The following is a 288,358-nucleotide window of genomic DNA, read 5'->3' on the forward strand; positions in this document are numbered from 1 at the left end:
GCGATGGAAAGATGGGAGATAGAAGGCAGCACCAACTTTATTCACAGTAAGGACAACCGCGACTCTTTGAACACGTTGGCAATTTAAAATGTTCACCTGACTAGTTGGAATCGAAGGTTTTCAAAATGCTGTGTCCGGTACGCATTGCAGATAGTCACTAGTCGCCTCACTGTACAAGATGGGCTGTAACTCGGGAGTGTAATGATAGAATATTGAAGTGGACAGGATACCTGCGCAGTTCTCGGTAAACCTCAGGTAGCTGACGAAGGACCTTTTTTTAGATGGGGTTATGACCACCTCCAGAAAGCACGTAAATGTCTGTGAGACATGACTTATGATTTATTGTACAACAAACTTACGGACTATGATTAGGTACGAAGCAAATTTTCTACCAAATTAACGTCAATTCCCTTAACTCCCTGACTAAAACCTCAATGTTAGGATTTTAAAATGAACGTGTTTCTCACGGACACTACCAGACAAACAACATTGCCTTCTGTTTGAGAACACTGGCTGCATTCAGAACCCGTGGCGTGGATATTCCCTTCTGGCTGCAAGGAAGTTGATGGCAGCTCCCAGCAGCCTGAGCAATTGTAGTGGCTACAGCTCAGGGGGTATCTAGGTAACATCTTCTGCAGGTATAAACCGTCAAAGAATTTTAAGTTTTTCCCCAATTCAATTTCAAATAAAGTTTCAGATCTGTAACACTTAATATTCTGCATTTTGTCCTTGTCCTACCTCAGTGCTCTGATGTATGGATGGTAATCAAAACAAAGTTTTTCACCTTACCTCAGTAAAGATGACAATAATGATCCAGTTTACCAATTTATAGTCCAGGAGAGAAGTCAGGCAAGCATTTCAATCCCAGTGAATTTGAATGGCTTGGAACCTTTGGAAAGTTAACCAGTAAGGTGACCTTGGACCTCCCACACTCAGCCATGGGGCTGGCTGTGGTGGGATCTGCATTTCTGCTGGCTTTTTACCTTTCTGAGGTCTTATTCCGTTGCCTGAAAATAAAAATCCTTCTATGAGAAGAAAGGCTATTTCCAATCATTGTATTTATTGTCCATGTGTATTAAAAGCCAAGTCTTTATGGTGACTAGCTATGGTTGGAGTCTGGTACTGGGCTGGTTGGTAGACTCATTTCTATGAGATGATCCATGGGTTGTTCTGCACTAAAACACAGGTATTTCTACTCAGGCAGACATTCCTAATGCACAATTTCTTGTCCTGGCCTCACGTACGGTGATGGGCATCCCTTCCAGAGGCAGCAGCTGTAGAAGTGGCATCCCAGAGATGGGATTGAGGGGAGTGACATCCAGCAAAAGCAGTGGGAATGGGATATTGGGAATGATGGAGGCTGGATGATCGACCATCAAGTATTTCCCATTGTTTGAGGGAGTGTTGAAAGGATAGGATTAAACTGGGTGGGGATGTTGCAGGACACTTGGGGACTGGAGCTGAGTGCAGTGAAATGGAGTAAGACTCTGCTGAGGCAATCAAGAAACCAATGCTCTGTACAGTCCAGAACGGGGTCTCTTTGCTGAGGTTGTTAACATGAGGTGCAGGGCAAACAAGAGGAACTAGAATAGTCAGAGCAGCTTTGTGGTTTCATTTCAGCAAAGGGACAGCTTCAGGACCAGACCAGTAGAAGAGGCTGCAGCAGGAAGTTGGCAATAGTAGCAGAGATAGTGTAACAGGGTCACCGGTTTCACCTCGGTCAGAACTCCCTTCTCCTTTGAGCAGATGTCCTGTCTTCGGGTCACTGTGGTAGCAGAGATAGTGTAACAGGGTCACCGGTTTCACCTCGGTCAGAGCTCCCTTCTCCTTTGAGCAGATGTCCTGTCTTCGGGTCACTGTGGTGGCAGATCTTTTCCACCTGCCCCACCAACAGCATCCAGTAAGATGCCATGGTACAACACAGTTGTCATTCACACCCAACCACATTTGTGCCATGTTACCTGTAGAGTGGAAGAGGGAGATGTTACTTGCAAAAACAAGTTAAAACAAAACTTGTGGCCTGGAGAAGGCTTAGTCCTTCATGATAAGGACTCAAGGGAGCTCAGCCCCTGCCTCCAAATCTTAATATGACTTTTGACTCACTTCATCATTTAGGTTGCCCTGGAGACGGTGTCAGAACTTGCCCAACCTGATCAAAGTTGGGAAGAGCCAACTGACACCATGCTGGGTTGAAACCAGACAGACACGTGCTGGGAATGATGACAGGGAACAGTGGATGCCTAATACTACAGGTCTATTATGTTATCCATATCTACTGGGAACAGGGCAAGTCTTGCATGAGCAAGATGTTGTACTGCATCGACTCAGGCCTAGGGGGCTGGCGTTGGGCATGATGATGGACTCTCCACCTCTCCCTCTTCCTTATCAGTGTGTTCAGTTCATCTACATTAGCCACGCCGCTGTCTTCTAGGAGCGTGTTGGCCGTAGTCTTAGGAGGGCGCCCAGGGTTCATATGCTTGGGCTCCCATATGATGACTAGGCTGGCACGTAGCTCGGAGTGGAGTAGACAGTGCCCCGCTAGTTGCAGTCTTCTCGCAAGATGTTGTATAATCAGAATCATACAACATCTGAAGTATACAAAGCTCTGGTGAGGCCTCACTTGGAGTATTGTGAGCAGTTTTGGGCCCCTTATCTTAGAAAGAATGTGCTGAAACTAGAAAGGGTTCAAATGAGGTTCACAAAAATGATTCCAGGATGGAATAGCTTGTCATATGAAGAGCGTTTCATGGCTCTGGGTCTGTACTCACTAGAGTTCAGAAGAATGAGGTGTGACCTAATTGAAACCTATCAAGGTGAAGGCTTTGACAGAGTGAATATGGAGAGGATGTTTCCTGTGGTGGGAGAGTCTAAGATTAGAGGACACAGCCTCAGAATAGATGGTCATCCTTTTAGAATGGAGATGAGAATGAATTTCTTTAGCCAGAGAGTGGTGAATCTGTGGAATTCTTTGCCACAGGCAGCTGTGGAGGCCAAGTCTTTATGTATATTTAAGGCAGACGTCAATTGATTCTTGATTGGAAAGGGCATGAGTGGGATGCGGGAAGAAGGCAGGTGACTAGAGCTGAGAGGAAAATGGATCAGACAAGATGAAATGGCGGAGCAGACTTGATGGGCCAAATGGCCTAACCCTGCTCCTATATCTTAATGCACAGTGTTGGTGCATGGCCAAGTGCTAAGGCGTTCGTCTAGTGATCTGAAGGTCGCTAGTTCGAGCCTTGGCAGAGGCAGTGTGTTGTGTTCTTGAGCAAGGCACTTAACCACACATTGCTCTGAAACGACACCTGTGCCAAGCTGTATGGATACTAATGCCCTTCCCTTGGACAACATTGGAAGCATGGAGAGGGGAGACTTGCAGCATGGGCAACTGCCGGTCTTCCATACAACCTTGCCCAGACCTGCACCCTGGAAACCTTCCAAGGCGCAAATCCACGGTCTCATGAGACTGATGGATACCTATTATATTTTATGATCTAATCTAATAGTTCAAGATGGGTGTACATGAAACTCAACAGGCCCTCACAGTCTACAACCTTATTGTCTGGCATTTACTCATTCCTTCCAACAGTGTCAAATCATTTAGAAACATAGAAAACCTACTGCACAATACAGGCCCTTCAGCCTACAAAGCTGTGCTGAACATGTCCTTACCTGAGAAATTACCTAGGGTTACCATAGCCCTCTATTTTTCTAAGCTCCATGTACCTGTCCAGGAGTCTCTTAAAAGATCCTATCGTATCCGCCTCCACCACTGTCGCCGGCAGCCCATTCCACACACTCACCAGTCTCTGCGTAAAAAACTTCCCCCTGACATCTCCTCTGTACCTACTTCCAAGCACCTTAAAACTGTGCCCTCTCGTGTTAGCCATTTCCACCCTGGGAAAAAGCATCTGACTATCCACATGATCAATGCCTCTCATCATCTTATACACCTCTATCAGGTCACCTCTCATCCTCCGTCGCTCCAAGGAAAAAAGGCCAAGTTCACTCAACCTATTCTCATAAGGCATGCTCCTCAGTCCAGGCAACATGCTTGTAAATCTCCTCTGCACCCTTTCTATGGTTTCCTCGTCCTTGCTGTAGTGCGGCGACCAGAACCGAGCACAGTTGAGCAGCTCTGGCCCTAGGAAGACTCCAGAGAAGTAGGTGAGAAGCAGCAGTGGCATACTTGAGAATTTGGTGCAACCTGATGAAGCTACCACATAAGCACGATGACATGCAGAATCACGTGTTCTAGATTGAGCCACACCATTCTTCAGCAAGTCAGGTCAACGTTCTGCTATTTTGCCAAGTTGAATGGTGTTCCATTAATTCCTGTTGGTTTGATTGTGTTTCAGTTGGCAAATATGTAGAGTCTCTCTACTGTCCACAGAGTTTTTGCCCCCAGCACCATTGGATTTTCCATTGGGAATCCCTCATCTGAAGCAGATGAGGGAAAAATGGATCAGGAAAGGTCAGGCTCCATGTGAATTGGCAACCCTTCAATAGATGCACACCCGCAGCTTCAGGTAGTGATGAATACACCTCATTTGGCAAATGTTGAGATTGAGATCTTGCCAAGATTGATATCTGTGCTCACAACAATTTTAATGTAACCATAACTGCAAGGAAAACTGCTGAGACAAATGTGTGTGATTCTTGCTGCCATTGTATTCTTGGTGCTAGTGCAAAAAAAGTTCAAGAACATCTAATCTTGTGATTCCTTTGGGTGCCACCACTCAGTAAGAAGTAGATGACTGCTCTCCTGCTTATTGGGTAATTTGAGGATTGAAATGGTTGTCATGTCTTGGGAAAAGCACCTTGTGTGAGGCCAGCTTTACTTTGCTTGCTCTCCGCACTGTGATGCACTTTGCTGTTGCGCTGTTAGCACTCTACATGGGCTTTGGGAGTACATAACCATGCAGTCCTGTTGATTCAATGAAATCAGTGAATCTTGTCAATTCCATTCACAATCCTGGTAGGATGTGATAATCATCTCCAGACTGGTATTGTAGGACTCTCTGGCATTAATCTGAAAACAAACACACACCTTAATTAGAACCTGGGTCACCTATCCTGAAATTCCTGGAACTATCACAGGGTCCAGTTTTGTCTGCAATTCCTCAGTCTCATTGAATATTCTTCAGTAAATGCAGACCGACTGACCTAGTCACCTGTGTGCCAGACCCTTTCCTCAAAGAAAAATCAGCCAGACGTGAACCCTGGAATCATGGAGTCGTAGAAGAGTTCAGCACAGAAATGGGCCATTTGGTTGAACTAGTTCACGAAAAACCATTTAAACTGCCTACTCCTACCAACTTGCACCAAGACCATAGCCCTCCATACCCCTACTATCCATGCATCTGTACAAATCGAGCTCACATGCACCACCTGTTCTGGCAGCTCGTTCCACACTCTCATGACCCTCTAAGTAAAGATGTTTCCCCTCAAGTTCCCCTTAAACTTTTCACCTTTTACCATTAACCCATGACCTCTAGTTGTAGTCCCATCCTACCTCAGTGGAAAAAGCCTGCTTGCGTTTATTCTATCTATATTCATCATAATTTCTTTGCAGTTGAACGGGGCACAACTGTGCAAGCGCATGTAAGTCAGACCGTGAGGCAGCGGGGGTACTTAAAAGAGAGCAGATTAATGGAGCGGGCGACGTTGTAGCGAGCGACAGAGTAGAGGGAGACAGAGTAGGAAGGCTTTGGCTCCCGAGGCTTCAGCGAGAAAGGCTGAGGAAGAACTTCTTTCCAAGTGAGGTAAGGCTGGGTAAGCTCCTTTAATAAACCTAAGTACCTTAGGAGTAGGCAATAGAGGCAGCAGTTAGGGCAGTTGAGTGCTCCGTTTGCAGTATGTGGGAAGTCAGGACGAGCACGATCGTCCCTGATGACTACACCCGTAAAAAGTGCATCCAGCTGCAGCTCCTGACAAACCGAGTTAGGGAACTAGAGCTGGAGCTGGATGAACTTCGGATCATTTGGGAGGCAGAGGCAGAAATAAACAGGAGTTACAGGGAGATAGTCACCCCTAAGAGTCAGGAGACAAGTAGCTGGGTAACTGTCAGGAGAGGGAAGGGGAATAGACAGAATGAGCAGAGCACCCCTGTGGCCGTTCCCACCAATAATAAGTACATCGTTTTGGATATTGTTGATGGGGATGACCTACCAGGGACAAGTTGCAGTGGTTGTGTCTTTGGCACCGAGACGGGACCCTCAGCTCAGAAGGGAAGGAGGGAAAAGAGGAGAACAGTAGTGATAGAGGATTCGATAGTTAGGGGGCAGATAAGAGGTTCTGTGGAAGAGATTGAGAACCCCGGATGGTCTGTTGCCTCCCTGGTGCCAAGGCCCGTAATATCTCAAATCGAGTTCTCAGTATTCTCAAGAGGCAGGGTGAGCAGCCGGATGTCGTGGTCCACGTAGGGACCAATGATATGGGTAGGAAGAGTGAAGAGGTTCTGAAAGATGAATTTAGGGAGTTAGGTGCCAAGTTAAAGGACAGGACCTCCAGGATAGCAATCTCAGGATTGCTACCAGTGCCACGTGCAGGGGGGTTTAGAAATAGTAAGATAGCACAGATCAACACATGACTGAAGACAATGATGCAGGAGGGAGGGCTTCAGATTTATAGATAGTTGGGCAGCTTTCCAGGGAAGGTGGGACCTGTTCCAGCGGGACAGTTTACATCTGAACTGGAGGGGGACAAATATTCTTGCAGGTAGGTTTGCTAGAGAAGCTGCAGTGGATTTAAACTAGATACAAGGGGGGAGGGGGACCAGAGTGTAGGAACAGATGTAGGGGAGACGGAAGAAAAAAGAAAATAGTAAAGTTGTTTGCACCGTTAGTAATAAACAGAGAGTAAGAGGTGGAAAATTTCTTAAATGCACTTATTTTAATGCTAGGAGCATTATAAGAAAGGTGGATGAGCTTAAAGCATGGATTGATACCTGGAGCTATGATGTGGTGGCTATTAGTGAATCATGGTTACAGGAGGGGTGTGATTGGCAACTGAATATTCCTAGATTTCATTGCTTCAGGTGTGATAGAATCGGAGGGACAAGAGGGGGAGGTGTAGCATTGCTTGTCAGAGAAAATATTACAGCAGTGCTCTGGCAGGATAGATTAGAGGGCTCATCTAGGGAGGCTATTTGGGTGGAATTGAGGAATAAGAAAGGTGTAGTTACACTTATAGGGGTGCATTATAGACCACCAAATGGGGAGCGAGAATTGGAGGAGCAAATTTGTAAGGAGATAGCAGATATTTGTAGTAAGCAAATTTGTAGTGATCGTGGGAGATTTTGATTTTCCACACATAGACTGGGAAGCCCATACTGTAAAAGGGCTGGATGGTTTGGAGTTTGTAAAATATGTGCAGGATAGTTTTTTTGCAGCAATACATAGAGGTACCAACTAGAGAAGGGGCAGTGTAGGATCTCCTGTTGGGGAATGAGATAGGGCAGGTGACAGAGGTTTGTGTTGGGGATGTCACGAACCCCGTGACGGGTTGAAAAGGACCAGCAGAAATGGAACACACCTGGAATCTGGTTTATTATAAATTAAGGCTATATTTATTACTACTACAAATTAATATCATTAAACCAGATAATACAATACAGGTTATAAACTATTATATATATATCCGTAAATGTACATATATATCCGTAAATGTGTGTGTGGATACAAAAATAATAGTCCAGGAGGTAGATATCAGTCTTACGGTGTCAGGTAAGTTTAAGCAGTTCAGTTCACTTCGTGTTGCGTCGAGTTGAATTGATGGAGAGAGAGAGAGTTAATTGAGTTGATGTTCAAGTTGGCAGCTTTAGTTGTTCTTGCTTCCGAAGTCTTCAGAGTCACTTCGTGTGACCCCCACACGTGCACAGATGGACAGAGCCCCTTCTAGGGAACGGTCTGCTAACCCACGGCACGGGTTTACCACCAGCAGGCCCACACAGGCAAGCTCTTACCTGCACTGGTAATCACAGGTCGAAATTAATCGGTCCGTGGCCTCCACCCTCGTGGTGGTCTTAAACTCCACCAGTGCTTTCTCGGGTAGCTTCTCCAGTTCTCTCGTGTTGTGTCTCCTCTGCCATTATCAGACCCAAGGATCAACTTTTTATAATCCATCCAAAATTCTAGCGTCCGTTACCTCAACCACTTTGAGCTGTTACCATGGTGACTTCCCAGCTCGTGTCTCAACTTGCACCATATTCTCTCTCTTTTCTAATAGCCTCCTTTTTCATTAGACTGCTGAACTCTCTAGCAGTTTCTCGCCTGCGTGACAGGGAGCACTTCGGGTTCAGTGATCACAATGCCATTAGTTTCAATATAATTATGGAGAAGAATAGGTCTAGACCCAGGGTTGAGATTTTTGATTGAAGAAAGGCTAACTTTAAGGAGATGCTAAAGGATTTAGAAGGAGTGGATTGGGACAATTTGTTTTATGGGAAGGATGCAATAGAGAAATGGAGGTCATTTAAAGGTGAACTTTTGAGGGTACAGAATCCTTATGCTCCTGTTAGGTTGAAAGGAAAGGTTAAAATTTTGAGAGAGCCATGGTTTTCAAGCGATATTGGAAACTTGGTTCAGAAGAAGAGAGATATCTACAATGATTATAGGCAGCATGGAGTAAATGAGGTGCTCAAGGAATATAAAGAATGTAAAAAGAATCTTAAGAAAGAAATTAGAAAAGCTAAAAGAGGATATGTTGCTTTGGCAAGTAAGGTGAAAATAAATCCAGAGGGTTTCTACAGTTATATTAATAGCAAAAGGATAGTGAGGGATAAAATTGGTCCCTTAGAGAATCAGAGTGGACAGCTATGTGTGGAGCCAAAAGAGATGGGGGAGATTCCGAACAATTTCTTTTCTTCGGTATTCATTAAGGAGAAGGATATTGAATTGTGTAAGGTAAGGGAACCAAGTAGGAAAGTTATGGAAACTATGTTGATTAAAGAAGAGGAAGTACTGGCGCTTTTAAGGAATATAAAAGTGGATAAGTCTCTGGGTCCTGAAAGGATATTCCCTAGGACCTTGAGGGAAGTTAGTGTGGAAATAGCAGGGGCTCTGACAGAAATATTCCAAATGTCATTAGACACGGGGATGGTGCCGGAGGATTGGCGTATTGCTCATGTTGTTCCATTGTTTAAAAAGGGTTCTAAAAGTAAACCTAGCAATTATCGGCCTGTGAGTTTGACATCAGTGGTGGGTAAGTTGATGGAAAGTATTTTTAGAGAAAGTATATATAATTATCTGGATAGACAGGGTCTGATTAGGAACAGTCAACATGGATTTGTGCGTGGAAGGTCATGTTTGACAAATCTTATTGAATTTTTTGAAGATGTTACTAGGAAAGTTGACGAGGGTAAAGCAGTGGATGTTGTCTATATGGACTTCATTAAGGTTTTTGACAAGGTTCCACAAAGAAGGTTAGTTAGGAAGGTTCAATCATTAGGTATTAATATTGAAGTAGTAAAATGGATTCAGCAGTGGCTGGATGGGAGACACCAGAGAGTAGTGGTGGATAACTGTTTGTCAGATTGGAGGCCAGTGACTAGTGGTGTGCCTCAGAGATCTGTACTGGGTCCAATGTTGTTTGTCATATACATTAATGATCTGGATGATGGGGTGGTAAATTGGATTAGTAAGTATGCAGATGATACTAACGTAGGTGGAGTTGTGGATAATGAAGTAGGTTTTCAAAGCTTGCAGAGAGATTTAGGCCAGTTAGAAGAGTGGGCTGAAAGATGGCAGATGGAGTTTAATGCTGATAAATGTGAGGTGCTACATTTTGGTAGGGCTAATCAAAATAGGACATACATGGTAAATGGTAGGGCATTGAAGAATGCAGTAGAACAGAGGGATCTAGGAATAATGGTGCATAGTTCCCTGATGGTGGAATCTCATATGGATAGAGTGGTGAAGAAAGCTTTTGGTATGCTGGCCATTATAAATCAGAGCATTGAGTATAGGAGTTGGGATGTAATGTGGAAATTGTACAAGGCATGGTAAGGCCAAATTTGGAGTATTGTGTACAGTTTTGGTCACCGAATTATAGGAAAGATGTCAACAAAATAGAGAGAGTACAGAGAAGATTTACTAGAATGTTATCTGGGTTTCATCACCTAAGTTACAGAGAAAGGATGAACAAGTTGGGTCTTTATTCTTTAGAGCATAGAAGGTTGAGGGGGGACTTGATAGAGGTATTTAAAATTATGAGGGAGGTATTTAAAATTATGAGGGGGATAGATAGAGTTGACGTGGATAGGCTTTTTCCATTGAGAGTAGGGGAGATTCAAACAAGAGGACTTGAGTTGAGAGTTAAAGGGCAAAAGTTTAGGGGTAACATGAGGAGGAACTTCTTTACTCAGAGAGTGGTAGCTCTGTGGAACGAGCTTCCAGCAGAAGTGGTAGAGGCGGGTTCAATGTTGTCATTTAAAGTTAAATTGGATAGCTATATGGACAGGAAAGGAATGGAGGGTTATAGGCTGAGTGCAGGTTGGTGAGACTAGGAGAGAGTAAGCATTTGGCACAGACTAGAAGGGCTGAGATGGCCTGTTTCCATGCTGTAATTGTTATATGGTTATATGGTTATTATGTTGTATACCACTATCAAATCTCCTCCCAGTCTTCTTCATTCCAAGGAATAAAGTCCTAGCCTATTCAATCTTTCCATATAACTCAGGTCCTCCAGACCTGGCAGCACCTTTGTAAGTTTTCTCTGTACTCTTTAAACCTTGTTTACACCTTTCCTGTAAGCGGGTGACCAAAACTGCACATAACACTCCAAATCAGGCTCACCAGTGGCTTATACAACTGCAACATAACATCCCATCTCCTGTACTAAGTACTTTGATTTATGAAGGTTAATGTGCCAAAAGCTTTCTTTATGACCCTGTCTACTTGTGATGCCACTTTCAATGAATGATAGACCGGTATTCACAGATCCCTTTGTTGTACTACACTCCTCAGTGCCCTACCACTCACTGTGTAAGGTCTACCCTGGTAGGTTTGACCGAAGTGGAACACCTAACACTTTTCTGCAGTAGGTTCCATCTGCCATATTTCAGCCCATTTTTCCAATTGGCCCAGACCCCGCTACAAGCCATCTTAGTATTCCTCATTGTCCACTATACCCCCAATCTTGATGTCAAATGCAAATTTGCTGAGGCAGTTAACCACGTTATCATCCAGATCATTGATACAGAAGACAAACAATGGTGGAGCCAGCACCAGTACCTGTGGCACTTCACTAGTCACAGGCTTCCGTTCAGAGGTGAAACCATCTACTACTCTCTCTTGCTTCTCCCACAGAGCCAATGTCTAAACCAATTTACTACCTCATCTTGAATGCTGAGTGACTGAACCTTCTTAACCAACATCCCATGCGAGACCTTGTCAAATGCTTTGCTAATGTCCATGAAGACAACGTTCACTTTCTTGCCTTCACCAACTTTCTTGGTAACTTCCTCGAAAAACTCTATAAGATTGGTTAGTCACAACCTACCATGCATGAAGACATGCAGACTATCCTTAATCAGTCCATTTCTATCTAAATACCCAAATATCCAGTTCCTTAGAATACCTTCTAATAACATTCCCACTACTGATGCCAGGCTCACCAGCCTATAATTTGCTAGTTTATTTTTACAACCTTTCTTAAACAGAAGGACAATATTGTCTTTCCTCCAATCCTCTGGTACCTCACCTGTTGCTAAGGATGGTTTAAATATCTCTGCTAGGGCCCTGGCTTTTTCTGCAATTGCCTCCCACAGGGTCAGAGGGAACAGCTTGTCAGGGGCTAGGGATTTATCCACCCTAACTTACTTCAAGACAGCAAATATCTCCTCCCCTGTAATCCGTGTAGAGTCCATGAAATTGATGCTGTTTTGCCTTGCTTCTATAGATTCTGTGCCCATCTCCTGAGTGAATACAGAAACATAAAAATACACTTAACAATCTCCCATCTCTTTTGGCTCCACGCATGGATTACCATTCTGATCTTCCAGAGGACCAATTTTGTCCCTTGCAATCCTTTTGCTCTTAATATATCTGTAGAATCTTTAGGATTCTTCTTCAGACTGTGCCTGGGTTATGTATATGTTCTGTTTCCTATATTATGATTTTTCCATAAGTCAGAAATGCCTGTTTTCTATAGATTATATATTATACCATAGAACATAAAAGCATGGATGTCCAGCTGAGGCATAACAAGGCATTTATCAGATCACATGTGGAATATCGTGAGCAATTTTGCATGCTGTATCTGAGGAAGGATGTGCCAGTCTTGGAGAGGGTCCACAGAGATTTCACTAGAATGATCCCAGGAATGAAAGGCTAATGTGCCAGCAGCATTTGATGCCTCTGGACCTGCACTCATGGCAGTTCACAAGGATGAAAAGGAGATCTTATTGAAACCTACCAGACGTTGAAAGGCCAGGTTAGAGTAGATATAGAGAGGTTGTCTCCATTATCAAGAGAATCTAGGGTCCAAAGGCATGGCCTCAGAATAAAAGAAAATCAGCACACACTTGATGAGCCAAGAGGCCTAATTCTGCTCATATCCCTCACCTCCTTATGATAATGCTCAACATACACTTGCTGTAATTTAATTCAATTGAAAGATCACCCTATCATTACCCGTAATTAGACTAATGGAATGTATACAGTATACGGCCATTAGTGAATACCATGAAATTCGCTTGAAAAATGCTTTAACCAAGCATGGGAAGATTTGCCTGGTGTCAAGTCTTTGTAACTCAGTTCAGGTATAACCAGGCAATGCCTGCACATGATTGAGGTGAGGTTGACTGAGGGCAGCAATTAGGTGACTTGGATTTGCCTTGCTAGTAGTGGACAGAAGATACCTGGGAAATATTTGACCTCATAGGAAGATATCAGTGTTCAAGTTGTACTGCAAAAGTTTGGTTAAAGGCACAATTGGACTTCGGTGCTCCAATTGGAATGTTTTCCAAACCCCTACCCCTCCCAGGTTAGTACACCAGCTACGTTTGCATTATCATGTGGAGTGAATCAATTTGGCTGAAGTCTGGCTTCTGTGGCAGTGGGGTTTCAGGAGGAGGCCATGTCAGATATCCTTCTCCATACTTCAGGCAGATAATAATTACAAATGTTTCAGGGTACGTGCACTGTCATTATTTTAAAGAACTCTATTAAAAATAAACACAGTTTTGTGATATTCTGCCAAGTCTGGCTCCTGGAATCATCATTCTGACGAGGAACAAATAAAGCACTGGCCCAGGAAGTGTTTGGAAATACTGACTCTCTGTGATGAATTATTGGGACTTTCTCCCTGAAAGTGTTGGCAACATTTGGACTTGTGCATGAGCGTGGCAGTTGGTTAGACACTGCTGATGATTTCTCATGCAGGCCTGATGCAGACTGGTGAGTCTGTATTTTATCAGTCTGGCTCACCCACTCCCCAACCCCCAATTACGTGTCTGACTCCCACCGTCATTGTCCAACCTGCCCCCCTCTTATTCTTGTGACCTCACCGCCCCCCCCCCCGGTCTGGACACACTGCATCCTTCATCACCTCACCAAGAGATCTTCCGACTGAATTCAACTCTCCCCTCTGTGATCCTCTCCCTGTTGCCATTACCTACTGGCCCCTGTCTCACCACCCTCCCTTTCTTCTTTATACTCGACACTTCCATCTCGACGCTCAGTCCTGATGCAGGGCTTTGACCTGAAATGTTGACAATTCTTTTGGCCTCTTAGATGCTGCTCAACATACTGAACGGAGTGATAGGGCTGAGGAAGGGGAAAACAGAAATAAATCAAATATAACGTGTAACAGAGATTATAGAAAGAACAGGCAGGAGATGAGGCTTAATCAAAGCCAGTGGTATGAGTTACAGGGCAATAGAGACATGGTGTAGTTAAAACAAAAAGCAAGAAATACTGGACTGAGAATGCATGTAGCTTAAGAAATCAAATGGATGATCTTGAAATTCAGCCACAGATTGGCAAGTATGACGTTGTGGCCATCTCTGAAACTTGGCTAAAGGATAGCTGTGATTGGGAGCTGAACGTCCAAGGATATACAGTGTATCGGAATGATAGGTTAGTTGGCAGAGGGGGTGGTGTGGCTCTGTGTACTGTATAAGAAATAATATTAAATCATTAGAAAGAGATGACATAGAATTGGAAGGTGTAGAGTCTCTATAGGTTGAGTTAAGAAATGGCAAGGGTAAAAGGACCCTAATGGCAGTTGTATACAGGCCTCCAAACAGCAGCCGGGATGTGGATTGCAAATTACAGCAGGAGATAGAAAAGGCATGTCAGAAGGGCAATGTCATGATAATCGTTGGGGATTTTAACATGAAAATGGATTGGGAAAACCAGGCCAGTACTGGACCTCAAGAGAGAGAATTTGTAGAATGTCTAAGGGATGGCTTTTCAGAACAGCTTTTTGTTGAGCCCACTAGGGGACTGGCTGTGCTGGATTGGATGTTGTGTAATGATCCGGAGGTGATAAGAGAGCTTAAGGTTAAGGAACCCTGAAGCAACAGTGATCACAATATGATCGAGTTCACTTTGAAATTTGAGAGGGAAAAAGTAAAATCCAATGTGTCAGTATTTCAGTGGAATAAAGGAAATTATAATGGCATGAGAGGGGAACTAGCTGAAGTTGACTGGAAAGGCACATTAGCAGGAAGGACAGCAAAACAGCAATGGCTGGAGTTTCTGCAAAATGAGGGAAGTGCAAGACAGATATATTCCAAATAAGAAGAAATCTTCGAATAGAAGAAGGACACTATCGTGGCTGACAAGTGAAGTCAGGGCCAAAGTAAAAGCAAAAGAGAGGGCATACAAGGAATCCAAAGCTAATGGGAAGATAGAGGATTGGGGAGCTTTTAAAACTTGCAGAAGGAAACTACGGAGGTCATTCGGAAGGAAAAGATGAATTATGAGAGGAAGCTGGCGACTGATATCAAAGAAGATACTAAAAGCTTGTTTAAGTATATAAAGGGTAAAAGAGAGTCAAGGGTAGATATAGGACCAATACAAGATGATGCTGAAGATATTGTAATGAGAGATGCAGAGATGGCAGAGGAACTGAAAGCATATTTTGCATCAGTCTTCACAGTGGAAAGACATTTGCAGTATACCGGACATCCAAGAGTGTCAGGGAAATGAGGTTTGTGCAGTGAAAATTGTGACTGAGAAGGTGCTCAGGAAGCTTAATGGTCTGAGGGTGGTTAAATCTCCTAGACCTGATGGAATGCACCCTCGGGTTCTGAAGGAAGTAGCTGGAGAGATTGCGGAGGCATTAATGATGATCTTTCAAGAATCGATAGATTCTGGCACTGTACCGGATGACTGGAAAATTGCAAATGTTACTCTGCTATTTAAGAAGGGCGAAGGGCAGCAGAAAGGAAACTACAGACCTGTTAGCCTGACATCAGTGGCTGGGAAATTGTTGGAATCGATTGTTAGGGATGAGATTATGGCATAGCTGGAGGCACATGACAAGATAGGCCAAAGCCAGCATGGTTTCCTGAAAGGAAGATCCTGCCTGACAAACCTACTGCAGTTCTTTGAGGAAATTACAAGCAGGGTAGACAAAGAAGATGCAATAGACGTGGTGTACTTGGATTTTCAGAAGGCCTTTGACAAGGTGCTGCACATGAGGCTGCTTAGCAAGATAAGAGCCCATGGAATTACAGAGAAGTTACTAGCGTGGGTGGAGCATTGGCTGGTCGGCAGAAAATAGAGAGTGGGAATAAAGGGATCCTATTCTGGCTGGCTGCCAGTTACCAGTGGAGTTCCACAGGGGTCGGTGTTGGGACTGCTGCTTTTTACGATGTATGTCAATGATTTGGACTATGGTGTTAAGGGATTTGTGGCTAAGTTTGCTGATGATACAAAGATAGGTGGAGGAGCGAGTAGTGTTGAGGAAACAGAGAGCATGCAGAGAGACTTAGATAGTTTAGGGGAATGGGCAAAGAAGTGGCAAATGAAATACAATGTTGGAAAGTGTATGGTCATGCACTTTCGTGGAAGAAGTAAACAGGCAGACTATTGTTTAGATGGGGAGAGAATTCAAAATGCAGAGATGCAAAGGGATTTGGGAGTCCTTGAGCAGGATACCCTAAAGTTTAACCTGCAGGTTGAGTCAGTTGTGGAGAAGGCGAATGCAATGTTGGCGTTCATTTCTCAAGGTAAAGAATGTAAGAGCCGGGATGTGATGTTGAGGCCCTATAGGGCACTTGTGAGACTATACTTAGAGTATTGTGTGCAGTTTTGGGCTCCTTATTTTAAAAAGGATATACTGACATTGGAGGGTGTTCAGAGAAGATTCACAAGAATGATTCCAGGAATGAGAGGGTTACCATATGAGGAACATTTGGCAGCTCTTGGGCTGTATTCCCTGGAGTTCAGGATAATGAGGGGGGATCTCATAGAAACATTCCAAATGTTAAAAGGCCTGAACAAATTAGATATGGCAAAGTTATTCCCCATGGTAGGGGATCCAAGGACAAGAGGGCATGACTTCAAGATTGAAGGACATCCTTTTAGAACTGAGATGTGGAGAAATTACTTTAGTCAGAGGGTGGTAAATCTGTGGAATATGTTGCCACAAGCGGCTGTGGAGGCCAAATCATTGGGTGTATTTAAGGCAGAGATAGATAGGTTCTTGATTAGCCAGGGCATCAAGGGGTATGGGGTGAAAGCAGGGGAGTGGGATGACTGGATGAAGTTGATCAGCCCATGATTGAATGGCAGAGCAGACTCAATGGGCCGAATAGCCTACTTCAGCTCCTGTATCATATATGGTCAACTCCTCCAGCAAAATGTTTGTTGCCTCTCCTCATCTCACTTCCATCTCCTGCCCCTTTCACAAACGTGGGAGAGTGTGGTACCCGCACAATGCTGCCGAACATACTCAGCAGAGTGTTGGAGACCTTAATCCATAAGCACCCCGCTCCATGGTATCATTTATATTAGGTTGATTTTTCTCCTAAGCAATAAACCACAAGATAGATTGTCAACGTCCAACAACTTTTCTTATAGGCTTTGGTGTGACATTTGTGTCCAGTTCTATTGTAATTGCAAAACTGTACCATGCATTGCACTATTGTAACATTGACTTACAAAGTTCCATGCATTGCACAAGAACCCAACAAACCCAGAATACACATTTGTAGTTAATCCTCATACAATGGTCATTTAATGCACATCCAGTCAATTTGGGTAACTAACACATTGTCTGGGCCAAGCAAGTCAAACTACATGCCAACACAATGGATAACATATTGCGTGGAGAGCTCCTCGTGTTCAGATGACCATTTGGTGGAGTTTGCCACGGAATCCAACACCATCTCCCAAGAACCAACTTCAGTGTTGGAAGAAGCTTAATGGCCTCACTTGCACAGTTAGATTGATGAACACAGATCCTGCCTGACACCAGCTATGCAACAGCACAGACACTATCATTGTGTATATTTTCCACTGTTATGAAACTCATAGATCTTATGTTCTCTTCTCTTGGTTTGTTTAATTAGTGAATTGTACTCTGTTACTGTAAAGGCATTATCTTAGGGGTATCCATTCATTTTATTTCTATGATTTGATTTCACAGGAAATCTCAGACTTGTTCCCATCTTAATTTTGAATGTCAATTGAATGTTATTGCCCCATTCACATTGCCTGTCTCATATCATTTTACAGAACTATTTTCTCTTTATTCCAAAGTACATTTAATTAGCTCATCAGTAATTGATTAAAGCCATAAAGTGATTCAATGAAGTTATTGTGCAGCTCAATTATGTCCATTGATGTTTGGGCTTTTTCCATATTGTTTTCAGGAATGAAATATCAAACATCTGATGTTTAAAGCATCATCTATGGGTCAGCATAATGAGATAACACTATAACATTCATCATACTAAAATAGGTGGTAAAGTGGACAATGAAGAAGATTATCAAAAATTACAAGGGGTTCTTAATTGGCTGAGTAAGTGAGCTGAAGAATGGCAAAAGGATTTTAATCCGGATAATTGCATGGTGTTGTATTTTGCAAATACAGAACATTCACAGTGAATTATAGATCACTGGGGAGTGTTGAAGAACAGAGGGACATGGCTCCTTGAAACTAGAGTCAGAGGTGGACAGGGTGGTGAAGAAGGTTTTTGGTGCGCTGACCTTTATAAATCAGGACAGAAGTTGGGAGATTGTGGTGCAGTTGTACAGGACACTGGTGAGGCCAAACTTGGAGTATTAGGTTCAGTTTTGGTTGCTCTGCTATTGGAAATATGGTACTAAACAGGAAAGAGTGCAGAAAAGAATGTTGCCAGGACTTGAGAGACTGAGGTATAGGGACAGGCCAGGATACTGTGAAGTGATCTCATGGAGGTACATGTATAAAATCATGGGGGGCTGAGATCAGGTGAATGTTCTCAGTATTATTCCCAGGATTGGAGAATTAAAACTAGAGGGCACAGGTTTAAGCTGAGAGAGGAGAGATTGAATAGGAATTTGAGAGATAGATATAGAGATAGAGAGAGAGAGAAACACCATCTACCATCATTCCTTTGGAGCTTGGATCTGTGCCCACACCTCCCCTCCTGGTCTAACAGCAATTAATTTTATCTTTGCATTTAATCTAATTGTGTTTCACACCCACCCTTATTAAAACTATGTTCTTCTTTTGTGCACCCTTACAACATCCTTCTTTTCTCGTGGAAAAGCCTTCTCTCTTTGAAGCTATTCTTGGCATAACCCCTTAAAATATCTGTTGATTCCAATGAACTTCTGCCTGTGGGGATTCGGCTGTCTATCTGCCTGGTACATCAGCTCTGTTCTACTCAGTTTACTTTGCCCCCCCCCCCCAGTTCATTATGCCCATGCTTTCTTGAACAACTGGGCATTTCGCTGAGCTGACACCACAGGGAGGGGGCTACTATTGAACATCGCTGATGGGCACCTATGTGAGGATAAAACTCAACAGTGACATGGTGGGCCCAAAAAAGTCTGATTGCATTTTCACTGCTTCTTTGAAAGTTGCTGAAAACACTCAGCTGGTCAAGCAGGGTCAATGAAGAGAGAACTTTTGATTTATTTAGAGATACAGTACGGTAACAGCCCTTCCAGCACATCGAGCCCCTTACTGCCCGATTACACCATGTCACCAATTATTAACCCGCACATCTTTGGACTGGTTGAGGAAACTGGAGCACCCAAAAGAAGCCCACACAGTGACAGGAAGAGCATACAAACTCCTTACAGACAGCGGTGCAATTGAAAATTTTTCATCAGAACTGGCTAAGGTTAGAGATATAAAAGTTTTGAAGCAAGCAGAATGAATGAGAAAGGGTGGGGGAGAGGAAAGAACAAGGGGAGTTCTGGGTAAGATGAAAGAAGATCAGATTAAGCTAGAAAAACAAGCAAAAGAGGATGTCAGAGAAACAAAATGTTGGGGTATGGTGGTGTAATTTATAGTAACAACATCAGTACCACATCGCACTTTGAAAAGTCAGAGTGTTTCAGATCTGACATGGATGATTTCCTGTTCAGTTCAAAAGGAAGTGAAGAACCTAATTGAAAGACGAAATGATCTCCTCAAGATTCCATAGATGGTTTAGGGAACTCAACAGTGGTGAGCTCAGAGTGAGACCAGGACAGTGTACTACAATGTCACATGAAGAATGGATTACAAGAGAGTTTGGGGCTGCTATGACATAGGATGAAGACTGTCTGAAAATAACCTCAGGTCATTTACCCCTCCCCCCCTCCATTTACACGGCTAGGCCAGTTGCTGCCAACGGAAACTTGGAGAGAAGTGATAAAAGTTGGGAGACCATTTGATATTAGAGATCCCATGACCTATACAGCATGATAACATGGAGAATTTGCAGCATTTACACAGCAAATACAAGCAAGATGCTCTATCGTATAGTCTACATGTCTTCTATGCCTGAACAATCATTATTTAATAAAGATATCCAAAATGCTATCTTTCACTTTAAGAATAAAAGTATTACAGATAAGTGAAACATGAATCTACATTTTAAAGGATAAGTGAAAAGTGTACCTGAATGCAGTTCCTTGAAATAAATTACAAGTGTGTCCGTGATAGACTGTACTCTAATGGCAATTCTTCTTTCAGTATAAGAAAGTGGGCCACAAATACTGAAGAAGAAATACCGGTTTATGAGTTCATACTTGCGAACTGATATGACCACTGGAATTAAATTACATTGTCCGATTTAAAGAATTGCAATGTACAGGGGTTTAAAAACTTTGGAGGATCTGCAAATGAAATGAACATCTGAGACTTCTGGGGCTACTTCTACTACATTAGAAACTGCTTCTATCCCTAGTAATCTATGGAAAGGCTTTAAGAGGACTCAGGAGAGTTCTAAATGGCAAAATCTTCAACTGGGTTTCAGGAGGGTTGTTGATCTTGCACTAATGTATTGACCAGATTGACCAGAGACCTGATCTGCTTTGTTGAATGTATAAACAATTATATGACATTTAGTGATCTTACTGTGTCAGTGTTCATCTGCATGTTACCAGCACTAATGTTGTCAGCAGTCTAGTTTAACAAGTTCATACGCATATTCAACAAAATTGAGGTCTGTGTTCAAGATGTGAAAAGGCCAATGTTTGTTTTATCTCACACTAGTTTTAAGTTAAAATGCTGTGTGAGAGGATCTTCAGTGCTCCTTTCTGAGTGGTAACTGAATCCCCTTGCCTGCGTACAACCACTTGAAATGCCTTAACACCTGTCCAGCATTAAAATCACTTAATGCCACTTGTGTTTTTATAATGTGTGGTGTTTCAAAGCCAGAAATGCCCTCTTACTCTCTGCCTCCTTGTTATGCATCCAAAGCTTACTTAGAAAAAAAGACAGAAAAATAGAAGGATATTTTACTCAGCAAAATATTTAAAAGCAGTATCTTAAACTTGTACTACATTTATTTTTTTTTCCATGCTACAGAGTCAGATTAGTCCTCTGAATATTGTGTACAATATCAGAAGTAAAAGTCTGCTCTGCTGGATAAGCTTGCACACACTCTGTCAAGCTCAGGCAGCAGTACATCTCCGTTCTCTTTGAACTCCGGTTGCTAGAAGGTGCTGTGTCAGCAATGCTGAGCTTTTGTCAAAGAGATTCTCATTAACTTTTACAGGTTGTAGTATAAATGTAGTAATCCACTTGTTGATTTATGGGCTTACGCATACTAGAATTTCCAGGTGTGTCTGTGTCATCATATAAGCAAAAATAGTGTATGCGTGACCTCTGCAATTGCTTTCTCAGCTTATGTGATGCACCAAACAGGAGAGCCAGCATAACTCTGTTCTGTCTTGGATTGCTCTCTCTGGTGGGCAACCTGAGAGAGCTGCAAAAAAACTCTGAGAGGCATAGGTAGGGTAGAGAAACAGAGTCCTATTTCCCGGGGTGGAAATGTCAAATATAAGATTTAAGGTGGTTGAGGGAGGGGTGGGCCAAAGTGACTGACCTTGTGCTACGCACACACAAAATGCTGGTGGAACGCAGCAGGCCAGGCAGCATGTCTAGGAAGAGGTACAGTCAACGTTTCGAGCCAAAACCCTTCATCAGGACTAACTGAAAGAAGAGATAGTAAGAGCTTTGAAAGTGGGAGGGGGAGGGGGAGATACAAAATGATAGGAGAAGACAGGAGGGGGAGGGATGGAGCCAAGAGCTGGACAGGTAATTGGCAAAAGGGATACGAGAGAATCATGGGACCGGAAGCCTGGGGAAAGAGAGAAGCGGGGGAGGGGAGACCGGAAGTGGAGAGCAGGCAAGGAGTTATACTGAGAGGGACAGAGGGAAAAAAAAGAAAGAGAGAAAAGTGGGTCAGGGAGAGAGAGAGGGGGGGGGGGGATTAAATAAATAAATAAATAAATAAGGGATGGGGTGTGAATGGGAGGAGGGGCATTAACAGAAGTTAGAGAAGTCAATATTCATGCCATCAGGTTGAAGGCTACCCAGACGGAATATAAGGTGTTGTTCCTCCAACCTGAGTGTGGCTTCTTCTTGACAGTAGAGGATGCCTTGGATAGACATATCAGAATGTGAATGGGACGTGGAATTAAAACGTGTGGCCACTGGGAGATCCTGCTTTCTCTGGTGGACAGAGTGTAGGTGTTCAGCGAAATGGTCTCCCAGCCTGCCAATCAACTTTCCAGCTCTTGGCTCCATCCCTCCCCCTCCTGTCTTCTCCTATCATTTTAGATCTCCCCCTCCCCCTCCTACATTCAAATCTCTTACTATCTCTTCCTTCAGTTAGTCCTGACGAAGGGTCTCGGCCCGAAACGTCGACTGTACCTCTTCCTAGAGATGCTGCTTGGCCTGCTGCGTTCACCAGCAACTTTTACGTGTATTGCTTGAACTTCCAGCATCTGCAGATTTCCTCGTGTCCTCATTCTGCACTGTTCAGTGCTCGATGTTCCAGTGGTCACTTTACCAGGTACACACCGCCTGTACACGAGTGTACGTTCATGGTCTTCTGCTGCTGTGGTCCAACCTGCTGTGCATTCAGAGATGCTGTTCTGCACACCACTGTTGTAGTGCTTTGTTATCTGAGGTACTGTCGCCTCCTGTCAGTTTGAACCAGTCTAGCCATTCTCCTTTGATCTCTTTCATTAACAAGGTGTTTTCACCCAGAGAACCGTTGCTCACTGGATGTTTTGCATTTATCACGCCCTTCTCTATAAACTCTAAAGACTGTGAAAATCCCAGGAGATCAGCAGTTTCTATGATAATCAAACCACCCTGTAAGGCACCGACAATTATTCCACAGTCAAAGTCACTGTGATCACATTTCTTCCCAACTCTGATGTTTGGTCTGAACGACAACTGAACCTCTTGACCATGTCTGTATGCTTTTATGCATTGAGTTGCTGTCATGTGATTGTCTGATTAGATATTTGCATTAATGAGCATGTGTACAGGTGTACCAGACCTAGTCTGGTGAGGAGGGTGTGAGGTCACCCAGCAGGACTGAAAAAACAAGACCTGACGAAGGGTGGATGAGCTCCTTGTGAGCCAACGGCCATCTTTCGTGGAAGAGATTAAAGCCTCACCACGTATCTACGAATTGTATGCTATGCACTTAGTCAGAAGAGACATGATGAATTTGGGCACTGCACCGTGTGTCTGGACCCACCCAAGGCCTCTGTCTGAGGAAGGGCCGAGCTCGAAGAAGCGTCCGCGGCTGGAGGCCGACACGGCCTCGGGCTCGAGTTCGGCTGGGGCGGCGGCAGGCGGTGCCAAGACGGCCAGTGAGAACAGACTGGAGGAGAGGCTGTACTCGGTGGTGCTGCAAGATGGAAGAAGATGGTGGTGCATAGCCACCAACCCCGGATTCGGGACGGCACCCACTGACTGACTGACTGACAGGTGTACCTAATAAAGTGGCCACTGAGTGTAGGTTCTCTCTGTCTTTATGCACTCAGAACCACATGAAATAAAAGTATGAATTGAAATTCAAAAGTAGAAACTGCTGTGTAGTGCCTGATCAATCATTTGACAGGATTAGAATCAGTTTACAGTTTGAAAAACTTCCTCCGGAGAATGGTTTCATGCATTGTAAATATTTCTGGTATCGATCTCAGTTTTGCTGAGTCCAAATTCATTATGATAGAAAAATTTTTCACTGCTTCCTTTCTATAGTGGCTAATGTTAATGCAGTTGCTTTATTCGTTACAGATTGGTTTATTGAATGAACTACCCTCTTTAGCTGATATAAGTGATGGAGATTGGGGATAGTAACTCATCAGAAACAAGCCACAGAACGGCACCAGCCACACCATTCACAAGGGATACAAGTTCAGGCACTAGTACTTGCATTAACATTTATTTTTAAAATATATATCTAGTACCTGGTGTCCATTTTTATGTAGAAACTTGTAGAAAGTAATTCTTCCACATTATACTCTGCTGTAATTGAGTTTAATGCTAGCCATGGTCAGTGGGCCCCGCTGTAGAACTAGACTGTAGCACAATATCAATTATGTAGCGTGGTCTTGGAAAGAAGAGCAAGGTCAAAGAGGAAGTTTCATAAAACTGTCAGTTTTATGTGGGAGGTCACATTATTAACATTAAAATAAATCAAGTAACAAATTCAATTAGAATCGAACCTTTATATAGTAAAGAATTGGAGCTTATGGCATTTTTTATGCAATGCAGCTGGTGCTTGGAAACTCACAATGGTTTGAAAAAGAATCCAGTGATAACTCAATGGATACATTAACCATCAGGAATGTCCCATCACTACTGAGGGAGGCTTCAGCAACCACTTGCTAGCTCTAGACCTTGGACTGTGCACTAATTGCATGTGGAAAATGTACAGGATTAGCCCTTATTAATGCAACTTCCCAAATGTTGGCTGTAATTCCACTTCCTGTGCATATATAGAAATGATACTATTACAGAAAAGTGCCACACTCTATTTGGAGATGCCTGCTTCTGATATCTTTACAAAATAATGTCATAAAACCACAAATCAAGTACTGTTTCCTTGTAAAGCTTTCCCTCGCTATTGAATGATTGTTTTACAACAGATTTCTCTGATCACAATATTGTAACACTTCCCTCTCTATATCAGTAACATAGTCCCACAGAGCAACACTCCCTGGCTGTGACTATTTGTGAAGATTCCTATCTGAAAAAGCGATAGGGTCGTTTGAGAAGCTACAACAACATAGATAAACAGTAGGAAGGCTGGATCAGTTGCTAACTTTATGATGGTAGTGAATGAAAAGAAAGAAAAAAAATCACAACTACTGTATACAAGCTTAAAGACAGCACCAAGTTGAAGAACAGTCACTTCCTTCAACAATTTAGTTCTTGAACCAACCTGTTTGATCCTAATCACTACCTCAGTGAAACACTGAGGGCACTTTGACCACTTTGCACTAAAAAGGATTTTGTTTTCTTTCATTTTGTTCTTTTTTTGTATAATTTTGTCATTTACTTTTTCTTATGACTGTTTTGTATCTGATGGTGTGTCTGTGATGCTGCTGCAAGTAAGCTTTTCTTTGCTCCTGCACATACGAATGATGTGTATGTACTTGTGCATATGTCCATCAACTTGACGTTAACTTTGTATGATAACATGGCAGTGATGCTTCTGGACTCATAGTCAAAATCTATCATTAAGGACCCTCTTCATGCAGGATATGCCCTTTTCCCATTATTACCATCAGGGTGGATGTACAGGAGCCTGAATACCCACACTCAATGTTTTCCGAACAGCTTCTCACCTCCAGCATCAGATTTCTGAATGGTTCACGAACCCACGAACACTACCTCACTCTTCTCCTTTGCACTGTTTATTTATGGTAACTTATAGTGACTTTATGTCTTACACTGTACTGCTGACAAAAAAAAATCAACTTTCATGACGTATGTCAATGATAGTAATCTTGATTTGGACACTGTAACTGAATTAATGGTCTTGGAACATGATCAAATGGCCACTGAGTTGCATCAAACCACTAGTAATAAGAATAAACTAGAGGGGCAACCAGTTGTCAAACCCTGTGCCAACTCCAGTATAGAGTATATCCAGCCTTACTGACATGCAAATTCCATCTTGTGAACGTCCCATTTGTTCCAGCATTGGAAGAGCAGCCAAGGCAAGCACACTCACAACAATATGTTTTAGTCAATGTCCCATTACTATGGCTGGCTATATCCTGTTCTTGTGGTAGGGCAGAGGTGGCAGGTGGCAGCCCAGGTGGCTGCATCTGGGAGGCAATAGCCCTGGAAATACTTAGTGATGGCTTCAGACTCCATGAAATCTCATAGCACCAGAACAAACATGGACAAAAGAAAGTCCTGCTATATAAAATCTTTGGTTGATCAAAGCTTTGCTATTCTGTCACATTCATTGGTAGTTATTAATATAACTAAAGAGGAGCTGATGTTTCCTGAAGATTTCCAACTTGTGAGTGAACAAGGCTGAATAACAAGACTTTGAACGTATTAACTTCTGGCCTAATGTTGGAGGGAAGTTGGCTGATGAAGTAGCTGAAACTGATTGAATTATCAGTTTGAATTAGCAGTTAACTAATTTATCTTGGCTCTTCTTGATATTCCGACAGTTACAGAAGCCAGTCTTTAGCCAATTTGATTCAGTCCAACTGCATCATGAAAGGGCCAAGCACATTGGATATCCCAGTACCCTCCTGAAAATTTATGTCCGGGTTTGTTATTTCTCTAGTCACACTGTCCTAGCAGAACTGCAACACTGCCATCTATCCAACCATTCAAAACATTTCCTCTGAGTATCCTGTTGATAAAAGGAGATCAATTTTTGCCAATTATTCACAACCAGCCAAATGTCAATCTTTATCAAGGTGATATAAAGTTCTGTTGACAGTGCCATCAAATGGTCTGTCAAGTTATCTTTCCAATAACTTGCTTACCAGAGCTCAGTCTGGGAGCTCTTCTTCTTGATCTAATTATAGCTTTGGCACACATCCAGGCAAACAGATCTGGTGTGATATCGGCACAGAATTTGATTGAGTGTGATATCAAGGAACAGCTGTAAAAGAAACTCAGTGGAAATCAATGGGAACTGTTTCACTGGTTGGAGTCATACCTGATGCAAAGGAAGATGGTTGCGGTTGTTGGAGGCTACCATCTTAACCAGAGATCACCACTGTAGATATTCGTCTGTGTCCTGGGCCCAATCAGTTTCGGCCACTTCATCAGCCAACTTCCCTCCAACATTAGGTCAGAAGTTAATACATTCAAAGAGATTATTGACCAATCAGCTTCATTTGCAGTTCCTCAGGTAATGAAGTGTTCATGCCGGCATGGAATAAGACCTGAATGAATCTTACACTGAATAGTGGCATGTCATGTGTATGATGTTTGTTCCAGGTAATAATGATATCACCATAAAAGGAATTGGTACACCACCCTTAACCTTGAGCAATATTACAGTCACTGAGTAGTCAGCATCAACATGCTGGGGAGACACAAGACAGCAAATGATGTGGCAAAAAGAGGCTGGGTATTCTGCCTGAGTATCTCATTCACTGACACCTCAAAGTAATCCGGGAAATTATAGGCCAGTAAGGTTAACGTCAGTAGTAGGTAAGTTATTGGAGGGAGTACTAAGAGACAGAATCTACAAGCATTTGGATAGACAGGGACTTATTAGGGAGAGTCAACATGGCTTTGTGCGCGGTAGGTCATGTTTGACCAATCTATTAGAGTTTTTCGAGGAGGTTACCAGGAAAGTGGATGAAGGGAAGGCAGTGGATATTGTCTACATGGACTTCAGTAAGGCCTTTGACAAGGTCCCGCATGGGAAGTTAGTTAGGAAAATTCAGTCGCTAGGTATACATGGAGAGGTGGTAAATTGGATCAGACATTGGCTCAATGGAAGAAGCCAAAGAGTTGTAGTAGAGAATTGCTTCTCCGAGTGGAGGCCTGTGACTAGTGGTGTGCCACAGGGATCAGTGCTGGGTTCATTGTTATTTGTCATCTATATCAATGATCTGGATGATAATGTGGTAAATTGGATCAGCAAATTTGCTGATGATACAAAGATTGGAGGTGTAGTAGACAGCGAGGAAGGTTTTCAGAGCCTGCAGAGGGACTTGAACCAGCTGGAAAAATGGGCTGAAAAATGGCAGATGGAGTTTAATGCAGACAGGTGTGAGGTATTGCATGTTGGAAGGACAAAGCAAGGTAGAACATATAGGGTTAATGGTAAGGCACTGAGGAGTGCAGTGGAACAGAGGGATCTGGGAATACAGATACAAAATTCCCTAAAACTGGCGTCACAGGTAGATAGGGTCGTAAAGGGAGCTTTTGGTACATTGGGCTTTATTAATCAAAGTATTGAGTATAAGAGCTGGAATGTTATGATGAGGTTGTATAAGGCATTGGTGAGGCCGAATCTGGAGTATTGTGCTCAGTTTTGGTCACCAAATTACAGGAAGAGTATAAATAAGGTTGAAAGAGTGCAGAGAAGATTTACAAGGATGTTGAGAAACTCAGTTACAGAGAAAGGTTGAATAGGTTAGGAGTTTATTTCCTGGAGCGTAGAAGAATGAGGGGGGATTTGATAGAGGTATATAAAATTATGATGGGTTTTGATAGAGTGAATACAAGCAGGCTTTTTCCACTGAGGCAAGGGGAGAAAAAAACCAGAGGACATGGGTTAAGGGTGAGGGGGGAAAAGTTTAAAGGGAACATTGGGGGGGGCTTCTTCACACAGAGAGTGGTGGGAGTATGGAATGAGCTGCTAGACGAGGTGGTAAATGCGGGTTCTTTTTTAGCATTTAAGAATAAATTGGACAGATACATGGATGGGAGGTGTATGGAGGGATATGGTCCGTGTGCAGGTCAGTGGGACTAGGCAGAAAATGATTCGGCACAGCCAAGAAGGGCCAAAAGGCCTGTTTCTGTGTTGTAGTTTCTATGTTTTTTTTTCTCTAAGACTCAAATAGAAATATGAGGAAATACTCTCCACTTACCAGTGTAAGCAGAAATCTGACAGCGCACGTGAATCTCAATATCCTGCAGAAAATAAGCCCCGATTTCACTATTCCTTCATTACTATTGTGCATATTAAATAATTGTTGGCCCTTTATGAGCCTTGCTTCATCTCTCACATCCTTTTGATGCTAGTTTATTCCCTTTATGCTACCTTTCCCACTTCTTAAATTTGCCTTGGTTTTCATTTTTACTGCTTGTTTTTCAAGGAAAGCTAATAATTTAGATTCAAATTTGCTCAATTACACTGGACATTTAATTTTTTTCAGAAGTATTGCTTCCTCATAATTTTCTTTTGTTTATGGTAGACCACTTAACGGTGAATACAAGTGTAATTTCAGATGACTTGTATCACATAGGGCTTTGGAGAAACAAGAAATGGACTTCTATTGAATATGATGTGTTTAATTGCATAACGTGCTGATTCTTTGCAATAATTCAACTAAACTAAAAATGTTTTGTTGATGATTTTTATTTGTACTCAGTGTCCGGGGCTTCTTGTTGAAGTGTCCAACAATAATCAGCCAGCATTGATGGATTCCAGGTGCCCTGATACTGTTTCTCCATGACCATAATGTCGTGGTGAAATCTTTCACCATGTTCATCATTGACAGCACCAAGATCTGCAGGGAAGGTGTCTAAATAGGAATGCAGAAAATGAATTTTCAGCGACATGTTGCTTAATGGTTTTGTATGCTTGAAGCATGCTGACAACCAGCTGCACCAATTTGGTGCTCTGTAGATGCCAAGAAAATTTTGAACAACATCCTTAAATGCCTTCCATGTGACTTTCTCTGGTCCCACTCTAAATCCTTTGGATTGCGTGTCATTGATGCATTGTTTGATTTGTGGACCGACAAAAATGCCTTCCTTAATCTTGGCATCAGTTAACTGACTTGAATTATGAATTGAAATAACAAGTATAGGCGATTTCAAAAAAAAATAGTGCATGATAGGGAATTTTCATGGTGATTTTCATGATCAGCAGGCCAAGATCCATAAGATACACCCAGAAGAATTTAGAAAGCAAAATCTTTGCTGTCCACTTACAAAATGCCAGTCATGATAATCTTTTTTGGTATACGGTACAATTGAGTAGTAACATCTTTAAAGATTCCCTATTCAAAAATTTATCTTTACTTAACCACACCCAACTTTATTCAATTTCATTTTTTTCAGTCGAGGAGCTCGATTTTTGTTATATTTTTATCCTTCTACCAAGTCTTATTCTGTTAATTACTTATCTGTTTCCCACTTTACATTGTACTCTCCACCAAATTTTTTTATCCAAAAACAAGCCAAGTAATGATTTATTTCCTGTTGAAATAGCAACAGATTGATGGGAGGATGATTCTGAATACACAGCATAAATAACCATTTCCTCATCACTTATGTTTTCTTCATCCCAGTCTATTTTTAAATATCCAAAGCCACCCACAATTACAACTCTGCCGTGAATATACACCACGCTGATCTGCCTACAAATTTCATTTGGTTTCCATTCCTCTATATGCATTAAAACCTGTTTCTAGATGAAATAATGATTTTCTGAAGACACTGATCATGCAACGATCTTTGACCATGAGAAAGGATCGTCCCTTGCACTGAATGTTGGTTCTGCTCAAGGAATAAAATCAAGCGCTATTGGTCGAATATTATTCTCACGATGAGAAAAACACAAAACTTGAAATTACATAACCTAATTAATGCTGACAGGTTCTCAAAATTATTCGATCAGCTTGAGATATATTCACTCTTCCCTATCCACTTAAATCACCAAAATAAAGTGAGACACAGCTCAGCCCACTGAGTTCCTCCAGTGGATTGTCCCTGACTCATATAGGTCTTGTTGACCAGAGTGAGGTTCTGTTTGATTCCAGTGCCTCCACCCTGGACTCCTGTATAGCACTTGGTAATCAGCTGACCCTTATAAATACCGTTCATTTCATCATCATTTGCATCTCACTCATAAGTCAACAGATTATAAGTCGCTTCAAGGAACTGCAGGAGGAAGTGTACAAGTCAAGTTGAGTTTATTGTGTTACGTGTAAGTAAGTGAAGTATAGGTAAAATGCGAAACTTGCTTGCAGCAACATCACAGACATGCAGTTTTAGAGAACACACAGAAACCATTCATTTAAGGGAAACTTTAAAGGAGAAAAATAAGTATTCAAAAATGCTGCTGAAATGTGTTGCTGAATTTGCAATCAAAGGGACTTTTGGGTCTTGTCACAAAGGGCAATAAAGAAGGGAATGAAAGAAGCCAGCATCAGAAACAAGGACAGTTTAGAGACACACAAAGATGGACAAATGGATAAGGTTAGTTGAGATTTTGTCATGAATCCATTTATAAATGAGGCTGAGATATTTAAATACAGTGAAGTAAGAAACTGAGGTGGAATTAGCACAGGATCCAAGGCAGGAAACAGTGTAAGCATTTATCCAGGATTGATGCCAGGAAGCTAAATAGAAGAGAATTGCAATTTGTGGCACTGGATATTTCGGTGAAGGTTTTCAGTAATGGGAGAAGGGATGGGATGAAATTTAATGGTTTAAAACAGAGATGACTTGGTGATGACAGTGTATGTAATTTAAGACTCAAGGACAAATAAGTATAAAATAAAGATAGATAACAACAGAAAGGTCTGGGCTTTGCCTACATACGTAGCTTGGACTGTTGAAAACAGGGTTGAATAATTCATAAGGTGAAACAAAATAAGAGTTTGGCATTGGCTATGACATTTTCAAAGTCCTTTGTGAGGAACAGAAGGTTGGAATGTATTCGTAGTAACAACTTGTGAAGAGAACTTGGCTACATCTGTCTCCCAGTCTTCCATGAAACAGGGAGGCAGACTACCTAAAGCACTGAGTGACTGGGGAGTCATTTAAGAGGAAAGGGTATCTGTAGTACTTTTCCATTTCTAGAAGCACCTTACAGAATCTTTGATCTCACCAGTGCATTTTCAGTGGCTTTGCAGTAATGGTTGTGATTCTGAAGTGTATGGTTGCAAGTCTCAGGTTTTGCCACTTAATTGTTTTTAAGAACAGATCAATGCAAGTTGCAGTGAACAAAACAAGATGTTCTCCCTTGCCCCGACCCATGTGCCCATAACCCATAACCCTCAGGGCTATGATTTAATGACAAATTTAATCACAATATTATATAACATTTAAAAGGATCAGTTGATTGCAAATCATTGTATTGGAGTCCAAGATCAGTTGTTCAAGTGTGGCCATAAATGTAACCATTTTTTTCCTCTGGTCAACCATTAATTTTGTCTGCAAAGAGAGTAAGTCCTCTTCTAAGTTGTTATGCACTTATAATAACATCTGCTCAGGCTTCACAAAGACCAGGGAGCATCTGTCTCAGCCATCAACTCTTCCACCCGGTCCTCTGTGTCTTCTTAGTGTCAACGTTGCAGCTACTAAAGCTAGAAAGATCTACAGATGGAGAGGCAGTGAGTTGAGATATGTTACTGATTATCTCCTTCTTTAGATTGGTGGTCTCTAGGTTCAAAATAGCAAAGGAATGGTACTCACACTTATACTGTCATCCCATCAGTTCTTTCCCTCTGACCTTTGACCACCTTCTTCTTCTTCCAACTTTAATAACTGCATCCACAGTTCGTCCAGGCCAGATATGATGTCTGTCTGTAGCAACTGAGGATGATTATACAGTGTCCAAGTGTGCCAGGAATAAACACATTTTGCAACATTTGAGCTTTTCATCTGGAAAGTCCCAGCATCAGAAATATTCTATTTTCTGTTTTCTCCTCATATGTTGTGATCAGCAAATACATTCAAAGCAAATGCATGCAACTTCTTCCCTTCAGCCCAACATCTGAAGAACACCAGCCATTTCACTGACTCTAGTAGCCAGCAGCAGACACACCCTCTCTTCACCATCCTTGTCCTTGTGCTTGTCAGTTAGTACACCCTCAACTTGAATAACTGTATCCACAGCTTCTTCTGAACATCTATTCTACCAGAAAACCTATTCTAGCCCACAAACTCAGATTCATCAAAAGCACAGCTAGACCAATCTAACGACCAGACTGAAAACGAGAGACTTTCATATAGACACATGAACATGAAGGAAATAGGGGATATTGATCACATGCAGATGTAAGAAATTTAGTTCAGTTTGACATCATGTTTCGCACAAACATCACAGACTGAAGAGCCCATTCCAGTGCTGTACTTTTCTGTGTTCTTTGGATGGAGATACACATCTTTGGCACTTTGGTTAGAGTTTTCAATGAAGCTCCGCAGCTTTTTTTCAACTTCCCTCCATAGTCACACATCCTTTGTCTCCGAGAAATGACTGCTGGTCTGTATCAACGAGGCAAGGAAATCTCCTCTGATCTGATGTTTGTTTTCCGCAGTAAGTTCATATTTATTAAAAATAATAATGTAGATCATTTACTTATCATAACCTCTTCATATTAAACATATTACAATAAGGAAAAGGAAAAGTTACTTCAGTTTACTAATGTGTTAAGACAATTTATAACACAACCTATAAGATTATACGTTGAATGATTTTACAATTTTGAAAGTTAAATATTTATGCATATGTGTGCAAATATATTTTTCTGTTAAATTATAATGTGTCCAATGATATTACAAAGATTCTTTTTACTTTAGGGTTCAGCAGATGTTTTAAATGTATTTTCGGCCATTGAAAAAGACAGTGGGAACTGACAAGGAATTGAACAGTGTATCCATGTTATACTGTAGACAGCATTCTTGTTATGGAATTAACTTTCAGAGACACTTAGATTTTAACACATTTTCTTACTTTATTTCCTTCGTTCATTTGCTGTTCTAAATAAATATTCGCCAATCAGCAGGTGACATCTATCCGACGTGCATTTTCTTCATGTATTTAAATTGGAACGCGCTTCTTCTAAAATTAAGTTATTTCTGCCCTCCACGGAAATATCTTCTGTTCCAATCCCCAGAAAATCGCCAAAATTACCGCGTTACAAACCCCCGTTGCCCGCTGCCGGTGGTCTTGTCAGTGAAGAACACATTGTTTGCCCTGTGACTCCAGGCCGCCGGCGGAACTGGACCATGCACCGTGCTGGGATTCACATCTGAGAGTCACCAAAAAACGACGCTCAGAAGTGGGAATGAGATCAAACTGATCCCAAGTTATACTCAATGTGGCGCCAAAGCCATCGGCCTGAGACCTTGTTTCCAAGTGGTCTGTGGCATTCCAAAATAGGTTCAACTACAAACTGAGTCAGTTATAGATTTACCCTCCCTCAAATAAATTAGTAGCCACATAGCAATGATACAGAAATGGCGATACAGTTTGGGTACATATGTCAGCTGATAACTGGGTACCAAAAAGAAAATTTTAATACAGTATCATAATATTAAGCTGACACTATTTGAGAATTTCATTGGTCAGTCAGAATTAATAACGTTAAGAGGCGGCCAGGTTAGCAACAATCAGATAACATTCCCGCTTTCCTTCGAGTTACATTGGACATTGATGTTGTCGCTGGGCAAAGCAGATCATGAAAGCGGACGTGTGCACCAGTAGAGGGAGCCCGACCTTGTGGTTCCAGCATGTGAGCGAGCGGCGCGCACTACTGGCGTGGTTCCGCTGCTTTGTTAACTGTATGTGGGTTCTTGTTTGTCTGTGTTTAAAAGTAATGACTTGAGAGTTAGGTGTTTTGATTACATTAATCACTGTCAGTCTCTTCGGGAATTAAGGACTTTGATGTGAACCTCGGCTTTAAGAAAACAATTTTTTTTAAAGGAAAAGGTAAACTGTATTCACACACGCAGGAGATAACGCCGGTCGGTTTAGGGCAATTTCTCGGAAATTGACAAATTTCGGACAGAGTCTGTCGGTTGTAAGGAATCTATTGATTTACTGCAAGATTAAAAGATGTGTCATTTCCTCAAGCCCGAATGTTACGTTTCCAGACTTTCGACATCAATAATGGGCATTCTATTGATTTAGCAGGGACGAACTCTGTTATACATGGAAACAAAAACGCAAATCCGTATCTTCCTATATTACTGTCATCGATTAGGATTAATTTCGATTATTCACTGTAAATCGGAACTATTAAAAGCGTTATTCTAATAAAGGTTCTAGCTGCTGTTGTAACCTGTGGTGTGTAGGCAGACCTAACTAGCGCTGTTTATTGCCTTAAAGCGATCCTTCAGTCACCAGAGTAGCGAAGGGCGCTCTGTTCCTCGTTGCGGCTTTGACTTAAGCAAGAGAAACTGTAACACGAACCCAAAACACCGCGTTAAACAAACTTTAACCTGAACCACATCACACCTTTTTACCGCTGAGAATGGCAGACATGTTGCCTCACTTGGGGTATAAGTTAGCTGTAGTTGGATCTATAATGTTTCAGCAGCTCCACGGGCGTATACGAATGATTTTGGGAATGTATGAATGAAATTGATAAATGGGGCATGAATTAACGGTTGGGGCAGTTACCCCCCAGCTATATCGTCATCATCGTAGTGAAGCGGGCACTATGCGCTAAACTGGAGAGTCCAATACATAGCCGGGGGTTACTGACTGTCCTTGTGAAAAGCGCGTTTATTTTGGACCAGTTCAGCTAGCTTCGTTCCGCAAAAGCTGTTTTGTATACTTAGAGATTGGGTTTTTATTGGCAACGAGATATCCCAGCTGTGGAAAAGTGGCGGATGTGTCTGGGGGCTGTGGGAAAAGCCCGGTATCGGTGCGGACCTCGGACCCATGCTCGCTCGGGCTCCAATTCTGGTTAAATGACACTTTCACTGGGAGAGGAGGGTTCCGGTCCCAACACAGTTACATCGCGTCCAGGTCCCACTAAGTATCCCCTCGGACTGCTGAACGGAATATGATGCTGAAATAATGTCTCCCCTTTAAACCTTCTCGTCTAAACAAAACGCTTTCCAACAATAATATATTAACCAGAAAAGGCAAAACACAGAGGAGGGTCTTCACTATCGATCTGTCTACAACTTTATGCACCGGATTTATCCTGAAACGAATTGTGCTAATCGTAAATGTCGAAGTAGAATTTACAGCAAAACCATGCTGACCCGTTACCTATAAAAATGCGTGGATGCGAGCAGAAAGAAAAGGTGGTCGCTGTCACTCCTGCCGGAATTAAATGTGAAAAGCAGCGGGCGTTAGAAAGCATCTCCCTGACAAAAACTACAGGCAGGAAGAGATGATGAAACTGAGGCGACCTGAGTACTGATGCCTGCAATGTCTGCCATTTATCTTTACAGATGATTGTTGGCATAGGTCGGTGTGTTTGGAATGCAGGAAGATATTTGTTTCCATGTGCGCTTACTTTGCATTTAGACTGAAGTTGGCAAATTGCAACACCTTCCCCCACCCCAAACTCTTCACCCAGCCGCGCTTCCAGTGCGAATATTTGATTTCGGTTCAGGTGATCCCAGGTGTGACTGAATGAAACCGTTCTTTCTCCTCCGCCCGTTATCCCGTCCAGCGCTACGTATAAAACGGGTCTCTGCTCGCCCAGGTTCTCAGACCCTGGCAGAAGAGAGAGATAAAAAAAGAGAGATGTAGAGTTTCTGATGTGATACTAATTTGAGGAAGTCTCTCGTGGATCCAGTCGTGCGTTATCCCCGCATTAAAACAGTGTGACTGTTTAATCTTAATTTTTGAGCAGAGCATTCCGGGGCCCAGCCCCTTCCCAGCTGATGCCCAATAAGAGAGAGACACGGACTGACACCTGCTTATAAACAAAGCCCAACCACACGGGACAAGTCAGAATCTCCGATCAGCAAAAATCGAAAACAATCGGCATCGTTGATTGCGCCGGGCTCACTACCGACATGACTTCCAGTGAGATCGAGTTCCCCAGCGAACTGAAGTCCGATCCCCCCTCCCTGATCGCTTCTCTTCAATTGCTGCCGTCTCCGACTTCAAACCTGGAGATCAAGCACACCAAGGTTCGTACTGTTTTTATTCAGTGGTGCGTGAGAACAGGTTACCGTGTCTCACTGGTTGCTCTGTGGTATGTGATGATGTATGCAGAGAGCGGCAGTCCGGTTGATTCATTCGGAATAGGGAGAGTTCAGTGTCAGCGGGGGAATAGGGGAGTGTTTCAGAATCAGACTCCCACTAGCCAACAGCCCCAGACACGTCCGGGAGAGAATAGTTCTGTCCACTGGGGTGGTTCGGAGGGTAACCGCTACTCCGTTCGCCCACCCTCCCACCACTCTGCTCCATCTCCGAGCCGCGGCCGCGCTCTCGCCTCCTGCTTATTTGCGTTCCAAACGATAACAACAGCAGGTGGGTCTATCCCCGAGGTACATCTTCAGAGGGGAATAAAAGTGACAAACAGCAGCGTGGAGACACTTCACCGCGGGCCGCTCAGCGTAATAATGTCACCGTGCGTAAACCGGGATGTCTAAATATAAACGAGCAAAAATAATGTAGGTACATTTTGTAGGTACTCCGTGACCAAGCCCAGTGAGGTGGCAGCGGGGACTGACTGCAGTTAGCACCTAGAAACCGGAGCGGGGCGGGCTGTTGACATGGGTGCCCGGCCCGCGAGCCGATCTGTTTGGATCCACCGGGGACATCTTCTCCCTGGGGACCGATGGGGTTGCTGGCAACTTCTCTGTGACATGTGATCATGTCACTTGGTTCCAAAGGAACGCCGCCCGAATCTGCGCTTTGCTGCTCCTGATACTTCCACCCGTTAACTTTTATCCCGGGATCCTCGTGTCGTGCGCTGTGACTGGAAATCCGAGCATAGAACAGCGGAATCTTCCGTAATGGGAGAAATGCCTTCCTTTCTGTGTCGTGTTAAGGAGCTAAAATAACACTTTCTCAGCTCCTCTTTTTGCTGGCGTTAGATTTTCAATAAATCCTTTTACATTATTCAACAATAAAATCTCCAGGTACAAATAACACATCAGATATGTGGAGGTTGTGTTAAGGATTTCCAATTCAATAAACCTTTCTTGTGAATTCAGTTTCTTTTTAATAAATGTGATTCTTACCACTGCAAACATCAGTTAATGGCTTTTCTGCGCAGATCTGTCAAGAGGAATGTGTACATCGTGTATTCTGCAGGGACCTTTCATTGCGTACGATTGGATCTCTACGGGAAGTGAGGGAGATTTATGGCTATCTTGGGTTTTGGGTGTAGATTCATCCTCAGTCGGCCCTTTAATGCAGTATCCACTTTCCATTTATTATAAAGAAAAACAAACAGCTGAAATGAGGCAGGGTTTGTAATGTGAGACTTCGATTTTTTTTAGATCTAATTGGTAACGAAACCTCACTTACTCGCCAAATGATAATTTCCCGTTAACATCCCTCAGTTTGCAATCTGTGTTCCAGGAGAGGGCTGTTGGCTTGGGAAGTGGGGAGCACGGTGAGCAGTTCCCAGTGTACACTTGTCACCGGGGCCCGTCTACAACCTTCCACCGGGGTCTTTGATAGGATGAGATGGCAAAATGGGTTGAAAATATTTATATAAACGAAATAAATGCATGAAACTTACTGGATATGATACAGACAAAGTAGTGTGTCTCAGTGGGTATCATCTTGTTCTTAGCTGGGCTGAAAACGGGCAATAAGGGAAGGGCTAACAGAGTGGGTGCCAAGTTGGAAAGAAGGGGCACCCGGGAGAAATCTCTATCGTTCAGCAGTTCCGCACATTGCAAATTGATATTTGCGGTACTGTTGAACGACAGGGATTGCGTTTCCAGATCATGCCAGTCATAGCCCTGGGAGAGGATGGTCTAAAAATGCACCTACTCCCCGCCAATAACTTTCATTGTTGAAACCTTAAAATCTACTTTTGATTGTCTCCTAAACTAACCACAAACATCAGTACACGCGCACACGCTTTATCATGGAGTTTGGATCTCGGTAATTCAGTTATTAAAACCGGAGTGAAAACAATAAGACAGTGCCCCCACTGTTAGATTACAAGCCCGAACTCTGACTGGGGCCGGGCCGGACTCTGGGCCGAAAGGGTCTGGCACTTCCAACAACATCCACCGTTTCTGCTCACAGTCAATTGGGGCATCGGCACCCAGTTCACAGCACACACGTTCAGCGTGCTGAGGGACTACAGCTATTGGACATGGATGGTAAGCTTGTCCCACAGCAGTATTTACACTCCTCAGTTTGACAAGGTGCGAGGTGTAAATCCAGTAGAACGTCTGCCTGCTGACCGCGTCGCCGTCTAAACAATTCCAGTTTTTGGGAGTCTCGGAACATATGTGCATGGAGCTCTGCGCGTGCACAGGGACAAAGCCGTGCGCGTGTACAGAGGCACCCGTGAACACCTGAAGGGTCAACCCTCCCTCACACAGAATTATTGAGTTCATGCTGGGTGGGATAGCCCTTGTTTACATGCATAGATGGCGAGACGGCCCTGGCACAGGCAGAGGCACTCCTGTGTAGGTACGAGTTCTATGCTTTTGCAGCATAGAAACTCAGGCATACTTAGGAATTGTCATTTGTATATGCGCTGAGATGGTCCTGAGTACAAACCCATTACAACTGGCAGCATAAAACATATTACTTTCCCTGTTGGTGACTTTTTTTTAAAGCCAATTGCCTAAAAGCGGTTTCCTCCTGTGTTGGAAAGGGTGTATCTTTACTGCGTTAGGCGAAATGGGACTAAAAAAAACTCACAGTGAACTTAGTTCAGTTTTTTATAATGATCCGTAAACTCTGGTAGTTGCTTGTGTGCCAGGTTTGGCAGGTGGGACTGGACATTTTCAGTTTATTTTACATTTTAAAGAGATTCAGAAATGCTCCATATGAAGACTAAGTTCAATTCAATAGCCGCGTACATTGATTCTGTGGGTGGAAAGCTGCTTTCTGCTATCTTGAGCAAGTAGCCTCAATGCATGTGTGAGATTTGTCACTATTCACCACAGGGGCATCACAGGTTACCCAGATCTTGTCTTCATTCTACATCATCTATGTACACTTACAGCAGGTGTCAATGAGTAGTGATTGGAGGTGGGAATCTTGACTAATGTTTGCTTCCTAGACTGGGACCAATTATATTGCATCTGCTTCTGTTCCATTTCATGTAAAACAGTCCAGGAACTGATCCGTGACATTGAGTAACCTCAATAAACTCACGGAACTACCGGAGGAATATTAGGAATGAAGTATTTTTCTGGAAATAAACTACAAAGTCAAAACATAGACAAAACACAAGCAGTAGTCAGCTATTTTCAGAATTGTGACCCCCCCCCCCCAACCCCTCCGCCAAGATGGCAGGCAGAGTGATAAGTGGATTAGTCCATGTGGTTGGAAGTTTAGAGGTTTTTGGAACTGTGAGAGTATGCCAGTAATTTACAGCTACTGAGATCACTATGAGATTGTGACACCAGAGTTGAGTAAACCAGGGGATTTAGTGCATTGACTCAGTTCATTTTTTGAGTGTTGTTTGAAGCCTAACAGTAAATTCCAAAAATTGTCTTCATTTCTTTACACGTTCCATTAATCTGTAACAATGAGGAATTGTTGGCACAATCAACCAAGAGGAAAGTCTTGTATTTGTCATCTTAGCTATATCCATAACGAGCTGGAGTTAACTGCGGCGCCGCAACTGTTATATCACAACTTGATAGCTTCCTTAATGTCATTTCCACCTCAAAATCTTTTATGACCTTGAGTGTCAAAATCTTTTGTGACCTTCAGTATTTACATACTCCAGTGTAAATCATTCCCCTTCTTGTTCTAAAAAGGGGTTATACTCTACTGTTAATGGACGATCGCTTCTCGACAGGTTTCAGTGCGTAATCCTTTCACAAAACTATTAATCTATTTAAACTAGTATTAACCAATCACCAAAAATACTACATAAGGAACTGATATCACCATTTATTTGGTGATGAAGCTGTCTTGGAGGAAAGCAATGAAAGGAAAGCTTCCATATCAAAACAGATAGTCTGACAAATATCTTAATGACTTAAGCAGGGTAATCACATAGAGCACATGTAATCATTGTTTTCTAATGGCACTCAGTGCAATATATTACCTTTACTTGCTCCTTCATTCCACCAGTACTTATTTATTTTGGAAATGTAGAAGGATAGAATTTCACAGCATGAACCAAAAGACCAGGTAACAAAGTCTCAGATGTACCTAGCCATTGAATCTACCTGCTGAAGATTAAACGTGACTAGGCTGATGGTCCCAGTACAAAACCTGAATGTTTGAGAGCTCAAATGTAGCAGAGTACAGTTGTATCTAGCAATCTAGCAGAGTATAATCTACAATTGTATCCCCCACAACAAATTAGAAATTGTGGAACAGAAACATTTACCTCTGCTTTTCTTTTCCACCTGACAAAACTGCTAAAAATAATCATGAAATCACTTTCAAGACACTGCAAAGGATCTGTTAATCAGTGCATTGTTATATTATCACATGAAATTGTTCAACATTTTAATTTTTTAATGGGTTCTTTGAAAGTGTATGCTTTTTTCAATTTAACTAATAGTTGAATCTCTTCATGTGTTCAGTAATAGCTGCAATCGTTCCAGCAGTAGGCGCAATACAGTCAGCATTGGATAATGCTCACAGATCAAGCATTTTAGCAGTAAATTGTTTTGATGGAAATCTGACACTACTCATGTAATGGGTTCACGCTTTGACCAAGTACAAATTGGACCTAATTTTCCTGCATGTTTTCTTTGAGTAAATGTTTCTTTTCTACTTAGGCATGAATGTCTCATTAGACAAACAAGTCCTTGATAACTTATTTCTGAGCAAAGACCTTTTCCTTTCTGCACGAAGTGGCTGTGTGTGAGTAGGGGTCTTTGTAGTTGTGTCTCCCAGCTGTTTGCCTGCGCAGCTCTCAAGGGGAGTGGATGCAGTGAACCTGGAATAACAACAACATTAAACTTCATTTTCCTCTCTAGAGAGTTTAAACCCCACTAAATGGATTGGATTGGTGTGATATTGTATTCCAGGCAAGGCCAAATGGTTGCGGTGAATTAACTTTCTCTAGTGCGTGTTCATTGAAGCTTCTTTAAAGGATGGCTGGTTATCAGGCTACATGTGTTGGTTGTAATTAATATGGCCTTCCACACCTCCACATGTTGATAAGTATTTGCACTGTCTGGGTGATAAATTTCACAAATGAAAGCATTGCTGGTGGTTCCAGCCATTTAGTGATTTTGTGTCAGAAAGTTCAATCTATTGAGCATAAATCCTGGCTTGTAAACAGCAGGAGCAGTAATGAGCTTTCCTCCACACTTTAGTACCATTATATCAAATTTGTGAAAGGGTTCTAGCAGATGAAGTAGATGGATGCATTGAACAGGAGAAGAAAGGACCACATTGTGGAAAGCCTCAGGTTTGCTGTGGTGCTATAGAACTGGTGCTTGTTACTTCACACCTTTATCTCATAACTGCTGACATCTTGTTTGAAATTTTTACCTCGGATGTCATGCCTAGCTTCATGTAAAGGTTAATCACTTTGAGCTGTCAGGATTTTTTTTGTTCTTTTAAAACACCAACGAAGTCAACAACATTCCAGTGTCCTCTTGCATCTGGTACTTAAACCATAACTATCATCATACTTATTTCAGTTGATGGTGCAGAAGGAGTCTGCTTTAATTAATTACACAAAATTGAATTTTTTAGAAAAACATTTGTTAATGATAAACACAGTACGTTATCAACAAAAGATATTCACAAGTATTAAAACACTCCGATGATAAGAACTGTTACAAATAGCCAAATTAATCTTAATGCCATTTGAATCTTGGTTGTATAAATTCAGGGAAATGTGGAGAAATGAGAAGCAAATAGCATTAGTGGATCAGCGATTATAGGCAGAGAAAGTTCAAGAAGTACATTTATGGCTTTGGCCTAAGTTATATCTCCCACCACTGTGCAGGTCAGTGTCTCAGCTATTTGTCTCTGACCCAAGTGATCTGCAGCTCTTCAGATCAAAACTAAGTCTTGCTGAGCTGAGATCAAACGGGCGAAGGTAGGGATACTGCCGGTGATTCATCATTGCCAAGGGGGGTGATTGGGCCAAATGGAGCTGTTGCAAATGAAGGTGACATTCCTGCTATCTCCTCTGTTTGATGAGGGGACCATGCTCTTGATAACATGAATTTTCATTAAGGATTGGAGCAGTGGAATTGCCTGTTATTGCATGTTACAATGCAAAGATGCATCTCTACGTACATGGCAGTTTTTACATACATACACTTAAGCAAAAGTACTTACTGCACATATACGTATGTCTATGCATACATAGATGCAAATATAGTGTGCTGTTACCAAATTTCTGCAGAATAAAGAGAAATGGTTTAGAATCATGTATAACATGTAATTTAGCAGAACATTCTGTATGTGTAGTCCAGCCGAATACCACCATATATTTATTGTCAAATATCAATGACCTGTCTGTTATTATTTTAATGGAGAGTTTGTCCTGTTGCCAGATTTACACATAAACATTTGTCTACATTTAGATCAAAGCTGGTAAAGCAAAATCTGTAAATGTAAAACAGTCTTTTTCCCTGTTAGACTTTCAAAATACTTTTCAAACTAATCTTGCATTTTACTGAAATGATTGCAACAGCACAATTGCCACTTTTTAACAACACAGAGCATTTTATCCGATGAAGAAAAGCAGAAAAGATATGAAATCTAGTTGTCTAATTGTATCTTCAGAAATGAGTGGCCAAGTAACAGGTACTTTGTTTTATCCAGGACTGTTTAAAAATCAGCTCACATGCATTGTCAGAATGATGCTACAATGCTCTTCTTTTAGAACAAAGTAAAAGTTAAATAGTAATTAAACATCAAGATATCAGAAACTTAAAAGAAGGCAACATAAGATATTACCATTTTTATTATTGGTTACAATTATATGTTACTGTGGCAGAGTCCCAGATTCTGGAAATCAGCAAACATTTGGGATGGAGAAGTGCCCCACGGACAAGTTGTCAGAGAAGGAAAATAAACATTTTGGTGCCCTATGCTTGCTCTGTTGCCATATGCAAATTTCGTGACCAATTGAAGAGTCGCGAGAGTGAAAACATTTGGTGCAAGTATTTTGTTCCATAACAAAATGTCAAGTTACATTCCCAGTTTCATAACAGATTGATGTGAGATGGTAAAAGATAGCCAGTGTTCTCTCCTCCCCTCCTATCAATGTGAGACAGCCCTCCCACAGAGCATTCTCACCAAGACACAAGTACTTCTACATTCCTAATGCTTATAATCCTTGTTGGGCCTGATTAGTAGCAAAGAAACCATTGCCTACATTGTTTGATTCTCGTCTTTACTCATTAATTATCAGAAGATCTCTCTTGAATGACTTTGGAATGCAAAATGCAAGAATCCAAAACTAGCTTTGTTCTTTGTAAATAGAACAATAATGCATATTAATATCCTATCAAAAATCAAAAGTTGCCACAAGCATGCCAGACTCTTATGCAGTGTCCAATTTACTAGCTTCTAAAAATCAGCTAAAGAAGTGATGATTCACTAGCAAATCGTGCCCCATCTTGAGGGTATCATTGTTTCCCTGACCTTCCAAACTCCACACTCCCTGCTGATTTGTAATCTAACAACATCTTGTTGGTAGATTACAGAACAACAGCGGCTGGTAATGCAGCACTTATTCCCCTCATCATGCCTGTTCATAATCCAACACAAAATGAATTGGTTCCTTGGCAAACATTCACAAAAAGGAAGAAATTTTATTAGTAAAGATTCTAGCATTGAATTTCCTGGAAAAGCATTGAGGTGGAATTAATTTAAAAATATATGTAACCATTTTTGATCACAGTGTTTTAACAGTGCTTCAAGGGGAATGGGTTTCAGCATTTGATTTCTGTTGTACAGCACTGTGTTAGATTCTTTTCTAAAAAAATCCCAGTGTGGTTCACAATCTACCAAGCTCTTTTCTATTTTATTTTATTTGCTCGAGTCCCTGTAGGTCTCATACAAGACATTAGGAGAAAGGGAATGGTATATGTATTGGTCAATCCTTTCCTTCACTCCATGAGGCAAGCCGCATCCCTCACGGATGCCTCCTGGTAGATCAATCTAAGAATGGCATTCATTGTGTCTCTGGAAAAGGAATTGAGGCAGATTTTTACGTGCATTGAGTTGAAATCTTCATGAATTACTTAGTTTGCAGGATTGTATCAACCACTTCTATTGAGTTTTGCTCAGAATGGCAACTTTACAGTTTGTATCACGTGAAAATAAAATTTAATATAATGAAAGCTGTTTATATTGTAAAGGATTATAATTAGAATTAACCTTTAATCTAATTTACAATTTTAAAAAGAGGGAAATATAGGGTAAATAACTTTTACATGATTTAGGTATTTTGTGGGATGGACTTTGCAGAGGTGATTAATATTTCATATTTGTTGCTCTAAGGAAGTTGGAACGAACACATTCCACTTCTTTTGCAAAGTGTTTTACAAGGAGCAGTAAGAACTGCCGTGGATTGTTTCTGAAGTTAGATTTTGGCAAACCCAAGCTGTGGAATAAATCAAAGTTCAAAGTTAAGAGTAAATTTATTATCAAAATACTTATATGTCACCATATACAAACCTGAGATTTATTTTCTTGCAGGTATTCACAGTAATGCAAGAAATACAATAGAATCAGTGGAAGGTTATACCCAACAAGCTGGACAGACAATAAATGTGCAAAAGAGAAAAAAACTATGCAAATACAAAAGAAAGAAAAGAAATATTAATAAATAAATAAATATTGAGAACATGAGATGAAGAGTCCTTGAAAGTGAGTCCATAGTTTGTGGGAACTGTTCTGTGATGGGGTGAATGAAGTTGTCTGAAGTTATCCCCTTTAGTTCATGAGCCTGATGGTTGAGGGGGAATAACTGTTACTGATCTGTGGTGTGGGTCCTGCGTTTCCTGTATCTCCTTCCTGATGGCAGCAAGAAGAGAGCATGTCCTGGATGGTGGAGGTCCTTGCTGCTGGATGCTACTTTCCTGTGACAGCGCTCCATGTAGATGTGCTCAATGGTGGGGAGGGCCGTTTCCTTGCCTTTCCATTCAAGGGCGTTGGTGTTTGCATACTAGGCCACGATGCAACCAGTCAGTATAGAAGTTTATCAAAGTTTTATATGACATGCCAAATCTTCACAAACTTCTAAGAAATTAGAGGCAATGTTGTGCTTTCTTTGCAATGGCCCTTAGGTGCTGGATCCAGGACAGATCCTCTGAAATGATAACACCAAGGAATTTAAAGTTGCTGACCCTCTCATCCTCTGAACCAATGATGAGGACTGGCTCATGGATCTCTGGTTTCCTCCTGAGGTCAATAATCAGCTCCCTGGTCTTGCTGACGTTGAGGACAAGGTTCTTGTTGTGGCACCACTCAGCCAAATTTCCAATCTCCCCCCAATATGCAGATTTGTCACCACATTTGATTTGGCCTGTGACAGTGGTGTTGTCAGCAATCTTAAATATGACATTGGAGCTGTGCTTAGCCTCACAGTCATAAGTGTAAAGCGAGTAGAGCAGGGGGTTAAGCACACAGCCTTGTGGTGCATCTATGCTGATGGAGATTGTGGAGGAGATGTTGTTGCCAATCTGACTGAGGTCTACAAGTGAAGAAATCAAGGATCCCGCTCCACAAGGAGGTATTGAGGCTCAGGTGTTGGAGCTTATTGATTGTTTTTGAAGGGATGATAGTTTTGTGTGCTGAGCTGTAGTCAATGAAGGAAATCTTGATCACACACACAAAATGCTAGAGGAACTCAGCAGGTCAGGCAGCATCTATGGAAAGAGTAAACAGTTGGCATTTCAGGCCAAGGCTTTTCTTCAGGACTGAGAAGGAAGGGGGAAGATCCCAGAATAAGGAGGGGAAAGATGCTAGCTAGATGGTGATAGGTGGGTGGGTAAGGTCGAGAGCTGGAGCAGAAAGAATCTGATAGGAGAGGAGAGTGGACAATAGGAGAAAGGGAAGGAGGAGGGGACCCAGGGAGAAGTAAGGTGGGTGAAAGGTCAGAGTGGGGAATAGAAGAGAGAGGGAATTCATTGATCGGAAGGAGGTGCGGTTGTTGTGGAGGTGCACGATGAAGCAGCTCCTCAGTCTAGGACGGGTCTCACCAATGTAGAGGAGGCCACATCAGGAGCACCGGACACAACAGGCGAGGCCAGCAGATTCACAGGTGAAGTGAGCATCCTGATGTGTGCATCTTCACTGTCCAGATGTCGCAGGGTTGAGTGAAGAGCCAATGAAATGGCATCTGCTGTTGACCTGCTGCTCCAGAGGTCAAAGCGGAGCAGATCCAAGTCACTTCTCAGGCAGGAGTTGATATGTTTCATTACTAGCCTCTCAAAGTACTTCATCACAGAGGATATAAGTGCTACTGGACAATAGTAATTGAGGCAGGTTACCAAGATCATCTCAGTTACCAGTATAGTTGAAGCCTGTTTGAAGCAGGTGGGTAACTCAGACTGTCAAAGCAAGAGGTTAAAGATGTCAGTGAACACTCCAGACTGTGGATTAGCACAGGTCTTTGGTACTCAGCCAGGTCTCCCATCTGGGCCAAATACTTTCCATGGGTTCACCATCCTGAAGGCTGCTCTCACATCAGCCTCAGAGACTGAAGTCACAGGGTCATCAGGGCCTGTGCGAGTTTGTGAAGGTCAAAGCAAGAACAGAAGGTTACAAATGTTTTTGTAACAACAGCATATTCATTCAGATCCTTTGCTAAGTCCTTGAACACGACCCTGTCCACAGATTTGAAGAAATCCCATAGCCACCCCTTTGCTTCCTGTCTTTACGTTTGTGGCCCTTCATTTTAGCCTCTTCTTTTATGCGGGTAGAAAGAGGATAACCAAGTGATCAGATTCCCAAACTGTGGTCTCGGAATCAAATGTTTGCCATTCGTTATAGCTTATAGCAGTGGTTGAATGTGTTGAGACCTCTGGGGCTGCAGTTGATAAGTTGATAGTAATTGGGCAGAGATTTTTTTCAAACACACCTGATTGAAGTCACCGACAATGATTTGAAAGGTAATGGGGTAGGCTGTGTTCAGTATGAGGAGTGCGGCAGGACCGGCCAGGGTAGATCTTACACAGGGAACGGTCGGGCACTGAGGAGTGTGGCAGGACAAAGGGATCTGGAATACAGGTCCATAATTCAGTGAAAGCGGAGTCACAGGTTGAAAGGGTCATAAAGAAAGCTTTTGGCACATTGACCTTCATAAATCAAAGTATTGTGAAATGGAGATGGGATGTTACGTTGAAGTTTTATAAGATGTTGTTGAGGCCTAATTTGGAGTATTGTGTGCAGTTTTGGTCACCTACCTGATGTAAAGATGTAAATAAGGTTGAAAGAGTACAGAGAAAATTTACAAGGATTTACAAGGATATTGCTGATATCGGAGGACTTGAGTTATAAGAAAAGATTGAACAGGTTATGACTGTATTCCTTAGAAGGCAGAAGATTGAGGAGAGATTTGATAGAGGTACACAAAATTGAGGGGTATAGATAGGGTAAATTCAAGCAGGCTTTTTTGCTGAGTTTGAGTGGGACTACAACCAGAGGTCATGGGTTAAGGGTGAAAGGTGAAAAGTTCAAAAGGAACAGGAGAGGAAACTTCTACACTCAGAAGGTTGTGAGAGTGTGGAACGAGCTACCAGCACAAGTGGTGCATGTGAGCTCAATTTCAATGTTTAAAACAAGTTTAGACAGGTACATGGATACATTATATACATTTCTCTGACATTAAATGTACCTATTGGATGGTAGGGATGTGGAGGGCTATGGTTCTGGTGCAGGTCGAGTATGTAATTTAAATGGTTCAGCATGGACTAGTTGGGCTAAAAGACCTGTTTCTGTGCTGTACTTTTCTATGACTTAAAGTAAAACTTTTAGCTGATTTCCTCAGACCATTGAGTCTCCTATTTCCTGGTGTGTGGACTCCCTCAGCGCTCCTAAATATTAAAAGCAGTAGAAGTAGATACAAGAATGCAATCTCTTGTTGCATACACTGCACTAATACTTTAAGCTGATTGCTAAAATAAACATAATTAAATAACTAAACTTCCTTTGAATCCACATAAGGACAACTATTGGATTTCATTGTTATTTGATGAATAAACATGCAAGGGATTCATTTAAAATTCAAAGCTCAGTATCTTTACTGGGAAGTATTGTATATTAAAATGTCTGATACTTAGAAATGCTAAACAAAACATTAAGTTTTCAAAGGCAGCAGAGTATATGGAAATAATTCTTCATTTAATGGTTATAAGGGGTACTGTACCTCCTGTTATTAGTGATGATTGGAAACACTTTTTTTTAAACTTCCTGCTGACGTTTGAGATGCAAATAGTGCAGTTTAGTGTGACAACAAAGAGAAAAAAAACACATCTGTGACTCATTGAAACTCTAAAAACTCATCAGGAATACCTCATCATTCACAATAGTATTAAAAGATAATATTTTCCAGCAGCCACTATTACCTATGACTCATGGGCAAATTTCAACTCTGTTTTTAAGAATCTTTTAAAGGAAGCAATCACACCATTTTAACTGGCGTTGTACTCTCACACAGCCACTGCTTGCATTACTTTTACTTTCCTTAAATATGACTTCCCATTACATTTGCAAATAGTGGGGTTGGCGATTATTAGGTGTTATAACCTTTCCAAATTGTGCAAATGGGTTTGTGCAGAAACAGAACCTGGAATCATTCAAACCCAAGAAAAAGATTTACCCTGGATGCTGTGTGACAATATGGTAAATGCTTGCGAAAGTATTTACTAATTTGTTAAACACATTGCCTAAAGCAGTGTTACCCTCAAGGGAGCAAATAAACATGATACATGTTAAAAAATATAAAGTTTCCAGTGAATATTGTGACATGTACATTTAAGATTCAAAAATGTATTGTAAATCTTTTGGTGAAGGTAGAAATTAATGGGAAGGGTTGCTTAGATTAATAATTGGCTAAGACTGGATCCCTCATTATACCTTTGCAGGTCTACTCAGGTCACATCAAATTCATTCATACAAGTGTAATACAACTGCCTGTTCAGGCTCAAGAGCACTAAGTATACAGTATGCACAGAATCACTCTTGCAAAACCCCTGCACCACCCCACCCCACACATACATACACACACACACACACACACACACACATATGTAAATCATGGTCTCACCTCTAATTCCTAAACCAAAACAAATGGCTGATATAGGAAATCAAAATCCAAAATCACAAACAGAGCATGTCTTAGTGTGATGGAACTATAATAGAAAAGTAAAATAATCGTTGAAAAATATTGATATTAAATTGCTCCCTCAAAGTCTCAAAAGTAATATTAAATGTTTTTTGACATAATTGTGTTTACATAATTAGTGTGCGGTGAATGAGAAGTGTCACTTTTGGGTTCCAGCTCTGGGTCCATCCAGAATCCAAATTGTCTTCACTTCTGCTCTCAATATCTGAAGCATGGTTATAGCTGAGGTCAAAGGACTTTGATAGAAAGATAAATTTTATGCAAGGATATCAGATTAAGGATGTGTTGATGACAGGCACATTGTGTGAACTGTACAATGGACAATGCCCATCCCCAAATCAGAAATCAATAATCTAAACTACCAGCTCAAATAGAATATCTTTTAATGCTTCTTACTGCTTTCTTCAACAGAGAACTTAGAGGGTTTTCTTGCACTGGAAGTATGGAGGGGTATGATTAAGATTTTGGGATTTGCATTCAGTTTATGTTGGGGAATGGCACTTGCAGCGACTTTGAAAGGCAGAGATAGCTGTTCCTAATCAGGTGTGGTGAGGCTGAGGCTTCAAACTCTGTGCCACATATGGCTCACATCAAAACATCTAACAAAGATATCAATCTAGTTGAAAAGTAAGGCCTTTATTTATGCAAAATGCCTTTCAATCATACTTTTATTTAACTTTTATCTGATTACAAGAATGCTCATTCCAAGAATACTTCCTGAGCTTCTTGCTGAACTGACAGTTGGCAAAAAATTCTATGGAGGAGGGAGACTGAACTGATTTTAATTTTCTCTATTTAGGTATTAGTCTTTTCATTCATTCAATTTTTCATTCATCCATTCATTTGCTTATGGATTTGCTTATTTGTTGTTTATTTGTTTATATTTCAATGTCTATATTCTCCCCTTTGTGTTCCTTAGATGTTTGCTAAACCACCAACATTTTTTTACTGACTCCGCAATCTACCTGTAAGAGAGAAATGGATGGAAACCAAACATTTGAATCATATTATTTAGTATTCTCAGATAAAATCATGAATTTACATAAGACCGGAAGACCATAAGGTACAGGAGCAGAGTTAGGTCATTTGGCCCATCAAGTCATGATGAACCATCAGTCATGATGAACTGATCCATTTTTCCTCTCAGCCCCGATCTCCTGCCTTCATTGCACTGTCTTGTTTCCTCCCAGAATTATAGACTTCAGCCAGTTATGTTCATTTCTCCAAGCATACTATTCAGATGTGGCAGAGACAAATGTTGAGCTGCTTCTATGGTTGCCCAGACTTGGCATCAATATCCCATGTGAATATCGCTGTTTTTTCCATGAACATGTAAGTGAAGCTCATTCCCTAGGAACAAATTAAAATTGATCAGGAATATTAATGCAGTGATTTTGAAATTTGATCCTCGCATGAACTTTCAGGTGATGAAATAATGTGAGAATCAAAACTGCATTTATTTATCCTTGTGACTGTGGCTTTATTGGAGGCACTATAATGCTGAACTGGAGATTCTCCTACTTCTAGTTTAGTATCTCTTCAGGATCCTCACAATATGATCATGTATACAGTTTCATGGCAAATATGTAATAAACTAATGATTATACTGGAGTCAAGCATAGCAGGATGTTAATAACAATTGATAAATGGCCATAGTATAACTGTTCAGAATTTATATTATTAAATCTGCGCAACAATTATATTGTAAAATTGAATACTTCTCAGTACTCGTATTTCCCAGGCTCATATCTCTTCCATTACAATGATAATTGTCAGCACTGAATGTTCCAAAGAGCCGGAAATGAAGTTCTTAAGTTGGAACAGGATATGAAATTTCCTGCATTGTCTTCGGCACAGGTGCCCAGTGCGCATGAGACTCTAGAATATTTACAACACTGTGTCATTCCATGAGTTGGAAGACACTAGGAGCCAAACAGCTGCTAATGCTTCAACAATAGTTGAGCATTTGATGTCTGCCTTTCTGAGCATGGGAGTCGAGAACTCTCAAAGCAGGAAGCCACATATGAGAAAGGAATTATTTTTATGGAATGAAGTTGCAACCAGCTACTAAATCAATTAAAATATAAGAAATTCCCATTCATTCAATCCTCCATTCACCTAAAGTTATTCCTCACGTGGGAAACCATTATTTGGGATGTGGAAAATCTTCCGGTAACAAAACATGTGTGAGGCTGGAAATGCAAAAACATTCCACAACATCCGTGAGAAATGTTTGTGGTTAATTCTCCAGCTACTATGGCAGATTGTAAATCAATTTAAAGATTATTGAACATTAAAAGGAAAAAGAGTAGAACAACCCCTTTTAAAATAAATATTGATCCATCCTCTGCTACCTACTGATGGATCTCATAGACAGGACATCCTTTTAGGTTCTTAAATAGAGTAAGTGTTCTCAAATAGATACAAACTGTCCTTTTATTCCCTGACCCAGGATTAAACTTCCAGAATCATTCCCTGCGGCCTGGATGCATTATTCTAAGGACACAAGTGCAGGGACCAACATTTTGTACAGTTTTCCACAGTTGAATTCACTTAATTCTGTGTTTCTTGAGGAATGAACTGTGTCTCATAAGCACTGATATTACATGTAATGTCCAGGAAGGATGTCATAATTAAAAAGTACTTCTGAATCTTGTCATGATGATTTATCACTTGAATTTGTGACATAGTTTTCCTCTTGTGCAAAATATCATTTAGTTTATTGTCATTATTTTGCTATTTGAAGCACACCCAAATCTACTTCTCAGGGGCAGACATCAAACTAGAATTCAAAGTTGGGGCATTTCCATTTTATAGTGTAGCATAGAAATAGTGGGTATTAATCACAATCACAAATACACGATATATTACAGAATATGTACTAAACAATAAATAATATTGGCAAAGGCCAAAACAAAATTTGCTCATGGATATTTGTAATTCAGAGGCATTTCTATTTAAGGTTTTCCCAAAGCCACCATGCCCTTTTCTAGATGTAGGCTTTTGCTGTGAAATACTTTCTCAATTTTATCTAAGTAGTCCAAGAGATAAAATGTCAGTACTTTACACAACAATTCCTGTCCTTGTATTCAAGTCTCTCCACCGCCTCATCCCTGTCTCACTGTCCAATTCCTAAAGAATTATTCTTTATTTCTGGTCCCCTGGGCAGGTTTAGCAAGTTTAAAAAGTTTTATCTTAAAAAGTGAATTTTGGAGGTAACCTGAAATGACTTTTAGAATTATGGGGAGGTACAATAGGATTGCTATAAACATGGTTCCACTTGTGTAGGAATCTGAAAAAAACTAAATGTATCAAATAATAAGGACTTTAGAAGCAATGGCCCTATTCAAAAAACAATAGAATAAGTTATTCTCTACTAGAAATACGTGGAACAAGTAGCAAAAATGCATATAAGGGTAGAGAGAATGGATGAAAGAATAGAAGAATATGTTGTATTTGTTGGCACAGCCCATCTGGGCCAATAACTTGTTTCTATGCTGTTAAGTTCTATATAATTCTATGTATATAATTAAAGGAAAGGCATTGACTACTGGATGTCTGGGCTAAAAACAGGAATAAGCAACATCTAAAAGAACAGACATTATTGGTAGAACCCTTCATTACTGGAGCTATGAAATAAGAAACTGGAATTGCTGTGGGTGATGTACCAACACACCTCTACCAAATTCCACTAGCTACTATTTGATTGGAGACATTGGATTGTTCACTTTAAATAGTTCAAAGGCTGTATTAACATTGCAGCAAGAAGAATTTGCTTCAAGTGTACAAAGTATTTGTTTAGGGCAATGTTCATTATGATTTCCCAAGCAATGTCCATGATGCCTGCTTCATAAAATGATGTAGAAATTAAAACCTGATATGAAATAGCTTAATATCACGTTCACACAAATTAGCATTCATTGAAAAGGCACATAACTGCAAAGGTTCTAAATTTGATTCTATATCATTGTACAGATATGCTAACATTCTGGTTCGTATGAGAAACAATTCAAGATAGCAGACAATAATATGTCTGAATTAATTGTTCATACATTTTTTTTTCAAGATCTATTATAGTTCCATCCCTGAATTAAGAATGGTATAGGCAGGCTGTTGAGAAGAAATCCATCACCTGTTCCACACCCCCCCCCCCCGCCATATGAAGGAATACAGGGCATTTTGAGACCTAAACAGGGCAAGGGTGAGTGCATTAGGAAGTGGAGGCAGAGAGAGACATGCACCAATAATGTTCAAACATTTTTAGTGTTAGGGGCCAAAGAGAAACTTTGGCAATCAGATATTTGATTGCATAATAGTTTCTGCATTGTTCAGTCACACTTGGTCTCATTCTGATTAAACCTTCCTCTCTACCCTCTCACCCTTCCCCAATCCCACTCCAAGATTCGAGGTCACATAGATCCCCCATAATGCTCCAAAAAGGGACATTAAAATAAAATAATTGCCTTTTTATCTTACTTGAGCACATTTTCCATTTGTCATGATATTAAGGTAAAGTTTGTCAGCATCACCTGACATAAGTAGTTTGGCCAAAGGTCAGCCTGATGACCCTTTGCTTTGCAACAACTTTAGATACAGTGACTTGGGAGAACTGGCCTAACATCTCTAACACCTCTGTGTCGCTTTCCTGGGAAAAATGCAACCCTAGTTTTAAACTTGGTGGCTGGTTCAAATTTTATAGGTTAATGTCAGGTTGTACATTGTATACATTCTCTGATATTAAATGGAACCATTGAGCCATTGAACATACTAGGAGTGAACTGAACGTGCCAACTAAATTTTCACATGTAATATAGTTGGTACATACAGGAAGTTTGTACTCATTTATCTGACCTAAGTCTAAACATTAGATCCTATAGATGTAAGGACACTGCTCTACACATGTCAGCATCCCAATAACTAAGAATTTCAATGTTATTTTAATACATGTAATGATTATGGTATGTAACTGTTTTGCCATAATAACATTTTTTTTGTATTTGAAACATTACCAAGCCAAATCTCATGCTTCTTTTGTGAATCCTCAGCATTGTGCCTCAAGATAGCGCCAACTTTTGCAACTAATCATGACTGGAAAACCAGTTTTAACACTTCTATGCAGTAACAGTAGCAAAATAGGATATGAAATTATCAAGGGTGGGAAGGTGGGACTGAGTAATAAAGCTATAATTTATTTGGTTAAATGATGTTATTAAATTTGAGAGCAAAACTTATAGTGACATTTCTGAATCCAGAGTACAATTATGGTTGCTAATTGCTCTATGCAATCTATAATTTTAAAGCATGTAATGCCTGCAATGTAGTTAAAAGAATTCTGATGATATTTAAAAGTAGAGCTGAAATTACATTGATTGAAAACTGAGCTATTTTGATATTGTAGCATATCATGCCATATGATTCACTGAGGCGTTATAAAGTCTTAAAATATGCTGTATATAACCTGTGCATTAAATATCCAAAGCCACACATTATGAAAGCACAACGCTTTCCCTAGTCATGTGATATTTGCCAGATTTCACGGTGGACTAATGGAAAATATATTCTCATGTTTATTGAAGTGTATGTATTTGGTAAAACAAATGAAAATCAGAAAAAAAAGGTGGCTTCCAGAAATCTTAAATAAAAACAGACAACACTGGAAACACTCAGCAGGTCAGGCAGTATCTGTGGAAAGAGAACCAGTATATGTTTTGGGTTAGTTTTCCCTTCTGCAAATGCTCTGCCTTCTCTGCTGGGTGTTTCCAGCATTTTCTATATTTGAACATTTTTGTTCAAACAGCTTACAAAATAATTTTAAATTATTATGCTGCAATTTAATTCCTACTGGTATTTCCCCACTTAGTCAATGAGTCATCCAATATAGGGAAAGGTCCTTCAACCCAACTAGTTCACGTCAACCAAACTTCCATCTAATATAGTCCCATTTGATTACATTTCGCCTATGTCCCTATGCTATCCATGTACTTGTGCAAGTGTCTTTTAAATGTTTAGATATCTGCCTCAAACAGTTCTGACAGCTCATTCCATACACCGACCATTTCCTATGAAATTAGTTGAAGCCAGGAATGTGATGTCATGCCACAAGTGACAGAGTAGAGCTTGTTAACCAGCTGTGAGAACTGAGCTTGCATGATTAAACAGAGGGTGTGTTGCTGTGTTAATTTTACTTCTGTGTAGATTTACTACCATAGTAAGTATATCTCACTATAGGAGCTGTGTCACATCAGATGTCTGCATCTAGTGCCTGTACCCGACATGAGCAAAAGTAAATAGTACTATTCACCTCACCGTCCAGCAGAGAAAGAATACAACGGTACATGTGTGATGATGTAGGTTAATGAATAAACTCTTCTCAGGCTTCCAGCTGGGTAGAGGTATCAATTATAACCAATGTTTCAATGACAAACTCTGCTGTCTTCATCAGGGATGATGCCTGGGTATGTCTAGTCTGGTGTTATTGATACCCCCATTGTCCATCCATCCCTTCTGATTGGTTAGTCCTCATCCAATCAAATTTCAGCTCTCCCACCAGGTCTCACCCCTGATGAAAGTGGCAGAGTTTGACACCGAAACATCCAATGTAATCGATATCTGTACCCGGCTGGAAGCCTGAGAATAGTTTATCCGTCGCATATGCTGGGAAAGCACTAGATCCTTTTTCATAAAGGCTAAAGCTTCTGAAAAATGGATATGAAATACATTTGCCCAATAATCTTCTGCTGCCCCATTCCTCATGTCCTTTACTCATCCATGTTTCTGATGGATTACATTTGTCTTAGTCCCCTAGTATTATAATTTGTTTATTATAGTTAGAGATATCAAGACACAGAGATGCAAAGTGTTCCCCTACACAAACCTTTGTCACCTGTCTCATTCCCTAATAGCAAATCAAGTATTGCACACTCTCTAGTTGGGACTTTTAGTATTGATTAAGAAAACTTCCCTGGAACTTTCCTAGGTGTGATGCCTATCCTTACTGTTTGTGGCCTGTTGGTCAGAAAGTCAAGGATCCAGTCGTGGAGGGAAGCATTAACTCCCAGGGTCCAGAGTTTGATAATGTGTTTGCTTGGAATAACAGTACAGTATTGAAAGCAGAGCCATAGTCAAGAAGTAATAGTCTGATGTTGATATCTTTACTGTGCAGATGCTTCAGAGAAGAGTGTAGGGAGATGGTACTCACTGTAGACCTATTTTGGTGGTGGTCAAATTGTGGTGGAAGTCTGGAGCTGATGATGAATGCCATGACTAGCTTCTAGAAGCACTTCATGATAGTAGACATTAGAGCCACTGTACAGTCCTCATTAAGGCATATTTTCCTGTTTTTGGTTGGGGGGTACTAGGATTAAAGTGGTCTTCTTAAAGCCATAGGTTACCACCTGATGTTAATATGACAAATTAATCAAGGCTTGGGAGTTAAATGTGGAGCAGCTATACAGAGGATTTGTATAGAGGATTGAAAGACCACAATATTTTTCTTCCTATTGTTCCTAACTGTTTCTTTGGACTGATGTGTACTTAAGTGTACCATGAAATGAATACCTTGGAATCACTTTCCTACACCAGCAAGCACCATAAACCCATAAGTGAGTGTTTAGCCCTACATAAACACACTGGATAAAAGCAAATTGCTGACTGTCAAAATATTCCAAAATTCACCAAAAAGCCCAGCCATTACTGAGAAATGAATTTGAATACAAGAAATGAGACAGCTGAAATATTTCTTGGCTTTATTTACTTCAGATCTTTTTTCTTCCTCTATTCTGGAAGGCATGTACTCATGTTCCTTGGATAACCCATTCTGTCCATTCTGACCCTGTCACCCAGCTTTGGCGACTGAATGTCAGCAGGTTATTGTGAAGGCATCAGGGAGAGGAACAATGTAGTCAGAAGTGTTCTGCGTTCACGTTTATTCACCTTCGCTTTCCAGCACAAGACACTGAACTGGTTTTGGAACACCGTTTTGACCTGGGTTTACTTTCTGGGCCTTAGATCCATTCAGACCATGTGTGGGAGAAATCTAAATTTCTTCTCTGGTCATTTAAGTTCAATTAAGCTCTTTGTTTATAAAATCTTGTGACTGATGTACTTGAGACACAAAAGATACAGCCTGCATAACTGGTAATGGAAAACTCTGATGGTCTCATCATCATCGCTTGAATGAGAATTGGTTTAATTTAAGCTGTTTAAAACATTCAAGTTCTAGCAACAAACAATTCTCCTTAATGAAGTGCAAATATCTGGTCGCCAGTTTTCACACGGGTGAGTGACAATACGAGAGGTTGGTTGCATACAATTTCCAGTCAAATAACACCCGCCAGCACACTTAATAAAAGGCGGAGACGAACAAGTAAAATGCAGAGCTGAGCGCGCAATAACGCTGATGCATTCTTTGTGTAAATGTCATGGATACTAGGACGTGTTTATTCCAAATTGCAAATAAGCATGTTTAAGAAGAGAGACAAAAATCTCCCTCACCTTCTCATGCGAAGCGACATTTAGGTTTGTCTCAATAAAGACGCATAACGATCGGAATTTCCATTGTTAATTCAATAAATATTTTCAGTGTGGAAACAATTGTTAATAGGCGTGATTCAGAACGATTTAATTGCTATAATTTCGATTCTTTAAGACTAAGTACGTCTTTTCCAACACTGAGATCACCAAGGTCGCTAATGCGGACTGAGACCGAATGTTGAATGTGAAAAACAAAAAATATTAGCAAGGAACTTGTGAACCATTTTAACATTGATCAACTCTAATTCTTTGAACAATATTAAAGGGATCTCATTTTGCATCGGATTGAGACTACTCCCGGTAGGTGTTCCTCGGGAGGTCAGGTTAAATAGTGCCAGGAAAGTGATCCTCACAGTTAAAATCCTTTTCCAAAAGATTACTTTAAAATGAAACGTGGTCCCATAAGTGGTGCCAGAGAGGAGTGGGCGATGACTGGGGCGCTGTGTTTGGTTCTTGTGCATTTTGCGCACCTGATAGTACATCGAATTCAGCATCAGACCAAGTATCAGCCCGCCGTTACTTCACCCCCGCGCCCTCCCAGTGACGCCCAGCCTGTGGAAGCCGAGGAGACGAGGGTTTGGAAAGTGTCGGGGGTCGATGACAGATGAAGTGCAGAGGACCTATCTGACTGCTTGCGCTACTTCCTAGTGTCGATGCGCTGCGGCACGGTACCAGCTGATACCGAATACCTTAACCCATCAGCATGAGTTATGGGGATTTGTGACTCGCCTTGTAAATCTGCCAGAGCGCCTGTGTGCCAGCTGTAAAGATTCATTCATGAGACTGTTCCAGGGAGCTACTCTCCTTTCTTTTATATCTCCTTGGAAGCGGTTAATCCCTATTTCGCCGACAGATTAAATTTACGGACCCGACGTCAATAAATCAGTATTCTATTATATAAATATTTATAGACTGTTATACATCCATCTGTGGTGCACAGAGGAGTATTATAAATACTGTTCTTTTGCAGACTTAAACAGAGTATAAATAGGAGATCTTAATGACTCCGATAAACTGTAAAAAGTAAAACAAAGGTGTACACAACTTCACTTTACCGCATTCCTCGCTTTTAGAAAGGCTCTCTCTTCGGGTTTTATTTAAAAGTTGTTAAATACCAACCGTGCACCTTGGTTGCTTGTTACCGAAGGAACTCAAAGCGAAGAGCGTTAGATTTCAGTGGGATGTAGCTGTTCAGGAAAGGGTCGGTTTTGTGTATCACTAAAGGATCTAGTTATGTATTAAACCGATTGAGAAATGAGATTTAAGAAGTGCCGAAAGTGACTTCGACGGAGATTAAATGTTCACTCCAGCTCTCGGCAAAGGTCGAAGCAAAGGGTGCAGAGACGGGAATGGGACAATTAAAAGAAGCCTCATTCAATGGGCCCTGGTTCTAAGTTGATTGTACTTTGGGGTCCGATTTCAAGCATGTTAATACAGGTCACTTGATGGTACACGGGTTAAAGTTGTAAAGACTCAGAAACACAAAGGATTCTGTAGATGCTGGAAATCCAGAGCAACACACTCAAAATGTTCAGCGACTCAGGCAGCATCTATGGACATGAATAAACTGTCGACGTTTCGGGTCAAGACCGTTCATCGTCACGATGAGTTATAGAGACTCTCCTGTCGTGGGTCAGTGGTTTAGGACAGGTTCTCAAATTACACTCTGGTTGTTGTAGGGGAAACGGTTGTGAATGGTGTAAGATACGGTAAGACTTCGGTCCGGGGGCAGCTCGGTCTTCATGTCCCGCCGGCTCCTCGTCGGGTTAGAAAGGTGCATGTTCTGAGAAAAGGCAGTTTCGGTCGTGGTAAAACAACTCTGCAAACCTTTCTGACCCGGTGTTGGGAGCAAATCACCGCCTGCACCTTCGTCCGGCCCCTGCTGGTGTACGAGGCAGAGGTGATTGTTGTGATATTAACGAGAGCCTTCTACCGTTGATGACAATGGGCTCTGTCTATGGTTGTAAATATTGCAGAAAATGGGAACCGCTGTCACATTGTGACATGGTTATAGTGAAAAGGATGAGTGAGGCGTTATAGAGATGTTGAGGTGGAAGTGCCGGTCTTTATTTGAGGGAACGCATGGAGGGAGGGCGTTAGAGGCACCTGTCGCCCAGGATGTTGCAAGTTATGAGAGGTAAAGACCTGGGCGGGGTAAATTTAGCCCACATCCGCCACACGCACCGCAATTAATCCACTCACGTTCCTGTGGAGAAGAGACATCGGGCGGTACTACTGTCGGTGAGATTTTTATTTTAAAAAGCGAGCTTGCAATGGTAATTGGTTTGTATGCGTTGCAACTGCCCAGATGCAATGAAAAGCTTTTGAGTGCCTCCCAGACAGATCATTCCTCATGAATACGTCCAGGTAGCGAAAAGAAGAAAAATAATCAGATTGCAGCTACTGTCGCCGTTACAGAGAAAGGGCGGGGCAGGGAGAGAAATAAGGTGCAAAGTGGGGCGGGGGGGGGGGTGCGGGGCGCAGGTCGATTGTGAGTTAAACCGTACTGTCTTTATGGTACAAACTATTCTGAAAACAGTGAGATAAAAGCTGTCCCTGAGCCTGTGTCAATCTCCGTTCTCGTTGGCTTGGATGCTTCCAGCTGCCCTCATGTACTGATGAAGGGTTTGGGCTCCAGACCCCCACTGTTTAATTCCCTCCTTTGATCTCCATCGATGCTGCCTGAGTTGCTGAGTTCCACCTGGATTTTGTGTGTCGGTCCTGATGGACTGTCTTGCCTGAAGGTCGACTTGATTTCCCTCCGTAGCTGCTGCCGATTTCCAAAGTTCCCCCAACATTGTGTGTGAACCATAGAAAACCTACAGCACAATGCAGGCCCTATTGCCCACAAAGCCGTGCCGAACCTTAGGAATAACCTAGGGTTAGGGTTAGCCCTCTTATTTTTCTAAGCTCCATGTATCTGTCCAGGAGTCTCGTAAAAGACCCTATCGTATCCGCCTCCACCACCGTCACCGGCAGCCCATTCCACACACTCACCACTCTCTGTGTAAAAAAACTTACCCCTGACATCTCCTCTGTACCTGCTTCCAAGCACCTTAAAACTATGCCCTCTCGTGCTAGCCATTTCAGCCCTGGGGAAAAAAGCCTCTGACTATCCACACGGTCAATGCGTTGCTTAAAATTTCCAGCATCTGCAAAATCTCTTGTGTCATCTGATCAGGAGGATCGTCTCCCAAATGCTCACAAGAGATATAAGAGATGGCAGAAGCTGGAAAATAAAGCAACACACAATCCAATTCCACATGTTCCTAAGTTCCCGGATCTTTCAAAACTATATCTATTTCCTCTACCACCAACCCATGATCCAGTTTTTACTATCTCTGGGGCAGAGAATTCCAGAGATTCACCAGCCTCTTTGAGAAGAGGTTCCTGCACAGGTCAGTGTTAAGCAACAACACCCCCTCCCCACCCACCCACCATGTAACCATATTGTTTTGATGCTCTCCCAGAAGTGGGAGCATCTTGACATCTCTTCTGTCACACCTCTGAGATTCTTATGTGTCTCAGTAAGATATTGATCCTCATCTTTCCAAACTCCAGAGATTAAACATCTAATTTCCTCAGTTGCTTGTAACAGGACAACCCTCCCCTCGTGGGCAATAGCCAGGTGAATTTTGTCTGCACTGCCTCCCATCCCAGTAAACAGGGGAACTAAATGTGTGCTCAGTACTCGAGGTGTGGCCTCACCAGTACTCAGTACTCCTGTAGCAATATTTGTCTATTTCTGACTCCTAAACCTCTTACTATACAGGCCCTCACCAGGTTACAACAGGGTTCTGTTCCTGTGAACCATTCATAACCTCAACAGGTCACAAGTGGGAAATGAAGACATGAACCGAGTTCCTGGGTGACAGAACGTGCCTGAAGTCCTACAGCAATCAGAAAATCTATGCCACTGCTCTTCCAAACCCTTGCTTGACGTACAGTCTGTGCGTGAGTCGTACTTCCCTAAACTGGGTGGACCTATTAAGACCAATGTGCCATTTCCTTTCCATACTCACTTGCTGCACCTACCGGCTAACTACTTTTATGATTTGTGTATAAGAACACCTAGATCCTTCTGTACTTGGCACACCCATGGTCTTTCTCCAGTTAGATAATAGTCTGCCTTCAGATTCCTTTTGCCAAAGTACATAGCTTTACACTTCCGAACATCAAAGTCTATTTTCCAAATTGTTTCTACTCACTCAAACTATTTGTAACCAGTTATCCTCAACATAACAAATTCTCCTACTTGTTTTTGTGACATTAGCCAACTTACCCTCTGACCACCCCACTCTAAACTATAAATCTCTGGGTTAACAGTTAAATAAATCTTCATTTTGATCATACCCTTTGATAAAATGATACAGAAGGTACCTGTGGTAGAATTTTCAAGATGTCATACAGTGATCAGAACAGGAAGGGGCTAGATGGGTCAATGGATAGCAGAAACGTGAAATTGATGTGTAGGAGTAAAAGTTCTTAATGTGTCCAAGTGAAAAAACCATATAAATAATGGTCTAGTCTTGGCTATGAAGTTCATTTCTCAATGTCTGAAAATGATACAGGAACTCAGCAATATAATTATCCAAAAGGACAATTTTGACCAATCATACTGGGACCCAAGGGTAGTCTAGTGAAAGGAGGATTGTTTCAAATAGAAGTGCAGAGGAGGGAAAAAATTATCCTTATGAAATACAAATTAGACTCCAACTGAAATATTGTGAGCAATTCTGGGAAGGAAGTGATTATAGATATCAGGATGGAAATGGCTTACTGTTTTACTGTATCATACTATGGTTCAATAATTGCTGGAGATTAATGATGAATTTTATTAATGGCAGTCAGATATTTTGAAGATCAGGAGAACGGCATCTATTTCTCACATGTGCGACAACAGTAAAAATACTATGCTCTGGTCGCCTGAGAGAGTAGTCTCTTTACTGACTTTTCTTGCTACTTGTCTCACCAGCTTTTTATTAACAATGAGTGGCATCATTCAGCAAGTGGAAAGACGTTGCAAACCTATAACCCATCTACTGGAGAGAAAATCTGTGATGTTCAAGAAGCCGATAAGGTAATCTCTCCTTTCACAATGTCAGAATCAGGTGTATTACCACTGATGTATGTTGTTCAATTCGTGGTTTTGTGGCAGCCAGTACAGTGCAAGGCATAAAACACTGTAAGTTATAATAAATAAACAAATAATGTAGAAAGAGAGCAAAATAATGAGGTAATGTTCTTGGGTCTATGGACCATTCAGAAATTTGATGGTGGAGGGGAGAAGCGCTTCCTAAGATAATGAGTGTGCATCTTCAGACTCCTACACCTCCTCTGTAATGGCAGTAAGGAGAAGAAGACATGCTCTGGATGGTGAGGATCCTTTATGATGGATGCCACCTTCTTGTGGCATCACTTTTTGAAGCTGTCCCCGATGCTGGGGAGGCTAGTGCTCATGAAGGAGCTGACTGAGTGTAGAACTCTCTGCAGCTTTTCTTTGATCCTTTTAATTGGAGCCTCCATACCAGGGAGTGGGGCAACCAGTCAGCATGCTCCTCCATGGTACTATGTAGAAATTTGCTGGAGTCTGTTGTCACATGCCACATCTCCTCAAATTCCTGATGGAGTATAGCCACTGCCATGTCTTCTTCATGATTGCATCATTATGTATCAATTGCATCAACGATTGTTCCAAATTCGTTTGGTCAAATCATCCTCATTTAAGATCCATTAATTTCGTAACATGGCCAGAATTAGAGAATAATTTGCTTTGTAAAAAATTAAGCCAATGAAATTTATAATTTATGTCAGCAACTATTACTTTGTAATTTTGTTCAGAAGCAAATTATTTCTGTGCATGTTGTATTATAGTGTATGGAAACACTATGTTTAGTCATTTTAGTATGCAGAGGTTAGAATGTGCCCGAAAACTATTGGTAAATTAAAGTACTAATACAGTTATTTTTAGGACGTCATTGTTTTGTAGTTGATGAGTAGATGAGATGTGCATTGAGGTCTGATTCTCTGTAAGTACTGAGTGATTAACCTCTGTTAATCTTGCTGGAAACATGGAAGTCCTGTCACAAGCCTCTCCACAAAACTACATTGTGCTGTTCATGTTAATTAAACTTATTTCCACCAATTAGGGCTGCTAATAACAATTATAGGAATCTTATTAATTTACAACATGTGTAACCCAGGAATGGAAACTTGAATCTATAGAGTCACAGGGAAGGTGTTAAATACAAAATAATCTGCAGATGCTGGGGTCAAAGCAACACTCACAACAATTACTCTAGAAGGTAATTGTTTTCTCTGCTTTGGCATTCTTTGACACATGTTGCTAGTTACATTCATATTAGTGTTGGTAAACAATCCTTTTCCTAATGATGCAAGTAAGAAAATCAACTTCTTGAAAATAAATTCTGGTGTTATTGTGAAATATGAGCCTGTAAATGTAGTTAGTTTGGGAGACTGAAGCATTTGGATCCAAATGCCTTCCAAATCTAAGCTTTTTTATTTTGCCATCTCTGGGTCTATTGTAGGTTGATACTAATTGCCCCTATTAGTCAATTGTCTTGTTCCATTGATGATAGAAGGCCAAGAACTCAGATCCTGAGCATGATGAACTTAGGTAAAAGTCATACATATGGTTGTCATACAAGTGTACTTGTCATACACTATGATCCACAAACATGCTGAGTTACAACGTCCTCCCTGCATGCCTGCTCATATCAACAGTTTGTTTACTTTCTTCTTGTTGGCTCTTTTTCTCCATTCATTCATGTCCTATTTCTCACTATTTCTCTTTTTTTTATCAAATATGACTGCAATTCAGCTCGTTGGCTTCTACATCTCTCTGATTTCTTATAATTTTATTGGGTAAGGAGATAGATTGCTGTGCATGATAGTCATAAGGTTACAACATTGACATAATGGCTGTATTTTTGCTTCAGGGTACAATTAGGTATCCCATAGTATTGCTGGCCTGTCCTCTGACAGGTGGTCTCCCCACTCACGTAACCTGCTCTCACCTGGTGTCCACTCCTTGGAGCCAGACTTTCACTCAGAACATGGTTATCAGCTGATCAGTGGAGGTATGAAGTACAGGGTGTTTCAAATTGAAAGTGGCAACCCCATCCCAGAATCGTCTTGTGAGCTGGTTCAGCCTTTTCCTTACTCTTACCAGATGTCAAAATTTGTGAATATCTCTGACCTTCACAAATATTCAACAACTGTTGTAAACTAAGAATACTATTAAAAACAAAATATTCTGCAGATGCTGGGGTCAAAGCAACACTCACAACACGCTGGAGGAACTCAGCAAGTCGAGCAGCATCCGTGGAAACGATCAGTCAACGTTTCGGGCCAGAACCCTTCATCAGGAAGGTTCTGGCCCGAATACTATTAAAAAAAGCTCTATTAAAAATCCTTTTATTCGAGGAAACAATGGAAAAGAAGAATTAACAGGTTAAATTAACTAGACTGGTCTGTCAGCGGAAGTTTTGGGAAGCCTGTGAACGCTGTTGTCTCCCTGCAACTGTACAGAATTACATTGGTTAAAAACTGACAGGAAAAGGGAAACTCTTGTCCATTATATCTGAATAGTGAGGCAACAGTCAGTGATGTTTAGAAGGTTATTTTCATACATGTTGCAAAATGTTTGCACTCAGTGTGTATTGAGTTTAAAAGTACACCGTATATAGAGAGACATGCACTTCCATACTGAATTTGTTGTTAAGCATTAAGAATTTGAAATTTTTTGTATGCTCTTTGCATAGGCTGATGTGGACAAGGCAGTTAAGGCTGCACGCCTTGCTTTCTCCCCGGGATCTGTGTGGAGGAGGATGGATGCATCAGAGAGGGGACGGCTGATCGACAAATTGGCAGATCTGGTGGAGCACGATCGACCTCAGCTTGCAGTGAGTAGCCAAGCACATCTCTTTCCTGGTTTATTACCCAATTGCCATGGTGTGGAGGAGCAGAGAGGGCATTTAATTCCCACTGAGGAAATAAGCAGAACAATGCAGTTTAAAATTGAAGCCAACAATAAGATCACTTATCTGAGAACAGTGTACTTTCAGGACATGTTCCTAAAGAAGGCAAACCCCATGCCAATCAATGCAAAGTAATGCAGGTACACGAAACTCAGATTTAGAAAAAATACCTAAATAAGAAGAGTTAACCCTATGAATTCAAACACATTGTCGAGAATCTTTGTATAAAAGCACTGAGAAGTACAGCTGGGTTTAGCCTGAGAACTCACCAGTGAGATGAGTCCCTCACCTCAATATAAACCGATGGCAAGTAAAGTTGAAAGTTCAGGGGTTATCTTGCATTTTCAACAGGATTCAATAGGTACATTTAATGTCAGAGAAATGTATACAGTACAATACACATCCTGAAATGCTTTTTTTCGCAACCATCCATGAAAACAGAGGAGTGCCTCAAAGAATGAATGACAGTTAAACCTTAGAACCCGAAAGCCCCCCAGCTTCCCCCCTCCCACGCAAAAGCAGCAGCAAGGCAATGAACCCCGCCCCCAGCAAAAAAGCATTAGTGCCCCCCGCCAAGCACTCAAGCGTGCAGCAAAGCATTAATAAAGACACAGACTTGCAGTACTTGTTCACCCAGTATTCGACATACCACAGGCTCTCTCTCTCCCTAATGAGGGAAAAAGGGGTGTCTCCGTTTCACAGCGAGAGGGGAGACATAATAAACAACTCGCTGATTTATAATGTTAAAAGTCTGTTGCTTTGCTGTTTCTGAGCTTTGTGCCCGGAGAGTCGGCCCCAGAAAGGCTCAGGTCTCTGGACATACAGCCCACGGTAGCTAACCCACTGCTCCCGATATTCTGTGCTCTCCTGCAACGCCTCAGTCAGGGGCACTGGCCTTGAATCAGCCCGTTTTCAGCACCACAAAAATCTGGCACCCTGAAGGTGCGCTAGTCTTCCAGGCCGTGTCCTTGGGATATGAAAAAGTGGTCGGTCATGAGGCCCTGCAAGCAGGTCCCATTCTCGCAAAGAACCGAAGTCTGAGTGCAACTCCAGGCCAGGATCTTCAAAAGAACCTTGAAAAGGGAAAAAAAGAGATAGCAAGGATAGAAATAGAGTGGTTTCCAAAGTTACAAGCAAAGCAGTCGCTGTTTAACACCATTATATCTTTGCTCACCCCTCATTTGAGACTGCAGTGAGAAAGTCTATAACACAGAAAATGTGGGGACAATTAAGAATGGGATTAATGCAGAATTAGTATAAGATTAGTGTTTCCAAGATGGTGCTGATGATATGTGGTGACATTTTGCAGGCAGCTCACAAAACGTCTAGATATACTTCTTGTGAACTACTAACACTGCAACCTGCTGTCTGTAAGTTTCTTTAAGAAATATACTTTCGAACCATCTAAATGAGCTAGTGAGTTCATGATCTTCTGAAGGACTTGGTGAACTTAACTTTTAGGAATGCAGGTACAGCACCTTTAAGTGGTCAGCACCTTTTATGGCTGGAAGAGAGATCGGTGGGGAGGAATTCAAGCCAGATTAAAGCAGTGGAGTGTAAAACCTTTTCTTGTCAGCAAATGTACATTCACTGGAGTACAAGTTTGAGGACCTAAGGGCAATTTCTCTATTGGAGAGAAATGAGGGATTGCTGTGTTCTCTATATCATGGAGACATGTCTCACTCAGACACACTGGACATGGTGGTCCAGCCTGAGGGATTCTGGATCTTCCTGATAGATTGAGCTATAGAACGTTTGGGGAAAGCAAGAAGTAGGTGTTTGTGTTTCATGATGAACTCTTCATGGTGCTCGGATGTAGTGGTCTTGTCACACTCCCATTCTCCCAACCTGGAATATCTAATGATTGAGTGCTGTTCATTCTACTTAATGAGAGAGTTCTCCATAGAAACCATAGAAACTACAGCACAGAAACAGGCCTTTTGGCCCTTCTTGGCTGTGCCGAACCATTTTCTGCCTAGTCCCACTGACCTGCACATGGACCATATCCCTCCATACACCTCCCATCCATGTATCTGTCCAATTTATTCTCCTCCTTGATCCTGGCCACATTTTACCTGTACACACCACCAAAGGCCAAAATTAAGCAAGCAATCAACGCATTGAATACCATAATTGGAAAACAAGCAGCTGCTTTCAACAATGCCTTTCAAATCATTGCTGGGGGCTTCAATCTGGCTTGAAGAAACCTCTGTCCAATTATCATCAACATATCACCTGCAGCACCAGGGGTCCCAACACACTCGACCACTGTTACACCACGATTAGCAATGCCTACCATTCCATAGCTAGAACGCATTTCAGGAAATCTGATCATCTGTTTGTCCTCCTACCTACATACAGACAGAGGCTTAAGAGCAAGCTACTAGAGGCAAGGACAATGAAATGGTGGTCACAGGAGGAAGACAACAGACTTGTTTCATTGGTGGACTGGGCCACATCAGAGGATCTGAATAAATATGTCATGATTGTCACAGACTTTATGAAGTTAGCCATGGACAAGTGTGTCCCCATAAAATCATTTAGGGTCTTCCTCAACCAGAAACCCGGAATGAACCAAGAGACAAAATCTACTGAGGGCCAGATCAGTGGTATTCAGGTCTGGCAATCAAGTAAAATATAAGAGGTCCAGCTATGTCCTCCAGAAAACCATCTCACATGGAAAGTGGTAATTCCAGACCAAATTTAAATCACTGAAGAATGCTCGACAGCTGAATGCCTTCAATAAAGTAAAACCAATCGACATACATAAGTGACAACAAAGTTTCACTCCCGGATGAGCTCAATGTCTTTTATGCTTGCTTTGACTGTCCAAACATGGAGGCACCTTCACAATCTCCCACTGTCCCAAGAACCCTATGATCTCAGTCTGAGGCCAATGTGAGATCATCCTTCAGGAAGGTGAATCTACGGTAAGCATCTGGCCAAGACAGGGTACCTGGCCAAGTACTAGAGACCTGTGCTAATCAATTGGAGTGTTGACTGGTATCTTTAGCCTCTCGCTTCAGCGCTCTGTGGTACCCAACTGCTGTAAGCAGGCTTCAATTATAGCAGTGCACAGGAAGAAAGTAGTAACCAGCCTTAATGACTATCATCCAGTCGCACCTATATCCATGGTGATGAAGCTCTTTGAGAGTTTGGTGATGAAGCATATCAACTCCTGTCTGAGGAGCAACTTGAATCCACTCTAATTTGCCTACCAACATAACAAGTCAACAGTAGGTGCCATCTCAGTGACTTTTCACTCAACCCTGGCACATCTGGAAAGTGAAGCTACATACATCAAGATACTCTTCACTGACCACAACTCTGTATTGAACACTATCATCCCTCAAAACTAATCAATAAGCTCCTATACTTAGCTGTCAACACCTCCGCAAATGGATCCTCACTTGGAGACCCCAGTCAGTTCGGATTGGCAGCAACATCTTCTCCACAATCACCCTCAACAATTTCTCCTTGGGTTCCTCCCACTTCCTTCAAACTAAAGAAGAGCCGTGGACACTCACATGAGTCCCAGCCATGCCTATCTTTTCAAAGGCTACATGGTACAGTCCATGTTCCAAGCCTACACCAGCATCGCTTTACAGATCTTCCTACACTACATCGACTGCTTCATCACCATTCTGAGCTCATTGATTTCATCAATTTTGTCTTCAACTTCCACCCTGCCCTTAAATTTACTTAGTCCACTTCCAAAATCTTCTCCCCTCTCTCAATCCCTTGAGGCAGTCTATCTACTGATATTTTTTATGAACAAACTAACTTCCACAGCTACCTAGACTATACCTCTTCCCACCCTGTCATTTGTAAAAATGCAATTTCCTCCTCTCAGTTTCTCCATCAATTCAGCATCTGCTCTCAGGATGAGGCTTTTCATTCTTTCTTTAAAAAAGGGGTTTCCCTTCCTCCTCCGTCAACACTGTCCTCATCTGCATCTCTTCCACTTCACACACATCTGCCCTCACCCCATCCTCTCACTGCCACACCAGGGATAGGGTTCCTCTTGTCCTCACCTACCACCCCACTAGCCTCAGCGTCAAGCATATAATTCTCCACAACTTCTGCCATCTCCAATAGAATCCCATCATCAAGACCATCTTTCCCTCCCCACCACTTTCTGCTTTCCATACGGAATGTTCCTTATGTGACTCCCTTGTCCAATCATCCCTCCCCACAGATCTCCCTCCTGGCACTTGTCCTGGCAAGCGAAACAAGCCCTTACACCTCCTCTCTCTCTGCCATTCAGGGCTCCAAACAGTCCTTCTAGTCGAGGCAACACTTCAGCTGCGAGTGTGTTGGGATCATCTGTTGTATCTGCTGCTCCCTGTGTGACCTCCTGAACATCGGTGAGGCCCAGCATAGATTGGGAGACCGTTTTGTTGAGCACCTTGGCTCTGTCCGCCACAAAAAGTGGGATTTCCCAGTGACCATCCATTTGAATTCTGCTTCCCCTTCCCATTCTGACATGTCAGTCCATAGCCTTTTCTACTGCCACTTTGAGGGCACACTGAGGTTGGAGGAACAACACCTTAGATGGAATGACATGAACATTGATTCTCGAACTTCCAGTAATTGACCTCTCCCTCTCTCTCACCATTCTCCATTCCTGTTTCCCTCTCTCACTTTATCTCCTCACCTGCTCATCACCTCCCTCTTTCTTCCATGGTCTTCTGTTCTCTCTTATTAGATTCCCCCTTCTCCAGCCCTTTATCTCTTTCACCAATCAACTTCCCAGCTCTTTACTTCACCCTTCTTCCTCTCCCGGTTTCACCTATCACCTGCCACCTAGTACTTCTTCCTCCCCTCCTCCCACCTTCTTAGTCTGACTCCTTCCCTCTTCCTTTCCAGTCATGATGAAGGGTCTCAGCCCAAATTATCGACTGTACTCTTCTCCATAGGTGCTGACTGGCCTGTTGAGTTTCTCCAGCATTTTGTGTGTGTTGCTTTGAATTTCCAGCATCTGCAGATTTTCTGGTCTTTGTGATCCTCCACAATCAACATCGGCATAGGTGCATCATAAGGCTGTGTGCTTAGCTCCCTGCTTTATTCATTTTATACATATAATTGGGAGGCTAAGTAGATCTCTAATGCTATATTTAAGTTAGCTGATGACCCCACTGTTGGCTGAATCAAAAGAGGTGACAAATCACCATATAGGAGGGAGACTGAGTGGTGTCACAACAACCCCTCGCTCATTGTTGGCAAAACCAAAGAGCTGATCGCTGACTACAGGAGGAGGAAACTGGTGGCTCATGAGCCAGTCCTCATCAGCGGATCAGAGGTGGAGAAAGTCAGCAACTTTAAATTCCTTGGCATTATCATTTCAGAGGATCTGTCCAGGGTCTGGCATCTAAGTGCTATTACCAAGAAGGCACTGCAGTATTTCAACTTTCTTAGAAGTTTGTGAAGGTTAAATATGTCATTTTAAACTTTGACAAACTTCTATATTTGGGCAATGGGGAGTAGACTGACTAGTTGCATCATGGTCTGGTGTGGCAACACCAATGTCTTTGAATGGAAAAGCCTATAAAATGTAGTGGATTTCGCCTAGTCCCACCATTGAGCACATCTACAATGAGTGTTGCCAGAAGAAGCAGCATCCATCATCGAGGTCATGCTGTCTTCTCGTTGTTGCCATCAGGAAGGAGGTACAGGAGCTTCAAGTGTCACACCACCAGGTTCAGGAACAGTTTTGCCCCTCAACCAACAGGATCTTGAAGCAGAGGGGATAACTTCACTCAATTTTACTCACCCCAACACAACCTAAAGACTCACTTTCAAGGACTCATGTGCTCAATATTTATTGCTTGTTTATTTATTTATCTATCTATCTATCTATTTATTTATTTATTCATTTATTATTACTTTTTACTTAATTTATCTCTTTTTGTATTTGCAGTTTGTTGTCTTTTGCACATTGATTTTATCCGTCTTTGTTGTGTGCGGTTTTTTATTGATTCTGCTGTGTTTCTTTGTATTTATTGTTAATTCCCACAAGTAAATGAATCTCAGGGTAGTATCTGGTGACATATATGTACTTTGATTATAAATTTACTTTGAACTTTAAGCTTTGAACTTGGAAATGAGTGATTGGTGGGTGTGGACTTCATGGACTGAATGTTTTCATGAAGTATCACTACATGACGATACAATGGAAAATAGTGGAAATGCTTAACAGGACAGGCAGATTCTGGAGAGAGAAAAACCTGTTTTAACTTTTCCAGTCAAATACATTTCATCCGAACTTTCTTATAACCTTTTCCTCTCAACATGTACTTGAGGAATATATTCCAATGACCATGACCTTACCTTTTAACATCATGGCTTTCAATACTTGTTCTCAAGCAAATGATTGACATTGCTTTTGAAAATAATGTCAAATTATTTCTAAAATATTAACACAATTTATTATCATGGAATATCTGTGTTTAACTTAATATAAATCTTATCAAACTGGTACTGTTTTCCGAGGTCCCCCCCCCCCCCACCTCCCTTGTGTAAGGTTTGAATTGGAATAATATCCATACAATGACATCAATAGCTGACTAAAGTGCTTGGCACTTGATTGGAGGAATTTCTTTATATCTTTAAATATAAGCTACTGAAAGATATATGGGGAGTAAAGTGGCATACTCATTTATTAGCAAATTTGTGATACTCCTTTGTCTGTTTGCCCATTTCACAGAGATTTATGTAACAATTATTAATGAGGATATTCAAATGCAGTTTGTGTGAAACATCTAAACTATTAATATGTTTAGTGAATAATATTGCACCAAACTGGATTGTATCTGTAAACCTTCCTTGAAACAGTGATGCATAAATCCTTAAAAATACAAGGTAGATACTGATGAGGAAAACGAAAAAGCATGTGCAGGAGGGAGGGCTAAATAATGCGGAGTGGGCAGTGCAGTGTACACACCCACAGTTGTAATCACTTGACATGTTAAGAACACATGTTTCTGCATTTTATGCACCCTTCTCAAAACAGTTTCATTTAAATTCCTGCAGATGCCTCTGGGAAGGCCAGATGATCTATACCAGCTTATCTATTCCCCAGGACCCTTGCATGATAGTATCCAGCTGCTTTTTGCCTGATGTAAGAGAGTTTGTTTCGTCCACTCCACCCAAAGGTCCACTCCTTTAATGAAGGACTGATATCAGCCTACATTGTATTATTTTTCTGCTTGTTTCTGCAGTTTAATAAATTGTTCTCCTAATTCTCCAAATAGTAATGCACCTGCTACAAGCCCAGTGAGAGCTCCATTTCCTCTGGTAGCAACCTGGTAATGCATTCAGGCAGGCTTTGCTAGTGCATTGGTTTAATGTGCTGGAAAATGTCCTGTGAACACATTAACCAGAGTCCCACCAGAGGAAATGAAACCCCTAAATGTCAGTCTTCCCTGAGTACGATCCTAATCACAATAACACACTCATCACTTTGTCAATCATGAATGATGTGGCTGAAGTCCAGTTCAGTAAAGTTGTGTACACAGACCATGAGAGACCATTATAGACCTCCAAGTGATTAATATTGTGAAAGGCATGGCTGTAGTCTCACATTCTGTCTGTGGCTTGATTTATTCTCTCACTGATTTGCCTTATGTTCTTTGCAGACACTTGAATCTCTAGATAGTGGAAAACCATTTCTCCAGGCTTATTATGTGGACCTACAGGGAGTCATAAAAACACTCAGATACTTTGCTGGTTGGACTGACAAGATTCACGGGAAGACAATTCCAGTCGGTATGTTGAAGCTTTTTTTTAAAACTACTTTGCTTGAGATTAGAGCAATGTATACATAAAAAAACCTAAAGCTGCAATTAGAGTCAATGAATAATTAATGGACTGGATTTTGGAGTCTGTGGTGAAGATTTTAGTGCTTGTAACTGACCTCAGAGAAAGAAAAATGCCCATAAAGTGTAGCCCAGTCTGTGCCAAAGACTCCCCCACTCTGATGTGACTTTCAATCCGTTTCATTTAGTTCTGGGATCGTGGGAGTACTGAAGTCATCAGAGGGCTGACCGGCTAATCAGATCAGTCAAAAGTCTAGGAAATTAAAATAACGATGGATTGTTGTTAACTCTTGAGTTATTTAACAAAGCAACATAAAGACTGGGCCTTACACAAGGACTAAACTACAGCTAAAATGTCATTAGCCAAATTTAGGAGAACAATTTAAATTCAGAAGTTATCATTTTAAAATACTATGATTTTTATTGTGAAGTAAATGACTAGCAGTCTGATTTTTAAATACTGTTTCATGGTTAAGGAAGATGATTAGTACTGGTTATGACAACACATCAAAAGTGAATTGCCTCACATTCTACAGTGTTTAATATTGTCAACAATTTTGCATTGTGAACCGCACATAAAAAGATTGGTGTTGATAATAGGCCACTAATTCAAAGTTCAGCTGACCAGTGGAGCAGTGGCATCAGTACCAGGCTTCAAGGCAAGTGGACCCTAGTTCGAATCCAGCCGTCTCCTTGTACGCTTTCCATCCGTGCTGGGTTGAGCTCTGAGCTAGCAACTGGGTCTCGTAAAAAGCAGACAGATGTGCTAAAGAAGTGGCAGGGTTGCCATCCGATGCTCCACAAGGAGTGGCAGGAACAACAGCATTTCAACCTTAGCTACACTTGTGATGAGTAATCAACAGCCCATCCTGTGAAAGGTCTGAGTTTCACTGACAATGGCTTTTGCATTTATGCATCCAACTGTGCAAGTACGTATACCAGCAGTTACTGATGATTTGGCATAGAAGGATTGATGACCCTTGAAAATTTCTTTATAACTGCAAGCCTTGAAATGTGGGTAATCTGAGTTAATATCCTCATGTATAGAGATTATTCACCCTGATGTGTGAAACTTGCAGACAAATTATTGGACAATTTACAGGTTGAAGCCTAAACTAGTACCATTATTAAAATTGATATAGACCATGGAATTTGGTGTGCATTTAGCAGATGAAGTCACATGGTCAGTGAAAGGTTCAAGAATGACTCAAAAGCTTAGATCTGAGATTCAGGCTAATACTCTAGAAGGCACTCCAGAGCGGCATGCTAACACAGTATTAAACACAACACCTTACAATACCAACGACCTGGGTTCAATTCCTACCATTGCCTCTAAGGAGTTTCTACGTTCTCCCTGTGACCACGCGGGTTTCCTCCAGATGCTCCAGTTTCCTCCCACAGTCCAAAGATGTACCAGTAGGTGGGTAGTTGGTCATTGTAAATTGTCCCATCATAGACTAGGATTACATTGCGGGATTGCTTGAAGGACCAAATGGGCATTCCCCGCACTGTATGCCAGTAAATAAATAAAAATTGCCAAGTAGTTGCAACAGGTCATATATATGCCATCGTGTCACCAGGCTTGTATACAAACTTGGCTTGTTAGCTAACTCTGACTCAGCCACATGACTCAGCAGTGAGAAGACCCCCTTTCATAAGCAATGTATATCTAGGGTTGGTATGATCTAGGGTTTCACCAAACAGGGAAGTTAGGATGTTCTGACTTGGAGACATTGGTTGTAGCAAATGCTTTGTAAATACTGTCCCATGCACTGTTATCACTCACCAGGAAATGACAGATCCTAAACTGACATAACATGGCTAAGGAAGTGTATTTACCACTTTCAACTTTAACAAATAGTTAGAGAAAAAGAAAAGAAAACTAAAAGGGCCTATTACGGTTAAACCAATCCAAGGTACACATAAACGCTGGAGCTCTCTTTGGAACTGGTCAGGTACTTCGCTTTACTCACGCGCTGAACTTAAAAGACACCAGCCACAGTTTGAACTTCCCTCGAAGACTATCTTGAACAAACTGGCTCTCTCAGGAGTATTGGCACTTCCTCCTTGGAGCCATTCGTCTGCACAAAGCACTTCTTACAATGGGGTCTCTCCTTCGAATAGCATTCTGTGGCATCTTCCCTTGTGACCTGCTCTGCAGCTCCCAACAAAAGACCCCAAACCTGACTACAGTCCTTCAAAAATCTGATCCTACCCAGTTCTCTAGAATCTTCCCTTGCGTCCCACTGGGCAAAAAGTTACACCATGTACATACCAAGACAACCCCAATTTGCTGACATAGCATTCCTAAGTTGGACATCATGACTCCTTATCTTTAGCTGAAGTCAAAACACTCTTACTGGAGACATGACTATTGTAGAAAACTGCTAAAAGAAATTACCTCACAGCATAGCAATGGAAATCTTAACCAGGGCATTACCAAACCAAAAATAGTCATGTCCTCATGACTTAGGAACTTATTAAACTATTATTAATAACACAGTATTCGAATGAATTTTGTGATTTCAGGAGCCCCAATCCACTTGTAAAGTAAAGTAATGTATTTCACTATTGGGATGGATGCAACACACTGTTTTCCTGGTGCACCATATGCCACTCTGTTGGGGGTTTCCTTACTCTCTGAGCCTCCTTATCTCATCTTCAACTTCTTCAGCTTCAGCCACTTCTTAAGACCATTCCTGTCCACTAGGGGATGCCTCCCCATCTATCACTCCTACCTTCCAGCAACGCAGGTTCCCCTGCTATCTGACTGAACTCAGCTCCATCCCCAATTATATTGGAGCTCAGTTTAAGCAGGTGCTGCTGAACACCTCAGCCTCAGCTGATGCTAACTGGTGAGGCCTCTCCTAGAATGGGTGTCTTCTATCACATCAGCTACTCCTCCAGGACATAATGTGACGGTTTTAGACTAGGTGTATCACACAGTTCCTTAGGAGAAACTTGTACCTTCTTGAAAGCAGCTCTGAACACCAGGTGAATGGACAAGATTTTCGAAAGATTCCCTCCATTTCTCTTCCTGCATGCTCCCATGAGCCTTCTCACACTGGGAGTATTTGTTCCCACAAGAATGCAAGCTTCACTTTTTTTCAACTGGATCTGGGCAGATGAATACTAGTGTATCAATGGTCTAAGCTACTCCAACATCTGCTTCTGAAAACTCCAGTTTCACCGACGAGTAACCATCATACAGGTGATCATTTGTACTGAGCACCCAAATTTCTAGAGTTTTAAGAGGCATCATTGGTAAATGCATCAACTACCGGTTGCAAAAGGATCTGCGTCTTCAACCTTCCTCCTCTTCATGGATACCCCGCTCTGGTCTCCTACCTGCTCTGGATCTCTTTATTGCTAACCGCCGACGGGACATCAACCATCTCGATTTCACCGTACCTTGTTCCCATTCCAACCTCACTCCTTCGGAACGCTCTGCTCTCCACTTCCTCTGCACTAATCCTATCCTTACTATAAAACCCGCCAATAACGGGGGTGCTGTTGTAGTCTGGCGTACTGACCTCTACCTTGCTGAGGCACAACGTCAACTTGCGGATACTTCCACTTATTTACCCCTCGATCGTGACCCCACTAAGGAGCACCAGGCCATTACCGGCTTTATCCGCTCAGGGGATCTCCCATCCACTGCTACCAACTTTATAGTTCCTACACCCCGCACTTCCCATTTCTACCTCCTACCCAAGATCCAGAAACCTGCCTGTCCTGGCAGACCTATTGTCTCAGCTTGCTCCTGCCCCACCGAACTCATTTCTGCATACCTCGACACTGTTTTATCCCCCCCTTGTTCAATCCCTTCCTACCTATGTTCGTGACACTTCTCACGCTCTGAAACTTTTCTATGATTTTAAGTTCCCTGGCCCCCACCGCTTTATTTTCACCATGGATGTCCAGTGCTTATATACTTCCATCCCCCATCAGGAAGGTCTCAAAGTTCTCCGCTTCTTTTTGGATTCCAGACCTAACCAATTCCCCTCTACCACCACTCTGCTCCGTCTAGCGGAATTAGTCCTTACTCTTAATAATTTCTCCTTTGGCTCCTCCCACTTCCTCCAAACTAAAAGTGTAGCTATAGACACCCGTATGGGTACTAGCTATGCCTGCCTTTTTGTTGGCTTTGTGGAACAATCTAAGTTCCAAACCTACTCTGTTATCTGTCCCCCACTTTTCCTTCGCTACATCGACGACTGCATTGGCGCTGCTTCCTGCACACATGCTGAGCTCGTTGACTTCATCAACTTTGCCTCCAACTTCACCCTGCCCTCAAGTTTGCCTGGTCCATTTCTGACACCTCCCTCCCCTTTCTCTTTCTGTCTCTGTCTCTGGAGACAGCTTATCTACTGATGTCTACTATAAGCCTACTGACTCTCACAGCTATCTGGACTATTCCTCTTCTCACCCTGTCTCTTGCAAAAACGAGATCCCCTTCTCACAATTCCTCCGTCTCCACCACATCTGCTCTCAGGATGAGGCTTTTCATTCCAGGACGAGGGAGATGTCCTCTTTTTTTAAAGAAAGGGGCTTCCCTTCCTCCACCATCGACTCTGCTCTCAAACACATCTCCCCCATTTCACGCACATCTGTTCTCAACCCATCCTCCTGCCACCCCACTAGGAATAGGGCTCCCCTTGTCATCACCTACCACCCCACCAGCCTCCGGGTCCAACATATAATTCTCCGTAACTTCCGCTACCTCCAACGAGATCCCACCACTAAGCACATCTTTTCCTCCCCCGCCTCTGCTTTCCGCAGGGATCGCTCCCTACGCAACTCCCTTGTCCATTCGTCCCCCCCATCCCTCCCTACCGATCTCCCTCTTGGCACTTATCCTTGTAAGCAGAATAAGTGCTACACATGCCCTTACACTTCCTCCCTCGCCAGCATTCAGGGCCCCAGACAATCCTTCAGGTGAGGCGACACTTCACCTGTGAGTCGGCTGGGGTGATATACTGCGTCCGGTGCTCCCGATGTGGCCTTCTATATATTGGCGAGACCCGAAGCAGACTGGGAGACCGCTTTGCTGAACACCTACGCTCTGTCCGCCAGAGAAAGCAGGATCTCCCAGTGGCCACACATTTTAATTCCACGTCCCATTCCCATTCTGATATGTCTATCCACGGCCTCCTCTACTGTCACGATGAAGCCACACTCAGGATGGAGGAACAGCACCTTATATTCTGTCTGGGTAGCCTCCAACCTGATGGCATGAACATTGACTTCTCTAACTTCCGCTAATGCTCCACCTCCCCCCTCGTACCCCATCCGTTATTTATTTGTATACATACACTATCTTTCTCTCTCTCCTTTTTCTCCCTCTGTCTCTCTCACTATACCCCTTGCCCATCCTGTGGGCTTCCCCCCCCCTTTCCTTCTCCCTGGGCCTCCTGTCTCATGATCCTCTCATATACCTTTTGCCAATTAACTGTCCAGCTCTTGGCTCCATCCCTCCCTCTCCTGTCTTCTCCTATCATTTTGGATCTCCCCCTCCCCCTCCCACTTTCAAATCTCTTACTAGCTCTTCCTTCAGTTAGTCCTGACGAAAAGTCTCGGCTCGAAACGTTGACTGTACCTTTTCCTAGAGATGCTGCCTGGCCTGCTGCGTCCACCAGCAACTTTGATGTGTTGTAAAGTAACTTGAGAAGCTGTATCAAGTATGGTTCTAGCATAAATATCTTCAATCTGTGTGGATACATCCGAGCTTGTCCCCACTAAACATTCAGAAATCGAGTTTTGCACTTTAGTATTTCCCTTGATACACTGACTGGAATGTGTTCTTTCCAAGATGCCAGCCCATTCCTTTACTGGGCCCCTCCAAAGTTTTTCATCTTTTCTTCTCGGTTTGATTAACTGCTGACTTACCTTCGAAGATTTGCCTGTCCTTCACAGTCTTGTTTGAAATGTCTATCTTCTCCACAGTTGTAACAGAAAATGCTGGTCACTTGCCTCGTCAAAAGACCCTTTTCAGCAGCATTCCTCTGCTTAGTAGGTCCTACAGGTGGGTCAGATTTCCATCAGACGTGTCACGTTTTGCTGAAACGTTAGCCGCGTTCACTGAGTCAGCTCAGCTCCAAGTCTTTTCACTTTTTTCTTCAAAAGCTCTGTCGCTGGGGTCGCTTCAGCAGCAGGGACTACCACTGAAGACATTTCTCGGCTTTTGGAAATGTTCCACTTCTCAATCATGTTTTCCTCTTCTCTAATTTTTCTGAGTAACTCGGTAGAAGATAGAGGAGGGTGCACATTGTGGGTCATTCGAATACACAGTGCAATAACGTCATGTGACAGCATGTCCTTCACAATTTGCTCCACCCTCAAACAATTTCTCCCAGATAGTTGAATGCCCCTTTTGTGGCACAAACAGTGCAGCAGCTTCTCCAACTGGAAACAGCTTCTTTCCTTCCTCTTCGAGTGTGTGCCTAAACTTCATCGTGAGATCAGCTGAACCTTCAGTGGTGCCAAAAGCATCTTCCAGAGCTTGCAGATAATTGGTTGATGTGGCTAATTGGATTTCTGCCTTTAGAGACCTCACTATATCAGCCAAAGGACTCTTTAAACTCTCTACCAGCCTCTGTATCTTGATAATACGTATCTGAGCACTGCCATTCATCCAGTAACTGAGATATCTGCTCAGCCCAAGCCTCAGGTGGTTCTTCCACTTCGGAAGTGGGCTTGACTCCAGCGAACACCTTCAGCCTATGATATCTTTGGCTCTCTGCAGGTACATTTTGGCATTTATCAACCAGTGATGTAATAGTTGAAACCAGCTCAGAATTTAAATCAACTGCTGAAGGATTTATTAGACTTTTCACATCAGACAACTTCTTTCCTTTACTTCACAGAAACAAGAACAACTTGTCTTTAAATTCTTCGCCCTCAGCTACATTTGCCCCTTCTCTAAAAATATGGACAGTCCTCTTCAAACGCCCTTATCTTATCAGGCAGCACAACTCCAGTCATGTCACTGGTAGTCTGGACTAACGTGACATCCTTACCAGCTGATTGGTCAAAACACCATTCAATTAGTGCAATTTTCCCCAATATTTTACAGAATTCAGCACTCTAAGTAGCAGTTCTTTGGGAATTTGAATATCTTCCTCGCTCAGAATGCAAGCATTACCTATGGATATCCTCTTCTTATCACACCAAACTTTAATTCCCACAGCATCCATAATAAAGTACCTTAATTATGATGCATCTTACTTTTTACAGACACTGGCTTAAACACACAAATCAACTGCTTATTCAATCCTTAAACAACATCCTCACAGCATCCAATCTCCGGGCAAGAACTTCACAAATGCAGCTCTCTCACCAGACTACAGTTCTTCAGAAACCTGATCCCACCCAGCTCTCTAGAATCTTCCCTCACATCCATTGGGCAGAAAGTTACACCATGTACCAAGACAACCCTGATTTGCTGACATAGCATTCCTAAGTTGGACATCATGGCTCCTTATCTTTAGCAGAAGCCAAAACACTCTTACTGGAGACATAGCTATTGCAGAAAACTTCTAAAAGGAAATGCCTTACAGCATAGCAAAAGAAATCTTAACCAGGACATTGCATATACAACGGGTGTACTTGAAGAGAGGAATTGATGGTGATGTGGCTCTAGACAGTGTGTTTTAACATTAAAAATAGGTTTAAAGATTGCATCAACTAATGTGCACTATGTAAAAAGAACATTGGGATATGTAATAACTTTAGATTACCTTGTCCAGGAGTGTACACACTGACTTCAGCAACCATGGGCGGTCAGTTAAGTTTGGAGCCAATGGTGACTGTTTCTCTGTCTTCGCAGAGAAAGAACTTGAGGTTGTCCCTTGTGGCAAACACAATGTACAAAATTGCTTCACTCTGTCTCATCGCCATCTATGTCTCCACTCTGAGAAATGAAAGGTTGGCTGTTGGCTAGTAGATCCCTCTGCTGCACATAATGACTCATTCTGACCAGTGGCCTCCACTGAATAATCACAATCGGCAGAGACAACAACAAACTTAATGCTATGTCCAAACTCTTAACTGGAAGTGTAAAAGATGCAAAGCTGTGGGATATGGAAGCTGAACATGAACATGAAACCCCAGACAACATCAGCACATGCAAGGGATTGTTAGAGAACTATGAGAACTCTCCTTGGTGGAAGGAATCAATGAGGATATCAAAAGATTCTTCATTCTCAGGAATGTTCTGAAAGCAAGAGAATGTCAGAGGGAGGCACACCAACTCCTGCAAAGTGTGCGGCATCTGTTCCTACTGTGGTCTGTAGGGACGTGGAGAGCAGCTCCACTCTTTGTCTGAGAGTTTTCAAAATCATCTTTCGATCCATGGAACAGGATGAGGCCTGTTCACACTTCTTTTTCTGAGATTAACAGCCTTAAATAAGATAGCTCAGTATATTAGAGTTATAGAGTCATACTGCATAGAAGCTTGCCTTATGGTCTACCATGTCTATGGTGACCATCAAGTCAAGCTATATTAGTTCCGTTTTCCTTCTTCAATTCCCTCTAGTACCAGTCAGATGCCTGCTACATGTCTTACTGTTCCTGCCTCCACCACAACCACCTCTGGCAGCTCATTCCAGATACCAGCTAACCTTTGTGTGAGAAGTTCACTGCTCAGATCGCGTTTATACTTCCGCCTTGCTACCTTAAACCCATGCCTTCTAGTTCTCGTTTCCCTCGCATGAGAAACTGTCCGTATACTTCTATCGGATTACTTCTCATCCTTCCTCACGCCAGGGAAAACAGAAATCACCAATCCAGGCTCTCCTGATAACCCAAGCCTTCCCAAATTAGAGAACATTCTAGTGAAACTTTTTGGCACCTTACCCAGCTTATCACATCCATTGTATAGCGTGGTAACCGGAACTGCCTACAGTGTTCCAAGAGTGGCCCTACCAATGTTTGTACAACTGCAATGTGATATTTCAACTCTTGTACTCACTGCCTCAGCTGATACATTCCTCATCACCCTGTATACCACTGTTTCCACTTTCAGGGTACTATGTACTTGTACCCCTAGATCTCTCTGGTTCGAAAACGTTCCCCAAGGCACTGCTACTCACTGTGTTTAACATCTCAAAATGCACCACTTTGCACTTGTCTCAGTGAAATTCTAGATGCAGTTCCTTGCTCCCTTCCTTGGATGATCAATGTCCTGTTGTAATCTTGGACTACCTTCTTCACTGTCCACTGCACCACCAATCTTGGTGTCACCTGCAAACTTACTAACTGTGCCATTTACATTCTCATCAAAAATCATTAATATATGACAAACAACAGTGGACCAATAATGATCCCTGCAGCACTTTGCTGGTCACAGGCCTCCAATCTGGAAAACAACCCTCCACTATCTCTCTCTGCTTCCTACCACCAAGCCAATTTTGTATTCAGTTGGCTGGCTCACCCTGGATCTAACCTCTGGACTATCCCACCATATATGATGTTATCAAAGGTCTTCCTAAAGTCCACATTGACAAACTCTACCACCCAGCCCATGTCAATCCTCTTGGTCATCTCTTCCGGAAGTTCATTCAGATTCCTGAGATATAATTTCCTAAGCACAAAGCCACACTATTTCTAATCAGTCTGTGCCTTTCCAAATGCAAGTAAATTCTATGCTTCAGAATCCCTTCCAATACCTTTCTCATATAAAGCTCACTGCTCTGTGTTCCCTGGCTTATCTCTGCTGCTCTTCTTAAATAAAGGCACATTGGCAATGCTCCTGCCTTTCAGTACCTTAATTGTGGCTGATGTATATACAAATTCCTCTGTTGAGGCTCCAACAATGTCCTAGGACTTACTTGTTCAGGTCCCAGGGATTTATCCAACTTTACGTGTTTCAAGATCTCCAACACCTTCTTTGCAATGTAGAAATGGTTCATGATATCACTGTTTCTTCTCTTGAACCCACTAGCTTCCATATGCTTTTCCACAGAAAATATTGAGGAGAAATGTAAGTCCTTGCCCAGTTTCTGTAGTTCCATGAACACATTACACATTGATCCTCCCTACTCTCTTAATAGACTTAATAGACTTAATAGAATCTCTTGGGATTCTCCTTTATGTCATCTGTCAGAGATATCAATTTTGCCCTCCCAATTTCATTCTTATGTGTACTGTTTTGACCCCTATATTCCTCATGAGAATCGCTTGATCCCAGCTGCCATCCTAACTCTTGACTAGCTCTTCATTCCATGCTGATCCTGAACTCTCCTTATCTTACTTTTAAAAACCTCCTACTTGCCTCCAAATGACTTCTACCAATCAGGATTTGATAGTTCCTTTCTGATGCCATTGAAATTAGCCTTGCCTCAATTTAGGACTTTGACTTAAAGACCAAACCTTTCCTTTTCCATGACTGTCTTGAAGTTAATCGAATTATCATCACTGCCAAAATGCTCCCTCACTGACACATTAATCAGTTGCCCACCCTTATTTCCTAAGAGAACGTTGAGTGTTGCCCCAACCAACCCTGTCCTGCATGGCTGTCTATATATTACTTCAGAAAACATTCCGTGACATATTTAACAAATTCTTCCCCATTCAGTCCATGTTCAGCAGTCTGTGATCTCCTTGCATATTTGCTACTCAAATTCCCACTGACTATTGCGGGTCTGTAGAACAATCCCATCAAAATACTCCTCCATTTCTTATTTCCAAATTCTACCCAAATCACTCGCTGGGCATTCCCTCCACGCTATCTTCTCTAAGTACCTCCATGGTGTTCTTTCTAAGCTATTCAGTAACCCCCTTTCCTCTCTTACCTCCTCCTCTGTCAAGGCAGAAGCATCAAAACCCCAGAGCATTGAGCTGTCTCACCCATATTTCCATAACAACCAGTCCAGGCTTTGAGTTCATCTGCCTCACCTGTCAGGCTTCTTGCATTAAAGTAACTGCAGTTTGGCCTATCAGACCACCATCACTCCCAGTCCTGTCCCTGCCCTACTGGACTTGTTTGCTTTAATTTCTATATTTGCTTCAACTTTCTGCACCTGATGAACTACTGCTTTGGACCCCCCTTCTTGCCAGAATAATTTAAACCCTCCTAAGCAGCACCAGCAAACCTGCTCACAAGGACACTGGTTTCCATCCAGCTCAGTTGCAACCCTTCCCTCTTGTGCAGGTCACCTCTTCCCAATTGTTCTAGTAGCTGAACCCCTCCCTCCTTCACACATTTATTTGCCTCATCCTCCTACGTACCCTCACTAGCACATGGCACAGAGAGTAACCCTAAGGTGACAACCCTAAAAGTCCTGCTTTTCAGCCTTCTGCCTAAGCTCCCTATATTCACATTAAAGAACCTCATCCCTCTTCCTGCCTGCTGTTAGTACCAATATGAACCACAATCTCTGGTTCATCTTCTTCCCATTTCAGAATGTCCTGTGCCTGCTCAGAGACATCCTTGACCCCGGCACCATGAAGGCAACACACCATTCTAGAGTCTTGCTTATGACTACAGAAATGCCCGTCTGTTCCCCTGACTACTGTATAAAGTTTCTTGTCACTCATTGTATTTCTCACAGCTGGACATAACAAGGATCTATAAATCGATCTAGGCTGTTTTGTATGTCTTGAAGACCAAGGCAGGAAATTCCTGTCCTTGATCACAAGGCTTTTAGATGACAGTGAATGGAGAGTCTGGAGCAATGGTTAACTCTGGACACATTGACAAGCTCAGTCCATTCTTTCAGGTCAGGACCTCTGAAAGTGATGTGTGTTGGGCATGCTTGTCTGGTTCACTGTGACTGAATGGGCCTGGAAGTGTGCAGTCCCACATTTCCTGCTGGCAGTATGTCAGAGTCCATGAGGAAGGGTATCATCACCCTCATCTGCAGAGTTGGGGGTTGGAGAGAGAGGACACCAGAAAATGGCAACACATCACACTGCTTGATGTGGTCTACAAGGTTCTGTTTAACTGGAGACAGGTCTGCTCTGGGACAAGTGATCCAACCAGACCAGACCTGCATGGTACTTGGTGGAAAGATCTCTAACAGACTTGGACAAGGACAGAGACTTTCCTCATGAGTTTGGATGAGGAGATGGCCTTTGATAGAATATTGCAGGGAGACACATCACAGACCAGCTTTCCAGCGTTGGGGAGGGAATTTGCAATTGCACACAGACGTCCCTAGTGCAGTGCTAGTCAATAGATGGGAGAGCTTCCCAGTCAAGTCAGGAGCTAGGCAAGGCTGATCCCCCACTTGCCCCGTTGATTCCTGGCAATGGAGGCGCAGAGATCAAAACCTCCCTGTGACACAAATGATGCTCTCCTCCTCTGGACCTACTGCCAGTTTGCAGACTGTTGTGGATCTGTAACTTGGTGCTGGGGCCAGACTGAATCACAGCTAAAGCAAGTACAATGTCTGGAAGCTAGTTTGTTCGGTCCTTTCATCCCTCTGCCACCTCTGCTCATTACTTGTAGCCACCAGGAATATGGCTCAGAGGCATTAAAAACTGTACCGTGGGTGAGTTAAAGATAAAAAAACAGGGATCTCCTTGATCAGGAGAAAGGACTCAGTCATCAGGTGTGACGTGCTCTTGGCACTCTGCTGTGGCGATCACGTATTGATTGGAATGTTTCGTATTATATCACGCGGACGTGCTCTTCGCACTCTGTGGGTGGCAATCACATATTGATTGGAATGTTTCGTATTATATACATAATGAGATCTTTTTGAATAAAGTATATTTCTGAAAGAAAAAAAATGCCCAGGAATTTAATTGCACAACGCTATTATATTTCAGTATGATTTTAATACTCATTTCCAGCCAGTCTTGATTTGCTCTTTTAGATGGATGGGAAACTTCCAGGACTCCAGATTGAAGAAGAACAGGACAGTCTCCAAATAGCCCAGAAAATATTGGTTACTCTATCAAGATAGTCTTTGTGGTCATAATCACTTTGCCGTTTGCTGCACTTTCCTGTGTACATGTTTCCTACGTCAATGCCTTTGCTTCATTGGGTGCAAAGCCTTTCAGGATGTTCCAAAAGCAAGAATAAAGGGAAGTCTTTCATTCTTCATCTGATGAGCAGAAGCATTGGAGTGCTGGGCTTCAGTACATTGCAGTTGTTTGTCCTTGAGTTGATTCCTGGTGTATGGTTGCCACATTTGTGCTAAACATCTGAAATCATTTCATATTGACGGAAAGCTGGCAGAATAACATGACGCTTGGAACACATCATCCTCTTTCCAAAAATCTGTCAGATCCACTTTTATACCTACCCTGTCCACTGAGTTTGGAGTTATACAACCAGTTTCACTTTGATAATAAAAATCTGTAACAGTTTTATTTTAATGTGGTAATAAGAACTGCAGCGTCACATGTAAACTTCCTAAGTATAAAGAGTTGTTTAATATGTAAGAGCAAGCTTTGTAGGCATGACAACCACTCAGAATTAAATCTCACTCCTATTGGTTAGAGTGCAAGTCAAAACTTGTTACATGACTGGATTCACCACTGACCATTCACAAGTAGAACCAGCTGGGGGCTTGTGGATAAGTGGGAAGCCTGCCTAAATCATTGGTTGCCCCAGCACTGAATGAGTAATCCCATGCCCACCATTCTGGCTGTAGTCCTGACCTCCTGCCACCCCAACCTCCTGATCTATGCCACTCCATCTTGTTCTGATCCTGGCTTTGCCTCCTTCCTCATGCTAGGGCTCCTGATCCCTGATTTCCACCCCACCTGTTGCTCCTGACCCACCCCGCTCCACCAACTGCTGAAGGCTGACTCTCCCTTCCCTCGCTAGTATCCATGACCAACCCTGTGCTCCAGCGGTACTTGTCCTCGCATGCTACTCCACTGCCCAATCTGCCTCCCTTCACATGCTTCCTCTGCTGCCTCAGGTCTGGGGCCAGTCTCCCACACTTGACTCATGGGGTAGGAGTGATGGCTGAAACACGTTTCAACACCAGTGCCTCAGGTCTTAGCCACTGTCTCACTCTGATAACACCTCTTCTGTCTCCAGCAGGGCACCACAAGTTCAAGGCTTATATGCACTGTGGTAATTAAATATCCTTGTATCTCAAGGCCACCATTATCTCAGCCTTGAGTCATAAAAAGATATTGGTCACTTAATGCTGCTCCAAAATGCATCAAGTCCTCTAAAATAAAAAAAAAGTCTCATTGTAGACAGGACTGCTTAAATTCCCATTGTCCAAGTTATGATTGCCCATATCCCCTCTATTCCCCCACTCATCTGTTCTAAAGCAAAGATAATCCTCTTGTTCCGACACCTAATATTATTGGAACTCCGCCATGGACGGCCCCAAGTCCGGCTGCGAAAAGAAGAAGGTTGGACATGAGGCTAGCCACGCCATCCCGTAAAAATCCTATGCTACAGAAATGCCAACAGAAGGCTCCAAAACCTCCACCTGGGGGGAGGAAGGATACCCCAAGAGGATGGGTTACACCTGGAGACCTCTTGAAAGACTGGCCCAGGACATTAGACCCTGGTGAGCTACTGTCAGCAGTCTATGTCCCCGTAGGGGTAATAGGCATAAAAATATTGCTGGGTTGGATTATGTTCCTTGTGCCAGCCCCCCTCATCTTTCCTCCAGATCTACTGATATCCTCTGGTCCACGTAAACTCCAAGAATTGGCTGCCCAAGAAATGAAGCCACTAGGTGTAACAACTGTGCCCCAGGTATCAGGTCCTGGATCTCTGCCCAGACCACCCTCTGGACTTGTGATACTTTGTTGTTACCCAAAGCCATCTAAGTACCTTGAAATATCTATGATCAGGAATGTTTGAGAACACATCAAAAAGGATATTATAAATATCAATAGGAGACATTATTTAAGACAGAAAAAAAATGATAAATTTACTTTTAAGTGATTGAATGAAAACATTAAGACTGAGTGAAACAAAGGAAAGAAAGAAAGCAACAGCAGCCTGCCGGTGGAACTCAGCAGGTCAAGCAGCATTGGGCCAGATGAGGGAATTGTCGATGCTTTGGGTGAAACTCTGAGAGTGGATGGGAGATAGTTAGTATAAAGAGGAGAAGGGGCAGGGTGAGGGAGGACAGGAATGGTGGACTGATAAGGGTTTTAAGATGGCAGGCAGGGGAGGGGATGGGGATGGAGTGGGGAGACGGTGACAGGGGGATGGTAAGTTCAGGTTGACAAGCAGAAAAAACCACATGAGGTTGGGAGAAGGGGAGGGAAAGCACTTATACAACTGAAGAGACTGGGATTGCACTTGGCAAACTGCTCCGCTGCTGGGGTAATACTGTGGGACTGATGAGAGATCCAGATGGCAGTTCAGCTCTGTGATGAGTCGAGTATGAGGTGTACACTCAGGTGTGGGGCCAGATCTTCTCTTGTTTTGCACGACAGTATGTGGGAATGGCATTGACCTCCCCAGCAAATCCATATTGTAAAGTCAGGCAGAGGTACTGTAAGTGTGTACCCACTGTATTAATCCTCATAAGTTACTTATATAGAACAACTTGAACATATTTGAAGCAAAAGGGCTACTCGGGACTTTTTAACTTAATCATTTAGCGAGCAGTTTAACAGAATTGGTTTTTGAAAAGAAAACTTCTTTCGTTGAGACAACTTAAAAAAGCAGTATTTGATTAAATGTTTAATCACAGTGAATTGCAGAGTTCTAATCAATGAGTTGTGCCTTTCAGAAGTGAGTGTCTATAGTGGAAACACATTTAAAGATTGGCATAAATGATGACAGAGCTGGTGCACAGATGTCTTCCCAGTTCATGATGTTTTGATGCGTGGTGGAGGAGACAGCAATAGTTCATCAAACGCGCATGTAGTCAATCTGTCAGTCAGCGGTAGTGGTATTCTGAAACCAGGTCAGATGTCTGTGCAAAGCCATCAAGTTATGATCAATGATGGATCTTTGAATAATCTGTGTCCAGCTGAAATAATTAGTGTTCAAGAAATATTGTTAGTGTGTGGGTATTTAAGAAGGGTTTTGAAATCATCATTTTCAAACACAAGCTAATCATAAGTTCTTGCCTCTTTGATAATAAAACCCAGCATCACTGCTTAGAAATGATTCATTTTCTTAAAACTATACTCTGTTATTTTCAAGAAAGTCTGCTGTAATTTTATGGGTGTGGGAGGCTTTCATGTACCAGTACTTCATTACGCCCACGACCACCCCTGTTCTAAAACTGCTCATATTTTGTCATTCCCAAGCCATCGGCAGATAACTCAAAACTAAACCTCTCTTGGATTTCACTTTGAATCTGAAATACATGTGATGTGTGTATTCCCCCTAGTGTTTAGACAGTCCTTTCTGAGGCCATGATTTATACCTTTTCACCGAGCCACTTTCCTGCTAGCCCTGACATTCTGGGCGTGAGAATGAGAATTGTTTATCGAAACATTTAAAGGGAAGAACACACAACTAGTGGTACATTATGAAATCACAAGGAATTAGGCTGAACTTTAACATCTTTTCAGTTCTTTTCTGCCTATTTCTGTTGCTTCAGAAAACAGAATTTATTTAAGTGGTTTGAGCTGTTGACAGCATGAAGGAAAGTGGGCCAGGAAGGAGATGCTTATCACAATACCACAAGGAAGCTAAGACTGGTGCTCCAAGAAGGATCACAGAACTCATGTAATTTTAACTCTGCAATAAATCAGTGTCCATACAAAGTAATTTCTTTAGGATAAATTTTTTCCAATGCTGTTGCAAAATTTTTTTAAAAAGCCCGATAATATCTCTCCCAATTTTTTGTGCTATTTCACCGTAATTATGATAATCACACACCAAAGATGATTCCGTGTCTGAAGAGTGCCTGTTTGTCTTTGTTTTCAGATGTCAATTATTTTCCCAATTACTTGTGAGCCTGTATTAACTGCCAATGAGACATTAAAAATTCAAACATATTTCAGAAATGTTCTAATGGGACAATATTCCTTTATGCAACGTTGTTGGAATATTTTTAGAATTAGTTCAGCTGGTAACAGTTTATGTAACTAACTTACACACTTGTTTTTCCAATTAATTTACAAGTTTAAAGGTGTCACAGCAAGAATCCTTGGCAGGTAGCATGCAAAGCATTGAGTTGTGTCCAACTGGCCACTGTCCATCTCTCAACAATTTCCAGACTTTTAACTGACAGGAGCTCATGTATTTCGAATGTTCGCAAAGAGGTTTGCGTGCCTGTGGGCTTAGACTGTGGAATATCACAGAGCAACTCTGATGTAAGTTTCTTTCCCTCTATTAAATGTGCAAGTCACAATTAAAATCATAATCTGTTGACAGATTGGTTATTCTGCTGATTAGAAAAAAACATTTTGCTCTGTACTTCCAAAGTAAGTTGTTTCTCCATGACAGTTTATAAACAACTGGAAAGATAAACAAATCTCTGTTGAATTAATAAATGAACCCAGCTCTGTCAATTTAATTTTCCGGACAGGAAAAAATACTAAAACTTAAACCATCAAAATGCAACAATAGATTTAAATTATATTGAATATTTCATAACATATCTTAAACATATATTCATCAAAGATTTAATTTAAGCTTCCTACTCTCCAGTAACTTATCCACAGAGGAACTATACAGACCAGAAAGGATCCATATTGTATCACCAGTTTAAACAGTGAATTTGTGAAGCTCACTAGCAAGCTCTGACCTGGGCACAGAATTACACTGCAATGAAGAATATGGTGCTTCACAGGAATATGGCATAGGGGTGCTATAGTTGCTGTCAGGTGCCCAGACGTCCTGTGGTAGAGGAACTGTAGTTATTGAATTTTACCCTAATCTTATATTCCTGAAGAAAGTGCAGACCAGTAAGCAGAAGAAATAAAGTTCTTGCATTATAGCATCCTTCTTGAGCACAAGATGTTCTAAAGCACTTCCAGCCAATGGAGAGTTGCTGAAGTTTGAGTTACTGTATAATACTGGAGATATAGAATCAGAATGAAACTCAGGTTTAATAGCATTGCATACTGTATGCCTTGAAATATGTTGTTTTGTGGCAGCAGTACCATATAATACAGAAAGGAGCTTAAGAAGGGGCTGAGAAGAGCAAGAAGGGAACATGAGAAGGCCTTGGTGAGTAGGGTAAAGGAAAACTCCAAGGCAATCTTCAATTATGGGAAGAACAAAAGGATGACAGAAGTGAAGGTAGAACCAATTAGAGATAAAGGTGGGAAGATGTGCCTGGAGGCTTTGGAAATGAGCGAGGTCCTCAATGAATACTTCGCTTCGGTATTGACCAATGAGAGGGAACTTGATGATGGTGAGAACAATATGAGTGAGGTTGATGTTCTGGAGCATGTTGATATAGAGGGAGAGGAGGATTTGGATTTGATAAAATACATTAGGATGGATAAGTCCCCAGGGCCTGATGGAATATTCCCCAGGCTGCTCCACGAGGTGAGGGAAGAGATTGCTGAGCCTCTGGCTATGATCTTTATGTCCTCGTTGTCTACGGGAATGGTACTGGAGGATTGGAGGGAGGCAAATGTTGTCCCCTTGTTCAAAAAAGATAGTAGGGATAGTCCGGGTAATTATAGACCAGTGAGCCTTACATTCGTGGTGGGAAAGCTGTTGGAAAAGATTCTTAGAGATAGGATCTATGGGCATTTAGAGAATTATGGTCTGATCAGGTACAGTCAGCATGACTTTAGGAAGGGTAGATCATGTCTAACAAGCCTGATGGAGTTCTTAAAGGAGGTAACCAGGCATATAGATGAGGGTAGTGCATTGGATGTGATCGATATGGATTTTAGTAAGGCATTTGACAAGGTTCCACATGGTAGGCTTATTCAAAAAGTCAGAAGGCATGGGATCCAGGGAAGTTTGGCCAGGTGGATTCAGAATTGGCTTGCCTGCAGAAAGCAGAGGGTCATGGTGGAGGGAGTACATTTGGACTGAAGGGTTGTGACTAGTGGTGTCCCACAAGGATCTGTTCTGGGACCTCTACTTTTCATGATTTTTATTAACGACCTGGATGTGGGGGTAGAAGGGTGGGTTGGCAAGTTTGCAGATGACACAAAGGTTGGTGGTGTTGTAGATAGTGTAGAGGATTGTTGAAGATTGTAGAGAGACATTGATAGGATGAAGAAGTGAGCTGAGAAGTGGCAGATGGAGTTCAACCCAGAGAAGTGTGAGGTGGTACACTTTGGAAGGACAAACTCCAAGGCAGAGTACAAAATAAATGGCAGGATACTTGGTAGTGTGAAAGAGCAGAGGGATCTGGGGGTACATGTCCACAGATCCCTGAAAGTTGCCTCACAGGTGGATAGGGTAGTTAAGAAAGCTTATGGGGTGTTAGCTTTCATAAGCCGAGGGATAGAGTTTAAGAGTCGCGAGGTAATGATGCAGCTCTATAAAACTCTGGTTAGGCCACACTTGGAGTACTGTGTCCAGTTCTAGTTGCCTCACTATAGGAAGGATGTGGAAGCATTGGAAAGGGTACAGAGAAGATTTACCAAGATGCTGCATGGTTTAGAGAGTATGCATTTTGACCAGAGATTAAGGGAGCTAGGGCTTTACTTTTTGGAGAGAAGGAGGATGAGAGGAGACATGATAGAGACAAGATAATAAGAGGAATAGATAGAGTGGATAGCCAGCACCTTTCCCCAGGGCACCACTGCTCAATACAAGAGGACATGGCTTTAAGGTAATGGGTGGGAGTTCAAGGGGGATATTAGAGGAAGGTTTTTTACTCAGAGAGTGGTTGGTGTGTGGAATGCACTGCCTGAGTCAGTGGTGGAGGCAGATACACTAGTGAAGTTTAAGAGACTACTAGACAGGTATATGGAGGAACTTAAGGTGGGGGGTTATATGGGAGGCAGAGTTTGAGGGTTGGCACAACATTGTGGGCCAAAGGGCCTGTATTGTGCTGTACTATTCTATGTTTATGTTCTATAATTAAAAACCTCCAAATTACAATAAAATATATAAAATTAAATAAGCAGTACAAAGAGAGAGCAAAAAAAAAAGAAAGAATATAATGGCTTCATTGTCTGTTCAGAAATCTGATGGCAGTGGAGAAGAAGCTTTTCTTAAAATACTGAGTGTGTGTCTTCAGGCTCCCACACATCCTCCTTGATGACAGCACTGACCAGAGGGCACGTCCTGGGTGGTGGGGATCCATAACGACTGGGTGATGGGGATCCATAGTGACTGGGTGATGGGGATTCATAAAGATCGGGATATAGGGATCCATAACGACTGGGTGGTGGTGATCCATAATGACTGGGTGATGGGGATCCATAAAAACTGGGATATAGGGATCCATAGTGACTGGGTGGTGGTGATCCATAACGACTGGGTGATGGGGATCCGTAATGACCAGGTGATGGGGATCCACAATGACCGGGTGATGGGGATCCATAACAATGGGTGCTGGGGATCCATAATGATCGGGTGATGGGGATCTATAATGACTGGGTGATGGAGATCCACAATGACTGGGTGATTGGGATCCATAATGACTGTGTGATGGAGATCCATAGTGACTGGGTGATGGGGATCCATAGTGACTGGGTGATGGAGATCCATAGTGACTGGGTGATGGTGATCCATAATGACCAGGTGATGAGGATCCATAGTGACTGGGTGATGGGGATCTAAAATGACTGGGTGATGGCGATCCATAGTGACTGGGTGATGGGAATCCATAGTGACTGGGTGATGGGGATCCATAAAAACCGGGATATAGGGATCCATAACAACTGGGTGGTGGTGATCCATAACAACTGGGTGATGGGGATCCACAGTGACCAGGTGATGGGGATCCATAACGACTGGGTGGTGGTGATCCATAATGACTGGGTGATGGGATCCATAGTGACTGGGTGATGGGGATCTGTAACGACCAGGTGATGGGGATCCACAATGACTAGGTGATGGGGATCCATATCAACAGGTGCTAGGAATCCATAATGATCGGGTGATGGGGATCCATAATGACTGGGTGATGGGGATCTGCAATGACCGGGTGATAGGGATCCATAACAATGGGTGCTGGGGATCCATAATGATCGGGTGATGGGGATCCATAATGACTGGGTGATGGGCGATCTGTAATGATTGGGTGGTGAGGATCCATGGTGACTGGGTGATGGGGATCCATAGTGACTGGGTGATGGAGATCCATAGTGACTGGGTGATGGGGATCCATAGTGACTGGGTGATGGGGATCTGTAACGACCAGGTGATGGGGATCCACAGTGACTAGGTGATGGGGACCCACAAGGACTGGGTGATGGGGATCCATAACAACAGGTGCTGGGGATCCATAATGATCAGGTGATGGTGATCTATAATGACTGGGTGATGGGGATCCATAGTGACTGGGTGATGGGGATCCATAATGACCGGCTGATGGAGATCCATAGTGACTGGGTGATGGGGATCCATAGTGCCTGGGTGATGGGGATACATAGTGACTGGGTGATGGGGATCCATAGAGACTGGGTGATGGGAATCTATAGTGACTGGGTGATGGGGATCCATAATGACCGGCTGATGGAGATCCATAGTGACTGGGTGATGGGGATCCATAGTGCCTGGGTGATGGGGATCCATAATGACTGGGTGCTGGGGATCCATAGTGACTGGGTGATGGGGATCCATAATGATCGGATGATGGGGATCCATAACAACTGGGTGATGGGGATCCGTAACTATTGGGTGATATGGATCCATAGTGACTGGGTGATGAGGATCCATAATGACTGGGTGATAGAGATCCATAGTGACTGGGTGATGGGGATCCATAGTGACTGGGTGATGGGGATCCATAGTGACTGGGTGATGGAGATCCATAGTGACTGGGTGATGGGGATCTATAGTGACTGGATGGCGGGGATCCATAATGACCGGGTGATGGGGATCCACTGTGACCGATTGATGGGGATCCATAATGATCGGGTGATGGTGATCCATAATAACCAGGTGATGGGGATCCATAGTGACTGGGTGATGGGGATCCATAGTGACTGGGTGATGCAGATTGATAGTGACTGGGTGATGGAGATCCATAGTGACTGGGTGATGGGAATCTATAATAACTGGGTGATGGGGATCCATAGTGACTGGATGATGGGAATCCATAATGATCAGGTGATGGTGATCCATAACGACTGGGTGATAGCATTCTGTAACGACTGGGTGATGGGGATCCATAGTGACTGGGTGATGGGGATCCATAATGACTGGGTGATGGGGATCTATAATGAAATGGTGATGGGGATCCATAATAAATGGATGAAGGGGATCCATAGTGACTGGGTGATGGGGATCTATAACGACTGGGTGATGGGGATCCATAGTGACTGGATGATGGGGATCCGTAATGACCGGGCAATGGGGATCCATAATGATCGGGCAATGGTGACCTATAACGACCGGGTGATGGGAATCTATAATGATGGGTGATGGTGATCCGTAATGACCGGGTAATGGGGATCCATAATGACTGGGTGATAGGAATCCATAAAGACTGGGTGATGGGTATCCATAGTGACTGGGTGATGGGTATCCATAGTGACTGGGTAATGGGGATCCATAACGACTGGGTGATGGGGATCCATAATGACTGGGTGATGGGGATTCATAATGACTGGGTGATGGGGTCCATTACGACAGGGTGGTGGGGATCCATAACGATTGGGTGATGGGAATCCGTAACGACTGGGTGATGGGGATCTGTACTGTCTGGTGCCATCTTCTAGAGGCTCAGTGGGTGCAGCAGGACCATACTGTCAGTAAAGAGTCAACACCTTCAGCAGGAGCTGAGGATTTAGGAAAACAGTATTTTGTGAAAAGCAATTTAGCTATTCTCAGCATCTTCATCTCAAGGCTATTTAGACCATAAGACATAGGAGCAGAATTGGCCATTCAACCCATCGAGTCTGCTCCGCCATTCCATCATGGCTGATTCTGGATCCCACTCAACCCCATACAACTGACTTATCACCATATCCTTTGATGTCCTGACCAATCAGAAAACTATCAACTTCCACCTTAAATATACCCATGGACTTGGGCTTCACTGTAGCCTGTGGCAGAGTATTCCACAGATTCACTACTCACTGGCTAAAAAAATTCTTCCTTACCTCTGTTCTAAAAGGTTGCCCCTCAATTTTGAGGCTGTGCCCTTTAGTTTTGGATGCCCCCACCAGAGGAAACATCCTCTCCACATCCACCCTATCTAGTCCTTTCAACATTCGGTAGGTTTCAATGAGATCCCCACATGTATTCTTCTAAATTTCAGTGAGTACAGGCCCAAAGCTGTCAAACGCTCCTCATATGTTAACCCTTTCATTCCCAGAATCATCCTTGTGAACCTCCTCTGGAATCTCTCCAATGACAACACATCCTTTCTGAGATATGGGGCCCAGAACTGTAGTCAATACTCCAAGTCTGGCCTGACTAGTGTCTTATAAAGCCTCAGTATTATCTCCTTGTTTTTATATTCTATTGAAATAGATGCCAACATTGCATTTGCCTTCTTTACCACAGACTCAACCTGTAAATTAAACTTCTGGGAGTCTTGCATGAAGACTCCTAAGTCCCTCTGCACCTCTGGTTTTTGAATCTTCTCACCTTTTAGATAATAGTCTGCACTATTGTTCCTTTTACCAAAATGTATTATCATACACTTCCAACACTGTATTACATCTGCCACTTTTTTACCCATTCTTCCAACTTGTCTAAGTCCTGTTGCAATCACACTGCTTCCTCAGAACTGCCTACACCTCCACCTATCTTTGCATCATCAGCAAACTTTGCCACAAAGCCATCAATTCCATAATCCAAATCATTGACCAACAATGTGGAAAGTAGTGGTCCCAATACTGACCCCTGAGGAACAGCACTAGTCACTGGCAGCCAACCAGAAAAGTCTCACAAAATGCCGGAGGAACTCAGCAGGCCAGGCAGCATCAATGGAAGAGAGTATAACTGATGTTTTGGGCTGAGTCCTGCCGAAGGGCCTCGGCCTGAAACATCAACTCTACTCTTTTCCATAGATGCTGCCTGGCCTGCTGAGTTCCTCCAGCATTTTGTGTGTATTGCTTGGATTTCCGGCATCTGCAGATTTTCTCTTGTTTGTAACCAGAAAAGGCTCCCTTTATTCCCTCTCCCTGAATTCCTGGCTGTCAGCCATTCCTCTATCCATTCCAGTATCTTTCCTGTAATGCCATAGGAATTTATCTTGTTCAGCAGCCTCATGTGCGGCACCTTATCAAATGCCTTCTTGAAATCCATGTAACTGACATGCACAGCCTCTCCTTTTTCCACCCTGCTTGTTATTTCCTCAAAGAACTCTATCAGATTTTGTCAGGCACATTGAAATAGCAATTTTGTTTACCCTCTAGTTATAGAATCAAAACATTCCAGAAATGAAGTGTTTTATTTCAAAGTCATAGTGCCATTCAGCACAGAAACAACCCAAACTGACTAGAATTGTTGTCTGTAGTAAAACCCATTTACCAGCCCTTAGTCCGAACATAGTATTTTGAACACGCCCAATTGACACGCCAGTACTGATACATTTTGAATGTGCTGAGAGTACCTTGCTCCATCACCCGGTCAGGCAGTATGCTCCAGATTTCAACAACTTTCCAGAAGATGAAGTTCTTCCACAGATTCCCTCAGAACCCCTGCCCACAAACCTCTGAAAACCTCTGTTTTGTTCTTTTGCTGAGTTTAACTGACAGGCAGTCCCATATCTTGTATGTCTTGTGTTGTTTAGAGCGGATTGTATTTTGGGATTACCCAGTGCTCAGTGACATGGTGCCTGTATCGTTAGATATTTAGAGAGAAGCAAGTATCCTCAAGGAAATGTCATTCAGTTGATAGCATAATGTTAAACTGATCTTGACCTTGATAAAGGAAAACACATCTGTGTTCAAAACATTACTCGCTGTTTGAGTTCAAGGCAAAGAATAAATGATCTGTTGCTTATTTCACATTTCTCTATCAGTATGCTCAAGTTAGAAATACCCTTTTCTGGCCATAGTGCATTCCAATAATGCTGTTAGAAAAATATGAACCTGTGCAAACATTTTGTTAAAAATTGTTACAGTGATAATAGGTAGACTGTTCATTGAACAATTAGTGACTCCTGGGGACGAGTTACAGCCCCATACTAAGATTAGAACTAGGATCTTAATGCTTAGCTCATTTCTGTCCCAAGTGAAAGGGATAAGGTACCAATTATGAACAGCTGCAAAGAAAGGAGGCAGAACAGGGAAATCAGGAATTGAAAAGAAATTATACAAGCTGTCCCTAGGTTAGAAACAAGGTTCCATTTCTGAGACCTGTTCGCAAGTCAGAAACAAACAAAAGGAGCTGTAATGGGACAGTAAGCAGTCATGGGAAGATCAGCTGCCAGCCAGCCTCACTGATACAGTGAGTGAACGGGCAGGCTTGCTCCTGGACCTTGTCAAGCAGTGGGCAGCTGAGGGCTCTGCCTGAACTTACTGCATGCCTCTCTTCTGGAGCTATATCCGTGCCCAGGTGTCCTTGGAGAAGGTGTATAAGATCTCTATGGGCACAGCGCCCCCACCCCCCCAAGGAAATTGAGTGCTTTGTAGGTAATAGTTTAATTTGAAATTGTTAACCGTTTTGTGAACTCCTGTGTATTATATGTACTTTTGAGAGTGAATAAACTTTTGTATGTTTTGTAAAAAAGAAATCTGCTCAGTGGTTCCATCTCGGTCTGTTGTGGCCTGGGGAGAGAGGTGCTAATTAGAGAAGGTAAATGGAAATGTCCTGTTCCCACCCAGACCCTGACTGTTGTGGCCTGGGGAGAGAGGTGCTAATTAGAGAAGGTAAATGGAAATGTCCTGTTCCCACCCAGACCCTGACTGTTGTGGCCTGGGGAGAGAGGTGCTAATTAGAGAAGGTAAATGGAAATGTCCTGTTCCCACCCAGACCCTGACTGTTGTGGCCTGGGGAGAGAGGTGGTGATGAGAGGAGGTAAATGGAAATGGCCTCTTCCCACCCAGCAGAAGATGCCTGAACCCTGAAGCAGCCAGCAAATTCACCCCTATCCATACCTTCAGTCTCCCAAACATTAGATCCTATGTATGAGCTGTCCATAACTTGGATGTTCGTAAACTGGGGAGGACCTGTATAAATAGTACCTGGCTGTATAAACCAATTACCCTTTAATAATCAAAATGTTGAAGCATGTTTAAAGTTCATTTAAAATGTCCATTTCTAGCCAACTGTTTAAGAATTTTCAGAGCATTTACTTAACTAAATTTCCATTTATTTGTCAATGATAGAAAGAGCAAGAGTGGCCTTCATAATCCTCATTTTCATGGAAGTGATAATGGTGGTTTAGTGTGGCTAACTCAAATGAGAATGTTGAGTAATTACAGTCTTCTGTTACAGATGGAGATTATTTCACATTTACAAGACATGAGCCAATAGGCGTGTGTGGACAGATCATCCCTGTGAGTATTATTCATCTGCAGGAGGTGTTTATCTTCTCAGCAATATCACAGCCTACAACAGAAGTGTGGGTTTAAAAGTTTTCTATTGTTTGATCATCCTAGACATGAAAGTACAAGTTCCTGCTCCTGATCTTTAAATAAAGACCTTTGTGTAGGACACACAACACCAATTGCAAATGTATATGTTTGGCTGTATGTCTCTATCAGCAAGAGTAAAACATGCACCTTCTGTTCTTGTAACTCTGATAACGACCCCTTCCCCCCAACCCCCCAAATCTGGAGTTACGTTTCATAAGGACTTTACATTCAATCTAAAGCAGGATGGTGGTATGTCTCTACCAAAGATGAGGTTAGACGATCCTTCCCTCCACTAGCCTGCAGGTCACCCTTGGGCAAAGTGTAGCACCTGCTTTGCACCCCCTCCCCACCCACCCCGATCATGGTCGTGTGAAGCCATGCGAGCAGGTGTTGGATGCTGTATTAGTAGCTGGTACATATCAACAAGTCCTGGTTATGCAACCACAGGTGTCGGGAAGCCAGTCGCTGAAGAGTATTGATAATGGCTGGAGTCACCCATCTTGTAAGAAACTGCCCAGAAGAAGGCAATGGCAAACCTCCTCTGTATAAAAATTTGCCAAGAACAATCATGGTCAAGACCATGATTGCCTATGTCATATAGCACAGCATATAATGAATGAATGTTAAAACATTCCATTATCCTTTGTTGCCTTGGAAGTACAATAGATGTTGTTGAGGTACCATGGTAGATATGTTTGAGAAATAGGTATATCAAAACAAATGGTTATTAATTAGACTAACAGATATTCCATTGTATGAAGTCAGGACTTCAGTTTTAACTTGCAGTAAAGCTGATACCTCCTATCTGATTCTTTCAATTAAAGTGATCAGTCATTAGCAATTTCTAATATCTAAAACCAAGAACTAAAATACTTGAATTGGCAGATTTTCAGCTTGCTTATTTGATAGTGAGTGAGATGCCTAGATCTTGTTTTGCTGTCATCACTTAAGCATTGCTATTTTAAATGTCAATTACCTTTTGAGTAGGAAATATAATTGAAGTCTAAAATTGTCTATTTTTGAAACTTCTAAAGGCGACTATTTATAGAGTTACATTTAAAGTCAAAATGATCGTTTAAACAGGAGTGAATGAATGCATGCAGCCAAATGGACTGTATGGATTGCTACCTATCTACTCAGGAAAATCCTTTCCCTTATTGAAGGAGTCAGGCCATTCTTCATATCAGAGTCTGCTCTTGAAACCACATCACTGGGAAAAGATCACCACAAATTCCAGCAGCAAGTCAAGGGAATTGGGAAAAAAAGGTTGCTCAAAAGAGAATCCTGCTGAAGGGTCTCGGCCTGAAACGTTGACTGTTCACTCTTTTCCAAAGATGCTACCTGGCCTGCTGAGTTCCGCCAGCATTCTGCGTGTGTTGCTCTGGATTTCCAGCATCTGCAGATTTTCTCTTGTTTGGACATTATTACTGGATTGTTTCATTCCTGTCGCTTTTTTGAGAAACAGATAATTGAACAACAGGAGCCGATTGCCTCCTTAGTGTCAAAGCCAGAGGGGGATTGCAAAATGATTGCTAAATGAAATAAATATCTGCTGATGCTAGAACTCTGAAATAAAAACAAAAACAAAAGATGCTGGAAACACTCAGTAGGCCAGAAGAAGTCTGTAGAAAACAAAGCAGTCCATGTTTTACGTAAACAACAGGAATTCTGCAGATGCTGGAAATTCAAGCAACACACATCAAAGTTGCTGGTGAACACAGCAGGCCAGGCAGCATCTCTAGGAAGAGGTACAGTCGACGTTTTAGGCCTGATGAAGGGTCTCGGCCTGAAACGCCGACTGTACCTCTTCCTAGAGATGCTACCTGGCCTGCTGCCTTCACCAGCAACTTTGATGTGTGTTGCCCATGTTTTACGTAAGTTGACTGCTTGACCCTGAATTAAGAAAACTGTCAACATAATTCTGTGAGAACCTCTGCGTATAATTACATGGCTAATAGCAGCCCGATTACATTGTGCCCAGAATTCACAATGAGAACAGCCTTTAAAAAATCTAAATAAAATAAATAAAGTGGTGTGGAAGGCAAATGCAATGCTAGCATTCATTTCAAGAGGTCTAGGATACAAGAGCAGGGATGTGATGCTGAGGCTTTATAAGGCACTGGTGGGGCCTCACCTTGAGTATTGTGAACAGCTTTGGGCTCCCTATCTAAGAAAAGATGTGCTGGCATTGGAGAGGGTCCAGAGGAGATACACAAAGGACAATTCTGAGAATGAAAGTGTTATATGAGGAATGTTTGATGGCTTTGGGTTTGTACTCACTGGAATTTAGAAGGATGAGGGGGGATCTCATTGAAACCTTTCAAACATTGAAAGGCCTGGACAGAGTAGATGTGGAAAGGATGTTTCCCATGGTGGGAGAGTCTAGGACAAGAGGGCACAGCCTCAGGATAGAGGGGTGTCTATTTAAAACAGAGATGCAGAGAAATTTCTTTACCCAGCGGGTGGTGAATTTGTGGAATTTGTTGCCACATACAGCTGGGTCGTTGGTTGTATTTAAGGCGGAGATTGATAGGTTCTTGATTGGCCACAGCATCAAAGGTTACGGGGAGAAGGCCAGGAAGTGGGGCTGAGGTGGGGAGGTGGGGAGGTAGGTCAAATGGCCTAATTCTGCTCCAATATCTTATGATCTTATAACAAGGTCCACCATCTCTTTTCCATCTTCCTCTCATAGAAATTTTGAGAAATAAAGCAAAATATAATGAACATTTAAATGAAATAAATAATTAAATAAGTATAATGAAATTCAGAGTAGTTTAACAGAAGGATTGTTTCAGAGGCCAGTGTGAACATTGCACATAGAATTCTTGACATGGTACTAGGCACCGAGTGACACTATCTCCTCATTGTTTCTTTTTCTCTAACTAAAGGTAGAGATTATGGATGGATCAAAAATAAACAACCCTTTCTCCTTCAGTGGAGGGATTAAACTGTTTAAAGTAAAAGGGTGAGGAGGCAGAGAGATGTCATGGCAATCTGAAACAGCAGGGATCTTGTGTAAATTGTTCCATCAATAATGCTATTAAAGTCGTGTCTGGAATTTCAATTCCACAGTTAGGCTTCTGCAGCAGAATGGGAATATTTCACAGCTTTTAATTGTCACCCTGTTCTCTGTCCACCTACAGTGGAACTTTCCCCTCCTGATGTTTGCGTGGAAGATAGTTCCAGCCCTGTGCTGCGGAAACACGGTGGTCATCAAGCCAGCAGAACAAACGCCACTGACTGCCCTCTACATGGGAGCCCTCATCAAAGAGGTATGTCACTTTCACCTTTTTATCTTACTCTCTGTGACAATGTCAGTGGTGAGAGCCAGCATTCACTTTTCATTTCCCGGTTTGTATTTAACTGAGCTTGTTTCATCTAATCCTCTTTCCTCAGGCCGGGTTTCCACCAGGGGTGGTTAATATTTTACCTGGATATGGCGAGACAGCTGGCGCGGCAATAGCCTCTCACATGGACATCGACAAAATCTCCTTCACTGGATCTACTGAGGTAGACTATCTCACTGATACACCATTCAGATCAGTCAGTAGGTTGTATTGCTCCTTAGTAAGTTATCAATAAATATTTAAGCTGATATAAGAATGATAATCATCATGTTTTTCAGCTCAGGTTTTCCTTCAGAGTCAAGGTATTCTTGAAGAATTATCACTCTTGTTTTGAAGGAAAATGTAGCAACTAATTTGTGTACAGTAAGAACCAACAGACATAGAATAGGACAAGTGATCAGATGATCTGCTTTAGTTTTGATGGTTTTATTAGATAAATAATAACCAGGACACCAAAGAGTTCCGTGTCCTTCGAATCCTGTCAACAAGTCGATAGGATTTTGGTTTCACACCTCATTCAAGAGTCAATATGTCATCAGTGTGACACTCCCTCAGAAATGCCCTGACTCAAGCATTCTGGATTTCTTGAACAGAGGATAAACTTGCACAAGAACACATGGCTGTTAAACAGTAATTGTAAAAACAGAGTGAAATCAGAATCAGAATCAGTTTTAATATCACCAGCATATGTCAGCAAATTTCTTATCTTAGCAGCAACAATATAGGGTAAATATAGAAAAAATGAATTACAGTAAGTAATTAAGTATATATTAAACAGTTAAATTTAAAAAATAGTGCAAAAACAGAAATAATAAAAAAGTGAGGTAGTGTTCAGAGGGGAAGAGAAGAAGAGGGGGAAGAAAAGAGAAGAAGAAATGCATTTCTACTACAAAATAGATTTATCAATCAATGATACATTCCCAAAGTTGACTTCTTTGTCATATATGCAAGTACATATATAGACAGGTGCAATGAAAAACTTACCTGTAGTAACATCACAGACACATGGTACTAGAGACACAACAGTCACAAGAAAAACATAAAGTAAATAGAACTATACAAGAAAGAGTATAATTTGAACAAAAATCATTGAACCCCCAACAACCTGGTAGTGTTACAGGAAAATTTACATATAGAATTTTCATTCCCTGGGGGATCTCTAAGAACAGACAAAAGATTGGGCATTTTATAGAAAATAAAATGAAATGAATTGAAATTTATGGGATTCTGGCAGATGACTCACTTCCATTCCAAAGGTACTAATCAGAATTGTGAAGAAATATTGTTCACTTGATGATGGTAACTGCAAAAACAGTCAGGAAGCTCGGTGCAGTCCTGGACAAAACCACCTTCCTGACTGGTGCTCTGCACGTCTCACTCTCTTCACTTCCAGTGTCCAATGGCTGTACCTTCTCGTCAATTCAAAGCAGCCCTCAACCAAGATTTGCAGCTGTATTGTCTAAACCCATCACTCTACTATCTTGGACAGCAAGGCCAGTAGGAACAACCTGTGTCATCAGGAAGGACATCGCGTTCCCTTTCTCTTCACACAATATCCTCTTCCGTAAATGTATCAGTAGTACTCTGTTGCTGGTGGACTCCCTGCTCAAGAGAATTGGGTCATCTTTCACTCCATGAACTGCAGTGGTCAAATAGGCAGCTCATCACCACCTTCTCAGCACTTATCAACAGGCCTCTGTCTGTATGGTTCACAAACTGTGAAGGAATGAACTGAGATACATAACAATCAGATTCAACAGCAGCTGATTAACGTCCACATGAGCCCACTATCAAATAGCCCAGAATGTGATTCAAATTGGATAATTCAAAAAAATAACCCATAGTTTTCTGTAATGGCTCTCCAGCTGTCTGAGGTAACCCTGCAGGGTTGTATCCCTTGTGTTAAAGCACCATCGAAGTGAATGAGCCAGCTCTATCCAAAAAGAATATCTTTGAATTCTTGCGAGATTTTAGCGGATTCACACGACAAGTAGCAGGATGATTCTCATTCACTAATCCCATTCATACTCCCACAGATGCAGAGAATATTCCCAACTGCACAGTATGGCATTTTGAAGTTTTGTCTGTCATATCAGGAGCTAATGGTCAGCACAGCTGCTCCTGGGGCCTTCAGAGTTAGATCAGCAGGCAAAGGGTGAGAACAAAGCTTGCATTTAGTTATTCTGCAGAGGATGATAGATGCGCTGCATCATGTACTGAAGTCCTGTTGTGATTATTTTTGGCTATCAATTAGTACATCTTTCTTAGCAGATTCAGAAGAAGTTATAACTCATCACTACTAATAAATTCATGCCTGCATTTGCATTAGTCATACAGTTTCCAGAAGTGGTATTGCTCTGGAATAATGAAAATAAGCAGACATTATTCACAGACATGTCATGGTCTTTGATTCTTTGTTATTAGACTATTTATCAAGTATTATAAGGTTACGTATTCTTGGAAATTTTGAAGAATGAGGAGCGATCACATTAAGTGAAGTTTGAACTTGACAAGTTTGATGTTGAAAGCCTGTTTCCACAGCATGGGGAATCCAGAACAGAGGGCCACAATTATAGAGTAATAAAGGGACCAAAAACCGGAACAATTAATCAATTTCCGGCAACATCCTTGTCAATTTTCTCTGTACTCCTTCAACCTTATCATTAGCTTTCCTGTAGATAGGTGACAAGAACTTCAAACAATACTCTAAATTCAGCCTCACCAACATCTTGTATAGATTCAACCAATTATAATCTCACAAATGATGGAAGAATAGTTCTTGTACACAATACCAACAACCTGCCAATGATGGTCACTGAGAGAAATCCCAGAGCGTATCTGTATAATCCAGCAGTGGTGCATACTCAAATATTGAATACCTTCCCCAAGCCATTGGATGCTCTGTTGTTGACTGAAGCCAAGAGCCCCTGAATGCCTAGACGTGGGTTGCAAATAGAAAAGCAGTGGATGGCAAGTCATTATAAAACTAGAGGTTCCGGATAATCAGTCACTGTGGGTAATTCTGAGATGGAGGGCACTCAGCCCTTGAGTATAATCCCAAAGTCTGTGATGATCAGACATTGAATGTATTCCTAAAGTCTGCATGCACAGCGTTATAACATCAGTGGTTCCAGATACTCTTTCCTGGAGGATAATTCTCCAGACTCCCCAACAGAGAAGCACAGTAGCCTAGTATGGTAGCGTAGTGGTTAACACAACGCTTTATTGTGCCAGTGACCCAGGTTCAATTCCTGCCACAACCTGTAAAGAGTTTGTACATTCTCCCCGTGACTGCTTGGGTTTCCCCTGGGTGATCCGGTTTTCTCCCACAGTCCATAGACATACCGGCTGGTAGATTAATTGGTCTTTAACTCTTGTCGTGATTAGGCTAGGGTTAAATTGGGGAAATGCTGGGCGGTGTGGCTCAAAGAGCCGGAAGGGTTGATTCCATGCTGTATCTCAATAAAAAAAATAAATAAATCTGAATATTCAGCCACTGAATATAGCCAAAGAGGTCATAGTTACCCGGTATGTAGTAAATTCCCAGACATTATTGAAGCTCAGCCAAGGACTGAATTTTCCAGTGAATGTCAATGCTTAGTCATGGAATATAATCCGAGAAATAGTTCCAGCACATTTATTGACTGAATGCTCAGAGAATGAATGCTTGGACACTTATCATCCAGGGATGTTCCTTCACTACTGTGGATTCACCAGGATTGGACGGCACCGTGGTGTGATTGTTAGAGTTCCAGTGACCCAGGTTTAATCTCCCGTCAGGTGCTGCTTGGAGTTTGCCAGTTCCCCCTCTGACCATGTAGGTTGTCTTCCACCAGTGCTCCCACCACATTCAAAACAAAAGTTGGCTGATAGATTAATTGCTGCTCTAAATTGCCCCAAGTGTGTGGGCAAAGGGTGAAATCTGGGAGGAATTGATGTGAATGTGGAGAGAATAGTTTCCAAGAAAGTCAGAGGGGAATGTGAGCCAGCATTGAGTTAAATGTTTGAATGGTCTCCTATAGCATTTGGAAATCTGGGAGGATGTGGATGTCTCATCGTTGGCTTATCCCCTGGTGTGTGAAGGGTCATTCTCTCAATATAGCATATATCAGAAGCAGTGAATTGTATATCATTATAAACTTGGGCATTATAAGCTTGTATTGAGTATAATCCTGGAGGATTTTTGTCAGTGATGATAATTTTTCATTCTGTGGACGATTAGTCATTATAATTCCAGGTGATTTGAATGCTCACAACATACACCAAAGTTGCTGGTGAACGCAGCAGGCCAGGCAGCATCCCTAGGAAGAGGTATAGTCGACGTTTCGGGTCGTGTTTGTGTGATTTGAATGCTCAGTCATTTATCTCACATTTCAATATTATTGTTCGAAATTATTATAATCCCAGAGGCTGTGTTTGGTTGTTCATCAAGGATAATCCTAACATGTAAAGTCAGCTCTGGCAGACGGGGCGGCTGCCACCTACAGTGAGATCTAACAGGCAGGAAAGAGGTTCTACAATGCTCATGGAGAGCAGAGGGCATGACAAGGCACAGAATATGTCATGGTCAGCCACAGCAACCAAGGAAGGCCCCAGTTTGTGATTCTTGTTTGTACCACTGGAGCGGGACCTGAGGACGAGAGAGCGGAACTGCCCCAGTGTAACGTATGTTAAAAACTCTCCCGCACAGGTCTCCTATCATCGTGGGATGCAACGGACAATCACCACACAATAATACTGGAGGCTGTGGCTGCTCTTTTACTGAGAGGCTGCTTTCCCAGTCATTGAGACCGATGCACTTCTAGGTAGTTGGTAGATCAAGAGGTATGGAAATACAAGGGACGTGAAGGCTGGGTGTGAATGTAGACAAGGTCAGCGATCTCACTGAAGAAGTGAACAACCTGTTGCTGAATTTTACTTCCTTAATGATCATTAACAATGGTTCAAAAAAGTTCAGTTTCATTCCTTATCAAAGTACACAACTCTGAGATTCTTCTTCTCCAGACTGCCATGAAAGCAAGGGGAAAAAATGAATGCAGCACACTCATCAACCCCCAAACCCCCCCCCACACATGGAACACATCTAGAATATCAGCCCCCAAACACCTCTCTCACTGCACAAAAATGAACACAAACACAGCAAGGACATCGACCTGGTAACCCCTCCTTCCCCGCCCCGCATGAAATGCAAAAGGAACATCGGCCTCCAAATCTCCCTCTCCCTGCACAAAGAAACTAACAAAAAATGCAACAAGAACATCGACTCCCCTGATTCCTTCGCCCGCACAAAATGCCACTAGAACATTGACCCCCAAATCCCCTCCCATGCACAAAAAAACGAGAAAGAATGGGCAAAAACAGGGAATATAAAAACTACAAGACTGAAAAAAGTCCATAGTCCAAATCCATATCCATACCCATAAAGCAAAGTACCTCGGTGACATTGTCTAGGCACAGCAGGTCACACAGGCCACACAGGCCACACAGGCCACACAGGCTCCCCTCTCCAGCAGCAGGGCGATCCCACCAGTGTTCAGAGGTAGGCAGCCAGCGCTCACCCTCTGCGTTCGCCTCAGTGTTTTGATCTCCCTTGACACTTTAATTGGCAAACAATGGAAGCCCTATTGGTGAAATGGAGTGGAACATCAGCTCTCACCCCATCCCACAGCCTCCTCACTTTGACGCTCTCACCCCGTCCCACAGCCTCCTCACTGCCTCCTGGAATCCTCTTGGAGACAACAAAACACTGGATCACCCAAACGATCTCCAAACTGCAAAACGCAGGCTCAACCCTTCTAGAATCACATTCAAAATGAAAACCAGATGTACAAGGCATAAAAGTAGTGAAATAAATAATTTCATGGTCTATCCAGAAGATGTTGACCGTGGGATTGTTGCACACTGGTGCCATCTGTTAATTTCATAACAAGGAATTAACAAACAAGATGGAGGCATTTTGTTCCCTGTTTTGATAATGTTGACTGATTTAGTGCAGATGGACTGAGCACTGAGGAATTATCCAATGCCGTTTCTATACCACACCTGTTTACTTAAGTAAACTTTGTCACAAAACAAGATTGTTGTTCTGTTTGTCAGATGTCACAGCAACATAGTGCCATGATATTTGTGTCTGGGTATGTCAAGGGATTTTGTGGTCCTCAGTTTCACAGTTCAGACCAACACAGATGAAAGTGACACCAAGTTATGCTATAAAGCTCAGATGGAAAGAGAAAGACATTGGATTGTGCGCAGTGGGAGAGAGATTTCAAAAGAAGCGAGTGGGGACATGTCAGGAATTCTGTGTGCTACGGATTATTAGAGACATTTGATTGTGCATAATTAGGCATTTGGCAAGGGCCAATAAAAATAAGTTAGATTTAAGCTGAGTGGCCATTGTGTGAGTGGGCCAGAGTTAGAGTGGAGAGTTAAGGCTTTGACCTAGAGAGGCTTAGGAGATGCAGTGGCTTAGGCATTTTCACTTAATCTTCTTTCCTTCCTTCTTTTTGTCTTTCTTTCTTTCTTATGGAATAGGTAGAGCAGTGGAAATACCAGGCAGGGTAGTGGAATTCTCCTCTTGTAGGATGTGGGAAGGCAGGGAGACCTCCAGTGTCCCTGACAACTACTCCTGCAAGGGTGCATCCAGCTTCAGCTTCTTACAGACCATGTTAAGGGATTGGAGCTCTGGATCATTCAGAAAGCCGAGGGTTTGACTGAAAGGTGATACAGGGAGGTAGTTGCATCCAAGAAGCAGGACCCAGGTAACTGGGTGACCATCAGGAGGGGAGAGGAGTTAGGCAAACAGTGAAGCTTACCCCTGTGACTGTTCCCCTCGTTGGATATTGTTAGAGGAGTGATGACCTAGCAGAGGAAAGCCACACCAGTTAATTCCCTGGCAGAGAGTCTGGCTCTGTGGCTCTGAAGGGAATGGAGGAGAAGAGCTGAGCTCCAGTGTAAGGTATTTAACGATTAGGGGAACAGATAGGAGGCTCTGTAGATGAGAATGAGATTCTCAGACGGTATGTTGCCTCCTAGGTGCCAGGGACAGGGACGTCTTGGATCGAGACCAAAGGATTCTTAAATGGGAGGGTGAGCAGCCAAGGGTCATGGTCCACATCAGTATCAATGACATGGGTAGGAAGGGTGACGAAATCATGAGACTTGGTTGCAGGACGGGCAGTACTATCAATGTTCCAGGCATGTGTTGTTTTAGATGTGACAGAGCAGAAGAGACTAAAAGGAAAGGACTGGCATTATTGATCAGGGAAAACACCATTGTAGTGCTCAAACTGGAGAGCTCATCTATAAGGGTGGAATTGAGAATAAGAAAGAGATGACCATGTTAATGGGATTATATTATAGACTACCCAATCGTCTATGAGATTTAGAGGAGCAGAGGAGCAAATATGTAGAGAGATCGCAGACTGTTGCAAGAAACACAAGGTTGTTATAATAGGTGATTTTAACCTTCCACGTATTGACTGGGACTCCCATACTGTTCAAGGGCTGGATGGGATAGAGTTTGACAAATGTGTTCAGGGAAGTTTCCTTGATCATAGAGGTCCAGTTTAAGATGACGCTGGTGAGATTCGGCGACAACTTGCCGGCAACAAACAAAACAATAAATTACTGTATAAATCACACTTTTGCTCAGAAATGATTACTGCAATTGATCGCCCTAACTTTCCTTTCACAGTTGAGCTTTTGAACTGCCTGTACAACCTGGCAATTTTGCGGTTTAAACTGAAGTCTTGGGGGTGCAGAATGGTTGAGGTGTGGTGGGTATAGGGCAAATCGAGCTGGCAGGGGCCAGGCCCGAGAGTGGGGAATGAGCCAATGTTTCAGCATCACTGGAGTGGACTTGGAGGTGATTCAGTGTGGCAGAACTGAGGCGAGGCAGAGCTGAGGTAGTGGACCCCGGGCCTGAGAGTAAAAAATGTCCCACTATTTGGTCAATTTAAGAGCTGGGCCAGATTGGAAAGGTCAGTTACAGGCCAAATCGAGGTGGAGGGGTCCAGCCCAAAAGTGTATTGAAGCAGCAAGGCCCAGGCCAGGTCCAAGATCGAGGAATGACCCAAGGTTTAACCAATCTAAGTGCTGAGCCAGAATGAAAGGGGCAGGGTGTCGGGGTGTCGGGGCTGGAGGCGAGGGACGGACTGGTGTTCACCTCACTGCTTGGCAAGGTTTACTCATCTCTGTGCTGAACTGAGGCTGTGGCCTGCAACTAACGGGCTCCTGGACCAGCTGCAGTGGTGACTGGCTTCAGGGCTGTGGACTCACTTTCATGAACTTCAGTTCTGAATGTTAGTTGCTTCCTTTTATTGTTTGCACAAATCTTTTCTGCACATTGGGTGTTTGACAGTCTTCTTTTTATTGGATCTATTGGTTTCTTTGTTTTGTAGTGCATCTAAGGAGACAAAGCTAAAGGCTGTATACAGTATGCATACCTTGATTATAAAATATGCTTTAAGCTTTGAATTTTGAACTTTGAGGTCTCAACTAGAGAGAGTGTAATAACAGATCTCCTATTAAGGAACGTGACAGGTTTATGTAGGAAAACACTGCATCTAGTGACCATAATTCCATTACTTTCAAAATAACTATGTTTAATGATAGGTCTGGCCCTTGGCTTAAGTTTCTACATTAGAGAAAGGCCATTCTGAAGTCATCAGAAAAGATTCGGCAGGTGCAAACTGGGACAGGTTGTTTTCTAGTGTAACACACTGTAAGGTTTCACTGCTGATGTAATGATTTCTCTGTAGCAGCAATGTTTGGGTTATGACTAGAGATAACAGGGCTTTGGAATGTGGGGCTATCCAATGAGAGGGATGTTGTGGGTCTGGGAGCAGGGATTTCGCGGTCTTTTGCCAGGGAGAGATGAGGAGAGAAGACGCAAATGGAGAGAGTTGGTAGATCGTCAGACAGAGTGGACTTGGAGTGAGGGTCCGAGGGTCGGCCATGGATGGAGGAAGTCAACGGGAAACCAGTGGACTGAACCGTGAGCTCCAATGTTGTGCATTAGACAATTTCATGAGAATGGGCCCTTTTCATTTTTTCGTTTCTTTACTAACCATATAGTCAAATTAAGAATTATAAAGCTCAATCGTTTAATCGCATATTGTGTACTGTTTGTTATTTCAAGGTACTGATTTGTAACAGAGGACACATCGCGCAGCATCCAATCAAACAATGTTTCTTAAGTTTGCTCGGGCTGAGGGCTGTCTTCCCCTAGATTAAGCCGCTAGCCAGACTGAAAGTTACACTAGCAAAGGTGTACTTGGTAAATGGGAGGCCTTCAGCAGGGAGCATGCAGAATTTGTATGTTTCTATCAGAATAAAAGGCGAGGATAGCAGGTTTAGGGAAATTGGCTTTCGAGAGATATTGAGGCCCTGGTTAAGAATAAGAAAGAGGTGCAGAGCTGGTATAGTTAGGCAGGAAAAAATGAGGTGCTTAAGGAGTATAAGAAGTGCAAGAGAACATGTAAAAAAAGTTATCAGGAGGGATAAAAGGGGCATGAGATTGCCCTAGCAGACAAGGTGAAGGAGAATCTTAAGGGTTTCTAGAGATATGTAGAAGCAAAATGATAGGAAGCAACAAAATTGGTCCTCTTGAAGATCAGTGGTCATCTCTGCATGGAGCTGAAAGAGGTGGGGGAGATGTTAAATGATGTTTTGCATCTGTATTTACTTGGAAGATGGGCACAGAGTCCATACGTGAAGCAAAGCACAGTGAGGTCATGGACCCTTTACAGATTACAGAGGTGGAGGTGTTTGCCACCTTGAGATGAATTATGTTGGATATATCTCTAGAGCCTGACTAGATGTTCCCTTGGACTTTGTGGGAAGCTAGTTCATAAACTGCAGGAGCCCTGGCAAAGATATTTAAAATGTCCTTAGCAATGTGTGAGGTGCAGGAGGATTGAAGGGTAGCTTGTTGTTCCATTGTTTTAGAAAGGCTTTAAGAGTAAACAGGAAATTATAGGTCGGTGAACCTGACAACAGTAGCTAGTTAGTTATTGGAAGATATTCTAAGGGACTGGCTATATACAGCAAGTATTTGGATAGGCAGGGACTGATTAGGGATAGTCAACAAGGCTTTGTGTGTGATAAGTCATGTCTAACCAATCTTATAGATTTTTTTCAAGGAAGTTGGTACAGGGGAGATATCAGGAGTAAGTATTGTGCTGGAGGCTTTCTATGTTTCTAAGTTACCAGGAATGTGGATGTAGGCAAGGCACTGAATGCTATCACCTACATGGATTTTAGCAAGGCACTTGACACGGTCCTGCATGGAAGGCTGGTCTACTTGTATCAATGATCTGGATAATAACGTGGTCAATTGGATCGCAAGTTTGCAGATGACACCAAGTGATTAAGGTGTTCATCTAATGATCTGAAGGTTGCTACTTCGAACCTCAGCTGTGACAGCATGTTTGTGTCCTTGAACAAGGCACTTAATCACACATTGCTCTAGTCTGTGCGAGGAGTGGCGCCCCATACAGATGTCCAATCTGTGCCTTGTAAGGCATGAAAATGCCCGACACAGGCCTCTCATGGTCTGAGTTGATGTTCTCTCTCCCCCTCCCAAGATTGGGGCTGTAGTCGACAGCAAGGAAGACTATCAGAGCTTGCAGTGGGATCTGGACCAGCTGGAAAAATGGGCTGAGAAATGGCAGGTGGAATTTAATACATAGACAGGGTCATCAAGAAATCCTTTGGCATATTGGCCTTCATAAATCAATGTATTGAGTATAGCAGCTGGGATGTTATGTTGAAATTGTATAACATATTGGTGAGGTATAATTTAGAGTATTGTGTGCAGTTTTGGTCACCTACCTACAGGGAAGATGTAAAGAAGATTGAAAGAGTGGTAAGAAAATATACAAGGATGTTACCAGGACTTGAGGACCTGAGTTATAGGGAGAGGTTGAATAGGTTAAGGCTTCATTCCCTGGAGGGTAGAAGATTGGTTAGATATTTGATAGAGCTGTACAAATTTATTAAGGGTATAGATAGGGTAGATGCAAGTAGGCTTTTTCCACTGAGTTTGGGTGGGACTACAACTGGAGGTCATGGGTTAAGGGTGAAAGGTGAAATATTTAAGGGAAACATGAGGGGAAACCTCTTCACTCTGAGGGTCATGAGAGTGTGGAATGAGCTGCCATCACAAGTGGTGGATGTGGCACATTTAAGAGAAATTTGGATTGGTACATGAATGAAAGGGGTAGCGAGGGCTATGGTCCAGGCGGAGGTCAATGGGACTAGGCAGATTAAAGGTACAGGGCACACTAGATGGGCTGAAGGGCCCATTTCTGTGCTGAGGTGTTCTATGACTTTATGTGTGGGTTGATAGGAGTTGGCAGATTAATAGTTCAGCATGGACTAGATGGGCCAAAGGGTTTGTTTCTGTGCTATAGTGTTCTATGACTGAGGGCTTTAAAATCTACAAAATGTTGCTGAGGACTCAGGACTCAAGAGTGTCACATGACTCAATGCAGTAAGAATTCTAAAGGTAACACTGAAACTAGGAGACAGATTTTTTGCAAAAGTTGAATGCTTGGAAATACTTTTTGGGGCAGGAATCCAAAACTTCTGAAGTGCAAATGGATTGTGTTGATTTTTAAAAAATATTAACTGCAGTGCTAAAGAAGTTGTGACATTTTATGCAGATGAAGAAAAATGTTTCCAGTTTCCGTTGTAAGTAACAGCTTTAGAAAGGTGCACACAGTTGCAGACATACCAGGATATGGTAAAATGTGGCAGATGATCAGGACCTTTCTAGATGTGGAGATAGAAAGGAAGCTCATATAGAGAGTTCTAGAAAAGAACTCCAATGGGCAATGATTATCTGGCAGATGGTAGAATGGAAAGCACTGAGGAGAGTACAGATGTGTAATAGAATGGACGCACCTACTGGAGAACGAATAAATAAAATGGGAATTTTGAATTCAATTCAAACGGGCAACAATGAAAGTCGAGTTTAAAGTGAGGATAATACAGTGGAAAATTGGGTAACTTTGGAATTATTTGGGGTAGAGCAGCCTGCATAAAGAATGTAACAGTCAGAGAGACCTAATAGAGATGAATCTGTAGACAAGTAACCAGACTAAACCAAGTTTCCCATCCACCACAACTGTTTCTTGCAATGTAAAAGCAAAATAAAATGACTTAATCATTCTGGGATGAAAACATTTGGAAGATTTCTTTTTCTCCTTCTTATTGTCGGAGATTTAATTTGAGGTTCAAAATGTGTCATCCCAGGTAGTGTAGAGCTTTAAATGCATTGAACATGGCTTTTGATTCAATAAGCCTTCCGCTGCAATTCAAAAAAGTTCTCTTTTCAGAATATTGTGAACATGTTCAAATTTATATTGTGCAATTTACATCAGTTGTGGTTTTTCTATTACCTGTACGTTAAATGCTCGTTAATTCGTGAAAAAAAATGATTGAAAATCTAAAACCCTTTCTTGTGGAGATGGACGAAAAGCAGATGGTCACTGAGACATTTAGCCATTGTAAACTTTGTCCGTTTTAGATTTTGATTTCCTGCTATGATCCAAGTATCCCAAAGCAGCTGCTTTGCACAGAGCTGACATTTGGTTTGATATAAATACCACAAGGCAGCACATCTGTTTTCCAATAAGAACGTGTACCCAATGCTCTGAGAGAGCTGCTGCTGACCAGCTCTCCGATCCACTGTAAAATGCTGCACTTTCTCCAAAACTCTGTTCTAGAATTTAATCTTTTAATATTTAGTTCCTAATGACAAAACAGCTTCCTTTTGTTTTCTTCAACCATTCATCATTGAATAATTAACCTTGCAATTAACCTAGAACTTGAAACATGGAACATTGCATTTTTATTTTGAAGGTACACTGTGAGAGAGCTCCTACTGCCCTCTGATGCAGAATCCCAAAGGACTGCCACTCTCTCATTTCTGTCCCAAATAGTCTACTCTTTATTGTCCCCACTGTGGAGTCCTCAGTGAGGGAGTACATTCTCCCTATATTTACTTCTGCCAAACCTTTGAGAATTTTGTATGTTTTTGATGAGATATTTTCTCATTATTATAAACTCTTCAGAACCCAGCTCCAGTTTACTCAATCTCTAACGTGGCAACCAGTCTGGTGAATCTTCATTGTGTTCCCATTATAAGAAGTAAGCCCTTTCAAAACTATATGCAGCCTTCCAGGTGCAGCCTCACTGACTCCTGTAACTGCAACAAAGTCCTCTAATGATATTTGCTTATTGTTTGCTAACTTCGTAGTGGTTCTGAGTTATAACCAAGTGCTTTGATAGAGGCCGTAGTTATGGCCTTGTGAAGGACAGATTGTGTCTAACAAGCCTGATAGAGTTCTTTGAGGAGGTGACCAGGCATATAGATGAGGGTAGTGCAGTGGATGTGGTCTATATGGATTTTAGTAAGGCATTTGACAAGGTTCCACACGGTAGGCTTATTCAGAAAGTTAGAAGGCATGGGATCCAGGGAAGTTTGGCCAGGTAGATTCAGAATTGGCTTGCCTGCAGAAGGCAGAGGGTGGTGGTGGAGGGAGTACATTCAGATTGGAGGATTGTGACTAGTGGTGTCCCACAAGGATCTGTTCTGGGACCTTTACTTTTCATGATTTTTATTAACGACCTGGATGTGGGGGTAGAAGGGTGGGTTGGCAAGTTTGCAGATGACACAAAGGTAGGTGGTGTTGTAGATAGTGTAGAGGATTGTCAAAGATTGCAGAGAGACATTGATAGGATGCAGAGGTGGGCTGAGAAGTGGCAGATGGAGTTCAACCTGGAGAAGTGTGAGGTGGTACACTTTGGAAGGACAAACTCCAAGGCAGAGTACAGAGTAAATGGCAGGATACTTGGTAGTGTGAAGGAGCAGAGGGATCTCGGGGTACATGTCCACAGATCCCTGAAAGTTGCCTCACAGGTGGATAGGGTAGTTAAGAAAGCTTATGGGGTGTTAGCTTTCATAAGTCAAGGGATAGAGTTTAAGAGTCGTGATGTAATGATGCAGCTCTATAAAACTCTGGTTAGGCCACACTTGGAGTACTGTGTCCAGTTCTGGTCACCTCACAATAGGAAGGATGTGGAAGCATTGGAAAGGGTACAGAGGAGATTTACCAGGATGCTGCCTGGTTTAGAAAGTATGCATTATGATCAGAGATTAAGGGAGCTAGGACTTTACTCTTTGGAGAGAAGGAGGATGAGAGGAGAAATGATAGAGGTGTACAAGATAATAAGAGGAATAGATAGAGTGGATAGCCAGCGCCTCTTCCCCAGGGCACTACTGCTCAATACAAGAGGATGTGGCTTTAAGGTAAGGGGTGGGAAGTTCAAGGGGGATATTAGAGGAAGGTTTTTTACTCAGAGAGTGGTTGGTGTGTGGAATGCACTGCCTGAGTCAGTGGTGGAGGCAGATACACTAGTGAAGTTTAAGAGACTACTAGACAGGTATATGGAGGAATTTAAGGTGGGGGGGGGGTTATATGGGAAGCAGGGTTTGAGGGTCGGCACAACATTGTGGGCCAAAGGGCCTATACTGTGCTGTACTATTCTATGTTCTATGTTCTATGTAGAGGAGGTGATATGTATCTGTGTGATATGTATAATCTTTGTCAGGTAATCTGTCAGATACCAATATAAGTACACCAGTTTTGTATGGAAATAGATGAAGTGTATTGCAAAAAAAGCTTTTGATAAATTCAGTCTGTGTTGTAAATGACAAATATCACAATTTCTTCATGGATTATTGTCTGGTGGTTTAACTCCTAATCCTTTTAAACTTTTGGTATTAGTTTTGGTGCACTATTGTCATATGTACCAAGATACAGTGAAAGGTTCCTCTTGCATACTGTTTAAACAGATCAAATCATTACACAGTGCATTGAGCTAGAATAAGGTAAAAACAATAGCAATGCAGAATAAAGTGTAAAATCTATTGAAAGATTGCAGTGCAGGTAAATGATAAAGTGCAAGAACAAGGTAGATTGTGAGGCCAAGAGTCTATCTTAATGTACAAGAGGTCCATTCAAAAGTCTGGTAATATTGGGATAGAAGTTGTCCTTGAGCTTGGTGGTATGTGCCTTCAAGCTTTTGTATTGTCTGCCCGATGGGAGAGGGGACAAGAGAGAATAACCAGTGTGGGTGGGTTCTTTGGTTATGCTGGATGCCTTACTGAAGCAGCAGGAGTTATATATGAAGATCATGGAGGGGAGGCTGACTCCTGTAATTGCAGAGCTGCATACACAACTCTGTACTTTCTGAGGTCACATGCAGAAAGTTGTCATGCCAAGTTGTTATGTATCCAGACAGACTGGATACATCAATAATAATATGGTGCATCAATAATGATAGGTTAGAGTCGATAAGAGCCTGAGCATCATCTCCCTTTCTGAACTCAGTGATCAGATCTTATGTTTTGTTGAAACTGAGGGAAAGATTGTTGTCATGACACCATGTTCATAAACCTCTATCTCCTTCCTGTACCCTGACTCGTCAGTATTTGAGATGTGGCTTACTACAATGGGTGTCATCTGAAAGTGTGTGGATGGAGTTAGAGCAGTGTCTGGTCACGCAGTCATGAGTACTGTATATAGGGAACAGGGTAGCACAACCGTGTGGAGCACCAGTGTTTAGAATAATTTTATTCTTGGTCTCAGGGATGTTAACTAGAATTGGTTGGTCTCCTACATTGTTAAAACTGCTTGGGGGCAACTCATTTATTAATCAAAAACTCTTGCTTTTCCATCAACAACACTTAATTGTCTATAAAGTTGAAGTCCATGAAAAACTTGAACTAAGCTGATGTAAATGAGGAAGCTTGTCTAGCAACTCCCTGAACTTTCGAACATAACAAACCCAGCCACCTGAGGTACAATCTTTACATGGCACAGCTTCCAATTTCATTCTGTTTGCTGTTGAAATAACCAGTCAATGTTCTCCAGAACTCTTCTCCTCTTCCCCCTGTTCTCCACTCCCCCCCTCGCTCTAATTGGAAACAAAATAACAGAATCCAATACGCACTTCTTGCTGCCAGTTCAATTCTGGAGTTTTTTTGCTGGCTGTTCTTCCATCTTTTTTCAAATTTCTGGACCTGATTAAAGCCAACGTCAGTTACTGAGAGCTTCCCAATCATCTGTCGGATTCAGAAAGTCAGCGCGAAGGTGACAGCAGGAAGAGTGATTTGGATTCCCCAACAAGCTGACATTGACTGCCTGTGCTGTGGTGATCAAGCAAGGCTTGATCCCTGTGCTCTTATCCACACAAAGCAGTATACACTATACACTTGTTTATTCAAGGCCCATCACAACATCAGACCGTTTAGATAGGATAGGAACATGTAAAAGAAATCAGGCAAATGGGATTGGGTATCACTCTTGCCATGGATGAGTGGACCACAACACCCCTTCCTATACAAATGTAAGATTGAAAGCTTTAATTATAAGAAAATAATTAATATATCTGGGTCTAGTATTCTTCAACAGGTGAAGACATGGCTGGGACCTCCTGCATAGTGAAAAGACCCTCAGTGACATTCCAGCACTGAAAAGTCATTCCATACAGAAACAGACCTTTCAACCCCATTGACTCCAGGCCAAACATTAACCACTCCTTTACACTGACCATCATTCACACTATTTCCAACACTAATTCACATCTTTCACAGCATTCACACCACTCGCTTACACTGATCATTAACTACTCCTTTACACAGATCATCAACCACTCGTTTACACTGATCACCAACCCTTTGTTTACACTGATCATCAACCACTCGTTTACACTGATCATCAACCCTTTGTTTACACTGATCATCAACCACTCGTTTACACTGATCATCAACCACTCGTTTACACTGATCATCAACCACTTGTTCACTCTAATCCTACTTCATTCTCTCCCATGAAATTCCCCAGCTTCCACCCCTCAGCTACGCTTGGGAAAATATACAGCAGCCGATGAACCTCCCAAGCCATTTGTCTTTGGGATGTGGAAGGAAACCTATACAGTCACAGGAAGAGCACTCAAACTCCACACAGACAGCGCCAAAAGTTGGGATTGAACCGGACTCTTCTAGCTGCTCATTGTGCCAACCCATCTCTGCTGGTGGGCAACAGATTGTGGATGAGGGTGGGGGAGAGAGAAGTTTGGTGGAAGTATCGGGAGGTTGGTAGTGGCAAGGCCTGGGTGAGGTGTAATAGGGGGGACTGAAGGCAGGGTGCATTCTAAGAGCTGATGGTTCAAGATTAGGGAACGTAATGATAAATGGCCAGAGTGAGGGAATGGGAAAATAATTTCAGTGCTGAGAGATAACTAGAAAGGGGGGGGGGCATGGAGAAGTCAGAAGTGGGAGTATTGGGACATTGTAGTCAGGGAAGATTATCCAGGATAGGGTCTGAAGGAAAGCTTAAAAAGAGGATGAGGAGATGGTCAGGTTAACTAAAGACTGGCTGGCAGGAGAGGGGAGAATGTTGGGGGCAGCCAAGAACAATGAAACATTACAGAAGGAATGTGTGTGTGCGCCCTTAACTCCTGGTGGAGTCGTCGGAGCACCGTCATGACAAGCTTTTTGGTATGTTCATCGTATGGTGTGTCTTGGGCATCTTAAATCTGGCAGAGCCCATCCCTCTCCAGGTTTTTTTTTTACGAGGTCGAGTTGTTAGCTTGACACTCAACCCAGGCACGGATGGAGAGCGTGCAAGGGAGCCGGCCGGATTCGAACTCAGGACCTCTCGCCCAGAAGCCCAGCGCTGATGCCACTGCACCACCAGCCGGCTTAAAGAAGGAATATCTTGGGGTAAAACTCCTCAGTGGCCACCAGTTTGTATCTTTAATGCTAAGCCAGCCTTTGGTCATTTGCTGAGAACTGATCATGTTCACGGGCCTCATATGCACAGGAGACGTGTATTGGTGGTGTTGATCAAGAAAGGCGCGCTGTTTGATGCCACTAAGCACACTCAGTAAACTCTGTGCTTCTGTATATTGCGTATGCAGACAAAGACACCCGATTGCATTTCTCCACCAGGTTTCTTTGTAAAGTTCTGCACACTGGACAAAACATTGTCATACAGAACTGTAGCACAAAAACAGGCCCTTTAGCAGGTCCATCTAATCCATGCTGGACTGGTCTTCTGCCTAGTCCCACCTACTTGCAGCTGGATCATAGCCCTCTATATCTCTTGTATCCACGTACCTATCCAAAAATTTCTTCTAAACATTACAATTAAACCTGTATCTACCACTTCTGCTGGCAGCTTGTCCCACACTTGCACCACCCTCTGTGTGAAGAAGTTCCCCCGAAGGGTTCCCCTTAAATATTTCATCTTGCTCTCTTAACCCATGACCCCTAGCTCTGGTCACACCCAAATTGAGAGGAAAAATACAGAGGATTTTCTTGGTCCAGATTATTGCCACTGGAGCAAAAGAGAAGATGAGATTTTAGAACTATGAAAGATATTTGTACACTAAACAGACAAAAGAACTCAGCCTTTGTTGCCCCCCTGAGCCAAGGAACAGCCATGTTACTTTGCCAAAATGTGAGGAAAAAAGTATTTTCTACAGAAGGCAGTTGTGTTTTTGTGTTTATTTAACCTAGGGAGCGGCTGAGACAGAGATTATTGAATCTATACAGGTTGTCAGTGTGAGGAGAGAATAGGTTCAATTTGTACTGTTGTAGCAAAGAGTGAGTACAGATATATCACGCTGAATTGCCTCATTTCATTTTGCCTGGCTCTATACTCACTGCTTCCATGTTCTTCCCATGTTGACTGCAGTAACCAGCTGCACGGTTTCAAGCTGAGATTCAAGAATTACTCCCATTGACTTTACTGGGTTTCAGATCATTAAATGTTTAAATAGAAAACGGCTGGATTGATGTCATGTTGCAATCTACCATGCCAGCTGCAATGCTTATATTTCATTGCAATAAAGTACATTCTGCTTTTCATTTAAGAAATAACATTATCCATACCAACGAAGAAGAAGTGGGCTGAGAGGACAGAATTGTGCATGAGTACAAGGGTAAACATTTGGATGCATTACATGTAGTGAAGGACTTTGCCAGCTTCAGAGGAGTTCAGAATATCAGTCTATCAATGGGCTTGTTTTAACAACCTGTTATGTCCATAACCACTGATGTATGTTTAATAATTACTTGTTGTTTGGTTAGTACAAAGTAGTTAATGCAGTTAATGTGGGCAAACATAGTCATCCACTTTGGAAACTGGAGTGAAAGCGGAGTGCTTCTATAGATGTGTAGTAGATGACATGACATCTAAAACTTTGACAAGCTTCTATAGATGTGTAGTAACGAGTATATTGACTGGCTGCTTTAAGGAATGCTAATGCCTTTGAATGGATGTCTACAAAAAGTAGTGGATACAGCCCAGTACATCAAAGGAAAAGCCCTAGCCAACCATTGAACACATCTACATGAAACGCAGTCGTAGGAAAGCAGCATCCATCATCAAAGATCCTCACCACCCAGGCCATTCATTTTTTCTCGCTGCTGCCATTAGTTAGAAGGTACAAGAGCCTCAGGACTCACACCACCAGCTTCAAAAACAGTTACTACCCCTCAACCATGCTGTTGAATGAAAGAGGATAACTTCACTCATCTATTGAGATGTTCCCACAACCAATGATCTCACTTTAAGGACTCTTTACCTTGTTATTTCATGCTCTTGTTATTTATTTATATTTGCATTTGCACAATTTGTTGTCTGGTACACTCTGCTTGATCTTTCATTGATCCTGTTATAATTTTCTAGAGATTTGGCTGAGTACGCCCACAGGGAAAAGAATCTTAGGTTGTATGTATGTACATTACTTAGAACTTTGTGGTGAGAAATTTGGATCTTCATAGCAGCAAAGTGAGCTGCCAATCCAAGTGCATAGCTCAATAAATCCAGTAGATAGATTCAGAGAGCATGTGGAAAGCCTAGTCCAGTGTTGGCATTTATCTCAGAGGGGAGACTGGTAAAGCAAGGGAAGGAACCTACACTTGTTGTGTTGAGTGTTGTTTAGATTCTGATCACCAATTGACTCAAGAGGGAAGACCACCTAAAGAAAGTACAGTAAGGGAGGCTGAGAATTATACTGAGCCATGGTCTTTTTGATTATGAGGACAGCTTGTATTGTCGTGTCCAGGCTACTGGGGAACAATTAAACCAAAGTAAAAATGACTTAAAGCAAAATATGAGGGTAGGTGTTTAACCTCAGGTGAGGGAATGAAGAGGGTAGGTGCTTAACCTCAGGTGTGGGAATGAAGAGGGTAGGTGTTTAACCTCAGGTGAGGGAATGAAGAGGGTAGGTGCTTAACCTCAGGTGAGGGAATGAAGAGGGTAGGTGTTTAACCTCAGGTGAGGGAATGAAGAGAAAAGAAAATTAGAACCTGGGCATTCTACAGCAAAATCCAAAGGAATCTTTTCATACAAAGTTATTAGAGGAATGGAGTTTGATCCTCACTAAATGCCATGTGAAATGAGTTAAGTGAAGCTTTCAGCTCGAAGTGACTTAGCTTTTATTAAGTGAGGGTGCTGAGGAAAATTGGAGTAATAGAGATGATTAACCAAAGCTGAATTCAAAGGCAGAATGTGCCAAAGATCCAATTGGACAAATATTGTTTCCAATGTTGCCACATCTCTGGTCTGAATCCCTGGCTGTAGTGACGCTGATCACAAAACCCAACACCCCAGCATCCAGGTATGTATTTCAATTTACAAAACATTTTCACTTCCATTCCTCTGAGACATTTTTTTCATCAAATAATGCATTTTTATTTTTTTTTACTGAGGAAAAGGTTTTCAGGTTGACTGTTTTCAAAAGTAGGTTGTTCAGCAAAGTGGAGGGGGAGATACTCTGGAAAACTGAGCTGTTTCAAACATATTCACAGGCTGTTAAAGTAGGCCAAACATTGACCCTGCCACCTTGATTGTTCTTCAATGTTGACGCATGGACAAACCATCAGTGAGTAGACAAATGGGTTTCATGAAGAGCAACCACACATGTGATATAGAGCACAGTGTGAAATGTCATGGACTGGTGCTAGGGGGTGAATGTTTAACTCACAGTATTTTACTAATTTTTAAAACCAGCTCAAACCTACTGAATTTGGAACCTCCTGCAATTGGACAGAATTAGTTCATCTGGAAACAGAGAAGTGGTCGAGTTCCTCAGGCAAGGAATTGTTAGGCGAAGTATAGACAAGACATAGAGACATAGAGACATAGAGAACAGGGACGAGATATTGTTAATTTGTCACAAAGAAAGAAGAAAAAAGAGAGTCATGAAGATCTAGGAGGAAAGGAGCTTCTCACACAGAGAGTCAATGGAAGGAGAATGGGAAAGTTACAAAGTGGGTGAAGACTTGTCGGTTGAGCAGGACATTAGTAGCAGAGAACAAAAAACAGTGCTCAGGACACTATTTGGAGGAGGATTGACTAAGTGGAAAAATAGGAGAGGAGTTATAGTCAGTTTAAAATAGGTAGAATTGTGTTTGGGGTTTGAGGATTGTTGGACATGGGAGGAGATCGGTGAATGGCACAATAGGGTATTTTAAGAAAAAAATAAAACACAATTTTGCTGAGAAAAGCAAATGACTTCTATTACAGGTAATTCTACCAAAGGAAAGACTAGAACTGAGATCCTATCTAATTGCATCTATGGAAGAAAATTTTCCATCAACTCTTTTCAGAAGTGCAAGGGAGTTGTCCCAGACTCCTGGCCAAAATCAAACTATTAAGTACTGTCATACTGACTGACTAGCAATCATCATTTTTGCAGCTTCTGCAATATTTCTGCTCCCTGAATATTTACTTACAAAATATGATGACATTTAGAAAGTAATTAATTAGTCTTAAACCTTCTTTGATTGATATTCAAATCTCAGATCATTGCAACTCTCAGATGATTGTTTATGAGATTATTATTAAATGCAGAAAACATTTGAAATCAGTGGAAGTAAATTATTCAATATTAAAAGATCCGCAGGCAGACTGAAATTTCACATCACTATTTTCCATTGAATATTGGAGAGAGACTGAAGAGGAACAAATTCATCCAATATATTTTATGACTCTTCCTCTTTCTAAAGCACTCCCCACTCCCCTGTCTTCCAAGTCTGGCAACTTTCGTCTATTGGTGTGTGGTCAGCTTGTAATGCCAATTTAGATGGGAATCAAAAGCTGCACCTATAAAAGACAATTATTTATTGATGTGTAAGAATTCTCTGATTCTTTGACTTTCCATGATGAGTGATCCACTTCTGCTTCTGAAAGTTTTCAAGAATGTCCTCTTAAAAAGCTGGTCGAGACAGAGGGGGAAGCTGTTTCCTGTCTTAAGCCATTAAAAGCCAGAATTCATTTTTCTCTTAGTTACTGTATTTCATTCTGAGCTGTCAATTAAAAGGAGGATCATCCCACAATGACTTCTCCAAACATATTTGTGAAGTTGGTCAGTAAAGATTTCCCTTGATGATTATGAAGTGCAGGGAATGATGAACATTTTCAAAAATCTGTCTGACCAGATCTTACATTGGATTGACTAAACCATGCTGCAAAAACAACATTGAGGAGGTTTGCTTCAAGCCAAAAAGAAACAGGAAGCAAACAATAACTTGTGGCTTTGACAAATCTTTTGAGAAGTGAAATATTCCCATTTGTGACATTCTTATTAAGCAGGAAATTGCACCCGTTCAGATTCCTATAAACTCCTCCGTGCTTGGCAATAGATCCTCTCATCCTACAGACTCCCCTGAAGTTTCAATCATGAAAGAAATTTAGCCCAACACATCGCATGCACTTTAACATCTTTGAGTTGCTTATTGCCTAATCATTGTGAAACTGATTTCCTTTTGCTAGAATATTGTAAAGCTGACTTACTGAATTTTGATAATCTGGCTGGTGAGAACAAGGTAGAAATATCTTTTGTGTTTAGATTTCTTGGACGATCTGACTGTAGAGGAGGGATTCAAATGCTCTTGTGCTTGTTAAATTTTCCCAATTTATTTCATTTCACAAAAGGAAAGCTTACAGGCCTGATCAGGCTGCTCGCCAACCAACGTTCCATGGAACAGCTGGCCAGCTGCTATTAGAGGGTCAGCTTGTTCCTGACATCCGCAACAGGTATTTAGGAACAATGTGGAGGTCAAATGTTGACAGACCTTGTGTTCTGCTTCTGGGCTTAGCCTTGTGTCTGGTGAAGAGCATAGGAAGGACCAGACCTTCTCTCTACACCAACCAATGTTGCTGTACCCAACCTTTCTGCAGTGTTGACAACTTACGTGTGAAAGATAAGAGAAAGCCCGGATAAGTGGTTGGTTTTCTCTTTATTTTTCTATTCTAAATGCACTCCATAGCTACTTCATTAGGTACACTTGTGCCTAATTAAGTGGCCACTGAATGTATATTCATGGTCCTCTGCTGCTGTAGCCCATCCACTTCAAAGGACAATATGTTGTGCATCCAGAGATGCTTTTGTGGACACCATTGTTGTTAAGGGTGGTTATTTGAGTTACCATCTCCTTTCCATCAGTGTGAACCAGTCTGGACATTCTTCTTTGTCCTCTCTTGTTAACAAGGACTGACACTCATTGAATGTTTTTTTTTTTGTTTTTTGCACCATTCTCTATAAATTATAGAGACTGATGTACAGTAAAATTTCAGGAGGTCAGCAGCTTCTGAGATACTCAAACCACCCCGTCTGGCACCAACAATCATTCCACGGTCAGAATCAGTTAGATCACATTTTCCCCCATTTTGAACAACAACTGAACCTCTTGACCATGTCTGCATGCTTTTATGCCACAAGATTGGCTGATTAGATATTTGTATTAACAAGCGGGTGTACCTAAAGATGTGGCCACTGATTGTATTTTAATTAATTTCTATCATTTATTAAGTGCCTTAATTTATTCTTGTTGAATTATCTCTATTAAATTCTGTAGTTTTACTTCACCAATTTTTAAATGTCTCTGATTATTACGGCCATTTTAAAGTAATTTAATAGATCTTTGTTGTCAAAAGGCTATCAGAACAGTTTGAGTGCAGGGGCTTAGATTCCGGCACCAGAGGCTTCATCGCTGTTTTTGGACCGCGTCTCTACGTGGAGTGACCACAGCAGCATGACCAGCCGCTTCACTGGATTCACACGGTTGAAAGCATAAAGTGTGGTCAGGGTGTTAGTTCAGGAGATGAGTGCCAGTTGGTTTAAACACAGACTAGCCTAAAGTTAATAGGATTTGCTTTCAAAGCAACGTTTAACTCTGTGATTGGAAGGAGCAGATTCTTTGCTACCATGTGCAGCCTCCTAAGGTCCGTCACAGCTAATGGACCAGAGTCACTGCTATCAGGCTGGAAACTGCTGCAGCTAGTTGATGCTTACCAGGATTCCACAGACGCTAAATCAGAACCTGTGCATCCTTACAATAAGGCCATGTCAGAACCAAGAATGAAATAAGTTTCTGGGCCTCATTTGGTTGTCAACGATTTGGCCAAGCCCAGGCAGAAGACAGGTTGTAGCTTGCCTGTGTGTGGGCACAGAGCAGGATTGAGTAATGTTGAGACAGAATGGAGAGGGCCAGCGATGGGTGAGCAACACCAGCTTGCAGGTTCATTCTGTCAAGGTGAAAGATGGCCTTTCATTAATAGTTGGCACATCAAGCCAGTGTCTTCACAATCTATCTGGGTGGTTCTGTACGGTGCAGGAGAAGGATGGTGGTCTGAAATGGCCTTTCAACCCCAAAGAATCTTTGGCCTTGTAGAGGTACAGGCACAAAGCTACAAGACTCCAATAATCTGGTATTCAATTGTTCACAAATGCTCAGGGTTTGGCATCTGGCTCACTATTAATCTGTGCTGCAAGTGGGATGTGTGACCAGAGCTAATGTCTAGACAGTGACCCGGTGCCCAAAGTCAGCGTTGGGGCCAAAGGTCAGGAACTTGGGTAGGTTTCTGGCTGGACCCAGGATCCAGAGCACACGTATGTTTCAGCTTGTCTTGGCAGACAGAAACATATAAACTGAAGCTTGCATGTTCTGCTTCCTGCTCCCTTTGAACTTGCTGGTTTCTCTGAAACACTTATTCTGCTACTGTGAGACACGGAAAAATTGTGAAATAAAAATGTGGCATCCGTTAGTCTTGTGAGGTCATGGATCTGCACCTGGAAGGTCTTGCAAGTGCCCTCTCCAGGGCGCAGGCCTGGGCAAGGTTGTATGGAAGACCGGCAGTTGCCCATGCAGCAAGTCTCCGCTCACCAGGACACCAATGTTGTCCAAGGGAAAAAAGGCAAGGGCCAATACAGCTTGGCACCAGTGTTGTCGCAGGAGTTGCCAGAACAAGGCTTAAGGCAATATCGGACTGCCTTAGGGACTCCAGCTCCGGATTTGTCCTCAGGGTTTACTCCCAAAGCCTTTCCCATAAGTCGATATGGCCGCAAGGCAGCTGAGAGTTTTCCCTCTCTTAGATGGACTGCCTTCCCAGGCTGACGAGCTCCATCGACCTGAAGCACTAGTTTTAAGGTGCCAGGTCCTGCCTTCGCCCCTTCTCCTATCAGTAGAAACAGTTCCGCTGGGCTTAGAGGCTAAGCCACACAAGAAGGCCAGGAGTTGGACTTGGTTGTCAGACGTTATTTGAGGCACATGCCGTGAGGAGCACTTTTAGGTAGTGGGAGCTTGTCCCCACCACCACTCTTCGGCTTGATAACCTTGGAACCAAGTATATTGGAGTATTAACAGGAGGAATATCCGGTTGTCTAGGGAATCTGCAAGTCCGGCACCTCCAGGGACTCGAGGGTGATGGATTATTGGAGCTCACATAGGAAAGTCTTCCAGTCTGGTGGGGGCTTATCCAGAGTGGTGCACAGAAAGCTCAGATGCACATTTTCTGTTTGTAAGATGAGTAAGACACTCACGCACTTCAAGACCAACATCTCTCGCATTTGAAGGATCGCTCAGGACTGCACATTGACATTTCATTCAAACAGCAGCACCCTCTCAGTACCCAACTGAGTTTCTAGGCCATGGGCTCAGGTCTCAGGTAACTGGGGAGGGCTCGAGCCTATGGCATCCTTTTAAAATTAAAAATACAGCACGAAACAGGCCCTCCAGCCTAATATCACCCATTTATCCGAGCTGAATTACAGGACAACTTATAGTGACTAATTAAGCTACTAACTGGTACATCTTTGGACTGTGGGAGGAAACTGGAGCACCCAGAGGATACCCACGCACTCACAGGAAGAATGTACAAACTTCTTACAGAGGATGTTGCATTTGAACTCAGAACTCCAACAGTAATAGCGTTTTTTTTTGGGAAAGCAGTAATGGGCTTCTTGGGGTGGAACTGGGTTTGGAGTGCAGCACTTGTGAACTGAGGCACAGTTGGATCTGTACAGAACACAGTGAATGTTCTAGCTGATAGTGTCTTCGAGTATTTCCAAGTATTGCCATCTGTTCTTTGTATGACACCCACAAACAAACAAGCCAAGAATTTCAATGTTTTTGCAATTTTTTTTTTACCTTTGCCAGTGTAACTGCTATTTATAGGGGACTCGTCGGGTATTACAACAGGAGAAGATTTTCAGACTAGGCCATCTGATGGCTTCATGTCAGCTTGTCACCTCCTCTGGCAAAACCCAGTGCCATGATGTTGTTCAGTTGGTAAAGAAGTCTGCTCTGAATATTAAACATCTGAAGTGTGTGCTAACTCCCACATTGGTAGTGAGCTGGATGTGGACGACCGTCAAAGTAAATACAACTAACACAGGGACTAAAATCCCAGCCGCCCAATCTCTGAGTTAACAGCTGTATTAACTACAAAACCCATCAGTCACACGGCAGGGTTTCCAGTCTTCCCTGAGTGTGATTTATTTTAAAAAGGAAAAGCATTAAAGACTTTGAGTGCCAAAGGAGTAAGACATGTGAATGTGCTGCTGCTGCTCCAGTGTGCTGGATACCTCCTCTCTCACACTTCCATCAGACTGATGGTAAGTTACAGCTTGTGGTGACATACAAATAGCTGCTCTCAAAACATGCCACTCACCTGAGCTAACATTTACTTAGCCAAATCTTTATTTAAGGCAAATTAATAGGATGTTTCTGAAGATTATTTAAGATGTTTGTATATTTTCAAGAGTTATCACTTTCCCTTAATTGGAGTATGAGCACAGCTTGTTTTGATATTTAGATGTACTAATATTTGCATCCTGTCTTTGCTATTAGGTTGGGAAACTGATCCAGGAAGCAGCTGGGAAGAGCAATCTGAAGAGAGTAACACTGGAGCTGGGAGGAAAGAGCCCAAACATTATTTTTGCAGATGCTGACTGTAGGTTAATTTTAAAATACTGAATATTGTGTTTAATAGAAACAGACCAGGACAGTACATGCAAATGTGAGGTGTTGCACTACAGTAGGACCAACCAGCATAGGTCTTATACAGTGAACAGTAAGGCACTGAGGAGTGTGGTAGAACAAAGGGATCTGGGTATACAGGTTCATAATTCATTGAAAGTGGTGTCACAAGTTGATAGGGTTGTAAAGAAAGCCTTCATGAGTGCAGGAGATAAGAGCTTATGTTGAAGTTATATAAGATGTTGGTGAGGCCTACTTTGGAATATTTTGGGCAGTTTTGGTCACTTACCTACAGAAAGATGTAAATAAGGTTGAAAAAGTACAGAGAGAATATACAAGGATGTTGCCAGGACTGGAGTACCTGAGTTATAAAGAAAGATGAAATATGTTAGGACTTTATTCCTTGGAATGTAGAAGACTGAGTGGAGATTTGATAGAGGTATACAAAATTATGAGGGGTATAGATAGGTTAAATGCAAGCAGGTTTTTCCACTGAGGTAGGGTGGAACTACAACTAGAGGTCATGGGTTAAGGGAGAAAGGTGAAACGTTTAAGGGAACATGAGGGGAAACTTCTCCACTCAGAGAATTATGAGAATGTGGAATGAGCTGCCAGCAAATGGTGCATGCAAGTTCGATTTCAACGTTTAAGAGAAGTTTGGATAGGTACATGGATGGTAGGGATATAGAAGGCTATAGTCCAGGTGTAGATCAATGGGAGTAAGCAGTTTGAATAGTTTGGCATGGACTAGATTTTCTGTTTCTGTGCTGTACTTTTCTATGACTCTATATGCACATATAGACAGCTGTACATGCACACACACACACACACACACACACACACACACACACACACACTCACACACTCACACACACACACACACACACACACACACACACACACACACGCACACAACTTTGGTTGTAGTTGAGTGAATAGTAGCAATTCCTCTGCCATCCACTTCGGCCAGTTGTACATTAGCCCTGATCAGAGGTGAGTTTGTGGAGAGAGCGATACTGATGCTTGTATAACATCTTACTGTTTCTCAAATGTCTGATGTTTAAGAACCTTTCCTCTTGGAACTTCATGTGACAGGGAAAGCAGGCAATGTGTAAGAAGTCAGTCCAGATCTTGTGGTGTGTACATGTGGCAAGAGAGAAGTAATTGCACAAAAAATATCTAATGAGGCAGATTAATTTATTGACAAGGGAGAATATATGAAGGAAGAATTTGTTTGGTTCTTACAGGTAGGCATTTAAATCATGGGCAGATGTTGCAGATCCCTTCATACTTAGAGGAAAATGTAGAATTTTTGATATCAAACCAGATATCTAGTTCCACAGATGTTGAATTTTTATGATATTTACTTTAGATGTACATGGTTTACCATTTCTGTAAACATTTGCTGGGAAAATTTAGTTATTGTGAAATTTATTGCCCAGACTGTTGCTGGCATTTCCTGACTCAGGAGAGGTACTAACCCTTGTACTGTGCTGTTGGCTTGTTCTCACAGTGGACTATGCTGTGGAACAGGCTCATCAGGGAGTGTTCTTCAACCAAGGCCAGTGCTGCACAGCAGGATCCCGCATCTACGTGGAAGAGCCGATCTACGAGGAGTTTGTCCAAAAGAGTACAGAGCGTGCACAGAGGAGAACAGTAGGAAATCCTTTTGATCCAGCTACTGAGCAAGGGCCTCAAGTAAGATTTTCTCAAGCAAAGCAAACAAAAATATGGCTATGTCAGTACTCATCCACTTTTATAATAGAGGAGGTGTTTTATCAGGCTCTATCTTTGTTTCTTAGGAGTTCTAGATGTGGGTCTCTGTTTAAAGTGAATCAAAACACAACGGTCAACCTGTGTTCTTCAATACATCGAAAACATCTGAATGAAACAGTTAACTTTAATCTTAATAAACCATGTAAATAGTAGCATCACATTCCAGAGGCAGAAAGCTTCAGATCATAAACAAGAGAAAATCTGCAGATGCTAGAAATCCAAGCAACACACACAAAGTGCTGGAGGATCTCAGCAGGCCAGGCAGCATCCTTGGAAAAAGAGTACAGTTTACATTTTGGGCCAAGACCCTTCAGCAGGACTGGAGAACAAAAGATGAGGGGTAGATTTAAAAGGTGGGGGGAAGGGAGGGAGAAACACAAGGTGATAGGAGAAACCGGGAGGGGGAGGGGTGAAGTAAAGGGCTGGGATGTTGATTGGTGAAAGAGTTACAGGGCTGGAAAAGGGGGATTCTAATAGGAGAGGTCAGAAGGCCATGGAAGAAAGAAAAAGTGGGAGGAGCACCAGAGGAAGGCGATGGGCAGGTAAGGAGATAAGGTGAGAGAGGGAAAAGAGGATAGGGAATGGTGAAGGGGGGAGATCTTTACCAGACGTTCGAGAAATCGATGTTCACACCATCAGGTTGGAGGCTACCCAGATGGAATATAATATGTTGTTCCTCCAACTTGAATGTGGCCTCATCACGACAGTAGAGGAGGCTATGGATTGACATATTGGAATGGGAATGGGAGGTGGAATTAAAATGGGTGGCCACTGGGAGATCCTGCTCCCTCTGGCGGATGGAGCCTAGGTGCTCGGCAAAGCTTCAGGTGGTTGTTCTTGGCTTAAGGTTTCTTCTGCTGTGTTATAAGGTGGAACATTTTGCAACCGCAATATAATTTCTCTCTCAAAGCAGCTGGTCTTGTTGTGGTACATTATATGATAAATTCTTGATAGCTTCATAGAATATTGTGACTTTTGTATGGAGTAATGTAAGTTTGGGTTTATTGCAGATGATCTTGGAGCACAGTTAGAAATTGGCAGATAGGATGTTCTGGGCATCTCCGATTTGTGGCTGGAAGAAGATCAGAGTTGGAGGCTTAACATTTAAGGATACACATTGTATCGAAAGGACAAGCGGATAGGCAGAAAGGGTGGGATGGCTCTGTTGGTAAAAAATGTAATCAAATCCTTAGAAAGAGGTGACATAGAATCAGAGGTAGAATTGTTGTGGGTTGAGTTAAGAAACTGCAAGGGTAAAAAGACCCTGATGGGAGTTATATACGGGCTTTTGAACAGTAGTCAGGATGTGGGATATAAATTACAATGGGAGACAGAAAAGGCACGTAATAAGGGAAACGTTGCCATAACCATGGGGATTTCAGTAAGTAGGTAGATTGGGAAAATCCGGTTGGTGCTAAATGCCTACAGATGGAATTTGTAGAATGCCTATGAGATTTTTTTTTACAGCAGCTTGTGGTGAGCTCACCAGGCAAATGGAAATCCTGGATTGGATTTTATATAATGACCCAGGTTTGATTTGGAAGCTTCAGGTAAAGGAACCCTTAGGAGGCAATGATCACAATATGATAGAATTCTCCCTGCAATTTGAGAAGGAGCAGCTAAAACGAGATGTATCAGTGTTACACTGGAATAAAGGGAATTACAGAGGGATGAAAGAGGAGCTGGCCAAAGTTGATTGGAAGGGGACACTAGCAGGGATGATGGCAGAACAGCAATGGCCGGTGTTTCAGGGTGCAACTTGGAAGGTGCAGGAAAGATACATCCCAAAGATAAAGAAGTATTCTAAAGGGAGGATGGGGCGACTGTGGCTGACAAGGAAAGTCAATGACGCACAAAAGCAAAAGAGAGGGCATATATTATAGCAAAAATTAATGAGAAGGGAGAGGATTGGGAAGCTTTTAAAAACCAACCAAAGGCAACTAAAAAGCCATAAGGAGATAACAGATGAAATATGAAGGTAAGCTAGCCAATAATATGAAAGAGGATACAGAGACTTTTGTCAGATATATAAAGTGTAAAAGAGAGACAAAAAGGGATATTGGACCATGCTAGAAAATGACGCTGGAGAGGTAGCAATGGGGGACAAAGAAATCGTGGAGGAACTTAATAAATATTTTGCATCAATCTTCACTGTAGAAGACACTAGCAATATGCCAGAAACCCATGAGTGTCAGGGGGCAGAAGTGAGCGTAGTTGCTATTACGAAGGAGAAGGTGCTTGGGAAGCTGAAAATTCTGAAGATTGATAAGTCACCTGGACCAGTTGGACTATACCCCAGGGCTCTTAAAGAGGTGACTGAACAGATTGTGGAGACATTAGTAATGATCTTTCAGGAATCACTAGATTCTTGAATAGTTCCTGAGGATGTCACTCCACTCTTTAAGAAGAGCAGGAGGCAGAAGAAAAGGAATTATGGGTCAATTAGCCTGACTTCAATGGTTGGAAAGATTTTAGAGTCTATTATTAAGGATAAGCTTTTGCATTACTTGGAGACACATGATTTCTTCAGCGGTTTGATCGGGGCACGACTGCACAAGTGTGTGGACGTCAGCCAGGTAGGACAGCGAGAAGAGTTTAAAAGGAGTTAGCTTTCTAGAGGGGGCGACAGAGTAGAGGGAGACAGAGTAGGAAGGCTTTGGTTCAACGGCGCTTTGGCGTTAACAGGTCGAGGCGAGGTAGGTTGCCTATGTAGAATACAGACAGAAAGAATATGTGTAAGGCTGGTTTTCTGTGCTTGGTGTCAGATGTGGTAAGTCCTGGAGACTTTCAGCCGTCAACCTCCCGGACAGTCGCATTTGCACCAGGTGCGTCAAGCTGCAGCTCCTTAGGTACCGGGTTAGGGAACTGGAGATGCAGCTCGATGACCTTTGTCTGGTCAGGGAGAGTGAGAAGGTGATAGAGAGGAGCTATAGGCAGGTAGTCACACTGGGGCCTTGGGAGACAGATAATTGGGTAACAGTCAGGAGAGGGAAGGGCAGGAGTTAGATGCCCCTGTGGCTATCTCCCTTAACAATAAGCACTCCTGTTTGAGTACTATTGGGGGGGGGGGAGCAGCCTACCTGGGGGACGCAACAGTGGCGGCACCTCTGGGACAGAGTCTGGCCCTATGTCTCAGAAGGGTAGGGAAAGGAAGAGGATGGCAGCAGTGATAGGCGACTCTATAGTTAGGGGGTCAGACAAGCAATTCTGTGGACGCAGGAAAGAAACACGCATGGTAGTTTGCCTCCCAGGTGCCAGGATCCGGGATGTTTCTGATCACATCCACAATACCCTGAAGTGGGAAGGAGAACAGACAGCGGTCATGGTACATATTGGTACCAACGACGTAGGTAGGAAAAGGGAGGAGGTCCTGAAAATAAACTACAGGGAGTTAGGAAGGAACTTGAGAAGCAGGATCTCAAAGGTAGTAATCTCGGGATTTCTGCCTGAGCCATGCGACAGTGAGAATAGGAATAGAATGGGGTGGAGGATAAATGCGTGGCTGAGGGATTGGAGCAGGGGCAGGGATTCAGATTTCTGGATCATTGGGACCTCTTTTAGGGCAGGTATGACCTATATAAAAAGGACGGGTTGCACTTGAATCCCAGGGGGACCAATATCCTGGTGGGGAGGTTTTCAAAGGCTATTGGGGAGAGTTTAAACTAGCATTGCTGGGGGGTGGGAACCGAACTGAAGAGACGGAGGAAGAGGCAGTTGGCTCACAAATAGAGAAATCTTGCAGACAGTGCGAGAGGGAGGATAGGCAAATGATAGAGAAGGGATGTGCTCAGACCGATGGTTTGAGATGTATCTATTTTAACACAAGGCGTATTATGAACAAAGCGGATGAGCTTAGAGTGCGGATCAGTACTTGGAGCTATGATATTGTGGCCATTACAAAGACTTGGATGGCTCAGGGACAGGAATGGTTACTTCGAGTGCCAGACTTTAGATGTTTCAGAAAGGACAGGGAGGGAGGCAAAGGAGGTGGGGGCATGGCACTGCCGATCAGAGATAGTGTCACGGCTGCAGAAAAGGAGGAAGTTATGGAGTGATTGTCTACGGAGTCTCTGTGGGTGGAAGTTAGGAACAGGATGGGTCAATAGTCTCACAATTGAAGGATGCCCATTTTGAACAGAGATGAGGGGAAATTTCTTTAGCCAGAGGGTGGTGAATCTGTGGAATTCTTTGCTACAGATGGCTGTGCAGTCCAAGTCATTGGGTTGAGGCCTAGGTTAATAGGTTCATGATTAATCAGGGTGTCAAAGGTTATGGGGTGAAGGTAGGAGAATGGGATTGAGAGGGATATTAAATCAGCCATGATAGAATAGCAGAGCAGACTCAATGGGCCAAATGGCCTAATTCTGCTGTTAGGTCTTCTGGTCTTCTGGTCTACTATATGCCAAATACTATATCCTTCGGCTCATAGTGATGGTTTGTTGCTCTGATGCATTTCATTTGTTTTCAGATTGACAAACTACAAAGTGACAAAGTCCTTGATCTTGTCCTCAGTGGTATAGCTGAAGGAGCAAAGCTCGAATGTGGTGGCAAATCACTGGGAAAGAAAGGATTCTTCATTGAGCCAACTGTGTTTTCAAATGTGACAGATGACATGCGGATAGCAAAGGAAGAGGTATAAGAGTCCAAACTGCCAAGTACTTCCTGTATAAAGTAGTTAGACTCCACCGTTCATTGAAATTCTTGGAATGCTATATCACTGCCAATTTCTGTTTAATTCTGAGCATTTCTGTTCATTTATTTTAGATTTTTGGCCCAGTTCAACTAATTATTAAGTTCAAAACCATGGAAGAGGTAGTGGAAAGGGCCAATAATTCTCAGTTTGGACTGGTAGCTGCTGTCTTCACCAAGGACATCGATAAAGCACTAACAGTTTCTGCAGCAATGCAGGCTGGAACAGTCTGGTAAGAAAGAACGTAATGTTACCAGTGTATTGCATTAACACAGTGGAGATATGACTCTCGGAGTTAGATCAGCTGCCTAATTAGATCACTTGTCTAACTGATCATCAGCCTCCCTACATAATCAATGCATCAGGTCAACAAAACTCTGCTTGTAAAGGATTTCTAGGTAATTTTGTTTAGACATCCTCAAATCTGATGCATTCACTCAACTCTCCAATGAGAATTAAAAATGAATAAATCTTGCAATATTTTTTCATGTCTTGCATAAAAGGAGCACAGACCGGGAAATCTTTCTAAGAGTTTTCTTCCATGATACTGTGTTGGGATTGTGCATTTTTAACACATCAACACTTCTACAAATGTTTGGATTTTTATATACACCAAGTAGTCAATCACATAATTCTCAACCAACATATTTAGCAGCACTCTGGGCCACATTTACTTTAAAAATACTGTATTTATCTTTGAGAACAAGAAAAGCAAAACTTTATACCCCCAAAATTACCATTTTACACTCACCAATACCAGATGAGGTCAGAAATAGGCCATTCAACCCATTGTACCTGTGATATCTCCATTTATGTCACCTGCAAATGTTTCACAGTCAAATACTTATCCAATTCACTATTGAATGTTACTGCAACCAGCACTCTTCAGGCAATGTTTCCCAAACCTAACGACTCCCTGTAAAATCAGTCACATTTCCCCATTCACTGTTTTGCCAGATATCTTAAATCTGTGCTCTCTGATTGTCGACCTTCTTTCCAATGGAAACAGTTTCTCCCTCTCTAATCCTTGTGTTTAATACTTCTTTAGATTTCTCTTGATCTACTTCTGCTCATTCATCCTTAATATTCCAATAAATGCTCAACCAATCTCCTTCGAGACATAGAGTCCCACAGTATGGACTCAAGCCCTTTTACCTAACTTAGCCACACTGCCTGACAAGCCCATCTAAGCTAGTCCCATCTGCTTATGTTTGGCCCATAACTCGCTACCTTTCCTATCTAATGTTAACTTATTCAAGTTTACCATTTCCTTTTTCCTATGGTACTCTATATCCAAAGCCAGGGAGTCCGTCTACTTTAGAAGCAACCTGCATCTTGTCCTGTCACTTTCAGAGAATAGTACATGTCTGTTTGCATGTTTCCAAATCTCTCTGTTTCTATATCCCTCTTCAGCATTGCACCATTTAATATATATTGTCTCCTTTGTTGTTCCTTAAAAAATTCATCACTTCACACTTTTTCGCATTTAATTTTATCTCCCTTGTGTTTTGGCGGTCTGTCTCTATCCTCCTGAAATGTGTTGCTGCTTTTCTAACACTTTATTCTGAGCAGTGTATGGATTTCAGATACTGTGTGTGGGGAGGACAGTCTTTGAACAATGGATTCAAGCTGTCCAAATCAGTTGATGTGCTTTTGCATCACTCATTACTTTAGGAACTTGGCAACTCTGTTACAATGCTGGCTGCTGCCAGGGCTGTTTCTGGCACAAGGCATTGCCCAGCCTCCTGCTTCATATGGCTTCCAACCTCATGTAGTGTGGTGGACTGTTTCAAACAGCTCTTGCTGATGAATAAACCTTTAAACTGGTACAGGTATCAAATTTAACCGAAGTTTCGATGACAAACTCTGCCATCTTCTTCAACTCTTTCTGATGTTAATTTCTACCTTGTGTTTTATTCAAGATTAGCAGATTCCAAGGTATATAATAATAAATGAGATTGTTGTCTATTTATAAGTTAGAGAAAACAACTGTTTTTGTACTATAAGGCACTCTTTTCATCTTCGAGTATTTTTACTTCAAAGTTGATGAAATGTGTATCCATTTCATCTGAGTTTGAATACCTTGGGCTTTTGTAGTGAAATGGAAGAGGTAAATGGATCTGCTGTTGTCGGTGACTAAATGGGCAATGTCACGTGTATAAGGATGATAAAGACCAGCTTCATTCTTTGATCTAATGTTAAAGGAACACTGGTTGGGTTGGAGGTTGGGGTGTGGAGCACGCACAAATTTATGAGAAATTTTATGGCCTCTTTTCCTGTCATGTTTTCTGCTCTGAAGGCTGCTTAGAAGCCAGCTGTAGCCAATTCCATCCAACACCTCCCTCCTCAGGATCCTCTGGAATGGGTTTCTGAAAGGAGGAACTAGAAGTTTGCTGATCAGAAATGATTGGATCTAAGCAAAGAGTAAAAACATTGATATAAATTATCACAGTGCTTTCAGATACAATTGCAAGTTATCTCTTGTCCAGATTTGAAAAGTTGAAATTAATTATATGCTCAATAGCTAATCCAAAATAAAATGCCAAATTTGGGAGTCAGTTTGTTATTGTCTAAAATTTAATACTCAATTGCTAATGAATGTACCAGTAAAGCATTGACACGTACACAAAAAATACGATGCTCCACTCACACACACATCCAGAGTTGCACAGATCCCACCACTTAAACAGCAGATTGGCAAATTTAATAATTAGTGAAAAGCAACTGGATTTGAACCTAAAAGTATTTCTTCTGCTATCTAATTTATTGTGTACATCTGGATCACATCAATATTTATTCACAGCAGCTAAGCTTGTACTTACATGTCTACATTTTTTACCTGATATTATACATTGCTGCAGTCTTTGTACTAGGATGTATTTTTAATAAAGTGTCCATCACCCACCCATAAATGAATGGAATGAACTTTAATCCTATTCATTACCTACTATCATGTATAGAGACTTGTTTATGGAAACAATTTAATGAAAATAGTTCTCTTAAAAAATCAGAAAATGCTAAAATACGCACACAGGCATGATTATCTGTTAATGTGTGTGTTTTACATACATAAGGTCATTTTAGAAACATATTTAGTGAGGCTGATAACAGCAAATCACAAACTCATTAAAAGTATGCTCCAAATTGACTCATATTTTAGAAATCCTGGCTTAGCACCAAGGAATTTTAAGGAGTGGGAGTTACTCCAAGAACTGAATCCACTCCACGATACTATGATTACTGACACAGGGCAATTTTTCATTAAGGTTTTGGAAGAGAGCTAAATTGTGACATAATTTAAGTTTAGACCTGCTATCTGTTCTGATTAGTTTGAGTTTATTCTGCTTGCATCTCGTTGGTAGTGCTTCCCACCCCCACTTTTTCATTTCACAAATTTCCAGATTTTGCTTGTCCACAGCAATTAAATTCACTGTCATGTGCCATGCGCCAAACTCTCCCGTGAATTCTGTTACAAATCATCCTTGACTATTTCTCCAGCAGTCATGCTTGTGGACTTTGTAGTTAAAAACGTTTCTCTGAACAGTAATTGAATTCAAATTAAATTCATTCTTTCTTTATTGCAGGATTAATTGTTACAATGCCTTAAATGTCCAGAGTCCCTTTGGAGGATTTAAAATGTCTGGCAATGGCAGAGAAATGTAAGTAGGTTTATAGACTCAGATTTCAAAACACTGAGTTTCTCACCAAAGTGTGCTGTTGAATTTCTGCTGACACATCCACTGATGAACATGAACATTAAGCAACAGTAAAATCTTAAACTATGAAACATTTAAATTGTATTTTTTTCAAAAAGTGACAACATTGCATTAAGTTAGTCAATCATGTAATGAAATATTTTTTGCATCTTCAGGGGAGAGTACGGACTAAGGGAATACACTGAAATCAAAACCGTGACTGTCAAAATTCAGCAGAAGAATTCTTAAGCGTGCTGTGAGGTGGACACAGAGAATCCTCTCACTTACCAGCAAGACAAACACACACAACAGTGGTTGTGCAGCATATGGTTGAAGCTTTATCTTATAAAATGTAAAAAAAAATATACTAGTGAATGTATATGTACCACAAATACTGTGTATTTGAAGAAAATACAATAATCTCAGCAAATCCCCCTGAGTGCTTTCATTAAATGGTTCCCCTTCAGTCACCCTTAATCTTGCATAACCCATAAACTGTGGAGTCTCAATACACCATGGACTCAACGGTGCCACTGGAACTGCTGGATAACTTCTCATTTCTTTCCATTAATTTGAGACTTGGCATTCAGGATAAATAATGCATGATAAAAAATGGTGCCAGAGGATTTGCCTGTGATCAGCTCAGAGCAGTGGCAAGTGTAAGAGGAGGTTAAAAGGGTGGCCCCCATGACCCTTGCTCTTCTTTGAAAGTGGCTGTGGAGAAGCATAAGCAGAAGAGAAGAAATCAAAAACTTTGTAAATGAGCTACATGATTTGGGATGTTGTTTGAGTGGTTCCTCTGGCTGCCCAGATACAAGTACAGTGGATTCCGGTTAATTGGAACTTTTCAGAATGTTCACCTTTTGGCCCAATTAAACGGCTGCCCCAATTAGCCAAAGTTTCAAGGAAATATTTAAAAAGATATAAAAAAGACAAATCACTGTTTAACTGAGTAACGGTTAATTAATGAGTTACAGAACAAATTAGAACACTACCAATACCACTACAGTAGTATAAAACTGTGTATTAGTTCCTAATAGTTATTGACGGAGGAATTAATCCAGTGTATGCTGCTGTGATCTTTTGATTTACTGTAAATTAACAAAATCAGTGCAGACACCTAGTGTAGTTAATGGACTGCCTTTATAAATTTTTTGACGATTGCATCCTCCAAATCTTCATTTTCATTATAAGATTCAAGATGATTGTTAATACCTTCAAATTTTTCATAGTTCCTAACTTACTGAAGTAGTGAGATCATTTCATTTTCACTCCCAGCTGCTTCTGGCATCTCCAAGCCTGAATGCTTGCAATCACAGTGAGCAAAACAGTTCTGAATTATCTTACTGCTTATTCAGTGACAAAAATCACTGCTTTTTGAGCATAAGTCTACACAACTAAAATCACTGCTTTTTGAGCATAAGTCTACACATTTAAAAACTGTCCCCTCTAAGCACAGTGTAGTGTCTAACGAACACGCAAGGGCATGTGACTAATGCTAGTTAGCAACTGTTCCTTAACGGTCTCCTGCCCCAATTAAGTGGCATAGTCCCAAATAAATGAATGGAACCCTAGCAAGTTTCTTGATTAGTCTTTGTTCTTTAAGAATTGTCCCAAATATGTGGCTGCCCTAATTAACTGATGGCCCAATTAACCAGAATCCACTCTATTTCAGTACATGTGTGGTGTTTTTGTTGTCAATACACTGGCCATTTCTCACAGACTCTGCCTGCCATGTACAGATTACTGAGAATTAGAAATTTGCTCAAAGCTATCCTTCCCCTTGTTTCCCCTTAAAGACATCCCCTTAAAGGATCCCCTGGAGATCCAATTCTTTAGGCATGCACCAGCAGTTGTCTTTTGCTGGGAATGCCAAGGAGGCAGAGAGATTCTGGAACCAGGGAGGGTTTGGGACAGAACTGAACTCCCCAGTCTTCGGCTCCTATCCTGTCACCTGTAGATTCTGGAAGTGATCCAGACATGACTGGGGTAGTGCTGGAGGTTATGTCTGCCCCCATGGGTCCATTTTGAGTTTTTAAACAGTGGCAGTTCTTGATCCCAGTTTGATCAGCAGCCTTGTGGCACTATACACCTTTCCAGAATCTTACTTCTTGCAACTCAAAGGTCGATGATTTAACAAATGAGGGTAGTTCTACCCAAGACTCCGCTACCCCTGCATCACAACTCATGACCGTATACTTAGATTCCTTCGGCTGTTTCAGCTTCTCCTTCTCTCTTACCGGGCTCGCCAACTCTCTGCATCACAATTTCTATTTTGACCAGCATTCCCATCCAAATGAAGTTGTTTGAGTCATCTTGTAGTGTGTTCAAATGTTCCTAATAGCTGTAGTATCACCCTCAAGCCATCTGTTATGCTTTCCCATCGATAGTATGGGGAACTTGTGGCATGATTCTACCCCTCCCCCAAGCCCGCCCCCACCTCAGGTGGGTACTTCAGCTGCAGCACAACACTGTTGAGGCCTATTTACCACCGGGCAAACAAGCCTGTGATCCCACTGCTGGCCTGGGCACAGGATCCATGTGAGGGAGAGGATAAAGTTTCTACTTCCCACCTCGCCCACAATTTACCTCGATTCAAGGGCCAGGATCCTCTGTCTGGTTACAGGCTGACAGTGGTCAGCTTTCTGACATCTTTTGTGACACATTTCTAGCCTGTAATCTGGTGTTGGTGGGAGAGGGAAACTAACTATCACCAGGTCAAAACAATATTTTACAGTTCCACAATGCCCAGTACAATACCCTGCTCATTACCTACAAACCCATAAGATGCAAACGCCGAGGGGCTTCTGCACACTGTTAGTTCCAACAAAATGCTCTCAACTTTTGCTCTTCAAGCATTTGTCCCAGAAAACCAGCCCGAACTCCATTTATTTACAGAGTCTCAGTGAGCTGCCCACGTGTTGTGCTCCCAAACTCCAGCCCGTACCTCACCAGCGCATTGCCTTCTTGTGGATTTGTTCAGCAGTTGTATGTTCCTTCTCACCTCTGAAATGACAGGCCTTTGAATTGCAATAAATCACCTCCCCACATCATTTGGCTCTTAACCGCATTCTGGTGTAAACAGTGCATGACTCTTCCAGGCGTTCTCCAAGGCCAAAACAAACACGGTTTCCAAAATCTTAATTTAGATGGCAGTTCTGTCTGAAACATGCCATTTCCCCTTCCAGCGTAGGCTGGGTTGCCATTATGTTGGTGATTAACCTTCACTTTTCCATGTGGGATAACATTTTGATTTTGGATGCATTGGAAAGCTTAAAACCACTGATTGATGCATCTTACTGCAAGCCAGTCGGCCAAGTCCGACCAGGCACCAGACAGTCATTAAATAACTTTGACTACTTTGGACATCTGATTGATTTAATATGTATTGAAATGTTTCCTATTAATTACTATTGAGAAAGAATATTGCTTGTGCCAGATGGGTGATTTAACCCCAACTTTATACTGTACTGCAACGTTTCTAAAATGAAATTCTGCTGTTGGGTTGCTAAACGTCATTGATTAAGAAATGAGGCAGCATGTAGCACAGATCATTGAGACAAAATTTCCTTATCAACCATGGAATCTGAAATGAGAGCCAAAAAGAAATCAAAGAACGTATGAAATGAAATGGAGGATGCCAAAGTACTTACAAAGCTGTTTCTGCTTTAAATAGATCATTTTTGTATTGATGACTTTAATGACAGCTTGTGTGGTCAAAGGACTTTGTTTAATCCAATATATTATCAAAAGACACAGAAAATAAGAACAGGAATAGGCCATCTGTTCTGTTCTAATGCACCTGCTCTGCTTTTGAATAAAGTCTTGCTTGAACTTACACATCAATTCCAATTTTCTGTCCTAATTCCACACCCTCTGATTCTGGTAATACCCTAAATTCCATTGATCTGAGTATTAAGTATTGACAGCCCTCCAGAGTAGAGACTTGCTCGCCGCAGTACTAAATGGGTGAACCCTTGTCCTGATAATATGGTCCTGGTTCAAGACTCTCCAACTCTTGCCATTTACCCAGCCAAGCCTCTGAAATATTCAGTGAAGTCAACTTTCATGTTCCTTACTCCAGGGAGCAGAAATGTTAGTCAACAGGGCTCACATATTTATCAAGAGCATAAGCAGGGGAATTTCATGTAAATTCACAAGCATTTATCTGTTCATAAAACTGTCATCTAAAGGCTTTTGTGCTTTTGACATATTTTTTGTTGTGTTATAATCACAAGGAATGTTAATCTATTATTGTTTTAATTCATACTTTTTACTCCACCTAAGAAATCTGAGCATTAATTTTACAAAGTTTCACCATTTGTGCCATCTTTTAGTTTTTCTGTTTTAAATCACCTATGGCTGATGTGATGTCACAAAAAAGCAATAATGTGTAAATCCGTAAACTTTTATACACTGATTGAATGACTGCAACTTCCTTCTTGATAACTGTATTGCAGTTTTGAAATCATGTATATACAATTATGTACTATGAATATATAAAGTTATTTTCTATGCTGTTTTTCATTAAAAAACAAGACACATTTAGTATCAGAGTGTTAAAATTATGTAAAAGTCGTTTGACTGAAACTCTGCTGATGGTTTAGAATGGAAAATTGATTGCATTGTGTTGTTTGCAATAACACCAATATAAATAGTCCAGCAATGGGAGACTAGACCCCAGTGTGTCCTCGAAACATCGTTCCCATTACCTACGTTTTGTGCATTCCAGGAAGACAGAAGTCTTGAATGTAGAGAATGACACCTTACCCTTCACTATTTTGCTTAATAAATACAGAATTTCACGGTTGGAGCCTCGTCCGTCTCTCCTTCCCCAGAGCTACACTCCAATGAAAGAGTAATGGGTGAACTTAGCCCTGGCAAATGTACACTTACACGCCCAGATCTGACACCTGCCATGAATTAAAGCCCCACCAGAAATTTATGATTAAATTATCAGATTGGATCCTTCCCTACAGCTAAATATTATTAATATTTTTTATTGCAATGTATGAAAGTGCATTAACTGCTCAATATCTTGACTTTTATCATGCTAGAGTTGAAGTGTAAATAATGTACGCATGGAAAAGCCTGCATAAATATTTGGTTATTTGAGTATACCCAGAAATAAAAGTGAACATTTTAGCAATTCATCCTACAGCTAATAAAGGTTTTGTTTTGTTAAGATGTCTGTGATCAGTCATTGTTATTTTTGATGCATTGTGAAATAGAAAATGTTTAAATTCATTCAGTCTGTTTGGAGATCAGATGTAGAGAAGGCACAGCAATTAAACTCACCTGTGCAGCTGGTTAAGCAAAGTTCCTTATCATTGTGAATAGGAAAGTCATTTCATTCCACCTTAATTCACCATCTAGAGAAATTATTAATCTCCTTTGCTGCTGCTTCTGAACTCCCACTTGGACGAAATCTCTATCACAGAATTTAATCTGTATAAAGAATTCACGCTGAAAATATCTCTTACTTGTGCACCTTGTTGTCACAATTTAAAATAGTTTTCTGAGTTCATCTCAGCAGCCTAATGCTCTCTATAAACCGTGATCGAAATCGGAGTTGTAGAAGCCTTCCTCTTTAGTGAAGTACACCAATTCTTGTCACTGATGTACAGAGTATGAAATAACGAATGAATTTCCAACCCAGGTCACCCCTGCTTTTTCATAACACACTCTGAAGCATCTGAACATCCACAGTAGAGATCTTTCTGTTTCCTTTGCTCTGCCTCCCGAACCTGAACATTGTCCTTGATCGTCAGTGGTTTGACCAGAGCACCAGAAAACTGATAATAAAGCCAAGAATGGTGATAACTTTATCATACTTGAGGTGTAGTAAGGTTTTCTGGTAGATAAATTGACGGGTATCCACACCAGCCTCTCTCTATCGGATAAGCTACGAAATATCAGTCACTGACTATTTCCAAAAAAGAGAGTCCAAAAAGAGAGAGCATTTGATTTTCAACAGCTTTATAATGGCTCAGCCCCATAGTCACAGTTCAGAAAATTATCACCAACTGGGCACTTAAGTGCACAATCAATATAAGTACATGGCTGGAAATAGGGTCTACAATTTGGGTGAATTGCAGCAAAAGCTTTCTTACCATTATGCTGCTCAGTTCCCCATCCACACTCTGAAACATTCTCCCCCTATACTACAGATGCACTGCTCTGAGCACCAACTACAAAAGCACTGCAGTTTCCTCCAGAGCTCCTCGGATAGCTCACCAGGTCTGTACTGAGCTGGGTTTACATTCCTCCAGTACCTGCCTGTACATGTGTCAGTCCAAATGCCTCTTAAATGTTGCTATCAGATCTGCTTCTATCACTCCACTGACTTAACAAAAAAAAAACCACGGTCCTCCTGATACACTGAAGCAGTAGCTACCTACGTGAAAGATATAAATAAGGTTGAAAGTGTACAGGTCAAATTTACAAGGGTGTTCCAGGGACTGGAGGACCTGAGTGATAAGGAAAGATTGAATAGGTTAAGACTTTATTCCTTAGAATGTGGAAGACTGAGAGGAGATTTGATAGAGGTATACAAAATTAAGAGGGGTTATAGGTAGGATAAATGCAAGCAGGCTTTTTTCACTGAGATTGGGTGGGACTACTAGCGGTCATGTGGTAAGGGTGAAAGATGAAAAGTTTAAGGGGAATATGAGGGATAACTTCTTCAATCAAAGGGTCATGAGAGTGTGGAGGGAGTTGCCAGTGCAATTTCAAAGTTTAAGAGAAGCTTGGATAGGTACATGGATGGAAAGCTATGATCCCGGTGTAGGTCGATGGGAGTAGGAGGTTTAAATAGTTTGGCATGGACTAGATTGGCTGAAGGGCCTGTTTCTGTGCAGTATTTTTCTTTGACTAACCTTAACTTGATAAACCCTATCTATGCCTCTAATTATACTTCCATTAGGTCACCCCCCTGAGCCTCCAACATTCCAGGCAAACAAATCTAAGTTTGTTTAACCTTCTACTTTGACCTCTGCACTCCAATCCTGGTGATCCTCTTCTGCACCCTTTCCAAAGGCTTCATATTTTCCCTCTGATGGGGTGATCAGAAATGTATGCAATACTCCAAATATGACCTAAGCAAAATTCCATACAGCTGCAACATGAATTGTCAACTTTTATAAACATTGCTTATGAAGGCAATGGTGCCATATGCCTTCTTCAATACCCGATGATCTAGTGTTATCACTTACAGGGGGCTATGAACTTGCACCCCAAGGTCAATGCTTTGATGGGTCCTACCATTTATCATATACTTTGCTCTGGCATTTAACCTCCCAAAGTACAACACCTCACAGTTTTTCAATTAAACTGCACCTGACATTTATCTGCTCAATTTTCCATCTGATCTATATTCCTTCCTCGCTATTCACAGACTGAAAGGTTGGCCTTCATATGACGCTGTCTAGGAATTCCAGACTAATTCAATGTGCATAGTTTTTGGGTTGAGAGAATGAAGAATGTGAGGAGCTATATCCCCCAAAGTCTAGTCTCACCTATCAGTGGAAATAACTTTACTGCCCCTATCCCTTTCATAATTTCATATATTTTATAAGGTCACCTGCAATTCTTCTGAATTCTAGTGAGTATGGCCCCAGGCAACTTAATCTCTCCTCATTAGCTAACCATTCATCTCCAGAGTCAACCTGTGGAACTTCCTCTGTACCATCTCCAAAGCCAGTATAGCTTTCCTCAGGTAAGGAGATCAGAACTGTGCATTGTACTCCAGGTGCAACTTCATCAGTACCCTATACAAATACATTTAATCCCCGTAGAAATGGTGATATTCAATTTGGCTTCTTGATAGCATGCTATATCTGCAAACCAACTGTAGTACAATGTCAAGGACAAAACAACAAGGTTAGTGGTGCATAAAGAAATGACTGAGAGGTAAAATGAAGATTGTGAGAACGTTGCAACACCGCTGGGGAAGGGGATGTAAAGAGGTGACTGCTTCAGGAGCCTGATAGCCAAGGGGAAGAAGCTGCTCTTCGGTCTGGTCATCTGGACTTTTATTCTCCTGTGTCTTCTCTCAGACAGGTGGTATTGTTATTTCTTACTTATTCCTACTTTGGCATGAAGATGATGCCAGGAAAGCCAATGTTCATGGCCCTTCCTTCAGTCCCAGTCAGGAGTTCGTACTGAGCTGCTTTCCTGGTCTGCTGTCGACCCCCTGGTGATGGCAGCCACACAGTATCTGGGGGTGAATGACCCACTGCAGAACTATTGGCACCTGACAGTATTTATGTGTCTTGGCCAGCCGGGTTTGTGGTCAATGGTGACCCCCCAGGATTTTGATAGTGGGGAATTCAGTAATGGTAATATCATTGGTTATAATGTGTAGGTAACCTGATGCACTCTTCTCTGAAGTAATTGCCTAGAACTTCTGTGTGATGAGTGGTTATTACTAACAGGGGCTGCTTCATTTGTTGACGTGCTGAGAACAGAACTGAACATTACACGGTCTACAGTGTCTATGCCCACTGCTCCTATCATGGAAGGAGAAGCACTACAACAAGCAGCTGAAGGTGGTCAGCCATGGGATAATGCCCAGAGAAAGTCACCCAAACGCTTTTCCTGGCGGATTATTGACCAGTGTTAAATGGTTTCTTGGTATGATGAGATGGACTCTTGCCCCCACAATCTACTTTGTTGTAATCTTATGATCTTGCTTACCTGCACAGCACCTTCTCTGCAGCTGTTACACTTTATTTTGTCATCTGTTATTGTTTTAGTACGGGAAGAAGCCACTGCACAGGATCGATACAAGCTGTAGAAAGTTGTAAACTCAGTCAGCTCCATCATGGGCAATGGACTCTCCAGCATTCGGGACGCCTGCACGGAGAGATGCCTCAATAAGGCGGTGTCCTTCATTAAGGACCCCCATCACCCAGGATATGCCCTCCCCTCTTCTCATTGCTACCATCAGAGAGGAGGTACGGGAGCTTGAAGGCGCACACTCAACGATTCAGGAACAGCTTCTTCCTCTCTGCCATCAGATTTCTGAATGGACATTGAACCTATGAACACAATCTCACTACTATTTTTGCACTTCTTATTTAAATTTATATATATACACACACACATATATTTGCTGCAATTCACAGTTTTATTATGTATTGCAATGTACTGCTGCCGCATAACAACAAATTTCACAACATATGTCAGTGATATTAAACCTGATTCTTATTCTGGTTCTGATTTTACCTTGTGCTACCACAATGCGTTATGTAAGGATTTGATCTGTCCTGACAGTGTGCGCACCATGCTTTTCACTGTATCTCAGTACATGGGACAATAACAATAATCCAATCCAATGTCATGGGACCAGCACCACCATCATGGTGTTGTTCTATACACGGTGAGGGGAACTATGGAGAGAGGGAGACGGCATCCGCACCTTTCCCATGCAGTCATCAGATGGAGCTTGGTGCAATGCTTTTCTGACACGAGAGATCCGACGAGGCAGTGATCTGTGTGCACGGCTCAAAATACTGTAAACCAAAATAGAAATTAGAACAATAATTAAATTGAATTTAAAAAAGCACACCAACAAGAAGTGTTCCCTGTGCTGAACCAGAGCACGTTAGCTGTACAAAATCAATTGGGAGAAATTTGCAACACTTTACAAGTGACTGCGCTACCATTGGTATAATCAAGGACTTAGAGGAGTAATTCAGTTGGGTCAGGTTGTTAATAATTGCAGTGCATTTACTGTTTAGAAGGGTATTGCACCAGTGCTGAGCATTCAGATATCAAGAGCGTTGTAAACTGATGGGACTCTGAGCTCATCAATGTCAGAATGGAGTTGTTAATTGGCATCTCAGTGATGTCAGCATAATGAGTGCCCTGATTTGTTTTTGTGACAGTGCATCAGAGTTTGCAGTGCACCATTTATGCCAGAGTCAAGGTCGTGTTCAATGCATCAGCTGGTAGAGCATCAGTGGTACTGAGGTGAACGCACTTGGATGTGACCAGGACAATTTTCTGATTGATATACTTTCACCTGGAAGTGACCACAAGTGTGATCTAATCTACTGAAAATTACTTTAATACATGATTTACATTTAATGGATCCAATTTCTAGTCAACTCCTTTTCACTACTGGTTCAACAGGCATACCCTTTCACTCTACTGGGTGCTGATTGTGTCTATCCTGCATTTGTTCGCTTACAACCTTTTGCAGTTCCTGACATTCACCTCACTCTCTGACCCTCACAAATTTACTTCATAAATCAATGCTATTTCTTTCCGATCTGGGCCCAAATCATTTACATATTTAGGAAACAAGAGATCTCTGTATGGCTCTCTAGCGCATTGTCATTCATATCCTGTCAAGCAAACATGTATTTATTTCTGTGCCTCCCTTTGTACCCATTCACCGTCTAAACAGTGGCATTCCTTTCAGAAACATGTCTTCATTTGTGTTTCAACACACTTGGGAAGAAATTTTTAAATTCCTGCCGAAAATGCATGTAAACAATATTCACTGCGTCTCCACATTTCTATACACTGTGATTTCCTTTACAAGTCCATGCAGACTGGTCCTGATTAGCCCATTTCTTTCCAAGAATTCATCAAAAGTAATGTGCTGGCAGGCACCCAGAGAGCTGCTATGCATCAAGCTCCATCTCACTATGTTATTGGGCACCTGGATCTGGGACTTAATTTGTGACCAAAGCACAGAGCACAGTACAACATTGAAGGACTAGAATTCTAAACTGAGGTTGTGGTCGAAATGATAAGTCCTTTCAAAGATGCAAACAGGAGGTATGAACTGTACTGATATAAAACAGCCTGTTTATCATCAGTTGGACTCTTGTTAAAGTTATATTGTTGTATTTCTAAGCAACTGTTTATATTTGAGTTTGCTAGACAAAATTATGGAAAGTTGTTGGATGTTTTGATTACTGCTTGCAGCTGTCTTGTGCATTTTCTAGTCACCACAAACTCTTTACCATTGAGCTGTGGATATTTCTCTTTACTTCTGTGGATAAATGCTCATGAAGTCACTAAGGGTCTCTTGCCTTGTGCTTGGAGACATTCATGCACACGCCTTTACAGTGACACTCGTCTGCTATAGCCCATCCTATCTGCCTGCACCCTGTGGAAATAATCTGCAATTGGGAGCATTTCTAGCAGAAAAGTTGCCTGCTAAGTGCTTGCCAAAAATACAATTGTTTTTACATAGTGGGTTCCCTCCAGGCAAGCAGACCTCAGTCTTGCAAGGAAGTATCTCGGTCACATCTTCCATTCATGGTAAAGAGTGAAATGGTCCAGGTACCCATGAACACTATCTCATTATTCCTTATTTTTGCTCTATTTCCTTATTTTGTAAGTTATAATAATTTTATGTCTTTGCAATGTTCTGCTGACGCAAAACAGCAAATATCACGTCATATAAGAAAATGATAGTTGCTGTTCACTCTAATGTGCATGGATGCACGGCCGCGCGGTAACTGAAATGCTTCCGCGCACATAGCCTTTGTTTCCATGCAGCTGGAATAAAGACAGATGAGAAGAGGTTTATGAAACACGAAAGGTTTCTTTGTCGTACTGTATTTCATTATACCCTTCAATTAATAAATAAAATCAAAAATATGTGATTTTTTTCATTTCCATTCTAAATATTCATAGTACAGTATACATATTACAAAAAAAGAACAGCTAAAGTTCCACGTAGTTTTCAGGCTGTGATCAGAGCAATGGTTGGTCCACACAGCTGCAAAAAACAGTAGAGGGAATGTTGAAATAATAAACCTGATTCTGATTCTGATTCTGATTCAGATTCAGATTCAGATTCAGTAGCTCTTTGATTGAGCGACAGATTCCAACAAGTGTGAGATACACGTGAGTGTATGCAGGTAGAACTATGAACAGGAGGTTATCCAGCCCCTCAGGGCTGTGATAGTGCTGGAGTGCCACCTCCCATTATCTGCTCAGTAACATATCCAAGATGAACCATGACGACGATCTGTGCGTTATGTACAATACTTCCTCAGAACATCTTGCAAAATACCACTGCTTCTGAATTCCAGAGACTAGAACCCTTATTTGTCAAATGTCTCCTTTAACTTTCTGGGAAGGATTCTCACATTGCCCTTTTCCCAAAGTGAATATATGCTTGTTAAGGTGTGGTGCTCAGACGTACTTAGAGTATGCAACATGTGGCCTAGTCAGATCCATGTATCTCTAAGCTCTTGTAATTCAGTCCTCTAGCTATGAAGGCCAGCATGCTTTTGGGCTTTTCAGATTATTTTCTGTGCCTGTTTGGAACACTTCAACCATCTATGCACAGATACAGTCTCCTGACCCCTCTCCTTCTCCCCCACCATATCCATCACTCTTTGGATCACTTCTAGATTTCTACCATATAGGACCTGCCCATATCAGTACCTGCCCACTCACAAACCTAAAGGGAAAATATTCATTAATGAGCAGGATGGTTTTGGAAAAAGGTTGAAAATATAAATATAATCACTCTCACTGGAAATGTTTTTAGTTCATTCATCATTTGACAACAAACAATGTGAGGGTTCATCAATTCTGCAGAAATAATATTTGAATAACTGAGACTCTTTGGATAGAGTCATAGAATTGGCCCGTTTAGTCCTTACTGACCTGATCTTCTGAATAGTCCTACTCTTGGACTATATCTCCCCAAATCCATGTATCTATCCAAAGTTCCCAGAAGTGTTACAACTAACCCTACTTGCACACTCGCACCATCCTCTGATCGAAGAACTTCCCCTCAGATTCCCCTTGAATATTTCACCTTTCACCATAAACCTAAGACTTCTAGTTCTAGTCCCACCTAACCTAAGGGCAAAATGCCTGCATACATTCACCCTACCTATGTTCCTCATAATTTTGTACACCTGTATAAGATCTCCTCTCATTCTCCTGCACTCCAGTGAAAAAAGTCTTAACCTAGTCAACCTTTCCCTTTAGCTCAGGTCCTCGAGTCCCGGCAACATCTTCGTAAATTTTCTCTGTTAGAATAAAATTGAACCTTTCTTAGTCTTGTTCTCAGTTGGACCCAATCCCTGCTGGAGTTTCATAGCAAGATCAGTTGCTACTTCAAAACAATGACTAACACCTGACCAGACTTGCAGATTTCAAATGTCGCACACCCTGCAAGATGTTGCTCTCTCATTTGCTATTTCTAAACAGTCTTGGCAGTGAAATTCTCTTACTATCTCTTCTTTCAGTTAGTCCTGATGAAGGGTCTCCGCCCGAAACGTCGACTGTACCTCTTCCTATAGATGCTGCCTGGCCTGCTGTGTTCACCAGCAATTTTTATGTGTGTTGCTTGGCAGTTTACAGACTGGGAAGGCAGCAATGGAGCTGCTCTATGGGTGCTCCAAGGTTGTTAACAAAGAGACTGTTAACCTTCCAGAAAATGTGTATTTGCAGCATCTTTCCAGTGTAGGTGATTGAAGGAAGTTAATATCTCTCATAACTACATCTACACTTACACTGCTCAGACATGCTCAGCTCCTCACCAAGGGCTCTGTCTAGTAATCTGCTAACAAACATCCTGCAAGATGAATTTAACCACAACAGTGCCTGTCCCTTTTCAATATAACCTGGTGCAATAGTGGTTCTGAATTGTTACTCTTCAACTGTCCAACCGGTTCCCCTTCTCAGGGACTGGAATGTTTGGCCTGAAACAGAGGCATTGAGTAATATGCACAGAAACAGAATCTTTGGCCCAACTCTCCCATTCCAACCAAGATGCCACCTAACTTAGAAGCATTTGTCCATGTTTGGCCCACATCTAAACCTCTCCTCTTGTATAAAAACTGAAATACAAACAGAAGCTAAAGTTATCTTCCAAGGATTTAGCGAAGCCTCCAACTTCATGGGACCCCAATTCTTTCAATGGTCTTCCATCGAACGGTATAGAACAAGAATAGGCCCTTTGGCTCACAACTCTGACAAGGTGTTTGGCCCTGGCGGTTTACCTGCTAGGGCTCTGAAAACCTGTGCCAACCAACTGGCGGGAGTGTTCAAGGACAACTTCAATCTCCCACTGCTTCAGTTAGTGTTCCCATCTGCTTCAAAAGGTCAACAATCATACTATTGCCCAAGAAAAGCAGAGTGAGCTGCTTCAATGGCTATCACCCAGTGGACTCACACCTACAGTGATGAAGTGATTTGAGAAGTTGGTCATGGGTAGTATCAACTCCTGCCTAAGCAAGGGCCTGAACCCATTGAAATTCGCCTGTCGCCACAATAGATGCAATCTCACTGGCTCTCCACTTTGGCCTTGGATCGCCTGGACAATAGTAATACCTATGTCAGGCTGCTGTTTATTGATTACAGCTCAGCTTTCAACACAATCATACCTTCAGTTCCAATCAACAAAATCTGGGTCTCTGTACTTCCCTCTGCAATTAGACCCTTGACTTCCTCACTGGGAGACCAGAGTCTCCTCCTTGCTGAAGATCAACTCTGACACACCTCAAGGATGCATGCTACTGTCCTACTTTCTCTACACCCACAATTGGCTAGGCACAGCTCAAACGCCATCTATAAATTTCTCGATGACACACTATTGTTGGTAGAATTTCAGATGGTGACAAAGAGTCATACAGGAGTGAGGTGGAACAGAATTTCAGATGGTGACAACGAGCTATGCAGGAGTGAGATGGGACAGGTGGCTGAGCGGCGTTGTAACAACAACCTTGCACTCATCGTCAGTAAGACCAAGGAAATGACTGTGGATTTCAGGAATGGGAATTTGAAGGAACACACAGCAGTCTTCATTGAGGATCAGAAATGGAGAAGGGTGAGTAGTTTCAAGTTTATGGGTGTCAACATCTTTGAGATTCTATCCTGGGCCCAAAAAGGAAGCGGCCATATTTCGTTAGGAGTTTGAGTTCATCAAAGGTACTTGTAAATTTCTACAAATGTACGGTAGAGAGCGTTCTAACTGGTTGCATCACCTTCTGGCATGGAGGGGCCACTACACGAGTAGATAAAAGTTGCAAGAAGTTGTAAACTCAGCCAGCTCCATCATCGTCATAAGCCTTCCCAGCATCCAGGAAACCTTCAAGAGTTGACGCCTCAAAATAGTGGGATCCATAATGGCGATAAGGACCGCTATTATCCAGGACACATTCTCATAGCTACCATCAAGGAGGAGGTACAGGAGTCTGAAGACACACACTCAACATTCCAGGAACAGCTTCTTACTTACCCTCCACAATCAGATTTCTGAATAGACAATGAACCCATGAACATGACCTCAGTATTTTTCCCTCTCTTTTTGCAATAATCATTTAATTTAACTTTTTATATGTGGTATATACTTCTTATTGCAACTTATTGCTTTTATTATTATGTATTGCAATGTGTTCGTCTATCGTCAACGTCAATGAGGACCTCAACACCATTATGACGGTGTCTAGACTGGTGTTTGATTTGGATTTAAGTGAGGGAGAGTTGCGCAGCGACAGCCTCACTCTCTCTTCCCAATTCCCATGTGGACCCAGTGACAAGACAGAGTCGAGACGGCTGGAGATGGGACTAGGCGCAATGGATGACCGGGACGTCTTCTGTGTCTTGTCATGCTCTACACATTCCACGACGCTTGCAGAGACCACCTTCTTGACTATTGGACCTTCCATTGGTCTCGTCCGCTCAATCCGCCGGAGTCTGTCTTCACATGCTGGGATAGACATCTCCCTATCTCACCAAGGGATTGAGACCTGTCGGCTACCCTCACCTGGTTTAGCCGGCTTGTCGAAGCTGTTGCCCGGGGTGTGGCCGCTGTCACATGCAAACAGCTACGGGGAGCCACAGGTGAGAGCTGAATGCCAGGTAGGGACCAAAGGTGGACTAACCGCCTTGAAAAGGACACGACATGCTCCCCCAGCAGAAGTGCTACCCCTCCCTGACACCCCATACACCCCAAATTATTGCAATGTACTCCTGACGCAAAGTACCATATTTAACGACATATACCACTGATATTAAACCTAATTCTAATTCTGATTCTGTTGTTCACAGCTTTGCCATATAATTAGCTTCGATGGCAGCACCAGGATTTGACCCAGTAAAAACAGAAGGCAGGCTTCAACTAATTCAATTCATTCCACGTGTTATTAAGAAATGACTAAAACATTGGTATACAGCAAAGGATATGGTGCAGACACCATCCCAGCCGTAATACTACAGAACCAGATGCTCGTCCAGCCAAGATGTTCCAATTCAGTTACAACACTGGCATCTTCCCAACCATGTTGAAAATTGGCCAGTTATGTCCCTTTCACAAACAAGGACCAATCTAATCTGCTGTTCTTAATTATCAGCACATAATGGAATTTGTTAATGCTAACAACCAACACAGACTCATCTACAGGCTGCTCACCATGTCTATTTTGGTTTTGCCAGAACCATTTGGCATCAGACTTTGTCACAGCCTTGGTCCAGCAGGGGCAAAGAGCTGGTTTTCCAGAGGTGAGGTATGTGACTGTCCTTGACATCAAAGCACCTTCTGATCAAGTGTGGCATCATGGAGCCCAGGCAAAACTGACATCAATGTGGATCAAAGAGGAAAAAACACCATCGATTGGAGTCTTACCTTGCAAACTGGAGAGTGATCATGTCAGACCCACATCATCACCACAGGAGGAGCTTAATGTCCTGGGCCCAACTATCTTCAGCTACTGTATCAGTAACTCTTCTTCCATTCCATGCACTGCCCTCAGAAAATGAGGCAGCCTTGGGCAGTAAGTCCTGGACAGCCATCAGCAAGGGACTGTGTGACAAAGCTTTACGGTACCAGCGACCTGGGTCATTTCCCACCATTGCCAGTAAGGAGTTTGTACGTCTCCCCATGGCCTTGTGGATTTCCTCTGGGTGCTCTGATTTCCTCTCACATTCCAAAGAAATTATGTCATTATAAATTACAAATATAAAACACAAAATAATTGATTGCATAAGTATTCACCCCCTTCAATATGACACACCAAATCATCACTGCTGCAGATAATTGGTTTTAGAAGTCACTTAATTAGTTCAATGGAGATCTGTTTTTGGAGACCTGTGAGCAATCAAGGTGATTGTAGTAAAAATATAAAGCACAAGTCAGGAGATGGATACAAGAACATTTCCAAGTCACTGATTATCCCTTGGCGCGCAGGTAAGTCAATCATCAAGAAATGGAAAGAATATGGCACAGCTGTAAATCTGCCTAGAGCAGTCCGTCCTCAAAAACTGAGTGACTGTGCAAGAAGGGGAGTAGTGAGGGAGGTTGCCAAAAGACCTATGACAACTCTGGAGGAGTTACAAGCTTCAGTGGCTTTTCAATAACCTTTTTTGTGAAGTTGCTTGGAGTGTTCTTTTGTCTTCATGGTGTAGTTTTTGCCAGATACTGGGTCATCAGCAGTTGGACCTTCCAGGTACAGGTGTATTTTTACTACAGTCAGTTGAAACAGCTTGATTGCTCACAGGTCTCCAAAAAAAAACGGATCTATATTTAACTAATTATGTGACTTCTAAAACCAATTGGCTGCACCAGTGGTGATTTGGTGTGTCATATTAAAGGGGGTGAATACTTATGCAATCATTTATTTTGTGTTTTAAATTTGCTATTAATTTAGATCACTTTGTAGAGACCTGTTCTCATTTCGACATTGAAGAGTCTTTTTTTGTTGATCAGTATCAAAAAAGCCAAATTAAATCCAATGTGATTCAATGTTGTTAAACAATAAAACATGAAAACTTCCAGGGGAGGGGGTGAGTACTTTTTATAGGCACTATATATATATGCACACACATACACATATAAATATACACACTCACACATGTACCAAGGCAGATATCTTTCTGTTCACTTACTGTGTTTATGATTATATTGGTAACTTGTTCTGCTAACTCCAGCTATCTTATTTGTTGGCCTTGTATAACTGAGCATACCAAAAACAGCAGGAAGTATTCCCCATTTAAAGGGATCAATAATTTGTAGATATGTCACTGATTTATTGCTACTGGTTTTTGCTTCCACTCAGCCAAACTTGCAGTATCCTGGGATTAGTATTGCCTCTGTCAGGGTACAGTGTAACAGGGAGAATGAGCAGAAGGCACTCAGAGTTGGATAAGCTGCTGGAAGAAACAAGAGTTTCAGACCCTTAGTTTGAGACCATCTCCACCCAGGAATTTCATGCAATCCCCTTTGTGAACCCGTGTGAGCCAAGAATAATGTATCATGTGTCAACACTGTTGAAATTAGTTTTTCCAGAAAATAATGCTCACTTAAATATGTCACAGCACCAATCCTGCAGCAGAGGGCCACAATACCTTTGGGTTTCACTGTCATTTTGCCTACAACTTCTATACAAGCTAACAGTCATATAGCTTCCAATGAAAGGGACATTTCCCACTTTTCTCCCATGAATCACAGACAAAGACAGAGACTGAAGTGGCAGTTGATTTCTGATTTCTTTGGTAAATGTGGCAAGCAGTCTTTGCTACACTCTGAACCTCATTACTGAGGTTTGCTTCCACTGAAGTCAGTCTCAGTATTTCAGAAGTGCAATGCCAATGGCCACCACTTCTATAATGAAGAAATTCAAAATTTGGCAGCCAGTGCTTACTCTCATACAGAGTTTGCTCCCCTCTGTTAAAGTACTGACTTTCAACTGAATTCATCAATTGTCGATTGGATATAAGTCTCTCTGTATGTTTCTTGTTTCACATGAAAATGTATCAAAACAAATCATGCTTAGTCATTGCACAAATAAATATACAGTTTTACAATAATTCCAGAAATCAAGCGATTGTTCAGACATCACAGGAAAAGCATGTTTCTCTGTAGACTTCATGATTCCGTATATTCTGCAAGGTATTCCTGGAACCATTTAGCATCCTGACCTTCAGAAGATTGGTGATTCCTCGTTAGTTACAATAAAAGGCACAAAAGATACTCTGTTTATTTTATGAAATATTTTGCAGAGAGTGCGCAGTGTTGATACAGTCAAATAAAAAAAAAGTATTAAGACTGATGTCTCCGATGTTATGAGATGGGATATTAACAACACAGCACAGATCTACACATCAAATAAATGATAGACGCAGAGAGCATGGGAAAGGCTGCCTTAAACTGCATGTGTTCCACTTACTAGTCATGTTCAGTGCTTTCACACATTGAGCTGGGGACCGGCCAGATTTTCAGTACAGGAAGCTCTGTCATGACTGAATTGCACCTTTGAAGTGTAAATCGCCAAGATAATTTTTCTTGAGGAAGCATTTCTGTTAAATCCATGCATGAGAAGTGGTTTGACTGGCTGCAGATGCACCAAGGAGCATGAGATTCATTATTTAGTCTGTAGCTATAATTTTGATTCAGCTGCTGTTTATATTTGAACTGATCCAATCCAGTTCTGCCAAAATACACAGGCAATAATCGGGAGCTTTTTTTTTATCCAGTATAGTTTCCTTAATTTTGCTCAGAGCTCATCTTTTAAAGTTTGCTTCCATTTTTGTGTCTCATTTATTGGAAGGTTCAGTTTAACTGCTTTATTAATTGTTATCCAGGAATAAGAAATGATTTGAAGGAGAGTTAAAACCTTTTAATTCGCAGAAATAAATATCAAATTAAAATAAATAGCTTCTAGGGAGAGAGTGTAAAGAGGAGTATTGTTCACGATCAATGGATTAATAAATATATCTTCCACAGAGATTCAAAGAATTTACAGAGCTAGTCCTATCTCAGGGTGGAAGCCCCAAAGATGGAGGGCAAGTCGGTCTGCAAAGCGTCCGAACCGCGACAGTGTAGGAACAATATGCGTTCTAGTGATTGGTAGCAGAGTGGTGGGAGGGTGCAGGAGGTCAAGCAACAGAACCAGGAAGGAGCCGGAGCATGCAGTTGGCTCAGTGGCTGAGAAACTGGTGAGGGCAGTACCACCAGCTGCCCTGGTGGCCTTATGCGAGCTTGATCTAAAGAAAAGCATCACTACATTTCAGCTGAAGTCCTCCTTGATGCCTAGAAGAGCCGGTTAGAACTCAATGCCCCTGGAAGACTGCAGCAAAATCCTGGGGGAATGTGAGATGTATAATAAATGGGAGGCCCTGTTTTCCTTGGCAGAGGGGTCATAAACCAGGGCAGAGTCTTGGAATTAAAATAATTTGTATATAGATTGGAGGGGAAAGGATGAGAATGTTTGTGTCCCAGAGGGTGGTGGGGATCTGGAGCTCACTGGGTGAAAGGGTGGTGGGAGCAGAGACCTGGTCACATTTAAACAGATCTTGGACAGCCATGTCCCGTGGGTGAACAGACCCAGAGCTGGAAAGTAATATGAGTGTCTGTCTCGCAACCAGCGCACACTGGGTCAAATGACTGCCTTGAGTAAATGTTCTGTGATTCTGCGATTAACCATTTGGTTGCTGTCAGGCAGATCGATAACACCACCATGGAGAAGTCGGTCAAGGAGATAAAGGATGCAGCAGAGTCACTGCCTTGCAATGCTCGTGACTGGGCTCATTGCTGGTTTCTGCAGCTGTCTGTCTGCAGAGTTTACACGCTCCCCTGTGAGCACACGATTCCTCCCATATCCTAAACACGTGTGGGTTGTTCGGCGAAACGGTCACTGTAAGTTCCTCCTGGTGTGTAGGTGAGCGGAAACGGAGCAGAGTGTTGGGAGGATGGGATAGGGTGGGGGAGGATTAGTGTGAAGATGGATGCTGGCCAGAAGGGCCCATTTCTGTGCTGTAACTGTACATAACTATGAAATAATTTACATCTTTGCCAATTTTCCTCACAGTAGTGGCATCTCACATAATGGCGATGCGTGCTGTCAGCATCCTGAAGCCCACAGCCTTTATTTTATTGATTTCAGGTAGGAATTTCCAGCAGACCTTCTCTAAGGATTTTCACTTTCCAGAATAACCAATGGGCTACATTCTTCCAGTAACTCCGCTGCAAGAGCAGTAATGTAAAACAGCCCACGGCGCATCATTTTAGACAAAAAAAGAAGCAGGAAAACCGGATCACTTAGCTGACAGATGCCTGATTGGGAAACTGTGATGAATGGGTGTCTGTGCTACTGATGGAGCATAACACACCCATGTCTTCTCACTTCTCAAAAGCCTTTGTGAGGCTTTTGTTGTGTGACTCAGAATCATGAATGGAGCCGCAGACGAAATGATCTGAGGCTTGCACTAGCTTTATTTGTGATCTAGAAGGACCTGCTGTGGCAGCTTGATCTTCTTTATCACAGCACTACCTGAACCAAATGGTACCACTGTGAGACTGGGTGCCAGCCGTCACAGCACCACATCCACCCAACAGGAACTAAGGGATAGATTATTCTAAACTTGTTCCAAAATTCTGTTTAGGAACAGAAAATGCAAATTTTCCCTTTGGCTTTTTAAAGGCGTGAGGAACTATTTGAGTTAAAGTAAATTAATAAAATTAGCTACACAGAACACGACAACACACCAGGTGTGAAAGATGCCATCCTGCCTCTCCTTTGCGACCTCAGTCGGCTGGTTTGAGCTCCTCCCCAAACTCTTTCCATGGCTGAAGGAAGTGATGGGAATTGGACAAAGCTGTCCCTGAGGGCCAGAGCTGAGTAGCCCTATGTTCCCTGCTGTTTACACATTTCATAAACATCTTTAAGTGAAATACTTTCAGTGATATAAATTATCTTTGCGATACCAAGTTACAGATGTAATGGACAGAAACTTCATTCAGTGTTCAGACCACTTCAACAAATGGGGGGCGAGGGGATGTATGGCAAATGGATTAAATGTAGATAATTGCTAAGTTGTGCATATCTAAACAGGAATGACAAACATGTCTATATGATGAAAGTATATCCTTTTGATGAGATGGCTGTAGCCACTAACTAAAAGTTTCAATGCAAAGTTAAACAAATATTAAGATCTTTCCATGCACATCTAAAGGGAAGAAAAAGACCACCTGTTCTATCAAAGTCATCGGGTTCTGACTTCTACACCAACCATCCACTTTGCTGGCTGTACCAGTTCTACACACAGCAACGTAACCAGCATACACAAGGAAAGAGAAGCAATTGACAGATGTCACTCAGCTCATGTCAGAATCAGAATCAGATTTCATATCACTTGCATATGTTGTGAAATATATATATAGTTAAATAAGTGCAAAAACAGATATTAAAAAAGTAGTGAGGTAGTGTTCATGGATTCAATGTCCATTCAGAAATCAGAAGGCAGAGGGGAAGAAGCTGTTCCTCATCATTGATTGCGAGTCTTCAGACATCTGTACCTCCTTCCCAATGGTAATAATGAGATGAAGGCATGTCCTAGCTGATGGGCATCCTTAATGATGGATGCCACCTTCTTGAGGCATTGCTCCTTGAAGATGTCCTGGATATTAAGGAGGCTAGTGCCCATGATGGAGCTAGCTAAATTTAGAACTCTCTGCAGTTTATTTTGACCCCTCCCCATACCAGATGGTGATGCATTCCATAACTTGAAAATATGTCCAAGGCCGAAAATCCCTATGATCTGTATTCAGGTAACAAATAAAATGTTTGTTTATTCATTCTGTCAAGGAAATTAACAAAGTATTTTATGTAGTTTGTGAGAGATTACAGAGGTTTCAATGCAAATAAAGTAAATGGTTACGAGTATTGTGTGCAGTTTTGGTCACCTAGAGGAAAGATGTAAGCAAGATTGTAGGAGTGCAGAGAAAATTTACTAGGATGTTGCTGGAACTTGAGAGCCTGGGTTATAGGGGGAGGTTGAATAGTTTAGGACTTTATTCTCTAGAACATAAAGTACTGAGGGGAGATTTGATAGAGGTGTTCAAAATTATGAGGGGTATAGATAGGGTAAATGCAAACAGTCTTTTTCCTCTGGGGTTGTTGGGTGAAGTTACAACTAGAGGTCATGGGTTAAGGATGAAAGGTAAAATATTTAAGGGGACCATGAGGGGAGCATCTTCATCCAGAGGGTAGTGAGTGTGGAACAAACTGCCAGTGGAAGTGGTGTATGGGGAGTTGATTTCAACATTTAAGAGAACATGGATGACACGGCTATGGAGGGCCATGCTCTGGGTGCAGGTCAATAGGACTAGGCAGATTAATGGCTCAGCACAGACCAGACTGGCCAAAGGGCCTATTCCTGTGCTGTAGTGTTCTATGACTCTAATGTTTCCCAATTACTATCTAAATAAGCTCTGCTGAACGCTCTCATTGAGCTCTCTGTGCTAATTATGGATATGTATGTTGTATTCTCCTTCTAAAAATCAGTTACTGAAGGTGTTGGTATAGGATTTCAGCAACAGTGTGCAATGACTATGTATTGCTGAGTATCTACATTTATCACAAGAAGTCAAGGATAGACTTCTACAGAAAATCTGATGAACTTCTATCAATTTGCAGACTTTGAGGACAAACCTCCATTGAAGTTACTCAGCATTCTCACATAACTTCCAGTCCCCCCCCCCGCCCGCAATCATCATTTACCTCTTCTCTTACAATACTTTTCACTATCTTTTCCATAGCTTTTGACAAATAAAAACATAAACCTCAGGACCTGATTTCTCTTTCCTCTCAAATATTATGTCAAATAATGTCTCTGTTCAAAATCCGGAAGAGTCCCAGAAGACAGAGTTGTATGAAAACAAGGCTCATTCAGAAACCCACCAACCCCTTCAAGAAACCAAGGAGGCCTGGAGAAGCAAATGTTTCAGATTTCTGAATGTCATACATTCCTGAAATTACTCTCAATGGATCAATGTGGGCATTTGACTAATTATTTTCAAATGTACCCTGGTGATTATGCATCATACTGTCGTGTTTTGCTGAGGTGAGCACATTTCTTGTCTCAAGTCCCTTCTCCAGCTCCCCCTCTCACCTTCTTACAGAAGAAGTAATTTGTGTTCTTCAGTGGTATTGGAATTGGGTTATTATTGTCACATGTACCAAGCTACAGTGAAAAGCTTGAATTGCATATTGTTCATGCAAGGCTTTAGACCACCTAGACAACACAAATACCTACGTCAGGATGCTATTTATTGACTGCAGCTCAGCACTTAATAGCATCATTCCCACAATCCTGACTGAGAAGTTGCAGAACCTGGGCCTCTGTACCTCCCTCTGCAATTGGATCCTTGACTTCCTAACCGAAAGACCGCAGTCTGTATGGATTGGTGATATAATATATCCTCCTCACTGATGATCAACACTGGTACACCTCAGGGGTGTGTGCTTAGCCCACTGCTCTACTCTCTGTATACAATGTCTGTGTGGCTAGGCATAGCTCGAATACCATCTATAAATTTGCTGACGATACAACCATTGTTGATAGAATCTCAGGTGGTGACAAGGGGGTGTACAGGAGTGAGATATGCCAACTAGTGGAATGGTGCCACAGCAACAACCTGGCACTCAACATCAGTAAGACGAAAGAGCTGATTGTGGACTTCAGGAAGGGTAAGATAAAGGAACAGATACCAATCCTCATAGAGGGATCAGAAATGGAGAGAGTGAGCAGCTTCAAGTTTCTGGGTGTCAAGATCTCTGAGGATCTAACCTGGTCCCAACATATCGATGTAGTTATAAAGAAGGCAAGACAGTGGCTATACTTTATTAGGAGTTTAAAGAGATTTGGTATGTCAAAAAATACACTCAAAAGCTTCTATAGTTGTATCATGAAGAGCATTCTGACAGGCTGCATCACTGTCTGGTATGGAGGGGCTACTGCACAGGACCGAAAGAAGCTGCAGAAGGTTGTTAATCTAGTCAGCTCCATCTTGGGTACTAGCCTGCAAAGTACCCAGAACATCTTAGGGAGCGGTGTCTCAGAAAGGCAGCGTCCATTATTAAGGACGTCCAGTACCCAGGGCATGCCCTTTTCTCACTGTTATCAACAGGCAGGAGGTACAGAAACCTGAAGGCACACACTTAGCGATTCAGGAACAGCTTCTTCTCCTCTGCCATCTGATTCCTAAATGGACATTGAAGCTTTGGACACTACCTCACTTTTTTTTAATATACAGTATTCCTATTTTTGCCCATTAAAAAAAATCTATTCAATATACATAATTGACTTACTTGTTTATTTATTATTATGTTTTATTTTAATTATTATTTTATTTTATTTCATTTCTCTCTCTCTCTGCTAGATTATGTATTGCATTGAACTGCTACTGCTAAGTTAACAAATTTCACGTCACATGCTGGTGATAATAAACCTGATTCTGATTCTGATCAGATCATTACACAGTGCATTGAGCTAGAAAAGACAAAGCAAAAACAATGCAGAATAAAGTGCAACATTTGTAGAGAAGGTGCAGTGTAAAGTCATAACGAGTAGTCTGTGAGGTTGAGGACCTTGCTATTATACTAGAGAGCTATTTAATAGTCTTATAACAGCAGAGTAGAAGCCGTCCTTGAGCCTGATTGTACACGCTGCCCATTGGAAAAGGGGAGAACAAAGGACGTCCAGGGTGGGTGTGGTCTTTCATTATGCTGCCTGATTTACTGAAGCAGCGAAAAGTATAGATGGAGTCCATGGCGGGGAAGTAGGTTTCCATGATGTTTAAGCTGTGTTCACCATTGCCTGTAATTTCTTGTGGTCATGTGTAAAATAGTTGCCATACAAAGCCACGATGCAACCAGATAGGATGCTTTCTATTGTATCGATACAAATTGATAAATACCAAATTTCTTCAGCCTCCTAGGAAGTAGAGGTGTTAGTGAGCTTTCTTGGCCATGAAGCCTGCATGGTTAGACCAGGACAAGCTATTCACTCCAAGGAACCTGAAGCTCTCAATAGCATTGATGTAGACAGGAGCATGTGCACCACCGGCTTTCAGAGTCACTCTCTTTTGTTTTCCTGTCCATGAGGGAAACGTCGTGTCACGGCACCATGTTACTAAACTCTCTATCTCCGTCCTGTACTCTGACTCATCATTATTTGAGATTTGCAAACTTGTAGGTGGAGTGAGAGCAGGATCCAGCCACACAGTCAATAATGTACAGGGAGAAGAGTAGGGGTCTGATTTTGCAACCTTGTGGAGTACCAGTGTTCAGAATAATTGTGGCAGAGGTGCTGATGACTGTTTTTTTGGTGATTGTGTTCTGCTAGTCAGGAAGCCAAAGATCCAGTTGTAGAGAGAGCTGTTGACTCCCAGGGTCTGGAGTTGGATGATGAGTTTGCTTGGAATTACAGTTTTGAAGACAGAGCTGTAGTCAATAAACAAGTGTCCAGATGCTCCAGAGATATGGATAGGGTGAGGGTGATGGCATCTGCCATAGTTTTACCAGCAGCAGCTTACAGTTGGTCAAGGTTATTTGGAAGGCTGGAGTTGATGTGTGCCTCTCAAAGCACTTCATGGGGATGGGTGTCAGATCTACTGGGTGGTAGTCATTAAAGCACGTTATCTTGTTTCTCTAAATTACTGGGATGATTGTTGTCTTCTTAAAGGAGGAGCGAATCACAGAGTGAAGCAATGAGAGTTTAAAAATAATCCTACCAGTTGTTCTACACGGCTAGAGACACTATCTGGGCCAGGGTCTTTCCATGGGTTCACTCTCAGAGGACTGATCTTATGTCCACACAGTGATTGTGGGTTCAGTAGACTGGAGCCTATCGGGGTGGGTAGTGTCATGCCTATTTCCTTCTGTTAAAGCATGCATAGAATGCATGAGGCTCATTGGGAAGGGATGTGCTGGTGTTGGCAATGTTGTCTGACTTTGTTTTGTAACCTGTTACATAACGTAAGCACTGGCACAACTGATAAATGGTCTGGGACTCAATTTTGGACTGGTGCTAGCTCTTAGCATCTCTGATACCTTTACAAAATTTGTATCTTCCTCGTGGGTTGGGTGAATAAGTAGTGGCTGCTGTTAGATTCTGGTATTTTTAATCCAAGATTCTTTCAGAAGTCAGGAAACAAGCACAAAACTTGTTGCTTCATGATCATTTAAGTAAGAGTTGATAGAACAAAGGAAAGTTGGACAGACAGCGATAGAGGTCTACTCAGCAAAGAGAGAGACAAAGGAACTGAGAAAAGAAGATGGTGCCGCCTTATGGTAAGATATTTTTATATCAATAGATCTCTATTTCCTGAGGAGATGGAGGTCCTTTAACATCTGCCGGACGATGCTGAGGATGTTCTACGCGTCTGTGGTGGCCAGTGCTATCATGTTTGCTGTTGTGTGCTGGGGCAGCAGGCTGAGGGTAGCAGACACCAACAGAATCAACAAACTCATTCGTAAGGTCAGTGATGTTGTGGGGATGGAACTGGACCCTCTCACGGTGGTGTCTGAAAAGAGAATGCTGTCTAAGTTGCATGCCACCTTGGACAATTTTTCCCATCCACTACATAATGTACTGGGTGGGCACAGGAGTACATTTAGCCAGAGACTCATTCCACCGAGATGCAATACAGAGCGTCATAGGAAGTCATTCCTGCCTGTGGCCATCAAATTTTACAACTCTTCCCTTGGAGGGTCAGACACCCTGAGCCAATAGGCTGGTCCGGGACTTATTTCCTGGCATAATACTCATATTACTATTTAACTATTTATGGTTTTATTACTATTTATTATTTATGGTGCAACTGTAACGAAAACCATTTTCCCCCAGGATCAATAAAGTATGACTATGACTATATTACAACCACCAGGAAACATAGTAAGCAGTTACTTATATAAAATACAAGCAGATGATCAATTGTTAAACTGCAAAGAAAATATTAATTAAACAGTCTAATCTAAGAATTAAACAGTTGGATCCAACATTGCTCATGTACTAACTTACTTTCATTATTCCATCATATTGACTTCATTGGAACCTGATATGAAGTGGAGGAGACAACTAGTTGGTCAGTGCCAAAATTATTTCTTATCCTCCACCCTAATGTTTAAAAGATGGAGGAAAATATTAGATGTGGTTAGACAACTAGATAGTCAGGGTGCACAATTTGTGGAGAATTAAGAAACATAATTATCAGGTATTGTCAAAACTTGAGAACAAGCTTTCCTGTGTCAGACAGTGCAGTGGCAGTTCATTTTGCACCACTTACTGTATTTCACAAACTTTCTGAATTAATATCAAAATAAGAGTGGAACAGGAGGTCAAGGCAATCAAACTGAACTCATAGTGTTGGAGCTGAAAATGCTGAGTTGTCTGATCGGAAGAGAAGCATAAAAATTGACCAATCCCCTGGGTTGAAATGGATCTATCCCAAGTTGCTATGGGAAGCTAGGGTGGAGATAGCTGGATACTGTTGCATCTATATTAGTCACAGGTCAGTTGCTGGAAGATTGGAGGATAACTAACATTTTCCTTTGTTTAAGAAGGGTAGCTCTGATAGGCGATGTCAGTTAGTCTTATGTCAGTGGTAGAGAAATTACAAGAGAAAATTCTAAGGCATAGGAAATTTGAAAAAGGCAGGGATTGATCAAAAATAGTCAGCATGGATTTGTGTGGATAGATTCTATCCCACTAATTTGACAGAGCTTTCGTGGAGGTGACAACTAAGAAGACTGATGAAGATAGGGTACTAGACATTGTCTATAGAGCCATTAAGGCATTTGACAAGGTCCTGCATGGTAGGCTGGTCCAGAAGATAAAGGCACATGGGATCCAAGGTGAGCAGGTTGACTAGAACCAAAATTGACTTGGTGATAGGAGCCATGGGAGCCGGTGGTTGAAGGGATTGAAAGCCTGTGACCAGCGGTGTACCACAGTGATCAGTGCTGTTGTTTGTTGATTCTGATTAATTGGATCATTGTTGAATTGGGGGAGCCACTTTATTGGGACAAATCTTAAAGAACAAAAACTAATCCAGGAAATAGCTGGGATTCCTTTCATTTATTTGGGACACTCTGCCACTTAATTGTTCTCAAACAATTTCTAACTAGAGTCAGTCATGTGCACTACACTGTGCTTAAGGCGAATAGTTTTTAAATAGCATCAGTTGGATGTGCTTGCGTTCAAACAGCAGTAATTTTTGTCACTGGTAGTTGGAGAGAGTAAGCAGTAAGACAATTCAGAACTGTTTTGCTCAATGCAGTTTCAAACATTCAGGCTTGGAGATGCCAGAAATGGCTGGAGTGACTACATATAATTGTAGGTAACAACAATCATCTTAAATGTTACAATGAAAATGAAGATTTGGAGGATGCAATCATTGAAAGCATTGTTTGAAGGTAGCCCATTATCTGCACTAGGTGCTTGCACTAATTTTGTTCATTTACAGTCAATGAGAAGAACACTGAAGGAATTGCTTCTTTGATAAATATTATGAACTAATCACAGTTTTGTAGTACTGTAGTGGTATAGGTAGTGTTCCAATTTGTTCTGTATTTTATTTAAATATGTAATTTATTACCTTTTTAACTACTTCCAAGAAACTTCAGCTAATTGGATCAGCCACATAATTGGACCAAAATGTACTAGCCCCAATGAGTCTCAATTAACCGGAATTGCGCGTGCGCGCGCATGTGTGTGTGTGTGTGTGTGTGTGTGTGTGTGTGTGTGTGTGTGTGTGTGTGTGTGTGTGTGTGTGTGTGTGTGTTGTACATGGTGAGAAATATTTTCTAACCTACAACAGGGTATAGATCAGATGCAAAGTTAAGTGGACTGTTGGCACATGATGTAAAATGAAGCATTTTGGGATGTCTAACTGGGTTTAGATACATACACCAAATGGTAGGACACTGAGAACTGTTGATGAACTGAGACCTGGGGTGCAAGTCCATAGCTCTCTAAAAGTGGAAACATATGTCAATATGGTGGTGAAGAATTCATATGAAATGCCGTTTGCAGATTTAATGATCCTACATCCTACATATGCATCCTTGCTGTTTATATAGATCACAAGCACTGGTTGCCATGGTATATCTCTGGTCCCAGACTTCCAGTCAAAATGCAGAAGTTGGCATGCAATTGGTAGTTGGTTTATTATTGTCACCTGTACCCAGGTACAGTGAAAAGCTTTGTTTGTCTGTGATGCAGACAAATTATTCCATGCATTGGGAGTACAATAGCAGTGTGCAGAACATTGCAGTTATAGAGAAAGTGCAGTGCAGCTAAACTGATAAGGAGTAGGGCCACGACAAGGTAAAGTGAGGCATCCAGAGTTCACCAACAGCAGAATAGAAACTGTCTTTGATCCTGCAGGGACACGTCCTCAAGCTGTTGTATCTTCTGCACAATACGATGAGGAGAGAAGAGAGGATGGCTGGGGTAGCTGGGTTGGCTCTTGATTTCTCAAGAGAGCAGGACAAAGTCAATGGAGGGATTATTGTACATAGAAACATAGAAAACCTACTTCACAATACAGGCCCTTCGGCTCACAAAACCGTGCCAAACATGTCCCTACCTTAAAAATGGCCTAGGGTTACCCATAGCCCTGTATTTTTCTGAGCTCCATGTACCTATCCAGGAGTCTCTTAAAAGACCCTATCGTATCCGCCTCCACCACTGTCGCCGGCAGCCCATTCCACACACTCACCACTGTCTGCGTAAAAAACTTCCCCCGACATCCCTGTACCTACTTCCAAGCACCTTAAAACTGTGCCCTCTCATGTTAGCCATTTCAGCCCTGGGAAAAAGCCTCTGACTATCCACACAATCAATGCCTCTCATCATCTTATACAGCTCTATCAGGTCACCTCTCATCCTCGTCTCTCCAAGGAGAAAAGGCCAAGTTCACTCAACCTATTCTCATTAGGCATGCTCCCGAATCCCGGCAATATCCTTGTAAATCTCCTCTGCACCTTTTCTATGGTTTCCACGTCCTTCCGATAGTGAGACAATCAGAATTGAGCACAGTACTCCAAGTGGGGTCTGACCAGGGTCCTATATAGTTGTAACATTACCTCTCTGCTCCTAAACTCAATCCCACAGGTGATGAAGGCCAATGCACCGTATGCCTTCTTAACCACAGAGTCAACCTGCGCAGCAGCTTTGAGTGTCCTATGGACTCGGACCCCAAGATCTCTCTGGTCCCCCACACTGCCAGGAGTCTTACCATTAATACTGTATTCTGCCGTCATATTGTGTGCAGATCTGATTGCCACACCAAAGGAAAAATGTTGTTGTGCTGGAGAGAATGCAAAGGAGTTTCACCAGAATTTTGCCTGGACTGGAGAACTTCAATTATGGAGAGAAATTTGATAAGCTGAGTTAGTTTCCTTGGAGCAAAGGAGGTTGAGGGCTGAGCTGACAGAAGCATAGAAAAGGTAGATAAGGCAAATAGTCAACATTTATATGTCAAAGAAGAGGGCATAAGTTTAGGATGAGGGAGATTTAAAGAGCATAGTCTTTTATGCTCAGAGTATTTGATACCTAGAGCACGTTGCCAAGTGGAAGTGGTAGAATCAGATACAAACGCTACACTTCAGAAACATTTAGACAGGCACTTGGATAGACAGGGCACAGAAAGATACAGACAGAATGGGGGCAAACAGGATTGGTGTAGCCAGGCAGAAGTGTCTACATGGACACGGTGTTCTGAAGGGTATATTTTTACACTGTGAAACTCCATGATTCTATTAGGGTTGAACTGCCAATGTAGCAATGGGACAAAGTGGGAATTGGGAATACATTCTAGGGAAGCAGAAGGATGGGGACGGATGAGTGGAGCATTCAATCAACTCATGCATGGTTCGAATGATGCAATAGAATTAATAATAAATTACGAGAGCATAAAATCTGAGAATAGAAATTGACAGCAATTTAAGATGCTGTATCCAAACTGCTCCATGCTTGGTGACAAGCACGTGAATATTGCAGAGAGGATAGCTTTGGTGCAAGATAATTTATAGAGACTGAATAAATCAAATCCCATTTTCATTAGATGGAATTCTTGGACTTCTATCAGTGTTTTGCAAATCACCTTCTCCAATTACATTCACTGTTCCATGAAGTAATAAAGCAAAGGCCCTCGCTACCTCCAGATGTCCGTTGGCTGGTCTTTTACAGCTGCTCCCAGTCTATGTCATGAGATCCACAGAGGAGGGCAAGCACTATGCTTCCTTCCCTCCTCTGCTCATGTAGGACTATTCTGATCCCGACAGAAACTCGCCCAGTATTCCAATCTACTGAAGCCAATGGCTCTCACCCAATACATTTGCACTCTAACAGCTGTGGGAAAGGCAGAGAGATTGATATAAAAATACTGCAGCACCTGAATAAAAGTAATTCTACTCAATAATCAATGTGATATTCCATTGAATAGTCATACAACAGCAAGTCTTGCAATTTCTGCAGAAATAATTGCACCTAATCATCTGAGAATTTCCGCTGAAATTAAAAATACACTTTCTTGAAAGTGGAATATGTCTCTGTGCCAATCCAGGGAACATTTCATCCTGTCTCATCACCTGATAAAGACACAGTGAGAATTAAATATCTTTGGTTGCCAGTTCTGGTTTTGTACAGATAAAGCATTGCTCTTTGAAGCTGTTCAGCAATGAAGGTTGACCGGACTGGCACAATGCACTAAAATAAATCAAAATGATTTACAAGGTATGAAGGTATTTATTTACTTGGCTTTCCTCCAGTTCTTCAGTATTTGCAAATCTATAAACTTCTGTTTTAAATGAAAACTTCCAGTAATGTGCCTCAAGGAACAGTTTGCTTGTCATTTACATTTGAAAGGTGTCGATCAAATTGTAGCATTACAGTAACAGCATGCTCTTACTGAGAGCGCTGGAACCTGATGCAAGCCTTTGAATGTTGCTGAATACCCATCCTTAACCAGGGACTCGTAGACCTCCAAGGCCACGGTCAGGAGGTCAGAGGCACAGGCACAGGAGGCAGCCTGTCCTGGGGCTAGAAGGCATCTGTGAGCGTGTGTTGGGGGGGGTGCTCGGAAGGGGCTTGTTATGTTGTTGTTGCTTCTTGTATGTTGTTCTGCTAAATATTATGGGCATACTATGTTGACGCCGGAATGCATGCTGACTCTTGCAGGCTTCACCCTACCCATCCCCAGATTGGGTTGGTTGTTAACACAAATGACACATTTCACTCTATGTCTCAATATAGATGTGATTAATAAATCTAATTTAATCTACAGATTCACAGGCACCCCATAAGCAGCTGGTCCTGGCAGAAGGGCAAGACTTCATCTTCTGATCCTCATCCTTTCATGTTCTGTCTTTATTCCACTCACACCCATTCTGTTGTCTTCGTATGACATTCTTTGCACTTGACTCATATCATAAAGGATAATATTACCTTCTTTTCATTCAAATATTAAGAAAACTATTCCGAAGTTGTACACGGCTGTCTTCATTCTACATCTGTGCTTGATTTTGGCTGTTGTTATTTTAATTTCTGGCCTTACAAATGTCCACTTTTGTGGGTTTGCTCAATATGTTTATTTTCTCTTGATCTTTCTGTTTGAGGAATGTCTCCTGATTGAATCATTTAATGTTCTGAATAATACTCTGCCAAAGTGTAAGCCATACGATTAAACAAACAAGTGGTCAAAGCTTCAAACACTATAACCAATGACACATGAACTAAACCTAAGATTGGATAAAGATCCTGCTCTTCCTTCCCATTAGGTGCTGCGCTTTGACAACAGAAAACGAGGACAAACTGAACGGAAATTTTCTTGCCCTTGCTTGGGTAACAGATGGACTGATCACCATTTGTAGAATACAATGGTTTTTCATGCCTTGTTTCTTCTTATAAATCTGCAACCGTGATGGACAGAATGTGAGACTAGAAATAAATGTGAGGTTCTCAGCACTCATTGCGTTATCAAGGGTATTTAAAGCAACAACTGGGGAAGGCACAGGTGTAGTAATAACATCAGTGAATCTTTCCCTTTAACAGGGCAAGGAACACTCCTGTGCCCTCTCTTAAAGAACTCCAATCGGCCACCCTTCCTTCATCAAGCAGGAGCCGAGCTGGAAGATCCCACTTCTTCTGGCTAATGAAGCAAAGCAGTCTCCCAAACCACTTCATGTCTCACCAATACATCGGAGGCTATACCAGGAGCACTGGACACAGTATATGACCCCAACAGACTCACAGGTGAAGTGTTCCCTCACCTGGAAGGACTAAAGTTATCATATTAACTTTTAATAAACTTTTAGAACATTTTACAGAGCGTGGAATAAAGACTGGAATGTTTATGAGTTTAAGATGGAAACTGAAACATCACAAACCTTAAATCATAAGAAAAAAGTATTTTTTATTATTTTAAACATGACATTTTGAAAGCTTTGTCTAAGGGAATGACAAGCCAGGTAGTAAAGCTGGTTTCTTCAAGTCAGTTTGCTTTCAAAATGTCATGTTTAAAGTACTAAAAAACACTTCACCTGTGAGTCTGTTGGGGTCATATACTGTGTCCAGTGCTCCTGGTGTAGCCTCCAGTGTATTGGTGAGACGTGAAGCAGATTGGGAGACTGCTTTGCTTCATCAGCTAGAAGAAGTGGGATCTTCCAGTGGCCACCCATTTTACTTCTACTTCCCATTCCCATTTCAATCTGTCTATCCATGGTCTCCTACTGTTGTGATGAGGCCACACTCAGGTTGGAGGAACAACGCCTTATATTCCACCTAAGTAGCCTCCAACCTGATGGCATGAACATCAATTTCTTGAACTTCCGGTGAGGCCCCCACCCTCACCTTCACCATTCCCCATCCTCTTTTCCCTCTCTCACCTTATCTCCTTGCCTGTCCATCACCTTCCTTTGGTGCCCCTCCCCCATTTTCTTTCTTCCATGGCCTTCTGACCTCTCCTATTAGACTTCCCCTTCTCCAGCCCTGTAACTCTTTCACCAATCAACTTCCCAGTCCTTTACTTCACCCCTCCCCCTCCCGGTTTCTCCTATCACCTTGTGTTTCTTCCTCCCTTCCCCCCACCTTTTAAATCTACCCCTCATCTTCTGTTCTTCAGTCCTGCTGAAGGGTCTCGGCCCGAAATATCAACTCTACTCTTTTCCATAGATGCTGCCTGGCCTGCTGAATTCCTCCAGCATTTTGTGTATGTTGTTAATGTGATAAACTTGCTTTTCTGGTCACATAACTAAAGCCAAGCTATTGCTTTTCATTAAGGAGCTGTAGATTGTCACCAGATAAACCATTGTTTGGTTCCTGGTTGCCAAATGGAGGACTACCTCATCCATTCTGTTATCTCTATCAGGTCAGCCCTGAAAGAGCAGCACCCATATTACCACGGCAAAATCAGTGTGGAAATTCTCAGAGGTCTTCAGAATCCTTTTCACAGACAATCCCTCACCAACAGGAGCTGCAGAATGTCCCTAAGGTCTGGATTGCCCAGAAGACCATCATAATTAATAGCCAGGAAGATTTTTTTTGTTTTTTTTTGCCAGAACACACCAACCAGAACACAAGAAAATGCCAAGGCAACACACACAAAATGCTGGAGGAACTCAGCAGGCCAGGCAGCATCAGTGGAAAAGAGTAAATAGTCGACATTTTGGGCTGAACCCTTCACATTTTGTGTGTGAGTTGATTTATTTCAAGCACCTGTAGATTTTCTCATGTTTGTGAAGAATATGCCAGGCAATTTCAGAGGCCACATATTCATAGCCAAGGAAGGAGACAGATCCATTTGCTGTAACCGCAAGTATCTCATCATCTCGCCAAAAGGAAGGTCAGCACTGGAGACTTTTTAGAACAGAGAACATGGAATAATATTGTATAAGGTGGGGTCCTTCGCCAACAATGTTAGCGTGAATTAATTAAGCAAATGATTCCTAAATCCATCCTCCTTGCGCATGGACAATATATCCCTCCATTCTCCCTCTACATCATCCATATCCCTCCAATCACCTGGCACGTGGTCTATGCCCCTCCATTCTCCTGGACATGGTCCATATCCCTCCATTCTCCTTGCACATCATCCATATCCATCCATTCTCCGTGCACATGGTCCATATCTATCCATTGCCCCTGCATGTGGTCCATATCCCTCCATTCTCCTGGCACATGGTCCATATTCCTCCATTCTCCCTGTACATGGTATATAGCCCTCTATTCTTCCTGTACATGCTATATATCCCTCTATTCTCCCTGCCCATCATCCACATCCCTCCATTCTCCTTTCACATGGTCCATATCTCTCCATTCTCCTGTCACCTGGTCCATAGCCCTCTATTCTCCCTATATGTGGTCAATATCCCTCCATTCTCCCTGCACATCATCCATATCCATCCATTCTCTGTTCACATGGTTCATATCCATCCATTCTCCCAACACATGGTCCATATACCTCCATTCTCCCTGCACATCATCCACATCCCTCCATTCTCCCGGCACATTATCTATAACCCTCTATAGTCTTGGTACATGGTCCATATCCCTGTATTCTCCCTGCAAACCAACCATATCCCTCCATTCGCCTGGCACATGGTCCATAATGTTCCATTTTCCCTGAATATTGTTCATATCCCTGCATTTTCCCTGTAAATCATCCATGTCCCTCAATTCTCCTGGCACATAGTCCATAACCCTCCATCCTCCTGGCACATGGTCCATATCCCTCCATTCTCCCTGGATATCATGTATATCCCTCCATTCTCCCTAACACATGGTCCGTATCCCTCCTTTATCCCTGCACAGGTCTGCATCACTCCATTCTCCTGGCATAAGGTCCATATCCCTCCATTCCTCCTGCACATGGTTGATAACCCTCCATTCTCCTTGTTCATTGTCCATATCTCTCCATTCTCCATGCACATGGTCCATATCCCTCCATTCTCCCTACACATGGACAATATCCCTCCATTCTCCCTGTGCATTATCTATATCCCTCCTTTGTCATGGTCCCAACCGTTAATTCTTCTTATTATTCTAATTCCCTTTACCCCATGTTCTCCTGGGCTCCTTGATTGTGGCCCCGATTCTCTTCTAAACCTGCTGCATAATAACCCCGGCTTTGCACCCACCCGTTGCCAGACCATTGCTTCAGCTAATGCGGTAATTCACATTCCCAGCCGCTTAGAATAGTGATTCTAAGTTTTACTTCAGTACCGAGATTTACCTGTATAACTCTGTCTCTCCATGTCAAGATAAGTATTCTAAGTTTATTTCAGTACCGAGGTTTACCTGTGTAACTCCATCTCTCTGTGTTAAGAAAAGTGTTATCTGCCGCTTGCCTTTCTACGCTTTGTGTCAAGATAAGTTTTTCCCACCATCTGTCTCCTGTTTGCCATTCAGATCCAGCAACGTCCTCTGTCAAGAAAAGTTTTGCTTGCCTCCTGCTCCTCCGTTCACCTGTGCTATTTGCTTGTGTTAATTCTGTCTCTCAACCGCTTAGAACTGTGTATTCTATGTTATGTTTCTACGCTGTTTGCCTGTGTTAACCCTGTCTCTCGGCCACTTAGAATTGTGTATTCTAAGGTCTGTTCCCGCGCTGTTTGCCTGTGGTAACTCTGCCTCTCGACTGCTTAGCATTGTGTATTCTAAGTTCTGTTCCCGTGCTGTTTTCCGGTGTTAACCCTGTTTATCGACTGCTAAGAATTATGTATTCCAAGTTCTGTTTCAGCGCTGTTTGCCTGTGTTAACTCTGTCTCTCCATGTTAGTGCCGCCTGTCTTCCTGTTTATCCTTCCGCCCGCTGTTCTCCTCAAGCCACACTCGCACCCTGGTCTGCATTCCTGCTCTGCCTCGTTCCGCTGCCCGCCTACACTCTCCGTTGGCTCAGTGGTTAAGTGCCGTGTTCCCACCGTAGCAACCCAGGTTCAATCCCCAGCCAAGCCTTCCTACCTCCTTGGCTTTCCTCTGCCTAATCCTCGCTTCCTGGCCTTCCCTGTAACCATTAATAAACACTTTAGATTATGCTACCTCCGTGTCGGTGTCCTGCGTTTGGGTTCGCCCCATTCCATTGCAACATCCTTTTGACTGGTACATAGTCCATATCCCTCCATTCCCCCACACATCTTCCATATCGCTCATGTTCTCCCAACATATTGTCCATATCCCTCCATTCTCCTGCCATGTGATCCATATCCCTCCATTCTCCTGGCATGTGGTCCATATCCCTCCATTCTCCTGGCATGTGATCCATATCCCTCCATTCTCCTGGCATGTGGTCCATATCCCTCCATTCTCCTGGCATGTGATCCATATCCCTCCATTCTCCTGGCATGTGGTCCATATCCCTCCATTCTCCTGGCATGTGGTCCATATCCCTCCATTCTGTGCACATTGTGTGCCTCTCCAATGCCTCCACCACCACCCTTGGCAGCATATTCCAGGCACATAGTAATCTTTCTGTGAAAAACTTAGTCCACACATCTCCTCTGAACGTACACTCTCTCATCTTAAATGGATGCAATTAACTATTAGATATTTTGGCTCTGGAATTAAGACACTCTATTTATGCATCACATAATCTTATAAACTTCTCAGAGCTCCCGTCTGCAACCACTGCTCCAGACAAAACATCTGAAGTTTGTCCAACTTCTCCATATAGCACATACTCTCTAATCCAGGCAGCATCCTGGTAAACCTCTTCTGCATCATCTCCTAAGTCTCAACTTTTTTCCTATAATGGGTTGGCCAGAAATGAATGCTCCAATGCTCCAGGTGTGGTCTAATGAGAGTTTTATAAAACTGTAACATATCTTCTTGACTCTTGAATTCAGTGCCTTGACCAATAAAGGCAAACATGCCAAACACCTTCCTTTCCATCTCATCAACCTGTGTGGCCACTTCACTTTCTTCATTTGACTTCCCCCAGTGAGCAATGATCAGTTCCCTAAATCGCAGTGTGGCTTCTCTTTGCTGGTTGCTATGACCTTCATCAGTCTATTGTGATGGCATTGGGTTTACTGACTGCAAAGCTCTAAACTCAAGTGAAGAGTTTAAGGCCTATCAGATGTAGATAACCATGAGAATCTCACTAAGAGGAAATTATACTGTAACTACCCAATCTTCAAAAAACTAGTTTACTTCTCTGTTTGTTCTCCATGGCAAGTTTAACTGCCAATAACCACAATTTGAATGGTGCATCCCTTCTCCCTACCAGGAAGAAGATAACTCCAGCTAAAAAAAGTAGTTTAAAACACAATTCTTTTATTTTCAGTGATGCTTGTTTAAATCCACACAATGCTCTTATAATACATTTAAAACTCACAGAGGATTTCTATCTTAAACATTTCTCAATTACAAACCATTTCTAAAACATGGGTATAATTGCAATAAAATAAAAAGTCATACCAAAGGTGCAAACAAACATGTTATCCTTTTCAGCCACTTGAGTGATTTCACAAGCATGTGATATTTCCTTAGATATCCTTTTACTGCAGATTGTTTAAAAACATTTTCAGTTACATAGATTTTAGCTTACTACCATGAATGCTGTAAAGCTAACATCTTTGAGTACATAAACCTTTCAAACTATAAACATATCAGTTATTGATATGCTAAATGATATTATCCATATGGTTCTGTAAGCTTCCTTGAAATAAGTGATTTAACAGTCAGCTTGTCTATTTAAAACAACCTAAATTAAACAACCCATTGTCTTATACTATTTAGCAATAACAAATCAGATGAAGTGATCTTTACAGACTGAGTGTCTTTAAAATACAGAGCCTATTTGCAAAGCCGTTCTGGAAAGAGTGTTTTTTATTCACATTTTAAGAACTGAAGATTGACCAGAAGCTAAACAAATTGTTCTTTGGAAGTTTGCTTACAACTGTTTCATCTTACAAGATGCTATATTTAGGGACTAAGGTTAACAAACATGAGATAGAAGAGACTGCCTATCACACAACATCAAGGGAAGTTTGGGGAGCAGCAGTTACTTTTGGATGTGCTGTTACTTGGCTTTGCAAATGCCACCCACTCTGTCAATTGAGGACATCAGTGGAACACACTACTTACGTCCGGATGGCAGCAGAAACTCATTTGTATCTTAACTCTGCCACATGACAACACAAAGCCACAAAATCAACCAACAGATTCACAGCTAACTTCATCGTGGTGCAAGCCAGCACCAAACAAGGTGACAACGTTGCCCCGAAAGTTTCCTCACTCAGTCTTTCATGCTGCCTTGTGGTAGCTTGAAAGCAACAAGAGTCCCACTGGGTAGACACACCTGCAGGAAAACTGTCCTCCCCACCAGAAGCATCACCATCTCAGTCAGACAACTGTAGTATGTAGACAACAGTGGTAAGGGTACTGACTAGAAAACCAAGTTCTGAATTATTGGCACAATCATGTCATGGGAGCAGTTAGGGAATGGACCTCAAATTAATATCTGTAAAATCATTTCCTATATCTAAAGAGCCACCTCTCTACACAGCCAGTCACTGACGATGATATCAATACTGTACAGCAATTGGTCATCTGAGGAAAGCATGTCAAAGAACAAGACCTCAATCCCTGCACAAGTCTCATGGTTACTGGACACCATCCCGGTTTTCCTGAGCATCTTAGAACCATGGGCTACCTACCACAGATGCCTTAGGGCATTGGAGAAGTGTCACCAAGGCTGCATCTGCAAAACCTTTGAACCATCAGGCTAAGCAAACCGGTGTCGGCATCCTCTCCCAGGCGAAACGGAGTGAGTCGCACTCAGGCAGCTGCACTGGGCATGCCATGTAGTTTGCATGCCAGTAACAAGATCACATATCAGGCCCTCCAGCCTGAGATCAGCCAAGGTGGAGGATTACCAAGTTAACACTGGAGAAGTACTGAAAGTTTCTTTGAGGATGTCCAACATCCCTATTGACCCTCATAAATAGCTGGTACTCGGTTTCTCAAAATGAAGTTGGACCATTTAACAACTGACTTGAGGAATTCAAGACCCTTTCTTGGGAGCACATAAATTCCCAGTGTAACAGGAGAGGGGCGTTCACTTCATCAGTCATTGCCTGCACCACCTGACACAGGATGAGGCCCCGCATTGGGCTCAGCACCCTCCGAGCTGCTGTTGCTCACAAGTTAGTTGTAGTATCGCTCACGAAGGAGGTCAAGAGAAGATTACAGTGTCTGATTAATGCTCTGGATTGAATGACTGCAACATGTTGCAGGGGTGTACATTTTCGATAGCTTTGCTCATCAAATCATCTTGGATCCTGCCAAGTCACAGTATGAAGTTAGAGAACTGGCTGCTGGTTATTTATTAAATGATTAATGATTTTTCTGGCTTTCCTCCAGTACTATTTCATGCGTGCCTGAAGTATTGTGGAGCTATAGAGGCACAGAAAGATAAGGCATGGAATAGGACGTTCAGCCCTCTTAATGTACACTAACCATCAATCATCCGTTATTCTCCACACATTCCAGTCAGCTCCCCCCCAGATTCCACCACTCACCTACACACCAGGGGAAACTTAAAGTGACCAATTAACCTTCCAACCTGCATATCTTTGAGATGTGGGAGGGACCAGAGATCCCGGAGGAAGCCCACACCGTCCCAGGGAGGAGCTCCATTCACGTAACACAGGAAGTGGAGATTGAAGCCCATGTCTCCGGCATGCTGAGGCAGTGGCCCTACCTCCTCCACACCGTGCCACTCACTTCCTATGTCTTACTCTTTGCAGGAGGTGGACCTGGTTCATTTCCATATAATTAAGCCACCATCCTGAACTATTCCTTTCCATTTGGTCAAGGTGAATAAAGAGGTGCTTTTGGGTATTGAAGTCCAGGACTTACATCCTGTGATCGCGAAGGGATGGAAATCTGTTTGGGGTCCGTTTGCTGCATGACACGAAGGGAAGCCTGTGGGCACGTTGTTCCCATAGGCTGCTCTTGCCCTTCCTGTGCTAGAGATCATGGGCAGGGAGGTGATATCAGAGGAGAAAGTGGAGCGCGGTTTGTGAATGACACCCACTGCAATAACGGTGAAGGGGTGAAATAATTAGAGTGCTGTAGGGAGTGCCAATTGATCATGGGTTTCTTGAGCATCTTTGCAAATGCACTAGCACACAGGCTTCTGATTTATTCCATACATATATTGTTTAGCCTCTGGTGATTCAGGAGGTGGCTCACTTGTCCTGCTACTGATGCTGCAGCAGATCAGAGGATTGACCTGGTTGATGTAGTTGAGTTTTAAGTCAGCCATGGCTCTCGGGATGTTGATGGCAGGGCTTCCTTTATTGTGGATGGTGGCGTGACACAACTCGCAGCGGCCACTCTGTTGGTGATGTCTGTTATTTGTCAAGTAGGTGCCGTGCACAATCCTGATTTGATGGAGACAGACGTGAGAGCACGGAGGAACATCTGGTGAAACTTCTGAAAAGCCTGCTTCGCTGCTGCTGCTACTGTGTGGTCCAGAATCTCCAGAGGAGAAGGCCCCGAGTCCTCGGCTTTGCTTGTTGTTCGGCGGCCGGGGCAGGGTCGAAGCACTCAGCAGAGGATGGTGCTCGGAGAGTCTGTATTGGAGGGGCTGGTCGGAGGCTCGAACAGACTCTGAGTCCTCTGTGGTCGGGTGCTCCCAATGGTGCTGTATCAGCAAGTTTGCGGCGCTTGGAGGTTCATGGCAGGGGGAGTTCCTCCCTTCTACCATCTGCATGAGATGATGAGGCTATTGGGACTTTGAGACTTTTTTTTACCATGCCCATGGTCTGCTCTTTATCAAATTACGGTATTGCTTTGCACTGTTGTAACTATATGTTATAATTATGTGGTTTTGTCAGTTTTAGTCTTGGTTTGTCCCATGCTTCTTGTGATATCACTCTGGAGGAACATTTTATCATTTTATAATGCATGCATTTCTAAATGACAGTAAACGAGGACTGAGTATTCTCATAATCTAAAGTCATTAAAGAGGCAACTGAAGATGGTTGGGTCATAGGCACTGCCTCAGGGAGCTCCTGCAGTAATACCCCAGGGTGACAATGTTTGGTGTCTGTCAATCACTACTGTCTTCCATTATATAAGTTGTAATTCCACTCATGGTGGGCTCTCTCACTGAGATTCATTTTCAGAAATTTCTTAACAAAATGATTCAGAAAGTTACTGCCCTTCATCTGGATATCACTTCAAGTCTCACCTACATGTAAACAAACAAATTCTTTATTAATTTAAATATTTTTAATTTTGTTATAAATTTTTGCAGTAACTTGGATTTCTACTGAGTCTGAAGGGGTTGGTGGACAACTCAACTTTTCCACAGAGCTCCAGAGGGGTCAGATGCAATTTGGAGTCTCCTGGTGTGGTAGAAAGGAGTAGGGACTTTCATCCACCTTGGATTTGCCACACCAGGAGAGTCCAACTGTGTGTGTGTGTGTGTGTGTGTGTGTGAGAGTGAGGGTGTGTGTGTGTGTGTGTGTGTGTGTGTGTGTGTGTGTGTGTGTGTGAGTGTGTGTGTGTGTGTGGGTGTGTGAGTGTGTGTGTGTGTGTGTGGGTGTGTGTGTGTGAGTGTGTGTGTGTGTATGTGTGTGTGAGCGTGGATGTGTGTATTTGTGTATGTGCGCGCGCGCGTGTGTTTGTGTGTGTGTGTGTGTGTGTGTGTGTTTGTGTACATGGGTATTTAGGTGTTTGCATGCATGTGTGGCCATGTTTGTGGAGGTATATGTTTGTGTGTGAGTGTGGGTGTGTGTGTGTTTGTGTGTGCATGTGTGTTTACGTGTGTTTGAGTGTGGGCGTGTGTGTTTATGTGTGTTTGTGTGTGTTTGTGTGTGTGTTTGTGTGTGCGTGTCTATATGTGTGTGTGTGTTTGTGTGTCTATGTGTGTGTGTGCGTGGGTGTGTGTATTTGTGTGTGCATGCGTGTGTATGTGTATTTGAGTGTGTGTGTGTGTGTGTATGTGTGTGTGAGTGTGTGTGTGTGTGTGTGTGTGTATGTTTATCTGTGTGTGAGTAAGGGTGTGTGTTTGTGTGTGGGTGTGTGTGTATGTGTCTGTGTGTGCATGTGTGTCTACGTGAGTGTGTGTGAGTGTATGTGTGTGTACATGTGTGTCTTTGTGTGCGTGCGTGGGTGTGTGTGTATGTGTATGTGAGTATGGGTGTGTGTGTTTGTGCATGTGTGTTTATGAGTGTGTGTGTATGTATGTGAATGTGAGTGTGGGTGTGTTTATGTGTGTGTGTTTATGTTTGTGTGTGCATGTGTATCTGTCTGTCTGTCATGTACCTGACCCCCTAAATGCAAATAAATTTCTACAGATGAAAAATTAAAGTAAATATATTTTGAAGTCAGTATTTATGTGATGAGTTATAATGAACTCTAAACCTAGATTTTCCTTTTGGACTTATTTCAGTACTGGTCATAATTCATTAAAAATAAATGTTACGTCTGCCATTAAAATGACGTTGTTACAAAATGTCTGGTTTATTTCAATAGACAGTAAATGCGACAAAAAGACTATCAACTGTTTAAAGAGGCACTCCAGGATCCAGGATCGGTTTTCCAGTTATCTGTCCATCACTTCCCAACTTCAAATTCATTACAGTCCAGACAATGTTCCTTATATAAGCAGAGAGAACGCTGTCCTCTAACTGATATGCTAGCAATTTTGAAAATCTTTCAAATTGTTAAATGATGGCTATGAATTGTCTTGTTTGAAATAATTGAATGTAATTAAAACTGGGGCTTAGTGGATAAGGCAGCAGAGATCCTCACTTTGAATTATCTTTTTGGATTCTGTTAAGCTGAAAATGAAAAAGGGAAATATTGGCAAAGTTGTCCCGGACCATTGCAAACACGGCTGACCTTCTGTACGTATACAATTGGTGTGAGAGCTGAATTTTCCACTGGTGTCAGGAATTGTCAGGATGGTGTAAATCTCCCTTTCTAAGAGCGTTCTCTCTGGTTGTGTGCCATCTTTGGCAGCAGCTGTGTTGACTATGATAATAAGACCACAAGACCATAAGATATAGCAGCAGAATTAGGCCTTTCAGCCCATCGAGTCTGGTTCAACATTCCATCATGGCTGACTTAGTATCTTCCTCAACCCCATTCTCCTGCCTTCGCCCCTTATTGATGCCCTGACCAAACAAGAACTTATCAACCTCCACTTCAAACATGTACAATGACTTGGCCTCCACAGATACACCACCCTCTGGCTAAAGAAATTCCTCCTCACCTCTGTTCTAAATGAACATTCTTCTATTCTGAGGCTGTGCCCTCTGGTCCTAAACTTCCCCACTATCAGAATTACAGACAGTTAGCAGAGTTTTGTGCCTGGGAGATCACGTCTCACGAATTTGATTATTTTCTGAAGAGGTAACCAAGAACATTGCTGAGGACAGGGTGGTCAATATGGACTTCAGTAAGGTCTTTTATAAGGTTCCACATGGTGAGCTCTAGATCAAGCAGCTAACTGGATACAGAATAGCTTGATAGTGGGAAGGTAAGGGTGATGGTGCAAGGTTGTTTTGTAGACTGGAGTTCCATGACTCACAGTGTTATCCAGGGCTTGATGGAAGGCCCATTTATTTATCATCTATATCAATGATTTGGATGAGGATCCACAAGCAATGGGTAGTAAGTTTGCAGATGACACTAAAACAGGTGGTGCCATTGACAGTGACGATGGTTATCAGGAACTTTTTCAGATGGGTAATTGGACCATGTAATTTAAAATGGAGTTTAATTTTGGGTAAGTGCAAGGTGGTGCATTTTGGGAAGACAAATAAGGGTAGACTTTCACAGTGAATAGTGGGGCACTGGGAAGTGTGCTAGAAGAGACAACCCTCGGACAATAAAGCAGCTCAGGGTAGTGTGCATTGCGAGGGGAGTTGACTGCAAGAGGGGTCATGTGGTGAGTATTTGTGAGGAGACGGTGAATAAGAGGAGGAGATGGATTGAGGTGCCCCATTCCATTTGTAAGAGCAGCATAAGAATAAGGGAAGGACGGATTGACAGTCCAGGGATATGGGGAGAATTGGAGCAGCAGGTCTGTATAGACAATAGGAATAAGGGAAGAAGTGATTGACGGTCCAGGGATACGGGGAGAACTGAGGCAGCAGGGCTGTATAGACAGTAGAAAAAAATGAAGGGAATATTATCTCCCCAATTTTGACTGGGTGGGTCACCGGATTGTTTTCTGAACTATATAATAAGTCTTTGCTACCCTACACCAATGGCAAAGATTAATTTAATTAACCAGCCAGCTCCCATCGGCAATGACAGAGTAGCCTATCCCTTCACTGTTGCAATGGGAAATGTTATTAAAAAGCTCAGCACATGACCGAAATCTGCTTCCTGTCAGTGATCTCTGTCTATATTTCTCACTGCTGAGTAAAGCAGCCAGCACAAATGAAAGACCCCACCCACCCAGACATTCTCTTCTCTCCTGTTGTATGACTAGTAAATAATGCTTTTGTACAATAGTTGTACTCTTGACCTCACAATCTACCTCATTACGACCTCGCACCATTTTGTTTGCCTGCACTGTACTTTCTCTGTAGCTGTTACACTTATTCTGCATTGATATTAATTTACATTGTTCTACTTCAATACACTGTGTGATGAATCGATCTGTATGAATATTATCACAAGACAGGCTTTTCACTGCGTATTGGTACGTGAGACACTGATACCAGTATGTTTCACCTGGTCATGTTATAATTGCTCAGAACTGTGGAAAAATGTTCCATTTCCATAATGAGTATCACTTCAGTGAGTGAATAGGTTAATGGTGTAAGAATCACAAGTTGAATCTGAGCTGGTGTCCTGCTTGAACAATTTCCACTGTTTCTTTTTATTGCGGCTTTAGTGATCTTATCGGAAAAACTAAATTACTTTCTTCTTATTTCTCTCTTTAAACATCAGTGGTAACCTGCTGCAGCTGTTATTCATATTGTCTTGATTTAATCATTGTTTTTCTCTTAAAAGTGAAACAAAAATAGCTTTTATTATCTTCCCCTCACGTCTCATTGTCCAAGCTGGCATATTGGGAAACTAATTGTACCACATCATTTTGTTTTCCTGAACTCCTGGGAGGGATGTTGGAGGCCACGGAGAGCACGATTGGTCCCCAACTTAAGACCACAGGCACAATAAGCCTTGGCCAAAACCCAACTCAACTGGTGTTGTTTTTGTCCGGACCTCATTATCTGTCCCTGCTTACATCTGCAGAAAAATCTGGCACTGTTTCCCTACTGCAGAGAGGAAAAGCAAACTTTTAATACTTTAGTAGATCAGTCCAGACTGGGTCACTTTTCCCACACATGCACTGGTTAAGGGCAAGTCGAGATCCATAAATGAAGGTTTATTTGTTGGTTAGGTCCACTTAGACACTTAAGGACCACATCTTTCCCATCAACAATTTTGCTAAAAAATTAAAACAGGCCCAAACAAAAACACAACTCCTGTTTTGTATTAACAAAAGTGCTTTCACCAAAGTGTCTCAGCTCAAAAATTTTCACTCCCTTCATCCTAACACTGAAGAACGTAACTGTTGGACAAAGGTCTGGTGGAAGCTGCCAACATTTGGCTGATTAAACAGGGTATCAACTACTGTGACACATGGCCCTGAACCACAAAACAATGAAGTCAATTTGGCGAGAGATTTCTATTGGGCAATTTTAGAGCAGTGGATTAAAATGTTGCCCAGATGTCCCTAACAAAGGAAGGAAAAATTAATTCAGTGTGTCACTCCTGCTGTAGTTAGAAAGCTGTTGATTGAAGGTCTGCTCCAAAGACAAGGCTGTATAATATAAATTGGTTATTCATGGTGGTTTTATGAGTGTACAGAGCCATAGGAATGTCATCCTTTGAATGAGATGTTAAATTGACAATTTCTTTGTCCTCTGAAGTGGAATAAAAATTCCTGTAGAACAATTTTGAATAATATAGGAAATAGACACAGGAATAATGTAAGCCAGTTTGACCATCCATTGAGACCCTCAGCTTGGTTTTCCTGCCTGATCCCCACATCCTTTGCTATCCAAAAGACCTAATATTATTTATGTATTTATTGCGATACTGAGTGGAGTAGGTGGGCTGCACCGGCCAGCAACCATAATGTTCTAAATGAAACAAACAACTGGCCAATCACAGTCTTTTGAGTCAAGGTTTCTGAACACTTACACCTTTCCTGGTCAGGCATTATTTTCCTTATTTCAGTCTCTTTGTCCAGAGACTATCTGACCAGAAGGGCAGGAGTTCTGCGAAATACTGAGTTACTTGTCTTCCTGTGAGTGGTGTTATTGGAGCCATGAAGCTGCCTAGTTTTAGGCAACACAGGCAAAGTTAAACCTTAGTGAACAACACCCAAGTTGTGAAGTTATGAGTTATGGCCTCAAAATCATAGCCTGCAGCATAATTTTCATGCAAACCACACAATTCAATTACATGAGGCACAATCTGGGATGTGTAACACTCCTTCCAATTGCTCCCTGCATTCTCCTTGAGCGGAAAGGAGTGACTCACACAATGACACCCAAAAGCAACACACATTTGTCCGCCATTCCTGTGATTGCCATTCACCACTACCATCAGACCATTCTCACACAACAGCCTCACACCAAGTGTGATGTTTCAAGAAATGCATATCACGACCCAGACCAAGGTATACAGAGCACAATGAAGAAAGTTTCTAATGAAACAAAGACTAACCACGTCATTGAAATTGAGGGAGGGGCAGTTTTAAACGGCATCAGACGTCAATAAGGTGATTCAAAATGGTTCTGGGATACTTTCTATTACAAGCTGAGGCATAGAGTACAAAAACAGGGAGGTGACACTTAAAACTGTGTATAACACCACAGCGTGAGCACTGTGTACCCTTTAGGTAACTCCATTACAAGAAAGGAGCAATTGCACTGGAGGGGCTGCAGAAAAATCTGTAAGGACGGGAAAACTTTTAAGTGTAAGGTAGGATAGTCTAAGTTTGTTTTCCTTGAAGTTGAGGAGGCTGGGGAGAGTTCTAATTGATGAGGCAGATTAAATAGGCAACATGGTCGAAAAGCAGGAGTACAGATTTGAAGTACTTGATCAAAAGATTAGACAGAATTTGAGGAAAAGTTTTTTACCCTGAGATTGTGTGGATCTAGAATTCAGAGCCTGAAGGGGAGGTGGAATCAGCCACTGTGGACATACTGTATATAAAAGAGGATCCAGTGAGGGAAAGGGGGATCAGGCTGTACAGCTCAATTTCAACCATATTATCTCCATGCCAGTCCCCCAACATATTACCCCTCATGCCAGTTCTCTAACATATTACCCCCATGCCAGTCCCCCAACATATTACCCCTCATGCCAGTTCTCCAACATATTACCCCATGCCAGTCTCCCAACATATTACCCCACATGCCAGTCCCCCAACATATTACCCCCATGCCAGTTCACCAATATATTACCCCCATGCCAGTTCCCCAACATATTACCCCCATGCCAGTTCACCAACATATTACCCCACATGCCAGTTCCCCAACATATTATCCCCCCATGCCAGTTCTCCAACATATTACCCCTAGGCCAGTTCTCCAACATATCACCCCCATGCCAGTTCTCCAACATATTACCCCTAGGCCGGTTCTCCAACATATTAACCCCCATGCCAGTTCACCAACATAATAATCCTCATGCCAGTTCACCAACATATTACCCCCATGCCAGTTCCCCAACATATTACCCCCATGCCAGTTCTCGAACATATTACCCCAGGCTAGTTCTCCAACATATTACCCGATATGCCAGTCCCCCAACATACTAACCCCATGCCAGTCCCCCAACATATTACCCCCCATGCCAGTACCCCAACATATTACCCCCATACCAGTTCTCCAACATATTATCCCCTGATGTCAGTTCTCCAACATATTACCCCTAGGCTATTTCCCCAACATATCACCCCCATGCCAGTTCTTCAACATATTAACCCCCATTCCAGTTCACCAACATATTACCCACATGCCAGTTCACCAACATATTACCCCCCATTCCAGTTCACCAACATATTACCCACATGCCAGTTCACCAACATATTACCCCTGTGCCATTCACCAACATATTACCCCCATGCCTGTTCTCCAACATATTAACCCCCATGCCAGTTCTCCAACATATTACCCCCAAGTCAGTTCCCCAACATATTACCCCCATCCTTGTTCTCCAACATATAACCCCCATGCCAGTTCTCCAACATATTACCCTACATGCCAGTTCCCCAACATATTACCCCTCATGCCAGTTCTCTAACATATCCACCACCTGATTGTGGGTTGACTCACATTCCTCAACTTGATTGTGACTGAAACAGGCTTCTCACCAGCAGCAGCTAACTAACATCCTCCCCCAAGCTCTGCCACCAAAACTACTCACAGGGTACTCAAAGGATCACAGAGTTCTGTGCCAACCTACGAGCACCCATTACACCAACCCTACACTAATCCTAGTGCATTCTCCCTCAACTGCCTGCAGGCTTCAGCACTGAGGGCAATTTACAGTAGTCATTTAACCAACTGACTAGTGTGTCATTGAGATGTGTGAGTAAACCAGAGCATCTGTTTGGAAATTACAGGGTCACGGGCAGAACATGCAAACTCCACATGGACAGCACCAAGAGTCAGGATTAAATGAGGCAGTTGTTTTTCTGCCTGTTCTGACTGAACCCCGTTCTTAGAGTTACACTGACTGAAGTCACTTCATCTGGAAAAGGGCTTGGCCAAGTTATCATTTAATTGTGGGGATGTAATGAACCTTGAGTATTTACTGAGATTGGATTCATAGTCAGAATCACAGCATCCATCACACTGGGCTTGTTGGATTCCTTATCCCACGATCCTTGCCATGCCAGGTAATGTCATTGAATTATTGGCCCTGGTATACCTCACCCCTTTCGAAAAACTTACATCACAATACAACCTCTCTTCTGAAATGGTGTCATTTCAGCTCAGGTATTATTACTGCAACCTCTAGCATTTCAGAATCGCTGACATTTGTTGTTTAGTGGCAGCAGTACATTGTAAAATGTAAGAATTACTATAAGGTACAAAAAGAAATAAATAGACAGTGCCAAAGAGAAATAAGAAGGAAGTGTTCATGGGTTGATGGACAGTTCAGAAATTTCATGATCGAGGGGAAGTAGCTGTTTCCAAAACATTGCGTTTGGGTCTTCAGGCTCTTGTTCCTTCTTCCTGATGGTAGTAACATGAAGAGGGTGATGAGAGTCCTTAATGATGGCTTCTGCTTTCTTCAAACACTGCCTCTTGAAGATGCCTTTGAGGGTGAGGAGAGCTGTGCCTGTGATGGAGATGGCTCAGTCCACAACCCTCTACGATCTCTTTTGCTCCATGCGCAGGAGATTCTGTACCAAGTGATGATACAATCAGTCAGAATGCTCTCCGTCGTACATCTGTAGAAAGCTGGTGGCATGGCAAATCTTCTCAGGCTGCGAATGAAGTATAGCCATTGTCGTGCCTTCGTGATTACACCAATGTGTTGGGCCCTGTGTGTTATCGCCATCTGAGAATTCACCAGCAGCTCTGGTGTTATAGGCATCTGGTGTCTAGCCATACAGTCATAGGTGTAGAAGAAGTAGAGTAGTGGGCTAAGCATGCATCCTTGAAGTGTGCCAGTGTTGACTGTCAGTGAGGAAGAGAGGTTACTTTCGATCCGCACTGACTGGTCTCCTGATGAGCAAGTCATGGGTTCTGTTGCAGATGGGAGATGCAGAGGGCTAGGTTTAGAAGATTGTTGACTAATACTGTTCTCCAGGTGTTCAAATTCAAATGGAGTTTCAGTGAGATTGTGTCCACCTGTTGAGGCATTCTCTTAATTTCTCTTTAAGATGTTACTAGGGAACTATAAGGGGGCAAATTACTTCCATGACAGAATGGAATTTCTAAAGTAGTCACTGTTTTCTGTTTCAGAAAGACACAGATATAAAACTTCCAAAGGTGCAGCCTCAGAATCCGTGGGCACAGCCTCAGGATAAAGAGATGTCCCTTTAAAACTGAGCTGAGAAGGAATGTCTTGTGGAATATCATTGGCTGTATTTAAGGCAGAGATTGATCGGCTCTTAATTACTAAAGCAATTAAAGGTTATGGAGAAAGGAAGGAAATTAGGCATGATTAAATGGCAGAGCCAACCTGATGGGCCAAGTAGCCTAATGCTCCTCTATCTGATTACCTTCCTGATCAGAGACAGGACAGGTCAAATCCACAACAGATGGATGAGATGAATCCAGCTTTGTGCTGGCTCCAGTTGCCCAGAGAGAAGCTCTGAGAGTATTGATGCAAACAGTGCGCCATGTCTCCATGGCTTGTTTTGTGCATTGGTGCAGCTCGGGCAGTCAGCCTGAAGCATGGCATACGGGATGTTGTGGTCTTCAGCACTCTCCTGCCTATGGTATGGTTCCATTCTTAATGTGATGTAACAATGTAACTGCAGGCTCTGCAGTGATGTGTGTGAGTCAGGGTGTCTCTGTGGGCTACTTATGCCTGGGGAGTGCCTTCCCCTTCCAGGGTGAGTGCACCAGTTGAGGCCATCTGCCCCGTTTTCAGAAATTGCATTAGGCCTGCAATTAGAGAAGGGGTTTTTTACACCTCAGCAAATAGGCCAAGAGCTGAAGATCAATCACACACCAGGGAAAAGGGCAAAAAAAAATCTGCAAGTTTTATGGCATTACCAACAACAATGCACATTTAATCTAAACACAGTAAATCTTGCCTGTCTAGGATGCCTAGCAACCCTGGGCCTTCTTCATGAAGATGATTAAAAACAGGACAGATTCTGCCTCATTTAATTACATCAGTCCTTCCACTGGCTAAAGGCAAGTATATTGAAAATGGGCTGTTCTAAAATGGCCAGAGTTCATTCATGACAAATATCCATCCAATTCCCAAGTACAGCAGAGATCCATAGCATTCCCATCAAGAACAGCGGTCCACAGCATTCCCAACTGAAGCAGAAATCTATAGAATTCCCAATTAGAGCAGAGATCCATCCCATTCCCAACTACAGCAGATATCCATCAGATTCCCAACTATAGAAGAAATCCATTCCATTCTCAAAATCAGTGGACATCCAACATAATTCCAGCAACAGAGATTATTCATCTTATTTCCAGCAACACTAGGTATCCAGCACATTCCCAACTACAGCAGAAATCCAACAAGAATAGGTTACAATAGGTACATTTAATGTCAGAGAAATGTATGTAATATACATCCTGAAATTCTTTTTCTTCACAAGCATTCACGAAAACAGGAGTGCCCTAAAGAATGAATGACAGTTAAATGTTTAAACCCCAAACCCCCCACCAGCAAAAACGCATCTGCACCCTCCACTGAGCACTCAAGTGTGCAGCAAAGCATCAATGAAGACACAGACTTGCAGTACCCCAAAGGCTACTGATTCACCCGGTAATTTGACATACCACAGGCTCTCTCTCTCTCTCTCTAAATAAGGGAAAAAGAGGTGTCCCCGTTTCACAGAAAGGCATTACATTCCCAACCACAGTGAATATTGATCTTATTCCCAGCAGCATCGAAAATCTATCCCATTCCCAGCAAAGTACATATTCATTGTATTCCCAACAGCATTAGATATCCATCCCATTCCTAGTACAGCAGACATCCATCATATTCCTGACACAGCACACAATCAGACTTATGTGGAATACTGCAAACATAGCTTTTCCATGCAGTGCGTAGAAAAGGACAGGAGATCATGATGAGTAAAGAACACAGACCGCACTGGACCAAACTGCTTCCAGTCGCCTGCTGAGGAAGGCATGTTTGCATGTGGTGCCATCTTCTGGCCTTCATATGCTCTCAAATAGTTTAACTAATACAATGGAAGCAAACTGAAGGTCTATAAATGAATAACTATTTCTGCTTTGTCTAGCAGGAAATGAATGCTCTGTGGGTTCTTTGTGCTCATATAAATATAGTATAGGATCTTCAAGAATGAATGGATCACCCTAACATTTAACTCATATAAATTATAGGAGACATGAAATGGATCGTTCAATGTTCTCTCCTATCAGATTCCTTATTCTTTAGCCCTTTACTGCTTCCATCTAACACCTCCTAGCTTCTCTCATCATTCCCTTTCAACCCCTCCCCCACCTACCTAGCTTCTCCCTCATCTGGACTCGCCTATCATCTGCCAGCTTGTACTCGTCCCCAGCCCCCCTCCTCACTTTCTTACCCTGGCTTCTGCCCCCTTCCTTTCCCATCCAGATGGAGGGTCTCAGCCCGAAATGTTTACTGTTTATTTCCCTCCATAGATGCTGGCAGGCCTGCGGTGTTCCTTTGGCACTGTGTGTGTGTGTGTGTGTGTGTGTGTGTGTGTGTGTGTGTGTGTGTGTGTGCATTGTTCTGGCTCTTTCATGTGATCACTTTGCTTACAGACTTTCTTAGTGAATTGCGTTGATGAATTTGCTGCACCATATTCAGTTCCATTGGTTTTACTGGATTTTGGATGCTGAGGCGCCTCATGGCAACAAGACACCAGCTGTGGGAATTTCCTCAAGTTCCCCTTTCAACGGGACATCCATGAGCACTGAGCAGAGAAAAGAGTGGGACGCCCTTTGCAAATTAGGTCTACCAACTTTGCGTAAAAACCTTGAAGCCACTTGGTGTATGCTGGTGTAAAGTGGCATAGGCACAGAGGAAGAGACCTGTCACCTGGCCCAGCAGTATTATTCTGTTAGGTCATGGCTCATCTCTGTTTCAGCTGAGACGTTTGATCCCTACCCTTTGATTCCCCTACCCAACAAAAAAACCTGTTGATTCAATATGTTGAGCTAGTGCCTCTGATTTGAAGGAGGAAAATGTCCACTTTCCAGTTCCTTTCGGTCTTAATTTTCCTGGTTTAGGTTTTCAGATCATGAACCCTATCCTGTTCTGGGTAACCTTTTGAGTGGAACTGGCCTCTCAAAATTTACTGTATTAACCTTATCACTTTAAATAAATTGCCCATCAGCCTCTGTTTCGGTGATCAGCTGAACCCTATGCTCTGGCTCCACTTCAATGGACATCTTCCAAGTGCTGTGTTTTCTGTCCATTCCAGTCTCTTCTCAATACCATCCCTCGCAAAATGTCCTTTCAACCTTCTGAGTAATCACCGAGCAGCAAGAAATAGCTGCACATGTCACTCGTACTGTGAGTTCCTGAGTGGAAAACATTCTATTTCTAGATATAGGATAGGAATGGTTAGTTAAATGATTCAAAGATGTAGTACAATCATAATGGAGTGAATGGATTCTGTTGTGAAGACTCTGATGACCCTTTCATGTGCAGCTTCCCATCTTGAAAGATGTTTTAAGGTCTGTACAGTAATTAAAGGAGTGTTGGGTAAATTAGAATATTGTTTATTTGGTGGATTAATACTAATAATTGATTAAGAGCCTTTTTGCAATGTTTTTATTTCAGTATCTTTTCCTTCTTCCTGGTGTCTCACTACTTTGTTTGTCAAAGGATTTGACTTGTGTTGAGAAAAAGCCTCGTGTTTACTGCTTTCAGTTCCTGACATATTCTGGCATAAAGTCCAAAAGCTGCTCATTAATATATTCATGTCAAAGCTGACGTGTCTGTGCCAGTTAAATTTAAAAGTCAGTTGATTTTACTGTGTTTTTATTGATGCCATGTTTGGAAAGGTCTATTGCAGCCCATGTATCAAACAATGGAACTGTTACACCCTTCAGCACACATCTCATCAAGCTGTAATCAAAACAGCAGAGTATATCAACATAGTTCAGCACGTGTTCTTCTCATTGCCTCATCACACAATAAACTATTATAGCCTCAGAATAATATTGAATAAATCAAGAGGCATATTGCAGTGAGTGGGTGAGAGGTGTCGAAACCTTTCTCAGACTACATTTTCAGCATTTGAGGAATAAATGGTTTGAAAAATGGGAATGGTTTGGCAAGTGAGTTATGTCCCCAGGCAATTGATTGAAAGCTGTTTTCAGCCCACAATCAGGAATCCATTCCTTCAGAGCTAAACTCAAGTTGGCAATGCAGGATGCCAGAATATAGCCAATCCCCTGAGTCTGCCAGTGCAATTTGTGTAGAACGGGTCAGATTGCTGAGAATCTCTTGTATCCAAACTGCCATCCATGTCGATGTCATGTGTAAATGGGGAGGGGTTCACCATGTGTACCCCTGGACTGTTTCAAAGGACACCAGAGGCTGAGCTGCAGACACCTGTGGGTCATGAGTTATCACTCTTTGTGGATAAGAGGGTGGGCCAAAGTAAGAGAGGACAGAGCAGTAAGAGGAATCAAACAGGTGCTGGCTCCCTTATTCCCTGGTGAAGTAAATTTAATAACATTATCATTGAAATAATCATATCTAATGTCACTTCAGACTTCAGATAAACAGCCTGTCCCATTTGACAGTGCTCATCAACTGGAATTTGTTAGCTCTGTTTTTCAGTTCCTAGTAACAACCTCCTCCTCTTCTGAAGTGTTAAGAAGACTTGGACATGCTCCATTGCCATGCAGGTAGTGAGTGGGAGAGATCTCTATCAAAAGCTATCACTTTTAATTACTGAATTAAAGAACTGCTTCAATTGCACTGGTAACACTGACTCAGAGATCACCCACTGCCTGAGTAGTACTAATGGAGCCTAAGCAAGATTAATATTGAGGACTGTGACCTACAGGTCCAAACAAAACTCTTAGTCTACAGAGCAGTCCTCCTTCTGGACTGCATGGAGTAGAATCATGGATCATCTAGTGTAGACTCCTGAAAGGCCTAGAACAATACTACCAAAGATCCTTACAAAAGACTTGGAGGATTATCTGGAAGGACAGACATACTGACACCAGCGTACTGGAAGGGGCTAACATGAACAGCATCTCCATCATGATAAAGCAACACCAACTCCAATGGATAGGTCATGTCATCATGATACCTAACCCCTGTCTCCCCAAACAGATCCTCAGGCCCAGTTGAAGGCCCTGGTGGGCAAAGGGAAAGCCTCAAAGATAACATCTAAATCAACCTGACAAAGTTCACATTGCATCTAAAAACTGGGAAGACGTTGCACTCGACAGCTACACCTGGAGGAAATCTGTTCGAGAACGAGCTGCGATACGTGAGAACAACCTCTGCTGTGCCGCAGAGAACAATTGGCAGCCGCGAGCAGAGAGGCTGAACAACCAAAAGACCCAGCACTAACCACAGCCACTCCTCATTCTTGCCCGCACACCGAAATACGTGGACTCCAGATCGGCCTCCACAGTCACCTGTTGACCTTTTAGGAGAACATCATACTTGACTCAAGTGATCACACTACACTAAGTGGAAATGCACCATTCACATTGGTTAGTAACACAACCAGGAGTAACTCAGGATATTTTGGAAATACAAATGCTGAACTGGCCTAATGCTTCAGTAACCTTCCCTTTAAATAGATTGCTGGAAATTTCCCACTGCTGCTTTCTTTGGAAGCTAATGAAGAGATCTGCAGATATGGAGAGAGGGAGAGGTAGTAGATTAACTATCAGGGGTGATTGATAAGTTCATAGCCTAAAGTAGAAGGAGTCAATTTTAGTAAACCTAGCACATTTATTTTTCAACATAGTCCCCTCCTACATGTACACACTTAGTCCAGCAGTTGTGGAGCATATGGCTCCCTTCTTTGTAGAAGTGGTTCACAACGGGGTGATTGATAAATTTGTGGCCTACGGTAGAAGCAGATGAGTTATTAACTTCAAACTTTCTGCATTATCACTCAAAGAGTTGAATGGCACGTGCATGTAACAGGAGCGTCTTAGTCCTCCAAGTGGTCCATAGCAGGAGTGATTGATAAGTTTGTGGCCTAAGGCAGAAAGAGATGCTCTCGTTCCATGCACGTGCAGTACAACTCTTTGAGTGATTATGCAGAAAGTTTTAGGTTAATAACTCATCTCGTTCTACCTTAGGCCACGAATTTATCAATCACTCCATGTTGTGTACCATTTCTGGAGGTCCAAGACACCGACTTCTACAAAGAAGGGATCCGTATGCTCCACGATCACTGGACTAAATGTGTAAACGTAGGAAAAATATATGTGCTAGGTTTTCTAAAATTGACTCCTTCTACCTTTGGCCACGAATTTATAAATCACCCCTCATATTTTATATTGTATGTCAAACTGAGTTCAAGTCACTAAATGGCCTATTCCTACTTCTAATTGGGATGTTCTTAATAATACAAAGTCTTCAAAGTTTTGAGACACATAATACACTGCAGGTTGCACTCCATTCTATATATAAAAGCTGGAATCTATTAAAAGCCCATCAGTTATTGTCTCAAGTCACTTCACATAAGATTTGGAAGTCCAATATCTCAAGATTGAGTTTCACCCTCTGTTGGAGTTAAATATTTACTGTGTTTCACTCAGGCCCTTTCTAGAAAGAATTCACAAAATTGAGAAAAGTTACATTAAAATGAATAACTTGGTTCACTGATAGACCCTCGTGCAGTAAGGGATCATGGTAAAAAAGGCATATGGTGTGCTTGACTTTATTGGTTGAGGCATTGGGTTCCACAGTCAGGAAGTTATGTTGTAGTTTTATTAAACACTAGTTAGGCTGCATTCAGTTCTGGTTGGCCTATTTTAGGAAGGATGTGGACGCTTTGGAGAGAATACAAATGAGGTTTCCAGGACGTTGCCTGGATTAGAGGTCAAGTGCTATAATGAAAGGATGAAAAAACTTTGGTTGTTTTCTTCGGAGTGGCGGACTCTGCGGGAGCTTATAAATTATTGAGAGGCATAGATAGACAGCTGGTATGATTTTCCTATGGGTGAAATGTCTAAGACTAGAAGAAGTGCATGAAAAGTGAGAGGGGGAATGTTCAATGGAAATATGTGGGGCAAGTTTTTGCACAAAGGGTGATAGGTGCCTGGAATGTGCCGACAGGGGTGGTGGTGAAGGCAGATATGACAGACACATTCACGAGGCTCTTAGTTAGGCAATCGGAATGCAAGGATAGGGACTATGTGCAGGAAGAAGGGATTTGGTGTAGCTCAGTGCAATTATACATCATTGTCTAGTTAGTTCAGCCCAACATCATGGAGCGAAGGGCCTATTCCCTCGTTGTACTGTTCTTGGTTCTATACGAGTCAAACAGTTTGGCAGATCTCACACTGAGGTACATAAGGCAGTTGTGATCATTGAGAGAGTAGACACGGACTCTTATCTGTGGGATTAAACATTGAGAAGGGAGTCTGGCAGAAGCTGTAGGTGAAGCAATGGGAACAGATTGATACCACTTTAATTCACATCTCCGGACCACTCTGCTCTGAGGTTTGCTCTTTGTTTGTTTGAGCTAAATAAATGAGGGTAGATGAACAGACCAATAGCTGCTGTGAAGCTGACATTGACTCAATGTCAGACTAAGAGGAGTCATGCATGGAAGTGCCCAGTCCAATTTCTCAATACCCACATTGCACCCAAAACACTGTTTAAAGTCGGAAAATTGTTTTTATATATGAATGACATATTAAATAAAACAACATCTGTGTCTAATTACATGGCACAAATTTCACTGACAAAGTTTGCTCTAGAAACAGCACTTCCAAACAGGACGACGGTTTGTCCACACACTAACAGCAGAAATACAAATTGCATTTCATTGTGGATTACATACTGATGTCGAGGAGCTGGAGTTAGCCATTCTCTGCTGGACTAAACAGCTGCCAGTTTGACACAGATATCCTATTGGATCTCTTGCAAGAGATAGGGGAGTTGGCAAAAAAAGAGATTCAAAAAGGGTGATTTTCACCCATTCCATTAACATCTTTACCTGGTGACTTCCCAGAGTCGGAATTCAGGACAGCTATGTTATTGTGACTATGAATCATGGGAAAGTCATCAGGGCCTAAAGAGCCACTTGCCAGGCAACCATGCTGCAGCTGTAGGAAAGGCTGCTGTGCATGCAAAGATCCGGAGGAGAGGGTTATGTGACTTCACTGCCCAACCACACACTCCCACCCGTCACCCTTCCCCATCATTGTCAATGCCAGGAGTGGAGCAAGTTATTGCATGCACTTATCACCCTAACAGAGATGGCACCATTCATGTGAGCAGGGAATTCTGTGAAAGAGGCACTACAAATATTACAAGTATATTAATTTTACAAATTATAAACCATTAATATTGCAAATACTGTATGTTCTCAATAAAAGAAACTGTCAGAAGCAACGAGCAACACATCGATGGAACACTGGGCTTCACATAAATCTTCTGGATTTGTCTCAGACTGCCGACTTAACCTCCACAGATGCCGCTTAACAAACTGAGTTCCTCCAACTGCAGATTCCAGCATCTGCAGCCACTTGCATCTCATTTTACATTATGCCTCTCTGATGATCGACTGTGGTATTAGTTCCTCATTTTTAGGAGATTTATAAATGTAGTTCACATATATAAATCCAGTTTCTGTCATTCTACATGGAAGTGAGTGCAGCATTCCAATAGTGTCATTAGTTGGCTATTGGACGGGATGGAGTTGCATTGGATGGTCTTGGATTGAATGTATTCAAAGTACATCTACATTTGCATGACTTCCAGTTTAAGATTTTGCTACTGAAGACGTGCAACAGCTTACTGGTAGTTGGAAAGGCAAGAAATTTGAAGGAAAACATTAACTTACTGAAGAAAATTGTGGTAAGCTATCACTGCAAACAATGAAGAAGTAAGTGGAGGTGAAGCTTATTGGAAGGATGGGCTGTTAGAGTGCACCGCAAAGCTGAAGACAGAGTTGGTATTGCTGTAGGAGTGAGCGATTTGGCGAGGAGTCGACGCAGAAGAGTTTCAATGCCTGTACACCTATCCCGGGCAAGAGGTTGGATCACTCCAAGCACTGAGATCGAGAACGGCTTCGGGCTGGGCGGCCCAAGCATATCGCCATGCCAGGATCCAGGTCCTAGAGCGAGGCACTACCCGGTGGTTGAATGATTTAAATGCTGGTCCAGGTAGACTGGAAAGCCTGAGTGTCAGGACCAGAGACGAAGGTTGGGCTGATTTCACTTGCTGTCCTGCAATGTTTATTCATCTTTTGGCAGTGGACTGTTCCAGGCTCTGTGCTACTGACAGCGAGGCTGAGACCTGCTCTCACTGCTCTGGGGAGTGGACCAAAGGACACGACCTAGTTCGGAACGCTGTTGCTTACTTCTATTGTCCGCATGTTCACATTTTTTCCTTTCTCTTTCTCTGTACAGTGGTTTTGGTCTTTCTTTTTTTTATTGGGTTCTTTGGGTTTCTTGTTTTGTGGCTGCTTGTAAGCAGACAAATGGGAAGGTGTATAATTCTTTGATAATAAATGTACGTTGAATATATTGAATGGGTATTGGATTAAATAACATTGGAGTCAGTGATGTTGTGTCGGATTCAATGGTTGGATGGTATTGCATTGGTTGGCATTGGATTCTATGGCTTTGGACTGGCTGATATTGGATTGGATGACTTAAGTGACATTGTATTGAGTAGCATTGGAATGGATAGTGTTGCCATTGGATGTACACCAACTGTCTGGGAGAGAATTGGCTTGTTATTGAGTATGGCATCTAGAAGTATCCAGGGCAATTTATCAAAGGTTTCCTGCAATCCATCCTGTGGAAAGCAGCTTTGATGTGCAAAGTTCACATTAGAACAATGCTCAAGGTGCTCAGTGTTTGTGGGACAAGAGCTACAAATTCTCTTGGTAGCATGTGCATCTCCTCTGTCCACGATGTTCACTCTACATAAGATGTAATCAGGCATTCTCAGGGGGAAATTACAGAGCAGTGAGTCTTATGTCAGGGGTGGGCAAATTATCAAAGAAGACACAAACATTTTACAAACATTTGGAGAAGCATGGTCTGATTAGAGATAACCAGCATGGCTTTGTGAGGGATAGGTCATGCCTCATGAGCCTGATTGGTTTTTTGAGGATGTGACAAACATATTCAAAGTAAAGCAGTGGATGTGGTGTATATGAATTTTAGTAAGGCATTTGATAAGGTTCCCAATGGTAGGTTCATTCAGAAAGTCAGGAGACATATAATGCAAGGAAACTTGGCTGTGTGGATTCAGAATTTGCTTGCCCATCAAAGCCAGAGGACAGCTATAGATCAAGTGTATTCTACCCGGAGGTCAGTGACCAGTGGTGTTCTGCAGAGATATGTTTTTTTGTGATTTTTCTAAATGACTTGCTAGAGGAAGTGGAGGGGTGGGTTAGTAAGTTTGCAGATGACACAGAGGTTGGTGGAGCTGTGGATAGTGTAGAAGGTTGGTGTAGGTTAGAATGGGAAATTGACAAGATTCAGAGCTGGGATGAAAAGTGGCAAATGGAGATGAAACCAGAAAAGTGTGAAGTAATTCATTTTGGAAGGCTGAATTTAAAGGCAGAATGCACGGTTAGTGACAGGATTCATAGCAGTGTGGAAAAATCTTGGGATCCATCTTGGGATCTCAGAATTGCTGCACAAGTTGAGAGGGTGTATTGGTGTGTGGCTTTTCATTAATCAGGGGAATGAGTTCAACAGCTGCAGGGTAATGATACAGCTCTATAAAACCCTGATTAGACAACACTTGTAATATTCTGTTCACCTCTGGTCGCCTCATTTCAGGAAGGATGTCGAAGCTTTAGAAAGGGTGCAGAGGAGATTTACCAGGATCCTGCCTGGATTAGTAAGCATGTCTTATGAGAAATGGTTGAGTAAGCTAGGGCTTTTCTCTTTGGAGTGAAGGAGGATGAGCGGTGACTTGATAGAGGTGTACCAGATGAGAAGAGGCATACATAGAGTGGATAGCCAGAGACATGGTCCCAGAACGAAAATGGTTAATATGAGGGGTCATAATTTTAAGTTGATTGGAGGAAAGTATAGGGGAATGTCAGGGGAATGTGTTGTACAGTGTGATGGGTGCATGAAACAATCTGGCACAGATGGTGGTAGAGGCAAATACATTAGGAACATCTAAGAAACTCTTAGATAGGCACTTGGATGATACAAAAACAGAAAGCTATGTAGGAGGGAAGTAGCACACATTAAAGTTGCTGGTGAGCGCAGCAGGCCAGGCAGCATAGGAGGGAAGTGTTAGATTGATTTTAGAGTCAGTTAAAAGGTCAGTATAACATAATGGGCTGAAGGGCCTGTACTGTGCTGTACTATTCTGTGTTCTATGTTGTATGAATCCAAAACACTCCAGACAATCAATAAAGTCATGAATAGATCCTTTCCAGCATAGCCCAGCACATGTCCATTCTGGTGACCCCATCACCAGAACCACACCCAGGCAGACTCCAGAGCCCTTGAATTAGTGACCAGTCACTGTGCTCTCTCCCTATACTCATATTTGGTAGCTATTCCAGCTTACCAAATTTAACCTCTGACATAGAGCACCAGGTGGGGTGTATCTGAGATATTTCACACACCCCTCTGCCTTGGGGTACTGGATAATGTTAAAAGACGGAATGCCAGCCAAAACTACTATACATGGACAAAAAAGTACTCAGCTCCAGTAACATTTAACAGATAGTGAAGCACCTTTAAGACAAAAGAACATGTCACAAGATACCTCACTGAGGAAATGAAGAAAATATTAGAAAAAGTGACCAGAAACTTAAAAGGGATAGAAAGGTAGAGGTATACATTCAAGTGTTTGGGTACAGGTGAAAGGAGACTGAGGAAAATGTGTTACAGAAAAGGTCAAAAGCAAGAGAGAATTTCTGGGTGGTTAAGTTATTCTAGAATGGAAACACTAGAGTTTGTAAAAGTGAGGTTTTAAATGGATTGATATTAATAACAATGAGGAAATGTGAATCGATGGCCTACAGCAGGGGTAGGCAACCTTAAGCACAAATAATTTTCCAGCACGCGTTATTCATTAATTTGAGGCCAAACATAACTAGATGTATTTAAATGGATAATTCCCACATTTCAAGTTATTTATGGCATTTTTCTGGCCCACTGTCCACTCATTAATATGCGATCCAGCCCACAGAGGCAAAAAGGTTGCTGACCCCTGGCCTAGAGAATAGGTGAATGGGTCTTCATAAAGGGCATGATAGAATCCTTATCATATACCTCATGAGCTACTTGGGAAAGTGTGGAGGCTGAGACCAGCTGGGTACAGAGGGAAGCAGGGGTCTTGGGCGATAAAAATCCAAAACAGAAACTCAGCTCAGACAGAATATTGTGTAAGGTAGTGTAACTGGTGGAAACATACATAATTTACAGCCACTGATATTGAGTTGCAATTCATTTTGAGACTGGTCTAGTGATGACGTAATTGCACAAAGTACTTTAATCGCACTTTGTGTTCAGTGTTTGGAGTAAAATAAATGAGTTGTTATGGACTTTCGTAAACATAAAACGTCTTCGCTGTTTTCATTTGCGAAAACCTACAATTGCACTGAGATTACAACATTCATTTCAGCCTTTGCCTAGGACTGGGGACAGTCTGCATTTCCAGGGTTTGCTAGGGAAAATTTCAACTCGTTCAGGACTGACTAAAGGCCTTGTAACCTGCTATCAGAGAGGTGCCAGAGAGACACTGGAGCTGCTGGAGGAGGAGAGCTGCTTAGGCTCGGAAGGCATCACCCTGTAATTGAGGCGGAAGCGATGGATAAAGATAAATATAGGGAGAACCCATGGTTATCAATGTCAGATGAGGGAGAGAGAAGCAATGTCTGGTAATAACTCTATGTTTTTATTCTGTCTTCTGCCCCCTACTTTTCCAGTCCTGATGAAGGATCTCAGCCCAAAACATTGATTGTCCATTCCCTTCCATAGATGCTGCTGGCACTTTGAGTTCCTTCAGCACTTTGTGTGTTTCTGGAAATACTTTGATTCCCAGCAGGCAGAACCAAGTGAATATGAACCCACTGGGACAGGCAGTGGGTGAAAAGTGGAGAGAGAGAACTGTTCCATGGAAACTGAAGCTAGGGATTTGGAGGAAGGATAGCGTATACCAAGAGACCGGCTCTGCCTGGGACAAGTCAGCGGTGGCAGCAATATGGGAATTTACCAAGCTAGAAAGGGGAAGGTAAGACCAGAGGGAGCTGTTGATTGCAGTCGAAAGAGGTGGCGTTTATACGTAAAGAGGGGTGGAACTGGGGGCAGTGCCTGTCAACAAGAAGCTCTTCACAGCTGACTGCAGAGGGGTACAGAGGAGAGATGGTGGTCTATCAGCAGTCAGTGGCAGGTCTCGTGGGCAAGATGAGGCTCCAGTGGGAGGAGAGAAATCAGGGAAAGGCACAGAAGCACACAACTTCCCTGCACTGCCTGAAGTATCATAATGGGCCTCTGCACATCTGGCCTCCAGCTGCACCTTATCCCCGTCAGTTAGGATCCCCAAACATCACCCTGCTTCCCACCTTCATTAGTCTGGTGGAAATAAATTATAAATATATATCCTCTTCCAATGTGACAGACTTGCATTAGCAGAAACCACAGAGGGAGATGGGCAAAGACAAGTAACTTCAGAATCAGGATTATTATCACTGACATACGTCATGAAGTTTGCTGTTTTGAGGAAGCAGTACTGTGCAAGAGATAAAAAAAATCACTTTAAGTTACAAACAAACCAATAAGTAACTAACGTGACAGAGGAATAATGAGGTCATGTTTGTGGGTTCATGGACTGTTCAAAAATCTGATGGTGGAGGGGTAGGAAGTGTCTTGGAGGTTAGATATTTGGTCAGAAATGTCTCCTTCACAAAAGCAGCTCCCCTTGTCAAGATATGGTGACCCTAGCATGAAATCAAATAAAGGACATATGGGACCCTCTTTACCTGAAGAGGGTGAGGGCATATTGTCTACCGACTATTCTAAGGAGAGGGTGAAATTAAAGCTGTCAGTGTATTAATAAAGGAGAAAGAAGGATTTGAATAAGTTGCTGTTGGAAAATATTAGAAATCTACAGCACAGAATAGGGCCTCCTGTACATGCTGATATTTTTACATTAGGGCCATATCCTTCTATGCTTTGACCGACTACGTGGCAGACACAAGGTGGCTGTATCTTACTCCACCACATCCTCTAGCAGACCACGAAGTTGATGAGCTGAATGAGGAAGCATTGGATGAAGCTTAAGTGGACTATAACTACCTGCATGGCTAGGATGGGCCAAATGGCCTGATTCCCTGCTGTAAGCCTACAATTGCAGAACTATCTTTGTTGAGCAGTTTCCTCAACGTTATGATCTTTGAACAGTGAAGAGATGGAGGGAGGGATGTGGATGAGACTGAGACTGTTTTCAAAAAATACGCCTTGGCGCACCAATCCCCTACTGAGTGTGGCTCAGGGAACAAAGAAAGATCTTTGCCAAAAGGAGAAGACATGAAACTATGCAGGAAGTGGGAGGAATAGCTGTTATTAAGGCTTAGAAGGCCAAACGTAAGCAAACCCACAAGAGGTCCATAATTGTTAAATATTATAAATTTGTAGAATACCATTTTTGCAGATGTTATGTGAGAAACAGTAAGCTGGGGTTTGAAAACTGAAAAACTTCCGGTACTCAAGGTTTACATTTATTTTTTAAGATACACAGGTTGTATACATTATAAATAATAACAGCTGCCATAAAGTATATGTTACAAGGTTGTAGCTCCCACCTCTGGGTTCAGATAGCTTTGTAAATGTTTATGATGGCCAAGCTTTTTAATGCAACCGAGGCGGCAGTTGTTCCATCTGTTTCTGCTTTTGTTTTGTAAATTGCCCTCTCGGTTCGCTTTAATTAGACCATGTTTGAATTGTCTTCTAAACAGATGCCTTTGTCGAAGCCTTGTTGATCAGGTTTGAACGCTCAGAAAATACCCAAATGCATTCTTTTTCAGCGTTTTGATGCCATTTGGTTAAGGAAGGAGGGATGAAGTTTTTCTTGGAAAGAGAAGTAGGTTGCTTATTGCTGTTTGGCTCACTCACATGGAAAAATATTTGCTCTTTTAATGGATTGTTAATTAAAAGCTGACTGCACTGCAGCTAATGAGGAAGTCTTCTGGGGTTATTTTCACTGGCATGCCTGGGTTCAGACCCATAGGGAACCTTGCTGCCTTTTTCCATCCAGCTGCCTCTTGCCTCGGAAAGGTTGCCCAATAGACAGGCATCTTCCTCAGTTAGTGGGCGGTCAGGTACATAGGAAGCTGACTGCCTCTCGGAACATCAGACTGCAGAGTGAAGCCTCTGGTGGCCCTGCTGAAGGGCAGCCAAAGCAAAGAGCCTGCATTTCCTTTTGTGGGTCTTGGAAGGACCATGGAGATAACATAGTCTGCAGAAACAGTATCCAGCTTGATCTCCCTCCAACTGGGATTGTGCTGGAATCTTCAAGGATTATGAATTGTAAGAAAAATCTTAGAGACACTAAACAAAACTGTGTGCATTCTTTGTCCCATTTTCAGTTCTAAAGCTGATGGCAACCATAGAGTTATGGAGTCATAGAGCAGGGAATCAGGCTATTCAGTTCATCTAGTCTATACCAAAGGAGATTTCCATCTAAACTGATACCATTTGCCCATGTTTAGTGCATATCTCTCTAAACCTTTCCTATCCTTGTACCTGTCCAAGTATCTTTTAAATGTTGTTAATGTACCTGCCTCTGGGAGCTCATTCCACATGTATCAATCATCCTTTGAATGAAAAAGAAGTCCCTTTTCACTAAATTATTAAATTTCTCCCCTCTCACCTTAAATGTAATGCCCTCTAGTTCGTGATTCTGCAACCCTGTGAAAAGGGACTGTTTGCATTTATATGTCCCTTGAGATTATGTACATCACTATAAGACCACATCTTAGTTTCCTGCAATGTATAAGGGAATCTGGGCCTGTGCAGGAAGGGTCATGTGACCAGCTGGCCTGACAAGAGGTGGAATACTGTATGACGACTCTGGAGCACACCCTATCAGTCTTGGATCCATAGCAATGAACCAATGTCTGTATGGGAAGCCCAAATCTCAAACTGCACAAGGTCACCTGATCAACTGCATAGTGCTGAACATGTAACAGGGCACTGGATCGATACATCCCATTTGTTGACTGAGAAAAGTTTGCTCTTATTACATAAGTGCATTTACAATGGTAGAAAATTTAGAAATGTGTCAAGATTTAAGAGGATAAAGAGCAACTTTTGACAGTTACTTTCCATCAAAGGCTGCAAGGACAGTGTTGATATGTAATGGCACCATAACATTAGACAGCTTGAGGCTGTGAACCCGCAGCCAGAGGTGAATTCATTGGACTTCACAGGACCAACGTGCACAAGACTGGCTGCAAGGCTTCAGTCATTGTAATCTGGTAGTGATTCTGAGTGTAGGGAAAGCAGCAAACTTCCCCATTAATAAGGATCTCTTACACATTGAAAAGAGGCTTACAGATGAGCTTCACAAAAAGAAAGCAAAGTCCCGCTCCCCTTGGGGATTGCACCATCCTGACAGCTTCCTGCTTCGCATTCAACAAAACAACTTTGGTTCAATCTTCAAGTGCAATAGGCAGACTGAGAGACAGACTCTGGTCGGGGCAATGAAGGTGGGGGATAGAGGTAGAATGTGGGGAGGGGAGAATGCCCTAGGACAATGAAGGTGGGGGTTGAGGTAGAGTGTGAGGTGGGAGGGGGGTCATTCCACAGGACAATGAAGGTGGGGGTAGAGGTAGAGTGTGAGGGGGGAGGGGTGATTCCACAGGACAATGAAGGTGGGGGGTAGGGGTAGAGTGTGGGGTGGGAGGGGGTGAAAGTCACAGGACAATGAAGGTGGGGGTAGAGGTACAGTGTGGGGGGAGGATCATTCCACAGGACAATGAAGGGGGGGTTGAGGTAGAGTGTGAAGTGGGAGGGGTGATTCCACAGGACAATGGAGGTGGGGGGTAGAGTGTGGGGGGAGGGGTGATCCCACAGGACACTGAAGGTGGGGGTAGGGGTACAGTGTGGTGGGGGAGGGGTCATTCCATAGGACAATGAAGGGGGGTAGAGGTAGAGTGTGGGGTGGGAAGAGTGATTCCACAGGACAATGAAGGTGGGGGTGGGGTAGAGTGTGGGGGGAGGGGTGATTCCACAGGACAATGAAGGTGGGGGTAGAGGTAGAGTGTTAGGGGGGAGGGGTGATCCCACAGGACAATGAAGGTAGGGGTAGAGGTACAGTGTGGGGGGGGAGGGGTGATTCCACAGGACACTGAAGGTGGGGGTAGGGGTAGAGTGTTAGGGGGGAGGGGTGATCCCACAGGACAATGAAGGTGGGGGTAGGGGTAGAGTGTTAGGAGGGAGGGGTGATCCCACAGGACAATGAAGGTGGGGTAGAGGTAGAGTGTAGGGGGGAGGGGTGATTCTACAGGACACTGAAAGTGGGGGTAGGAGTAGAGTGTAAGGGGGGAGGGGTGATTCCACAGGACAATGGAGGTGGGGGGTAGAGTGTGGGGGGAGGGGTGATCCCACAGGACACTGAAGGTGGGGGTAGGGGTACAGTGTGGTGGGGGAGGGGTGATTCCACAGGACAATGAAGGTGGGGGTAGAGGTAGAGTGTGGGGGGAGGGGTGATTCCACAGGACAATGAAGATGGGGGTAGGGGTAGAGTGTTAGGAGGGAGGGGTGATCCCACAGGACAATGAAGGTGGGGGTAGAGGTAGAGTGTAGGGGGGAGGGGTGATTCTACAGGACACTGAAAGTGGGGGTAGGAGTAGAGTGTTAGGGGGGAGGGGTGATTCTACAGGACACTGAAAGTGGGGGTAGGAGTAGAGTGTTAGGGGGGAGGGGTGATCCCACAGGACAATGAAGGTGGGGGTAGAGGTAGAGTGGGGGGAGGGGTGATCCCACAGGACACTGAAGGTGGGGGTAGGGGTTGAGTGTGAGGGGGGAGGGGTGATTCCACAGGACACTGAAGGTGGGGGTAGAGGTAGAGTGTGGGGAGGAGGGGTGATCCCACAGGACACTGAAGGTGGGGGTAGGGGTAGAGTGTGAGGGGGGAGGGCTCATTCCACAGGACAATGAAGGTGGGGGGTAGAGGTAGAGTGTGGTGGGGAGGGGTGAATCCCACAGGACAATGTTTCACACGGGGGAAATGTCTGGTATGTTTCCCAGTCACACACCTGAACTTGTGCTAATGCAGAGAACGAGTGTGACAGCTAACCAACATTAACTTCCCCAGTGCACATGAAGAATAAGTGTCCAGTCTTTAGGATGAGAGCTGGAATCAGTGGAAACCTTGGAAAGAAAGGAATTTTAATGGGGAAGAAATGAATAAACTAAGGCAGCAGAGGATTAAAAAAACACATACTCATTGAAGGAGAAATACCTCCAGTGGCTAACGCTACATATTTGTGAGAGTTTCATTCACAGCTGTTCTCATCTCCCCACATTCCATCCCACTGGACAGTTGCAGCTTGGAGAGTAACTTGATGACCTTGAGGCAGAACTGAGGGTAGGTCATAGGTTGCCAGCCAGTAGTGTGTCAGAATAGTAAGATCTAGTGGCTAAAAAAAAACAAATCCCCAACTATGTTCCATTTATGAAGCTTTGGGTTTGGTAAGTTTAACATTTTAATTTGAAAGTTAGTTGTATTATTAAAGACAAGCAGAGAAGCAGTCACATCTGAAAGGTAAGAGTGGTCTCCAAGAGATGGTTTCCGTATTATGCCAACAGACCCGTGCCTCTTTTTTGAAGGTGATCCAGAGAACACATTGACGGGAAACCTTCGTCAGACATGCTCCTGCTCCCAAAGTCACAACTTTGACAAATCTTTATCTGCAAATGAGATTTCCACCACACATCTGTCAGGTTTCCTGTGGTGAAGCAGGAGTAGCTGCGAGCAAGTTGTTCACCAAGGCTTCGATGTCGTATCCAGGCCAGGGATTGCACTGTGTGTTTCTCTCCTTCGCCTGCTATTTTACTTTGGACACATCAGCAAGTGTGAGAGGAAGCAAGTGTGACACGGACAGGATGTGCGAGCTATGCATTGGCATTTAGAAAATTCATGATATTGAAACCCTCAAGGAATGTCTTCACCTTTGGACTGTGGGAGATCAGTGGAACAGAAATTAACCCTCTCAGATATTATCTCCATACTTCTGAAGTGCAGCAATACATGAACTTAAGGAGAACATGATATATAAACATGGCAGTATGGACAGAAATATAATGATATCTATGTCCCTGTTGACTACAAAGTCATGAGGAACATAGACAGGGTCAATGCTCACAATCTTTATCTCAAGGTTGGGCAGTCACCAACTAGATGACATAGCTTTAAATTGAGAAGGACTATTGACTATTAGACCATTATGATTATGAGGACACGTAGTCCCCTTTTATTGTCATTTAGTAATGCATGCATTAAGAAATGATAAAATGTTTTTCCAGACTATAGTCACATGTACCAATCTACAATGAAAGGCTGATCTTGCATACTGTGGGGTATAGATAGGGTACATGCAAGCAGGCTTCTTCCACTGAGATTGAGTGGGACTACAACCGGAGGTCATGACTTGAGGGTGAAAGTTAAGGGGAACCTGAAGGGAAACTTCTACACTCAGACGATTGTGAGAGTGTGGAATGAGCTGCCAGGACAGGTGGTGCATGCACGCTTGATTTCAATGTTTAAGAGAAGCTTGAACAGGTATGTGGATAGTAGGGCTATGGACCCAGTGCAAATCGATGGGAGGAGGCAGTTTGAATGGTTCGGCATGGACTAGATGGGCCAAAGGGCCTGTTTCTGTGCTTGACTGTTTATGCAGGATATATTTTTACACAGCACATTGGGCTAGGATAAGATAAAAATGCAGAATAAGGCATATAAACTTCCGCAGGAGTGCAATGCAGGTAAATGATAAAATGCAAGAACATAACAAGGTAGGTTGTGAGACCAACAGCCCATATTATTGTACAAGAGGGCTGTTTGAGAATCTGCTAACAGAGCGAGAGAAGCTTATCTGGAGCCTGGTGGTGCATACTTTCTGGGAAGAGATTTAATAGGAACCTGACGGGCAACTTCTTCACCCAGAGGGTGGTCTATAATGAGCTGCCAGAGGAACTGGCTGAGGCACATTTAAAAGGAGCTTAGAGAGGCACATGGATAGGAAAGGATTAAAGGAAAATGGACGATCTTAGATGGGAATCGTGTTCAGCATGGCCCATTTGGGGTGAAGGATTGTTTTTGTACTCTATTGCTCTGCCCCAATGGCCTTCACCGATTTGTACAGATGCATCATTGAAAGTGTTCCCTTCAGGAGTATGACAGCTTGTTATGGTGACTGTTCAGAAAAGGTTTCAAGGCAGTGTTACGTACTACCAAAACAAGGCTCTGTGGAGAGAGTAGCAGTTGCTGTTTTAAGTCAAGATTCTGATGAAGGTTTCTGCTGATGCTATGTGACCAGGTGACAGTTTCAGTTTTCATTATAACAAACTGCACGGCTGAGCGATTGAATATGAAGTGGGAGAGGGATGGGCTGAGAGTCTAGTTTGTAACTGGGATGAGGGCATCCATTCTCCCAAAGTTTAGTTGGAGGCTGTGTAACCAGCACGGGATGTCAAGTAGCGTGTAACCATAGCGAGAAAGAGAGGGGCAGAAGAGCCAGTGGTGAGGTAGAGCTGAGTATCAGCAGTGTAGGTATGGAGACTGATGGTTCATGTTGCTGAGAGGAGCCTTGGGAAACAGTGAAGCAAATAATAGGGAGCGCCCCAATGCCACTGCCTGTCTTTCCCCATCTTTACTCTAGAAATACCACATCAATCCGGACTGCCTGTCTTTCCCCATCTTTACTCTAGAAATACCGCATCAATCCGGACACCAGGGAAACAGGAAATTATCGAAAACATGGAAAATAAAAAATATTTATGATTTAACATACAATTCAGTAGCATGGGAGCCAGATGTTTGGGGGTGAATTTTTGCTGAAGCCTCAGTGATGTCTCAGATAGAGCATCTGAATAAGAACAAAAAACTCCCTTATATTATTTGTCAAAGTGTGCAAAGTTAACTAATGGGGACATTTACAAGATGTATTTTCCAGTAGTGAAATGTGCCTAAATGGATTAAGTTTCAGGAAAACAGTTTTGACAATATAACAGTGTACAATTTCAACTGAATATCTCAATCCCCGCTGAATTTCTCTGTTTACAAAAGTCTGCCTAAAATGATTCTGACAAAGCTGCATATATTACATGAACCTCAAGTGGAAAACACTTGCACCTTGCGTAAAGTGAAATAGGAAACAGATGTTTGCTGATTCAGAGCGTGCAGGTGATGACAAGGTGGCACTCTTACAGCACACATGTTATTAGTCGGACTGTACTGTTTCCCATTTGCAGCATCAGATCTATAAATGCAGGTCTTTAACGTATGATCTATGTGAAGTTTATGTGAGCTCTCAGGTGCATCTGAATCTCAGTGATTGCCCTTAAGTGGAAAATATAAACTGACCATCATTTCTTGATTAGAAATTTTCAAGGCACACTAAGAAAAAGGCCATATTTGAAACCAAGAAACTGATATAAAATCTGTATGTAACATAAGAAACACAACTGTTTAAACTTATTTTTAATTCTGCAATTAAACTTAGTAGGTTAAAACACAGTTTGAAAATAGTGAGGCAATATCACATCCTTATAAACATTTACTTTTATTTCCACTGGCATTTTTATCATCTGCTGCATAACTGGGACATTATCTGAGATATAAGTACACGTCTACCAATGCTGAACTGCGATTAGTCAGCAGTTCTGGCAAAGGACACCAGTGTCATCTCCCTCAGTGTTTGTGGATTGCTTCACTGCCTCTCCAGGTGTAAAATACACAGAAAAAACCTACAGCACACTACAGGCCCTTCAGCCCACAATGCCTGTGAATGTTTTCCATGCCCTTTAAATTATCTTCATTCTATATTAAGAGAACTACGTAAAATAATTTTTTGTGTGTTTTATATGAGATATATTCATATCTGAACAGAAAGGACAAAACTAGCAGCTATTTAATGCCCTTCATAACTTCAAGATATCACAAATTGTGTGACAGCAATTAACACGTTATACTTGCTGCTAGAATGAATGAAAGAAGGGAGCAAGACACAAAGTATGTTGAAATATTCCCATGTCAATCAGAATATGTGGGCTCAGTGGGATGCCGGGAATTTAGGAACACCTGTTGGCCGGAAATTGGATCTTATAGAGTCATAGAGCCATACAACACAGAAACAGGCCCCTCAGCCCATCCTGTCCATGCAGACCCAGATTCCTACCTAAGCCAGTCCCATTTGCCCATATCCCTTCATTCTCGTCACTGCTTTCTTGTGTTCCATCAGCAAATTTGGCCAGTCAAGGCAACAAATCACAGGAAAACCCGATTACCTGTAGAGGGTGAGAAAATACCCTTCTCTTAAGCACCTAGTAGACTCGTGTTCAGAATAATGCAAACAACCGTGAAGACTGAGTAGTTGCAATTGTGGAGATAGAATGACTGGGAAGAACTAGGCACACTGAAAAAGCAGTGTTAAACCTGGAACCTCATGCTCAGTAATACAAAGTTAAGCTACCATCTCATTCCAGGAGCATTAGTCCAGTTCCTCCAAAAATATTCCCCATAACTTATTTAATCATTCCACTTTCCTTTCTGATAACTGCATTGTTAGTTTGTTATTGTGTTCAAGTCCAATACTTCTTCCTCCTTCCTCATTGCCCTTGAGAAGATCACCTCTTGAACCACTGGTTTAAGTCCTGGCACAGTGCTTTTGGCTTGGTGTTCTAGCTTTTATACCAGTGCAATAAATGAATACAACATATTTCCAAATTGGGGTAGTGTGCAACTGGGTGAAGAAGTTGCAAACAAAATAAGCAACCGTATATATTGTTCTGATCTGCTTTAGACTATGTGAACTGGCTGTTTGCCTCTGTAGAACCACACTTGGATAAAGATCTAATCAACAATGAAACCAAAGTTTCAGTTCTTTTGGCTTACACAGATTGTTAAAGGGATTGCAGTAAGTCTGTAACTTTGCTGCAGCTAGACATTTAAATAAAAGAGAAGCTAATCTTTGCTATCCTGCTGGCAGGAACCACTGCATTCAGATGTCACGTAGTTGAAGTGTCTCACTGAGGCGTCGGGCAGAGAGTGAGGTGGGCAGCAGCTGTGTCTGGGTGCAGCAGGCACAGTAGGCAGTAAGTTCCAGCAGCTTGCATCTTCCTAACAGTGTGTGGTACTGTTTGTCAGACCGGCAGCTTCAAAGTGAGTGGAATTTTACCCAAACAATAATGTTATTCAAGCACAGAACTGCGAGACCCATCAATAATTTTCTGTCGTTGCAACCTTTTTGTTTAGTGTTAACGCCGTGAACCGTTGTCTTCAAATGCAGTGGATGGGAAAACATGACATTGGTAACCTTACCACAATAACAAAATGAGAGGTTATGAAGGGCTGGCTAACATTTAATGACTTTGAAGTTCCTACTTTTCATTTTGTGTGATGAGAAATGTCAATTAAGCGGATTGCTTGAATTCTGGTCTGTGGTGCAGTCTCAGTCTGCCACAGACCAAAAGAAACTCAATGATCTTCCCCAGGCACTCACCACATGTCTTACAAATTGCATGAAATGGATTCCAGCAGTCCATCCACTTATTTAAAGGATTGCAAAGAGCAGGGAATGGTTCATCATGTTTTCTGCTTTTACCAGGTGATCAAAGGGCTCTGGAGCACATTCCTCCCCTACATCAGGCATTTTTGTCAAGGTTAATGTACAGGTGAAGCAGTTGATTTCGGCTGCCATTGGAAACCATTAAAACCATACATTCACAAAGTTAAATATTAAACTGTTCACAAGTTGGAAGTGCAGTGCACTATTACATCATGAGCAGAAAACCTCTCTCAATCACGAACTGTTTATCTTTATCGGTGAACTGATTAGAAGCAGGAGTATTGTCTGATTGTAACTAGGCCTCGTACAAAAGAATATCTTAATACTTGTAAACCAATGAAGCAGAGCAGAGAGAACAAACACGGGTGGGGGGGGCGCTGGGTGGAAGGAGAAGAGAGTAGATCTGCACAGAGTTCCCATCAGGGGGGGTGGAAACGCGGGGTGGAAAGAGAAGAGAGTAGATCTGCACAGAGTTCCCATCACGGGGGGTGGAAACGCGGGGTGGAAAGAGAAGAGAGTAGATCTGCACGGAGTTCCCATCACGGGGGGTGGAAACGCGGGGTGGAAAGAGAAGAGAGTAGATCTGCACGGAGTTCCCATCACGGGGGGTGGAAACGCGGGGTGGAAAGAGAAGAGAGTAGATCTGCACAGAGTTCCCATCACGGGCCCATCCAGCTTTTAGTCAGGTGCAGTAGCTTACTGGAGTTCTGGTGCATAGTTTTTCCATGGCAAATGGGCCAGTGCCTGGACAGCCCTTAACAAATACCATGCTTACTTTGAACACACTGCCAGCCGATGGGAGTTGCTTGCAAGCTCACACTGAAGGCAAATTAACCAACCAATCCAAAGAACCCAGTCACCAGATTAACTATCGATGGCGGAGACATTGGATTTTGCCTACATCACACAATTGGCTAAAGAAAACCCTGGAAATTTGATTTTGTGGTAAGCACAATGTTTAATCACAGCTCCTTGTCTTTGATTCAAAGGGATCCAGGTTCACACCACCCTCAACGATTACGCAAATTATTGAATGTAATGCTAAACTTCAGAGAAAAGCCTTCTCTGGTTTTAGAGAGGTGAGAAAAATTTTATAACACTAACTGAAGAGGAGGAATACCTCTGGTGTACTGAACAATATTGTCTCCTTCAAGTCAAGTCAATTCTATTGTCACTTAATTATATACACATGTTTACCGTCCTTGAAACGGCAGTTCTCTGAAGCACAGTTGTACACACAACTCACATATAACACACAATAACTTACGAAACTTGAATAAAATCTACAGATGAATTACACATAAATAAAGTGCCTAAATTAAATATTGTAAGGTCAGAACAGATTAACCAGTGACACTTTGAATGCGGTGCAGCAGGGAGTTCAGAACCTAATGGCCTGAGGGAAGAAATTGTTTCCCATCCTAATTGTGCTTGTTTTTATGCTTCGAAGTCTCCTGCCAGATGGTAGAAAGTCAAAGAGGATGCTGAATAGTTGGGTGCGACCCTTAATAATACTAAGGGCCCTGCGTACACAGCACTCCAGATAAATGTCCCCAATGGTTGGTAGGGAGAGCCCTATGATCCTCTTAGCCATTCTCACAGTTCTTTGTAGGGAATTTCAGTCCAACGCTTGGCTGCTCCCATATCAGACAGAGATGCAACTTGTCAAATGAGACTACCAAAAAACATTCACCTCTCTGCTGCTTGTGGAATCATCCATTATGCAAAAACCTGCTGTGTTTACCTACAAAACAGCCAAAGGTTAACAGGCTCTGCAGTGCAGTAGAAGACATGTTGCTAGAGCAGAGCAAAACTGCTGCTTTCATCTCCTTCTTGGCACGACGTTGATGAATTCTTGTGTGCTAGAACCTCCTCATGGGTGTGAAACGATTCCAAGGTGAGCATGTGTAACTTTTCCCATGTAAATTTTCGTCAGCCTCATTCAATGCTCTCCACAACCAATTTAAAGAGATTTTAGTGAACCTTTTTTTTCAATCTTTTTATTAAGTTTCAGAATTAATGAACTTAACAATAATAGTAATGATTCAAAGAGATCGGGATTACATTAATAACGGTTAACCTGTACAAGCACAGATTCCAAGTAACAAATATAGTTTAGCCTTCCAATTTCATAGTAACTAACCATGAAAAAGATATTTTATAAAGAGAAAAAAAAACCCTAAACTAAAAAAAACAAAGATTGGGCTGTCATATTACATCGGCTAAAATTATTATTTGTCGTTAACTCCTCTCCTCTATACATGAACAAAAAATTACTACAAAGGATTCAGAAAGGGGTAGTGAACATTTTTAAATTCCCCCAATCCTAAAACTTTGGAGGTGAAATTAGCCCTGTGCAGCAAGTACTGACAGGGGTCTCATATTACACATGCCCTGTGTCTTGTTCCATATAACCATAGAAACCATAGAAAAACTACAGCACAGAAACAGGCCTTTTGGCCCTTCTTGGCTGTGCCGAACCATTTTCTGCCTAGTCCCACTGACCTGCACACAGACCATATCCCTCCATACACCTCCCATCCATGTATCTGTCCAATTAATTCTTAAATGTTAAAAAAGAACCCGCATTTACCACCTCGTCTGGCAGCTCATTCCATACTCCCACCACTCTCTGTGTGAAGAAGCCCCCCTCTAATGTTCCCTTTAAACTTCTCCCCCCTCACCCTTAACCCATGTCCTCTGGTTTTTTTCTCCCCTTGCCTCAGTGGAAAAAGCCTGCTTGCATTCACTCTATCTATACCCATCATAATTTTATATACCTCTATCAAATCTCCCCTCATTCTTCTACGATCCAGGGAATAAAGTCCTAACCTATTCAACCTTTCTGTGTAACTGAGTTCCTCAAGTCCCGGCAACATCCTTGTAAACCTTCTCTGCACTCTTTCAACCTTATTAATGTCCTTCCTGTAATTTGGTGACCAAAACTGAACACAATACTCCAGATTTGGCCTCACCAATGCCTTATACAACCTCATCATAACATTCCAGCTTTTATACTCAATACTTTGATTAATAAAGGTCAATGTACCAAAAGCTCCCTTTACGACCCTATCTACCACTTTTAGGGAATGTTGTATCTGTATTCCCAGATCCCTCTGTTCTACTACACTCCTCAGTGCCTTACCATTTACCCTGTATGTTCTACCTTGGTTTGTCCTTCCAAAGTGCAATACCTCATACTTGTCTGTATTAAACTCCATCTGCCATTTTTCAGCCCATTTTTCCAGCTGGTCCAAGTCCCTCTGCAGGCTCCGAAAACTTTCCTCAGTGTCCACTACATCTCCAATCTTTGTATCATCAGCAAATTTGCTGATCCAATTTACCACATTATCATCCAGATCATTGATATAGATGACAAATAACAATGGACCCAGCACTAATCCCTGTGGCGCACCACTAGTCACAGGCCTCCACTCTGAGAAGCAATTCTCTACTACCACTCTTTGGCTTCTTCCATTGAGCCAATGTCTAATCCATTTTAACACCTCTCCATGTATACCTAGCAACTGAGTTTTCCTAACTAACCTCCCATGCGGGACCTTGTCAAAGGCCTTACTGAAGTACATGTAAACAACATCTACTGCCTTCCCTTCATCCACCTTCCTGGTAACCTCCTCGAAAAACTCCAATAGATTGGTCAAACATGACCTGCCACACACAAAGCCATGTTGGGTGTTATAAGACATTCACTCTGAGAAAACTGACACAATAGGCAGCCAAGTAATATTGGCTCATGGACTTCACAGCATTGTCAGCAGAATACTTGATGCAATCTAGGAGAAATTTAATGCTGTTAGATATGATAACCATGGTTTTCTTACTGAGCATTGTAGCAAACGTTAATTTATTGGTTCCCTTCGTACCAACATGAAATTAACAGCCTTCTCTCCTTGAACTTTCAATATTCCATTGGTTTTCTGACACACAAGTCCATAAGACCATAAGACCATAAGACAAAGGAGCAGAAGTAGGCCATTCGGCCCATCGAGTCCTTGTAATAAGATTCATCAAGAGGAATTGTGGACCAGGCCAGAGAGTGCACTTGAAGTAAACGATTGATAACCCATAATCATATTAAATGGCAGAGTTGGTTGAGGGGCCACATCTTGCTTCTGCTTCTTACACTCCTGTGCCCAGAGTTCTATAGAGAGGAACCCAAGGGACAAACTCTGAAGACTTCTGCGCCACTTCCCTACAAGCTGCTACTAATGATGACACCTCGGCATCTCCAACTAAGCTGCAGCAGCACACAGCATTCAACCTGGGCACATCTCAGCCAGAACCAAATGTATCCAGCGCCTCATAACCACACACAGGAAACCGTCAGCAAGGATGGAACCGTAATGATCAGAAGGGGAAATCTGGGTTGGTGCTTCCCTTCTTTGGCCAAGTGAACTGAGGAAAATTTTCAAAGCTCACTGTAAACTGGGGAAATCATGATGTGTGTAACTCAATATTTGACGGTGAAGCCACTGACCAATCAATATCATGAGACTTCTTTACAAGAGGACACTGGAGCAAAAGGCTAGTAAATCGGACAGTATGGCTCACGAAGAAAAGTGCCTTGGACACATTCTTGATAATTATGACTGCTACATGCAAAGATCATATCAAAGGGTAAAACAAAAGTGCCTGCTTTTATATTCATTATAAGGGAACAGAAATGTTGCCTAGCACAAGTGGCAACACTGCCTGAACCCCACAGAGAAGAGAAACAGAAAGGCTTTGACTTCCTTGACAGAACTGCAAGGGGTCAGCCTAAAGAACTTTCATTCAAGGGACAAGTGTTTTTGAATGGACCACCACAGCTTTGAATTCAACTCACAATGCACAATGTTATTTGATATTTTTAACGTGTTGATGATTGCAGACCTCAGGACTCAGGTGCTGTTGTTCAATTTAAAGGGATAATCATGCACTTACAAGCTTTGTTAGACCACACACAGCACTGTGTATAGTTCTACTTTCCATGCAACAGGTGACATATAGAGGCACTGGAGAGTAAATGCACAGGCATGGTCCCAAACCTGCTCATCTGAAAAGGATGCACACCTTTTATATGCTGGATAATTTTGAGGGGAAAATGCATAGAAGAATGCAGTCAACGTAGGTAGCAAGCGCTTATAAGGAGCGTAAAACATTATTGATAACCTGAGCTGAATGGCTAGTTTCTTGGTTAAAAATCCCATGTCTATTCTTCTCACTGAGACAGGGATAGCCTAAGCAGCCTCAATGGGGACAGCACTCAAGGTACTTTCCAATCTACAACAAAGCAGCTGTGTTTGCTGACGAAACTTACCACAAAGATTTAGAGAACTCTCTGCCAAGAGATTCCTCTTTCCCTGAATTGGATGCTGCAAGGTATCAATTCAATGAAACTTTTTGCATCTAGTAAATAATCTATTAAGTGATACAGTGTGGACTCATCCCGTCCAACCCTTTGAGCCATGCTGTCCCAGCATCTCCACAACACCAATTAACTCTAACCTGATCACAGGACCATTTCTAGTGGCCAGTTATTGGACTGTGGGAGGAGACCTGAGGACCTAAGGACCTGGCCAAAACCCACACATTTGGATGTATAGAGACTCCTTACAGAATGGCTCCAGCATTGAACTCCAAACTCTAGAACAGCGAGCTGTAACAACGTCACACTAACCACTACACTACCACGGCGGCCAACTTGACGTTGAAAGGAAAATGTGGAGATTCTCAGGTCATGCAGCATCTGTGGAGAAAGATGTTTTTTAGATGAACGAGCATTTCCAACACTTCTGCAATTTTCATTTTATTTCAGATCTCCAACATTTGCCGTGATTTACTTTTGATTCATCAAAATGATGTCATCAAGCTCACCCAGCATCTAATCATAACCAAGAAAACCAGGAAAGAAAGAACAATGAGATTTAAAACCATTGTAGATTGCTCCGTAATATACAAATAGTTTCAGTAGGATCTGAAACGCAGTATAGTTCAGAATCTGAGGGAATTTGTTTCCATATATAAAGAATAATCAGGTCAGTGAAATGGTTAAGCAATAATTGTGGAGGTAGATATTGTTAAAAATAGATTAAACCTCATGGAACAAAGCAAAATATTGTCAGAATATTTTATAGCAAAGTCATTGCAGTAATATCCCAAGTTCTCTTCATGTCTGTGAACTTTCATGTTTCTGTGACCATAAAGGATGCTGCAAAACCATTGTGGGGGAGAAAGCAGCTGAATCACCGACAGAAATGGCAAGATTTGTGCAAAAAGTTACCATGCATGGAAACTCAAGCTTCTGTCACTGGCAGAGCACAGAGCCAGCAGGTTTGCCATCATGTTTACCATCAGTTCCAGGGTCTTTAAATAACTCTAGAAATTGCAGGAGATTCTAAGTCTTCAGTAGAGGCCAGGGGTTCAAAATTCAAATTAAATTTATTATCTAAGTACATACATGTCACCATATTCAACCCTGAGATTCAATTTCTGTGGACATTAACAGTAAGTACAAGAAAAACAAAGAATCAATCAAAGACTGCATCCCACAGGACGGACAACAGCCAATTTGTGAAAGGCAACAAAAATGTGCAAATACAAAAAATTTTTTAAAAGAAAATAAATAAACAAATAGAAAATAGATAGATAAGCACATAAAATGAATGAATGAATGAAGGAATGAATGAAGAAATGAATGTTTATTGAGAACGTGCGATGAGGAGTCCTTGAAAGTGAGTACACAGGTCGGGTGATCAATTCAGTGATGGGGTGAGTGAAGTTATCCACTCTGATTCAAGAGCCTGATGGGGTGTGGGGTAATAGCTGTTCCTGAACCTGGTGGCATGGCTCCTGAGGCTCCTCTACTTTTTCTTGATGGCAGCAATGAGAAGAGATCATGGCCTGGGTGGTGGAGATCCTTGATGATAGATGTTGCTTTCATGCATTTACAATCTGCTCAATAGTGGGGAGGGCGTTACACATAATGAACTGGGCCATATCCAGCACCTTTCTGTCTGCTTTCCATTCAAAGGCATTATTGTTTCCATACCAGGCTGTGATGCAGCCAGTCAATATTCTCCACCACTCATCTGTCGAAGTTTGTCAAAGTTTCAGATGACATGCCAAATTTTCACAAACTTCTTAGAAAGAATCACTGCTCTACTTTCTTCATAATGACACGTACATGCTGGATTCAGGACTGATCCCCTGCAAATGACAACAGCGAGGAATTTAAAGTTGCTGACCCTCTCCACCTCTGATCCCCTGATGAGGACTGGCTCATGGACATCTGGTTTCCTCCTCCTGAGATCAATAATCAGCTCCTTGGTCTTGCTGTCATTGAGTGAGAGGTTAATGTTATGACACCACCCAGCCAGAATTTCAATTTCCCTTATATATGCTGATTTATCACCACTTTTGATTTGGCCAATGACAATGATATCATCAGCAAATTTAAAAATGGCACTGGAGCTGTGCATAGTCACACAGTCATAAATGTAAAGCAAGTAGAGCAGGGGGCTAAACACGCAGCCTTGTGGTTCACCTGTGCTGATGGAGGATGTGGAGATGTTGTTGCCAATCCAGACTGACTGGGGTCTGCAGGTGAGGAAATTGAGGATCCAGTTGCACAAGAAGGTATTGAGGCCAAGGTCTTGAAGCTTATTGATTAGCTTTGAGGGGATGATAATATTGAATGATGAGCTGTAGTCAATGAAGAGCATCCTGATGTATGCATCTTCGTTGTCCAGATGTTCCAGGATTGAGTGAAGAGCCAATGAAATGGCATCTGCTGTTGACCCTCTGTGATGGTAGGCAAATTAGAGCGGATTCAAATCTCTTCTTAGGCAGGAGTTGTTTCATCACCAGCTTCTCAAACCACTTCATCGTCATGGATGCAAGTGCTACTGGACAATAATCTTTGAGGCAGGTTATCATATTCCTTTTAGGCATGGGTATAATTGAAGCCTGCTTGAAGCAGGTGGCTACATCAAACTGCCAAATGAAAGGTTAAGGGTATCGGTGAACACTCCAGACAGTTAACCAGCACAGGTTTTTAGTAATTGGCCAGATATCCCATCTGGGCCAGATGATTCTTGTGGGTTCATTCTCCTGAAGGATGCTCTCCCATCGGCCTCAGAGACTGAAATCACAGGATCATGAACTGTGAGAGTTCATGAAGTTTCCTCCATGATTTGACAGTCAAAGTGAGCATAAAAGGCATTGAGCTCATCTGGGAGCGAAGCTTTGTTGGCACCTGTGTCACCTGGTTTCTCTTTGCAAGAGGTGATGGCATTCAAGCCCCACCACAGCCGTCCAGCATTCTTCAATGATTCAAGTTTGTGGCCATGATGAAGATTACACTGCAGCTTGGATAGAATTGCCCATACTTCATATCAATAACAAAAGAGGGCAGAGCTCCTTATGCTGTTGTCAGACCCATTTCTGTTCTTTAGTGCATTCTTTGTGGATCCCTCTCAAATACTAAGGGTTCAACATAGACTCAGTTAGTGAAGTCATTGTTCTGATCATGGGCCACTGAGACAGAATCAGATTCTCCAGCTTCAAAGCAGCAAGAAATTTCCAATGGAGTGGTTCTAAACAGTGCAGTGTACATTTACTACAAGGAGAACTAATTAAGAGAACATTTTTAGCAGGTTTCATTGCAATGGACAGATATGGCAGCTCTATGGTCCTATATATCTAAGAAAAGAAAAACACAGGTGCTGAAATGAAAGATTAGGAAGATTAAACAAAAAGAGACTAAATATATATAGTTCCATTTACCTTAAAACAATTAGAGACATCTTAAAGCACTTATTGGATATTTTCTGAAATGTACTAGTTGTTATATGCAGGAAAATGATAAACTGCAAAACTGCGGTGAAAGGATGCATTATATGATTTCAACAGAGCTAAAGGTGTCCAGGCTCAAATATTTATCAATGTTAACTGCCAGCTGGGGAAATGTTTGATTTGAAAAGGCATTCGGCTCAGCACACTAAACTATTGGGATCATAACAAGCACATCCACCACCTGATTGACAGACAAGAGTGGGAAATATGATACTTGGGAGGTCCTTGTTTGAACCCTTGGATTAAAACCTGGCAGCTAAAATTAAATGGTGATCCCCAGTTGACATATTTAAAGAATGCCCTTCCTTCCTGCAGGCAATGCTGCTCACCTGCTGCAAACTGTAGGTTCACGTTGGAATATAGTTGAAGAGCCACAGGTCAGAAGGTGAAGGCAGTGCACTCATTTTAGTTGTCACCAACAGCAGGTTTATTTTAAATAATGCCCTGGTCCTAGAGGTAATGTAACCAGGGTCAAGATCAGAACAGACCAGGAAATTGCATCTACATCTCCTGTAGCACGACATCCGTTCATGTTGACACTTTGACTTAAATTTTAAATCGAGGCTGTGGTTTAAGCACACTGAAAAAATCATGAGCTTCTTTATGGTTATTGGACAATTTGGCAATAAAAATTGCCTTTTTAGGCACTGCTGTTGCCTTTGTAGACCAATATAAAGGAGAAACCTTCATTTGACAATATGCACTCTGCAGATGTGACTGCTCTTCAACAGCTACTGTAGGCTTCAGTGTCAAACACTCCTTTGCTTGAAAGATTATACAGTTGACAGATAACAGTCACGAAGTTCCTTCCAGCCCCAGTGCTCGCATATCAGTCAAGGCCATTTGCTTTGTTAAGTGACCGTGAAGATTACAAGGTGATAATCCATGTTGAGCACAACAGCTTCGCCATGCTATTGGTAAACTTTCCACTTCAAGTTCTCCAGATATCAGGTATATGAAAGACATGTTAATTTGAACTTCAACATTCTTTCACCTCACTTATTTTGCTTTCCGTGCTAAAGCACAGCTAAAGTCAATGGCTTTCTTTGCGTTTGCTCTCGGCTCTCTACCAACTGCCTTCTATTGGGATTTTGTTTCCTTCCAATCAGTCATATAGACTTATGACCAGTGTCCAAGAAAGATGCAACAGCTTAGAGAGAGCAGGAGAGAGATGCTAAATATTTATGCTGCAGAGTATACCAGGCAAATCTAAGAATTGAAGAAGTGCTCTTTCTCGTTCCACAGTACAGATACCCACATCAATATGAAGAATGGGAGCTTGGGACAGTGCAGTGGGACGTGGTGATTACAGGCAGGGATGGTCCTCAAAAGCAAGATAAAAGAGTTGTTCACAGCAGATGCCAGGCATGAATAAATAAAGCGAAAAGAGGTAAATGTCTTTCTGCCGCTCATCAGTACTGGGCTTCAGTTACATCAGGCGATTACAGCGATCACCCGCTTGTTAAAGAAAACCTGACACAGCTCACTCCAAGATGAACTACCTCCGGTCTTTGTAGGGGATTTTTCACTTGTAGATTAATACAGGAATATTAAGCGAACATTGCATCCATCAGAGTTTTTAATGCAATATCAAACTAAAATTCTTTTTTGTTTCTATAGAGGCATTTTCAAGCAAAGAAGGAAATAGAGAGGAAAGGAAGATAAATATATCATTCGTATATTTGATTAGGAATTTCAGGAATTCTTTAATCGGTAACCTGCTTAAGCAACAAACTTTCAATTATTTTGTGATCTTTGTTTCAATACATTCACAGGCCACTTTGAAAGTGCAATTCTCCAGCTCTGAACATCTAGCTCAGCAAACAACAGGAATTCTGCAGATGCTGGAAATTCAAGCAACACACATCAAAGTTGCTGGTGAACGCAGCAGGCCAGGCAGCATCTGTAGGAAGAGGTACAGTCGACGTTTCAGGCCGAGACCCTTCGTCAGGACTAACTGAAAGAAGAGCTAGTAAGAGATTTGAAAGTGGGAGGGAGAGGGGGAGATCCGAAATGATAGGAGAAGACAGGAGGGGGAGGGATAGAGCCAAGAGCTGGACAGGTGATTGGCAAAAGGGATACGAGAGGATCATGGGACAGGAGGTCCGGGAAGAAAGACAAGGGGGGGGGAACCCAGAGGATGGGCAAGGGGTATAGTCAGAGGGACAGAGGGAGAAAAAGGAGAGTGAGAGAAAGAATGTGTGTATAAAAATAAGTAACAGATGGGGTACGAGGGGGAGGTGGGGCATTAGCGGAAGTTAGAGAAGTCAATGTTCATGCCATCAGGTTGGAGGCTACCCAGACGGAATATAAGGTGTTGTTCCTCCAACCTGAGTATGGCTTCATCTTTACAGTAGAGGAGGCCGTGGATGGACATGTCAGAATGGGAATGGGATGTGGAATTAAAATGTGTGGCCACTGGGAGATCCTGCTTTCTCTGGCGGACAGAGCGTAGGTGTTCAGCAAAGCGGTCTCCCAGTCTGCGTCGGGTCTCGCCAATATATAAAAGGCCACATTGGGAGCACCGGACGCAGTATATCACCCCAGCCGACTCACAGGTGAAGTGTCGTCTCACCTGGAAGGACTGTTTGGGGCCCTGAATGGTGGTAAGGGAGGAAGTGTAAGGGCATGTGTAGCACTTGTTCCGCTTACAAGGATAAGTGCCAGGAGGGAGATCAGTGGGGAGGGATGGTGGGGACAAATGGACAAGGGAGTTGCGTAGGGAGCGATCCCTGCGGAATGCAGAGAGACGGGGGGAGGGAAAGATGTGCTTAGTGGTGGGATCCCGATGGAGGTGGCGGAAGTTACGGAGAATAATACGTTGGACCCGGAGGCTGGTGGGGTGGTAGGTGAGGACCAGGGAAACCCTATTCCTAGTGGGGTGGCGGGAGGATGGAGTGAGAGCAGATGTACGTGAAATGGGGGAGATGTGTTTAAGAGCAGAGTTGATAGTGGAGGAAGAGAAGCCCCTTTCTTTAAAAAAGGAGGACATCTCCCTCGTCCTAGAATGAAAAGCCTCATCCTGAGAGCAGATGCGGCGGAGACGGAGGAATTGCGAGAAGGGGATGGCGTTTTTGCAAGAGACAGGGTGAGAAGAGGAATAGTCCAGATAGCTGTGAGAGTCAGTGGGCTTATAGTAGACATCAGTGGATAAGCTGTCTCCAGAGACAGAGACAGAAAGATCTAGAAAGGAGGAGGGAGGTGTCAGAAATGGACCAGGTAAACTTGAGGGCAGGGTGAAAGTTGGAGGCAAAGTTAATAAAGTCAACGAGTTCTGCATTCGTGCAGGAAGCAGCGCCAATGCAGTCGTCGATGTAGCGAAGGAAAAGTGGGGGACAGATACCAGAATAGGCACGGAACATAGATTGTTCCACAAAGCCAACAAAAAGGCAGGCATAACTAGGACACATACGGGTGCCCATAGCTACACCTTTAGTTTGGAGGAAGTGGGAGGAGCCAAAGGAGAAATTATTAAGAGTAAGGACTAATTCCGCTAGACGGAGCAGAGTGGTGGTAGAGGGGAACTGATTAGGTCTGGAATTCAAAAAGAAGTGTAGAGCTTTGAGACCTTCCTGATGGGGGATGGAAGTATATAGGGACTGGACATCCATGGTGAAAATAAAGAAAGCAAGATCTCCCAGTGGCCACACATTTTAACTCCACATCCCATTCCCATTCTGACATGTCTATCCACGGCCTCCTCTACTGTAAAGAAGAAGCCACACTCAGGTTGGAAGAACAACACCTTATATTCCGTCTGGGTAGCCTCCAACCTGATGGCATGAACATCGACTTCTCTAACTTCCGCTAATGCCCCACCTCCCCCTCGTACCCCATCTGTTACTTATTTTTATGCACACATTCTTTCTCTCACTCTCCTTATTCTCCCTCTGTCCCTCTGAATATACCCCTTGCCCATCCTCTGGGTCCCCCCCCCCTTGTCTTTCTTCCCGGACCTCCTGTCCCATGATCCTCTCGTATCCCTTTTGCCTATCACCTGTCCAGCTCTTGGCTCCATCCCTCCCCCTCCTGTCTTCTCCTATCATTTTGGATCTCCCCCTCCCCCTCCAACTTTCATATCCCTTACTCACTCTTCCTTCAGTTAGTCCTGATGAAGGGTCTCGGCCTGAAACGTCGACTGTACCTCTTCCTAGAGATGCTGCCTGGCCTGCTGCGTTCACCAGCAACTTTGATGTATCTAGCTCAGCAGTTTTGACTGGGATATCCAGTCCAACACTAAAAGGTAAAATTCAAAGCAAGTGGCCACACATGGGCAAGAGGTGGGAGAACGGTGAATCAGAGGATCCCATCCTCATCCATGAAAGGTAATATTGAGGAGTTTACCCCAAACACTGAGTGTAGGCCACCAAAGAGGTAAATTTGAATTCCTCTGCTCACCTGTCTTCGAGGAACATCCCACCACACCAATTTCTACTCCAACAGTCTCCCACCTGAAGCTTGAACTCCATTTCTTCTTTTCCATGGATGTTGAGTGTTTTCTGATGTTTTCTGATTTTATTTCAGAATTCCAGCATCTGCAATATTTGATTTCACATTAATTTCTCGGTTCAGTTAGACCCTGTGTGGACTGGATCTAGATTTGGTTCCCCCTCGTTTACTGCCTGGCACCTGACCCGACTGTTTAACCTTGGCTTTGTGATCTTTGACTGATCTCATACCCACAGATCCTGCCTCAGTAATGTACCTGGAAATATAGGTCAAAATGGATTTGATAGATTATAGCCCAGCTCTTCTGCATTAGATGGTGAGAAAAAGAAAGATCCTGATTTACACAATCCTCCATGACATTTATTCTCTTAGTACTCTTTACAGCCACTGAAACGTGTTTCGAAGTAGAGTCACTTTGTATGTGGGGAAGCCTGCAGTTGACACACATTCATCCAGCTTCCACAGGAGAGTGACATCACAACTACTGGTGCTTAATGGAGAATAAGTATTAGCCCGGACGCTGGGGGATAACCTCCACTCCTCTGTAAAACAGTGCAATAAGACATCTGGCCTGTGAGAGCAAACGGAACTTCAGTGCAACATCGTATGCAAAAGGCAGCACCTTTGCCGGACTTCCTCAGCACTACACTGCAGTTTTGTGCCCAGTAGCTGGGTTTCAAACCCAACAACCAACACAGCTGAAAGTACAACCACCTGAGCCCATTCCAGTCTGCTGTCACCAATCTCCTCTTCCTCACACCTCGTCTCCAGCTCCCCTTCCCATCATTTACAATGACATCTCAGGCATCTCTCTCCTCCTGACAGAACCAGGCTTACAGAGTAGCTTGCAGGTATCAGAATTAAATTACCTTCACTCAGAAGCTAAACACTGCGGCAGCTGGAATCATTATTTGCCACTTTTAGTCACCACTTCAATCTGAGTCATTTACAGTAGAAGTTGAAGTATTCCTCTTATCCTAGAGACCTTAGGACAGGGCAGAATGAAGATGGTAATAGCGGGCAATGGTTCTCTTCACCTCATGATTTTCCTTCCTTTACTAATGTACTTGTGTGGTGCGTGGTGAAATGATTAGGGCGTTGGTCTAGCGATCTGGAGGTCGTGGGTTCGAGCCTTGGCTGGGGCAGCATGTGAATCCTTGAGCAAGGCACCTAATCACACAATGCTTCAGTGAACCCAGCTGAGAATGGGTACCGACAAAAATGCTGGGGGTTAACTGGCATCCTATCCGGGGGTGGGGGGAGTAGTCTCATACTCTCACTCGCTACACGCCATGGAAACCGACATAAGCACCGGCCTGATGAGCCACAAGGCTCGGGACTGACTTTAGTTAATTAATTTAATTACTAATGTACTTCACCCTTGACCCATCAGTTTTTGTATTGTAAATCTTTGAGGCTGTAATAGTGAAATCACTCAATTTGAGTATGATATTCTCCTATTGGTGGGTGTTCAGCTGGCTGTAGAGGCCAATCCAAGATGTTAGGGTGGATTACCTTAATGGAGAACACCTGTGCATGACTTTGTTTAATGTGGGGAGGTGCATCGGCATCTACCACACTGTTCTTGACTGATCAGGGTCAGGGCCCAGTGACATAGAATGCAAAATGACTGGAAACCCTTCACTACTGCAGCCTTCCTCCACTTTCACTGCTATTGTGATGTGTCGTCATCTTCCTCCAGAAGTTGATGCCAGATCCACCAGATGTGTCATCTTCTGTTGAGATCTTGTTTGGATTGCTCTTTGTCTGTCATCTTCCCCTTAACCTGACTGCCATGGGTAAACCTACCAGGAGCCAAGTATCACTTGGTTAAAGTTCAGACAGCATCACTCTCAGCATCTCAGGAACTCACAAGCCTCACAAGGTGACGATCCTCAGAGAAGAGACTGCAATAGAAATGCAAAACAAATATAACAGCTCTGATAAGCTCTTGCCACTTTGTAAGCCAGAACCACAAGGATGGTTATAAGTGAAGTCAAGACTCAAGAACAGCTGAGAGGACCCTGTTCACTCAACCCAGAGCTACAGTGGTGCTCGAAGGTTTGTGAATCCTGTAGAACTTCCTCTATCTCTTCATAAATATGACATAAAATTTGCACGCAAGTCCTGAAACTAGATAAGGAGAACCCAATTAAATAAATAATACAAAAACCTTATACTTGTTTATTTACTTATTGAGAAAAATGATCTAATATTACATGTGTTTGTTGGAAAAAGTGATGTGAACTCTTGCCCTCAGTAACTGGTCTGACCCCACCACCCCCGTACAGAAATAACTTCACCCAAACATTTCCAGTAACTTGATCAGTCCTGCACATTGGCCTGGAGGAAGTTTAGGCCATTACTCCTTACAAAACTACTTCAACTCTGAGATATTGGTGGACTTCCACAATACTTCTACAGGATAAAGGTCAGGACTTTGACTCAACAATTTCAAAACACACAGTTTCTTCTTTTGAAACCATTCCGTTGTTGATTTACTCTTGCCTTTGGATTATTGTCTTGTTGCATTAACCAAATTCTATCAAGCCTTAGGTGACAGACTGCTACCCTGACATTCTCCTGTCAAATGTCATGGTACAGTTTTGAATTCATTGTTCCCTCAATGATTGCAAGCTGTCCAAGCCTTGACTCAACAAAGCAGCCCCAAACCATAATGCTCCTTCCACCATGCTTCACAGTTGGGACAAGGTTTTGGTGTTGGTGTGCATTGCCCTTTACCTCCAAACATAACAATGTGCATTTCTGCCAAAAAGTTCAACTTTTGTCTCATCTGTCCACAGAACATTTCCCTGAAGCGTTGTAGAACATCCAGGTGGTCTTTTGCAAACTTGAGACGTGTAGCAATTTTTTTATTGGAGAGCAGTGGTTTCCTCTGTGGTGTCCTTCCATGAATACCATTCTTGTTCAGTGGTTTTCTTATGGTGGAGACATGAACAAAGAATTTAGCAAGTTCTAGAGATTTCTGTAGGTCTCTTGCTGTTTCCCGTGGGTTCTTTTTCACCTCTTTCATCATTGCACATTGTGCTGTTGGTGTGATCTTTGCAGAATGCCCACTCCTAGGGAGAGTAGCAACAGGACTGAGTTTCCTCCATTTGTAGACAATTTCTCTTACTGTGGACTCAGGTCTTTAGAAATGTTTTTGTAGCCTTTTCCAGCTTCATGCATCTCTACAATTCTTCTTCTGAGCTCCTCTGAAAATTGTTTTGATTGAGACACGGTGCACATAAACAGATCTTTCTTGAGAAGAGGAGGCTCTGTCAGTAACCTGACTTTGTGTGTCTTTTTGATTGGAACACCTGACTCCAAATAGCTTTTGTAGAAGGCATTACCCAGAGGATCACATACTTTTTCCAACAAATACATGTAATATTGGATCATTTTCTCAATAAATAAATGAATGAACAACTATAGTGTTTTTGTGCTATTTATTTAATTGGGTTCTCTATCTAGTTTTAAGACTTATGATATTTAGGCAGAAACAAAGGAAATTCTACAGAGTTCACAAACTTTCTAGCACCACTGCCAGAGCTATACAGTAACAACACTGACGTGAATGTTTGATACTAAATTCTGGAATAAGATTACAACCCAAAAGGGCAGTTCTGTCCTTCTAGAAGAACTAAAAATGGTTGCATTGTTCTGCAAATGGTTTATAGTGTCACTGCAATCTAAGAAACCTCTGGGGTATCATTGCAGATGGACTGAGTAACAATCAGCAGATAAACAGTTAATTGGAACTGCACAGAAAATGGCTGCGGATCAGAAGTGTGCACACTGGAGGTGGTGGCTCAGCTAGAACCGCTCTTCTATAATTCTCTTCCTTTTCATGATTAGATCACGAACAGAGTAACATCAAGATTACCAGTGCTCCACCTCAAGACAGTACACATATTATTTTGATCAGATAGAATACAGTACTTAGAGATTAGTTAATTTTCTCTTTCTGTTCTGAAACAGCAGAACAAAGCAATGGGAAGTTGAATGGGTTTAATTGCAGGAATGTTGAGAACGGTGAGAAACACAGAAGGTGTATTGAAAAGAGGAAATGAAAACCTTTTGTATTTGAATAAAAGGAAAGCCTTTGACTCATTGAGTCTCTGAACTGGTACAACTTAGTCCACTGTGCCTGGTTTTCTTGCACATGATGAATCAGACCTACCTGTGTACATACTGCCCGAAACATATTAGTTTCTAGTTAGACCTCCACTCTTTCCCTGCTGCAGAATACAATAGATCCTAATTTGCTTTTTGTGTGGTTTATTACCCACTAATGCAGAAGGATCCTCCTTTTGAAGCGAAGTCTGTAGCAATGAGCTTTCCCCCACGTTTCCTCTCACATCCACGTATTTGCTGCTTGGTTGGTGACAACTGCAATCTTCCCAGTGCAGGTGGTGGCAGGGGCAGGACTGGAGATTGAGAGGGAGATTTAATGGAGACAAAAAAAAAGTAAAGAACTGGATTAGCGTAGGTGAGAACTTGACTGTCAGTGAGATGCACAGAAGGAGACAGCATCCATCTCTAAGGACTCTCACCAGGCCATCCCCACTTTTCGTTACTACCATTGGAGAGAAGGCATAGAAGCCCGAAGACCTGCAATCAATGATTCAGAAACAGCTTTTACCCTCCATCATCACATTTCTGAATGGTCCATGAACACGATATCATCGTGTCTAGTTCTTGCACAATTTATATTTGTAATTTTAAGCAATTTTATGTCTCTGCACTGCACTGCTGGCACAAAATAACATATTTCATGACATATATCAGTGATAATAAACCTGATTCTGATTCTGATCTCCCCCGTGGGATCTCCAGTGCAGTTGCTTTTCATCAGTGTAATAGGCTTTCCATGTGATAGTCTATGCGAAGGTCACACCCCATGGTACAGGCCCTTCAGCCAGAATCAGAATCAAGTTTTTTATCACTGACTTAGACGGCATGGAATTTGTTGTTTTGTTGGAGCAGTACAGGGCAGACATTAAAAATGAGAATAAGTTACAACAAGAAATAAATGAAACATATGAATAAATAGTGCAGAAAGCGAGCAAAGTAATGAGTGGGCAGTGAATAGAATAGGCAATGTTCAGAGGGTCATGGGCTGTTCAGAAATCTGATATCCCAGGGGAAGAAGCTGTTCCTAAAATGTTGAGTGTGTGTCGTCAGTCTCCTATACCGCCTCCCTGATGGTAATAATGGAAAGAGGACACATGTTGGATGGTGTGGTTCCTTCATGCCCCAATGGTGAGGAGGCTAGTGCCCCTGATGGAGCTGGTTGAGTCTACATCCGTCTGCAGCTTTTCTCAATCCTGTGCCTTGGTTCCTCTGTACCAGATGGTGATGCAGCCAGTCAGAATGATCACCATGGTACATCTGTAGAAATTTGCCAGAGGTTTTGGTGACACACCAAATCTCCTCAAACTCCTTAAGAAGTATAGCCATTGGCGTGCCTTCTTTGTGATTGTATCAATTTGATGATCTAATCAATAGTTCACATTACCTGGTCATATTTTGAAGAGATGCTTCAAACCCTTTCCATATAACATGCTTGAAGAGCTGAGCTTACGCTTGCATTGTGGGTGTTATGGGTTTAAGTCCAACAAAAGAGCTTGCAGCAGTAAGTTTAAAATCCCACATAGTAGGACTGAAAGTATGTTGGAAACACTGTCTGTGAGTGAGGAGGTAAAGTGAGTTCCTTTCTGCCCAGGTGGGTATAAAAGATTACCCAAGGGTATTTTGTAAGACCATAGGGTTGGTAGTGATTGGGGAGTGGGGGCAGTCACCATCGTGACTTTTCTCTCACTCAGTCTTACTGAAATAGGAACACTGTAGCACATTGAGATTTCCTACAATACTGCAGCAACTTCACTGAATGTCACTTCACTGGCTGAGATGCACAAGAGGACTTACAGAAAAGGATGTGAAAGCTGACAGCTAAATGTAAGCCTAGTCTGTTTTATTTTAACAAACAGTTAAATCCATTGTTTTTCTTAATGGAGACACATTGGCCAGTGCGGGACACACAGATTTTTAATATCAACTTGAGAAGCCATAGCTAGCCAGTCAAGACTTTGGTTTAATGTATTGTGTGGTTGTGGCTCAGTTAAATCAGCTGCCTCTCAGATTTCAAAATGAAGATAGAGCCACAATCTTATGATTTCAAAGGGTAAATGTTACCCCTGATGCATTCTGTTAACGTATTGTGTAACTGTCATGACAGGATGATTCAGCAAGCAACCTTTCTGGTATATGGGAAAATACTTATTTATTGAAGGAACAGAATTATATGGTCATAGAGCCAGACAGTATGGATCCAGGCCACTTGGCCCATCACATTCATGTTGACCACTGCGCACACATGTGAGTTAATCCCGTCTTCCTGCGCTCAGTCCTCAGCCTTCTATACCCAGGCAATTCAAGTGCTCAACCAATCACTTCATAAATGCTATCAGTGACTCTGCTTCCACTGTGCTCTTTGTCATTTTATGCGAATCTCTGCACCCTGAATAATTGTATAATTGTTTAAACACAAGAGATTCTGCAGATGCTAGAAATCCAGAGTAATACACACAAAATGTTTGAGGAACCCAGCAGGTAGGCTGCGTCTATGGAAATGAATAAACGGTCAACATTTTGGGCTGAGACTCTTCTTCAGGACTGGAAACGAAGGGGCGAGTGGCCAGAATTAAAAGCTTTACATTTCTAAACCACCTGGGGAAAAATAAATGTTTTTATTCTGGTGATTCTCCCTCCCACACTTCTTTTCCAGTCCTGAAGAAAGGTCTCGGCTCGAAATGTTGACTGTTTATTCATTTCCATAGATGCTGCCTGACCTGCAGAATTCCTCCAGCACTTCGTGCATAATTTTTTGTTAAGATGTGGCAAAATTTGTAGAAATGACTGGAGGCTGTTTTCTCACCTCTCTGAGTCAGACAAAGGGGAAGTTCAGAAGTTTGTGCACAATGCTTATGCTGGTAATTCCCTGAAGTAAAGAGGGAACGTTACCAAGTCAGAGGTTCTTGCTTTTGGGTAAGACATTGTATCCTACCCTTGTCAACTCCAGCTACTGGCTTCCATTGATAACCAGAAGTGCTCCTCCTCGAATGGCCAGTGCTTCTCCCTCAACCAATGTCACCAAATAAGGCTATCTAGTTAATGCATGCTGCCTTCTCTGGGAGCTTGTCTTGGTGAGTAGGTTACTGTTGAGGAAACAATTCTTCAGCCCAGTGATTGACACCGTTGAGCTCATTCAGCTCATCAGTATGGATATTTGGCAGTGAACCGATTGAGGATGATTAACCGGACTGGATTTCTCCCGCTGGCAAATTTGCTACATTTGTGGGTAAATGCTGGATTTGTAACTATACTGGAACAGCTCAGCTAGAGGCACAGCTTGTTCTGGAGCACAAAACTGGAGCTACAGCTGGGATGTTGCGTGCCTTTGTGGTATCCAGTGATTGCAGCCATTTTGTGGAGCGAAATTCAAATTGACTGAAGATTGGCTCCAGTGACTGTAGGGATTTCAGCCATCAACTGAAAAGGATTGGCCACTGGGCACTCCTGGCTGTCTGTGAATGGTTCAGCCTGGTCCCTGGGACCATCCAGGGCTGATATTGTTGGATCTTCCCGTCATCAGTTGCTTTATCATGCACCATCATTCCTGACCAGAAAGGGCAGGATTATAGTGGTGATCTGATGTGTTGGCTGTGAGATCATGAGATCACTTAGCTGTCTATTACATACTGTTTTTGATATTTAACACATGTATGGCCCAGTGTTAGAGCATCGCCACATTGTCAGCAAATCACTGGGGAACACCTGCTCCTTAGCATGCCCTTGTGCACCACTCATGAACCAGCACTGACCCTGAACTGCTCAACTTGATGGCAAAAATTAGTGAGGGAAACACAGGTCATGAGTTAGCAGAGTGTGGTGATGTATCTGTCTGCTGCTGTGGAGGTCTACCATACCTCACAGGTGCCCAGTTCTGAGCTGCCAGATCTGTTTGTGTTGCAACAATCAGCAGAATTGTAGGACCTCACAAGGTAATAGAAGGTCCAACCAATCAGCAGGATTGTAGTGTTACACAATGTTATGGAAGGTCCAACCAATCAGCAGGATTGTAGTGTCACACAATATAATGGAAGGTCCAACCAATCAGCAAGATTGTAGTGTCACACAATGTTATGGAAGGTCCAACCAATCAGCAGGATTGTAGTGTCACAACATAATGGAAGATCCAACCAATCAGCAGGATTGTAGTGTCACAACATAATGGAAGATCCAACCAATCAGCAAGATTGTAGTGTTACATAATGTTATGGAAGGTCCAACCAATCAGCAGGATTGTAGTGTCACACAATGTTATGGAAGGTCCAACCAATCAGCAGGATTGTAGTGTTACACAATGTTATGGAAGGTCCAACCAATCAGCAGGATTGTAGTGTCACACAACATAATGGAAGGTCCAACCAATCAGCAAGATTGTAGTGTCACACAATGTTATGGAAGGTCCAACCAATCAGCAGGATTGTAGTGTCACAACATAATGGAAGATCCAACCAATCAGCAGGATTGTAGTGTCACACAACATAATGGAAGGTCCATCCAATCAGCAGGATTGTAGTGTCACACAACATAATGGAAGGTGTTCATGGTGTGATGATGAAACTTTGTAATGGGTGGTCTTTTTAATCCATGCTGTCACTGACAAGCACACATGCTGCTGGTGGAGGGGTGAGGCTTTAGTTCTTGTGGTACTTCTCTCACGACCTGTTACGGACCAAATCTGGCAGAAGTATCTACCTGATCAGCCAACTCAGTCAATAATGATGCCAGCAAGCTACTACCGGTTTTGTGCCCTTCTGATTCAGTTTTTCTTCCAAGAGTTGTTCAACATAGATTGCACTGCTGTCAAGAGAGATTTTGATAGGGGGTGGTATTAAGAGCTCCCAATGGGCGTACAATGGGCATTTTTGTTGTCGAAGGTCAATCTCCTCAGCCCCAGAACATGACTATAGGACTTCCTCAGGGCCATTCCCTAGGCCCAACCTCCTCAGCTCCTTCCTCAAAGATTTTCATTCCATTATGAGGTCTGAGGTGGGGATATTGCTCATGGGCTACTAGGTGCAAGTCATGATCACACCCAAAGTGACAGACAATGATCATCTCCAGCAAGAGAAAGTCTAACCATTCAATGGAATCACCATCACAGATCCCTGAGATTACCATTGACCATCCAACAAGATAGAGTCTAACTGTTCAATGGAGTCACCATCACAGAGCCCTGAGATTACCATTGACCAAAAGCTCCACTGACCTGGCCACATCAACAAAAGAACAACTCAGATGCAGAGTACTTCACTTTGTGACACCCCAAATCCTTTCTGCCTTCTACAAGATAAGTCACGTGTGATTCATACCTTCCACCTCCCTAGACAAGGGCAGATCTAACAACTCGCCAGGAGCTCAGCACCACTGCATTTGATTTGCACTTGATTGTCCATTCTGTAGCACAGTGTCCCATCTACGAAACACTGTAGCCACTCACCCAGGCTTCTCCAAGTCTGTCCCCAAACCAGAGATATTTACTACTGTGTATGGGTTTCTGTATATGGCAACACCAGCCCCTGCAGATTCTCCTCCAAGTCACATGCCATCCCAACTTGGAAACGCATCACTGGTCCTTCCCTGTGGTTTGGTTTAAATCCTGCACAACCTCCTCAACAATGCTTCACCAGATGGACAGTAGTCGTTCAACACTGTGGCTCAACACCAGCTGCATTTGGGGGTGGTCAGCTGATACTGGCCTTGAGAAATGAGCAAATTAGAACGGTGGCTGGAATGTTTCCTAAATGACAATGCAGCTCCGCATCATCACTGTGCAGTTCATGGTGAACTGTTTTGGTTCTGGCTGAAGCTGATACCAGGCGATATGTGAATGCAAGAAGTGAGGCGACTCTGAGCACAGGCTGTGGAAAGTGGGACACTTACAATCCAGCCAATTGGGGGTTAAATTCCAGACGCTCCCCTTCCTGTGTTTATGCAGCATCAATTCTAAAGAGAACATTGAGTCAACATTGGCAGGGATGGTAGGTATTGTGCTATTTATACAGTGGATAATGTATCCAAAACCGAGACTCAGATTACCAACCACTGAGAATGTAGATACAGCCACTTTCCATCTTCACTTTTATTTACATTAAATTGTGACAGAGTTATCCTGAGTGCTGTATCACAGTAAGCTCTGTGAACACATTATGAGAGTCTCCATCTTTCCACAAAGTCTGCTTGCAGCACAAATCTGCGAAAGCAATCTCATTTCAAGATATCTTCAGTTCTGAAGTGAAGGAGAACTGTCTTTGTTGACTAATTCTGTTGCTGCAAAGTTCGAGTGTATTAAACATGGAAACATAGAACAGAGCTGGAGGAACAGGTCACTGGGCCCTTCAGGCTAGCTTCACGTTCAGTACCATCATGAGCAATCCACCATTGCAACAGTTTAGAGTCACAGAGTCACACTACACTGAAATAGGCCTGTCAACCTAACTGGTCTATGCCACCAAGATATCCTCTAAGCTAATCCCATTTGCCTAAATTTGGCCCATTTCCTCCAAACCTTTTCTATCCATGTGTTTTTTAAATGTTATTAATGTACCTGCCTCAACTACTTCCTCTGGCAGCTTATTTGCCTCATCTTTTCTGTTCTAACAACTAGGCAAGACGCTTCGCAGGAGTATTATCAAACAGAGCTCAACATGTTCCTGCTCATTCCCCGCATTTCTCGATAAAATCTCTCTCCTTAAATACATTCTGCGACTTGGCCTCTTCAACTTTCTGCTACAGTGAATTCCAGAGGTTCACCTAACTCCAAGCAAAGTATTTTCTCCTCACTTCATTCTGAAATCTCCCCCCCCCCCCCCCCCCCCCCCACCACTACAACCAGGGACCATGAAACCTTGTCTAAGTCACCCATTCAGTCTGTCTAGCTCTTTTGGAATTTTGCAAGTTTCAATTAAATCCCTTGTCATTCTTCTAAACTCCAGTGATCTCAACTCTTGTTAACTACATCTCTCCTCATAGAACATAGAACATAGAATAGTACAGCACAGTACAGGCCCTTCGGCCCACAATGTTGTGCCGACCCTCAAACCCTGCCTCCCATATAAGCCCCCACCTTAGGTTCCTCCATATACCTGTCTAGTAGTCTCTTAAACTTCACTAGTGTATCTGCCTCCACCACTGACTCAGGCAGTGCATTCCACGCACCAACCACTCTCTGAGTAAAAAACCTTCCTCTAATATCCCCCTTGAATTTCCTACCCCTTACCTTAAAGCCATGTCCTCTTGTATTCAGCAGTGGTGCCCTGGGGAAGAGGCGCTGGCTATCCACTCTATCTATTCCTCTTATTATCTTGTACACCTCTATCATGTCTTCTCTCATCCTCCTTCTCTCCAAAGAGTAAAGCCCTAGCTCCCTTAATCTCTGATCATAATGCATACTTTCTAAACCAGGCAGCATCCTGGTAAATCTCCTCTGTACCCTTTCCAATGCTTCCACATCCTTCCTATAGTGAGGTGACCAGAACTGGACACAGTACTCCAAGTGTGGCCTAACCAGAGTTTTATAGAGCTGCATCATTACATCGCGACTCTTAAACTCTATCCCTCGACTTATGAAAGCTAACACCCCATAAGCTTTCTTAACTACCCTATCCACCTGTAAGGCAACTTTCAGGGATCTGTGGACATGTACCCCGAGATCCCTCTGCTCCTCCACACTACCAAGTATCCTGCCAGTTACTTTGTACTCTGTCTTGGAGTTTGTCCTTCCAAAGTGTACCACCTCACACTTCTCTGGGTTGAACTCCATCTGCCACTTCTCAGCCCACTTCTGCATCCTATCAATGTCTCCCTTCAATCTTTGACAATCCTCTACACTATCTACAACACCACCAACCTTTGTGTCATCTGCAAACTTGCCAACCCACCCTTCTACCCCCATATCCAGGTCGTTAATAAAAATCACGAAAAGTAGAGATCCCAGAACAGATCCTTGTGGGACACCACTAGTCACAATCCTCCAATCTGAATGTACTCCCTCCACCCTCTGCCTTCTGCAGGCAAGCCAATTCTGAATCCACCTGGCCAAACTTCCCTGGATCCCATGCCTTCTAACTTAGCTGTACAGTGGTCCCAGAGAGCAGTTTGGTGAACCTTTACTGAACATCCCCTGTGGTAACTGTATACTTCTTCAGATAAGAAAACGAAAAGCACACACTCCTGCTCCAAGTGCGGTCTCACCAACATAGTGTACCATTGCAGCTAGACATCCTTCCTCCTGTAATCAAATCCTCTTGCTATGAAGGACAGCATTCAAATTTTCCTTCTTATCCGCCTTCTATACCTGCTGCTTGCTTTCAGTGGGAGACAAATAAAGAAGCATCAGAAACAAATGCTGGAAGAACTCAGCTAGTCAGACAGCATCAGTAGAAAGTCAATGTTTCAGGGCAGGGATAAGTTGTTCTCAGTTCTGATGAAGGATCTTTGACTGGATTTGCTTTACACAGATGCTGTCTGACTGGCTGAGTTCTTCCAGCATTTTTGTTTTATGTTTGCTTTCAATGTACAAGATTGATGTACAAGAACAACCATGTCTCCGTGTACACCAACACTTCTTCATACAATTTAAATTATACATTGCTTCGCTGTTTCTCCTGTTGAAAATAACCTCTCAGTAATGCACATAGTGCTGCACCCTAAGCTTTGGTCTATAATGCAGGCTGTCGAAATCACCCTGAAGCCTCTTTGCACCTTCACCACAAATCACAGTCCCAGTCAGTGTCCTGTCCTTGACAAACGCTGAAGGTTTACGTTCCATTCCCTCATCCAGATCACTGACGCTTGTTATGAATGGCTGAGGTTCAAGCACTGAATCGTATGCAGCTGCACCAGCTACCACTGACTATCCCAAATATGGTTCACTTACTTTTACTCTGCTGACCAGTTTTCAATCTATGCCTGTGCACTGCCCCAACAACACACAGTTTCACTTACACACTTGCATTTTAGCACACTGCCATTGGTTTCAGGAACATAGCTGAGGCCTGTGCTTCTATTTTTAACCGTCACTGTCCCACTAAGTACCATTAGTCACACATTATAAGGCTGTGGTCAGCCAAGTTCAGACTCAGTAACCCTCTGCTTAATGAGAGAGATGTGTTTGTGGTGTGTGACATGTCTTTCATGAAGAGCCAGCAGATGCAATGGCTTTGACTTCCATCAGTCCAGCACTCCCACTCAACTTCGAAAAATCACGAATCAGTAAAATCCCAAAATGTTTCACACATTCTCCAGACTTTCCTGAATACAATATACAGTATTTCACAATCTGTGTGTCAATTGCATAATATTGTTAAATCTGGGAAACTCAGCAATGACTATAGCGACCGTCACAGCTTCATTCAACCCCAGGAAAAGGTCAGATGGTGAAAAGCATGATGAATGCACATCCCGCATAGAACAACGTAAAGTTTATACCTAACAGAAGCTTATGTGCGAGGGAAGATGACAGGCCCACCAGAGGAAGAGAAAACTCACCAAAGTTGCCATGCACTCGTGCTGAGGCAGACGCCACTACTCCGTCACTCCCTCAGGCAAACAACCTCCTTCACGACTGTGCTAGTCTATTCTGTTCCTCCCTTCATCTTGCCACTCCTCCAAAAGGAGCAAGAGAATGGTGTCAATGCTACCGCTAGTCCTTCTGAACGTATCCCTCTCCAAGGCTGAATAATAGGCAATTAATCAGCCACAGTTACATCACACAAAGCCCAGTCCCAAACTTGGCTCGGTGAGCTCCTTTGGGGGATTGTGTTACATCCATGCTGTTGGCCTAAAATTGGTGGAAAAAAATCAGTGTTGCAGGGCAGTGACTCACAACTAATCTGCACAGGCACTTAAGGTTTTGCTGAGTTAAAGAATAACATTAGCTTTACTTGCCACATTTACATTGAAACACAGTGTATTGCTTTGTGTCAATCCGAAGGTATGCTCGGGTCAGTCTGCGTGTGTCGCCATGCTTCAGGTGTCAGCATAGCTTGCGCACAACTTGCTAACCCACAAGTCTTTTTGGAACATGGGAGGACACCGGACCATCCAGAGGAAACCCACATGGTAACGGGGAGAGGGTGCAAACTCCTTACAGCTAGTGGCCGGAATTGAGCCCTGGTCTTCTGATCGTTGGCGCTGTAAGCATTATGCTAACCACTACGTTACTGTGGCGACTTTGTTGGAGTGTTAAGTCTTAGGTATTCCCTGCAGTGGCTGCCAGCTCTCCATTTCCTTCTCCACACAGCTGTGGATCTCTACTTCCTGATTAGCTTGTAGGGTTCCAAGGGCAAACTCCAATGCAAGTATACAGTATCTACATCATGAGCTACTAACATGAGGGACCTAGAAGGGCCACCCAATAAACAGTCTAAAACTTTACAGAGCTTTAGCTTTTGTGGAGCCACAAACAAAATAACAGTGGCTTGTCATCAATCTGGGCACAAGTCTCTTCCAGCCAACTAAACAGGTACTTTGATTGGTATTCACCAAGCAGAAGTTATGGAGAATAATGAGATCAGAGATGGAGTATGTTGATTTCAAGGAGGAGGTGTTTGGTCTTTTGAAGTACAACAAGGTGGATGAGTCCCCAGAATCTGATCTGGATCTACATCAAGTTATTGAGAGAGGCAAGAAAGAAAATTGCTGGTGCTTTATCAGAGATCTTTGCATCCTCTTTTTCCATGGGTGACATCCCAGAGGATTAGAGAATAGCCAGTGTTGTTCTTTTGTTTAAGAAGGCCAGTAGAGACAAACCAGGAAATTATAGGCTGACGAGCCTTATTTCAGTGGTAGGGAAGATATTGGAGAGATTCTGAGGAATAGGAATTATTTGCCTATCATGGGCTTATTTGAGATAGAGATACAAATGATTCTGCCAATGCTGGAAGTCTTGATTACTGGAGGAACTCAGCAAACCAAGCAGCATCTATGGAAAGAAACGTACAATCAACTGGACAGGAAAGAAAGGGCGAACACATTTCCAGTCCTCATGAAGGGACTTGGCCCAAAACTTTGCCTGCTAGTTTCCCTCCTAATGCTGCCTGACCTGCTGAGTTCTTCCAGCATTTTGTGTGCTGTTTGAGACAGTTAGCATGATTTTGTGCAGGGTAGATCATGTCTTACAAAGCTGATTGTCTCCTGAGTGGGTGATGATGATGATTGCTGAAGCTAGGGAAGAAGGTGTTTTCTTCTGGGCTACTTGGTAAGGCACCTGACAAGGTCCCTCATGGTAACTAATGCCAAGGATTAAGAACCATGGGCTCATGGGCACTTCTTAGATTGGATCCAAAATCGGCTTGGCCATAGAAGATAAAGGGTAGTGGTGGAGTGGTGTTCCTCTGACTGGAGGCCCATGACCAATGGTTTTCAGCAGAGATCAGTGCTGAGACTTCACAGTACTGTTCCATGTATGGCTGCCTACCACTCCATCAATCCCCATTTCTGTCTTACCTCTGCAGGAGTGACGACACTAGCAGAGACTCCAGTGTGAAGTTGCAGCAGGATCCCAGTACAGTGGCGAAGATAATGTAGGAGCCTGAGACCCGGTTCAGGCCCCCAGTCTGTTCTGTGCAGACATGGCACAGATAGTAGGGACAATGTCAAAAGCCACACTCAGTCATCAGGAGTTCACAGACGGTAACAAGAGTAGAAATGGCACTGACTATTCCTTCTTCCACTCACCAGCTTTCCCTTGCCAACCCCCAAGACCAGTGTCAGCCTGATGTCATGTGTCAGGAAGGTCCAGGAGGGGAACATGGGAGTTTTTAAAACCATCCAGTGCTTTTTAACATGATTCATCTGCACACAAGGCTCAGTTGCTCTTTGAATCACTCCAAGTTCCTATAAAATACTCTAGAGATCAATTGGTTATGCTAATCCCTGTCAGATCCGGCTGGTTCATGTAACACATCACAGGGCCACGCTCATTCGGTGAAACTGCTCACTATTCCAGGAATATTTTTTACAATGCTAGTATAATCTCATATATCATTTGCCTATTGTAAATCATCTTCCTACACTCTCTGTCTTCCCCACTCTACCCTCACCTGCTTTGCCACCAGCATTGAGCCCTCCTCCTCTAATCCTCTCCCATATAACCATATAACAATTATAGCACAGAAACAGGCCATCTCGGCCCTTCTAGTCCGTCCCGAACTCTTAATCTCACCTAGTCCCACCAACCTGCACTCAGCCCATAACCCTCTATTCCTTTCCTGTTCATATAGCTGTCCAATTTAACTTTAAACGACAACATCGAACTTGCCTCAACCACTTCTGCTGGAAGCTCGTTCTACACAGCTACCACTCTCTGAGTAAAGTGGTTCCCCCTCCTGTTACCCCTAAACTTTTGCCCTTTAACTCTCAACTCATATCCTCTTGTTTAAATCTCCCCCACTCTCAATGAAAAAAGCCTATCCACGTCAACTCTATCTACTCCCCCTCATAATTTTAAATACCTCTATCAAGTCCCCCCTCAGCCTTCTACGTTCCAAAGAATAAAGACCCAACCTGTTCAACCTTTCTCTGTAACTTAGGTAATGAAACCCAGGTAACATTCTAGTAAATCTTCTCTGTACTCTCTCTATTTTGTTGACATCTTTCCTATAATTCGGTGACCATAACTGTACACAATACTCCAAATTTAGCCTCACCAATGCCTTGTACAATTTCAACATTACATCCCAACTCCTGTACTCAATGCTCTGATTAATAAAGGCCAGCATACCAAAAGCTTTCTTCACCACCCTATCCACATGAGATTCCACCTTCAGGGAACTATGCACCATTATTCCTAGATCCCTCTGTTCTACAGCATTCTTCAATGCCCTACCATTTACAATGTATGTCCTATTTTGATTAGTCCTACCAAAATGTAGCACCTCACGTTTATCAGCATTAAACTCCATCTGCCATCTTTCAGCCCAGTCTTCTAACTAGCCCAAATCTCTCTGCAAGCTTTGAAAACCTACTTCAGTATCCACAACTCCACCTATCTTACTATCAGCTGCATACTTACTCATCCAATTTACCACCCCATCATCCAGATCATTAATGCATATGACAAATAACATTGGACCCAGTACAGATCCCTGAGGCACACCATTAGTCATCGGCCTCCAATCTGACAAACAGTTATCCACCACTACTCTCTGGCGTCTCCCATCCAGCCACTGCTGAATCCATTTTACTACTTCAATATTAATACCCAATGATTGAATCTTCCTAACCAACCTTCCGTGTGGGTCCCTGTCAAACTTTGACCTCTCACAAACCCATATTTCCCTCTATTTTCTCTCCTGACTCTACAAAGTCATCTTTTCCTCGAGACCCACTCCTGCTGGCACAGTTGTATTCCCACTGAGCCTCCAATCACTTCATGAGCCACTGGCAGGGAATGCTGGCAACAACTCTCTCCTCTCAGAGACTCTCCTTTACAAGGTTATGGGCAACCATTTAAAACTGATGGGAATTCCTTCCTTTTGAGGGAGATTTAGCTCCAAGATTCCCTGCCCCAGGGGGTTGATGGATGTTTGCTCCTTCAGGTACCTACAGGGAAGGAGGGTATATTTCTGAAAGATTGGGGTGATTGAGAGGGCTGGGGAATTGGCACAGAAGATTTGAGTCCTGCTATACATCAGGCATGATTGTATTAAATGGAGGAGCAGGTTTGTTGGGCCTATGGCCTATTCTTTCTCCTAGTGTCTTGTGTTCTTTTCTCCTCCTTCAGAACTGCTTACATCAGCTCCCTCTACAAAATAAATCCCTTGCCAACTATCTCCAGTTCCACCCAAACCCCACAATAATGTTGTAGACTCCAAGGTTCACAAATCAGGTTTCTGTTCTGCTGTAAGACTTAGACACTCTTTGTATTGATGGTGTCACCCTCCCTGGACTTCTCAACCCAAATGCAAATGCAGCTTTTGCTCCCAGGCTGTTCCCTCTGCAGCCCTTCCATCACAGACAGCAGCTGGGTTACGCGCAGGTCTTCCACTGCCAGACACGCAGTCGCAGCCAGCTGATCAGCCGCAATGGTTCTGCTCCCACATGTGGAGCATTCCCCTGGGGGCCACCCCAACCCAGAGCTCATCAAAGGCCATCACCTCGTGGTCTTGCACCAGCTTCACTGTCTGTCTGCCTGCTCTGCACTTTGGCTGTGATGGTGGCACTTTATTCTGCACTCTGTTACTGCTTTTTCCCTCTGCTGCCTCGATGCACTGTCATGTTGAAATGATCTGTATAGAGGGCAGGCAAAGCAGGGGCTGTGCCCACAATTTAACAGTTTACATCTCCTGGTGTCTCTGATGTGTTGGGTGGTGTGTTTGGCACTTGGAACTTCACAGAAATGTCTTTGTATTGAACACCGGCTGAAGAGTCCTGTACTCCATCACAGACTTTATCTCCAGTCCCCCACTCACTGGCTCATTCATGGAGCACGGACATGGGCTCGTCAACCCACCGAGTCCCTGCTGACCAACGAACATCCATTTAAGATAATCCACCAGTTTTACTACTCAGCTGTGCACGAGAAGCAATCCACTGCGGCCAATTCTCCCAATCCTCACGTCTTTAGCGGCCACAGGGAGAATGCGCAAACTACACGCAGACAGCATCGGACGTCTGTATTGAATCCAGGTCGCTGTAACTGTGAGGGGCAGCTCTACCAGCTGTGATCCAGCCATCTCTCTAGCGACAGACAAACTGGACCCTGTTCTCCTCCATGTTGCCAGAATGAGCTTCCAGCGCATCCTGAAATGTACCCATTTCCACCTCCACTTGATTCTGCCTCATCTGCTGCACAAGCCCTTGTTAATTCAGCAGTTGGCTATCCTCTTTGTTCCTGTTGTTTGCCCACCTCCTACTCTCTGTGGACCTTGGTTTTACCTGGCACCAAGTCACAGCCACCCCTTCACCCCTGAAACATAAAGGCAGCTGGTGATGAAATGCCTCCATTTCAAAATTCTCAATCAAATAGTCTAAGCCCTTCCCTCTCAGTTATCTATTCCAATCTTAGAGCTCTCTGAAACATCCATGGTCCACCAACACTGGCCTCCTCCTGTGCCCTGGTAGGCATCTGGCCGTTCCTATAGCTATAAGGGCCCCAAGCTCTAGGATGCTGCTTCCCTATGGCCCCACAATGTTCTTTGCCTCCCAGCCTCCCTCCTGAAACCTGCCTTCTTGCTTTTGTCCATGTCATGTGACTCAGCACCAACCTCACCAACTCTCCCATGTGGGCATTTTGCTTCATTAGAGCCGCTATATAAATGGAGGCAGGTGCTGTTGCAAACAAAATGTGCGGAGACATAAATCAATGTAATGATCCAAATGTGTGGGACAAGGTCTTATTAATAATTCACAAGTATGTCTTGGCATCCGACACCCGTCACCTGGTTATGAATGTACTTAAAGTCATGCAACAGATACTGGCAAGGATTGCCAGATCCCATCAAACCTTCGAACTCCTGAGCAGCTCAAATCAAATGTGTGAGACCAGCTATCAGTAGGTAAGTGTGGGCTGTGTATGAGTGAAATGAAATTTCTGGTTATTGTGGAGGCAACTTCCCCTCCCCGTTGCATAGCTCAGTTTCTTTTTGAAAGGAACTTATTTTTAACTTAATTTAATCTAATGAGACAAGCAACTTCACTCCTGCCAATATTTTTTTCTACTTGAAAAAGGTCCAAGCACAGATGTTTGCATGTCAACCAGCTCAGAACAATTCATGTCAAGTTGCAGCTGGCAATGGAACGCACATCTGCCACATTAAAGTCACATTACTGTGATACAGGTGTTCTCGGACACTCAGCAGGTATTGTGAGCCCTTACGATCAATCTTCTCAAGTCGCTATTGATTAAATTGTAACTGTGATCATTGATTCAAAACCATTACAAAGTTCTGTTAATTGTGAGTGATAATTACGTATTGCTGGTCTGTTACACCAGCACGAGCAGTGTGCATGTACTGATTTCACGGCTCTGCAGGAATAAATACAGTCCCCACAAGCTAAACTCTTTCTCTGATGGCCGTCTGCTTTTTGTCGATTTGTTTAATATCTGATTACCAAAGATAAAATCCAACAGAAATTCAGGAGATTCTGCATTGCTGGAGATCCAGAACCACAGACAGAAAAATCTGGAGGAACTCAGCAGGTCGAGCAATATCTATGGAGAGGAATAAACAGTCGACATTTTGGGCCGAGACTTTTCACCCAATGCAAGTTATCCCCGTCTCGATTTTGCACGAAGCTTTAAGTTGGGCATCAGAGCATTAACATGCATACATCCAAAGAATGGATCACTTTGCCCCTATGCTTGCTCTACCCTTCAATAAGACCCTGGGGTGATCTCCCTGTAAGCATAGTTCCGTATTCCCAGCCTCACCCAGTAACCTTTCACCCTCTTGCCTTATCATGTATGAACCTTATTCTGCCTTAAAGAGGTCCTGACTCAATCCTTTGGGACAAAATTTCATGTCATCTGTCTTACATAAGGAACACTTAACTTTAAACAGAGAGTTCATGGTTCTCCCACAAGAGGAGATATCCTGTCCACAAACACCTATCCAGACTCTCCTTTCTCATGCTTCTTAGTTTCGTGGAATCAAGCCTGGCCAATCCAGCCTCTCCTTATGACGCAGTGCATCCTCTCCAGGTGCACATCTCACAATCCTTACCTATACTAATTCAAGCTTTCAAATTATTAGTTTGCAACAGAAGCTGGAGTGAAGAGCTGGTTGCAGCTACAGTAGCAAAGTTAATGGAAGCTATTAAGTCAATTTTATTAAACAGTGAGGACTACAAAAATGTGCCTTGTGCAATTGCTTATGCTACTTTGTTTGATGTACAGTAACACAGTGTACAGTAGTACAGTACCAACATATCCAGTGGTCTGAATTCATTACCCAGACACATGAGCTCAAATTCCAGCACAGAAGCTCAGGAATTTCCATTCAGCTAAGTAAATAAACCTGGGAGTTAAAGTCTTCTATAAACAACAATAACATTGACAGATTGTCAGAAATCCATCCTGCTTGACTCATGTCCTTTCAAGGCCCACAGGTTTGTAGTTGATTTTCAGTTGGGTTATTTCTTCAGCGGTTTGATCAGGGCACGATTGCGCAAGCACATGGATGTCAGCCAGTGAGAACAGTGAGAAGAGTTTAAAAGGAGACAGCTTTATAGAGCGGGGGTTGAGGAGCGTGCGACAGAGTAGAGGGAGACAGAATAGGAAGTCTTTGGCTCAAAGGGGCTTTAGATTAGCGAGTCGAGGCCAGGTAGGTTGCCTGTGTAGAATACAGACAGGAAGAATGTGTGTGAGGCCGGTGGTCTGTGCTCGGTGTCAGATGTGGGAATTCGGGGAGACTCCCAGCCTCCCGGACGGCCACATCTGCGCCAGGTGTGTCGAGCTGCAGCTCCTTAGGGACCGCATTAGGGAACTGGAGATGCAGCTTGATGACGTTCGTCTGGTCAGGGAGAGTGAGGAGGTGATAGAGAGGAGCTATAGGCAGCCTGGTGAGACAGATAAGTGTGTAACAGTCAGGAGAGGGAAGGGCAAGAGTCAGAGGATAGAGAGTACCCCTGTGGCTGTAACAATAAGTACTCCTGTTTGAGTACTGTTGGGGGGGACGGCCTACCTGGGGGAAGCAACTGTGGCTGCGCCTCTGGCACAGTGTCTGGCCCTGTGGCTCAGAAGGGTAGGGAAGGGAAAAGGATGGCAGTAGTGATAGGGGACTCTATAGTTAGGGGGTCACACAGGCGATTCTGTGGACGCAGGAAAGAAGCATGGATGGTAGTTTTCCTCCCAGGTGCCAGAGTATGGGATGTTTCTGATTGCATCCTCGACATCCTGAAGTGGGCAGGAGAACAGCCAGAGATCATGGTATATATTGGTACCAACAACATAGGCAGGAAAAGGAAGGAGGTCCTGAAAGCAGAATACAGGGAGTTAGGAAGGAAGTCAAGAAACCTTCTCAGGATTACTGCCTGTGCCATGTGACAGTGAGTATAGGAATAGAGTGAAGTGGAGGATAAATGTGTAGCTGAGGGAATGGAGCAGGGAGCAGGGATTCAGATTTCTGGATCATTACGACCTCTTTTGGGGCAGGAGTGACCTGTACAAAAAGGACGAGTTGCACTTAAATCGCAGAAGGACCAATATCCTGGCAGGGAGGTTTGCAAAGGCTATTGGGGAGAGTTTAAACTAGGATTGCTGGGGGGTGGGATCCAAACTGAAGAGATGGAGGAAGAGGCAGTTGGCTCACAAATAGAGAAAGCTTGTAGACAGTGCGAGAGAGAGTATGGGCAGGTGATAGATAAGGGACATGCTCAGACCGATGGTTTGAGATGTGTCTATTTTAATGCAAGGAGCATTATGAACAAAGCGGATGAGCTTAGTGCGTGGATTAGTACTTGGAGCTATGATGTTGTGGCCATTACAGAGACTTGGATGGCTCAGGGGCAGGAATGGTTATTTCGAGTGCCAGGTTTTAGATGTTTCAGAAAGGACACGGGAGGAGGCAAAAGAGGTGGGGGCGTGGCACTGTTGATCAGAGATAGTGTCAAGACTGCAGAAAAGGAGGAAGACATGGAGGGATTATCTTCGGAGTCTCTGTGGGTGGAAGTTAGGAACAGGAAGGGGTCAATAACTCTCCTGGGTGTTTATTATAGACCACCCAATCGTAACAGTGACATCAAGGAGCAGATAGGGAGACTGATTCAGGAAAGGTGTAATAATAACAGGGTTATTGTGGTGGGAGATTTTAATTTTCCAAATATCGATTGGCATGTCCCTGGAGCGAGGGGTTTAGATGGGGTGGAGTTTGTTAGGTGTGTTCAAGAAAGTTTCTTGACACAATATTTAGATAAGCCTACAAGAGGAGAGGCTGTATTTGATCTGGTATTGAGAAATGAACCTGGTCAGATGTCCGATCTCTCAGTGGGAGAGCATTTTGGAGATAGTGATCACAATTCTATCTCCTTTACCATAGCATTGGAGAGGGGTAGGAACAGACAAGTTAGGAAAATGTTTAGTTGGAGTAAGGGGAAATATGAGGTTATCGGGCAGGACCTTGGAAGTATAAATTGGGAACAGATGTTTCCAGGGAAATGTACGGAAGAAATGTGGCAAATGTTCAGGAAATTTTTGCGTGGAGTTCTGCATAGATGCGTTCCAATGAGACAGGGAAAGGATGGTAGGGTACGGGAACCATGGTGTACAAAGGCTGTTGTACCTGAGGATACGAATTGACAATAAACTGGACTGGTCTAAGAACACTGAGGCTGTCGACAAGAAGGGTCAGAGCCGTCTCTATTTCCTGAGGAGACTGAGGTCCTTTAACATCTGCCGGACAATGCTGAGGGTGTTCTATGAGTCTGTGGTGGCCAGTGCTATCATGTTTGCTGTTGTGTGCTAGGGCAGTAGGCTGAGGGTAGCAGACACCAACAGAATCAACAAACTCATTTATAAGGCCAGTGATGTTGTAGGGATGGAACTGGACTCTCTCACGGTGGTGTCTGAAAAGAGGATGCTGTCTAAGTTGCATGCCATCTTGGTCAATGTCTCCCATTCACTACATAATGTACTGGGTGGGCACAGGAGCACATTCAGCCAGAGACTCATTCCACCGAGATGCAGCACAGAGCGTCATAGGAAGTCATTCCTGCCTGTGGCCATCAAACTTTACAACTCCTCCCTTGGAGGGTCAGACACTCTGAGCCAATAGGCTGGTCCTGGACTTATTTCATAATTTACTGGCATAATTTACATATTGCTATTTAGCTATTTATGGTTTTATTACTATTTATTATTTATGGTGCAACTGTAATGAAAACCATTTCCCCCGGGATCAATAAAGTATGACTATGACTATGTAAATCTATTCAAGAAGAAAAGAAGAGCTTATGAAAGGTTTAAAAAACTACGTAATGATAGAGATCTAGAAGATTATAAAGCTAGTAGGAAGGAGCTTAAGAATGAAATTAGGAGAGGCAGAAGGGGCTACGAGAAGGCCTTGGCGTACAGGATTAAGGAAAACCCCAAGGCATTCTACAAGTATGTGAAGAGCAAGAGGCTAAGCTGTGAGAGAGTAGGATACTTTATACTTTATACATTATAATTTATACTTTATTGTCGCCAAACAATTGATACTAGAACGTACAATCATCACAGTGATATTTGATTCTGCACTTTGCGCTCCCTGGAGTACAAATCGATAGTAAATACTAAAAATTTAAATTATAAATCATAAATAGAAAATAGAAAAGGGAAAGAAAGGTAGTGCAAAAAAACCAAGAGGCAGGTCCGGTAATTTGTAGGGTACGGCCCAGATCCGGGTCAGGATCCGTTCCGCAGTCTTATCACAGTTGGAAAGAAGCTGTTCCCAAATCTGGCCGTATGAGTCTTCAAGCTCCTGAGCCTTCTCCCGGAGGGAAGATGGATGAAAAGTGTGTTGGCTGGGTGGGTCGTGTCCTTGATTAGCCTGGCAGCACTGCTCCAACAGCGTGCGGTGTAAAGTGAGTCCAAGGACGGAATATTGGTTCAATCAAATGTGACAGTGGAAAAGTGTGTATGGAACTGGAGGAGATAGCAGAGGTACTTAATGAGTACTTTGCTTCAGTATTCACTATGGAAAAGGGTCTTGGATATTGTAGGGATGACTTACAGTGGACTGAACAGCTTGAGCATGTAGATATTAAGAAAGAGAATGTGCTGGAGCTTTTGGAAAGCATCAAGTTGGATAACTCGAGACGAGATGTACCCTAGGATACTGTGGAAAGCGAGGGAGGAGATTGCTGAGCCTCTGGTGATAATCTTTGCATCATCAATGAGGACAGAAGAGGCTCCGGAGGATTGGAGGGTTACGGATGTTGTTCCATTATTCAAGAAAAGGAGTAGAGATAGCCCAGGAAATTATAGACCAGTGAGTGGTAAGTTGATGGAGAAGATCCTGAGAGGTAGGATTTATGAACATTTGGAGAGGCATAATATGATTAGGAATAGTCAGCATGGCTTTGTCAAAGGCAGGTCATGCCTTACGAGCCTGATTGAATTTTTTGAGACTGTGACTAAGCACATCGATGAAAGTAGAGCAGTAGATGTAGTGTATATGGATTTCAGAAAGGCATTTGACAAGGTACCTCAGGCAAGGCTTATTGAGAAAGTAAGGAGGCATGGGATCCAAGGAGACATTGCTTTGTGGATCCAGAACCAGCTTGCCCACAGAAGGCAAAGAATGGTTGTAGATGGGTCATATTCTGCATGGAGGTCAGTCACCAGTGGTGTGCCTCAGGGATCTGTTCTGGGACACCTACTCTTTGTGATTTTTATAAATGACCTGGTTGAGGAAGTGGAGGGATGGGTGAGTAAATTTGCTGATGACACAAATGTTGGAGGTGTTGTGGACAGTGTGGAAGGCTGTCAGAGATTACAGCGGGACATTGATAGGGTGCAAAACTGGGCTGACAAGTGGCAGATGGAGTTCAATCCAGATAAGTGTGAGGTGGTTCATTTTGGTTGGTCAAATATGATGGCAGAATATAGTATTAATGGTAAGGCTCCTGGCAATGTGGAGGATTAGAGGGATCTTAGGGTCCGAGTCCATAGGAAACTCAAAGCTGCTGTGTAGGTTGGCTCTGTGGTTAAGAAGGCATACGGTGCATTGGCTTTCATCAATCATGGGATTGAGCTTAGGAGCAGAGAGGTAATGTTGCAGCTATATAGGACCCTGGTGAGACCCCACTTGGAGTACTGTGCTCAGTTCTGGTCGCCTCACTATAGGAAGGTTGTGGAAACCATCGAAAAGGTGCAGAGGTGATTTACAAGGATGTTGCCTGGATTGGAGAGAATAGGTTGAGTGAACTCAGCCTTTTCTCCTTGGTGTGACAGAAGATGAGAGGTGACCTGATAGAGGTGTATAAGATGATGAGAGGCATTGATAGTGTGGATAGTCAGAGGCTTTTTCCCAGGGCTGAAATGGCTAGCGAAGGTGATTGGAAGTAGGTACAGAGGAGATGTCAGGGGTAAGTTCTTTAGACAAATTGTGGAATGACAGTGGTGGAGGTGGATACGATAGGGTCTTTTTAAGAAACTCCTGGACAGGTACATGGAGCTCAGAAAAATAGAGGGCTCTGGGTAACACTAGGTAATTTCTAAGGTAAGGAGATTTTCAGCACAGCTTTGTGGGCCAAAGGGCCTGTATTGTGCTGTAGGTTTTCTACGTTTTTTAAACTGGCCTCGTGGGCTTCGCAGCCCATGGCAATGGCTGCAAAATGCCCGCCCTGTCTACTGTGCTTCAGGCCCAAGGGATTCAAGTGATAGGAACTATGAAATACCCCATGGTGTAGGGAGGAAAATTAATCATCCAGGTTCCCCACCACCATTCAGGGAGCTGTGACTGCAGCAGAAACAGTGAGGGACCAACAGATTAATGACTGCAGGCATTTAAAAATAACTCATAGTCATGACAAGCAAGTGCTGGAAAAATTAAGGGAACTGGAAACTGGTAATCTCAGGGACTTCAGATTTCAAGAAGAGATGGCTACAAAGGAATTAAATACATTAATGATAACCTCCAAACATTTCCAAAATTCTCCAGTGTAATCCAGATGGATGAGAGGGGGGAGAAGGGAAATATAGATCTGCTAGAATCTATTACAATACTCATATTAGTGGTGAAATTAAAATTCATGATATGGTCAAGTGGAGTCAACTTGGTTTTATGAAAAGAAAATTATATAAGACCATAAGACCATAAGACAAAGGAGCAGAAGTCGGCCATTCGGCCCATCAAGTCTGTTCCGCCATTCTATCATGAACTGATCCATTCTCCCATTTAGTCCCACTCTCCTGCCTTCTCACCATAACCTATGATGCCCTGGCTACTCAGATACCTATCAATCTCTGCCTTAAATACACCCAATGACTTGCCCTCCACTGCTGCCCATGGCAACAAATTCCATGGATTCACCACCCTCTGGCTGAAAAAATTTCTTCGCATCTCTGTTCTGAATGGGCACCCTTCAATCCTTAAGTCATGCCCTCTCGTACTAGACTCCCCCACCATGGGAAACAACTTTGCCACATCCACTTTGTCCATGCCTTTCAACATTCGAAATGTTTCTATGAGGTCCCCCCCATTCTTCTAAACTCCAAGGAATACAGTCCAAGAGCGGTCAAACGTTCCTCATATGTTAACCCTCTCATTCCCGGAATCATTCTAGTGAATCTTCTCTGAACCCTCTCCAATGTCAGCGCATCATTTCTTAAATAAGGAGACCAAAACTGCCCACAGTACTCCAAGTGAGGTCTTACCATTATAAAGCCTCCACATCACATCCCTGCTCCTATACTCTATTCCTCTAGAAATGAATGCCAACATTGCATTCGCCTTCTTCACCACCAACTCAACCTGGAGGTTAATCTTAAGGGTATCCCGCACAAGAACTCCCAAGTCCCGTTGCATCTCAGAACTTTGAAATCTATCCCCATTTAAATAATAGTCTACCCATTCATTTCTTCTACCAAAGTGCATAACCATACACTTTCCAACATTGTATTTCTGACATGTCCCATTCCCATTCAGACATGTTAATCCATGGCCTCCTCTACTGTCAAGATGAAGCCACACTCAGGTTGGAGGAACAACACCTTATATTCCATCTGGGTAGCCTCCAACCTGATGGCATGAACATTAATTTCTCTAACTTCCGTTAATGCCCCTCCTCCCCTTCTTACCCCATCCCTTACTTATGTATTTATGTACTTATTTATTTATTTATTTATTTGCCCGTTCGTTTATTTATTTATTTATTTCCCCCTTTTTTTCCTTCTTCTTTTTCTCTCTCTCTTTTTTCTCTCTCTCTCTGTCCCTCTCACAATAACTCCTTGCCCGCTCTCTATCTTCCCCTGGTGCTCCCCTCCCCCTATCTTTCTCCCCAGGCCTCCCGTCCCATGATCCCCTCCCTTCTCCAGCCTTGTATCCCTTTTGCCAATCAACTTTCCAGGTCTTAGCTCCATCCCTCCCCCTCCTGTCTTCTCCTATCATTTTGGATCTCTTCCTCCCCCTGCCACTTTCAAATCTCTTACTATCTCTTCTTTCAGTTAGTCTTGACAAAGGGTCTGGGCCCAAAACATCAACTGTACTTCTTCCTTTAGATGCTGCCTGGCCTGCTGCATTCCACCAGCACTTTGTGTGTGTTGCTTGAATTACCAGCATCTGCAGATTTCCTTGTGTTTGCATATATCTGGCAATTGTTTCTTCTCGAAGTGTTAAAAAGAATGGGAGCCAGTTGATGTAGTATATCTGGTTTTTCAAAAGATATTTGAGAAGGTCAAATTGAAAAGATATTTGTTCCATATAATAAAAGCTGGATTGGTACAATATGTTAGTGCAAGCAGAGATTGATCAATGGATAGAAAATAGGGTTGGAATCAATAGCTTTAATCCCAGGTTGAGAGGACCTGAGTCATCAGAATGCCACAAGAGTTAGTTTTGGCCATCCAGCAGATTAAAACTTATACCATTGACACGAGTAGTAAGATGGAGTATAACACAACCAAGTCTATGGACACTACAGAAGTGAGCTGAGGAAAGTGCAGGAGGAATCTGCAAAAGTATATAGAGAGATTCGGAGGGAGGGCAAGAACACAACAAGTGAAGTATAACGTCGGGAAATATAAAGTTAATCCTTCTTGAAGGAGGAATATCTTTAAAAGGTAAAACACTAATAACTGGAATTGTTGAGGAATGCTGATGTGCTGATTCGTGAAACAGAGGAGAGGAGGAAGCAGGTGCAACCAGCAAGACGAAGCACATGGTTACTGTTAAAAGGGGCCCAGAGTAAAGGTGTGGAAATCTTGTAACTGCAGATCCCTGGAGAGTCATAGGACACTACAACACAGAAACAGGCCCTTCAGCCCATCTAGTCTGTGATGAGCTGTTACTCTGCTTTAGTCTGATTGATCTGCACCTTGAGCATAGCCCTCCGTACCCTCCATACCACTCCCATCCATAGACCTATCTACATTTTCCTTAAATGCTGAAATCAAAGCCCATCCACTGGTTCTGCTGACAGCTCATTCCACACTATCACCACCATCTGAGTGATGGAGTTACTCCTCAGGATCCCCTTAAATAGTTCACCTTTTACCCTTAACCCATGACCTCTAGCAATGGAGACATGCAGAGAGCTCCGTACGTATGGGCCTTGATCCCCATTCTCAAGAGGAGAAATACCTATCTGGAAGTTGACAGCTGAGACTGAATCGAGTGTGTGGAGAAGGAGTGGTGGGGATGGAAATGGGGCAACTCCAGTGGAGAAGGGGTGGTGGGCTGGAGATGGGGCGATTCCAGTGGAGATGGGGTGATTCCAGTGGAGAAGGGGTGATGGGGATTGAAATGGGTTAATTTCAGTGGAGAAGGGATGGAGGAGATTGAGATGGGTTAATTCCAGTGAAGAAGGGGTGGTGGGGATTGAAATGGGTAAATTTCAGTGGAGAAGGGACAGTGCGGTAGAGATGGGACAATTCCAGTGGAGAAAGGGTGGTGGGAATAGAGATGGGATAATTCCAGTGGAGAATGAGACGGTCATCTTAAAACATACAATTTTGACTGGCTTTGAGTGAGTGCAAAGTGAGTGGCCTGTTTTATAAGAAGATAAGACGCATACAGAATTAGGTATTCAGCCCAACAAATCTGCTCCAGCATTTGATCATAGTTGATGTTTTACCTCTCTCAACCCCATTCTCCTGCCTTCTCCTCATAACCTTTGATACCCTTACTAATCAAGAACATATCAACCTCCAATTTAAATACACCCAATGACTCAGCCTCCACAGCCATCTGCAACAATGAATTCCACAGATTCACCACCTTCTGGCTAGAGAAACTCTTCCCCTTAAAGGATATCCTTCTATTCTGAGTCTGTGCCCTCTGGTCCTAGACACCCCATTATTGGAAACATCCTCCCCATGTCCAGCCTATCTAGGCCTTTCAATACTTGGTGGGTTTCAATGAGATCCCCACTCATTCTTCTAACTTCCAGCAAGTACAGCCCCAGATCTGTCTGATATGACATGTTGCCTCAGAATGAGGGGGCTGCTGTTTAGGAAAAATAGGAAAACAGATTATTATCTGAATGGTGGCCGATTAGGAAAAGGGGAGGTGCAACGAGACCTGGGTGTCATTATACACCAGTCATTGAAAGTGGGCATGCAGGTACAGCAGGCGGTGAAAAAGGTGAATGGTATGCTGGCACTTATAGCGAGAGGATTCGAGTACAGGAGCGGGGAGGTACTACTGCAGTTGTACAAGGCCTTGGTGAGACCACACCTGCAGTTTTGGTCCCCTAATCTGAGGAAAGACATCCTTGCCATAGAGGGAGTACAAAGAAGGTTCACCAGATTGATTCCTGGGATGGCAGGACTTTCATATGAAAAAAGACTGGATGAACTGGGCTTGTACTCGTTGGAATTTAGAAGATTGAGGGGGGATCTGATTGAAACGTATAAGATCCTAAAGGGATTGGACAGGCTAGATGCAGGAAGATTGTTCCCGATGTTGGGAAAGTCCAGAACGAGGGGTCACAGTTTGAGGATAGAGGGGAAGCCTTTTAGGACCGAGATTAGGAAAAACTTCTTCACACAGAGAGTGGTGAATCTGTGGAATTCTCTGCCACAGGAAACAGTTGAGGCCAGTTCATTGGCTATATTTAAGAGGGAGTTAGATATGGCCCTTGTGGCTACGGGGGTCAGGGGGTATGGAGGGAATGCTGGGGCGGGGTTCTGAGTTGGATGATCAGCCATGATCATAATAAATGACGGTGCAGGCTCGAAGGGCTGAATGGCCTACTCCTGCACCTATTTTCTATGTTTCTATGTTTCTATGATTGAGGTGAGGAGAAATTCCCTACCACATTAGATTTCCCTTCCTCAGACAATGGGCCTGTAAACTACTACCACTGGTGTTTGTTTACTAAGGGGATCAGAGGCAGTGGAGAGTTGGTGGCAAAGTGGGGCAGGTGCAGAGTAGAGATCTATTCTCACTTCTACTTCTCATGTTCTGAAAACAGACATCAGCAGTGAATGGCTCTAAATTAATGTTTGATGGAGCAGGAAAAGAGTCAGCTTTCTTCCCAGAGCTCAGTAAATGGATCTCCCTCTGATCACTAAAATCTGCACCTGGTCCTGCTTTGTAGACGGTGACTTCCTGCTGGATTGCAAAGTTGCACTGAGAGTGAATCAGATCAGATTCCACCAACTTCACCCCGAACGTCAGTCCTGCTGGAATACTAACTAACCTCAGCCCCAGCACAGGTTCATGATCAGTGCTGGTCTCAGTAAAGTGGGGTCACTCAGTGGGTTTTCATCAAGGGCTAGGAGTATAAATTAGGAAGTTTTATAAGCTTTAAATATTAAACTAAGAATGATGGTTGTGCACCATTAAAACTAATAAATGATTTTGTATTGATTTTAAACTTATCTTTAGTTATTTAACTCGGGTTGCTTACAGGTGGAAGGATGTACAACCTCACAGGGAACTCTCATGTTTTGAGATGATCCCTTTAATGTCACTTGTAGCTTTGTTAACCAGATATTACATTCTAAAACACATCAGAACTGCTCACACGAGTTACCTTCTTAATGGTGCCATGACAAATGCCATCTATAAATTTGCTGATGACACAACTATTGTTGGCAGAATTTCAGATGATAACGTGAAGGTGTACAGGAGCGAGATAGATCAGCTAGTTGAGTGGCGTCACAGCAACAACCTTGCAGTCAACATCAGTAAAACCAAAGAACTGATTGTGGACTTCAGAAAGGGTAAGATGAGGGAACACATACCAGTCCTCTTCGAGGGCTCTGAAGTGGAAAGAGTGAGCAATTTCAAGCTCCTGGGTGCAAACATCGCTGATGATCTATCCTGGACCCAGAATATCGAAGCAATTATAAAGAAGGCATGACAGTAGCTCTATTTCAGTAGGAGTTTGAGGATGATTTGGTACGTCACCAAAAATAATCACAAATTTCTACAGATGTAGCGTGGAGAGCATTTTAACTGGCTGCATCCCCATCAGATATAGAGGCGGGGGTGGGGGTGGAAATCCACAGGATCTATATAAGCTGCAGAAAGCTGCAAGTTCAGCCAGCTTCATCATGGATACTCGCCTCCCCAGCGTCAAGGACATCTTCAAGGAGCGATGTCTCAAAAAGGCATCATCTATCACTAAGGACCCCATCATCCAGTTCATGCCCTCTTCTCATTGCTGCCATCAGGCAGGAGGTACAGGAGCCTGAAGACACACACTCAGCCATTCTTCCCCTCTGCCATCCCGTTCCTAAATGGACATTGAATCCTTAGACACCACCTCACTCTTTTTTCCCTCTTCTTGCACTGCTTATTTAACTTTTAAAATATATATATTGTGTGTGTATATCTATCTATCTATCTATATATACACACACACGAACACATACATACATGCATATATACATATATACACATACACTCACTTCTTACTGCAATTTATAGTTTTTATTATTACCATAACAACAAATTTCACGACTTATGCCAATGATATTAAACCTGATTCTGATCACACAGCAAATTTAGCACTAGTTTTTGAATAGAATTGCATTTCAAAAGCACATTTTCGACATTTTTACTTTCCTGGTATTGCTAACTAGGTTTACAGGAAACTTAAACCATTGCATTCAGTTTTCAGTTTAGCACAACTTTGAACGCAATTTGAATCTAAAAGGGAATATCTATCTGGAAGCAGCTGTACGACGTGCTTTCGTTCTCAAATATTACAGGAGTAATGGAAAATCAGCGGGCGTTTCTGCTCTTGATCACCACCCAGCGGTTTCTGGTGGAACTGCAAAGGAAGGTCGGTTTGATGAAGAAATGGTCCAATGCCAGTCATTGGATCACATTGCAGAAAGTCATCAGTTTTAGTGGGGGAGCAAGTGGGGGTGGATTTTACAAATTGTTTTTTAATTTTGATTGCCAGTGATGTACCACAATGTCATTTGGCAAGACCAAATTTAACTGAAATGCATCTTGGAGGTGTGTTCATCTGTCACAGCTTCACACTGTCCAAATAGCTCATAACGTGGTCAGGAAGTGATGGTTTCATGAACACACAAGAGGATTTAGTGTGAGAAACTGGTTTATGGCTCTGAACCAAGGACTAGGGAGTCAGACAAATTTCTTCCTTGGGAGCAGCAGGACTTGGTTCCCAGAGGAGGAATGTGGGGGATACAGAAACTTTGAGAGTGGGAGCAAGGAGTGGCAATTTCTACCTATTACTAGCCCCACTGTCAGACCATTTTTGTGGATTGGAAAATGTGTCTCACTCCCAGCAGAAATAGGGCAGTGATCACAGAGTAAGGACATGGTGGAGAGAGGTGGAATGAAAGAATAGAGGAGAGTTGGGAAGGGGATAGAGGAATAGGAGAAAGAGAGATGGGAAGGGAACTTTTAGTCACACAAGAGACACAAGTATCTGCAGTTGCTGGAAGTTTGGAACAACACTCAGGAAATGGAGTCCTGACGAAGGGTCTTGGCCCGAAACGTCGACTGTACCTCTTCCTATAGATGCTGCCTGGCCTGCTGCGTTCACCAGCAATTTTTATGTGTGTTACTCAGGAAATGAAGTGAGTTCCTCCAGTACTTTGTGTTATTCTTTCAAAATGGTCAACGTGAGTCAAAGGATTATAAACTCATCCTGATAGTGGCTACTAAAATGGCCATCTGAAGATGCAGAGTTCCATCTGTGTTCAGCTTTCACAAATCCCCTATTCTTACCCTACCCATGCCTCCCCCTACATCTCAACTTGCCAACAACATCTTGCTCAGTTAATTCTGCGGTCAAGGCATTTTTCATTACATTCATCTCAGCTTTGCAGCCCACTTTGTTCCACTCATTATTTCACCAACACCCCTATGGCATTTCATTTCTGCTGCTTTTACGCAACCATGTGGCTGCTTGAATCTATGTCCTGTATTCAAGCTAAATCCCTTAAACTGCTTCTAGTTACTGACACTTACGTAAATGTATCAAGGCGGTCGATAGTTATATTATAATAGACAAGGCCATAAGACCATTGGGGCAGAATCAGGCATTTCAGCTTCACTATTTGATCATGGCTGATCCATTTCCATCTCAAACCCATTTCCCTGCCTCCCTCCCCAACCTTTCACACTCTGACAAATCAAGAACCACCTTAAACACACCCAATGACTTGGCCTCCACAGTGGCCTGTGTCGATAAATTTCACAGCCTCCAGCTAAAGAAACTCCTCCTCATCTCCATTCTAATGGATGTCTCTGAGGTTGTGCCCTCTAGTTCTACACTCCCCCACTATAGGGGGATATTTATATATTAAAGTTACATTGCCACCTGCTGGAATGAAAAGGAGGCATTTTGCTGCTGGATGTATTGAACCGGGTTGATGATGAGGTTCATTAGTTGTCAGGTTGAGTTTGTTGTTATGTACACAAGACCAGTGAGATGCAATTCAATGAAAAACCTGTTTGTAGCAACATCACAGGCACAGACAACATACAGAATATAGATTATACACAATTTATACATCAGCATTTACACTAGTAATTCATAAATGTTTAGGTTTTTGCACCACACAGCTGCTGTAAAACAATTAATGTTATGCCATATAAATCAAAATTTCAAAGTACATTTATTATCAAGGAATGTATAAATTATACAACCTTGAGATTTGTTTGCTTACAGGCAGTCACAAAGCAGGAAACCCCAAAGAACCCTATTAAAAAACTAAAATAAAAGACCAACACCCGATGCGCAGAGAAAGGGAAAAGAAACACACACAAATCATGCAAACAATAGAAGTGATCAACAACATTCGAAACTAAAATGAGACCTTAGATCCGAACCCCGGAGCAGCCCGGAGTAGGCCAGAGGAGGCCTAAAGCCTCGTTATCAGCCATCATATTAGTGGACACGGAGCACAGCAGCCAGGGGCAGTTTTCATAGCCTCAGTGCCATAGAGAGAGAGAGAAAAGAGTGAACATGGAGGGAGAGTGAGCAAAATCGGCTCTTGCCTCCGATCCCAATGCCCAGTCCTTCCCACTATATCATTTAAATCTCACACTAGGACCAGGGCACCACTGCAGCGAAAGGCTTCGGGCCTAGACCACGCTGTCCAGCATCTCGCTCCGGGCCCAGATTTCACCACCCAGTTATCAGATTCAGGTTCAATGAAAGCAAGTATGCTGAAAAAGGCAATGAAGGACGAGTCGATTCTATTCCAAGAGATGGTTGGTACAGTTCCATTGTTGACGTATGGTTAGGAGTGTGCAGATAAGTTCAAGAACCCAATGGCTGCAGGAAATAATGTTCCTAATTACAACCAGAAGCAATTCCCACAGCTATCTGCACATGGGTGTTATTGGGTATGGGACCCTATGCAGTCAATCCCAAAGAGCAGGTTTCGGTATGACTGATATTTTGTTGCTGACAGGAGGAGTCAAACAACTTTCTTTCATTTTGAAAAATGCCTTGCACGCCTTCCTTCGGAAGGAAGCTGACAACTGTATGGAGGTCTTTCACCAGTGTAGTACAGAAACCTCCCCATCCCCCCCAAATGTTCCGTCCAAGGGAGGTCAGAATTATTTCCTTGTCGTGTGTGTGTGGTGTAGTGATTGCAAAACCCTTCAAACACTGCAGCAATATCTGTTGGGAAAGTAGATGTTCAAGTTCCAATGCACAAAGTTTGAAGGAACGAGAAGGTCTTCAACATGAAATCATTCTCATGGAAATAAATCAGTGGAGTTTTACACAGGAATCAAGAGTTTCACAGTATTCATACACAGAAATAGACCGTTTAACTCTGCCAGATTGCTGCTAGCTTTGCATGCACAGAGAGTAGCTCCAGTAAACTGGGTCAATCAGGACCTCAGCTGCTGTCTGCGTGGAGATTGCACGTTCTCCCTAAGACGTCCTGGGTATTTGTCAGGTTCTCCAGTTTCCTTTAATATCTCAATATGCTGGTACGCAACTGACCTTGCGTAGGTCAGTGGTGAAAGAATCAATAAGGTAGAGTCAATCGGCCATTGAGAGTGAAGCTGCAGAGTATTGGTGAGCAGGAGATGCGCCTCTATCATAGCTCTGTTGGGAGCCAGCATTCTGCTTCATACCAGCAAACTCCCACATTATCTTATTTTGTCCACTCCGAGATAGAAATGGCCCCAAAATGACACCCAGCAAAGTGCAAATACCTTCTCAAACCAATTCAATGAGTGCAGGGTAAATGATCTGGTTTAAGAATTTCTGTACAGAAACACAGTGGTGCTAGAAAGTTTGTGAACCCTGTAGAATTTTCTCTATTTCTGCATAAATATGACCCAAAATATGATCAGGTCTTCACACAAGTCCTAAAACTAGATAAAGAGAACCCAATTAAATAAATAACACAAAAAACATTATACTTGTTCATTTATTTATTGAGAAAAATGATCCAACACTACATGTATTTGTTGGAAAAAAGTATGTGAACCTTTGCTTTCAGTAACTGGTATTGCCCCCTTGTACATTAATAACTTCAAGCAAAGTTTCTAGTAATTGTTGATCAGTTGGCTTGGAGGAATTTTAGGTCATTCCTCCTTACAAAGCTGCTTCAACTCTGGGACATTGGTGGGCTTCCTTGCATGAACTGCTTGCTTCAGGTCCTTCCACGACACTTTTATAGGATTAAGGTCAGGACTTTGACTTGGCAATTCCAAAACACAGATTTTCTTCTTTTTAAACTATTCTGTTGTTGATTTACTCTTGCCCTTCGGATCATTGTCTTATTGTCTTATCAAACTTCTATTAAGCTTCAGGTGACAGACTGCTACCCTGACATTCTCCAGTCGAATGTCTTGATACAATTTTGAATTCATTGTTCCCTCAATGATTGGAAGCCGTCCAGGCCCGGAGGCAGCAAAGCAGCCCAAACCATGATGCTCCTTTCACCATGCTTCGCATTTGGGATGAGGTTTTAGTGTTGGTGTGTAGTGTCCTTTTCCCTGCAAACATAGCAATGTGCATTTCTGCCAAAAAGTTCAACTTTTGTCTCATCTGTCCACAGAACATTGTCCCAGAAGCATTGCAGAACATCCAAGTTTTTGCACACTTGAGATGTGCAGCAATTTTTTTTATAGGAGAGCAGTAGTATCCTCTGTGGTGTTCTTCCATGAAGACCATTCTTGTTCAGTGGTTTTCTTATGGTGGAGACATGAACAAAGATTTTAGTAAGTTCTATAGATTTCTGCAGGTCTTTTGCTGTTACTTTTGGGTTCTTTTTCACCTCCTCCGGTATTGCGTGTTGTACTTTTGGTGTGATCTTTACAGGATGCCCACTCCTAGGGAGTACTGAATTTCCTCCATTCGTAGACAATTTCTCTTCCTGTGGGCTGATGAACACTGAGGTCTTTAGAAATGTTTTTGTAGCCTTTCCAACTTCATGCATCTCTATAATTTTTCCTTTAAGATTTTCTGAAAGTTGTTTTGATTGAGGCATGGTACGCATAAATAATCTCTCTTGAGAAGAGAAGGCTTTGTCAGTAACCTGACTTTGTGTGTCTTTTTGATAGGGCAGAGCACCTCTACAACCCTCACCTCCAATCTCATCTCATTGATTAGAACACCTGACTCCAAATAGCTTTTGTGGAAGGCATTACCCCAAAGGTTCACATACTTTTTCCAACAAATACATGTAATATTGGATCATTTTTCTCAATAAATAAGTTAACAACTATCACAAACAAGAGAAAATCTGCAGACGCTGGAAATCTAAGCAACACACAAAAAATGCTGCAGGAACAAGTATAATGTTTTTTGTGGTATTTATTTAATTGGGTTCCCTTCATCTAGTTTTAGGACTCCTGAAGATCGGATCACAACTTAGATCATATTTATGCAGAAATAGAGAAAATTCTACAGGGTTCACTAACTTTCTAGTACCACTGCAAAACTTCAGATCAGGCTCTAACCTGGTATGGAAAGTGGATATGAAACATCTCACAACATCATTCAACAAAAGCAGCAGCTCTCTTAATATCTACCCAGTATACTGGTCTGTTCCAACCAAGAAGAAAGAACTTGCCTTTGTATAATGCATTCCATACCTGTTGGGCTGCCTTAAGCACTTTAGAGATATTTTCTTTAAGTCACTGCTATAATAAAAAAATTACGTCTGCTGACCTCCGCACACCCAAATCTCACAAATAATGGATTAACAATAAGAGAGCCTCATTTTAGTGATGATGCCCTAATCATTGGAGTTTGGCAACACTTTGATCATTTTGTACCAAAATAGACTTCGATTTCTTTCTGTTCTTTCTTGTTTAATTTATGTTTTTCTAATGAATGCTACTTATATGTTGCTATGTACCTGTGATGGTGTGGCAAGCAAGTTTTTCAGTGCACCTGTGCATTTGACACTAAACTTGCCTTTGATTTTGACTGTGAAATATTGTCCAGGGCCCTGGGGAAAACTCCCTTTCAGACAGCGCCATAGAAAATGCTCACATCCACCTGAGAGGGCCGAATTTTTTTGGTTTAAACATCTCAGCTGAGAGTTGGCATTGCTGAGAATGCAGCTCTCCTTCAGTGCTGCCTGGGGTTCTTTGCTCTCCGTCATCCTTCTGCATTGAGGCTACCAGCTGAGGTTCAATTCTGTGCTGTAGATTTGGATGTTTGATAGTGGAGGGGTTGACGTTCCATCCGAACAGTGAAGTTACAAAACAATGGTGGGGATCTGTCATGGATCCATAAGTCTTTTTACTAGGACAGTAATAGGTCACTTTCCGCACTTGAACTTTGCTGTTTCTCAAAAAAACATTTTCTCCTGACAAGATCTCCTCAAACTGAGCTTGCTTCTCCTTCCACCATATTCTCATGAAGATAATAGAAGTGATTAGTTCAGCCAAGTGGGTTTTAGCCCAAAATGTTGATAAACCTTCTCCCCCAACATGCTGTTCAACCAGCTGAGTGTTCCTGCAGATTGTTTTGCAACTTGTCTTTCTATTCTCATGTGTACCGAGGTACAGTGAAAATCTTTGATTTGCCTGCTATCGATACAGATCATTTCATCACATCAGTGTATCGAGATATACGTGGAAATTAAAATAATGCAAGATTCAGAGAACATTTATTATCAAAGTATGTATGCAGTACACAAACCTGAGACCATCTTCCCACAGACACCCATGGAACCCATTCAAGTAAAAACATCGGACCTCCCAAAGTGCAAAAAAGAACAAATAGCGCAAATGGCAGAATAATGAGCAAAAAATACAGAATATAAAACATCAAAGCACAAAGTCACCAAACAGTCCTGTCCTAGAATGTTCAGTTCAGTTCAGCCTAGTGCTGTGTGGCCAAGGTGTTTCAATCAAATACACCTGTATCTGGAAGGTCCAGCCGCTGGTGAGTCAGGATCCTGGCAGAAACAACACCATGAAGACAAAAGCACACTCCAAGCAACTCCACAAAAATATTATTGAAAAACACAAGTCAGGAGATGGATGCAAGAAAATTTCCAAGTCACTGGATATCCCTTGTTAAGTCAATCATCAAGAAATGGAAAGAATATGGCACAGCTGTAAATCTGCCAAGAGCAGGCCGTCCTCAAAAACTGAGTGACTGTGCAAGAAGGGGGCTAGTGAGGGAGGCCATCAAGAGACCTGTGACATCTCTGGAGGAGTTACAAGCTTAGTGGCTGAGATGGGAGAGACTGTGCATACAACAACTGTTGCCCGGGTGCTTCATCAGTCACAGCTTTATGGGAGAGTGGTAAAGAGAAAGCCACTGTTGAAAAATCTCACAGGGAAAATACAAGGAAGTCCTGGAGGAAAACCTGAAGCAGTCTGCAAGAGTACTATGATTTGGGAGAAGATCTACTTTCCTGCAAGACAATAACTCCAGGCATAAAGCCAAAGCTACGCAGGAATGGCTTAAAAACAACAAAGCTAATGTGCTGGAGTGGCCAAGTCAAAGTCCAGACCTCAATCCAATTGAGAATTTGTAGCTGGACTTGAAAAGGGCTGTTTGCTCACGATCCCCATGTAATCTAACTGAGTTTGAGCAGTTTCGTAAAGAAGAATGTGGAAAAATTGTAGTGTCCAGATGTGCAAAGCTGATAAAAACCTATCCATACTGAAATTTGTTTTCACTTTGATGAGTCTTTTTCTTTTGATCAGTGTCAAAAAACCAAATTAAATCCACTGTGATTCAATGTTGTAAAACAATAAAACATGAAAACTTCCAAGGAGCGTGAAAACTTTTTATATTCCAGGAAAGCTCTAGATCTTTTTTCACCTAATATGTGGTTACCTTTGCAAACATAGTAGCTAATGCAAAGTTATTAAACTTCAATTATTAAATTGCTGTCAAAACTGGGAAAGTCAAAGGAACAGACACAATTCTGTGCTACCCTCAGCAAAATATGACAAACATGTGCTAAAGCAGGGAGAACTGCCACTTACAGAAGGACGTGAGGTTGGTTGGTTGGATGGCGGTAATGACATGTCGGTCATTTTGCTCTTCCAGTGTCTGAGTGTATTCTCTGTGTATTGTGTGAAAGAGTCCACTCTGGACTAAACATCCCAAGAGTTTTCCTCAGGGTTTCCTTTCTGTCAGGAAAGATTTATTCCCTTCATTTGTGGCCGAGCTGATGTGGTGTCCTGCCTGACCTGTCTCATTCACTCTGCTGCCTCAGTGCTGTAGAAACTGTTACTGGCACTTCAATTTACTCTCTCTGTTTGGCTTAAATATTATAAGTTGCTTAATGAAGAGATGCTTCCAAGGTGAATGTCACCAACTAACACTACACAGTCCTACAGTTAAATGGAGTGACCCCTTCCCCCCCCCAGATACTCGGTGAAGTGACCACTCACACCATTGTTCTGTTTGCCCACTGTGTGTTGGGGTGAAAGCAAACATTTCAGACTCTGGCTAGGTGGGGGCTTCAAAAGAGCAGAGGAGGATTCAATTTGGCCACTTCAGGAAACCTCTGAGGAGTATCAACATCAAGTAATTAATGTTTCTTGCCACATGTTCTGCTCCTGTCCGGGCATTCTGAGATACAGAAACAGCTGTAAGGGAGGTTTAAGGGAGAAGTGACTACAGATAATACAAGTTTGGCAACTAAACACTATGGACTAAAATGTATTTGAAAACATGAGCATGCAACACATAAGGAGCTAATGGAGGGAACCAGGAAGGATATGGTCAACACAGAAATAGCAGAGTGAAGGAACAGTGAGCAGCTTTGGGACTTGCACAGGCAGCAATACAAAGGTGCCATTAGCTGCTAGTCAAGGATGATTATCTGGCTGGACCCATGGACACCACCTTCTTACTCCTTTTTTTGTTTGCACTATTTAATTATTTTAGTAATGTATTATTTTATGTCTTTACACTGCACTTCTGCATACAAAGCAACTTTCATATCCATAAGTCAGTGATAATAAACCAGATTCTAGATTCTGGACTCCTCATGGAATTAGAACACAATATACACCCTTTGTGCTGATTACAATTCCAAATCAAACTAATCTCTTCTGCCTGCATATGATCCCTCTCCTTCCGTTTCCTGCCAGTTCATGTCCTTTAAACTTTCCCCCTCTCACCTTAGTATGTGACATTTCTAGCTGGGAAAACAATTGTGACTGTCTATCCTGTCTAGGACACTCATATTTTTACACTTTTAGTGGGATATCCCTCAGCTTCGAATGCTTCAGAGAAAAGAGCCCAAGATTGACCAAGCTCTCTTTATTGTTAATACTCTCTAATCCAGACAGCATTCTGGTGAACCGCTTCTGTACTCTCGCCAAGACCATAAAGCATATGAGCACAATGAGGCTATTCAGCCCATTGTTTCAGCTCTACTGTTTGATTATGGCTGATTTATTTTCCCTCTCAACCCCATTCTCCTGTCTTTATTTACATATTTTATTTATTTAGCGATACAGCACAGAACAGGCCCTTCTGGCTGAATGAGCTACACCACTCAGCAACTCACCTATTTAACGCTGGCTAATCACAGGGCAATTTATAATGGCCAGTTCAACTACTAACTGGTATGTCTTTGGAATGTGGGAAACCCATGCACTCACGGGAAACATGTACAGAATTCTTACAGACAACGTTAGAATTGAGTTCTGAACTCTGATGCCCAAAACTGTAATAGTGTCACACTAACTGCAAAGCCACCGTGGGCCCCATCTCTTTTTACGCCCTTATCAACTCTGCTTTAAGTATACCCAATAACTTGGCCTCCACAGCTGCGTGTGGCAATGAATTCCACAGATTCACCGCTCTCTGGCTAAAAATTTCTTTTTGATATCTATTCTGAGGCTATGATAAATGGTCCTTCAATCTCCTACTAACGGAAAAATCTCCACGGACACTATCTCGGCCTTTCAATACTCAGTAGGTTTCAATGTCATCCCCTCATTCTTCTAAACTCTAGCGAGTACAGGCCCAGAGCAATCAAACGCTCCTCATACGCTAACCCTTCCAATTCTGAGATCATTCTCATAAACCTTCTCTGGGATCTCTCCAATGCCAGTGCACCCTTTTTTAGATATGAAGGCCATAACTGCTCACAATCCTCTATGTGCAGTCTGACCAATGCTTTATAAAGCCCCAACTTTAGTATTCTAATCCTCTGGAAATTAACGCTAATATTGCATTTGCCTTCCTTACTATTGACCCAACCTGCAAGTTAACCTTCAGGGAATCCTGCACAAGGATTCCCAATTCCCTTTGCACTTCCAATTTTTGAATTCAATCTCCTTTTAGAAAATAGACTACATCTTTTTTCTTTTTAAGAAAGTACCTGGCCATAAATTTCCCTGCATTGTATTCCAACTGCCCATTCTCCTAATCTGTTCTTCTCAAGGCTCTCTGTTTCCTCAGCACTACTTGCCCCTTCACCTATCATTGTATCATGAGCAAACTTAACCACAAGCCCACAAATTCCATCATTCAGATCATTGAGCATTGAGCATTGTCCAGTGACCAATCCAGATGAGAGGACCTCAATCAGGTCCACTCCTGAAAAAGGCAGCAGCGAGCGGGTCACAGCGGCATACTAGAGCATTGATCAGCAACCAATCCCCATTTGTGATTGATTAACAAGCAAATTAAAGGAAGGCATAAGACCATAAGACCATAAGACAAAGGAGCAGAAGTCGGCCATTCGGCCCATCGGGTCTGTTCCACCATTTTATCATGAGCTGATCCATTCTCCCATTTAGTCCCATTCCCCCGCCTTCTCACCATAACCTTTCATGCCCTGGCTACTCAGATACCTATCAATCTCTGCCTTAAATACACCCAATGACTTGGCCTCCACTGCTGCCCGTGGCAACAAATTCCATAGATTCACCACCCTCTGGCTAAAAAAATTTCTTCGCATTTCTGTTCTGAATAGGCGCCCTTCAATCCTTAAGTCATGCCCTCTCGTACTAGACTCCCCAATCATGGGAAACAACTTTGCCACATCCACTCTGTCCATGCCTTTCAACATTTGAAATGTTTCTATGAGGTCTCCCCTCATTCTTCGAAACTCCAAGGGATACAGTCCAAGAGCGGACAAACGTTCCTCATATGTTAACTCTCTCATTCCCGGAATCATTCTAGTGAATCTTCTCTGTACCCTCTCCAATGTCAGTACATCCTTTCTTAAATAAGGAGCCCAAAACTGCCCACAGTACTCCAAGTGAAGTCCCACTAGAGCCTTATAGAGCCTCAACATCACATCCCTGCTCCTATACTCTATTCTTCTAGAAATGAATGCCAACATTGCATTCACCTTCTTCACTACTGACTCAAACTGGAGGTTAACCTTAAGGGTATCCTGTACAAGGACTCCCAAGTCCCGTTGCATCTCAGAACTTTGAATTCTTTCCCCATTTAAATAATAGTCTGCCGGTTTATTACTTCTGCCAAAGTGCATAACCATGCACTTTCCAACATTGTACTTCATTTGCCACTTCTCTGCCCATTCTTCCAATCTATCCAAGTCTCTCTGCAGACTCTCCATTTCCTCAGCACTACCGGCCCCTCCACCTATTTTCATATCGTCAGCAAACTTAGCCACAAAGCCATCTATTCCATAATCCAAATCGTTGATGTACAATGTAAAAAGAAGCGGCCCCAACACGGACCCCTGTGCAACACCACTGGTAACCAGCAGCCAACCAGAATAGGATCCCTTTATTCCCACTTTCTGTTTCCTGCCAATCAGCCAACACTCTATCCACGTATGTAACTTTCCCGTAATTCTATGGGCTCTTATCTTGTTAAGTAGCCTCATGTGTGGCACCTTGTCAAAGGCCTTCTGAAAATCCAAATATACAACATCCACTGCACCTCCCTTGTCTAGCCTACTGGTAATTTCCTCAAAAAATTGTAATAGGTTTGTCAGGCAGGATTTTTCTTTAAGGAATCCATGCTGAGTTCTGCCTATCTTGTCATATGCCTCTAGGTACTCTGTAACCTCATCCTCGACAATCGACTCCAACAACTTCCCAACCACTGATGTCAAGCTAACAGGTCTATAATATCCTTTTTGCTTCCTTGCCCCCTTCTTAAATAGTGGAGTGACATTTGCAATCTTCCAGTCCTCCGGAACCATGCCAGAATCTATGGACTTTTGAAAGATCATCGCTAATGGCTCCACAATCTCCACAGCTTCTTCCTTCAGAACATGCGGGTGCATTCCATCTGGTCCGGGAGATTTATCTACCTTCAGACTATTCAACTTCCTGAGTATTTTCTCTGTCGTAATTGTGACTGCGCACACTTCTCTTCCCTGCCACCCTTGAGTGTCCGGTATACTGCTGATGTCTTCCTCAGTAAAGTCTGATGCCAAATACTCATTCAGTTCCTCTGCCATCTCCTTATCTCCCATTACAATTTCTCCAGTATCATTTTCTATCGGTCCTATATCTACTCTCACCTGTCTTTTACTCTTTATATACTTGAAAAAGCTTTTAGTATCCTCTTTGATATTATTTGCTAGCTTCCTTTCATAGTTAATCTTTTCTCTCTTAATGACCTTCTTAGTTTCCTTTTGTAAGGTTTTAAAAACTTCCCAATCCTCTGTCTTCCCACTAATTTTTGCTTCCTTGTATGCCCTCTCCTTTGCTTTAACTTTGGCTTTGACTTCTCTTGTCAACCACGGTTGCATCCTTTTTCCATCTGAAAATTTCTTCTTTTCTGGAATATACCTGTCTTGCACCTTCCTCTCTTCTCGCATAAACTCCAGCCACTGCTGCTCTGCCATCTTTCCCACCAGTGTCCCTTTCCAGTCAACTTTGGCCAGTTCCTCTCTCATGCCACTGTAATTTCCTTTACTCCACTGAAATACTGACACATCAGATTTCGGCTTCACGTTTTCAAATGTCACAGTGAACTCAATCATGTTATGATCACTGCCTCCTAAGGGTTCCTTCACCTAATCTCTCTAATCACCTCCGGTTCATTACACAATACCCAATCCAGTACAGCCGATCCCCTAGTGGGCTCAACAACAAGCTGTTCTAAACAGCCATCTCGCAGACATTCTACAAATTCTCTCTCTTCAGATCCAGTGCCAACCTGATTTTCCCAATCCACTCGCATGTTAAAATCCCCCACAATTATCATAACACTGCCTTTCTGACAAGCCTTTTCTATTTCCTGTTGTAATTTGTAGTCCACATCCCTGCAGCTGTTTGGAGGCCTATAAATAACTGCCATCGGGGTCCTTTTACCCTTACAATTTCTTAGCTCAACCTATAAAGATTCTGCACCTTCCGATCCTATATCACCTCTTTCTATTGATTGAATATCATTTCTTACCAATAAAGCCATGCCTCCCCCTCTGCCTACCTTCCTATCCTTCCAATACACCGTGTATCCTTGAACGTTCAGCTCCCAGAGACATGCATCCATTAGCCACGTCTCAGTGATGGCCACAATATCATACCTGCCAATCTGTAGCTGTACAACAAGATCATCCACCTTATTCCTTACGCTGCGTGCTTTTAAGTATAACACCTTAAGACCAGTATTTGGTACTTTTCGCTTTGATTTCACTGCAAGTTTATTGCACTGCAACTCATCCCAATGGCTACAAATTTGCCCCATCACCTGCCTGTCTTTCCTGATATCTTTACTGCTCACTATCTTAGATTTATTTCTGTTTTCTCCTTCCTCCGCTCTGTCATCCCGGTTCCCATCCCCCTGCCAAATTAGTTTAAACCCTCCCTAACAGCTCTGTTAAACTTTCCCGCCAGGATATTGGTCCCCTTCGGGTTCAGGTGTAACCTGTCCTTTTTGAACAGGTCATACTTCCCCCAGAAGAGATCCCAATTATCCAAGAATCTGAAGCCCTGCCCCCTGCACCAGTCTCTCAGCCAGGCATTCATCTGCCTGATCCTACTATTCTTGCCCTCGCTAGCACGGTGGCACAGGTAACAATCCCGAGATTACTACCCTGGAGGTCCTGCTTCTCAGCTTCCTTCCTAACTCCTGGAAATCTCTCTTCAGGACCTCCTCCTTTGTCCTATCTATGTCATTGGTACCAACATGTCCCAAGACAACTGGCTGCTCGCCCTCTCCCTTCAGAATATTCTGGACCCGATCTGAGACATCCCGTACCCTGGCACCTGGGAGGCAACACACCATGCGGGTATCTCTATCAGGCTCACAGAATCTCCTGTCCGTTCCCCTGACTATGGAATCCCCTATGACTACCGCGTTCCTCTTCTCCCTCCTTCTCTCCTGCACAACAGTGCCAGAGACCCGGTCACCGTGGGCGTCCCCTGTCAGGTCATCCTCCTCAACAGCATCCAGAACAAGATATTTGTTGCTGAGGGGGGCAGCCACAGGGGTGCTCTCCACTATCTGGGCATTTTCCTTCCCTCTTCTGACAGTGACCCAGTTTTCTGCCCCCTGTAGCCTAGGGATGACTACCTCCCTGTAGCTCCTGTCTATCACCTCTTCACTTTCCCTGATAAGCAGTAGGTCATCAAGCTGCAGCTCCAGATCCCTAACACAGTCTCTGAGGAGCTGCATCTTGGTGCACCTGCGCAGATGTGGCCATCAGGGAGGCTGGAGGTCTCCCAGGATTCCCACATCTGACACCCTGAACAAAGCACTAACCCTGCAGGCATGCTATCTAATTCTACAGGAATGAAACAGGAAAATAAGTCTACTCACCCACTTACCTCGCCAAACAGATGAACTTTTTAAACCATTGGCTCGTACCGTTAGCTGTGAGATCCCTGCTGTTCCTGTGTGTCCAGGCCAATTCACGAAAGGGGGGTGAGAGAAAAAAAGAGTTGGTGCTTCGCTCTCGCCTCTTCCCGTTTACCGCCGAAGCCTGTTGAAGCCAAAGCCCTACACTCTGCTCCCACTCACTCCGCTGCCCGTTCTATAGGGTGGTCTCCTTTTTAAACTCTCGGCGCTGTCCTGTTGACGTCACGCACCTGCGCAGTCTCGTCCTTGCGCAGGGCCATTATTGCGGGGCCTTCATCTGTGTGGGCAGAGTTAGAGTGGTGTTCTTGAGGCTTTAGCTCTTTCAGGCTTCAGCAAACAGAGGCTTCAGTCAGGGAAAGCAAAAGAAAAGAAAAGCTCTAGGTTAAGTTTTCTTTCCCTTCCCTTCTTTATACCTGCTTAGTGAGGACAGTAGAGATGCCAGGCAGGATAGTGCAATGCTCCTCTTGCGGGATGTGGGAAGGCAGGGAGACATCCAGTGTCCCTGATGAACACAACTGTGAGAAGCGCATCCAGCCGCAGCTTCTAACAATCCGTGTTAAGGAGTTGGAGCTGGATCACTCAGGAGGCTGAGGGGGTGATAGATAGGACTATAGAGAGCTAGTTACACCCAAGGTGCAGGACACAGGAGACTGGGTGACAGTCAGGAGGGGGAAAGGGGTTAAGGAGCCAGTGCAGAGTACCCCTGTGACCATCCCCCTCAACAACAGGTTTATCACTTTAGATACTGTTGGGGGAATGACCTAACAGAGGAAAGTCACAGTGGTCAGGTCTCTGGCACTGAGTCTGTCTCTGTGACACAGAAGGGAAGGGAGGTGAGGAATCACACGCTGTGCTGACAAGGAGTTTGGTAGTTAGGGGAATGGATAACGGAGGTTCTGTGGGTGAGAACGAGATTCCCAGATGGTATGTTACCTCCCAGGACCCAGGGCCTGGGACATCTCGGATCGAGTCCTCAGCATTCATAAGTGGGAGGGTAAACAGCCAGAAGTCGTGATCTATGTAGGCACCAATGACATGGGTAGGACGAGTGATGAGGCTCTGCATAAGGAGTTCAGGAAGCTAGGTGCTAAGTCAAAGGGCAGGACCTCCAGGTTTGTGATCTCAGGATTGTTACCCGTGCCACTGCTAGTGAGGCCAGAACTAGGAAGATTATACAGTTTAATATGTGACTAAGGAGTTGGTGTAAGAGGGAGGGCATAAGACTTTTGGATCATTGGGGTCTCTTCTAGGTAAGGTGAGACCTGTACAGAAGGGACGGCTTGCATCTGAACTGGAAGGGGACTGATATCCAAGCGGGAAAATTTGTTAATGCTGCATTAGGGGCTTAAACTAGAGTTGCAGGGGGATTGGAACCAGAGTGCCAGGACAGTTAGTGGAGATGTTGTGGAGCAGATGTTGGTAAGACCTCAGACAAAGTTAGGAATCAAAAGATTGAGCATGTTGTGACTAGTGTCCTGAGCTGCCATATTTCAATGCAAGAAGTATCATAGGAAAGGCAGATAATGGTGCTGAAGATGAGGTAGCTGGTTTACAAACAGAGGCAATTTGTAGTGAGGAGAGACTGTTGACAGGGAAAAATTGCAGTCAACAGGATGAGTTGCAACAAAAAAGGTGGTCAAAATCAAAAAGGGTGAATACAGGACTGAAGGTGTTATATTTGAGTACGCGCAGTATATGGAATAAGGTAGGTGAACTTGCAGCACATTTGCAGATTGGCAGGTTGTAGGCATCACTGAATCATGGCTGAAAGATAAAGCTCACAAGGATACACATTGTATTGAAAAGACAGGCAGGAAGACAGAGGGGGGTGTGGCATTGTTCTGTTGGTAAAAAGTGAAATCAAGTCTTTAGAAAGAGGTGACATAGGGTTGGAAGGCGTTGAATCATTGCGGATAGAGCTAAGGAACTGCAAGGGTAAAACAATCATGATAGGAGTTGTGTACAGATCCCCAAACAGTTGTAAGGATGTGGCCTACAAATTACAATGGGAGATAGAAAATGCAAAAAGGCAATGTTACAATAGTAATGGGGAATTTCAATATGCAGGTAGGTAGGGAAAATCAAGTTAATGCTGGATTCCATGAGGGGGACTTTATAGAATGCCTACGAGATGGCTTTTTAGAGCAGCTCATGACTGTGCCCACTCGAGGATCAGCTGTTCTGGATTTGGTGTTGTGCAATGAACCAGAAATGATTAGAGACCTTCAGGGAAAAAAAAACCCTTGGGGAAAGTAATCATAATAGGATCAAATTCACCCTGAAATTCGAGAAGGAGAAGCTCAAGTCAAATATATCAGTATTTCAGTGGAGTAAAGGGAATTACAGAGGCATGAGAGAGGAGTTGGCTGGAATTGATTGTAAAACAACACTGGCAAGGATGATGGCAGAGCAGCAAAGGCCGGAAATTCTGGAAGCAATTCAGGAGGCACTGGATATATACATCCCAAAGAGGAATAAGTATTCCAAAGGATAGATGACACAATCATGACTAACAAGAGAAGTCAGATCCAGCATAAAAACCAAACAGAGGGCATATAATAGAGCAAAACCCTTTAGTGGGAAGTTAAAGATTTCAAAGCTTTTAAAAATCAACAGAAGGCAACGAAAGATGGAATACAAAAGTATACTAGCCAATAATTAAAGAGGATACCAAAAGCTTCTTCATATACATAAAGTGTAAAAGAGAAGTGAGGGTGGATATCAGACCACCATAAAACAGTGCTGGAGAGGTAGTAGTGGGGGACAAGGAAATGACGGATGAACGGAATAAGCATTTTCCATGTCATCACTGTAGAAGACATAAGCAGTATGGAGGAAGTTCCAGGTGTCAGGGGTCGTGAAGTGTGTGAAGTTGCCATTACTAGAGAGAAGGTTCTTGAGAAACTGAAAGGTCTGAAGGCAGATAAGTCACCTGGAGCAGATGGTGTGCACCTCAGGGTTCTGAAAGAGGTGGCTGAAGAGCTTGTGGAGGCATTAATAATGATCTTATATGAAGCACTAGATTCTGGAACGGTTCCAGAGGACTGGAAAATTGCAAATGCCACTTCACTCTTCAAGAAGGGAGAGAGGCAGCAGAAAGGAATCTATATGCCAGTTAGTTTGATCTCGGTGGTTGGGAGGATGTTGGAATCAATTATTAAGGATGAAGTCTCAGGGTACTTGGAGGCACATGATAAAATAAGCCATAGTCAGTGTGGTTTCCTCAAGGGAAAATCTTGCCTGACCAACCTGTTGGAATTTTTTGAAGAAATATCAAGCAGGATAGGCAAAGGAGAATCGGTTGATGTTACGTACTTGGATTTTCAGAAGACCTTTGATAAGGAGCCTCACATGAGGCTGCTTAATAAGCTACAGGCCCGTGGCATTACAAGAAAGATTCTAGCATGGATAAAACAGTGCTGATTGGCAGAAGGCAAAGAGCAGGAATACAGGGAGCTTTTTCTGGCTGGCTGCCGGTGACTAGTGGTGTTCCACAGCGGTCTGTGGTGGGACCATTTCTTTTTACCTTTATTGTCAATGATTTGGATGGTGGAATTGATGGCTTTGTTGCAAAGTTTGCAGACAATATGAAGATAGGAGAAGGGACCGGTACTTCTGAGGAAGTAGAGAGGCTACGGAAGTACTTAGACAGATTAGGAGAATGGGCAAAGAAGTGACAGATGGAGTACAGTGTCAGGAAGTGTATGGTCATACTCTTTGATAGAAGAAATGAAAGGGTTGACTGCTTTCTAAATGGAGAGAACATAAAAAAATCTGAGGTGCAAAGGGACTTGGGAGTCCTTATGCAGGATTCCCTTAAGGTTAATTTGCAGGTCAAGTCTGTGTTGAGGAAGACAAATGCAATGTTAGTATTCATTTCAAGAGGACTAGAATATAAAAGCAAGGATGTAATGTTGAGATTTTATAAAGCACAGATGAGGCCTCACTTGAAGTATTGTGAGCAGTTTTGGGACACTTATTTTAGTAAGGATGTGCTGAAGCTGGAGAAGGCTCAACGGAGGTTCAGGAAAATGATTCCAGGCTTGAACAGCTTGTCATTTGAAAAGTGTTTGATGTTTTGGGCCTGTATTCTCTAGAATACAGAAGAATGAGGGGTGACCTAATTGAAACCTATCAAATGGTGAAAAGCCTTGACAGAGTGGATGTGAAGAGGATGTTTCCCATTGTGGGAGAGGCTAAGACAAGAGGACATAGCCTCAGAATAGAGGAGCATCCTATTAGAAAAGAGATGAGGAGGAATTCTTTAGTCGGAGAATGGTGAATCTATTGAATTCTTTGCCACAGAAAGCTGTGGAGGCAAAGTCTTTATGTATACTTAGGGCAGAGGTTGATGATTCTTGATTGGTCAGGGCATGAAGGGATCCAAGGAAAAGGCAGGAGACTGGGGCTGAGAGGAAAATTGGATCAGCCGTGATGAAACAGTGGAGCAGACTCGAGGGGCAAGTGGCCAAATTCTGCTCCTATATCTTATGGTCTTACAGTCTAACATGAAAAGTAGCAGATCCAACTACATCCCTTGCGAAACACAACTAGTCACCAGCTGCCAACCAGAAGAGGCTCCTTTTATTCCCACACTTTCCCTTCTGCTGGCCAAACAATCTTCAGACCATATTAATATCTTTCCTGTAATACGCTGGGCTTCTACCTTGCTTAGCAGCCTCACGTGTGGCACCTCACCACAGGATTTCTGAAAATCCAAGTAAGCACCATCCACTGACACTCCTTTGACTATCCTGTCTGTTATTTTCTCAAAGAGTTTCAACAGAGTTGTCAGACAAAATTTCATTGTAAGGAAACCATGATGACTTCAATGTATTTTATCATGTGCCTGCAATTATCTTGAAACCTCATCCTTAATAATAGACTCCAACATCTTACCAACCACTGAAGTAAGCTTAACTGGACTATAATTTCCTTTCTTTTGCCTCCCTTCTTTCTTAAAGAGGAGAGTAATCTTCGTAATTTTCCAGTCCTCCGGAACTATTCCAGAATCTAGTGATTCTTTAAAGATCATTGCTAATGCCTTCACAATCTCTTTAGCTACCTCTTTCGGAACCCTGGCGTTTAGTTCATCTGCTCTTGGCGATCTTCAGAACTTTCAGCTTCCAAACCACCTTCACCTCGGCAGTAACAACTTCACTTACTTTTCCCCCTTGACACTCAAATTTGTGGCATGCTCCTGGTATCTTCGACAGTGAAGACAAATGCAAAATACTTATTCTGTCAAAATGTTCAGGTATGGTCCAAGTGCACAGAGAGAGACGCTGAAGCAGATCAACAGTTCACTGACCAATGAGAAATGTTGTAAATTTAAAGAAAAAGAAAAACCACAAACTCTAGGCTCACAGGGCCATTAACTAAAACTCTCAAGCTGAAAGTTAATGCCAACACTGTGGCTGGAAGGACTATCTGAATACCAAATCAATGCCGCTCCTTTCCAGCCTCAGTCGGAATGGTAGACCTCTTTCCCAGACAAGGATGAGACTGAGCAGGTAGCATAAACATTGCTGTGTTTCTGGTCAAATCTCGAGAAGACTAGAACAAAAAGAATGGAGCTAAATGCCACCATAATGGAACACGAATTAGCTGGAACTTGCAAACTCATGAGCGTAATTGTCAAATCTGTTGCACAGCCTGCCTACACAGGCGAGTAGACCCCACAGTAGAGTCCATAGCTGTGACATATTCAGTTCAGCCGCCATTTCATTGTCCCCAATTACTATCTCTCCAGTATCATTTTCCAACATTCCAATATGTACTCTGGTCTCTCTTTTACTCTGAAAAAAACTTCCAGTATCTGTTTTTATATTATTATTCAGTTCACCTTCATATTTCATCTTTTCTCTCCTTACTGCTTTTTTAGTTGCCTTCTGTTGGTTTTTTAAAACTTCCTAATCCTCTAGCTTCCCATTAATTTTTGCTCCATAATATGCCCTCTCTTTTGCTTTTATGCTGACTTTGGCTTCCCTTGTTGGTCCCAGCTGCTTCATCCTCCCTTTATAATGTTTCTCCTTCTTTGGGATGAACCAATCCTGTGTCTTCAGAATTACTCCCAGAAACTCCAGCCATTTCTTGTCTACCATCATCCATGCTACTGACTCCTTTCAAACACCTTTGGCTAACTTCTCTCTCATGTTTCTGTAATTCTGTTGAATCTGCTGTAATACTGAAGCATCTGATTTAGCTTCTCCTTCTCAAACTGCAAGGTGAATTCCATCATATTATGATCACTGTCTCCTAAAGTTTCCTTTACTTTAAGCTCCCTAATCAAATCTGCTTTTTTACACAACGCTCAATCTAGAATTGTCTTTTCCATAATTGACTCAACCACAAGCTACTCTAAAAAGCCATCTCCTTTCTACAAATTCCTCCTCTTGGGATCCAGCAACAATCTGATTTTTCCAATCTATCTACATATTGAAGTACCCCATGACCATTGTAACATTGCCCTTTTCTATCTCCATTGTATTTTGTACCCCACATCTGGCTACTCTTCAAAGGCCTGTGTATAACTCCCATAAGGGACATTATGTGAATTTGCAGTTTCACAACTCTGCCAGTAAGGATTCTACATCTTCTTATCCTACATCACTTCTTTCTAAGGATTTGATTTTATTTTTATCAACAAAGCCACACTACCCCTTCTGACCACCTGCCTGTCCTTTCAATATGATGCCTATCCTTCGATGTTAGGAAACCAGCTGTGCTCCTTCAATCATGACTCAGTGGTACCCACAATGTCATACCTCCCAATATCTAACTGCACTACAAGATCATCTACCATCTAGCACTACCTCGTTAGATCATTTGGACACCTCCACACCTTTCTGTGATGGGGCAACCAGAAGCAAACAAAGTACTTCAAATGCTGCTTCACCAAAATTTTCATTAGCTGCACATTGTCTCCTTGATACTGAACGACTTCTTTATGCTCAGTTGCCCGACCAGTGAAGGCACGCATGATGTACACCAAGGAGCAGATAAAATTTTTTCAACAACTCCAATTTGGCAAGGGGAATAATTTCTCTGTTATATCAACGGAGAAGAGCTGCGGACAACCAGGGAAAGTCTTAGTTAATTTAACTGTTTTACATTAAGGCCTTAGTCAATTATTTTTATTATTTTAAATATCATTTGCTTTCCAAACAAGCTGAATATTGTCTAGGCTGTGTAAAGAGCACAGCCAGAACAACTCCCTCCTACCACATCACTCCACTAGCACAGCTTGAGCACAATTTCCTCATGACTGGGTTATTTTACACCAGCTAGATCAATCCATTTCCATAAAATGTATGTCAGAACACAAGGAAGAAAGAGGCAAGGAGCCAGCTGTCAATCAATAAAATAGAAAGAATTATACCACTGACACAGAGACAAAACAGCAGCACAAAGTATCACATTTGTTTGTTGGTTATGGTCACATCAACCACTCTCAGAGAAAAGAACACAAAAAAAACCAAGCTGACTTCGTAGAAGGATGACTAATCAGCCAGGCACATTTTCTTAGTCTGCATTTTGCAATTTCTGCTTTCTATTTTCTATGTTCTCGTTCTCTAACTGTTCCCATTCACACATTGACCAGGTAACTACGTTTATAGCTTCCCTCTATGGTCACCTTAATGTTACATCTGCCACCCAGTAGATTAGCAAGTTTCTTTTAATCCAGATGGGTCTTTGACCCAAAATATTAACTCGGTCTCTCTTTTCACAAGTGCAGTGTTTCAAGGATTTTTTGCTTTTATTTCAGATTTTGGATTTTCAGCATGATTTCGAAAGGCATGGAAAGGATAAATACCCGGTTTCCACTATGTTAAACAGAAAGTTGAAGTAGTGAACTAACACTTTTGATTCACAAGTCACAGCAAAACCTTTGCTATCTAAATGGTGTAAAGAAGAAATTGAAAAAGGATGCAATCCTTCACAAATTGTGAAGAAAAACTCCAGTGATCATCGCTTGTATAAGGCACGTCCCACTGTAACTAACACCAGCACTAAATGAGTTACTCATGGACTAGGCAGACAGGACTTGTCACACAGTGAGGTATGGCTCACAACAAAGAACTACTTACCATGAGTACGCAACCTGATACTGATCTTTCTCATTAAACTGTAAAATACTGTACCATTCATAATTGGCCAAAAGATTTTCACTTTATATTTCCATTATAACTGCATGTAAGTTAACTGTAAGCATTTCTACTCTTCTTTATTATGTAGAACAGTTAAGTTATCAGCATCGTCTAAAGAATCTGGAGACCTACCAATCACAACACCACTGGAAAACACTTTAGCTTAAGCAGGAAGATACCCGCACCGAGGGTTATACCAGTGTCAAAATAAGCAATTATCATAAAACCATAAGATGTAGGAGCAGGAGTGGGCCATTCAGCCCATTGGGTCTGCTCTGTCATTTAGCCATGGCTGATTTTTTTTATCCCATTCTCCCACCTTCTCTCCATAACCCTTAACCACCATACCAATCAAGAACCTATCGATCTCTGCCTTAAATACAACTAATAACCTGGTCTCAACAGCCCTGTGCAGCAACAAATATTCCACAGATTCACCAACAAGAAATTCCTCCTCATCTCAGCTCTTTATACTGAGGCTGTGCCTTCAGACCCTAGATTCTCTTAGTAATGGAATCATTCTCCACATCCAATCTATCCAGGCCTCCGGTATCCAGTAGGTTTCTATGAGAACCTCCCCTCATCCATCTGAACTCCATCGAGTACAGGCATAGGGACGTCAAATACTCCCCATATGTTAAGCCTTTCACAAATGAGTGCCTAACTCCATTCTCCCAGACAGGCTTAATCATGGCTCAAGATCCATGATCGGGCAACACAACAGACGCAAAAGAACAAAAACACAAACAACATAAGGAAAAAAGAGTAGGATTACGTCACCAGGCCCCTCAAACCTGCCCCACCCTTCAGTATCATGGCTGATTCATTTACTTCTGTTCAAGGTTCTCCCACTCATGAGACGTCCACCCCGTCAAGACCCTTATCCTTCTGAACCTTGACTAATAAAGCTACAACTCTGCTGATCCTCAATAAATATGAAAACTGACTCAGGCCAGGAACTGTCTGGTGAACATCCTTTGGAGTGCCCCCAAGGCTGCTGTACAGTATGTTTTCTTAGTAAGGGGACCAGAAGTAAAGACTTAGCTCAGGAAATGTAATAAGGATGTCAGGCTTAGATGAGTTAATGACCAATTAGCAATGGCACCAAAACTTCCATTGGGCAGCTGCCTGCCTGGTTGGAAGGGAAATGTCCATGAGAGGACAGAGACAGGAAGATGAACGACACCATGGCCATCAGACATGGCCCAATTGCATTAGTTGACAATTTCTGTTGATAACCCTAACTACGTTGATGGATCTAACTCCAAGATCATTGTCAAATAATAGTACAGTAAATAGAACATAGAAGAGTACAGCATAAGGAACAGGCCATTCGGCCCACAATGTTATGCTGAGCCAGCTAAAAAGCAAATCAAAAACACCAGAACACTAATCCCCACTACCAACACAATTTCCATATTCCTCCATCCTCCTTACATAACTAAACGTCATTTAAAATCCTCTAACATGTTTGCCTCTACCACCATACCACACAGGGCACACCAGGCAACCCCCACTCTCTGAATAAAGAACTGACCCCTCACATCCCCTTTGAACCTATCGCCTGTCACCTTCAATGTGTAATTGAAAATAATGAAGAATGATAAATACATCATAAGGAACTGATTCAATGAAAGTATCCCCTGACCCTCAGGACTGTGTGTTCGGTCCCCTAACCCTCAGGACTGTGTGTTCAGTCCCCTGATCCTTAGGAGAGTGTGCTCAGTCCCCTGACCCTCAGGACTGTGTGTTCCATCCCCTGACCCTCAGGACAGTGTGTTCTGTCCCCTAAACCTCAGGACTGTGGGTTCAGTCCCCTGATCCTTAGGAGAGTGTGTTCTGTCCCCTGAACCTCAGGACCGTGTGTTCATCCCCTGACCCTCAGGACCGTGTGTTCTGTCCCCTGACCCTCAGGACTGTGTGTTCAGTCCCCTGATCCTTAGGAGAGTGTGTTCTGTCCCCTGACCCTCAGGACTGTGTGTTCAGTCCCCTGACCCTTAGGACTGTCTGTTCTGTCCCCTGACCCTCAGGACTGTGCGTTCTGTCCCCTAACCCTCAAGACTCTGTGCTCAATCCACTGACTCTCGGGATTGTGTATTCGGTCCACTGACCCTTTAGGATTGTGCGTTCTGTCCCCTGACCCTCAGGACCGTGTGCTCAGTCCCCTGACCCTCAGGACAGTCTGTTCAGTCCTCTGACACTAGGACCGTGTGTTCTGTCCCCTGACCCTCGGGAATGTGTGTTCTGCCCCTGACCCTCAGGACTGTGTGTTCTGTCCCCTGATCCTTAAGAGAGTGTGTTCTGTCCCTTGACCCTCAGGACTGTGCGTTCAGTCCCCTGACCCTCAGGACTCTGTGCACAATCCACTGACTCTCGGGATTGTGTGTTCGGTGCCCTGACACTTTAGGACTGTGCGTTCTGTCCCCTGACCCTCAGGACCGTGTGTTCAGTCCCCTGACACGAGGACCGTGTGTTCTGTCCCCTGACCCTCGGGAACATGTGTTCAGTCCCCTGACACCAGGACCGTGTGTTCTGTCCCCTGACCCTCGGGAACGTGTGTTCAGTCCCCTGACACCAGGACCGTGTATTCAATCCCCTGACCCTCAGGAATGTGTGTTCAGTCCCCTGACCCT

At 42.7% G+C, this 288,358-nt stretch overlaps 1 protein-coding gene across 1 annotated transcript; it reads left to right on the forward strand.

Annotated features, from left to right (window-relative positions):
- Positions 1-35,183: 35,183 nt before the first annotated feature.
- On the forward strand, positions 35,184-146,639 carry aldh1a2 (aldehyde dehydrogenase 1 family, member A2). Its single transcript, XM_072278433.1, has 13 exons — positions 35,184-36,453; positions 63,265-63,369; positions 66,074-66,214; positions 73,927-74,056; positions 100,481-100,542; positions 103,764-103,892; positions 104,017-104,130; positions 131,185-131,287; positions 132,827-133,011; positions 137,558-137,722; positions 137,854-138,011; positions 141,364-141,438; positions 141,651-146,639. Exons 1-13 carry the CDS (start codon positions 36,337-36,339, stop codon positions 141,721-141,723), a joined length of 1,557 nt encoding a protein of 518 aa, XP_072134534.1. The 5' UTR covers positions 35,184-36,336; the 3' UTR covers positions 141,724-146,639.
- The last annotated feature ends 141,719 nt before the right edge of the window (positions 146,640-288,358 follow it).

This window comes from Mobula birostris, chromosome 14, assembly GCF_030028105.1.
Source record: "Mobula birostris isolate sMobBir1 chromosome 14, sMobBir1.hap1, whole genome shotgun sequence".
Taxonomy (NCBI): Eukaryota; Metazoa; Chordata; class Chondrichthyes; order Myliobatiformes; family Myliobatidae; genus Mobula; species Mobula birostris.

Excerpts from the sequence above, each read along its gene's own strand:
- aldh1a2 (XM_072278433.1), top strand. The coding sequence starts at position 36,337 with ATGACTTCCAGTGAGATCGAGTTCCCCAGCGAACTGAAGTCCGATCCC. Across the intron at positions 66,215-73,926 it reads ACGATCGACCTCAGCTTGCA|ACACTTGAATCTCTAGATAG; the intron begins GTGAGTAGCCAA and ends TGTTCTTTGCAG. Across the intron at positions 138,012-141,363 it reads ATGCAGGCTGGAACAGTCTG|GATTAATTGTTACAATGCCT; the intron begins GTAAGAAAGAAC and ends TCTTTATTGCAG.